The sequence below is a fragment of the Salvelinus alpinus genome, chromosome 4, assembly GCF_045679555.1.
Source record: "Salvelinus alpinus chromosome 4, SLU_Salpinus.1, whole genome shotgun sequence".
NCBI classification, from domain to species: Eukaryota; Metazoa; Chordata; class Actinopteri; order Salmoniformes; family Salmonidae; genus Salvelinus; species Salvelinus alpinus.
Genome location: NC_092089.1, coordinates 72,351,693 through 72,640,050, shown reverse-complemented (window position 1 = coordinate 72,640,050; position 288,358 = coordinate 72,351,693). Strand labels below are relative to the sequence as shown.

The window sequence follows — 288,358 nt, the reverse complement described above, 5'->3', positions numbered from 1 at the left end:
TGCAAATTGAACGTGTGGAAATACAAAATCGATTGTGCATGCTATATGGACCTTTTTAGGATATGAAAAAGGATTTTATCTAACAAAATGACACTTCATGTTATCTCTGGGACCTTTTGGATGGTAAATCAGAGCAAGATTTCAGAATGTAAGTACACATTTCACCTTCAGAGGTGAATTTATCAAACCTATCGTTTGTGAAAAAAGTGTTTTGTTGTTAGGAGCTCTCCTCAAACAATAGCATGGCATTTTTTCGAAGTAATAGCTACTGTAAATTGGACAGTGCAGATATATTAACTAGAAATTAAGCTTTCAGCTGATATAAGTGTCACGCCCTGACCATAGAGAGCTGTTTATTCTCTATGTTGGTTAGGTCGGGGTGTGATTAAGGGTGGGTTATCTAGGGGAATTATATATCTATGTTGGCCTGGTATGGTTCCCAATCAGAGGCAGCTGTTTATCGTTGTCTCTGATTGGGAATCATATTTAGGTAGCCATTTCCCCATTGTAATTTGTGGGATCTTGACTATTTTTATGTGTAGCTGCCTGTGAGCAACCCAGAACGTCACGTTTAGTTTTTTTTCTTCTGTTTTGTTTGGTGAGTTTATTCTTTATTAAACATGTGGAATTCTATGCACGCTGCGCCTTGGTCCAATCATTATAACGACCGTGACAATAAGACACAGTTGAAGTCGGAAGTTTACATACACTTAGGTTGGAGTCATTAAAAGTCGTCTTTCAACCACTCCACAAATGTCTTGTTAACAAACTATAATTTTGGAAAGTCAGTTAGGACTTTCTACTTTGTGCATTACACAAGTAATGTTTCCAACAAATGTTTACATACAGATTATTTCACTGTATCGCAATTCCAGTGGGTCAAAGATTTACATACAGTAAGTTGACTGTGCCTTTAAACAGCTTGGAAAATTCCAGAAAATTATGTAATGGCTTTAGAAGCTTCTGATAGGCTAATTGACATAATTTGAGTCAATTGGAGGTGTACCTGTGGATGTATTTCAAGGCCTACCTTCAAACTCTGTGCCTCTTTGCTTGACATCATGGGAAAATAAAAAAAATCAGAAAAGAACTGGTTCATCCTTGGGAGCAATTTCCTAATGCCTGAATGTACCACGTTCATCTGTAAAAAAAAAAAAAAAAAAAAAGAAAAGTACGCAAGTAAAAACCCCATGGGACCACGCAGCAGTCATACCGCTCAGGAAGGAGATGCGTTCTGTCTCATAGAGATGAACGTACTTTGGTGCGAAAAGTGCAAATCAAACAGCAAAGGACTTTGTGAAGATGCTGGAGGAAACGGGTACAAAATTATCTATATCCACAGTAAAACGAGTCCTATATCGACATAACCTGAAAGGCCGCTCAGCAAGGAAGAAGCCACTGCTTCAAAACTGCCATAAAAAAAAATCCAGACTACGGTTTGCAACTGCACATCGTACTTTTTGGAGAAATGTCCTCTGGTCTGATGAAACAAAAATAGAATTGTTTGGCCATAATGACCATCGTTATGTCTGGAGGAAAAAGGGGGAGGCTTGCAAGCTGAAGAACACCAACCCAAACGTGAAGCACGGGGGTGGCAGCATCATGTTGTGGGGGTGCTTCGCTGCAGGAGGGACTTGTACACTTCACAAAATAGATGACATCATGAGGTAGAAAAATCATGTGGATATATTGAAGCAACATCTCAAGACATCAGTCAGGAAGTTAAAGCTTGGTAGCAAATGGGTCTTTCAAATGGACAATGACCTCAAGCATACTTCCAAAGTTGTGGAAAATGGCTTAAGGGCAACAAAGTCAAGGTATTGGAGTGGCCATCACAAAGCTCTGACCTCAATCCTATAGAACATTTGTGGGCAGAACTGAAAAAGCATGTGCGAGCAAGGAGGCCTACAAACCTGATTCCATTACACCAGCTCTGTCAGGAGGAATGGGCCAAAATTCACCCAACTTATTGTGGGAAGCTTGTGGAAGGCTACCTGAAGCATTTGACCCAAGTTAAACAATTTAAAGGCAATGCTACCAAATACTAATTGAGTGTATGTAAACTTCTGACCCACTGGAAATGGGATGAAAGTAATAAAAGCTTAAATAAATCATTCTCTCTACTATTATTCTGAAATGTCACATTCTTAAAATAAAGTGGTGATCCTATCTGACCTAACATATGGAATTTTTATTAGGATTAAATGTCAGAAATTGTGAAAAACTGAGTTTAAATGTATTTGGCTAAGGTGTATGTAAACCTCCGACTTCAACTGTATATGTACAGACATTTATTGTTTCTCTAAAATCTGCAATCTTGACATAACGTGCTGCATGATTTACAACTGTCCCGTTGACGGAACGCCGATCTTTAAGAAGTGCATCAATGACGCTGTCCCCACAGTGATCATATGTACATATCCCAACCAGAAGCCATGGATCACAGGCAACATTCGCACTGAGCTAATGGCTAGAGCTGCCACTTTCAAGGAGTCCGGACCACCTCTGTTGAGCCATCAATTCCACTACGACCACTGCCGAGCAATCAAACAGTCAAAACATCAGTACAGAACTAAGATTGAATTCTATTATGTCAGCTCTGACAATCGTCAGATGTGGCAGGGCTTGCAAATGATTTCCGATTACAAAGAGAACCCCAGCCCCGAGCTGCCCAGTGACACGAGCCTACCAGATGAGCTAAATTCCTTCTATGCTCACTTCGAGGCAAGCAAGACTGAACCATGCATGAGAGCACCAGCTGTTCTGGATGATCGTGTGATCTCGTTCTCCATAGCCGATGTGAATAAGACCTTTGAACACATTAACATTCAAATGTTCAACCTCTCCCTGACCCAGTTTTAATACGTTTCAAGCATACCACCATAGTCCCTGTCCCCAAGAATGCCAAGGTAACATGTCTAAATAACTATTGCCCTGTAGCACTCACATCTGTAGCCATGAAATGCTGGTGATGGCTCACATCAACACCATCATCCCATACACACTGAACTCACTCCAATTCGCATAGCGCCCCAACAAATTCACAGATGACACAATCTCTATTGCACTCAACACTGCCTTCTCCCACCTGGACCAGAGGAACACCTACAGTATGTGGGAATACTGTTCATTGACTATAGCTCAGCGTTCAAAGCACATCACTTAGTTCAGGACTGAACACCTCCCTCTGCAACTGGATCCTGAACTTCCTGATGGGCTGCCCCCTGGTGGTAAGGGTAGGCAACATCACAAACGCCACACTGACCCTCAACACGGGGACCCCTCAGGGGTGCGTGCTTAGTCCCCTCCTGTACTCCCCATTCAGCCATGACTGTGTGGCCGCGCATGTCTCCAACATCATCATTATGTTTGCTGATGACACAACGCGGGTTGGCCTGATCACCGAAGATGATGAGACAGCCTATAGGGAGGTGCCAGGACAACAACTTCTCTCTCAACGTCAGCAAGACCAAGGAGCTGATCGTGGAATACAGGAATCGGAGGCTGTAGAAGACGGGGCTGTAGTGGAGCAGATCAAGAGCTTCAAGTTCCTCGGTGTCCACATCATCCACACACCAACACAGTCGTAAAGAAGGCACCACAATGCCTCTGAAAATATTCAGCATGGGCCCTCAGAGGTTTTACAGCATCTTGACTAATTACATCACCGCTTGGTAAGGCAACGGCTTGGCATCCGACAGCAAGGCGCTAAGGAGGGTATTGCATACAGCCCAGTACGTCACTGGGGCTGAGCTCCCTGCCATCCAGGACCTCTATAAAAAGCGGTGTCAGAGAAAAGCCCTAAAAATTGTCAGATTCCAGCCACCCAAGTCATAAATTGTTCTCTCTGCTACCGCACGGAAAGCGGTATCGATGCTGATGTACCAAGTCTGGAACCAATAGGACCCTGAACAGCTTCTACCCTCAAGCCATAAGACTGAGGAGCTATTTGGTTAACTATTTAACTATCTGCATTGACCCTTTTTTAACTAACTCTTTTGACTCATCACATATGTTGCTGCTAGTATTTATTATTTTTCCTGTGGCCTAGTCACTTTACCCCTACGTATATGTACATACTGTATCTACCTCAATTACCTTGTACCCCTGCACATCAACTCGATACTGGTATCCCATGTATATGGCCAAGTTATGTTTACTCACTGTGCATTTATTCCTTGTGTTATTTTTTATATTATTTCTTTTTTTTCTGTCTGCATTGCTTGCTGCTGGTGAGTCTCTGATCCACCTCTACGCAGACGACACCATTCTGTATACTTCTGGCCCTTCTTTGGACACTGTGTGAACAACCCTCTAGACGAGCTTCAATGCCATAAAACTCTCCTTCCGTGGCCTCCAACTGCTCTTAAATACAAGTAAAACTAAATGCATGCTTTTCAACCGATCGCTGCCTGCACCTGCCCGCCCGTCCAGCATCACTACTCTGGACGGTTCTGACTTAGAATATGTGGACAACTACAAATACCTAGGTGTCTGGATAGACTGTAAACTCTCCTTCCAGATTCACATCAAACTACTGTATTATTGACTGTATGTTTGTTTTACTCTATGCGTAACTCTGTGTTGTTGTATGTGTCGAACTGCTTTGCTTTATCTTGGCCAGGTCACAATTGTAAATGAGAACTTGTTCTCAACTTGCCTACCTGGTTAAATAAAGGTGAAATATATATATTTTTTTTAATTGTTAGGATGGCCCTGTAACTAAACCAGGACTATTTTGCTGTGACAATATAAGTCAAATTAAGATCCCTTGTCTGTAGCCATGCCATGTGGAGCCCCATTGCTCTTCTCAGACTTGGAGATAAAGGGAATGGATTCATTCTGGAGTTTTGTAAGAAAGCCAACAAATCTAAACCTATGGGACATTTTCAAACAGACAGATCTCCCTGGAGATGTTTTCATAATCAATTAGAAATTCTGTCTTGACTATAAATAGGGATGGAAAACATGAATAAACAGAGTAGATTATGACTCTGCGGTAACTATTGGATGCTAGACATCTAACATCATCTGAAATGCTGACAAAAGTTGGATAATCTTATTAGGTTGCTGAAATACATTTAAAAGTATGTATGTAGAGATTGATAGACAAGAAACACTAAATAAAGCCACATCACTGCTTATAAATTCATTTCATTATCAAGTCTTGCACTTCGTCAGTTTGCGGTATTATTGCTCATGGAGATCAACCTACATAGGAGCCAGCCTGAGATTTTCATAAACAGATTTCTCAGGCTAGCCCCAAGGCATATATAAAAATCCATTGAAATTATAGCTTTGGAAAGCCGACCTTTCCATTACACCCTATCCGCAGCCCATTATTCAAGGTATATGTTAACCATGTTTGAATTAAAAGAAAGCCTTGAAGTTGATACTGCGGCCCTCAACAGCTGGAAGTGTTAACTTTAGTGATGGCTGGACAGGTGTGTGGACATGAACACCCATGAAACACTGCTTTCATGTAATGTATCATTCCTGTAAGTTCTATGAAATGGGTTTTAGCAGGTGTGGTTGATGTTGAAGAGTCAGTCTGTTCAACTTGTGGTACTTAAATTATGAGAGGTGCTTAAATCATGGGTGGGCAGAGTGAAGAGTTTTTAGTGTATTTAGGTTTCAGGATACAGTACATTTATTTGCAAAAATTGACAGTTATTTTCATACAGTGAAGCCTGGTTTATTTTTTTAGTTAACTTAGCGTTCAATACATTCAAATACTGTACTACTAAATCAATCAAATGCTCAGTACATTTTGTCACATACTGTAGTCAAAATTGCACCTTCTCTGGTTCAGGCACAAGTATCCCACTGTCAAGGAGAAACATTTGTCTCACCGCTCCTCCTTACTAACTATGATTTAGTAGGCAACTGAGCTCTGTTAAGAGGCCATTTGTTATTCTGATACACAATCAAAGCAGAAGTTCTGATGGGTGGGTGTGTCGTCCAACAGCTAATCTATTGTTTTGGTCCGCATGGTGCACACTTCAAATATAAAATGTGATCGATGGGTGTTGACCTGAGAACCTGGATCAAAGGTCAACCATACCATGAAAAATAGTTGGGACCTTGTGAAAAAAACACAAACAACAAGCGGCTTCTCAGTTTATCTGTCTGACAAAACAAAGCCACTGAGGAAGAAGGGTGGGGGACGGAGGAGGGTTTTCCCAGGAGTGAGATCCATAAATTAGTGTACTTTAATATTCTTATCCCAAAAGACAGGTAAGGATTTACACTCCTCTTGAAGTGGAGACAGCAAATTCAAACAGAGTTGGATAATTTACTGTGCCTGCTATCCGTACTGAACACCAACTAACATCCAAATGCTTCAGTGAAGGGAGTCCACAGAGGAATGAATGGTTCTTGAATATCAACAATGATGTGTCTGATCTTATTTGAAATGGAAAATAAAACAGCACAGGCCTTGGCTCGGATGTTTTGATGATCAAATCTGGAGTAACAGACAAAGGAAAAGAACATCTTTTAAAGCATGTTTTATTGAAAGCTATAAAATGGTAGTCTAGATGAATTGTGCCTCTGGGGAATCAGCAGAGATATTTGTGGATATAAACCATGGACCTCCCCTTGAAGTAAACAAATAAGTGTGATTCTCCCTTTATTGGAATCAAGGCAAACTTAGAAGCAACAGAACAAAATAACTTTAGGCTTTGCTCAATGGAAATGTTTTGCTTAGTTTTGGTCCCGCGGAGAGCAAGGTTCTTTTAATTGACATACTGTGGTTTTCCTTACTGTCTACGGGCATTTGTTGGATCCTTAGATATATGCACTTCCAACTCCCCCTCTAAGTGTGTGCCGTATTTCTCGTCCATCCTTCAGGAGAGTGACCTCAAATTCCAATGGAACTGATTCAGTGGGGAGGGAGTGTGGAAGCAGCCCGAGCCGAGTGCCAGCTCCAGCCTTCACTCCACACAGCCAAGGGAATAACATACAGGAGGCTGGGGGTATGATGGAAGCCAGACGTGACGTCCCACCTTATCACTCCTGGGTGTTTCCATTCAAACATCACTCCAACATGTAAAAGATAGAAGAAAAAAATCATTTTTTTTTCTATTTCCTTCCTTTGGCTGGATTCCTATAGTTTGTCCTTTGTCCTGACGAGGAAGTTAGTCAGTTCTGCACAAGGCTGTGTTGACATGCAGAACAGCCTGCAGGTAACATAGTGAACCAGTTTGCTCACAACTAAGAAATGGCCAAACTCTATTGTACAAAAAGAGCCAGATTCCAGAGTAAGATTTTTTATGACTTGCCCACTCACTCTCTTTCTCTGCAAATCAATCTTCAGTTTTTCCAATGGTTGAATGGAATGCCTATTGATGTACACTGCTGCCATCTAGTGATGTGAAAATGCAACATTGGCAAAGTTACACGTACAGTAATGTGGTGCTGTGAAAGTATGCTGTTCTTGTGTCCTGTGAATGTATAGGGGCTTAACCATTAGGGATTGGAGTTGGAACCTCAACTTAATGACTATGTACTGTAGGCATTGTCATAACATCAGTCAGCTTGGTCAATTTGTAGGATTTGTACAGTTGACAGTCTACGTTTTGATCTATTTTCCTACAAACATTTCCTAGATGGTGGGATACCATATCAATGAAAATGATTGAGTTCGTATCCCCGCATCTGGTGTAGAAAGCTTGGTGTTTTCATGCCCTTGACCATAATGCAGTAGTATATTGTTGAGAGAATTATGTTGTTACGTTACAATTTATTTTTATTTCCAAGCCATAATGAGATCAAGGTCTGAAATGATTGGAAGCTTTCTACAGTCTGACATCATCCATGAAAATATATATTTACCATGTTAGCTTGCAGAACACAGAGTTAGAATCTGTTATTTTGTGATTCTCATAACGTGCATACTGTAATCATTTCGTCCATTTAGCTTTAATTTTTGGTCTTCTTTGAGTCTTCCCTTGAGTTGCTTTCACCATTTCTTACTGGCACATTAAGTTATCATCATCTGAAAAAGCTATAAGAGCACAAAAAGAAATGTGTGAACAAATGAGTTACAAACAGATCTTACAACCCCAAACTAAGACTGAATGTGTTTGTTTGAGTGTGTGGAAACGTGCTGGAGAGGACAGCAGTTTTCAGCAGAGGTTAGGAGTTCTTGAAAGAATGTATCAATGTCAATTCAATGGATCCAAGATTTTCCCCTTTTCGTTACGGGGCCAAGAAAATGCCTCACTCTTAGGCCTAGCTTGAAAACCCAGTGCTGTGCAATTCTCATATCTGCAATTTGTGATTTACCTTATCCTAAATCATTCAATTTGATATTACCTCACCCCCATCTACTATTCATAAATGCACACCTAAAGTACAAATAAATGATATGTATCCTGGTGTAGGAACAGGAGGGCAGTGCCATTAGACCATTCCATCTCCTCCCATCCATATATTTATACCCCATAGTATAAGCAGCCCAGTGAAATATTTTAAAGGTTTTTTAAATCACTTAAGCTGAGCATAAATCTTTACATTGCCCTCTTAGCCTGTGGCACGTTGGAAGGGATTTGGATATTGTGCGGTTCCTGAAAGAGTATTGTGCGGTTCCCTGTCTTTTTCCAAAGTTGAGCTGAACTTCTGCTGAATGTGGAAAAGAAGAACGAAAACAGCCTTGTAGCCTGCAGTAGGAAGCACTGTGGAAAGATCCGCGTTTAAGGTGAGTGGTCCACGCCTGTTTAGAAAAGGGCCACTGTTTTTATGGGGTGATATAAAGTATGGAGTTGTCTCCTTTCTGTGTTTAATTTTCTAGCTTTCTCTAACTTATTGTTCTATAGGAGTGATGGCCTTGGGTTCAGCTGCAGGCGCTTGGCGACTGCGAGGCCCTGAAGAGAGTCTCAAACGGGCCTGGCTTGTGGAGAAGGGCCCCAAATGGAGCCTGGCTCGGGCCACACTGAAGGACCCAGACCCCCAGTGAGGTCCGCCCTGACTACACACCAGGCTCCAGGACTCCCAGAATAAGAGCATGTGGTCTGGGGCTGGGGCTACCCCGTCAAGGACATGAGAGCAGAATGTTAGACAGCGTTAGGAGTTTCTGGCGGAGCAGGCCCTAACTCAACATGGATATTATTTGGGCATTGGGACTGTGGGATTGTGATACTGACGACAAGCTCTCAGAGTTATAGCTTAGCGCAGGAGAGTAAATTTAACTGAGTCAGCTCAACTTAAAACCTATTACTATGTTGTATGGGTTAGAGTGTCAGCAAAAGCTCTCTGTACTATTCTTAAAATCATACCAACTCTCATTATAAAGAACCAAGTGCATTCTATAATGCCTTCGTGAAAATATGGAGTGTAGATGAATCATCACCATAACACTTGTGTAAGAACCTGTTACATGAGCGTGGGCTCTGTCACCCATAGTACAGTGTGACATGTAGTACTGCGTGTCTTCTTCAGATTGCTACCCATGTTCCTCAGTCTGCTGTCACACAGCGGTCACAACTGGGCCTGCCCTGGTTCAGGCTCCCTGACCCACCCGTCTATGCATCCACGACCCGACTGTACGTGTTCATGTCAAAGACACAGAAGCAGGCCACAAAGCCTCTAGTATTCCATCGTTGGTATTAGACTCCTGCCAAGCTCAACCATCTATACAACACACAAACTGGAATGCCACGAGCATCTGAATGCAGACGAGGATAAGCAATTAAGGGCTTGACAGGTCCCAGTGGACCGTAAGCCCTGGGTACCTAGAGTATTGAGGGAATATCCTGCCTGGGGTCAAAGGGCAAGGTTACACGGGGGTGAAATTCTAAATCAAAGTGAGGAGCAGCAACTTGTGGAATAACAGGGTACTCTTGGGGCTATAATATCAAACAAACGATAGGATAAATAGGAGGACCATTGTCAGCATATATTATTGTTAAGCCAGGAAATTAGCTCCTTACCGGCTGGTCTAACCATGATACTTGGGCCAGAACGATCACGGCTGACAAGCTACAGCTGCCACAACTACTCCAATGTGATTGCAAATGACTGGTGGTGCTATATCCTATAGATTAGTGTGGAGGCATGCTATAGTCTATAGATTAGTGTGGAGGCCTGCTTTAGCCTATAGATTAGTGTGGAGGTCTGCTATAGCCTATGGATTAGTGTGGAGGCCTGCTATAGCCTATAGATTAGTTTGGAGGCCTGCTATAGTCTATAGATTAGTGTGGAGGCCTGCTGTAGTCTATAGATTAGTGTGGAGACCTGCTATAGTCTATAAATTAGTGTGGAGGCCTGCTGTAGCCTATAGATTAGTGTGGCGGCCTGCTATAGTCTATAGATTAGTTTGGAGGCCTGCTGTAGCCTATAGATTAGTGTGGAGGTCTGACCTGCTATAGTCTATAGATTAGTGTGGCGGCCTGCTATAGTCTATAGATTAGTGTGGAGGCCTGCTGTAGCCTATAGATTAGTGTGGAGGTCTGACCTGCTATAGTCTATAGATTAGTGTGGCGGCCTGCTATAGCCTATAGATTAGTGTGGAGGTCTGACCTGCTATAGTCTATCGATTAGTGTGGATGCCTGCTATATTCTCTAGATTAGAGTGTAGGCCTGCTATAGTCTATTGATTCGTGGGAAGGCCTGCTACAGCCTATAGATTAGTGTGGAGGCCTGCCATAGCCTATATATTAGTGTGGAGGCCTGCTATAGCCTCTAGATTAGTGTGGAGGCCTGCTATATTCTCTAGATTAGTGTGTGGGCCTGCTATATTCTCTAGATTAGTGTGTGGGCCTACTATAGCCTATAGATTAGTGTTCCTACACTATGGGCTGGCTTGTGACTTTTTTCAAATCATCGTTAGAGTCCCATCATGCAGCCTTAGAACATATTAAACATCAAAACATATAGCCCAACATTTTATCACAAATACAGTTGCATAAATAACTCAATGAAGCATATAGGAGGACCAGTTTTGTTGTTAACCGCTCAACACAGAATACCCGCATGTGCTCCCTTAGAAATCACTTTGAGAAAATGTACTAATGTAGCCCACATCCATATGGCATAGCCATATCAGGGCATAACATAAGGACAACTCAGAGCATGCTATTCTATTATTCAGAAATAGACTACATTATTCATTTCACGTTTCTTTCGACCTGTCTAAAATAAATAATGGATTTATTGTGATAGTGTAGGCTATATTAAACGGATTTATTTGACTTTTTAAAATGATGTAGATGTTCTAAAGGTCTGCATCAGTGGTTTGTAGGCTATACTTGGAAGCCAGGAGATGCTAAATGTGTTTATGCTAATTAACGGTCAATTACCGTGAGACCGGCAGTTATTTGCTTGACAATCACCGGCTGACAAAATGTCATGACCTCCACAGCAACCCACCCCTTACCAACAATTACAACTCATAATAATATCTGCCATAGCATATTTGTGATAATCAAGATGGCTGTCATTTGAAGCAATATCTTCTCCTCTCTCATGTCCATACCAACAAAAAGAGTTGGGCAGGACAATGATAATGATGCATCATGCATAACCACTTACTATTGTAGATGAATCAGTCCTACGTTCCGCACTGCTGACTGTCCAAGAATGTTCAACAACTGCGTACAAAAACATGGATCACTTTCAAAAGCAGTCAGACATACAGTAACGCACAGATGGATGTGCTTTACTGTCTCAAATTAATTTAGAACAAGTCAAACTTTTCCTTAAATCAGACGATGAAGTGTTGCAGATCCCACATATGTTTCCCAAATAACTTCACCTAGTTGCTATCACATTATATGACTATAGTACAGTTCTGTGAAGCCAAAGTAAACACGCTTTTAGTTAAATTGATTAAGAATATGCATGGAAGTAGTATATTTCTTAACCCTGCAGACCTGTGCTGTTGCTCTTACTCTCATTGGCCGTTTTGTGTATGTTCAAGATCAAATTGGAAGTGGGTCTCATATCACCTTAATTTCTGGTAAATGTATTTGGTTGGTCCTTGGTGTGATATTTCTTAAACTGAATAAACATGTTTTATCACTTAATACATGGATGGGTGGCAAAAATGTTTTCTAACCAACCATTGTACCCACTGAGACCTGGGTGGCCCGTATCAGATATACTTTCAAGTCTCACGTCCATTTTACAACCATTTAGCCTTTGCCTGTCTGCCAAGCTGTTGTTTTTAAAGGTACAACAACAACAGAAGTCAATAGCAGGAAGCAGTGGCCTGGTTGCCTGCATTGCACTTGGCAGCAAGCTAATTTTGCAACAAATCCACAGTTACCTCAGAAATGTATTTAAACCTGTCAGGTTTTCATGCCAATTCATTTCAGCAATAAAGCTGTTCATAAAATACTAACATCTCAGAATCACATGATAGATGTCACGACTTCCGCCGAAGTCGGCTCCTCTCCTTGTTCGGGCGGCGTTCGGCGTCACCGGCTTTCTAGCCATCGCCGCTCCATTTTTCATATATCCATTTGTCTTGTCTTGTTTCCATACACACCTGGTTTTCATTTCCCCAATCAATCTACTTGTATTTAACCCTCTGGTTCCCATCATGTTTTGTGTGTAATTGTTTCATGTTATGTGGTGTTAGTTTACACGCTTTACTTTTATGTTCTGTTTTTTGAGCGCGTTTGATTTATGTCGTGCTCTCGTTTTTGGAACTATAATAAAAGTGTGCCTGTTCATTATACTCTGCTCTCCTGCACCTGACTTCTCCTCCAATACACCATTGACAATAGAATGCTTCTTTTACACTGTGACTTGTGAAACAACAGTGTTAGACTAATATCTTTGGTTGCGGCTCATATTTATGGGTTAATTGGGTGAAAAGGTTTCAAATGGAATGTAGGATGTGTGGGGGAGCTGTCTTTAGAAAGACTGTTTTAGAGCAATGTGCATAAAAAGCAGAATGAACACAAAGATTACTGATTGAAACTGTCTCAAATCGGTGCAAACTATTTCAGTTGAATTCCAGCTCTTCCAGATTTCTGTTAGGTAGTTGTTCTGGCAGTGCACACTGTCTTGGCATTGTCTTTCAATTAGAATAGGGAGGAAACAGCAAATGAGAAATTGATGAGAGAGTAACATTATTTGTATTATTAGTTTAATTTTAGCCATCTCGTTAATTGACTTTTCATCGCTTCCACGGAGGAGACGATTTCCCATCATGCACTCTGGCTATCAGCACCTCTGCAGGCAGCGCTGTTCCAGGAAGAAACTCCATTTATGTTATAACTACAAAGACTGATTGAAATTGTGTGATCATTCCAATTTCACTTTGTGTATATGCTTGAGCTACTACAATGTACCCATGTTTAGCCTAAGGGAAGAGACGTCTTTATTTTTATTAGACCTAGCCACCATAGTTTTGAATATCTTCATGGCCATTTTATGCAAACGTGTGTCAAAGCTGAATGGAAGTCAGCAGGGTGCCCTGGAATGAGACATTCATTCGGCATTCTTTATTGGGGCGTTGGCATGTTGAGCGAGTTAGATATATGAGGGGAAAAGCCATCAAAACCCTGTATTTTATCACTTTTCTAATGAATTCATTGGGATATTTCCAGCTTGGCGTTCACCTCACATTTATTCTACTGTTTGACTCCTGGTTCACTGCTGTAAAATAAATGTGGAATAAGTCCCTGCTGGTGGACTTTGAAACAACCCTTCGAAGAATGTGACAGTCACAGAATGGTCTGGTCGGTTATTAAGGAAATGCATGATTTTATTCTTGGATATAATTTCAGGTCATTACAGTGCCCCAATTAAATGGTTATCTTGGTGTCTGATTTCATTTTAATTCTATCACTTCCATTTGATATAGAACATATTGCGGAGGTATTTTTCCCATTTCCACATTATGTGAAGTGAAATAGCATGACTTAGAAGTCTGTGGCTCCAAGTGTTCTTTATTCAAATTCAGGTCGACTGTTTTCTAATGAAGGAAGATTGTATTTTCCTTGGGAAGATGAATCTGGTATTTTATAGAAGTCTCCAATACTATGTAACTTCCTCTTTGGTACTCTTTCCAAGTCGATGTTAATCAAAATGAAACCCATCCCTCTCAGTCTGTCACACTTCATAAATCAGCTTTCCGCTATAGGTTTGCATATAAAATATTATCTTAAAAAGGGAATGTGTCAATTGGTGTGGTTGACTGTCACTTGAATTACCTCAAATACAGGTGAGAGGAGAAAGTCCAAGGATTCCACCTTCAACCCCATTCCATCTTCATAACCAGCAGCATACCACCCTGCATACCACTGCTGGCTTGCTTCTGAAGCTAAGCAGGGTTGGTCCTGGTCAGGCCCTGGATGGGAGACCAGATGCTGCTGGAAGTGGTGTTGGAGGGCCAGCAGGAGGCACTCTTTCCTCTGGTCTAAACAAAGATCCCAATGCCCCAGGACAGTGATTGGGGACACTGCTCTGTGTAGGGTGCTGTCTTTCGGATGGGACGTTAAACGGGTGTCCTGACTCTCTGAGGTCATTAAAGATCCCATGGCACTTATCGTAAGAGTAGGGGTGTTAACCCCGGTGTCCTGGCTAAATTCCCAATCTGGCCCTCAACCATCACGGTCACCTAATAATCCCCTGTTTACAATTGGCTCATTCATCCCCCTCCTCTCCCCTGTAACTATTCCCCAGGTCGTTGCTGCAAATGAGAATGTGTTCTCAGTCAACTTCCCTGGTAAAATAACGGATAAATATAAAATTAAAATAACATTATACTGAGGTCAGTCAAATAACATTCCCGCAATGCATGTAAAATACAGTATGCGTTACTGAAATGGCATGTTGGTGGATTTAAACAGCGGATGTAGGCGTAACGATGGTTATCTTGATGATAACAAAAATAACCACATGAATGCTTTACAGATTGAACTTGAGATGACACCAAGACTACTTCCCAGACTTTAAGTAAAATGTGATACAACTACATCTGCTTATTAAAGGAAACTGAATATCCATGACGTTCATCAATCAGACAATCAGTCAAAAACCCAGAGCAGTATATAATATTTCCAAACCATACAGCCAAGGAGTGTTCTTTACAACCAGAGACAAAGGAAAGACTGGTATCCAAGTAGAGGTTGACTTTGACTTGCAATCGGCACAGGTTTTCAATTCAACCAATAGTAATCAGTAAAGAACAATTTAGTGTAGTTTATGATTTTTAATGAAGACTTATTAAAGGCTTACAAAGTTGACATTTTGTTTACATTACCAAATATTTCGGCACAGTGGAAACATCAACCCACTGTCAACCCATTGGGCTCAGACATAGCCCAAGAAATTATAATTTAGGTTTGTTTTATATATTCTGGCTTCTAGTCACATGGCACAAGAGCCATAGAACCAGTGGGAACTCCTTGTCACACAAGTATGCCAAATGTAAGTTTGATCCATAATATGAATCACTTTTTTATAGCCACATGACCATTAGAAGTGACAATGACAGATTACTGTTAATTTGCAGCGCTGTTTTCAGAACAAAGCCTTCATTTGATAGAATGACCTGAGGTTGCCAGTTGTAAAAATCCAAAATAAGCACGATATTTATTTTCCTTGGTTTCTTGGACTGTGATTCCAGTGTTTATTTTTCTAAAACATCCACACTTGCTTACCTTCATGCATACCAAAGATGAATTATGGTTGAGTTTGGGTCTGTATTTGGTTTTAAACTGACACTGGTTTCATACTAAATGATTGTCAGTTCAACAAATGGCAGTAGACATGTCCTTAGCAGTTTATTGGTGCATACAGTATTTAGCCAAATGAGTCAAAATGTCAGCATATTAATGGGTATGATAAAAGTTTGGCTTGTATTTTCATTTCCCTTAATTTTAACTTCCAAGGGAGAGACAAGGACGGCCAATACAGCACTCTTTCCTACTGACCTATTCTAATAGGAAAACAGCATTATAAGGAAGTAAATGACACAGTTTTAACAGGACAAAGGGTATTGTGTAATATATGAGCAATAATGTTTCTAGTGATTTGACAGGGGGCAAAGCAATAGGTCATTTAAAATGTTGCTAGGCCACATTTATTCCCAACGGTTTATGGACGCCACTTGACCTTCACTTAAAAGTATTTGTGGAAAATCAGGACAACATTGTAAAACAAGAGGTTAGTTATGATCAGGAGTTTAAGACATGAATATGTCCCAAGTCTGCACATATACTGTACAAGCGTGTAAACACTTTGTTTGATCAAATCCAATGAAATGGCTTTTAGATCCGTTTCATGTTTTTGGTCCACATCATCATGTTGTTGAATCTTATTTTTCATAATCATTGTGCCAGAGGATCAGTTGGATGTTTATTTTTAACTGTGGTATCCCACACATTATGATTTTCTTCCACTCTGTAAGATTCTCATTTCCTAGCCAGAGGGGAAAAAATCTAATTAACGGGTTTAGATGTTTTAAGGGCTCTTCACTGTATCATTTTGGTACAGTGTCCTTCATAAAATATCATTCCAACCTTCAAAAATGTACTTTTGTATGGAAACATTGCAGTAATCATCCACTGGATATAAATTCAAACTCTATCCGATACCTGCTGTCATACCCTCTGTGTTATGCAGAGGCAAAATGAACATAGCTAATTATGTTAACCATTACACACCTACTTTATTCAAGCAGCTTGATGCTGGGAACTGGAAACTGATGGTGAGAGTTACATAGCAAACCCAAATGAAGAACGCCATTACAGAGTGAAGCTGTCCTCGGTTTATAAAATAGTATTTTTCTGGTTGATCCCTTATTTAATGTATAAAGACAGGCCTGAAGTAGGATAAGTGTGGTGCACACAGTGTTTATGGCTGGATTAGTATAGCATCTGACTCTCACGTTTCACAACTGCAGAGGCTAAAAGACCTGTTTAACCATTAATATTTCATCTTCCTTCAGCCTAAGGCTGTAATTCATGTGATGTGGTGAAAGTAAACTGAACCAGGACATTCCAATGCAAAATAAGGTACAATATGGTCAGTACAGAAAGCTAAACACTGTATTTACCACCACTTTTCCAGATGTGTCAACGGGAAGCATGTGGATTTAGGCCAGCCATTGGTATTTGTACTTGGCTTGGACTTAATAGTGCCCCTGTGCATCAATCAAGTAGTTCCCTTTGTTAGGTGGAGATTGTCTTAAAGCTGTCTCTCCTGGGGGAGCAGGAACTTTTCATGTCCTTGAGTTTGGCTAATGGTTTGTCTTCCACTTATAGCAACACGTTTGACTTGGGCCGTTACCTTAATTGGAGGCTCGTCTGGGATTTCTTCATCAATCTATCTTTTTATAGATGGCCTGATCTCTGATCTCTTTTAAGAATTCATCTAATCATCTACAATCTACCATAAAGATACAATTATCTTTAACTAATCTTTTTTGCACCTACAATACCACATTTCTAGAGGGCACCCACAATTCTTTGCATCACAATGATTGTCGGCAGTATTATAGTCACGCAAGTTGGTGTGACTATAGTATGCATTAGTTGAAACTCAATAAATTCGCAAATCAACAAATCAACTTCACAAATCAACTCGTCATGATCCGTCTGGCCGTTACCCAGAACCACTATACCGGATTTTTGACAGGGTTGTTATCAATGGGGTCTTCTAGATGTCGAATTAATGTGACCATTAGACTTAGATCCATTTGGACTAAACAAGGTTGTAGTTTTTCTTAAATTCACAATTTATTGCTCTCACATGCACATTTCTGCCCAATAAAAACCAACGATTTGCTACCTTTTTCTAGCATTTCTGACAACGCTAACATCTTTTCAGCCGAATCTCAGAGTTCTAAACCGGTCGAGCAACTCGTTTGCTGCGCAACAATAGCAGCTAGCTGGTAGAAGGCTAGCTAGCTAGCTAACACCATTTGGATGAGAAGCAAAAGCAAGGTAGCTAGCTAGCTATATTTTGCTATGGAAGGTTTTTCATATGGCTGAAGACAGTCATCTGTCTAAACTAGTGACCTGGACGCTTGCATGTAATCAGAGCACAAACAAATAAGCTGGTGAATGTCATTGGCTGCTATTATAGCCAGTTAGATACACCAAACTTTGGGAACTTTGTGAAAACGGCCACACTGAGTTTCCCAAAACACCACGCAGAGAGAACGTCGATACTGATAGGATCAAAAGAAAGCAAGCGCTGCTCTCAAATCAGCGTTCTCCATTCAAATCTTTCCTTATTAACATTACATTATTTCACAATACTGACGACGGATCAGCGATATTAGCACCTACAGCTGCAAATATTGTGGCGGCTTATTCTAATGCTTACACAATAACAATGCACTAAATCACCAATTTGGCACATCATTGCACGTTAGGCTACACATCATGAAATATATTGAGCCAAATTACAGATCGTAGCCTACAAGTAGCAAAATAGAACTCAATTGATTTGACATGAAATGTATTGTATTTCAATATGATTGAAATAGGCCTATAGCTCACTGTTTATATTTTAATGCATTCATCATTTTCATTTGAAGCAAATGTTTATACGTTGCTTGTTTGCATCAACTGCAAAGACATTGGCAACTTTGTATTTGTAGTCAACTTGGTTCAGAAGTTATTGTGGTTGCAGAGATATGGTTAAACCATGTGATTCTATGTTTAGAGGAGATATTCTGTGTATAAAGTTATGCGGGAGGGGAAAGAAGTATCTAACGATTTCAAGTGCAACTTTAATAACGATGGTTTTGATAAACAGCTCTGAGATTTAACAATGCTCCTACAAAAGTTGTAACGATAAACGTAGCCTTTAGATGCTCTTGGGATACTCTCAAACTCTGCTACCATCTGTATTCATATTTATACTGCCATTTATAAATGTGGGAATGAGCGTGTGCTCTTTTGCTGGAGTTGGACAGCTGTGTACAGCATTACTAAGAACATTTGTACAGTAGCTAAAGGATTTAGAGCACCTATCCAATATCCAATTTGTAAATATTGTAGCAGGCTCAAGGTTTTGGGGTTTCCACATCACCAAGTTCAATAACAAAACATGCACCAGTAGCACAACTAGAATGCAAATTGGGAGTTTTGGGGCAGGAAGTCCATATAAGGCACGGGGGTGGGGCCAGCGGGCTGCAAGATATCTCCCCTCAATAACCACTCCCCTCACCTCTCCCTGCCATCTTCCACAATATGTACTCTTAAAAGTGTTTTGTACTTGTCTAATGACTTTGTATTTTACAGATGTTTCTTAGCAGTTTCTCATTTGTCACAGTGTTTGTGTCAGGAGTTACCAAATCTGACAAGATTATGCAGACTGTGTAACTTAAAGTTGTTTGTATTTATTTTAATAGCAGGACACTGTAAAGTCCATTATCCCTCTGAAGAGTAGGAATTAGACTGATTGAGAAGGTTTGAATCCTAAGCAACCCGCCTACACATTGTTGGAAGTACAATAGACCAGCATAGCTACTGTAGAAGCTGTGTGCTGAAAAACCTTGGTAGAGCATGGGTGTAGTAGGCATTGTGGTGTTCATTTGAATTTCCTTTCTTTTTTGGCTTCAGATCAATGCCTACCTCTCACATCAAGTCCCCATCTGCATTGAGACTTCTCCACTCTTTTCCCAGGCTTGTCTGTATGAGGTAGTAACTACAGTACATGTGTGGCTTCTTTGTGTAGTGGGTAAATTAATATGGTTGTCTTAACAGGTAAAACCAACAGTCAATCAAGGATCTCTAAACTGGAGCATGTTCAATGCTACTAGTATTCATGAAACACAGTTCAAGGCTTTGGCAGAAGTCTATTATAATTCCTAATTTTCTGGAAAAATCAACGTTACCAATAGATAGGCTTCCATACAAATGACAGATTTTCCTGCGAATCTTCTAAAATCTGCATAAAAACAATATGTGCATTTTCCAACCAAAGAGGTGTTTCCATCAAATTGACTTGTTGCGGATAAGGCTGTGCGTGATGACATAGTGCACAGAAAATAACTTTAGTGGTTAAATTCCCCAGTTACCGAATAAAAAAGTTCAATGCGTTTCCATCGCATTTACTGATAGTGTTGTCACTTAATTAAATGGTACATTGCGGGTATATCCTACATGAGATTATTATGGACAAAATATATCATTTTTATTTTCCAAGCATCGATCATCAGGTCAACAGAATAAGACCCTCAGTATTTTATTAGAAATGAGCATCAAGCTCATCACTGTGCACTTTCGCCACCCTGTGAAGTTCATCATACCTTATTCAATCTGTAGCCTAATAAACTGCATGCTTTCCCGGGTTGTAGTGGGAGGACCACACAACATATCATCGCATCACTTCAAGTTTACTTCTATTTGATGGTTAGTATATACATTTTTGCGCATTAAAGCATTTTCATGGCCATTTTACCAACACAAAAATATCCTGTTGTCTTGCTTATGTAGTTTATTCCACATTTGGAAAGTTTACCGGCAAATTTGCTGATTGTATCAGGCCTGCCGATGTACTTTAGTCACATAAAAAGGTTGGATGGAAACCTGGTTTCTGTGTGATGTCACATCCTTGAAAACTAATCCCAGTAACCATATCATCCAGAAACAATTCAACTCCTGAGTCAGTCGGTAATAAAAAGTAGTGGGTAAGGTGGGATTGTCCTAATGATGTAACTGGTTTGAGAGAGAGAGAGATAAATAACGATTGATATAGGAGTATTGATGTTACTATGGTCACCTTGAATAATTCACTTCAGAGGATTTGGCATTGATACAGCTATCTTCGTAACGTTGATCTCTGCAATGTGATATCACTTCCCTGTCCAATAAAACAAAGATAGGAACCAGACAAAGTTGATGTTTCTATATCATATAAACATTGAAACATGGCTTTGTGAGGGACTTGATTTATGCTTCCATCCACAGCAACCATCTGAAAAGCAGATTTAGCGATAGACTATCTGTATGAGTACAATGTTTTCATAAACTCATTCTACAGTACCTACACATGCATGGTATTGCAATTTGGTAGTGGGGTTAGACAAATCATACGTATTTGGGGTGTTTCAAAATGTTGCCTGTTCGCTTTAACGGGACCTGATATACACTGATATACTCATTAAGAACTCCTGCTCTTTCCATAACACAGACTGTCCAGGTGAATCCCGGGGCAAACTATGATCTGTTATTGATGTCACTTGTTAAATCCACTTCAAATCAGTGTAGATGAGGAAGAGGAGACAGGTTAAAGAAGGATTTTTAAGCCTTGATACAACTGAAACATGGATTGTGTATGTGTGCCATTCAGAAGGTGAATGGGCAAGACAAAATATTTAAGTGCCTTCGAATGGGGTAAGGTAGTAGGTGCCAGGCACACCGGTTTAAGTGTGTCGAAAACTGCAACGCTGCTGGGATTTTCACACTGAACAGTTTCCCGTGTGTATCAAGAATGGTCCACCACCCAAAGGACATCCAGCTAACTTGACAACAGTGGGAAGCATTAGTAAGGAAGGTGTTCCTCAACATTAGGAAGAAAGGCATTCCTAATGGTTAGTATACTCAGTGTATATGTTGTACATGTCTATTCCAGCCAGCTGATGATAACAGAGGGAATACAGACATGAGATAACGTGTCAATTTGTAAATGCTCAGAATTCTAGAAATCAATTCATGTTCATCAACTATGGATATCTTTGATGAAAGACATGAATAACCTCACAATGAGCACTAAGACCTATTTAATTTATTTGAACAATCTCTGTTTTAACCAAAATATTTTCAAGTATACAGTACAACACTTCATTTTATGAAACAGTGTAGGCTAGTAAAATCAGTTCTTGCCAGCTGGCCTGGAGCTTTATAGCAGTGTCTCAGTGCTGCAACACTTTAAATGCTTTCTTATGGTTTTACTGCCTAGACCTAAAAAAAAATATGGTATTGACTGCACCTCTTGGGTCAAATGTATTAACACCAGGGAGCACAAACACAGGTATTTGCAAAAAAGTGTCTTAACAATTGACTAGTTTTGGTGTCCTTTATTAAATTAGCCTAATGATGTTGAATGTTAAACACATTCTAAAGATCACATAATGGACATTTTATAAAGTGCCGATAACAAGAGCTACAGCTGTTGCTTCATTCTCTTGTTAGACCCCATAATGCATTGAGGGTGATGTAAAAAAAATAATCCATTGCAGTGATCATAGGTTGCACTCCTGCATGAAGCAGTTAATTTTTGTCACAGTGATGTGGCCTCGCCTCAGGCCTAAAAATACTAATGTCTCATGAACTTACTACAATCCTTAGCCTGTTACAATGGTGCCGTGGATAGTTGCTAGACCAGACTAACTTCTACAAGACTTATGTGGTCTAGAGATAGATTTGTGCCTGTTACACACACATCTTTGGTTGTAATACTCTCGTTATAACTTGGGGTAATATAATTTGAATACATTAACAGGGGATAATACCGTTAACGTAGCTTGCTGCCAGTCAAAGTTGAGATATGAAAAATACGTTTTGCACCTCAAAGAATGTAATCCAAGTCAAACAAACATCTGCATTGAGGGGTTTCACAGCCAATAAAGGGCTCCAGGAGTGGACTAATCTTTCATCAAGAGAAATCCACATTATAGCACTTACATTGTTTTTGTAGTAATCGAGCCATACTAAATCAATGTGATTCATTCAAAATCTTATGATTTAGAGGGTGATTTTCCAGCACTCACCTAGAAACTACAGGCTAGGGCTTTCAATCATGATCCATAGAAGGTAAAAATCCCCCAAGTCTAGAAGAGAAATACATTTGTATTTGTATTATACAGTATGTCACCACCAATGGCTTTTGAAAATTATAGTCTTCCATTTGTAAAACTGCACATAACGGCTACCAAGATAACAAATAATACTGGGTGAAATCATAAATCCTAATCATGAATCAAAAAATAGGATTTCTGTGAACTTGCTTGTACATACCTAATAATCCAGAGAAATTAATGACTAGGTGAATAAGATCATTAGGAATTCCTATGTCTGGAGAAGAATACAATTACCAGGTATCCTGAGAAACGCTAGCTTCCTGAAGTAGAAAGTATTTAAACAAATGTCTTCATGACTCAAATCTGAAGTAAACAAGAGGAGTTGACAGGACTTCACAGTGCACCACGTCAACATGGAAAACACAGAGTGTTGTTTCTGTTCTGTGGAAAACACAATTAGGTATCTTCTCAGCATTTATAATTCAGTTTATTGATGAGGAGAGATTATCACACGTCTGAATAACAGGTAAACTTGTCCTTACTGCAAAGAGTAGTGAATCCAGGGAACATGCCTACTCCAACCTTCCAACAGAAAATAGGGAAAAGAAAATGGGGGGAAAATTGGGGAGAACGGGTTGGGAGAACATAACCGTAATTATTAGCATGGAATACATCTGTATTCTCTTTCATAATGGACAATAAGGGGGTTCATAATAATTGCCAAGTGCATTATTTAATGTTGCGACGGGTATGCCAACCTCAGGGTCTTTCCAACTTCTTAATAAGCCACACTTATTGTTCACAATTGATTGGAAATAACACTATTAAATGCCTTGTTCCTGCATTTAAAATGGTGTGTTGGTGGCCCCTGATTTGGAGTCTACGTTAATTGGGCTATAACTTCACTAATTGGCATGAATCTCATTGCCTAATTATTAGCCTCGATATTATTGATCAAACGTCATGGAATTGAGCGTGATATAAATCTACATCTCTCTAGGTTAGCCTAAGGTGGGCAGAAAGCTACTGAGTATGCACATTTTCTTATTTGTTTCAGATTACTGTAAGACTTGTAGCATTATCCAGATTTTCCTTAACTTTCAGAAGAGATGGCAAGCCAAAATTGTAGTTGGCAAGTTTCACCAACATGTACATAGATTGGACTAACAAGATATGTAGTGTCAAAGGTTATGAATTCATTGTTTGTCATGGTATTGGGTATGTGGACAATTGACTTCAAATCCTCAGAATCTGAATAAGCATATGATGTGATGAAAGAGTGCCACAAAATGTTCTGTGGCTCCTGCGTCTTGCCAAAAACCCTTACTAATCATAAAAAAAGTATAAAATAACTGTACTTAGTGTAAATAAAGTAAAAATCTGCTCTTAAATTGCAGTGTGTTTGTCTAACCCCCAAGTGGGCTAAATCTAGAACAGAAAACAGGAGCTAGATATGCTTTGTCCAGGTGTGTGTGTGTGTGTGAGTGGGTGTGTTATTGTAAGTGTATACCTTCCAGCGTATGCCATAGTGTTTCTATGGCTTTCATTCCCAACACCAAAAATGAACCCCAGTTAGGCCAAGTAGTGAATTAAATTACCTTAATATGGACTCATTGAGGTAGACTGAAAAACCAGAGACCATCCGGACCCTCAGGACAACTGGCTGCCTGTCTGGGTTTTACTGGTGTTCCTGTCTCCTTCACATGACCCTCTACCTGATGCAACAGAACAGACGATCAAAGGCCTGGCAAGAACAGTAATTATTTTGATAATGCTGGTGACTAAGTTTAGCGGTCTTGCATAGTGTCAATGACAGCACATGGAGAAATGACCTTGAAAGAAACCCCATTTTTACACAGCATAACATTCTCGGTAACAATGTGTTTTTTTTGTTGAGGCTAGACTTTTAAAAATGACTCAAGCTGTGTGGGTTTGCTGTTAGCTCCTGGCAAATGTAAAGACAGTGAATTTCTGATTGTAGAATCAGTAGGGGGCTGGAGAATTGTCAAAACGAGGCAAATGTTGCTCTACTCTGAAATAGACATGTAATTTTGTGTCAGCAGAGTTCCATCCAACAGTTACACATTATTTAACTCTTCATACAGGCTAGAGCAAAGGGTCACAGTATGTGCTACAACTGGTGTCAGATGTCAGATAAATGTTCACTTACTCACACGTTGAGACAGAGCACCACTGTTACCTACATATTTTTAATATAGTATTGAAACGTGGGCATGAAACACGTTTTATTAATCTGCGCTTATGTGAACCATCCATAGAATACTAAACTATGAAGAATGTTATGAACAGTGCAGGTGTGGTAAATGTCTGTCAAGCCTGCTGCCCCTCGGTAGTGAACTTGGAATCCAACCAAACATGTTAACTGCAGCCAATTTGACAGTCCTAAATTATATGCTTGCTTAGAAAAATGTTGGAAAAAAGGAGTAGAGGGGGAGATTTGCCAGGTGAATCCCCTTACAAAGTCTGGGTGGACTGTCCCCAGCTACTTGCTCAGAGATAATATTTTACAGAAGAAGAAACACAGGAAGATGGAAGTTTCTCTGTCATCCACACAAAGACAAGAGTTCCTAACTGTTACTTAAGTGGTTATAAAATTGGAGCTGACAAAAAGGTGAGAAAGACTAAGTAACATTGCATGAGTATGCGAAATCTTCACAAATCACAATACCATTTTTTATGGTTTATGTAGAGATGTAGGATCTTAATTTGAGCCAGTTTGCTACAGCAGGAAAATAATCCGGCAGCAACAGGAAATGTGAATTATTATGTGGATTATAATTAATAAAAAAAAAAAATTGTAGTGGTTGATAAATTTTTTCGTTAGGGCAAATTAAGTCGGACTTTTTAATGTGGGATTACAAACTTTAGAAGCATTTTTAAAACATAGAATTTGCATTTCCTGCTATGCCGGAAAATTCTAAACAACAAATGCATGATTCAATTAAAATCCTACATCTGTAGATTCATTTGTAAAGCGAATAATCCTCACCTATTTCATCTGTAGAATGTAGCCCTAAGGAACAATTATACAGGTCTATATTATGGCACATCATATTTGAGCCTGATTGAGAGGAAAAGGTGACAATTTCAAAGCTGAACTACAGTTGAAGACTTATTTCATAACTTGTCATATACTTGGATAACATATAGGTGGTAGCATGACATAACACCCTCACTGTAAAGTTATAAATGGCATGACAGAACCAACCAAGTCTCATGAGCTATGGTATATGTTACGTAGGACAGAACATACTAATTGACTAATGCTTAAACCGTTGTAATTACCTGAATAGGTAAAGCTGTCTCACTGCGAAGTAGAACAATATATTAATTTGTATGGTCATGTAAAAGATGTGTAGCATGTTAAACATACTGATATAGTCAAATCAAATCAAATTGTATTTGTCACATGCGCCAAATACAACAGGTGTAGTAGACCTTACAGTGAAATGCTTACTTACAAGCCCTTAACCAACAATGCAGTTTTAGGAAAAATACGTCTTTAGTAAAAAATACATAAGTAAAAAAAATAAGAAATAAAAGTAACAAATAATTAAAGATCAGCAGTAAATTAACAATAGCGAGGCTATATACAGTGGGTACCGGTACAGAGTCAATGTACGGAGGCACCGGTTAGTCGAGGTAATTGAGGTATTATGTACATGTAGGTAGAGTTAAAGTGACTATGCATAGATAATAAACAGAGAATAGCAGCAGCATAAAAGAGGGGGGGATCAATGCAAATAGTCTGGGAAGCCATTTGATTAGCTGTTCAGGAGCCTTATGGCTTGGGGTAGAAGCTGTTGAGAAGCCTTTTGGACCTAGACTTGGCGCTCCGGTACTGCTTGCCGTGCGGGAGCAGAGAGAAAAGTCTATGACTATGGTGGCTGGAGTCTTTGACAATTTTTAGGGCCTTCCTCTGACACCGACCTGGTATAGAGGCTGGAAGCTTGGCCCAGTGATGTACAGGGCCGTACGCACTATCCTCTGTAGTGCTTTGCAGTCGGAGGCCGAGCAGTTGCCATACCACGCAGTGATGCAACCAGTCAGGATGCTCTCGATGGTGCATCTGTAGAACTTTTTGAGGATCTGAGGACCGATGCCAAATCTCTGGGCCATGACCAGCCTTTCAAAGGACTTCATGGCTACAGATGTGAGTGCTACGGGTCGGTAGTCATTTAGGCAGGTTACCTTAGCTTCCTTGGGCACAGGGACTATGGTGGTATGCTTGAAACATGTTGGCATTACAGACTCAGACAGGGAGAGGTTGAAAATGTCAGTGAAGGCACTTGCCAGTTGGTCAGCGCATACTCGGAGTACACATCCTGGTAATCCGTCTGGCCCTTCAACCTTGTGAATGTTAAGGTCTTACATTGGCTACGGAGAACGTGATCACACAGTCAACCTGAACAGCTGATGCTCTTGTGCATGTTTCCGTGTTACTTGCCTCGAAGTGAGCATAGAAGTAATTTAGCTCATCTGGTAGGCTCATGTCACCTGGGCAGCTTGCGGCTGTGCTTCCCTTTGTAAGTCGGTAATAGTTTGCAAGCCCTGCCACATCCAACGAACGTCAGAGCCGATGTAGTACGATTCGATCTCAGTCCTGTATTGACGCTTTGCCTGTTTGATGATTCGTTGGAGGGCATAGCGGGATTTTATATAAGCTTCCCGGTTAGAATCCCGCTCCTTGAAAGTGGCAGCTCTACCCTTTAGCCCAGTGCGGATGTTGCCCGTAATCCATGGCTTCTGGTTGGGGTATGTACGTACAGGATTGTGGGGAAGACGTCATTGATGCACTTACTGATGAAGCCAGTGACTGATGTGATGTACTCCTCAATACCATCTGAAGAATCCCGGAACATATCCCGGTCTGTCCTAGCAAAACAGTCCAGTAGCTTAGCATCTGCTTCATCTGACCACTTTTTTATTGACCGAGTCACTGGTGCTTCTTGCTTTAGTTTTTGCTTGTAAGCAGGAATCAGGAGGATATAATTATGGTCAGATTTTCCAAATGGAGGGCGAGGGAGAGCTTTGTTTGTGTCTCTGTGGAGTAAAGGTGGTCTAGAGTTTTTTTCCCTTTGGTTGCACATTTAACATGCTGGTAGAAATGAGGTAAAAAGGATTTATGTTTCCCTGCATTAAAGTCCTTGGCCACTAGGAGCGACGCCTCTGGATGAGCGTTTTCCTGTTTGCTTATGGCCATATACAGCTATTTGAGTGTGGTCTTAGTGCCAGCATCGGTTTGTGGTTGTAAACACACAGCTACTAAGAATATAAATGAAAACTCTCTTGGTAAACTGTGTGGTCTTAAGCTTATCATGAGATACTCTACCTCAGGTGTGCAAAACCTGGAGACTTCCTTAGATATCGTGCACCAGCTGTTGATTACAAATATGTAGACCCCTTGTCTTACCAGAGGCTACTGTTCTATCCTTCCGATACAGTGTATAACCCGCCAGCTGTATGTTATTCATGTCATCGTTCAGCCACGACTCGGTGAAACATAAGATATTACAGTTTTTAATGTCCCGTTCGTAGGCTATTACGTCCTTGTAGTTCGTCTATTTTATTATCCAATGTCTGTACGTTGGCTAATAGGACCGATGGTAAAGGCAAATGTCCTTGCCAAAATAAAAAGTTGTGATCATGCGAACACATATACTGAGAACTCAAACTGAAACCAGCGCCTCCGAGCCCAGGACCATTTGGGGGAGTGTTGGGTTGCATCGTCTCTCGCAGGCCTGTGGTTAACCTCATGCGGCAGTCTGCAATGCCCCCAGGCTCTGTCCTCCATTTAACCATCAGCATGGGAGGAACGCAGCCTAGTCCTAATGTCCACTCACACAGTAAACACAGACCTCCACTGTCCCAGAGTGCACTTAGATTCCCACCACACTATCCTTGTTTTTGCCAGTCAGAGAGAGATCTTTTGACAACAAAATACACAGAGTACAACATCTTAAGACCTTCGCCACTATACTGAGAGCTTCGCCATTTCTAAAAGGACATTTTGGAGCTTTTGTTCATGTTTCTCCGGAGCCCCCATGCTGCAGAACGAGCAATGAGGAAGTCTACTGTGGGTGGTCTATGTTTATCAAAACGAAAAGGAACCGCTAATAAAGTGTTTGGACCCACCAAACAGAGATTTGTGTCAAAAATAGCAAACCTATCCTTTAAAGTAATGATGTTGTGATAACAAAACTACATGCATCAGTTTCTATTGAACTTCAAAAGCTACAGTTTTCTCACGGGGAAAAGTAATGGAAGAGAATGAATGTATAGATGTATCTGTCAATGTTCTTTACATTGACTGTCTAAATAGAGATTTATGACATGCATTTGTCATACTTACTAGAAGGAAATATGAGTGAACGCAACACCCCAATGGAGAGTGATGGAAACACAGGTAACGAGCAATAACTCATCTTACAACCAAAATAAGCCATCCGTGCAATAAATTTGTAAGGCATATTTACAGTGAATCAAAAAGTACATCCAAATGTGCTTTCAACATTTCTATCCATCAGGGAGAAGGTGAATGCAAGTTTGGGTTGTCACATTAATATCAGGATAATCTTTGACATTCAAATTGTATCTGACAGTGAACTTCCGAGGCACAGATGTGTTCGGCTTCAGCCAGAGCAGACACTCACTCCCATACCAGATAACTGATCAATCATTTGGAAACACCGGCAACTGTGAGCTTTTCATTATCAACCTAACAATTTTAACCTTTTCGTAATCTTTAATCGGCCCTGGCTTTGGTGATGAGACCAGATGACTGCACTCACACATATTGAACTTTGATATAAAGCATTAAAAAAATACAAATCCCTGTTTTTGAGCACGGTTGGGGGAGCCTGGCATGGGGCTATGCCTTGTTACTTCTGCATTGGTTTCTGGGGGCTTAGAACCCTCTGGATCTAGCTTCTGAGTCCATCTCTGGCCATAGTCTTTTTTTTTTCTCTCTCTCTCTCTCTCTGCTTCTCTCTCTCTCTCTCTCTCTCTGCTTCTCTCTCTCTCTCTCTGCTTCTCTCTCTCTCTCTCTGCTTCTCTCTGTGAGCCTTGCGCCCATGCTGCCAGGGCTGACTCTTTTGATTTGAGTGCAGTACATGTGGTTGAAATCAGAGGCCCTCCCCACTCCCAAGCCACAGGCCCCGTAATGGAGCACTGGTACAGGAGAATGAGCCATTGTTCTGGGTGCAGTTTGGAGGAGGAGCTCTCGGCAAGTCTCTAAAAAAAAGCAAGTAAACTCTTGCTGAGCAATGCTCCGGGGTCAAAGGGGAGGCTCCATAATTTCCCAGTAAATCCCGCTCCGGCTAACGGCAAAGCAAAAACCATCAGAGTCAATTTCCATGTAGGACACAGCATTTCCGGTGCTGTCTGCTGTTTACCTGCTGTCATTTTTAGAACAGGGGTCTGCCGTTCTCTCCAGGTAACATCAGTTGTTTATGCTGTATGCTTAGGGCCAGTGCCAGGTTGCATGAAATGTGTTCTTCCAGCAGTGTTGGAATGTGGGTAAAATACAACTCCAGTCATGTTGTCAACAGTACACTTTAGAATGTCACCAGGGACATTTTCCAGTGACTTAAAAATATTGTGGAAGTCTAATCCCTAAGAGATGTAACCAAAGCCAAACAAGCTCTATTGGCTGATCTGTTGTTGTCAGGTCACAGGGGGCGCTGGTAAGGTTTGGATGTTTCTCTGCCACATCCAAGTTCTTCCTCAATATTTCACTGCTTATGCTCAGCCCAAGACAAGAGTTCACAAGGCCACAGGCTCAGAGATGTACCATAAAGTACAATTCAAGGTAATGGTTGACCTTTTGCTTGGTAAACCCCCGTGTCAGTAACTCTTCATCTTTATCCAACATGCTTAGCCTACCTGCTGATCTTTTAAAGAGCTGCCTGTAGAGGAAAAAGCTCATAAACACCGCCCAGTTCAGCTACGCTGTTAGACCAACGTATAGGCTGCTCTAAAACATTTCTATTCAGAGGGAAACATCTGGAATTGATCCCCATGTTGTTCCACTGTGTGCACAAACCAGCATCAGGATGTAGCACCGTGGTCCTGACGATTTTCGACTTCATTAAAACGTTTTTATGACTGAGGGGAACGGTGACTGTGCAAATATTGAGGGGATTGCTCATACATCCATTAGCCCCAAAAGTCCCCCCAGCAGACATGTGGGTGTAATAAAATATATTTCTTGTTTTTGAAATCTAAAATGGGCTCTGAGGCTTGTTTACCTCATTGTATACTGCCAAACCATTATAAACAAATGCAATGGCGCTAGTGGCATTCTCATTAAAATTAACAGTCAAATGTATGCAAGTGGATCAGTGGAAACTCATGCACTGTCATGTTGAATTAGGACAGCTGCCAGATCCTTAAGAACTTTAGAATGCTTGGTGCCATTAGCTCCTGAGGTTCCCTTCACAGATATTCCCATGAAATCACTGCAGACCTTAGCCTGCTCATCAGAACAGCACAGAACACATCAAATTAACCACCATTTACACCCATCGCCATAAACATGAATGTATTTAGTTGAAATGTTAATAGCCGTTTTTGCTGTAAAACTCAGTCGAGGGATGCCCTTCCTATATGATTTGACTTTTATGACATTGGCATGATAATAAAACCATTTATAGCGAGCAGGATGTTGGAAGGCGTCTAATGTAGCTGAGGACAAACCACCGTGAAGTGAACATTCAGTGCTCCATCATATTGCCATCCAGTGTGTTTAATGTTCTCTCTTTGAGTGTAAATGTGCAAGAGTAGTCACCCAGTCTGACAACAGAGCCAGAAAATTGTGTTTGTTTGGCCGAATTTTCACATAGCAACTGGGGTCAAAGTGCCCTAAAGCAGCAGCTGAAGAGGAGTCTTCAACAGTATATAGATTTTTTACATTCAATATGGTGCGCAGCGTGAATATTCAAAATAAAATGTATAATTTTCTCTATGAAATTATATATTTTCACCATGATAATGTGAATAAGTAGGATGTAGGTCTCCAATTCAATCAATTACAGATAAGAACCACACAGCACGTTAGGTTTATGTTGTATTTAAGGACTGATTTTGTGTCTGTTACAATGACAATGTCAACGAGAGTAACACCTCCAATGCCACATAATACAGTATGTCAGAGGGGAGTTGACAATGGCTGTCATAACAAACACCCTGTCAGGCTAAGTTATGGTTATGACAGTTATGTGACGGTGTAGTGTCATGCTGGTTAAGTTGTGGTTATGACAGTATTGTGACAGTGTAGTGTCATGCTGGTTAAGTCGTGGTTATGACAGTGTTGTGACGGTGTAGTGTCATGCTGGTTAAGTCATGGTTATGACAGTATTGTGACGGTGTAGTGTCATGCTGGTTAAGTCATGGTTATGACAGTATTGTGACGGTGTAGTGTCATGCTGGTTAAGTTGTGGTTATGACAGTATTGTGACGGTGTAGTGTCATGCTGGTTAAGTCATGGTTATGACAGTATTGTGACGGTGTAGTGTCATGCTGGTTAAGTCGTGGTTATGACAGTAGTGTGACGGTGTAGTGTCATGCTGGTTAAGTCGTGGTTATGACAGTATTGTGACGTGTAGTGTCATGCTGGTTATGTCGTGGTTATGACAGTATTGTGACGGTGTAGTGTCATGCTGGTTAAGTCGTGGTTATGACAGTATTGTGACGGTGTAGTGTCATGCTGATTAAGTCGTGGTTATGACAGTATTGTGACGGTGTAGTGTCATACTGGTTAAGTCGTGGTTATGACAGTATTGTGACGGTGTAGTGTCATGCTGGCTAAGTCATGGTTATGACAGTATTGTGACGGTGTAGTGTCATGCTGGGGAAGTCGTGGTTGTGACAGTATTGTGATGGTGTAGTGTCATGCTGGTTAAGCCATGGTTGTGACAGTATTGTGACGGTGTAGTGTCATGCTGGTTAAGCCATGGTTGTGACAGTATTGTGACGGTGTAGTGTCATGCTGGTTAAGTCCTGGTTGTGACAGTATTGTGACGGTGTAGTGTCATGCTGGTTAAGTCGTGGTTATGACAGTATTGTGACAGTGTAGTGTCATGCTGTTTCAACTAGTGTTACCACATACTTCATCTGTGAGTGGAGCAATGATAATTACACTGATATAACTATTGATATAAACTGCACATTAACAACACTTGGGTTTTCATAAGTAAAACCTTTGTTAATGTCAGCATTAACAGTAGTGACTTTCTCCATCTCCTCTGCACTTGTTTTTTACAGTAGAGGATTAACCAGAGACTGTTTGAAAAGCCAGCTGCTTCTTACATCTTGGTATGCCTCACAAGGTGATTTATGAACTGGCCAAGAGAGGGAGGCTGAGGTGTCCTCCAAGAGTTAAGAGCATTAGGTCACAGTACCAATGTTCCTGGTGGCACAAATCATTCCCTTTATCACAGTAGTATGACACCAAGCCAACAAGTATGAAGGATTACTAAAATGGCAGATAATCAATAAAATGTACAGCAGACTTAATGTGATTTATGCGTCTATGCTTCCCCTGTTGTTAGCCCCATCATTAGTAATAAGGTTACAGGTGTTGGCTGATCCAGCTCCTTCACAGACGCAGCTGTCAGCACCGGTCATCAACATGACGAAACAGAAGTGCTACAACAGAGGAGTTTTCCCTCACACTGTTTGACCTTTGTTCTGAACCTTTGGCCATCTCTCAGAAAGGGTGTAGTATATCCAGATCACAAAAGTAGTGCACTGGGTCTACTAGTCCTGTATTAGCGGAATTATTTATTTCAGCTTTTATTTCTTTCATCCTATTCCCAGTGGGTCAGAAGTTTACATACACTCAATTAGTATTTGGTAGAATTGCCTTTAAATTGTTAACTTGAGTCAAACATTTTGGGTAGCCTTCCACAAGCTTTCCACAATAAGTTGGGTGAATTTTGGCCCATTCCTCCTGACAGAGCTGATGTAACTGAGTCAGGTTTGTAGGCCTCCTTGCTCGCACACGCTTTTTCAGTTCTGCCCACAAATTTTATATAAGATTGAGGTCAGGGCTATGTGATGGCCACTCAAATACCTTGACTTTGTTGTCCTTACGCCATTTTGCCACAACTTTGGAAGTATGCTTGGGGTCATTGTCAATTTGATAGACCCATCTGCGACCAAGATTTAACTTCCTGACTGATGTCTTGAGATGTCGTTTCAATATATCCACATACTTTTCCTGCCTCATGATGCCATCTATTTTGTGAAGTGCACCAGTCCCTCCTGCAGCGAAGCACCCCCACAACATGATGCTGCCACCCCCGTGCTTCACGGTTGGGATGGTGTTCTTCGGCTTGCAAGCCTCCCCTTTAACCTCCAAACATAACGATGTTCATTATGGCCAAACAGTTCTATTTTTGTTTCATCAGACCAGTTGACATTTCTCCAAAAAGTATGAACTTTGTCCCCATGTGCAGTTGCAAATCGTAGTATGGTTTTTTATGGCGGTTTTGGAGCAGTGGCTTCTTCCTTGCTGAGCGGCCTTTCAGGTTACGTCGATATAGGACTCGTTTTACTGTGGATATAGATACTTTTGTACCCGTTTCCTCCAGCATCATCACAAGGTCCTTTGCTGTTGTTCTGGGATTGATTTGCACTTTTCGCACCAAAGTACGTTCATCTCTAGGAGACAGAATGCGTCTCCTTCATGAGCGGTATGGCGGCTGCGTGTTCCCATGGTGTTTATACTTGCATACTATTGTTTGTACAGATGAACGTGGTACCTTCAGGCATTTGGGAATTGCTCCCAAGGATGAACCAGACTTGTGGAGGTCTGCAATGTATTTTTCTGAGGTCTTGGGTGATTTCTTTAGATTTTCCCATGATGTCAAGCAAAGAGGCACTGAGTTTGAAGGTAGGCCTTGAAATACATCCACAGGTAAACCAACGATTGACTCAAATTATGTCAAGTAGCCTATCAGAAGCTTCTAATGCCATGACATAATTTTCTGGAATTTCCCAAGCTGTTTAAAGGCACAGTCAACTTCTGACACACTGGAATTGTGATACAGTGAATTATAAGTGAAATAATCTGTCTGTAAACAATTGTTGGAATAATTACTTGTGTCATGCACAATGTAGATGTCCTAACTGACTTACCAAAATTAAAACATTTGAACAAGAATTTTGTGGAGTGGTTGAAAAATGAGTTAATGACTCCAACCTAAGTGTATGTATACGTCCGACTTCAACTGTATATCCAAGGATTACATTTCAGCAGGCATTACCCAGCATGCCCAGGGCAAGATGATGCTGATGAGGAACCTCAGAGGAACCAATGATCGTTTCCTCAGGACTCGACTCAATAATTATGTGTCAACGTCTCTGAAAACCGTGCAGGACTAACTGAAGGAGCTGTATGTCAAAGTTATATTTGGATGTGGGGCATCAAGCACTAGTCCCTACACTTCACATAAAACTGGAAGATTTGGATCAGTATTGGCAATAACTTATTTTCCCCTGGATCGTCCTCTGACAAATCACAGTTGCCGCTGCCATGTACCCAATGCTGCAGCCTAAACACAATATGTGTGGACTCTTAATTCTGAAAACAATCAATCTGATCCCCCCCATGGAGTATAATTAATAGTGGCCATCTATCCCTCCGCATGAGTCCTGAGCCCACTTGGTTTAAAGATAAATTAGTCTCGCTGATTAAGGAAGATTACAGTTTGACAAGGCCGAAATAAATCTAGACTGGGTGCTAATCTATAGCCATGCTGGGAGAAAGTGACGGAGCATGTGAGTGTGAGAAGAGTCAGAGAGCTTAGACAGAGGGGAGCAAGAACTCAACACCTAATGTATTTGGACATGTCAACAGTTAATGCCATCCAGTTAATTTGTCTCTAAACTGTATTACTCCGTCTAACAAATTCCAAAAGCCGGGATACCATATCCCTTTACACTGAATCTGGAAAGTCCTTAAATCATGTCAGAAACAGCGGTCAAAAATAAACACAATACTAACAGTAATAGCATACAATTCTGAGGGAGCTCCTTGTTCCCATGAATTTTGTTGAACAGCATATTTTTCTGGAATTCATTGGAGAGGTATGTATAAGGTGTCTGCAATTTGTAAAAGGCACCTCAAGTATTTTTTCTTTTGTTGAAATCGTGATAGAAATATTGTAGATTCGGTGGTTTTATCAGTATTATTAATGCTAGAAAATGTAGTCATATACAGTCTCATGTGAACACATAAGTGTCTCTATAAACACACAGAGCTCATATTTGGGGGCTCATCTGTTCCAGGATGTATGATAAATGTATTGTAACAGAAGTAAATGTTTGTGTCCTGTAAGTATAATTTTAAAATATTTAACTAATTTGACCATTTTCAATGTCACTTCATAAGATTAGTTCGTACATGATGACTGGCAGTTAGGTTTCCTGTACATATTAATTTAGTCTTGATAATATGGAGTATAATTGGTTAATTGGATTGATAACGTGGAGTATAATTGGTTCATTGAATTGATAACATGGAGTAGAATTGGTTAATTGGATTGATAATATAGAGTAGTATTGGTTAATTGGATTGATAATATGGAGTACTATTGGTTAATTGGATTGATAACATGGAGTAGTATTGGTTAATTGGATTTATTTCACTATACCATTATTTTAGATCTCTCAGTCCTCTGTTCTGGAAATCATTTATTAAGTCCCTTCGGAAAGTACTCAGACATCTTGACTTTGTCCACATTTTGTTTCTTTACAGCGTTATTCTCAAATGGATAAAAAAAGAACAATCTACACACAATAACCCATAATGACAAAGTGAAAACAGGTTTTTTAAATATTTGCAAATGTATAAAAATTAAAAACAGAAATACCTTTATTTAGATAAGTATTCAGATCATTTGCTATGAGACTCGAAATTGAGCTCAGGTGTATCTTGTTTCCATTGATTCTACAACTTGATTGAAGTCCACCTGTGGTAAATTCAATTGATTGGATAAGATTTGGAAAGGCACACACCTGTCTATATAAGGTCCCACAGTTGAAAGTGCATGTCAGAGCAAAAACCAAGCCATGAGGTCGAATTGTCCGTAGAGCTCAGAGGCAGGATTGTGTCGAAACACAGATCTGGGGAAGGGTCCCAAAACATTTCTGCAGCACTGAAGGTCCCCAAGAACATAGTGACTTTCATCATTCTTCAATGGAAGAAGTTTGGAACCACCAAGACTCTTACTAGAGCTCTTACACCAAGACTCTTTCAGACCAAACTGAGCAATCGGGGGAGAAGGGCCTTGGTCAGGGAGGTGACCAAGAACCCGATGGTCACTCTGACAGAGTTCTAGAGTTCCTCTGTGGAGATGGGAGAACCTTCCAGAAGGACAACCATCTCTGCAGCACAACACCAATCAGGCCTTTATTGTAGAGTGGCCAGACGGAAGCAACTCCTCAGTAAAAGGCACATGACAGCCCGCTTGGAGTTTGCCAAAAGGCACCTAAAGACTCTCAGACAATGAAAAGCAAAATTCTCTGGTCTGATGAAACCAAGATTGAACTCTTTGGCCTGAATGCCAAGCGTCACGTCTGGAGGAAACCTGGCACCATCCCTACGGTGAAGAATGGAGGTGGCAGCATCATGCTGTGGGGATGTTTTTCAGCGGCAGGGACTGGGAGACAAGTCAGGATCGAGGAAAAGATGAACGGAGAAAAGTACAGAGAGATCTTTGATGAAAACTTGCTCCAGAGCGCTCAGGATCTCAGACTGGGGTGAAGGTTCACATTCCAACAGGACAACGACCCTAAGCACACAGCCAAGACAATGCAGGAGTGACAAGTCTCTGAATGTCCTTGAGTGGCCCAGCCAGAGCACGGACTTGAACCCGATCGAACATCTCTGGAACATCCCTGAAAATAGTTGTGCAGCAATTCTCCTAATCCACCCTGACAGAGCTTGAGATGATCTGCAGAGAAAAGTGGGAGAAACTCCCCAAAAACAGGTGTGCCAAACTTGTAGCATCATAACCAAGGCTGTCATCTCTGCCAAAGGTGCTTCAACAAAGTACTGAGTACTGAGACCTCTGAATGCTCAGCTATGAAAAGCCAACTGACATTTACTCCTGAGGTACTGACCTGTTGCACCCTCTTCAACAACTGAGTATTATTTCAGAGCCTGGTTCCTCTCTAGGTTTGTTCCTACGTAAGTTCCTGCCTTTGTAGGGAGTTTTTCCTAGCCACTGTGCTTCTACATCTGCCACTGTGCTTCTACATCACCGTGCTTCTATATCTGCGTTGCTTGCTGTTTGGGGTTTTAGGCTGGGTTTCTGTATAGCATTTTGTGACATCTGCTGATGTAAAACGGGCTTCATAAATACATTTGATTGATTGATTGATTGAGTGAAAGGTCTGAATTCTTATGTTAATGTGATATTTCACTTTTCTATTTTAAATAAATTAGCAAAAAAAAATGGTGTATTCATTATGGTGTATTGTGTGTAGTTTGATGAGGGGGGGAAAACAATTTAATCCATTTTAGAATAAGGCTGTAACATAACAAAATGTGGAAAAAGTCAAGTGGTCTGAATACTTTCCGAATGCACTGCAACATCACTAACTCACTACCATTTCTTCTGATAAAATGTCAAGTTCAAATGTTGCAAACCTGAACTTCTTGTGACTCTTTTGCGGTGTCCTTGTGGCAATATATGAATACGCTTAAAAAAAAGAAAACCTGAAGTTTATATCAGTTTCCCATAATATTTCCTCCAGGGAACAGGCGTGTTTACAGCTTGGTTTAATTATTTCACTACATTTTCCGTGAGATGAAATATGTGGATCAGGGACAGCCTTTGTTTATGCTAATTAAGGAATTCTGCATTAAGTATGGTATGTTTCAGAACAACATTTTCATTGTAAATGTAATAACCCCATTATAAAGCATTACCTTTTTTGTTTTAACTGGATTCAAATGGGTATAAGGTAGCCAAAAAAATTGATTATGAGCCACTCGGATTGCATTCATTCCTCACTGCTGTAGACCTATACATTTTGTTCTTACTTGGTGTACTAGTTATTTGATAAGCACATATTACCATTCTACTGTATTGTATTACTGTATGTATGACCCAATGTCTCTTGAAAAGGATCAGAATAGATCCTACACAATAAGATGTACACACCACTACCATTTGCATTGCCCCAGAGAACCAGTGTATTCCTTACCTGCCTCTTCCTGACTGCCTGGACAGTGGTGACACGAGTATACCTAGTTGTTTTCTGGGTTTCATAGTTTAACAGACTGGCATTGTTTCATGTCAGAAGGTACATCCGTCTCCTTACAGTACTATGCATCAACAAGGCCTCAGTGTGTTGTAAAGGAACTCTTAACACTGACATGATGGTTGGTTGGTAGCAAATAGATCTAATGAAATGGACTGAGTTGATAGACAATTGATAGCCTGTCTTATTTAAGTAGATGTATGGCGAGATGACTCACATTGTACTTTTAGTAGCTTTCAGTCCAATCAAGTCTCTCCTCTTAAAGGACCACCATCATATCCACAATGATGCTTCATTCTATAAAAGAAACGTGTCATTGTCCATATATAATGCATTGTTTCATAAATCAATGCTGTCAATAATATTTTTCAGGACTGTACATTTTTCCTAATGAGTGTTTTTAGTGAAGCTCTGGCAATCTGACTGTTAGGCAAAACATAGCCAAGTAAAATCACTGTAAAAGTTCCTCCTGCTCCATCATCACATTAAAATTAAGCTCTGAATTTAGACCCATTTCAAACCTTTTATGGAAGAATAAAGTGAGCCACATTTCAATACTCCAATTGGAACAAGTGAGAAGTTGTGGTCTTTCGGTGCTGAGATTAACCATGTGTAACATACTTTCAGCTCTGTTCCTGTGCAAACCGATGTAATGCCCCCTCTATTGGCAAGTCATAAAACAATCACAAAAATAGCAAAGGTCTGGAAAGAAATCCAAATGTTTCCAGAAATGTTCTGCGCTATGTCGAACCTGTGGAATATGAACCCGCAGCTAGGCTACACCCACTGGGAGAGGAAATAGCTTTTTTTGGACTCAAAGGGTTTATGGATAGGCTAAATGGTTGATTCACTCAAAAATAATAATCATAATAATAATAAATAATGGTTGATTCCCTCTCATTGTGCCTGGCTAATCCCTGTTGCAGGTCACGCCATCCCACCTCCTCCCCTCAATCATCCTGACCATGTGACATCAGTGATCTATTGCATTAATACAGTTTTATTAATGGCCCTGCTAAGAGGGATACCGTACAGGTGAGTGTGTAAATGTTTATTTATTAGATCTGATTGGTCTAATGTCTATCTCAGAGGACTAATAATAAAATACAGCATGAATAAAAGGGCCTAATACTTGGGGGAATTTGACATTAGTTTAGGGTTACTGGCTGTAATAGCAGGTATTAGTAAAACATACAGTGAAGATTTAACATGGGAGTCAGATTTCTCTATATCATCTTTATCTTTTTCCCAACAGTGCTGTGAAAAATCAGGTGTGCTACGTTCAATGCTTTCATTTAATGTAGTCCAGCTGAATCCCTCCAACATGTAATTTTCCACTCATTGCCAATTAATAGACTTTTAACGGAGCCTGAGTTTAACTGCCAACTCAGGAATCTTGCAAAACGCCAGTCGATATTTCCTCTATAATTTTCAGTTGTAAAGTTTCAACGGTATTTAGTTAAGCTAGAATGTCTAAGATAAATATTTTCATGGAGCTAATACCAAAATACGAAATATGCATTCATTGGTGATATTTGTCATTTTCAGCAGGCAAATGCAGACGCAGTCCATTAAATTAACAGAGCCCACACTCCATGCTGCACCATTTCCCTGCCCACCGAGAGAGGGGTTCCACCTGTAAGGCAGCCTAAATTAAACTCCTACTCGTATGGTCATAAAAATCCCTACATATTTTAATGAGTACTACAAAGAGCCAGATAAATAATGGACAATGACTGGAAGACCAAGCTGAGAACTGAAAACGGCTATAGCTGAAAGAGAGGGCATATCACACTAGAAAACCTAAAATAGCTCTAGTGTTAGATATCCCCTTGTAATATATATAATTTTCTTCTTTGGATCTGGACTAACATGGTATTTCACTGAAAGCCAGTCATGTGATGCCAAGGGTCACCACCAGAGCCCCAACTGGCCAGGTGGATATTAGCCTGAGGGAACCACAAACCTTGATCCAACAATGTAAAGTAAAACTCTGACTATTCTTTCCATATGTATTCCATATTGCACCTGGATAAAGAGTAATACTATAAGGCAGACAGACTCAGAACAAGCAGAACATTCATACTGTATATACCTATTAAGGAAAACCAATACTGCCATCTAAAATTAGATTATGGTTTCTTTTTTCCTGCAGAAGTGTTTGCTGGCAATTGATTAATTGTTGTTAACGGTGCAGAACAGACAACTGGGTGATGGAAGCATTATGACAGCAAAGGGATGAAAGACTGACTTCAGCAACTTGAAAAATGGAAGTCTTTAGTTTCAGTGATAAATGGCAACATGTTTGCTATTGCCAGTCTACCCGTCATTTACAAGTAATTTGGTCTTGGAAGAATTAGGCAAAGAAATACTGCGGTGGACAGTTTCTCCCATTCTTCTCTGCAGATGCCCTCAAGCACTGTCAGGTTGGATGGGGAACATCGCTGCACAGCTATTTTCACATCTCTCCAGAAATGTTAGATCGGGTTCAAGTCTGGGCTCTGGCTGGACCACTCAAGGACATTCAGAAACTTGACCCGAAGCCACTCCTGCGTTGTCTTGGCTGCGTTCTTAGGGTCGTTGTCCTGTTGGAAGGTGAACCTTCACCTCAGTCTGAGGTCCTGAGCGCTCTGGAGCAGGTTTTCATCAAGGATCTAGTCTCCCAGTCCCTGCCGCTGATAAACATCCCCACAGTATGATGCTGCCACCACCATGCTTCACCGTAGGGATGGTGCCAGGTTTCCTCCAGATGTGACGCTTGGCATTCAGGCCAACGAGTTCAATCTTAGTTTCATCAGACCAGAGAATCTTGAGTTCTTTAGGTGCCTTTTGGCAAACTCCAAGTGGGCTGTCATGTGCTTTTTACTGAGGAGTGGCTTCTGTCTGGACACTCTACCATAAAGGCCTGATTGGTGGAGTGCTGCTGAGATGGTTGTCCTTCTGGAAGGTTCTCCCATCTCCACAGAGGAACTCTGGAGCTCTGTCAGAGTGACCATCAGGTTCTGACCAAGGCGCTTCTCTCCCGATTGCTCAGTTTGGCCAGATGGCCAGCTCTAGGAAGAGTCTTGGTGTTTCCAAACTTCTTCCATTGAAGAATGATGAAGGCTACTGTGTTATTGGGGACCTTCAATGCTGCAGATCTTTTTTGGTACACTTCCCCAGATCTGTGCCTTGACACAATCATGTCTCGGAGCTCTAATTGCAATTCCTTCGACCTCATGGCTTGGTTTTTGCTCTGACATGCACTGTCAACTGTGGGAACTTATATAGACAGGTGTGTGCCTTTCCAAATCATGTCCAATCAATTTAACTTACCACAGGTGGACTCCAATCAAGTTGTAGAAACATTAAGGATGATCAATGGAAACAGGATGCACCTGAGCTCAATTTCAAGGCTCATAGCAAAGAGTCTGAATACTTATGTAAATCATTTGTATTTAATTTTTTATAAAAGTCACACATTTCTAAAAACCTGTTTCACTTTGTCATTATGGGGTATTGTGTGTAGATTGATAAGGAAAAAATGTAATTGAATACATTTTAGAATAAAGCAGTAACGTAACAAAATGTGGGAAAAGTCAGGGGGTCTGAATACTTTCTGAATGCACTGTACTTCTAATGTTGTCTACCAAGTGCATTCATACAATTGATATTTGCCATAAGAACATTTAATGCCATCTAAATGGTAAACCCAATTCTGTACACTCCAACTTACAGGAGAGATGCAGGGGCACTATCAATGGTATGAACTCCACCCACCTGGCGCGGTGCTCAAACCAAGCATTCATTCCACCTCTCAGAGTCAGGTGCGGCAAACAACTTACTGTACACACTGACGCTAGTTGCTGGATTTGTCAGAATACTATTGGTATCAACCCTCATTGTTCAATTAGCTAACTATCCTTTCCATCTAAATCCTTGGTCTGACATAGCTACTGGAGATATTCAACAGACTTATGAACCCCTGAGAGCAAGCAGTACTCTGTCAACCCTAGATGCTAGCCAATGCAAGAGAGGATTCCATGATTCACACTTATGGCTTTGCGCCAACCCTCTCTATGACACTGCGCTCTGCAGTAGAAAAGATTCCCAATGACTGGAAGAGAGAACTGACTTTCAGCAGAATTTCCACTACCGCTCTATTTTAATAAGTACTGCATGTTCATGGTAAACACGAACAAATACCACTAATCCAAAGAAGCCAAATATGTGCAGTCTGTTTCCAACAACTGCCTGCAGAAGAATGCACTTGGGGTTGAGTCTTTTATCCGCTGTGAAAAACACACGATCATGGAGTCATCTGTGCAAACAAGCTCTTGGCTTACGGCGCAGAGGGAGAAAACAAAGAAATGGTTTCTGGAATGGAGGAATAAAATATGAAAGCCGGCAGAGATTTGGTGCAGGAGATGTGTGTTGACAGTTACGCTGTCAAGACTGATACCCGTGATTGTCACCAGATGTGTGCTCCCCTGCATCATATATTATACGACAGAGTGAGAGTATGCAGAGACTGCTTTTCGCTGTGAAACAGCCAATGGCTCGCAGTGTTAATGGCAAGTGAAATTAGTACGCTTCCTGTCTGCGTACAAGACCCAGGACAGTTTGATTTTAATGCCTTCTTTGCAAATCAACAATTGGTAAACGCATCGAGGAAGCGAATTAACTGCCGTTATTTACGAGACACGAAGTTAGGGTGGAAATCTGGCGTTTAGACGTGACATGTGATGTGAAAATGGGCCTGAGCCTCAGCAAACTCTCCCTAAAGAAAAATACATTATGTGCCATTCCATCCCCCTAATGTCTCCAGACACACCTACAGGGGCTTGCAGCTCAAGGTCTGGTTTAGTCATTCCCTAGGTCACTGACCCACAGCAAATTCAATTTATTTGTGTTTATCTAGAACGTTTTTTCTGGTATTTTTCTTACAAAAAGCCTGCTCACAGTTTTCCTAGTGCATATTGGAGGAGTGTACGCCAACAGCTGGTGGTTTTCAGTCAAGCCACTGCATGGCTGCCTGTATTTTACTATCATTTTTTTTATAACTCAATATCCTCCTCAATTTGGTTTGAGATTTGGAATATTGGCATGGATATGTTCTACATCACATATATTTCATCTTGAAAATATTGTTTCCTTTCATGCTATACATTAAACCTTGTCCTTAAACCTGCCAATTACTAAAAGAGACTTAAGGCAGAGTGAATAAATCACCATATTGTCAACAGAAATACACATGTAAAACAATTTTTAAAAATGAAACTCAGAATGTGTACAATTATCTTTCACCTCTGAATGGAAGACTGCTAATCAACTGTAAGGCTATTATCAAGTGACTGAGGCGTATTATTCCCAAAGAGCCCTAAAGAGGCAGCTGGAAGCTATTGAAAAGCTTGGGAGGTTAGGAAAAACCTACAACCACTCTGTGCACTCTATGTCTAATTGTTTTATTCTGAAACAACCTTGAAATTAGTGTGAGAACAGCCGGGAGATAGGGGGGGTGGTCATTGAAAGTAATTATTCTGGCAACACAGATGAACATTGGAAGCAGCACTTATGACTCCATTGTAATATCACCCTTGAAGAAAACCATGCACTTTATTGACATATTGGGAAAAAGGGAGTCGCCTCGGAGAATGCAGGTTTTGTCAAATAAACCAAATTTCATTTCACACTACATTAGTAATCTAATTACATGGTGAAATGTAACACAGACAGCGGTCCTCGGGTGTTGAGACAAGCCGCACCTCGCAAAGTTCAGTGGAGGCACAGCATGGCCTCTCTTCCTGCTACTGTTGGGGCTGGGACCCCACGCCCACCCTGCCAGGCTTGAAGCAGAGCAGCCTGAAACCCAAGATCTGCCGTCATAAACGTTAGCAGCTGAGCCCAAGCCATGAGCTGTCATGATCGCTCCATACCTGACACACATGCAGGTTCCTCACTTGTGGGTATGTACTGACATGTATGTGTAACTGATAGATGCAAACACACACATCACATTTTAATGTTTTTAAATGTACTGTATGGTCTGTAAAGTGTAAAGTCTTTTGTCTGGGGCCAGACTGCCAAAAGATCAGGCCCCACACATACCCCAACAACATACCTGCCATTCAGTGTGGGTTCAATTAAAACCTGATGGGAACTATGGGAACTTTGTCTGCCTCTGAAATGTATTGAATGGAATTGCAACAACATAATGGGGTCTGTGTTGAACAGAATAAGTGCAATAACAAACGTTAGGCCATTTTATCATAACAGTAAGTGATTTTGCACCACAAGGGGTTTTCACCCCAAGTTACAAGGTCACAGACTCATAATCTGAGAGCTCCACATGATATTCCTTACGGCCCTATAATAAATTGTCATTTCTTTACATACTTTCAGAAAACATTTTGTTCAGTGAATCAGATCTGTCCGCAAACCCCACACAATTTTGGAATTGCGAGAGGGACATCACCATCCAAGGCATGCAATTGGCTAAGAGAGGTTTGTGTTGGACACACGCCTCATATTTTAGATTATCAACAAGCCACCCAGAAAGCAGTATCCAAAAGGATTTTTTTTAAATAAATTTGTCAAGCATTGTGAGCCTATCTTCAACCCCCCTTAACATTCACTCTCAAAGGAGCCTAGTATCTACTGAGTAAATATGAGGTCCCTGCATGGCCTCCATGACCGCTGTTGTTTTTCTACAGTATGCAGGCGTTTTAATGAAGATCACGGAGGATTTGAGAATCATCTGAGGGTCTCCTAAAGTGTTTGTTGTCCTGCACGGTTTCACCCTCCAAATCAGGGAGTGAAATTTTATAGAAATGTAAGGATCCATAAATGTAAGGGTTTAGAAATGTAAGGGTTTAGAAATGTAAGGGTTTAGAAATGTAAGGGTCTTAAATGTAAGGGTTTAGAAATTTAAGGGTCCATAAATGTAAGGGTCTTAAATTGTAAGAGTTTTAATCAAATAAAAACTGTTGATATCGATGTCGTAAATTAGTGACATCAATTAATGAATTACCAACGCAAGATGTCATCAATGAAACAAGAATAATGCTTAATATGATTTTGTATGGGTTTTCATTTTGAACAAAACCCATTTCAAACGTCCTCATGAAAATATTTGCATAACTTGGAGTGAGAGGTGTGTCCATGCCAGTCCCATTAATTTGCAAGAAATAGTCTTGTAGGCCTTTTTTCAACATTACACAACCCTCAGAGTAATGGTTCTAAGATTTAATAAATTTCCATACAGGTCACCTAAAGGTTAGACTCTATTAACTGCTAGGTCAAGCTAAAGGGCAATCTCCTCAAAGCCTAAAACACCCTGCTATCCAAGAAACGCATCATGTACCAAGGACCTATTCTTCATTCTCTGTGTTGACTTTAAATAAGACGATACTTCTGCCCCCGGCCCAGATTTCAAGGCTCTGCAAATTGTTTGTGCATGTGCTTATCCCAGATCCAATCAAAGGGAGACTGTGAAGTCATGCGTCATAGTAATCTGCCTCAGATGAGTACTGCAATCTGTATCACCACGGGCCACGGGAATGGCACTCAATTGCTGTTCACAGCTTTATAAGTTGTGTCCCAGCGGAGGCCAACATCTTGCTCTGCTAGCATGGTCCTTGGGCAGTCCCATATCACTTGATCTCTTCTTCTCTCAGGGTGGATGAAACCAGGAGGGCGGTGTGTGAGTGTGTGGGTGGCCCCTGGGCTCATGTCCTCAGCCTTGCATACCTGACTTCAGCCTGCAACAGGTACTCCCTAAATCTGCCCTAACATTTACCCTCTGTGAAAACAAAACAGCCGGGATGCGTGCATTACACTGGCTTAGTTGGGGTGGGGGAGGGGGTGCAACGGCTACCACCATGTGGGTGGAAGAAAAACAAGTATATTTTTTAACTAGACTCTCACTCCTGACATGTTGCATTACTGTTTTCTGCGAAGCACCTCATAAAAAACAGAGTGAGTCTGAGGGTGAAAATGAACATTGTGTCCTGGCGAGAAAACACTGGAGGTATGGGCAACCTCTGGCGGGTGTCACAAACCTAGTAGCGTAACTGATGCCTGAAAGTGAAACCTACTGTAGCCACTAGCCAGTGAATCTCTTCACATATTTCTGCTCTAACTTACCCAGGGGAGGGCTTGGGAGGTAAATCAGAAAGTGCCCGTCATAAAGGGACTTCGATATTATTATTATTATTTAAAAATATATATATTTTATCATGATTTATTTTTTATTGTTACATACACCGGACAGGTGCAGTGAAATGTGTTGTTTTACAGAGTCGGTTATAGAAGTAGGGCGCTCCTACAGCAAGTATAGCAGTATATACACTGAGTGTACACAACATTAAGAACTCCTTATATTGAGTAGCACCCCTCCATTTTGCCCTTAGAACAGCCTCAATTCATCGGGGCATGGACTCTACAAGGTGTCGAAAGCGTTCCACAGGGATGCTGGCCCATGTTGATTCCAATGCTTCCGACAGTTGTGTCAAGTTGGCTGGATGTCCTTTGGGTGGTTATAAGTTATGCAAATTTGAAGGGGTGTCCACATACTTGACACACACAGGAAACTGTTGAGTGTAAAAACCCAGCAGCGTTGCAGTTCTTGACAGAATCCTGCCTGGCACTTACTACCATACCCTGTTCAAAGGCTCTTATATCTTTTGTCTTGCCCATTCACCCTCTGAATGGCACGCATACACAATCCATGTCTCAATTGTCTCAAGCCCTTCCTGTCTCCTCCCCTTCATCTACACTGATTGAAGTGGATTTAACAAGTGACATCAATTATTTTTTTATTTTATTTCACCTTTATTTAACCAGGTAGGCGAATTGAGAACACGTTCTCATTTACAATTGCGACCTGGCCAATATAAAGCAAAGCATTTCGACACATACAACAACACATAGTTACACATGGAGTAAAACAAACATACAGTCAATAATACAGTGAAAAATAAGTCTATATACAATATGAGCAAGTGAGGTGAGATAAGGGAGGTGAAGGCAAACAAAATATATATATAAATAAATAAAAATATAAAAAGGCCATGGTGGCGAAGTAAATACAATATACCCGTACCCATCTCATATGTATATATACTGTACTCTATATCATCTACTGCATCTTGCCATCTTTATGCAATACATGTACCACTAGCCACTTTAAACTATGCCACTTTATGTTTACATACCCTACAGTACTCATCTCATATGTATATACCGTACTCTATACCATCTACTGCATCTGCCATGCCGTTCTGTACCACCACTCATTCATATATCTTTATGTACATATTCTTTATCCCTTTACACTTGTGTGTGTGTGTAAGGTAGTAGTGTGGAATTGTTAGGTTAGATTACTGTTGGTTATTACTGCATTGTCGGAACTAGAAGCACAAGCATTTCGCTACACTCGCATTAACATCTGCTAACCATGTGTATGTGACTAATAAAATTTGATTTGATTTGATTTGAATATAGCAAGTAAAAAAAAAGTAGAGTAGAGATAGTAGAGATAGAAAAAGTAGAGATAGAAATAATGGGGTGCAAAGGAGCAAAATAAATAAATAAATACAGTAGGTAAAGAGGTAGTTGTTTGGGCTAAATTATAGATGGGCTATGTACAGGTGCAGTAATCTATGAGCTGGGATCAATAAGGGATCATAGCTTTCACCAGGATTCACCTGGTCAGTCTGTGTCATGAGTCTGGCTGAAATAGCCGAATCAACAAATTTGAAGGGGTGTCCACATACTTTTGTATTTATAGTGTGTGTGTGTGTGTGTGTGTGTGTGTGTGTGTGTGTGTGTGTGTGTGCTATGAACGTTCTGATTTACCTCCCATATATACAGTGCATTTTGAAACTATTCAGACCCCTTGACTTTTGACATTTTGTTACATTACAGGCTTATTCTAAAATGTATTAAATTGTTTTATTTTTCCCTCATCAATCTACACACAATACCCCATAATGTCAAAGCAATACGTTTTTTGGACATGTATTAAAAATAAACTTAAATATCATATTTACATAAGTATTCAGACCCTTTACTCAGTACTTTGTTGAAGCACCTGTTGTGGAAATTCATTTAAATTGACTTACTGAAATCAGTTGTCGTCCCTCAATTTTTTGCAGATGATGTGTCTCCTCATGGGTAGCTCACGGTAAGGGTGTGGTCTGGGCGGGTCCTTGTCCTGTTTTGGTCAGACGGGAATTTCCCTCACTGCTTCATAAAATGCACCACCGGTTTCCCTCGCAGACCCACTGGAAAGCTCCGCAGGCAGAATCTACAATCCTTTTTGTGACACCAAATTGTCAAAAGCGAGTCTTATTCAATTATTCATACCTATGTCCCAAATTTCACCACTGTCTCTCTTACCCCCACCGTGTCCCTTCCAGACAGTTTTAGTACAGTGTGTACTGGCGGCTATCTATTGTTCCACAGCAAGCTTATCTCTTAACCCAAATGATGGGAAAGGAAAGCGCAGGGATGCTTTTGGTCCTGGGCAGAACCCTAGGACAGGATGGCCCCCACGCCGACATCTGAGGCGTCAACCTCCACCACAAACTGACGGGACGGGTCCGGATGGATCAAGATGGGAGCTGTAGTGAATCGATGCTTGAGGTTTGAGAATGCCCGATCAGCTGCTGGCGAACACGTGAACGGAACCTTGAGAGAGGTGAGTGCTGAGAGGGGGGAAGCCAGGGTGCTGTAACCCCGGATGAAATGGCAGTAGAAATGAGCAAAGAAAACATTGCAGCTGCACTCTGGATGTCGATTGAGGCCAATCCACCACCACTCTCACCTTGTCAGAATCCATCTGAATATTTCCTGCAGCAATGATGTATCCTAGGAAGGAGATGGTGGAGTGATGGTACTCAAATTTCTGGATCTCCAGGAGACGCTGAAGGACCTGTCGGGCGTGGAGGATGTGCTCTTGAGCTGAATGGGAAAAAACAAGGATGTTGTTGAGGTAGACAAACACGAACCAGTTCAACATGTCACAGACCACATCGTTGACTAGGGCCTGGAACACTGCAGGAGTGTTGGTCAGTCCGAATGGTATAACAAGTTACTTGTAGTGCCCGCTAGCCCGTGTTAAAGGTCGTCTTCCTTCCCGTATCTGAACCAGATGGTAGGACTTCTGAAGGTCCAACTTAGAGAAGATCGTTACCCCCTGAAGAGGCTCGAAAGCCGAGGAGATGAGTGGTAAAGGGTAATTTTTTTAAACCGTGATGTCATTAAGGCCCCGATAGTCGATACATGGATGCAGGGTTTTGTCCTGCTTCTCCACAAAGGAGAACCCAGTGCTGGTGGGGGAGGCAGATGGGTGAATAGAATACTCCCTTCAGTAAGAGAGACCTCAATGTACCTTTCCGTAGTCTTGTTATCCGGACAGGGAATAAAGCCACCCCCGTGGCGGTGTAGTTCCTGGGAGAAGGTAGATAGCGCAATCGTAGGGTCAATGCGGAGGGAGAGATGTAATGCGGGCCTTGTTGAAAACCTCCCGGAGGTCCTGGTACTCCGTCGGAATTGTGGAGAGATCCAGGGCTTCTCCTAAGCCTACAGGAAGATGTCCTGGGGCAGGTTGCGCTGACTTCAGACAATGCATGTGGCAGATTGTGCCTCTGAAGCCATGAAAACCCCAAAACCAGGAATACATGAGGAGATTCAATGAGCAGGAACTGCATATTCACTGTGATTATCTGACACTCACAGGTTAATAGGAACCATATTGTGTGTGACTCTGCCAATGGAGCGCCCATCCAGTGCTCGTACGTCCTCGGGAATGGAGAGGAGTTGTGTGGAGATTCCCAGCCCCGACACCAGGGTAGCGTCCATAAAGCTCTCGTCGGCCGCAGAGTCAATGAGCACCCACAACAGGATGGCATGGAGAGGGGTTTGAGTAATGGAGGATTGGAAACTCCCCGTACGGCTCACCAGCGTATGTCAATCTTTCATGGCTCAAAGTAGAGGAGAGACTGACTTCATCACTACTTGTTTTTGTAAGAAGTATTGACATGCTGCATGCACCGAGGTGTCTGTTTAAACTATTAGCACACAGCTCGGACACCCATGAATACCCCACAAGACGTGCCACCAGAGGTCTCTTCATAATCCCCAAATCCAGAGCAGACTATGGGAGGCGCACAGTGCTACAGAGAGCCATAACTACATGGAACTCTATTCCATATCAGGTAACTGATGCAAACAGTTGAATCAGATTTTTTAAATGGATAAAAATACACCTTATGGATACACCTTACAGCGGGGACTGTGAAGAGACACAGGAGTGGCTTCAGGACAAGTCTCTGAATGCCCTTGAGTGGCCCAGGCAGAGCCCAGCCATACCCAAGAAGACTCGAGGCTGTAATCACTGCCAAAGGAGCTTCAATAAAGTACTGAGTAAAAGGTCTGAATACTTAGGTTAATGTGATATTTCAGTTTTCTATTTGCAATAAATTTGTTAAAATATCTAAAAACCTGTTTATGCTTTGTCATTATGAGGTTTTGTGTGTAGATTGATGAGGGGGAAAAAACAGTTGAATCAATTTTAGAATAAGGCTGTAACGTAACAAAATGTGGGAAAAGTCAAGGGGTCTGAATACTTTCCGAATGCACTGTATATAACTGCCTTAATGTTGCCGGATCCTTAATAAATACAAACACATGAGATTATAATGGACAAAATGGCAGTTGAGCATCGATCATCATGTCACCAAAATAAGACCCTCAATATATATGTAAAGGAGCATCAAACTCATCACAGTGCACTTTCACCACCCTGTGAAGTTCATCATAATGTATTTCATCTGTCGCCTAATGAACTGCATGCTTTCCCATGATGTGGTGAAATTTTTTAAATCAGACTATTTAGAGGCTACTTTACTTTTATAAAAAGGTTGGATGGAAACCTGGTTAATGTCAAGCCATTTTGAGGACGCTGGAATGATATTTTGGGTGAACGCGCGCACGCCTACAGGAGACCTTTGAAGTAGCCTAACCAGATTAAAACATTGTGACTGGTCGTGTTGACGCCACCTATAAAAGGTTTTAAAAGTCATACTGAAGCATCAGGTTGTAGATGCGCGAGGAACAGCTGCTCGGGTTGGAGAGGAGGCAGAGCAGAAGCTTTCCTGAACAACTGGGCCTGCCGGGAGCATATGGGGCCACATTATTACAGGACGACTTGGGAGAATGAGGATCTGCAACAGACAGCGCATCTCAGTATCAGAAGTAAAAAAATACAGCCAGACTGGCCTGCTCTGTGCCTTTCTAGAGCGTATAAACTGTCGAGTAGACCCACAACTGATCCAAATGGAACGAAACATTCAAATCACAGAGCTTTTGCAACATTATTCAAATGACATTTTCACATTATTTTTCTTTGCATTATGGTGTTGTAGGCTAGTTTAGTCTAGGAAGCATTGTCCCTGAACAAGATCAATATGGAAGCTTTTGAGCTGTGTGTCTCATAACTTCACTGTTCTTTCATGCACTATGATGCACCTGGAATCTCCTCTGCCTATCAGCTATTCCTATTTGTTCTTGTGGATTCATGTTGAAAATTGATGAATGCTTTTATGTGTGGTTTGATTGCTAGTTAGCCTATTGCAGATCTGGACCACTATTGTCACTATGAATGGTGGATAGAGAGCAGGATAGACAGACTGGTAGACTATATTGACCTGTGGTAAGGTTAAAGTTAGCACATGGAAAACATAGTGCATAAGGGAAGTACCAGAACACCTTGATACAGGGGAGGTGCATGCAAGCAGATGAGGAAATTCGTCCAGGATGGAATACATTATATAGTATCACCTGAAAAAGAGTGAACATAAACCAGGTAAAAACACACTACCCTCTCCTGTGCCCAATAAAAACCAAACAACCATCCCCAAAGAAAAAAAAATCAGTTTGACAACCCTACCATATTTTGGACCCCCTGACCTAGTCTCAGAGGATTTCATATTATTCTGTACATAAATCAGAGACACTCCATTTAGACACTCCATTCCATATGTTATGTTTGGTATTGTATCTATTAATTTGTGGATGTCCATCGTCCATTTAGTATATGTTACGAATTGCAATTTGTACAGTATGTGACGAATTTGCAAAACGTAGAATACGTTACAGGTTTGCAAAACGTATTAATTTTACAAATTTCTATTTGTTGTTGCTTACGTGAGCTAGGTGGCTAACACTCATGTTAGCTAGCTCTAGGAATTAGGGTTAGGGGTTAGGTTAAAGGGTTAGGGGAAGGGTTATTTAAAATGGTTAAAGTTAGGGTTAGGGTAAGGGTTAGCTAACATGCTAAGTAGTTGCAAAGTAGCTAAAAAGTGATAAGAAGCGTAAAGTTGCTAATTAGCTAAAATGCTAAAGTTGTCTTTGATGATATTCGAACACGCAACCTTTGGGTTGCTAGACATTTGCGTTAAGCCTTTTGTTTTTTCCTTAAGTAACCTTCTATCTTATGTAACCATATCAAACAAAACATATACTAATTTGGGTGTCCCGAATTTGTGTTTACTATGTTACATGCCTACATCTTTCTCTGGGGCTCCCCGAGTGCTGCAGTGATCTGAGGCACTGCACCTCAATGCTAGAGGCGTCACTACATACCCTGGTTCGATTCCAGGCTGTATCACAACGGCTGTGGTTGGGAGTCCCAAAGGGCGGAGCACAATTGGCCCAGCGTCGTCTGGGTTTGACCGTGGTAGGCCGTCATTGTAAATAAGAATTTGTTCTTAACTGACCTGCCTAGTTAAATAAATAAATAAAAATAGTCTATGAGACCAGAGACCAGTCTGCTCTACTGGTAAAATAACCAGCAGGGCAGTTCAAGAAGTGTTAAGAAAATATTTACCAAATAAGCTAAAGTAAAAAATAAAATCAATAATTATAAAATAATCTGTCCTTTATAGAGTTCAGAGAAGAACATCGAATACATAATGTGAAGTGTGATTGGATCATGGGAACACTGAACCAAGGGTTTCCCATTTGATTTGCAGTAGTCGGTCGGACAATGTGTGATTTTCTTGATATGCCAGTTACCCAGTCATTCTGAAATATCACTGTCCTCCACAATGAAATCGGGTAGGGGACTGTGGATCTGTCGCCATTCATTGTTTGAGTGTGACTAACATACGAGCAATATCTCAGACAGCATTTGCACGATTGTAACGAAACTCTATGTCTTTCCATAGAGATCCGGTATTTACAAAATTACACTGATTTGCCAGATAGTGGCACAATAACAAGATATTGAAAATGCAAACTTGAAAGGTCATGCACCTCACCCCGTTTGACCTTAAATCATGAAATGTGGTACCTACAGTGACCTCCATAATTATTCGGACAGTGAAGCATTTTTTCTTCTTTTGGCTCTATACTACAAAAGTTTAGATTTGAAGTGCAGATTGTCAGCTTTAATTTGAGGGTATTTTCATCCATATCATGTGAACCGTTTAGAAAATTACAGCACTTTTTGTAAATACTCTATTGGGACAAATTCACTTATATTTGTAATAAAATAGTAAAAAGTTATTTATAGCACGCAATGACTACATCAAGCTTGTGACTAAATATTTGTTGGATGCATTTGCTGTTTGTTTTGGTTGTGTGTCAGATAATTTTGTGCCCAATAGAAATGAATGGTAAATAATGTATTGTGTTATTTGGAGTCACTTTTTTTGTAAATAAGAATAGAATATGTTTCTAAACACTTCTACATAAATGTGGATGCTACCATGGTTACAGATAATCCTGAATGAATCGTGAATAATGATAAGTTAGAAGCACAAATATCATACCCTCAAAATTCGAACCTCCCCTGTTATTGTACTGGTGAGCGAGAGTTTAGCATGTCTTGGCGGCATGATATACAGTATGTGTGTGTAACTTTCTCACTCATTCATGGGGGACAACATGTTTACTGTTGCCTTGTTTTTAAAGTAAAACATTCATAATAACAGACTTAACTTAAAAAACTCCATGAAGTCATTTTTGGATCGGTCATTTATACATACAAACTTGATTTATAAGCATAATTTGCTGTTGATATTTTGCCCTTTCATTCTCAAGTAATAAGATGCATGCCGATACAGTGGGCAAGTCTCGCCAATACACTGGAGCCAGTCTACCTTTTTTTAGACTCTTCACTATTACAAGGCCCCTCTCTCTCCATGCACACACAGTCAAACAGTCACGCACACAGCAGTCCTGTGTTTTGCCCTGCTGTGTGTGTGTGTGTGTACGTGTGTATTTTGCCCTGCGGTGTGTGTGTGTTTGTTTGTGTTGCCTTTTTATGTACGTGTGTGTTGTCCTGTTCTGTGTGTGTGTGGACGTGTTAAACTATACTTGGAAGACCTCACAAGAATAGTAAACAAACAAACCTTTGACCAACTGGGAACATTTTGTTTGTCCCCACAAGGTCAAAGGCTATTTCTAGGGGGTTTATGGTTAAGGAAAGAATTAGTATTAGGGTTATAATTAGGTTTAGGGGTAGGAGCTAGGGTTACGGTTAGGTTTTTTGGGTTAAGGTTAGGGTAGGTAAAGTAGGATTTTGTGTGTGTGTGTGTGTGTGTGTGTTGTCCTTCCCTGTGTGTAAAATATTTGAGTGTGTCAGTATGTGTGTTTGTGTTAAAGTCCTACTCGCCTCCTTTTCACCTAATTTAACACCTGTCTTACTTAACATATCAATAGATAGTTCAGGTAAGTCGTGGGGGGGGCATTCCTCTTTTGTTCAAGCAAGGGGGAGGCTGATGACATCACAAAGTCACCATCAAACCAACTCCTTGAATGGCCTACTACATGAAGTTTGCAGTTGGGTCTAAAATAACAGAAATTTGCTCAAAACAATATTTAGTGTGTGTTCTTTGCTGTATTTATACTTGGGATATCACTTTTCAAGTGTATAAGTTTTTAAAAAATGACTGGAGGACGTCTTTAAGATTCAGTGTGCGAGCTCCCGCAAGGCCTGGACTCAGTGGGTTTGAGTTCGTGCCATCTGATGAATGTTTATGCTGAGGGTGCAGAAACGGTTTGCTGATCCATGTGTTATTGGGGCCGTGAGTGTGTGTGTGACTTCCTCATTCCCTGGTAAACCTGTTCACTTGCAGTCACGCACAGGCAGACACACAGACAGACACATCTATCCCCTTGGTCTCAGTTAGAAATTCATCTGCAGTTTTCTTTCACTCAGATTTACAGCAATCATCCCTGCTTTGTCTGGCTGAGTATTCTCCGATGGATAACATAACAATGATGTCACATACGTCATTACGTTAATCCTAAGGTTCAATTAAAGTTCGATGAGACTATGCAATGTGGCGGAAAAGTGTTTAATAAGTGTTCAATAAAGACTTTATGCACTTCATGTAGCTGAATGAAGAAGGCAGGGTATATGCCTGGGCTGAGTCCCAAATGGTACCCTATTACCTACACTACTGTTCAAAAGTTTGGGGTCACTTAGAAATGTACTTGTTTTTGAAAGAAAAGCACATTTTGTCCATTAAAATAACATCAAATTGATCAGAAATACAGTGTAGACATTGTTAATGTTGTAAATGACTATTGTAGCTGGAAACGGCAGATTTTTTATGGAATATCTACATAGGCAGAGTTGCAAAGAAAAAGCCATATCTCAGACTGGCCAATAAAAATAAAATATTAAGATGGGCAAAAGAAGACAGACACTGGACAGAGGAACTCTGCCTAGAAGGCCAGCATCCCAGAGCTGCCTCTTCACTGTTGATGTTGAGACTGGTGTTTTGCGGGTACTATTTAATGGAGCTGCCAGTTGAGGACTTGTTTCTCAAACTAGACACTCTAATTTACTTGTCCTCTTGCTCAGTTGTGCACCGCGGCTTCCCACTCCTCTTTCTATTCTGGTTAGAGACAGTTTGCGCTGTTCTGTGACGGGAGTAGTATACAGCGTTGTACGAGATCTTTAGTTTCTTGGCAATTTTTCACATGGAATAGCCTTCATTTTCCAGAACAAGAATATACTGATGAGTTTCAGAAGAAAGTTCTTTGTTTCTGGCCATTTTGAGCCTGTAATCAAACCCACAAATGCTGATGCTCCGGATACTCAACTAGTCTAAAGAAGGCCAGTTTTATTTCTTCTTTGATTAGCACAACAGATTTCAGCTGTGCTAACATAATTGCAAAAGGGTTTTCTAATGGTCAATTAACCTTTTAAAATTATAAACTTAGATTAGCTAACACAACGTGCCATTGGAACACAGGAGTGATGGTTGCTGATAATGGGCCTCTGTACGCCCATGTAGATATTCCATACAAAATCAGCCGTTTCCAGCTACAATAGTCATTTACAACATTAACAATGTCTACACTGTATTTCTGATCAATTTGATGTTATTTTAATGGACAGAAAATTTGCTTTTCTTTAAAAAAAAAGTACATTTCTAAGTGTATATAGTACACTACTTTTGACCAGAGCCCTATCGGTAGTGTACATGGGTAGTGCACTATATAGGGAATAGGGTGCCATTTGGGAAACATACCAGTAGTGTAGATGGCAGGAGTCATTCATTTGTATATAGTGTGTTTGTGTATGTGTGTGTGTGCGCGTGTGTGTATGTGCATACGTGTGTACGTGTTTCAGGTCGTCATTGTAAATAAGAATTTGTTGTTAAATGACTCACCTTGATAAATAAAGGTTAAAAAAAATACAATAACAAAGTGTGTCCTTTGGCAGGAATTGCATCCTGAACAATCATAAACTAAGGCTGGTTTTAAGTGGTGGTGGTTAGTGTCATGCTGGTTTGAGAGTTAAAACTGTCTCTTACATTAGGCTGTGTCACACACAGGCCCCAGTAGTGCAGGAAACAGACACAAAACTACAACTGAGGTAACAGCAGAACAACAGTAGAAGTTACAGGAGTAGAAGTTACAACAGTAGACGTTACAACAGTAGACGTTACAAGAGTAGTAGACGTTACAACAGTAGACGTTACAAGAGTAGTAGACGTTACAACAGTAGACGTTACAACAGTAGACGTTACAACAGTAGACGTTACAACAGTAGACGTTACAACAGTAGACGTTACAACAGTAGACGTTACAACAGTAGACGTTACAAGAGTAGAAGTTACAACAGTAGACATTACAAGAGTAGTAGACGTTACAAGAGTAGAAGTTACAAGAGTAGAAGTTACAACAGTAGACGTTACAAGAGTAGTAGACGTTACAACAGTAGACGTTACAACAGTAGACGTTACAACAGTAGACGTTACAACAGTAGACGTTACAACAGTAGACATTACAAGAGTAGTAGACGTTACAAGAGTAGAAGTTACAAGAGTAGTAGACGTTACAACAGTAGACGTTACAACAGTAGACGTTACAAGAGTAGTAGACGTTACAACAGTAGACGTTACAAGAGTAGACGTTACAACAGTAGACGTTACAACAGTAGACGTTACAACAGTAGACGTTACAACAGTAGACGTTACAACAGTAGATGTTACAACAGTAGATGTTACAGGAGCGGACGTTACAACAGTAGACGTTACAAGAGTAGTAGACGTTACAACAGTAGACGTTACAAGAGTAGTAGACGTTACAACAGTAGACGTTACAACAGTAGATGTTACAGGAGCGGACGTTACAACAGTAGACGTTACAAGAGTAGTAGACGTTACAACAGTAGACGTTACAAGAGTAGTAGACGTTACAACAGTAGACGTTACAACAGTAGACGTTACAACAGTAGACGTTACAACAGTAGACGTTACAACAGTAGACGTTACAACAGTAGACGTTACAAGAGTAGAAGTTACAACAGTAGACATTACAAGAGTAGTAGACGTTACAAGAGTAGTAGACGTTACAAGAGTAGAAGTTACAACAGTAGACGTTACAAGAGTAGTAGACGTTACAAGAGTAGTAGACGTTACAACAGTAGACGTTACAACAGTAGACGTTACAACAGTAGACGTTACAACAGTAGACATTACAAGAGTAGTAGACGTTACAAGAGTAGAAGTTACAAGAGTAGTAGACGTTACAACAGTAGACGTTACAACAGTAGACGTTACAAGAGTAGTAGACGTTACAACAGTAGACGTTACAAGAGTAGACGTTACAACAGTAGACGTTACAACAGTAGACGTTACAACAGTAGACGTTACAACAGTAGACGTTACAACAGTAGACGTTACAACAGTAGATGTTACAACAGTAGATGTTACAGGAGCGGACGTTACAACAGTAGACGTTACAAGAGTAGTAGACGTTACAACAGTAGACGTTACAAGAGTAGTAGACGTTACAACAGTAGACGTTACAACAGTAGATGTTACAGGAGCGGACGTTACAACAGTAGACGTTACAAGAGTAGTAGACGTTACAACAGTAGACGTTACAAGAGTAGTAGTCGTTACAACAGTAGACGTTACAACAGTAGACGTTACAACAGTAGACGTTACAACAGTAGACGTTACAACAGTAGACGTTACAACAGTAGACGTTACAACAGTAGACGTTACAAGAGTAGACGTTACAAGAGTAGTAGACGTTACAAGAGTAGACGTTACAACAATAAACGTTACAACAGTAGACGTTACAACAGTAGACGTTACAACAGTAGACGTTACAACAGTAGACGTTACAACAGTAGACGTTACAACATTTACATTTAAGTCATTTAGCAGACGCTCTTATCCAGAGCGACTTACAAATTGGTGCATTCACCTTATGATATCCAGTGGAACAACCACTTTACAATAGTGCATCTAACTCTTTTAAGGGGGGGGGGGGGTTAGAAGGATTACTTTATCCTATCCTAGGTATTCCTTAAAGAGGTGGGGTTTCAGGTGTCTCCGGAAGGTGGTGATTGACTCCGCTGACCTGGCGTCGTGAGGGAGTTTGTTCCACCATTGGGGTGCCAGAGCAGCGAACAGTTTTGACTGGGCTGAGCGGGAACTGTACTTCCTCAGAGGTAGGGAGGCGAGCAGGCCAGAGGTGGATGAACGCAGTGCCCTTGTTTGGGTGTAGGGCCTGATCAGAGCCTGAAGGTACGGAGGTGCCGTTCCCCTCACAGCTCCGTAGGCAAGCACCATGGTCTTGTAGCGGATGCGAGCTTCAACTGGAAGCCAGTGGAGAGAGCGGAGGAGCGGGGTGACGTGAGAGAACTTGGGAAAGTTGAACACCAGACGGGCTGCGGCGTTCTGGATGAGTTGTAGGGGTTTAATGGCACAGGCAGGGAGCCCAGCCAACAGCGAGTTGCAGTAATCCAGACGGGAGATGACAAGTGCCTGGATTAGGACCTGCGCCGCTTCCTGCGTGAGGCAGGGTCGTACTCTGCGAATGTTGTAGAGCATGAACCTACAGGAACGGGTCACCGCCTTGATGTTAGTTGAGAACGACAGGGTGTTGTCCAGGATCACGCCAAGGTTCTTAGCACTCTGGGAGGAGGACACAATGGAGTTGTCAACCGTGATGGCAAGATCATGGAACGGGCAGTCCTTCCCCGGGAGGAAGAGCAGCTCCGTCTTGCCGAGGTTCAGCTTGAGGTGGTGATCCGTCATCCACACTGATATGTCTGCCAGACATGCAGAGATGCGATTCACCACCTGGTTATCAGAGGGGGGAAAGGAGAAGATTAATTGTGTGTCGTCTGCATAGCAATGATAGGAGAGACCATGTGAGGATATGACAGAGCCAAGTGACTTGGTGTATAGCGAGAATAGGAGAGGGCCTAGAACAGAGCCCTGGGGGACACCAGTGGTGAGAGCACGTGGTGCGGAGACAGATTCTCGCCACGCCACCTGGTAGGAGCGACCTGTCAGGTAGGACGCAATCCAAGCGTGGGCCGCGCCGGAGATGCCCAGCTTGGAGAGGGTGGAGAGGAGGATCTGATGGTTCACAGTATCAAAGGCAGCCGATAGGTCTAGAAGGATGAGAGCAGAGGAGAGAGAGTTAGCTTTAGCAGTGCGGAGCGCCTCCGTGACACAGAGAAGAGCAGTCTCAGTTGAATGACTAGTCTTGAAACCTGACTGATTTGGATCAAGAAGGTCATTCTGAGAGAGATAGCAGGAGAGCTGGCCAAGGACGGCACGTTCAAGAGTTTTGGAGAGAAAAGAAAGAAGGGATACAACAGTAGATGTTACAACAGTAGATGTTACAGGAGCGGACGTTACAACAGTAGACGTTACAAGAGTAGTAGACGTTACAACAGTAGACGTTACAACAATAGACGTTACAACAGTAGACGTTACAACAGTAGACGTTACAAGAGTAGTAGACGTTACAACAGTAGACGTTACAAGAGTAGTAGACGTTACAACAATAGACGTTACAACAGTAGACGTTACAACAGTAGACGTTACAACAGTAGAAGTTACAACAGTAGACGTTACAAGAGTAGTAGACATTACAACATTAGACGTTACAGGAGTAGAAGTTACAGGAGTAGAAGTTACAACAGCAGAAGATACAACAGCAGAAGTTACAACAGCAGAAGTTACAACAGCAGAAGTTACAACAGTAGAAGTTACTGCATTTGAGCACAAGCGTTTAAAGATGTTTGAAGATGTTAGAATACATAGGCGGCACGTCCATAAGGTTAGGGAAAGTAAATTGAAAACAAATGGCTTTTCCTTTAAAGAGAAGACAATGAAAACACTCCAGTCTCTTTTAACGGTCCTGCATGGTCAATCTGTATTCTGCATTGGCGGTGCAGCATTTACCGGGAAATATGGTCTCTGCAAAAGTCAGGACATTCATATTTCTTGCGCTTCGCAGAGCAGCTCAGAGCTGTTGTGAAGGAAGTTGTCAAGGGTAGTGTAGTATCCTTAAAGGCTTCTTAGAGTTACGACTCATGAGACTTAAGTACGGTTTAGTATTTAATTGTAACTTAGAATTACATTCTCTAATGCACCTGGCTTAAACTACCTGAAGCTTTCTTAATCATAGTTATATAGGCAGACATAGGACATAGCTACGGATAGCGGGAAGCAAACCCCCGTCTTGAGTCAATACTGCCATCTATTGGTAAACATAAATATACCAGGTTACTACAGGTAGTGAGTTTGTGTTTATACAGAACCTCCCACCCTCACCTATCGTCAAGTAATCATGTAAATGCGGAGCAATACAGAGCCCTCTGTATTGTTACAAAATTTGGGAGGCGCACAGCAATGTGGTACAGAGCTCAATTTGGTCTCTGCATGCCTCCAGTGGTTCAGCAATTGCTCTCCATACGGAGTCTCCAACCACATTTTCGGATCAAGCTTAAAAATGGGCTCTTAGTTATCAAAATGCTCAACTTAATTGAGCGAACAGTAGCCTATCTTATTGGTGCATATTCACTGTCTATCATTTGGTCAATGCCACTTCCGATTGTTTTTGGACAATCATTTCCAACTCCAGGTTGCATGGACGTCCTATTGTATTTGTGCGTCCCCTTTTCGTAGGCCTAATGTATGGATCATAGTTCAGACAACGTTGTTTTTAATGATCTGTTTGTCAGTGTCAGTATAGTAGGCTACCCTGTAAGATTCTGCTAATGTCTACAGTCAGATCAAATGTAGTAGAATTGCATAAACTGTGTTAATATAAGGACAACATTTTCCTGTGCAAAGAAAGGAGAATAAATGTAGGCTATCTGATATAGTGACTGAGTTATATTTTTAGCCTAAATTATGACTATCCAAACTAATCATCATCACATTAGGAATAGTTGGCTATCTTACATAAGTCTGCAAATGCGAGGATGCATGGAATGCTTTATTATAAAGGTGTCTTTTATTGGTGAAAATTACCTTCCCCAAACTTGAAACCCACATGCCGCCTGTGTTAGAATTACAGCCCATATTTACTTTTCCTCAGCCAACAAGATGAGTAACGACCTGAAAAATCACAAGCATATGTCAATCTACTATCCCCCAGAGTAGAAAAGTTGACCTATTCTATTGGTGAGCTTGTTGAGAAGGAAATTGTCACGTTCCTGACCTGTTTTCTGTTGTTTTGTATGTGTGTGATGGTCAGGGCGTGAGTTTTGGGTGGGCAGTCTATGTTTGCTGTTTCTATGTTGGTTTTGGGTTGCCTGGTATGGCTCTTAATTAGAGGCAGGTGTTTTGCGTTTTCCTCTAATTGAGAGTCATATTAAGGTAGGTTGTTCTCACTGTTTGTTTGTGGGTGATTGTCGCTGTGTCTGTGTTTGTTGCACCACACGGTACTGTCTCGTTCATTCGGTCGTTCCTGTTCATGTGTTCTTCGTTTCATGTAAGTTCGTAGTTTAGGTCTGTCTAGTTCGTTTTGTTATTTTGTATATTTAGTCAAGTGTATTTCGTGTCTGTCTTCGTCTTACAATAAAGTCATTATGTATTCATCACCCGCTGCGCCTTGGTCTACTCACTCACCGAAAGAGAGCCGTTACAGAAATAGCCTATTCCCTAACAGACTCAGGGACAGTTGTGGGATGATATATCCCAAACTCATACAACCAGTAGGCCTCGGCTACATGAAAAAAAACGTTCAAGCAATGAGGCTGATGCAACAGATCAGAACGTTTAGCATAAAATGTTGCTAAACTATTATTTCTCCACATTATAAGCGCAGCAATGCGCACAAGGCAATAGGCCACAAACAAATGTTCATTCCATAATACAATTAACGGGAAAACACCATTGTGAGCGGTTACACGTGACAGAGGTGAAAATATCCATTCTAAATGTTGAAATAGGGGAGATCACATTTCACCCCAGCTGCAACATGGTCCAAAAGCTAGCTATTACCAGCGAACGGAAACCCTGCACTGTTGCCATGTCATTACTATTATTTTAAACAACTATAAGCACTACTGTGGTAGCCTGTATAAACTATTATATTAAGTAAACAACCCTTTATAGGGGGTTAAGAGTTACCCACATATATTTAAATAATTTATTGAAAGGATTATCTGTAAGTGATTGATTCTTAATCATTGCAGATTACGCCAAGAACATCCATCAGATAGAAAAACTGTTGTTACCGACTGTGTCCCTCCTGAAAACTAACCACACTGAAGACAGAGACAGGCTAGAGACCAGTTACAACACCCTGACTAGCGAGAGACCAGCTACAGAATAGCAACAACACCCTGCCTGCAGAGAGAGACCAACTACAGACCAGCTACAATGACCTGACCAAAGAGAGAGACCAGCTAAAACACCCTGACTGCAGAGAGATACCAGCTACAGAAATGTGTGATCAGTAAAATTGGCTAATGACTGTGCTGTTTGACAGTCACTGCATACTTAATTCAATGTGAGTGGAATTAAAGTGACTAAAGCAATACCTATCAAACTGATAGAGTGTCCGCAAGGATGGAAGAGGTGTGGTTGCAGTTGTTACTACATCTCCATTGAGAAGAATACCTGGACCACGAACAGCCAGGGCTGCTGAGAGAGAGGAGCAAACCTGGTGATTATCAACAGTCAAGAGGAACAGGTGTGTGTATGTGAGTGTGAGTGAGAGAGAGAGAGCGAGAGAAAGAGAGACAGAGGGAGAGCGACACACAGAGAGAGTGAGACACAGAGAGAGAGAGAGAGAGAGAGAGAGAGAGAGAGAGACACAGACATACAGACAGACAGACAGACAGACAGACAGACAGACAGACAGACAGACAGACAGACAGACAGAGAAACAGACAGAGAGGAGAAAAAGAAAGAGAGAGATGGAGAGAGAGAGACTGTCTGGACTGGTCTGACTGACCCTGTTACTGAGGGGATCTGGAAATGGGTGGAGGGCACACTACTGACCACAACTTCAGACATTTAATGAGTTCTGTGTCACTATGAAATAACTGAATGGAATAGTAGGCCAGTCTCATTCTATGAGTTGTTTCTTGTGTAGGTATTGGAGGAGTGGACAGCCTGACGGATGAGTGGACAGCCTGATGGAGGAGTGGACAGCCTGATGGAGGAGTGGACATCCTGATGGAGGAGTGGACAGCCTGATGGTGTCGAGGACTGTGCTTATTTCTACTCCTGATCATCAGACAGGAGAATGGTGGGACTATGACTGTTCCTATCAATACAGATGGATCTGTGAGAAATAGGATTCTCTTAGGTACACTGCACTGCTTACTATGTTTAAGACCGTAGACTAGCTGCTAGAATGGTAGTTTGAATGAGATATGGGTAAGAAAGGTACACAGTATGCACATTGTGAGTGGTTACATGTGACAGAGATGAAAATATACAGCATGCACACACACACACACAACATACACATGCATGCATTCATCTGTGTCACGCCCTGACCGTAGGGAGATTTTTATGTCTCTATTTTGGTTTGGTCAGGGTGTGATTTGGGTGGGCATTCTATGTTAATTTTCTATGTTTTTCTATTTCTTTGTTGTTTGGCCGGGTGTGGTTCTCAATCAGAGGCAGCTGTCTATCGTTGTCTCTGATTGAGAACCATACTTAGGTAGCTTTTTCCCACATGGTTTTTGTGGGTAGTTGTTTCCTGTTTTGTGTCTGCACCAGACAGAACTGTTTTCGTGTTGTTCTATTTTTGGTTATTTTGTCTCAGTGTTCAGTTTTAATAAAAAAACATGAACACTTACAACGCTGCGCTTTGGTCCACTCCCTGTTCAACAGACGATCGTGACAACACAAACACTAATGTTCTTATCCTGGTCTTTTTCACACCTCTACACTGTGTACATACAGTCCTGACACCATGCCTTTGACTTCCTCTAGGGGGGTGGGGGTGTTTGTGTGTGTGAGGGAGAGAGAGAGAAAAATTGAGAGAGAGAGGAGTGAGAGAGAAGAGCGGGAGAGGGGAGAGAGAGAGAAACAGAGGAGAGAGGGAGAGCGAGAGAAACAGACAGGGAAACAGAGAGAGAGGGGAGGAGAGAGAGAAGAGAGAGAGGAGACGAGAGGAGAGACAGAAGAGAGGAGAGAAGAGAGACAGTGGAGAGACAGAAAAGAGGAGAGGAGAAAGAGAGAAAAAGAGGAGAGAGCTAGTGAGTGGAGGATTAACACTGGCAAAGCTTTGTAAATGGATGGTCAGTAGTTCCTTGCATCTATAGCTCTGTCTACACTAAGAAAAAAGGGTTCCAAAATGATCCTTAGGCTGACACCATAGGATAACTCTTTGGCTCCCGGTATGGAACGGGTTCTACCTGGAACCCAAAGGGTTCTACCTGGATGTTGCAATATTGTATTTAGAGGTAGGTGAAGGAGTCAAGCGCAGGAGAGCAAAGATGTCTAAGTAGCGTCTTTTAATAGGCAAGTCCACAACAATAGGGTCAGGTACAATACCAAATAAACGCCCACGACAAAAGAGAACACAGTTACTCACAGAACGAGGAAAAACAACGCCCCTTAAACTTATACACAATCGGTATATACAGTGGGGAGAACAAGTATTTGATACACTGCCGATTTTGCAGGTTTTCCTACTTAGAAAGCATGTAAAGGTCTGTAATTTTTATCATAGGTACACTTCAACTGTGAGAGACGGAATCTAAAACAAAAATCCAGAAAATCACATTGTATGATTTTTAAGTAATTAATTTGCATTTTATTGCATGACATAAGTATTTGATCACCTACCAACCAGTAAGAATTCCGGCTCTCACAGACCTGTTAGTTTTTCTTTAAGAAGCCCTCCTGTTCTCCACTCATTACCTGTATTAACTGCACCTGTTTGAACTCGTTACCTGTATAAAAGACACCTGTCCACACACTCAATCAAACAGACTCCAACCTCTCCACAATGGCCAAGACCAGAGAGCTGTGTAAGGACATCAGGGATACAATTGTAGACCTGCACAAGGCTGGGATGGGCTACAGGACAATAGGCAAGCAGCTTGGTGAGAAGGCAACAACTGTTGGCGCAATTATTAGAAAATGGAAGAAGTTCAAGATGACGGTCAATCACCCTCGGTCTGGGGCTCCATGCAAGATCTCACCTTGTGGGGCATCAATGATCATGAGGAAGGTGAGGGATCAGCCCAGAACTACACGGCAGGACCTGGTCAATGACCTGAAGAGAGCTGGGACCACAGTCTCAAAGAAAACCATTAGTAACACACTACGCCGTCATGGATTAAAATCCTGCAGCGCACGCAAGGTCCCCCTGCTCAAGCCAGCGCATGTCCAGGCCGTCTGAAGTTTGCCAATGACCATCTGGATGATCCAGAGGAGGAATGGGAGAAGGTCATGTGGTCTGATGAGACGAAAATAGAGCTTTTTGGTCTAAACTCCACTCGCCGTGTTTGGAGGAAGAAGAAGGATGAGTACAACCCCAAGAACACCATCCCAACCGTGAAGCATGGAGGTGGAAACATCATTCTTTGGGGATGCTTTTCTGCAAAGGGGACAGGACGACTGCACCGTATTGAGGGGAGGATGGATGGGGCCATGTATCGCGAGATCTTGGCCAACAACCTCCTTCCCTCAGTAAGAGCATTGAAGATGGGTCGTGGCTGGGTCTTCCAGCATGACAACGACCCGAAACACACAGCCAGGGCAACTAAGGAGTGGCTCCGTAAGAAGCATCTCAAGGTCCTGGAGTGGCCTAGCAAGTCTCCAGACCTGAACCCAATAGAAAATCTTTGGAGGGAGCTGAAAGTCCGTATTGCCCAGTGACAGACCCAAAACCTGAAGGATCTGGAGAAGGTCTGTATGGAGGAGTGGGCCAAAATCCCTGCTGCAGTGTGTGCAAACCTGGTCAAGAACTACAGGAAACGTATGATCTCTGTAATTGCAAACAAAGGTTTCTGTACCAAATATTAAGTTCTGCTTTTCTGATGTATCAAATACTTATGTCATGCAATAAAATGCAAATTAATTACTTAAAAATCATACAATGTGATTTTCTGGATTTTTGTTTTAGATTCCGTCTCTCACAGTTGAAGTGTACCTATGATAAAAATTACAGACCTCTACATGCTTTGTAAGTAGGAAAAATGGCAAAATCAGCAGTGCATCAAATACTTGTTCTCCCCACTGTACGTGAAAATAACTGAGGCACAACCTCAACGAGCAACATGACACGAATAATCCCGCACAAACCTAAGCAGGCAACAGGGGTAATTATACATACAGAAATTAAAGCAAATGAAACCAGGTGTGAAAGAACCAGACAAAACAAACGGAAAAGGAAAAATGTATCGGTGATGGCTAGTAGGCTTGCGACGCCGACCACCGCCCGAACAGGGAGAGGAACCACCTTCGGTGGAAGTCATGACACTGGAACTCAAAATGGATCTCCAAAGGGTTCTCCCATTAGGTTCTAGACAGCACTTGAGAGTAGTTACATTTTCAAGCCCATGCCCTCAGCTATTTACCAAAACAAGTGATGGGGTGACCACTGTAGTTAAAAGGGCAATCTGGGATTGAAAATGTAAAACAACGCAGTACTGGAAATGAAATAAAAATGGAAAGAACCCCCTTACTCAGAGCCTCTTAAAGCTTCGCTCATGTGTTTCAGACAGGACCTTTACAATGCAGATGGAAACCACTTGCAAATTATCTCCAATGGTTTGTGACAAACTCACAACATTTTTCCATCACTATTACAAATGATGGTGAACCAATGTCCCAAGGACAATACCAACTGCCACAAATGGTAAATAAATAGCTTCATGCAAATGGTCAACATGCAAGTTACAGTAAGTCAGTTGTTTGCCTTTTTCCAAGCAAGACTCTCACTCTGAGCTGTTGCCACTCACATTCACAATGCATGGGCACACCTGCTGGTCCACATCCACCCACCCAGACAGTGAGGAAATGGATGTTAGAAGAACACCGACAGAGAAGGTGTTGCCCATTCTGACACGGCACCTCTCTTCTATAAACAACCAGCAAGACCAACACTGTTTCATCTGTCAGGTCTTCTGACCAATCAAATCATGGAGTCCTCCCTTGGCTGTTCCTGAACTCACCTCAAGGCATGTTTTATTCTACTTTATTTTGTCAAAGGCCATGTTTCATCATCATCATCACATTTTTTGGGGTGACGAATTGAGTAGTCAACGTGGAGAGGTGAGATCATCGGTGACGCAACTTGAAAAAAGGCTTTAAGGAGTGCAGTTAGTGGTGAAGTGTATCAAGGGTGCATATTTGAACGCCTCTCGTCGGAGTGCTTATGAAAGTAATTTTGGAGACCAATAGTCTTCTGGCCTGAGAAACCCTTGACAAGGTACCCTCATCATCCGTTTAAGTCAGACTAAACGATCTTGACCATGCCAAATGAAACAACACTTTCCCTCTCCTAAAAGACACACAGCAGTTAGAAAAAGTCATTCAGGATTAGGATTTCAATTTCGTCTGGGAGTAAAATGCTGAATCAAAGCTAAATGAAAGTCTCCATTGTTGCGATGGTGTAAGGGAACCGTATTTTCCAGACACTGTGGTTCTTCATGGGTCCTAAATGTCCATGTCTAATTGCTGAATACTGTATGTCTAGATTGGATTTTATTTTACCTGACAGTAGTATTTCCATAGACTGCCATACACTGTATTATTTTCTAATGCTAGTGTATATATAATCATTCACTCTGAATGAGCTATTCATGTTTATATTAAACTGTGCCATAAGACGTCAACAGACCACAAAAGCATTATTTGGACGAGCACTGATAGCACAACACAAAGCACAGTGTATGACTAGCTGGTGAGACTACACATATGGACAATTAGCCCTAGGCTACTGCTGTTCCGTTGCTGCAACAGTGTGCAATTTTGTCACTGTATCAGATATACATTCTTCTCCTTGAAAAAGCCTGGAGGTGAAGAGACTGTTTAGTGTACTCAATGTTGGCCACTAGAGGATATTTATCAACATATGAAAAGCAGATTTATACTAGCGATTATGTCAACAAAGAAGCGTATGCTATGCAGACGATGCTTGCTCTTTAAAAAAACAAAAACGTATTGAGCAGTTTGGTTAGATTTTGTTCTGCTCTATGAATACAGTGTAAAGTACTGTGTTTCTGTATGTCATTATAGATTGTGTGAAATCAAGTGTCATAAATGCAACTATCAACTGTTATGGCTATTTATGACACCTGTCATGTTATTTTATGCTAGTGTTATTTAGGCTTTATGAACCTTAAAGGTTTCGGCTAAAGTGTTATTTTATATATATAGTTTCATTTAGGGGGTCGATCAGCTTTAATATTGCATATAGATTGTGGCTTCCATCAATGTAATTGTCTTTATCTTTTCCAATCAATTTTTTATAAATATGTTATTTTAAATATATATATTTTTAAAATATATTTTCCCCTAACCCTACCACCCCACCCCTAATTGGAGTAAACTAATGGACAATAACACGTAGGCTTCTACTTCCAGTTTATATTTACTATATACATTTTATGGACACAGTACATTTTACATTAGTTATCTTTTGTTTGTTTTTAAATCTCATCCTTCAGTTACCCTCAACCCCTCCCATCTCTGAAGACCATCGAGTTTTGACTTCTATTTTCTATATATTTTTCAACTGTGTTGTGATGTTTCTAAAGTGTTACTGTCTGTTTCTCGACCAGGAAGTAATTGATCCTTATCAGCTCAACTGGCTCCTGTTCCACCTATTGTTTGTTTATTGTAACGAATCGACTCATATTACCCCTAATTAGGATTTGCCAAACCAGCAAATGTTTTAAAAGGGAGTTGAAGAGGTTTACAGTGCCATTGCCATTGTTGTTCTTGTTGGAGTGCCTTTGTTGCCCATGAGAGTAAATACTTCTCATCTACTGTTGTGTCAGAAAATGTGTACATAACCATTTGAGATGGTCTTCAAAGTAGACTAAGTACATTTAAAAAAAATACCTCTCTGTTTAGTAAATTGATCTAGCTAAGGTATCAACAGTTTGGGTCCCTTTTACCAAAAGGTGTGGGTGAGGAATTATGTGCTGTGGCGAATGCTGTGTGTTTACGTTGCTATGTTTCCCTCTCACTGCCGGTCAGCAGCCACCATGAAATTGGTTTGCTATAAATGGAAACCCGTTGAACCTCTGTTGTTCTGTGTGTCCATGGGACATTCTGTCAATGGTTTGTCCATGAGAAAAGTCCACTGTAACTGATTAAAGGGGAGGTATAGGTCTTCATCTCACTCTGTTTCATGTATCTGCATCAATCTCCTTTTTTTTTTGGTCTAGTTGCAAAAGGAGACTGCATGTTCAAAGACCTACAGACTTGTTTCTGCTTGCCATTCTTGGGTGCCTCAAGACTGTGCTTATCTGTTGTGACTGTTCACTGGCATGTGTCTGATAATGCAGTTGTCTTTTCAACGAATTGTGGGAGAGAATAGCTTCAGATTGGCCATTGGATGGTCATGCTGATACTACCGTGTAAGATAATGATAGCACTTGTACACCAAAGACTCCGATAAGTCAGTGAAAGTTCAGAGGTAACATTATTGGCAACACTTCATTTGAAACCTCACAAACCCTCCCTCACAAAACTCACATAATACTGCTGTAATACTGACACGCTATTTGAGGTTAGAGTTCTGAGAACTCATGACATGAATAAGCTAGATGGTTAGTAGTGCACCAAATCATACCCTTGGAACTTTTAGAACCCTTGTCTCAATCCCCTTTCCTTCACATCTAAGGGGACTCGTTGGACAAAGGACGTTTTTTTATAACAAATTAATAAAATCATTTTTTGACAGAAGCATCTGGGGCCATGGAAAGTTGCTGCGAGTATGTCTTTACTGCATACTGACTCTCTGAGGGCAGTTGGTGCACTGGTATCATAAACATTCTTCATTTAGCCAGGGAAGAATTAAGATCTGTATTCAATCAGATATCACTCGCCAGAGTCAACGTCAAAGTCTCTGGCTCTTTAAAGTATTCAGAGAAGTCAGGACATAAAGGCTTTTGGTGTTCTATTTGACTTTTTGCCCTGACCCTGCAGAGATGGTGTGAGCTCCTGTCTGCAGCTGTGTTCTCCTCCCTGGTTTGGCCAAAATGTCATGTAATTTAGAGCCCCCCTCACTGGTGCTTCTCAGTTTCGATTTAGACAAGAGCACAGAACTTGCAAGGCCGTGACCATCAAAATAATCCCTGTATTACTTCTAATGACCGTACGAGCTTTCTCTGGAAGAATGATTTTTCATTTAAGTCCATGAATACGATGGCAACCAGTTTGTGCTTTTATGAATCCGTGGCGCCAGTGTTTTGACATCATCAATGCCCTTCAAAACGCTAACCAAAAATGCTTTGGGAACACTATTCTCATGCAACAAAGAGCAGCGTAGCCCCGTCGAGAAATATATTATATATAATATTTTGCATGATGTTAAGACAACAGCATGTTTAAAAACTACACAGGGGACTGAAAGGGCCTCCCTCTTCAAGACACAGGGTTGTTTTCAGGCATTAGAAGGCAAATTGCCTGCTGCTTGGCACTCTTGTCAGCGATCTGGCTCTGGATCACGCGTCTGCTCTCGACTGCTCCCCTGGTTCAGTTACATCACGGCTCACACTCCAAATCAGCTCCGGAGGTTGTGGCCCCATTGGAATGCATCCACTCCCCCCCCCCCCAGCACACAGAGCCCTCTTCCCCAAAGTGAGCCCTCAGCACTCAGCCCTTAGCCTGAGACACAGAGGACTATTAAAAGTGGAGGACTGTGGCCCCCAACCACCACACACAACCCTCCAACTCTCATGACCTTTTGTCAGCCTAATTTATCTGCTGGTAAATGAGCTTCAGTGCAGGACAGATGTGGCCTGTAGATTCATGTTAATCTACAGTCTGTTACGGTGTCCAATGATATTCCTGAATAAGCTCCCAGTGATGGTCCAGGGGATGTCGACTACCAGAGGTCACCAGTAGACACATTCATTCTTACAAAAACAGCATGTCTACTAGGTTATTGGAAAACATCTGGCTGCCCTTAGCAGTGTGTTCAGTAACCTGGGGTGTTACTTCATTATTAGAGCGAGAAACACCGAGGGTGTTATCGGTCAAAGTTACACCAAGGGAATAACATTGACTGCCTTCAGCAGCAGCCAAACAAATAGTGTTTCCTATTTATAATCTGGAATGGGAAACACTGTCAAGACTTTTCTTTTTAGATGGCAATTGCACCTCAAACTGTTATCCATTCAGGGCTGAATCCTAACTCAAGATGTTTGTGAGGAACCTGAGCTTTGCATGCATTGATGCCAATGGGAAATTTGCTTTGAAAGTTAAATTAAACATGCATGTGCAGTACGTCAAGTAAGATTTCAACTTTCAATGATTACCAAATGGTGACATTTATATTTTTGTTAAGGAAGTGTAAGAGCAGACCTATGTTTACATAATTAACATATGGAATAGTGTTGGACGGAATCTATGTGCACAGGTTAGTGTCTCCACATCGCAATCCTTGAGAATCCTGTCCAAGTGCTTTGATGCGAGACTCCTGAAAAGATTACATGAATCCACCATTAGAGTGGAAGTGAGAGAATGAGTGGGCAATGTGATGAAAGCCAGAACAGAACGTAAGGCAGTTCCAAAAGGGTTTTGTGAGTTGAAACAGGCACATTGACTAAAACCTATTACGTGATTATTGTAAATAATCTGCTGCTATGATAAAGGAAAACAAAAAGGGAAGAAAGCTTGAATGTACATTTCACCAACTTTGTTAAAAGTGCAAATGCCAGTGATGCAGAACCCCCCCCCCCAAAAAAAAAAAATGAACAAAGCATAAAACTAAGACGACAGTTATCAGGAATTTAAAAAGTAGGGTGCATCCCAAATGGCACCCTTTTCCCTATATGGTACATTACTTTGACCAGAGACATATTGGTACTATGTAGGGATGTATGTATATATTTTTAAATATAATGTTCTAAGAGCCTGTGATATAGTGTTCTAAGAGCCTGTGATATAGTGTTCTAAGAGCCTGTGATAGTGTTCTAAGAGCCTGTGATATAGTGTTCTAAGAGCCTGTGATATAGTGTTCTAAGAGCCTGTGATAGTGTTCTAGGAGCCTGTGATATAGTGTTTTAAGAGCCTGTGATGCATCACAGCTAAGGGATGTAATTACAAGGTGATGGCTTGACTGTTTGCTAGCAAGCCAACTACAACTAGCAAGCTTGCTAGTAACACGAGTGTAACTTCTATTGAAACAATGAACTAACTAGCTAACTGGTGAAGTTATGGAAAGCAACATCTAGGCTATGTCAGCACTCAAATATGGCTAGGCCTATATGACTCAATGGAAAGCATTCGGTTTCACAGAGATTGGAACCAGAGAATCCTATTCCAAAAGGCACCCTTGTGTTCTAATGATGTCATTCTTCATCTATGCCAATTAGGTCCGTAGAGAGAGTGAGTGCCAGCAGGTTTCGGAAGTCCAAAGACGATATTTTGCAGTTTTGGGACATTAAGAGGTGAGTAATGTTTTCACACCTAAACACATCTCGCAGTGGATATCAAACAGTCATATTTACAATATGATTTTTTTTTATCAGCATATGTGTTGAGTTAGCTTAACTGGGCCAATTGAGGTAATTTGTCACTGCGTGACCCCTTCCAGATGGCCCTCATCCAAACAATGTCTATATCCTGAGGAGGCCAAACGATGCCGTCGCTTTTTTCCAGCACATAATCACACACTTAACTGTTTTGGCAGAAGATGTTGTTTAACTGCATTCAGCTCAAAAGGAGATTTCTGGATGCATTTTCTGGATGCATGATAATTTACGTATGGACAAATGATTATTACACTTTCTCAGTACCAAAGCAACACCTCCCATGGTTCCATAATGAAGAGTTCCAAAGCAACACCGCTAATGCTTATTAATGTTAAGTATGAGTCAATACATTTAGCAGTTAATAATGTTCATATATTGCAGCGCTGTCATGCCAACTGGAACATACAGTCTTGAGCTAGTACTGGCTGTATAAACAGGCTAAGTTTCCAGTTTGTTTGGATTTGTCAACAAATTACATCGAATGATGTATCTGTGGATGAGGAATAGCACAGACAGCAGAGGTCCATATGTACCAGCATGCATTATTGCATCAATGGCACCTTTATATTACAATCTAAAGGAAGGCACCTGGACAAGACGAGTTGCAAAAAATTGTTTCCCCATGAATTGGAACAATGTATCCAAACATTGAAGAAATCTCAAAATTCATATGTTATTGAATGTAGAACAAAACATGGAACGAAACACCTTTAAACGTACATTAATCTACAGTAAGGCCATTAAATGACAACATGTAGAAGTGTTTATGATTAAATGGATTCTACTAAGTCACATCAGTGGCGGGGGAGGACAGGTAGAAAATGGGTCTAGTTAAACAGATGTGTTCACAGTGATACAAACTAAGTGGACCCTTCGGCTCAGAGCAGAAACAGAAAAAGAGAACTCTCTGGTCAGGAGCTGGCTGAGGGCAATAAATTGAATGAAGACGGAACTAACTCAAAGGGGAAACTATTCGTCCCAGCCCTATAACTCTTCCTGCTCCTTTCCCTATTATATTTTACATTCAGCTTCGCGCTGATTGCATTAGCAGGCCCGATGCGGCCTTGAAAGAACAAAGACGTGCTGTGGAGGGGAGCAGGCAGCTCTAGGCCAAGATGCCATGGCCCCCGGTCCCCGGGATGGGAAACGGGGCTCCAAGTCCTGACACGGCACAGACATGACCGGCTTAGTTATGACGTTTTTAAAGGGAAGACGACAACCCCCGAAGCCACAGACCCGAGTTAGCATAGGGGCCCCACTTCGGGGAAGCAAAGGCAGGTTACTATGTGGTGTGGTGAGACACTAGTCCTTTACAGACAGACGCACTACCTCAGACTTATGATGGCACAGTAACCATCTTGTTATCCCAAACCGCACTCGGTCGCATCTTTGACCGAATGATACTCTTGAGATTACAAGATGAATGTGCCACAGTGATGTGATATTGAGGTCATGCCTTTGTAAGCACCACATAAGTAAGGGGGAAGTGTCCTTTCATCATTGGAAGCTTGGTTACCTCCAGCTCCCACAGCGTATACTTTGACACAGTTAGCCTTACTATAGTCTATGTGATTAATTAAAGAGGCTTAACATTCCTTCACATCAATCAGTATCATTATTTTGTTGTTGAGTTCATGAATACGATCTGCATACTTCACAATGGATGAATCATCGTAATGATTGTAATTATCTTCTAACGGGCTCCTCTTCATGTTTACAACATTTAAGTCCATGTTTTTCCCCAGCACGCTTCTCCAGAGGAAACAGGGAGGAATATCAACATGGTTTACATAAAGTCAGAGAGTAAATTATTCTTAATTACTTACAGAAAGCACATAAGCTTGGGGGTATTGAAAAAGCCAGCAGAGGTTATCAACAGATGATTAAGATTACGGTATAGCAGATGGTCATATCATATTACACACACTAAGAATTAACAGATGTGTGTCTGCAAATTAATTTGTAATTAATCATCAAATGTTTTAACAGATTTCACAAAATAAAAGGCTGCTTTCAGGCGTTTCAATGGCTACATTGGGGCTTATGCCATGGAATTATATTTTAGTGGTCAAATGTGCTGAATTTAGCATCAAAGACTAGTTAACATTACAATTCTGGCAAGCATGGGTGAGACTTCAGTCAGAGAATTAATATATTTTTCCATTTTACTCTTTGAGGCATTGTCATATTATGGTGAAGAGGAACATTCCCAAAAGCAGAAGTTTTGTCCCCGCGTTCAATTTCTGTGAAATGAGATCCTTCCAACAATAACTCCTCATCTCCTTCTTCAGCTGCTAAAATATGTATGTATTGTTTTAATGTCTATTTATAACACTCTTCCTAGAGTGTATGTGTACTGTTATACAATATGGATACAGACTGAGAAGTCAAGTGGAAGCAAAGTCGTGCCCAATCTGGTAAACCACAACAGGAAATCCAAAATGGGGCTACGTCTTGATAAGACCTGTCCAGACATTATCCTAGTGGGAGCAATTGTTTGAAACAACTTTATGGAGAGAAAAAACATTCCCTCTACAGCAAAAGTAGACTGGTTTGTTTTGCTTTGCAGGCTGTGTGATGAAGTCGAGGTGCGAGGTAGTAATTTAATTTCCATTGCCCACATGCCTTGTTACAGCAACACTTCCTTTATGGCATCAAACCTCACCAATCCTGCAAAACATGGCAGAATGAGGGTGTAGTTGCTATTGTTTCAAGTCGTATGTTTATAAAGATCAAGGCTGCTGAACAAGCAAGCTAAACTCATCCCCCTAAACTAGCCTCTCATCAACAATGTTCATCTCCAGATCTGTTTGTGGAGACAGCTTATAATGGGGTTAGAGTGAAGGGCTGCACATTCAGTGCATGCTAATTATAGTAGTAAAGTTTATCCTCAAATTGGCCGGCTAATGGTATAGATTTTAGAAGAGCCATGAAATGAATATCATATATGCCATCATCATATTTAAGACTAAACTTAAATTTGAAGGTCATTTGGGAGTTTTGGGCCTCACCATGTTTGAACATTTCTTTATTACCGAAAGTATCAGATTCACAAATTTGACTTGGGCAATAGGGGATAAAACGCTTAACTCCCCTGGTGTCAATGGTATTAGCGCCTGTATTTGGCATTCACAAGGTCATTTCATGGTGGTGGAGCTCTAAGCCAGTCAATGCAATCACCAGATACGTGACTAGATCCACAGTTGTGATGAGCTCACATGTTTAAGTTGTGTCCAAAGTAGCAGGATGATTGTAGCCATGCAATAGCATTGAGGGACAAGACCATGCTTTTTGAATTTTTGAATGAAGGATGATATGTTCTGGCTGTGGATGCAGCCATAAATAAATGCCAGATCACACCAGAGCTTTGGTTCTTTGATTAGACTTGGCAGCTGTATAAAGAACACATTGGCTCGTGCTGTGCTGAGAAGCCCTGCTCCAAGGAGACCATATCCATACGCTTTACATGTGTATCTGATGCAAAATCCTACTACTGTAATTTTACCACAAATAGCATTTTTTATTCAAAATTCCTGTTTCTGCCTTCCAAAGTGTGTGTCCCCACTGTAAACCAGTTGTAGCAGGAGCTTTGTGAGGAAAGGTACCTACCTGGTATAGAAGAAGGTTGTTTGCGTGCTATAGATCACTTATCTTGGCTTAGCCCAATATTTTAATAAAGCAGCCTAACTACTTAGTACAAGGATCGTACATGTTCTGTTTAAAGGGGGAATTGGCACTGGAAGCATAAACAGCTAAATACTCCATCTAAACACGAATTGATTCTCAATTGCGGTGCGGTTCTGGAAACATAAATCCCTAGACGTTCATATCACATCAAAATCATTTCACAAATGATAAATATACACTTACTGTACACTGTTTTAACAGGCTTTATCACAGTTGCAGCCGACAGTATTTTTCAGTGAAAACGCGTTTCGGCGTCTGTCTTCCGTTTACACACAGGTGTTTGGAGACGCAGAGAGCAAATTAGCAGAGGTATTCCACTCTGTCTTCTGTCTGTTTTCCACAAACCAGCACTGTAATATGGAAATATGGCTGTGTGGGAACACTAACCCTATAAAGGTGTGCATCAATACAACCTTTTTCTATTATTATTATTTATCGCCTATATGAAAGATGAGGTCCTGATGCTTCCAAAATCGTACCACAAGGGATGCGTGTTAATGTTCAGACTGAGCGTCGCGGCTTTTAACAAACCCCCCCCCCCTACAGAATATACCTTCGTCCATTGACTCTTATGTGTAATGCAATGGAACTGAGAGTCATGATCAAGGGCTAGTCCTGACTGGGTGTAGCTGTACTCAGGTAGACAGATAGCCATCCTCTTCAATGAGGAACCAGAATCAGGTTGAAAGTCTCCAAACATACTATGTGGTCTTCATATCCACTTATACTTCATTTGTGAAACTGAACGTTCTTGCAATACAGCTCTTTCCTGTGCAATACACTTTCTTCCAAACAGAGTTAGCTAACTTTTGAAGAATAGGCCAGCTAGCTTGTAGGCCTACAGCATATAACACTAGCCTAACATGTTCTGCATTGGGAAGCTTCTTATGCTAGCTACACAGCTGTAAAAACGTCAGTCTCAATCTAACAGTAAATATAGATCCAACCACAGTCTCAAGCATTAACATAAGAAGATTGACTTACAAACAATGCTTTCCAAGGCATAAACAGAAGTGGATGTGAACAAGAACGATTCAAAAATGGAGACAGTCACTTGTGAACTTGAGATCATGTGACTCTTTGAGCCAATATGGAAGAAACTAAATTATTGTGAAAAACGTTAATATTTAAAATTGTCCAGTAGATGGCAGCTCATCTTGAACTTCTGTGACGTAACACCTTCATTCTCTAGAGTCTAAGATTTTGATGGATTTTGATGGGGATTTTTTTTATTATATTACTTAGATTGACGCCCTGGTGTGTCAATAGCAAACGCCTTTATTTATTGAACAGTATTCCTATCTAACGTAATACTAATAAATAGGTAAAAAATAAATTCAACATAGCTGAATGTTTGCTTTGACGTTGTTGTTCTTATTCCACTCAAATTGTCATATTAATCAAATCAAATCAAACAAAAGTTTATTTGTCACGTGCGCCGAATACAACAGGTGTAGGTAGACCTTACAGTGAAATGCTTACTTACAGGCTCCAACCAATAGTGCAAAAAAAGGTATTAGGTGAACAATAGGTAAGTAAAGAAATAAAAACAACAGTAGAAAGACAGTGAAAAACAGTAGCGAGGCTATATACAGAAGCGAGGCTATAAAGGTAGGGAGGCTACATACAGACACCGGTTAGTCAGGCTGATTGGGGTAGTATGTATATGTAGATATGGTTAAAGTGACTATGCATATATGATGAACAGAGAGTAGCAGTAGCGTAAAGAGGGGTTGGCGGGTGGTGGGACACAATGCAGATAGCCCGGTTAGCCAATGTGCGGGTGCACTGGTTGGTCGGCCCAATGGAGGTAGTATGTACACATGTACATGAATGTATAGTTAAAGTGACTATGTATATATGATCAACAGAGAGTAGCAGCAGCGTAAAAGAGGGGTTGGGGGGGTTCACACAATGCAAATAGTCCGGGTAGCCATTTGATTACCTGTTCAGGAGTCTTATGGCTTGGGGGTAAAAATATGGCTTGGGGCCTTTTTGTCATAGACTTGGCGCTCCGGTACCGCTTGCCATGCGGTAGTAGAGAAAACATTCTATGACTGGGGTGGCTGGGGTCTTTGACAATTGTTAGGGCCTTCCTCTGACACCGTCTGGTGTAGAGGTCCTGGATGGCAGGCAGCTTAGCCCCAGTGATGTGCTGGGCCGTACGCACTACCCTCTGTAGTGCCTTGTGGTCGGAGGCCGAGCAATTTCTGTACCAGGCAGTGATGCAACCAGTCAGGATGATCTCGATGTTGCAGCTGTAGAACCTTTTGAGGATCTCAGGACCCATGCCAAATCTTTTTAGTTTCCTGAGGGGGAATAGGCTTTGTCGTGCCCTCTTCACGACTGTCTTGGTGTGTTTGGACCATTCTAGTTTGTTGGTGATGTGGACACAAAGGAACTTGAAGCTCTCAACCTGCTCCACTACAGCCCCATCGATGAGAATGGGGGCGTGCTCGGTCCTTCTTTTCCTGTAGTGCACAATCATCTCCTTAGTCTTGATTACGTTGAGGGATAGGTTGTTATGCTGGCACCACCCGGCCAGGTCTCTGACCTCCTCCCTATAGGCTGTCTCGTCGTTGTCGGTGATTAGGCCTACCATTGTTGTGTCATCTGCAAACTTAATGATGGTGTTGGAGTCGTGCCTGGCCATGCAGTCATGGGTGAACAGGGAGTACAGGAGGGGACTGAGCACGCACCCCTGGGGAGCTCCAGTGTTGAGGATCAGCGTGACAGATGTGTTGCTACCTACCCTCACCAGCTGGGGGCGGCCAGACAGGAAGTCCAGGATCCAGTTGCAGAGGGAGGTGTTTAGTCCCAGGATCCTTAGCTTAGTAATGCTTAATAAAACAAACAACAGTAACCATCTGATATTTGGATGAAAATGAACTATTTTCATAAAGTGAAAAAAAGTAAAGCTGTAAACATTTGCATTAAATATTTTTTTTTGTTAAAAACAAGGAATTATTTTTCCAAACTCTAACAGGTGTGTGCGTGTGCGTGTGTGTGTGTGTGTGTGCGTGTGTGTGTGTGTGTGTGTGTGTGTGTGTGTGTGTGTGTGTGTGTGTGTGTGTGTGTGTGTGTGTGTGTGTGTGTGTGTGTGTGTGTGTGTGTGTGTGTGTGTGTGCTTGTGCGTGTGCGTGTGCGTCTGCAGAATCTCAGTCGGAGTCGCGTGACACAGTTTTGACAAGCAGGTCCGGACCAAATCTGAACCAACATAGACATCTTTGTTTCACAGGTTTGGACAACACAGTCTACAGTGAAGAACAGTACAGTACAGTAAATAAAAGTGAGTGTATTCAGTACAGTACAGCACAGTAGGGTAGAGTACAGTATAATGTACTGCATTTTATCCTACTGTACTAAACTGAATTAAACTCAACTGTACTCTACTATAATAAAGAGATGCTCTGCTTTTTTGACACCACACTCCAAAAAGCAAGTTCGGCGGGCTCTAGTTTTGTCTAATCTTGATCCAGTCGTGTGGTCCAGTGCTGCAAGGAAAGACCTAGTTAAGCTGCAGCTGGCCCAGAACAGAGTGCCACGTTTTGCTCTTAATTGTAATCAGAGGGCTGATATAAATACTATGTATGCAAGTCTCTCTTGGCTAAGAGTTGAGGAGAGACTGACTGCATCAATTCTTCTTTTTATAGGAAACATTAATGTGTTGAAAATCCCAAATGGTTTGCACAGTCAACTTACACACAGCTCTGACACACACACTTATCCCACCAGACATGCCACCAGGGGTCTTTTCGCAGTCCCCAAATCCAGAACAAATTCAAGAAAGCATACAGTATTATATAGAGCCCTTATTGCATGGAACTTCCTTCCATCTCATATTGTGCAAATAAACAGCAAACCTGGTTTCAAAAAACAGATAAAGCAACACCTCGTGGCACAACGCCTCTCCACTATTTGACCTAGATAGTTTGTGTGTATGCATTGATGTAGGCTACGTGTGCCTTTATGTATGTATGTAGTTCTGTAGGTCTGTCCTTGAGCTGTTCTTGTCTATTGATGTTCTGTATTATGTCATGTTTCATGTTTTATGTGGACCCCAGGAAGAGTAGCTGCTGCTTTTGCAACGGCTAATGGGGATCCTAATAAAATAGCAATACCAAAAAATACTCTGCTGAATTAAACTCAACTCAACTGTACTCTATGGCACTGTGCTGTACTCTGCTCAATTACACTATACTGGACTGTACTGTGCTGTACTGTATTGTCCAAACTTGTGAAACATAGAAGTCTTTTCAATGTCCGGAAAATAAGTATTCAATGCGTCTTTTCAACATCATTTAGCTAACTGGGTACATGGGGATGGTTGTCAGATTGTGACAAGCAACAACAGAATTTACGTGACAACCATCCCCAATGCTAATTAAGACGCTTGTTACCACATGGCTTGATCTATGGAACTCACAGATAGGCTTGAAATGAAGCTCTCCATTTTCTTTTTGTAATACAAGTAATTGTTTATGGCTACTGCCATCATACAACTATTTATTAAAGAAATAACAAGCATATTCATATTTACTTTCACCCATGAACAATTCAAATATTCCTCTCACCTCAATGTTTTGCGATCCTGACCTGAACTGACCACATGGAGGCCCCACTCAATGTTGAGCAATAAGCAATGTGACAACCAACCCGTGAGACAACCAACCCCTATCAACATCACAAATGGCATTTAAATATCCAATATCAAAGTTCAGCTTTCTTGATTGCTTCTAATACTCATTGGTGCTCGATAGCTCTCACGTTCCCCTTTTACCACAATAGCAATGTTCGCACAATGGAAGTAATGGTGAATACTGTATCTCACAGTCCAATGTTTTCATTCAACTGGCCTTTACTATGTATAAACGCAACAATATTGTTGAATGTTATTCCCCAAAAAATTTATGAAGTTCAAATATTAAACCTTCCTTGTGAGGTTTTCATTTACCTTGTGATTTAATTGTCAAGCCTTGTCATATCCAAAACCACAAATCTAAAAAATACTCCAGTTTCGTGTTACCTTGATGCAAAGAATTCTCCCTGCTATATTTGTTAAATTTAGCACTTTCAACCACAGTCCTTCCTTCTTTCCGATAGATTTGTGGCCATAGATGAAAACGATCAAAGAGAGAGCGAAAGCTAACGTGCTAGGAGGTAGAATCTGTGTGCACAGACTTAGAGAGGCAATCCAATTCAAACAGACACCATGCCAACACTCTGGTCTCGACCTCCATCCATCATTATGCCAGGTCGTTATTATGAACATGTTCTGGACGTCTGATGATTCCAGAGAGGGCCAGAGAGGGCCAATTGCAGTCGGAGGGCCAGACCAGACAATAGGAGAGGATATTACAAGGGGGTGTCCATTAAGGGTGAAGAGCTGGTCTGGTTGGACTCGGTCCTGTTTGCAGACAAGGGATTTCACCCTCGCTCCAAGTGATCCACAGCCAGTGCTTAGGAAAGGGTTTTTCTGTCCCAACCTAGGCATTATCTGGTACGACAATAATGTGATACTGCCTTATTCGTAAACTAAGGGAAACGGGATGTTCGCACAATGGAAGTAATGGTGAATACTGTATCTCACAGTCCAATGTTTTCATTCAACTGGCCTTCACTATGTATAAACGCAACAATATTTTTGAATGTTATTCCAAAGGAGCAATATGGAGAGCAATACCTGAAGCCCTAGAGATGAACTCGGGACTTAATGGACAATCATCATATGGATACATTTTCTCTCTGTAGTCCCTGGGCTCCGTCCCACACCAACTTGAATTGTTGCGGTGCCAAAAGCCTCTCCGCTTGTGGATATCAGGCCTAGAGGCAGTCATTAACAGCTGTACACGTCACAAACTTACAGTACAGTCACTGGTCAACCTCAACAGAGCTGTGAAGGCCATGTGTGAATTAAGTAATTATGCCAATACTTGCCCTATGGCTCATTTACCTCTTCTTACAAACAATTCCCAGTCAAAATGTATAGTCCGAGAGAATCATTTTTCCCAAAGCACGAGAGACATTTGTGCTCCTCCGTGCAGTGAGAGCAAAAGCATGGGATAAGCCCAGCTGCAACGGATCAGAGTTCCCCTCCTCACTGCTATAAGCAGACCCTTATTCTTCTTGTTTTATTGCCTCAGAGGAGTTTGCTGATACGAGCACCTTGTGGGTTTTCTTGCCTGCCTCCATTCAAACAGGACATGAACCAGGGAAACAGGAAGAAGATCCCTGGCAATTTTCCCCAAGCGTGTATGCCATCACTCTCCAGAGAATAACCTCACTCTTAAGTCTTGTAGAGAAGACTAAACTGTTGTTTTAAATGCACAATACCAATTGCTCTGGCGGTCAAAAGCCCTCACAGGATGACTTGTGATAACCTTTTGGTAGCATCAGGCAAAGTCCACTACACTTCATTGTAACCAGACAGAATGGCTAGAAAGTCTTGGCCCCCAATTATTACAATCGTCCTCCAGCCCTCACGTCTTTGCCATATGGGATGGATTTTGCTGGTACCGCAGCTTCCCTCTTATCCTGAACCAGGCAGAGAGAAATCAGCCCCTTCACTGTTTCCTAGTCCACACAACAGGAGCAGAAAACAGGATCATTTTGAGGCGACTGAGGTCAGATGTAAACTTCCACCGGGGTTCAAAGGTCAAAATGTGCCTTTCATAATCATAGTGTACATCATCGTTGTAGTTATTATTATTACCGTTATTACTGTATCAATTATTTATCAATCAGTTATTATCAATCATTTATCAATCATTTATTAATCAGTTATTATTACATTTACATTTAAGTCATTTAGCAGACGCTCTTATCCAGAGCGACTTACAAATTGGTGCATTCACCTAATTTATCAATCAGTTATTATCAATCATTTATTAATCAGTTATTATCAATCATTTATCAATCATTTATCAATCATTTATTAATCAGTTATTATCAATCATTTATCAATCAGTTATTATCAATCATTTATTAATCAGTTATTATCAATCATTTATCAATCAGTTATTATCAACCATTTTCTATCTCTAGTCAGACAGGATGCACATGCACTGTAGCGAGAAAATGACCCTCTGCAGCTTCAGGTCCCTCTGGACTTCTTGAGTTGGTTTAAGTCCCTCGGATAGGTTCTTTATTGTACTGATGGAAGAGCACCTGCGTTGCATCCTCATAACAAATGATGGCAAGATTGAGTGGCCAATAACAGGCCCCACGATAATAACCCCAGCTTCCTGACCGCAGCTGTACTGGTTCACCTAAAAGCTCATGTTCAAAGTTATTGAGCTATTTGTTATACCTAAGAGCAGTTTCCCACCAAAAACTCCCCATGCTATACTATGCTATCTCGTGCTTTGAGAAAGCCAAGATGTCTCCCTAATAACTTTCCAATCCAAGAGTAGTACATCAGTGTTGATAGCAAGCAGCGGTGTAATGACTTCACCAACCACTATTAGGAAGCCTCCTCGGAGCATATATTTCCTCACGTACTCGAACACGTCGCTGTGGTTCAACTTCTCCCCTAAACATTTCACATAAATTCATGACTCACCCTTTTTCCATGGACTTCTACTGCTCTCCCATACACAACACTAGAGCCTGCAGTATTTTTACAAGTCTGTACACTATGGCATTAATGATAGTCAGAAAGCAGTCACAAAATGTTGTAAATGAGGATTGTATTTGCTGGGGTTATGACATGGAAAAGGGACACACTTTACATAATATAGGCCTTGTACCAGTGTAATAACCAGTATAATAACCAATGCAATAAACAGTGTAATTATCCTGTAACAGACCAGTAATAAGTACACATACAGTCATTCAAGCCCACCGTAATTGAGGACTTGAAATAACTTAATTGGTCTACATTTGTATTGTATTGAAGTATACTATGAAGTACCACATAGGTAGTGCTCTTGTCTCAAATAGAAGACCATCCATAATAGGCAAGAGTCCATGGATCATTACAATTTCAAATGAACACATTAGTGTGATTAGACTGTAATTAATAACAGAGTGACATGACCCCTCGTGACCTCGAGAGTAAAAGGCTGCATAAAAACGACAAATGTTAAACTATATACCAAAGTAAGAGTGGGGTTACCCTTGGAGGTCTGCTGAGCAGTCCGGTTCAAAGAACATGGTTCTTGAGTTATTTGTTTTGGAAAGCTGTGCTGAATTGGACCTACTGAAGTTCCAAAGCTATAACTCAGCCATGGCCCTTTTCCTGCCCGGGTACAAAGGTCACTGTTGCCTGTTGACATAGAGACGACACAACAATATAGTGAAAATAACTTGCTTTCAGCTAATGTGAAAATGTACACACACAACAGTTTTTTAAAAGGAGTACTTATGCTTAATAATAGGTGCCAGGGGTAATGATGGTTGTTGGTGTTCAAAACCTGTTTTGGAAACGGAACAAGACAATGTGTTTCTTATGTAACCACCAAAGCAGCTTCTAACAAGAAAACAGAGGACTTTTGCCTTTTTATTGAGCTACTGTTTATTTTATGTTAGGTGGCCTCCATCATACAGACTCCCAAACCACCCATGAAACAAATCCACATCATACTACTGTGGGAGGCATATCCGAATCGGTTTTCCAAGCCCAAATCCTCTGGCAACTTTTTGTTCTCTGAATGGCCTACCTACAAAAGTACATGTTGTATGAGAGAACGCCTATTCTTCCTTAATCTTCCAGTTCTCACATGTCATCCAAAATGAGAGGTTTTGATTGGACTTTTTTTCCTTTTTGGAAGTACTGATTAGCAGCTGATAATTGAATTTGATGAAATCTGGTAAGCCTTGAATATAGACCCCTTTGTGATAGTCCTGTTTATAAAAGATAAGCATCTGACACCTTCTCCAGGTCAACGCTATGAGGGTGTCAGTTTCAAAACAATTATTATAAACATATTGATCTGATTTTCCAAATGTGGTTTAATAATGAGAGCTTTGGAGAGACAGTTTCACCAGTTACGTTTTTTACCCATTAGGAGCTGTTTTTCTTACCCAATACATTTCCTCGCAGATTAACTAGGTCAATCCAACCCCTTATGTCAGCTGACGAGTGTCTGCCATGTGTTGCTTATTTTGTCTTCCTCCTGTGTATTTAGGTCTGTTTGTTGTTTTTAGCACTAATTCTCTATTAGAGGGTTAAACTCGTTTTGTCTTTTGTCTGGCACACCCGAAATACCGTCCAGGTGTCTCTGCAGTGGCTTAGAATACACAAACGTGTAACCGGGCAATGAGAAGGATGAGGCAACATACTAAGACCACACAATCGTTCAACCTGTCTCGGTGAAATTTGAGAAATGTCTGTGTCTGAAATCAGGTCAACGGTGAGGTGACATGGGCCCTCTCTGTTTAAGTTAGTCTCAGTCTGGTGAGGGGAAACACAGGAAGACCCTCCATGCTGTGTATTTTGGAAGGAAGCTCCCTTAGAAATGGAAAGATGACAGGACCTTGGTTTACAACCACAGGGTTCAGTCAAACTAAATAAATGTAGAAGAGCAATCCTGAAAAACATGGCTGGCAAGAAACATTGCTCAATTATGTTTTTCAATTGCTCAATTATGTTTTTTCTGGGGGTCCTCACTCCTCAAGAGAGGGTAAAAATAGTCCAGTTGGTTTTGGACAATTCAGAATAAAGGGGTCCACATAGGCTCTCATTAATAAACCTCGGAAAACCAGAATTGTACCAATTCAACTAATTGGCAGCATTACCATTTTTATGAATGATCTGCCTCATTTAGACCAAGTTCTTGGACAGTGAATTAAATGGTTTCGTAGTCCAGAGCAGGGCCACATGTATGAAACAAGAGACCATTCACTTTTTCCATCTCTTAATGTGTCCGAAGACCGTTCCTCAATGACCAAGTGTCTGAGTCTGAACTCGAAGAGACCTGATTCTAATATGCTGTACACTGTTTGACAAAGGCTTCAAGGTGTGACATCAATCTATCTTGGAGATTCTGTAGCACAGATGTGTCTAACAGAGAGACAGTTCTGATCGAACCCCTAATCTTACCTTATTAGGAGAAAAAAGGCCTTGCTTGTTTGAAGAGCACGGACTGGGCCGAGCCTACTGGCTTTGTGCATTGTGTTAAATTGGATTAGATACTTGTATTGTTCAAACTGAAAGCCCAATATGGCATCGAGAGTATAGACATACATTATATTACCAGTACGTTCCTCCTTTTTCTGCAATAACTGTTTCCATATTCTTGACACTTCTGGTTAATATTTAGCTGTTGTTTATTGCTTTAGAAGCTCGAGAAATTTATTCCTGGTAAGAAAACAGCAGCTGTTGGTCCGAATTCAGATTCCGCTGCCATAATGGTTTAGGACTATAAGGGTGAGTGCAGGTTGATGTCAGAGAAATACAGGTTGTGTGGGGAAAGTGTATGCACATTATTACGGCCATGTTGTTCTTTCCCCTTCAACCACCTTGGTTAAGCCAGCAGTAGCACAGCCAATGGTGTTTGCTCTCACATTAAGACTGCTACTCTGCTGTGGACTTCCACCATTTAGACATCTTCCCAAAGTGCCTGTGTGCCAAGAACCCTACGAAACAAACTTTGGTTTCCAGCATCAATCAGCTCCAGTGTACAAATAAAGCCATTTGCCTCCAAGGTGGTCCATGTCAAAGGTTTGTTTCTATTTTTCCTCAAACCTACTGATGGATTATTGTTTGTCTTTCTTTGTTCAGAACTTACTGCACAATATATTCGTTGGGTCGTTCCAGCTCTTCCAACTTCTATTTTATACAATACGAATATATCGTGCCATAAGTTCCGAACAAAGAAAGACAAACAATACTCCATCAGTAGGTTTGGGGAAAAATAGAAACCTTTGACATGGAACGTCACATGCATTTTCCACCCGCTAGTCAACTCAAAGCAACTTTCTAAACATGTTCTGGTTCTTGTTAGCTAACTGACGTTAAGTTAGCTGGCTAGCCAGTTCAAATAATGACCATATCATATAGCTGACAACGTCTTCACTTTACCTCATTTGTCTTCAAATTACAGGAAAATAAACTCACAACAAGATCATTATTTACAAATTACCGAAAATAGCTTACGGTTGTGAGTGTGACTGTGAGGATCGACGCTGGAGATGAGAGGCAGGTACAGGGAGTGAACATTTAATGATTCACGGACATGAAACAGAACAGGGACAGGGACGCCACCCGGCGAGCCCGACAGGCCGGCCGAGGCATGGGCGCTGTACAAGCTGGCTGAGGCGTAGAAGCCCGACGAGCCGGCAGAGGCGTGGGAGCCTGGCGATCCGGCTGAGGCGTGAAAGCCTGACGATCCCACGGAGGCATAGGAGCCTGACGACCAGGCTGAGGCGTGGGAGCCTGATGGGCCGGCTGAAGCATGACGTGGGGTGGGCGCCTGCCGAACCAACCGAGGCAAAAAGACCTCTCGAGCCAGCTAAGGCGTGGAAGCCCGACAAGCTAGCTGAGGCACCCCCGGTTCCATCGGCGATGGCACCGGACCCGACGTCACCAATCAAAACAAAAAACAAAACTCACTGATGCTTCCTTTAGTGGTGTCAGCATTCTGTGAGGATCGATGCTGGAGAAGAGAAGGAGCGCGTAATGATGGTGACAGGTGTGCGTAATAAAGGGCAGCCTGGTGCCCTCCTGCGCCAGAGAGGGAGAGTGGGACCAGGCCTAATGTTATATCATAATTTGACTTTGGTGCAGGTAATGCTCTTCATATTACCGTCTCTGGTAAACACGTACTATATCAAATAAAATCAAAGTATATTTGTCACATGCACAGGATACAGAAGGTGTAGTGAAATGGTTACTTGCATAGTGGAGTCTTTTCTTTCGACAAATAGCTAGTTGGCTAAATAATGTACCATATTCCCAACTCATCATGTTACTACCCTGCAGGAATCTTCAGGTAGCTATCCAACCAAGTTTAATGTTAGCTAGCTAGCTAACATTAGGCTATATCTAGCAATGCAAATGGCTTTGAAATACAAATAATATTACTACACAGATCACACACGTAACGTTAGCTAGCGAGCCAGCTTGAAATGAAATGTACTTTCTGACAAAATTAGAAACGTGTAATATCTAAAAATGTAGCTAGCCAGACTATCTTACCTGTATGCATGGATGGACGTTTCTCTCTCTCTGTCACGGATGCCATGGTTGCCCTTAGTTTGAAGATGTAATCTGGAGACAGGTGTTTTATACAACAGCCTTCTGTGTGTTTTCTTTTCGACTCCCTCTTCAGATTTGCAGTCGTTCTGCCCTTGAACAAGGAAGTTAACCCACTGTTCCTAGGCTGTCACTGTAAATAAAAACATTTCTTAACTGACTTGCCTAGTTAAATCAAGGTTAAATAAATAAAATGCCAGAATTTTCTCCATCTCCTTAGCTATCGTACTGTAATTCCACCGGGCATTCCACTGATTTCAAAACTCAGAAAGTGGAGAGCAACACTTTTGCATTTCTACTAATCAAATCAAATCAAATTATATTTGTCACATACACGTGATTAGCAGATGTTATTGTGGGTGTAGCGAAATGCTTGTGCTTCTAGCTCCGACGGTGCAGTAATATCTAACGAGTAATATCTAACAAATTACACAACATATACCCAATTCACACAAATCTAAGTAGGAATGAATTAAGACTCTTTCCATATGGACAAGCGATGTCAGAGCGGTACGGACTAAGATACAGTAAAACAATATAGAAAACAGTATATACTCATGAGATGAGTAATGCCAGATATGTAAACATTAAGTGACTAAGATATCGTAGAATAGTATAGAATACAGTATACTCATACGAGATGAGTAATGCCAGATATGTAAACATTATTAAAGTGACTAGTGTTCCATTATTAAAGTAGCCAGTGATTCCTAGTCTATGCCTATAGGCAGCAGCCTCTAATGTGCTAGTGATGGCTGTTTAACAGTCTGATGGCCTTGAGATCGAAGCTGTTTTTCAGTCTCTCGGTCCCAACTTTGATGCGCCTGTACTGACCTTGCCTTCTGGATGATAGCGGGGTGAACAGGCAGTGGCTCTGGTAGTTGATGTCCTTGATGATAATTTTGGCCTTCCTGTGACATTGGGTGCTGTTGGTGTCCTGGAGGGCGGGTAGTTTGCCCCCGGTGATGCGTTGGGCAGACCGCACCACCCTCTGGAGAGCCTTGCGGTTGCAGGCGGTGCAGTTGCCGTACCAGGCGGTAATACAGCCCAACAGGATGCTTTCAATTGTGCGTCTGTAAAGATTTGTGAGGGTTTTAGGTGACAAGCCAAATTTCTTTAGTCTCCTGAGTTTGACGAGGCTCTGTATGGCCTTCTTCACCACACTGTCTGTCTGGGTGGTCCATTTCAGTTTGTCAGTGATGTGTACGCCAAGGAACTTGAAGCTTTCCACCTTCTCCACTGCGGCCCCGTCGATGTAGATAAGGGGGTGCACCCTCTGCTGAAGTCCACGATCATCTCCTTTGTTTTGTTGACGTTGAGTGAGAGATTGTTTTCCAGGCAACACAGTCCCTGTAGGCTGTCTAGCCTACTACTGTTGTGTCATCTGCAAACTTGATGATTGAGTTGGAGGCATGCTTGGCCACGTAGTCATGGGTGAACAGGGAGAACAGGATATCTTTAAAAAAAACTGCGTTAGAAAGGATTACCTACACATACTGACCAGCTCATGTTATAGACAGAAGCGGGCTGCAGACCAGTCCGGACTCATCTCTCGGGATGTCAAATCAAATCAAATCAACAGTAAAATGCTTACTTACAAGCCCTTAACCAACAATGCAATTCAAGAAATAGAGTTAAGAAAATATTTACTAAATAAACTAAAGTAAAACATCTAATCAAATGTAACACAATAAAATAACAATAACGAGGCTATAGACAGGGTGTAACGGCTTTCGTTGCTGAAAGGAGAGGAGGACCAAAATGCAGCGTGGTACGTATCCATAATATCGTTTAATCGAGAATTAATACAAAATACAAAAAAAAGAACAAGAGAATAAATGAAAACCGACACAGTCTCGTATGGTGCAAACACTGAAACGGAAAATAACTACCCACAACCCATAGTGGGAAAACAGGCTACCTAAGTATGATTCTCAATCAGAGACAACGATCGACACCTGCCTCTGATTGAGAACCATACCAGGCCAAACACATAGAAATATAACGTACAGAACAAAACATAGAAAAACAACATAGAATGCCCACCCCAACTCACGCCCTGACCAAACTAAAATAAAGACATAAAAAAGGAACTATGGTCAGAACGTGACACAAGGGGTACCTGTACCGAGTCAATGTGCGGGGGTAAGGGTTAGTCGAGGTAATTTGTACATGTAGGTAGTGGTAAAGTGCCTATGCATTGATAATAAACAGTAGCAGCAGCGTAAAAACAAAGGGTGGGGGGGTTGTCAATGTAAATAGTCTGGTTGGCCATTTGATTAATTGTTCAACAGTCTTATGGCTTGGGGGTAGAAGCTGTTAAGGAGCCTTTGGACCTAGACTTGGTCCAAAGGCGGTACCGCTTGCCGTGCGGTAGCAGAGAGAACAGTCTATGACTTGGGTGACTGGAGTCTTCGACAATTTTTTGGGCTTTCCTCTGACACCACCTAGTATAGAGGTCCTGGATGGCAGGAAGCTTGCCCCAGTGATGTACTGGGCCGTACGCACTACCCTCTGTAGCGCCTTATAGTCAGATGCCAAGCTGTTGCCATACCAGGAAGTGATGCAACCGGGTCAGGATGCTCTTGATGTAGAACTTTTTGAAGATCTGGGGACCTATACCAAATCTTTTCAGTCTCCTGAGAGGGAAAAGGTGTTGTCGTGCCCTCTTAACGACAGTCTTGGTGTGTTTGTACCATGATAGTTAGTTGGTGATGTGGACACCAAGGAACTTGAAACTCTCGAACCGCTCCACTACAGCCCCGTCGATGTTAATGGGGGCCTGTTCGGCCCGCCTTTTCCTGTAGTCCACGATCAGCTCCTTTGTCTTGCTCACATTGAGGGAGAGGTTGTTGTCCTGACACCACACTGCCAGGTCTCTGACCTCCTCCCTATAGGCTGTCTTATCATTATCGGTGATCAGGCCTACCACTGTTGTATCATCAGCAAACTTAATGATGGTGTTGGAGTCGTGTTTGGCCAACGAGGTTGTGGGTGAACAGGGAGTACAGGAGGGGACTAAGTACACACCCCTGAGGGGCCCCAGTGTTGAGGATCAGCGTGGCAGACATGTTGTTGCCTACCCTTACCACCTGGCGGAGGCACGTCAGGAAGTCCAGGATACAGTTGCAGAGGGAGGTGTTTAATCCCAGGGTCCTTAGCTTAGTCATGAGCTTTGTGGGCACTATGGTGTTGAATGCTGAGCTGTAGTCAATGAACAGCATTCTCACATAGGTGTTCCTTCTGTCCAGGTGGGAAAGGGCACTGTGGAGTGCGATTGAGATTGCGTCATCTGTGGATATGTTGGGGCGGTATGCGAATTGGAGTGGGTCTAGGGTATCCGGGAGGATGCTGTTGATATGAACCATGACCAGCCTTTCAAAGGACTTCATGGCTACAGACGTGAGTGCTACGGGGCGGTAATCATTTAGGCTTCCTTGGGCACAGGGACTGTGGTGGTCTGCTTGAAACATGTAGGTTTTGCAGACTCGGGTTGGGAGAGGTTGAAAATGTCAGTGAAAACACTTTCATGCATGCTTCAGTGTTGCCTGCCTCGAAGCGAGCATAAAAGGCATTTAACCCCTCTGGTATGCTCGTGTCATTTTGCAGCTCACGGCTGGGTTTCCCTTTGTAGCCCGTAATAGTTTGCAAGCCGTGCCACATCCGACAAGCATCAGAGTCGGTGTAGTAGGATTCAATCTTAGTCCTGTATTGACGCTTTGCCAGCCCATCCATTATCTCAGCCAATTATTGCTAGAGGGAAGGTTCCTGGCTTTTGCCGTGGCTAAACCAACTAGGTTCGTAATTTAACAATTTTATTCCTATTTAAAGATGGCTTACACGTTTGTTATTAAGGCACATGAAAGTTCACATGTTCCAGAAGGCAATTCTGACAAAAAACGGCTTTTGATTTAAAAAAATGTTTACGTTCAAATGCTTCTCCTGTGAAGTAGTGAGGTGCGACATACGCCTAGTTTCCTGAAATGAGTCGCATAGAAACACTGAAATGAATCTGTACCCAAAGTGTTCCAAGTGATATAAAAATGGGAGAGTTTCCCCTTGCTTTCACATGTTGTCTCTGATGGAAAAGTTGAAGAGGTGAAAGGTCCACCCGGGGTTCGTATACACACCTCTCACCTTATCTGGTGTCCGGGTTGATGCTTCCGCCCAATATCACAGGATGCCGATTGCTCACTACAGGTTTACAGCAGAACTCAATTGGTGACGGTTTGGAAACAAAATTATTTTCCAATCATTTAATTTTGAAGTGAACCATAATTTTTTCCGCTCTGTTCCATTCCACTGTTCCGACCTGCAAAATAAAGTTCTTAACCGGTTCAAACCAAAAAAGAAATATATATATTTTCTACATTAGCTCAACATTAAATTACTTCATCAATCCGTGCTGATAGAGCAGCTTGCTATGGAGTGGGCAAGCTATAGTTGTTTTAGCCTAGGCGGCAGATAGTGTATGTGCTATAGTTGTATACATGCACAATGGACACACAAGTGTTTGCGCGAGATGCGACAAAAAATGTGGGGGTGGGGAGAGAACGAGAGAGGGTGCAGTTCGGCTTTGCTTGAAGCGCTGGGCATCTTGTTATTACATGCAATATCTGAATTAGGCCTACATATTTATACTTACGTAGGAGCGGCTTCTATGGAGGAATTTGGAACTTCTGAGAATTGTCTTACGTTGGACAAGAGCTCGCTAACTAGCTAACAAGCTTGTGTGTGCAAAGCGGCACCAGAATTAAAAACACGTCTTACCTATTTGTAGTTGAATAAATCCAATGTGAAACGTGATAACTATTGTATCCATAACTAGCATCGAAAAAGTAAATCCATTCTTCTTTAATAAAAAATCTCTCCCTAATTTCTGAATTGTAATGTCAGTAGGCTATAGTAGCCCTAGCTTCGGGGGGGGGGGGGGCAGGTTGCCTAGGCATGCACACACACAGGCAAAGATTTTCTGCTCACAGGCAGACACTGGAATAGGTTTCTGAGTGACAGACAGCTTTGCATAGACGTTTTGTTGCGTTTTTTGTGCGACTGAAAAAAATACCCGGAAAGTAAAAGAACGTTATTAACCGGTTCCCATGTTTTTATAATAACCCGGAACAGTATTGATCCCTTTATTTTCCAGTTCTGGTTCTGTTCCTCAAAAAATTCCATTATTTTCCAGTTTTCATCTCTGTTCCCTGAACCAGTTTCAACCCCTGCTTGGTGTTATTATAACTCTGTTTTTCTCATTACAGCCTTCTGTGTGATCATTTCATTGTTTCCACACTCCTTGTTCAGGGATACTTTTATTACCAGGCTTTTTGATTAGGTCACTGAAAAAGGATTTCGAAATGCACACTCCAGATTGTCCAGAGATGTTTCACCGGCCAAGTGTGTATGTAATTATGATGGAGCATTGTGAGTTGTCAGAGCGTGTGTGTGTGTGTGTGTGTGCGTGTGCGTGTGCGTGTGCGTGTGCGTGTGCGCGTGTGTGTGTGTGTGTGTGTGTGTGTGTGTGTGTGTGTGTGTGTGTGTGTGTGCGTGTGCGCGTGTATGTATTTGATAGAGAATTGAGTTTCCTGTCATGTCAAACCACATTCTCAGCAGGATACTTGACAGAGATTGGGTAAGATTGGGTTCTTGTGAGTGAGGGGTCCACTACCCCCCACATGGAAGACAGACAGACAGACAGACAGACAGACAGACAGACAGACAGACAGACAGACAGACAGACAGACAGAGAGAGACAGACAGACAGACAGACAGACAGACAGACAGACAGACAGACAGACAGACAGACAGACAGACAGACAGACAGACAGACAGACAGACAGACAGACAGACAGACAGGCGCTGGGAGGACAGACACACAGAGAGTGGAGCACTGTGAGATCTCTGGATCCGCCTGAAAAAGGGACCTTCACAGAGGTCACGGCTTACAGTGGGAACGCAGCCACCTCAGTCCATTCCAATACATGTAACTTCAAAGCATGTCCTCCATCCTTAACCAGCTCTCAATATGTTACATTCTGTCCCTCATTCAAACCATCAGTGATTGTTTCCATAGTCAAGAATTCGGTTTTTGGGAGTGTGACTGTTATTTTGGAAAACACTTGTTTCTTTGGAAACTGCAAAATACTTTTCGATATGCATCGTGGCAATAAACAATAAGGAGTTACTGTTTTCTTCAAATGGATACTGTGCTCAGATTTGGATTGGAACGGTGTGACGTCATACGATCTAACCTTTCTATGCAACCTACTGTTTTGCATCCTATTAGAAATTAATCATTTTTATCCATGTCAACCACAATGTATTTACAAAAAATTATACAATTTAGCTAACACTATACAAACGGCCATAAAGGGTTAGGTCAACAACCACAGATTGACATACAATAGCTATGCACCCTAGACATACCCTCTTGTGGTAGTTAACTTTAATCACCTTCAATTTGTTACACCAGCCCTCTTGTGGAAAGACATGGAGCGTATTGTTCTGATAGATTTGCTAGTGTTGACCCTCAACAGCAGCAAACCCAATTTCTCAGTGTGTTTAGAAGCTGAAGGTTTGAAGCCACCATGGTGGGACCTTTGCATAATATGGAGTCCAATTCCCACCACATCTCTCTGTTCAGCATCCAGTGGACTCTTCCTCTTTTACTGCCTGAAAGTCTCCTCCATGTCTGCTACTCAGGGGGTGGCTAACATCAAACGCTACCCTTGACTCCAATCCATAAAGGTTAATTGACAATAAAAATACCTGGAAAGAAACACCCTTTTATAAATCTAAATGTAAGCCTAACATGGAGAATAATTTTAAAACCATGGTATGCCACAAAGAAAATACACTGGCCTTCAGTTGAATAGATATTCTTTATGCACAGATGTATGGGAAGCTTGTGGGCTTTGCCGAGTTGGGCCTTGGCTCTGTGACAGAACCATATAGGATTTACTGTAGCAAGGGAATCCGCTTTTAGTGTCCACCCACTGTGCTAAAACTGGTTGAATCAACGTTGTTTAAATGTAATTTGTCAGCATATTGTGACACGGAATCGACGTGAAAAACACATTGGATTTTTAAAAAGTCATAAATGTAAACTGTTGTTTTGAAGGTAAAATTTCTATCACATGATTATGTCATCACGGTAACAACATTTCAACATAGACAAACCTTCTATAAAATACAAAGAATTTGTACCTTTAAAACAATGTCAGATTTTCATTGTTATAGCCACTATCAGAAAAAAACTATAGGCTAGGCAGCACCTCCTACTGGAGAGTTGATATATCTAAATAGATTCACTGTTGCTATCAAAGGATTTCCAAAGGGTAGGTTCAACAGAGAAAATTAAATGTAACCATACTTTATCACTCATATCATCAATGCTACTATTTAGGCCTATATAGAATTTAGGAAGTCATCAACAGCTACTGCTAAAATTCAACTCAGGGTTCAACTAAAAATAGACAATACATATAGGCCTAGGGTTTCAAACTCTGGTTGATTTCAAATGAAATGGTTCCAGATCTCCTCAGCGTGCCGAAAACACTCGTCCACCACAGGAGCCTCGCTCTGGCTCGGATGTCAAGGTGCCAGGGCCAGATGATACCCCAACACACACTGGAAAGGAGTGAGGTTAGTGTTGAGGTTAGTGGAGGAGTGGCGGAGGGAATTCTGCGCATACTCCGCCCAAGGTAGAAAATCTGCACCCTCCCCTGGCCGATCTTGACAGTAACACCACAGGAACCTTCCCACCTCCTGGTTGACCCTCTCCACCTGCCCATTTGCTTGAGGCTGATACCCGGAGGTGAGATGGACCATGACCTCCAGGCGTTCCATGAACGTCTTCCATACCCGTGAGGTGAACTGAGAGCCACGATCTGACACAATATCCTCCGGGATCCCGTAGTGCGGGAAGACGTGTAAAAAGAGCCTCCGCGGTTTGCCCAGGCAGAGGAAGGAGGTGACAAGCTTTGAAAAATCGGTTCACAACGACGAGAATGGTGGTGTTCCCCTGGGAGGGGGGAAGGTCAGTGACAAAGTCCATCGAGAGGTGAGACCAGGGTTGTTGTGGAACCGGCATGGGGAGGAGCTTTCCATAAGGGAGGTATCTGGGTGTCTTTGACTGAGCACAGATGGAGCAGGAAGAGACGTAAACCCGGACGTCCCTGGCCAAGGTGGGCCACCAGTACTTCTCCGTTAGGCAGGCGATGGTACGGCCTATCCCAGGATGACCCGACACAGGCGCCATGTGCGCCCAGGAAAGGAGGCGGTCCCACACACCTGTGGGCACATAGGCACGGTTCTCCGGGCACTGTGCAGGTGCGGGTTCCATATGCAGGGCCTGCCGTATGTCGGCATCCACAACCCATACCACTGGCGCGATGATGCGGAACAGAGAAATGATGGGGGTCTCCTCTCCCTGCCTCTCCTCTGCGTCATAGAGGCGAGACAGGGAGTCCGCCTTCACATTCTTTGAGCCTGGCCTATAGGAAATCGTGAATTGGAATCTTGTGATAAATAGAGCCCACCTTGCCTGTCTAGGGTTTAACCTCTTCGCTGCCCTGATGTACTCCAGGTTGCAGTGGTCCGTCCACACCAGGAAAGGGTATTTTGACCTCTCCAGCCAGTGTCTCCACGCCTTTAGAGCCTTCTTGAATGCCAAGAGTTCCCGGTCCCCTACGTCGTGGTTCCTCTGGGCGAGGCTCAGCTGCTTAGAGTAGAAAGCGCAGGGCCACAGCTTTGGAGGGGTTCCGATACGCTGGGACAGCACTGCCCTGACTCCTACTTCGTAGGCATCCACCTCGATGATGAAGGGGAATGAGGACCCGGGATGTGTCAACACGGGAGAAGTGGTGAAACGTGCCTTCAGGGTCTCAAACGCCCTCTCCGCCTCCATAGTCCAATGAAACCGCTGGGCACCTCCTCTCAGCAGGGAGGTAAGAGGCGTGACCACCGTGCTGAAGCCCCGGATGAAACTCCGGAAATAGTTGGCAAACCCCAGGAATCGTCGCACTGCTTTCACAGAGTTGGGGATGGTGAGCTGATGCGTTGCTCCTCCAGAACCAGATAGCCCAAAGAGGACACGGACCGCTGGAAAAACAAAAATGTATCCTGTTTAACATATAGATCATGCTCCAACAGTCTTCTCAGCACAGACCTGACTAACGAGACATGCTGGACGCGGTCAGCAGAATAGACCAAAATGTTGTCTATATAGACCACTATGCCCCATCCCAGCATGTCCCGAAACACTTCGTTGATGAAGGCCTGGAAAACTGAAGGAGCATTAGACAGGCCAAAGGGCATTGCGAGATACTCGTAATTTTTTTATTTTATTTTTTATTTTACCGTTATTTTACCAGGTAAGTTGACTGAGAACACGTTCTCATTTGCAGCAACGACCTGGGGAATAGTTACAGGGGAGAGGAGGGGGATGAATGAGCCAATTGTAAACTGGGGATTATTAGGTGACCGTGATGGTTGAGGGCCAGATTGGGAATTTAGCCAGGAAGGAGGGTAATGACCCGTGGTCGTGGAAAAAGCAGTCTTCCATTCATCACCTGCACGAATGTGCACCAGATTGTAGGCACTCCTCAAGTTCAGCTTCATGAAGTACTGCGCCCCATGCATTTGTTCGATGATGGTTGGGATGAGGGGTAAAGGATAGCTGAACTTGACGGTGACCTTGTTCAGTGTTCGATAATCAATGCAGGGGCGCAGTCCCCCATCTTTCTTCTTGACAAAAAAGAAGCTTGGGGAGGCTGGTGACGTAGAGGGGCGGATAAAACTCTGCTGGAGACTCTCCTGTACATAGGTCTCCATTGCCTCGGTCTCCGCATAGGAGAGGGGATAGACATGTCCTCTCTGGAGGGCTGCGTCAGATAACAGGTCAATGGCACAGTCCCAGGGGCGATGGGCCAGGTGCGTAGCCTGGGTCTTTGAGAAAACCCGGTGCAGATCCTGGTACTCCTCCGGTAAATCCACTTGAGGAGCACAGTCTGGACTTTCCACCGTAGTGGTGTTGACAGACACCGCGAGACACCTCCCCTGACACTCCTGCGACCAACCCAGCAGTCTTTTCTCAGACCAGGAAATAACCGGGTTATGCAAACTCCACCAGGGGAGACCTAAAATAATGGGGTGCGTGGGGGTGTCTATAATCAAGAAAGGGATCTGTTCTGAATGAGTGTCATGAGTCAGCAAAGAAACAGGAACAGTAATGTGATGTACGAGCCCTGTCCCTATTGGACGATTGTCCAGGACTCGAACTGGAATGGGTGACTGTAGGGAAACCAAAGGAATGCAGTGGCCAGTGCCCTATCCAAGAGATTCCCGGCAGCTCCGGAATCAATCAGAGCTAATGGGAGTGAAGGGCTAGGGTACTCAGGGAAAACGGGAAAACACACTGTTTGATTTGACAGACAAGGAGAGGAGACCTTGCCTCCTACCTGGGTTCGCGCAGGAGAATTCCCTGGCTTGTCACCTCCTCGCCTCCTAGTGGATAGAGAGCAGGCCAAGGAGAAATGACCCCTTTCTCCACAATAGAAGCAGGTGCCCAGATTCCTCCTTCTCCTATGTTCTGCCTCGGGAAAACGTGCCACGCCCACCTCCATCGGCTCTGGCCACAGAGCAGGGGTAGCCATAGGCTCCAAATTCCTCGCAGGTGTTCTTCGGGACCGCAGGAGGTTGTCCAACCGGATCGCCATGCTGATAAGCTGGTAGAATGACAGGTTGTCATCACGGCATGCAAACTCCAGCTGTACCTCCTCTCGCAGTCCGTTGCGGAAAATGGTGACCAGAGCCAACTCGTTCCATCCGGTGGATGGTGCGGAACTCCAGGGCGAACTCCAAGACGGTCCTAGATCCCTGGCGTAGTCGGAGTAGATGCTCACCCTCCTCTCGGCCCCCCACAGGATGATCAAACACCAAGCGGAAGAGGAGGGTGAAGCGCTCGTAGCACTCAACCTCGGGTCCGCCCGTCTCCCAGACCGTGGTGCCCCAGTCCAGAGCCCGTCTGGTCAATGCCGAGATAACGGTGGCAACCCTGTTTCTTCCGGAAACAGCCCCGGTGTAGCGAGCGAGGGACAAGTCGCAATGTAGAAGGAACCCCTTGCATCTTGCTGGTGTGCCGTCGAAGCGCTCCGGGAGGGACAGGAGTATTCCACGGACCGGCTCCGATGGAACGGAGGTAGGTCATGGTGTGGAAGCTGCTACCGGGATCGGTGCTGGAGACTGGAGGGACTTGACACTCACCTCCAAGCGCAGGATGGTTGCCAGCACACTGTCCATGGTGATACCGAGACTGGAGAGACAGTCCTCGTGGTGCTGTACTGTCCCTACAATGGTCGCCAGCTCGGCCTTGTCTCCATTTTGCGGGTCAATTATTCTGTCACGCTGGTATAAAGGATTTGGAGACAGGTGCAGGAATACACAATAGGGGTTTTTAATACACCCAAAACAAGAACGTATACAAAAACACTGGGCTGTACTCAAACAAAAGAGCGAGGGTAAACCTCACTAAACGACACGAGACAATACCCGTAATACACAGTATATAAAGCATGAAGAATAACAGCTGCACCAATGCATAGGTACTCACACGATCAACATATCTTCATTGTAAAAGGTTTATACACTGTTTCCCATGTTTGCTCAATGAACCATAAGCAATTAATGAACATGCACCTGTGGAACGGTCATTAAGACACTAACAGCTTACAGACGGTAAGTAATTAAGGTCACAGTTATGAAAACTTAAGACACTAAAGAGGCCTTTCTACTGACTCTGAAAAACACCAAAAGAAAGATGCCCAGGGTCCCTGCTCATCTGCATGAACGTGCCTTAGGCATGCTGAAAGGAGGCATGAGGACTGCAGATGTGGCCAGGGCAATAAATTGCAGTCAAATCAAATTGATTTATAAAGCCCTTCTTAAATCAGCTGATATCTCAAAGTGCTGTACAGAAACCAAGTCTAAAACCCCAAACAGCAAGCAATGCAGGTGTAGAAGCACGGTGGCTAGGAAAAACTCCCTAGAAAGGCCAGAACCTAGGAAGGAACCTAGAGAGGAACCAGGCTATGAGGGGTGGCCAGTCCTCTTCTGGCTGTGCCAGGTGGAGATTATAACAGAACATGGCCAAGGTGATGTCCGTACTGTGAGACGCATAAGACAGTGCTACAGGGAGACAGGACGGACAGCTGATCGTCCTCGCAGTGGCGGACCACGTGTAACAACACCTACACAGGATCGGTACATCCGAACATCACACCTCCGGGACAGGTACAGGATGGCAAGAACAACTGCCCGAGTTACACCAGGAACACACAATCCCTCCATCAGTGCTCAGACTGTCCGCAATAAGCTGAGAGAGGCTGGACCAAGGGCTTGTAGGCCTGTTGTATGGCAGGTCCTCACCAGAAAGAACCAGCAACAACGTCGCCTATGGGCACAAACCCACCATCGCTGGACCAGACAGGACTGGCAAAAAGTGCTTTTCACTGACGAGTCGCGGTTTTGTCTCACCAGGGGTGATGGTCGGATTCGCGTTTATCGTCAAAGGAATGAGCGTTACACCGAGGCCTGTACTCTGGAGCGGGATTGATTTGGAGGTGGAGGGTCCGTCATGGTCTGGGGCGGTGTGACACAGCATCATCGGACTGAGCTTGTTGTCATTGCAGGCAATCTCAGTGCTATGAGTTACAGGGAAGACATCCTCCTCCCTCATGTGGTACCCCTCCTGCAGGCTCATCCTGACATGACAGTCCAGCATGACAATGCCACCAGCCATACTGCTCGTTCTGTGCGGGATTTCCTGCAAGACAGGAATGTCAGTGTTCCGCCATGGCCAGCGAAGAGCCCGGATCTCAATCCCATTGAGCACGTCTGGGACCTGTTGGAGGGTGAGGGCTAGGGTCATTCCCCCCAGAAATGTCCGGGAACTTGCAGGTGCCTTGGTGGAAGAGTGGGGTACAGCAGGAACTGGCAAAGCTGGTGCAGTCCATGCGGAGGAGATGCACTGCAGTACTTAATGCAGCTGGTGGCCACACCAGATACTGACTGTTACTTTTGATTTTGACCCCCCCTTTGGTCAGGGACACATTATTCCATTTCTGTTAGTCACATGTCTGTGGAACTTGTTCAGTTTATGTCTCAGTTGTTGAATCTTGTTATGTTCATACAATTATTTACGCATGTTAAGTTTGCTGAAAATAAACGCAGTTGACAGTGAGAGGACTTTTCTTTTTTATAACATACTAATCAGGGGAAATGAGAAGCAGGTGTGTGTAATCAGACAAGACAGTCCGGGGTTCATGATAATGAATCCCATTCAGTTAAGCCTAGAAAGCCGGTGACGTAGTCCTCTGGAACTGGTGAACAGAATGAGCATTAGTACCGGGGGGATCCGTGACACCTCCCCCGCCCTCCTTTCGACAAATCTGACCACAACTCCATTTTGCTCCTCCCTTCCTATAGGCAGAAACTCAAACAGGAAGTACCCATGTTAAGGACTATTCAACTCTGGTCTGACCAATTGGAATCCGCGCTTCAAGATTGTTTTGATCTTGCGGACTCGGATATGTTCCTGGTAGCCTCCGATAATAACATTGACGAATACACTGATACGGTGACTGAGTTTATCAGGAAGTGTATAGGAGATGTTGTACCCACTGTAGCTATTAAACCTACCCTAACCAGAAATGATGGATAGATGGCAGCATTCACGCAAGACTGAAAGCGCGAACCAATGCATTTAACTGTGGCAAGGTGACTGGGAATACGGCAGAATAGGAACAGTGGTTATTATATCCCCCCGGTTATTCCCTCCGCAAGGAAATCAAACAGGCAAATCGTTAGTATAGAGACAAGGTGGTTGCAATTCAACGGCTCAGACACGAGGCGTGTGTGGCAGGGTCTACAGACAATCACAGACTACAAAAGGACAACCAGTCACATTGTGGACACCAACACCTTTTCTTCGCCCGCTTTGAGGATAACACAGTGCCACCGACGTGGCCCGCTACTAAGGACTGTGGGCTGTCCTTCTCCGTGGCCGATGTGAGTAAGACATTTAAGCTTGTTAACCCTCGCAAGGCTGCCGGCCCAGACAACATCCGTCAGAGCATGCGCAGACCAGCAGGCTGGTGTGTTTACAGACATATTCAATCTCTCCCTAGCCCAGTCTGCTGTCCCCACATGCTTCAAGATGGCCACCATTGTTTCTGTACCCAAGAAAGCAAAGGAAACTGAACTAAATGACTATCGCCCCGTAGCACTCACTTCTGTCATCATGAAGTGCTTTGAGAGACTAGTCAAGGATCATATCACCTCTACCTTACCTGTCACCCTAGACCCATTTCAATTTGCTTACCGCCCCAATAGATCCACAGACGATGCAATCGCCATCGCACTGCACACTGCCCTATCCCAACTGGGGTACGTGAGACGTTAGCGTCCCACCTCTTCAACAGCCAGTGAAGCTGCAGGGCCCCAAATTCAAAACAACATAAATCCCATAATTAAAATTCCTCAAACATATAGGTATTTTAAACCATTTTAAAGATAAACTGGTTGTAAATCCAGCCACGGTGTTCCGATTTCAAAAAGGCTTTACAATGAAAGCAAAGCAAACGATTATGTTAGGTGAGTGCCTATTCACAGAATAACACAGCCATTTATCCCCTACCCCAAAGAAGTTAAGGCTATCTTACAAACTAACGTAACATTCAACCTTAAAATTAGTAACACATTCAACGCCACATTTTGAGGTTACTTTTAACTTTAAATGTCTTCTTATGTAATCATATAAAGGGTGCGTGTTCAAGATACAGTAGCATGCATAGGTCATCGCAGGTCTGCGGAGATATTCACAATTGCTGCAATGATTTGCTCAGAATCTCGAATGGTATTGATCACTTGCACCATGTACTTTTAATGTAATCTCAACTGCAATCCAGGTCATGTGGTTGTGCTATTAGATGAAGCACAGTGATATCACAATCTGTTGTAATGTATAAATAAACAAAATATCTGACATTGTATTCCCATTTTGAATTTTGCTGTGGTTTTAAATGGTTGAAAGTGCAGTGATTATTTTTTTTCTCTCTGCACTGTGTGTCACGCACCGTGTGTTGACATGCAGGAAGTAAGCCGGTGCCCCAGGGTCTCAAATGCAATAGTCCGGCCCTGATAAAGACGTATTTGTTAACCAGAAGAGCAACTTGGCTGACAAACACTTTTTTCTGTCACTCGGGTCTAGACCAGACCCGTTATTCGGGTTCAGGGCTGATTATTCTCGGGTCCGGGTCTGATTGTCCTCGGGTCTGGGTCTCACTTTTTGGACCCGAGAAGACCTCTACTACTGGCTAGCCAAGTCCCTGATACAAAACACTGTTCAGAAGTAAATGGGGTGAGGGTTTTATGTTTTTTAATGTTCTCAGCTATTGATGACCTGGTTAGTGTCAACATGTCTAAGACAGAAAGGGAAAGGGGGATACCTAGTCAGTTGTACAACTGAATGCATTCAACTGAAATGTTTATTCCACATTTAATCCAACCCCACTGGGGAACAGTGGGGTTGGATTAACACTGGTGCAAACCTGGACACTCTCCTGTCTTGTCCGAGCAAGGATCAGGATTTTGACATCTGCTACAGAGGTTTGTTTGGGTCAACGCAGCGCGTACCAGACGTGAATGATGGAAGAGATCCAGCCAGAGTTAACATGGCTTAAAGAAAGTAACATCTGCATCTGCCTTGTCTCATGTTTTTTTTTCTTACTCTTTCTTTCTTCTTCTGTACCTCTCTTGCCAATCGGTTTGGAGCATCTTTTCCATTCTTGACAGCTGGGCTGAGTTACAGACTGCTTAACGACAGGCCGACAGACAGAAAGACACAGATGGTTCAATTCTCATGTCACCCGACTGCGTGGCAGAGAGGGGCAACAGGAGGAGAATTCACACCCACCGTCCCCACTTCTCCACCCCTGTAATGACATGCATATTTTCACATTGTTAACATGGTCATTGTGTCACGCACCATATTTTGTGCCACTAATTTGATTTATTTAAAACATACTTCTTGGAAACCGTGTGAAGGCATGGAAGTGAGGTTTGTTGAATCCTGTTTTCTGGAGACCAATAAAGGAAATGGGCTCCCTTGCCTTCCCTTGAATGCCTTTCGGGGAGAGGGTGGGCTGTGTCGTGCTAGTATGCAGGGACTCAGGGAGGCTCAAGTTTTCATATTGTTTAGCAAATGTTTTAAGGTTTGTTGTCATACCTCATTTTGGGGCGAAAGGGGAGGCCTCATTCTTGTGGTGGAAGATACGGTCATCAGGCCAGTCAAGGCCCCCTCTACTGCTGGGGAGTAGACTACTGTGTGTGTTGAACAAAGGAGCATAGCAGACTGAGAAGGTGTCAGTCCATAGAGAGACAGACAACCCCGCTGACAGGGGTAGACAGGTGGGAGATGTTGTAATAACATTGCAGATGGGGGTTTGAGAGGTGTGTGTGTGTGTGTGTGTGTGTGTGTGTGTGTGTGTGTGTGTGTGTGTGTGTGTGTGTGTGTGTGTGTGTGTGTGTGTGTGTGTGTGTGTGTGTGTGTGTGTGTGTGTGTGTGTGTCCTGATACCCTCCTTTCATCTGAGCACCCTGTTGCTGAAGAATCTCACTCAGAGCACAAAGTTCATTTTCTCTTCAACTTCACTAAGAGGTTATCAGGCAGCTGGTGTGCACAGGGAAAATAAGTATATTATGTTCTGTCATACTAGATTTATGTCCATAAAGGAAATAACTCCTTTGTTTTCACATACATCATCAGTAAGCTAAAGGGGAAAGTGTTTTTAATAGTGCCTTCATAAGTTTGAATATGCTTAACAAAATGTATCAAGATGTCCAAATAGAATTTGCACCTTTTGGATATTTATGAGGGAGATCAAATAAAAGCGTATCTTGGGTTATCTTGAATTCAACTGGCATTCCGATTCAGTGGATGGTGTGGAGCAGAGCTCTATAATTGAAGACACATTTGAGAGATGTCTCAACGGCTGCCAAAGAGCTCCACAGACAGCAACACTGGTGCAAGAGAGACCTCTACTGGCATGACCATTTTTGGAACAGTATTGTTGTTGTACAGATGTCTTTCCTGTTAGCCAGATGGAGTTTATGCCACATACATGCCATTCAAATGAACCCCTTTTGAGGCTTACGACCTGGCTGACCATATTCTCATTATCACAGCTATTCTCTCGGCTCTCTTCTACAAGTAGTAACACATAAATGAATGTTCATGCCCTATGGCAGACAGAGGCGTAAGTATACCAACAACGGCAGCCTTGTTTACTACTGTACACCTTATGTCAACGTTACATTTGGCGTGTGTAACAGCGCAGTGTTCAAAAAAGGTTATTCAATGCTTATGAATGTTCTGTGTCATCCCAGTGAAGCGTTGATACCCAGTATCCTCCTGCTTTCATCAATGCTCCACAGGTTGGTGGACTACCATCTTGATTTAACTGGCCCTGAGAAGAGGCCTTACTACCACCATGATAGATTTTCCTAAAGACAGGACAGGTGGTAGGAGCGGTAGCTCAACTTGTTTTAATGGACAAGTGGAGGGAGAGGGAGGAAGAAAAGGGGAAGGAGAGGAACGATAAGACAGAAACTTCAGCTTTTTTCCCAGGATACTTAGCAGCCTTTCCCTTCATTCCTCCTTTTATGGTTGAGAAAAAATCCCAGTTGGGTATCAGGAGTGGGAGGCTAGGGAAGATAAAAAGAAAAGAAACACAGCTGAGCAGAAATGATGCCTCAGAACCTGCCTGGCACTAAGGTATTTAGGCCCTGTGAGAAAATAGATTACAGATGGCTCCTAAAGTTGCAGGGGGAAATGTCTCAAGCCTGGTGCACCTTGTATCCTCTATGGGTGCCAGACAGATGGAATGATACCTTGCTGTTTTCACATTCAAATGCACATTGAAATCATAGCACATAACAGTAGTAGACATGGTTCCAAACGTGTCTCATAGGGGTATATGTTACTCAACGCCTGGAATGGAATATGGAGGGATGGGTACAACTCCATAGTGAATCCAAAATGATTATAACAAGCTAAAATTAGAGGACTAGAAATCCAGAAGTAAGGGAATGTATCATACATTCCTGAGGGTCATATACATTCCTGCTAAATTCCAGACTATGGTAACCTACTATTATACTATGGTTGTAACCTCTGAGACTTTTTGTTAGGCATCTTAAAGTTCGAAAATAACACCACATTCTCTTGTGATTTACTGACCATATGCGAGATTGGCAATTTATAACAATGAAACATGTTAGCTGTAATATCACGCACTACTTCTTGCCAGGGTAAATACCCAATTGTGCTAAAACTAGGCCTACGGTAATCTGCGTGAAACGTAGAAAGCACATCTGTCTTCCAGACACACTAGAAGAGTTGGAGGTGTGCTAACATACATCTTGTACAGCAGTAAAGGGAGACTTTCCTCCCCACCAGCTGATGGTTGTAATAACCAGCTCTGTGACTTCACCTTTGCACCCTGTAGCCTGGCTGCCTGACCCATAGCGGGCGTCTGGACCCCCTGGTCACCCCATCGGCTGTAAAATAAGCTGCTGTCGCTCGCCAACGAGGGGTCAACGGTGTGTCAACAATCCTCCATCGAGCCACGAGTCCCCCCCAACCCCAACCCATTCTCCCTTTGCACCCCGAAGCTCTGAAGGAGCCCCTGTCCTCTTCATTTGGAGAGCGCTCATTGAAGCTGGACAAAGGAAGCTGCTGAGGGGTTGTGGAGGATTACTTCTTCTAGCACACTCGACATCAACACTAGAACTATCCTCACATGACTGAGCCACACACTTGTTTTTCCAGAGAAACTGTTGTCACTTCGTGCGATGTCCCTGGGAGTTTTAGATTTAGAATAACATCTTGTTTTGGTAGTGTTGTGTCGCGGAGATGTTCCTGTTCATAGAAGTGTAGCGAGCGTGGGCGTCAGTCTGGCCTTGCAGCCCCTCTCCAAACCCTGACACCTAACCCCTTGTGTGTGTTTACTCACGTCAGCGTTAAACATTTACATATCCTTCTAAACACGGTGTCAAACAACCACATAATTCCACTCTGTTTTGCATTAACAAGCAAACGACAAGTTCCTCTTTACCTCTGAGAGCAACAGAAAATTCTCCCAAACATCCATAGTAATCAATCTGGTCTAACCAAACATGAGAACATGGATGGACTTTAAGTAAACAACCTTCACCTCGGGTAGGGTGAAACCTCATCTGTAAGATTGTGCAGAATCAAACAGGACTCAACATTTTGGCAATGTTTTCTCTTTAGTAAGCAAGAAACCTCTGTGAGAAGCCGTATGTCTGTGGCTTGTTAGACCCAGAGTTCAGGAACGAGTGTTTTCTGAGGAGGCACGTAGAGGCATTCCTTACATGGACCCTGTGTACCTATAAAGTGGCCTTTTTACAAGAACCGAACAACTCCCAGTCTCAGCCATTTCTATTTATAACCCCTAGGTGAGGACTTTATATTTAGACAAGCAGGTCAGTAGACAAACATTCATTTCACACAGAACAAAATTATCATTTTTAATGGATATATCCTGGTGTTGAATGTATATAATGTGTTTCCCTGGTTGTGACCAAGGTTAAACGTAAATATGCTATTCTGGTAATACCTGTAATGGTACCATTAATAAACCCAGGTTGGATTCTGCATGGTTGGGTTCTTAACTATTTATTATGTCCAAATTCAACTAGTTTCCAGCTGCAACACATAGTTCATCCTTGGCTACACCTTCGCCTTCCAGAACACCTTCAGGTAATCTGACTTCACACACGGCAGCCGTTGAATCCTGTTGTGGTTGATATAGAAATGAATCAGACAATGTCTTTCAACAAAAATATCTTTAGGGGGTAGATCAGCTTTAATATTGCAGATAGATTGTAGATTCCTTCAGTGTAATTGTCTGATTCATTTCCAATCCCACATATATATTTTGGGGTAAATATATAGTGTACCAGTCAAAACACACCTACACATTCAAGGGTTTTTCTTTATTTTGACAAATTTCTACATTGTAGAATAATAGTGAAGACATCACAACTATGAAATAACACATATGGAATCATGTAGTAACATGTAGCCATCCTTTGCCTTGATGACAGCTTTGCACACTCTTGGCATTCTCTCAACTAGCTTCATGTGGTAGTCACCTAGAATGCATTTAAAATGAAATGTGTGCCTTGTTTAAAGTTAATTTGTGGAATTTAATTCCTTCTTAATGCATTTAAGACAATCAGTTGTGTTGTGACAAGGTAGGGGTGGTATACAGAAGATAGCCCTGTTTGGTAAAAGACCAAGTCCATATTATGGCAAGAACAGCTCAAATAAGAAAAGAGGTCAGTCAATGCAGAAAATGTCAAGAACTTTGAACGTTTCTTCAAGTGCAGTCGCAAAAACCATCAAGCGCTATGATGAAACTGGCTCTCATGAGGACCGCCACAGGAAAGGAGTTACCTCTGCTGCAGAGGATAAGTTTATTAGAGTTACAAGCCTCAGAAATTGCAGCCCAAATAAATGCTTCACAGAGCTCAAGTAAAAGACACATCTCAACATCAACTGTTCAGAGGAGACTGTGTGAATCAAGCCTTCATAGTCAAATTGGTGCAAAGAAACTACTACTAATGGACACTAATAAAAAGATGAGACTTGCTTGGGCCAAGAAACATGAGCAATGGACATTAGACCTGTGGAAATCTGTCCTTTGGTCTGATGAGACCAAATTTGAGATTTTTGGTTTCAACCACCGTGTCTTTGTGAGACGCAGAGTAGGTTAACGGATGATCTCTGCATGTGTGGTTCCCACGTGATGCGTGGAAGAGGTGTGATGGTATGGGGGTGCTTTGCTGGTGACACTGTCAGTGATTTATTTAGAATTCAAGGCACACTTAACCAGCATGGCTACCACAGCATTCTGCAGTGATACGCCATCCCATCTGGTTTGCACTTAGTGGGACAATCTCTTGTTTTCAACAGGACAATGACCCAACACACCTCTAGGCTGTGTAAAAGCTATTTAACCAAGGAGAGTGATGGAGTGCTGCATCAGTTTACATGGCCTCCACAATCCCCCGACCTCAACCCAATTGTGACGGTTTGGGATGAGTTGGACCGCAGAGTGAAGGAAAAGCAGCCAACAAGTGCTCAGCATATGTGGGAACTCCTTCAAGACTGTTGGAAAAGCATTCCAGGTGAAGCTGGTTGAGAGAATGCCAAGAGTGTGCAAAGCTTTTATCAAGGTAAAGGGTGGCTACTTTGAAGAATCTAAAATATATTTTGATATGTTTAACACTTTTTGGTTACTACATGATTCCATATGCGGTATTTCATAGTTTGTCTTCACTATTATTCTACAATGTAGAAAATAGTAGAAAATAAAAACCCTTGAATGAGTAGGTGTCCAAACTTTTGACTGCTACTATATATATATATATATCTCTTTTAAAAATATATTTTCCTTTATCATTTTCCCCCTAAACCTAACATGCCTTCTCCTAATTGGAGTAAACTAATGGAAAACACCACTTAGGCTTCTACACACACTTTACAGACAACGTATTTTACAAGTTCCCTTTTGTTTGTTTTTAATCCCATCCTTCAACTACCATCTATCGCTAAAGTGCATCCAGTTTGAGTTCTATTTTGCCATATATTTTTAACTGTGCTGTTTCACAAAAGTTCTGAACCTATGTACATTTTACAGACACAGTATATTTTACATGAGTTGTGTTTTTAATCCCACATCTGGTTAATTGTAAATGATGGGAGTTAATGTCAGGAATGTTCACCAGGACAAAACATTAGCATGTGTTGTGGTTCTCTACTCATCAGCTAGAGTCATCATCAGGATTGGCAGAGTAACAACAAGACAGACATTCCCAGGTGTTTTTACTTGTTGATTTACTATGTTCCACCAGTGTGTCTGAAAATAGACAATGACAGGAAAGTGTGTCCAAATAAAAGAACACTAAGACTCATACCAAAATATAGACAATAGACTGTAACGAAGTTGCATATCACACTACAGTAGTCATGCAGTGGTTTCAAGACATTTAAACAATGACAACAATAGAACGGGGAGGTTGTATGGTTCTCAGAAACAGTTGAGTAGCGAGACAAACAGACAAAAGTTAGGAGTGCCTCCACTGGGTTGAAGAAAAATAGATGGATTTCATGGTCTTCTGACCTCAAGGAGGTTTTTGGTATCCGTCGACAACGTGCCCCCCCTGAGAATACAAAATAAACTATAGGTGAGTCCGGCCAAAAGGCAATGAACATAAACCACACACACAGGGCCTACACAATTTACAGTGAGAATATTCTGGAAAATTCAACATCTGCTCCCTCCCCAAACCTTCATGTAAGGAACAGTATGATATTTTTATCTCCCTCAAATGTAAGAGTCATAACATGAGTCTGTCCTCTGGTGTGTGAATCAACCATATAATTCATAAAACGGTAATGCATTTTAGCATGGTCACTTGTCTCATGTCCTATACGTCTCCTCCGGCAGTCCCTATTGCTTCGGCTAACTTCCTCTTCTCTCAGGCTCACTAGAGACTGCAGCCTGCATCATCTGCACTCAATCAGAATAATTATCTCAAAATGTGCACTCCAGAGCTAGTCAAAAGGGAACAAAGCACAGAGACCTCTGGGAAACACCTCCTCCAGTCATTAGTCATCTCATTCCCTTGGTTTGGAAGAGCACCCCGTTGCCTGGAACACAGCCATGCATAGCACAGACTGACTGAGAAAACCAGACAGAAATCCATGCCCCAAGAAATGAAGGTTCATACGATTCTCCAGATCCTAGGCAGTCATATTACTATTGTCATGTCCATTTAGACCAGTGAAGCACAACTCCCGTCTGTAGTCATTCTAAATCCAGCAGGCAAACAAACTCACTGATTGGCAACACACAGCAAGACGCAGCCCCTGAAGACTAGAGATGTGCAACTCATGGCCATTGGTTCGGTCAAAGTTAGTGTAGGCTATGCTTACTGGGTGGGGTGTGAACTGGCTGAAGAGGTCCTCATACAGCTTTCTCCATTTGTCCACCTGGGTTTGCAGGTCAGCCATCTCACCGGATTCCCAAGAGGGCATTCTGCAGAATCGGAAAGGGAAGGGAATAAGTTCTCATGGACATGTGGGATTGAGAAAAGCCTGTGTATGTAACCGTTGTTACCAATTACTTTAGCTATGTCTGAGAATTGTTATGGGGCCTGTTTTGCTGTGTCACACATAACTGACTGTTAATGGTATGACTGAGGAAGAAAAACTGATCTGAGACAAGTTGTTATAGGTAGAGGCCTCGGGTCACTGAGGACAAATTGCTGTTACCTGTCACAGTGCTGGCTGACTGTGTCCTCTAGGGGGCAGCACAGCATCTGTGTGGTGCTCTCTGAGCTCTTCCTCAGCTCTGCTACCTCCTTCTCCAACCGTTTCACCTGCTGCACCAGAGAGTCCTTCTCCTCTGACAGGCAGTCTTTGAATCTGGAGGTTTCATCCAGAGATTAAATCTGGTGTTATCCACTGTCTGTGCTAAATAACCAATGACAACAGAGTGATGGTAGATCATAGCTACCTCTTGACGCAGCATATCCAGTAGCGCTGCTGTTCACACAGCCACTCAAACTGCTCGGCCGTCTCCTGGAGCTTCTTCAGGCTGCCCTCGTTCTCCCGCTGCAGTCCCTGCACCTTCCTCTGGCAGGCGCTGCGCAGCTCCTCCAGCTCCTGGGTGCTGGCAGCGTAGCCGCACTGAAGCGCTTCCAACTCCAATACATTACTGTCGGCCAAAGACACATAAGAGACCCTGAACTTAGGTGCTTAGAAATGTTTCTAATTTGTGGTCTTAAAAAAAAATATATTATGCATCATCCCTCCTGAATGTTGCATGAACAGCCAATATATCTAACCAACACGTAACCACCTGGTCATTTCCGTGTACAATCAATCATGAAAACGTACTTCTCTATGAATCCCCAGTTTATCTTTCACAGGCAAACGATGAATTTCAGCTTGAGGGTTTGAGCTGAGCTCATGTTAAACTCCCCTTTATCATACCCCTAGTGCAATGCTACCCCTGAAATCACGATGTGATAACGTATTCTGACTGTCAGCCAATTTTCCAAACTGGGGATTCAAAGTCAGCAAGTTATAGCACAGCATGCTTAAGGGCACGTGTGTTTTTGCAGACTTAAAATCACAAATCCAAACATTTTCTATTTGACGTGTGACAACCTGACTAGTTGGAGATCTGTTCAACGTGTTTTTAAAACAGTTGGGACGGCTTCACTTGGCTCATGTTTGTAGGAGATGGTAATCAAAAGTTAGGAGTTTCATTAATTTTTATGTTTATTTGCTTAGTGCACGCCCTTCTCTGGACTGGCTTTACTTTTACAGTTTGTCCATTTGTACAGCTGGATAAACCATAGCTAAATACTGCTGCCATTTAAAAAAAGTATGTCTTGTGTTTTAAACATTAAGGGGGTCTTTGGGTACACACACAATAGTACCATTTACTTTCTCCTTCCCACAGTGCAGGACAGTAGACTTACCTGTGCAGCTGCACCTGAAGGTCCTCTGTCAATGCAGATCTCTGCAGGTCCTCAGTGTGCAGCTCTTCCACCAGGCCTTCCAGCTGCACCTCAGAACTTTGCAGGTGCAGTAGCTCCGAGTTGACCTGTTCCAGCTGTAGGCCCAGCAGTGCAGCATCTCTGGAGCTCTCCTCCACCACAAGATGCACCCGTTGCTGCAAGAACACAACCAGATCCTTGGTGAGGGCCACAGTCCACACAAACACATGGGTAAACACAAGGACACAGATGCTGTATGTATTCAGCACATGCTATTGTAAGACTTCCCTCAGAAATGGGAGGAATTTTCATGACATTCCCTCTATTATACTGTTAGTATTCATGTCATCCAGTTGACAAACTCTGGAGATTTTACAAGTGTCATTTCCAAAAACACCTACAGTGGCTTGCGAAAGTATTCACCCCCTTTGGCATTTTTCCTATTTTGTTGCCTTACAATCCCCCCCCCCCAAAAAAAAAATCTAATTTAATTCCAGATTGTATCATTTGATTTACACAACATACCTACCACTTTGAAAATGCATATTTTTTTATTTATTGTGAAACAAACAAGAAATATGACCAAAAAAACCTGAAAGCTTGAGCGTGCATAACTAGTCACCCCCCCAAAGTCAATACTTTGTAGACCCACCTTTTGCAGCAATTACAGCTGAAAGTCTCTTGGGGTATGTCTCTATAAGCTTGGCACATCTCTGGAAGACTGAAACAGGTATCCCTCGAGAATTTCCCTGTATTTAGCTCCAGCCATCATTCCTTCAATCCCGACCAGTTTCCCAGTCTCTGCCGATGAAAAACATCCCCACAGCATGATGCTGCCACCACCATGCGTCACTGTGGGGATGGTGTTCTCAGGGTTCTTCCATATGTTCTTCCGCCGGATACTTCCGGCGCCGAAAAAGAGATGGCCGCCTCGCTTCGCGTTCCTTGGAAAATATGCAGTATTTTGTTTTTTTATGTGTTATTTCTTACATCGGTACCCCAGGTAATCTTAGGTTTCATTACATACAGTCGGGAGGAACTACTGAATATACGATTAACGTCAACTCATCATCGTTCCTACCAGGAATATGACTTTCCCGAAACGGATCCAGTGTTTTGCCTTCCACCCAATACAATGGATCTGATCCCAGCCGGCGACCCTGTGCGACGCCGTAAAAGGGGCAAACGAGGCGGTCTCCTGGTCAGGCTTCGGAGACGGGCACATCGCGCTCCACTCCCTAGCATACTACTCGCCAATGTCTAGTCTCTTGACAATAAGGTTGATGAAATCCGAGCACGGGTAGCATTCCAGAGAGACATCAGGGATTGCAACGTGCTCTGCTTCACGGAAACATGGCTAACTCAAGAGACGCTAACGGAGTCGGTGCAGCCAGCTGGTTTCTTCATGCATCGCGCCGACAGAAACAAACATCTTTCTGGTAAGAAGAGGGGCGGGGGGGTATGCCTTATGATTAACGAGACGTGGTGTGATCATCATAACAACACACAGGAACTCAAGTCATTCTGTTCACCTGATCTAGAACTCCTCACAATAAAATGTCGACCGCATTATCTACCAAGGGAATTCTCTTCGATCATAATCACAGCCGTATATATTCCCCCCCAAGCAGACACATCGATGGCCCTGAACGAACTTTATCTGACTCTTTGTAAACTGGAAACCACACACCCTGAGGCTGCATTCATCGTAGCTGGGGATTTTAACAAGGCTAATCTAAAAACAAAACTCCCTAAATTCTATCAGCATATCGATTGTGCTACCAGGGCTGGAAAAACCCTAGATCATTGTTATACTAATTTCCGCGACGCATATAAGGCCCTCCCCCGCCCCCCTTTCGGAAAAGCTGACCACGACTCCATTTTGTTGATTCCAGCCTACAAACAGAAACTAAAACAACAAGCTCCCGCGCTCAGGTCTGTTCAACGCTGGTCCGACCAATCTGAATCCACGCTTCAAGACTGCTTCGATCACGCGGATTGGAATATGTTCCGCATTGCGTCCAACAACAATATTGACGAATATGCTGATTCGGTGAGCGAGTTCATTAGGAAGTGCATTGACGATGTCGTACCCACAGCAACGATTAAAACATTCCCAAACCAGAAACCGTGGATTGACGGCAGCATTCGCGTGAAACTGAAAGCGCGAACCACTGCTTTTAACCAGGGCAAGGTGACCGGAAGCATGACCGAATACAAACAGTGTAGCTATTCTCTCCGCAAGGCAATCAAACAGGCTAAGTCCCAGTACAGAGACAAAATCGAGTCGCAATTCAACAGCTCAGACACAAGAGGTATGTGGCAGGGTCTACAGTCAATCACGGATTACAAAAAGAAAACCAGCCCCGTCGCGGACCAGGATGTCTTGCTCCCAGACAGGCTAAACAACTTTTTTGCCCGCTTTGAGGACAATACAGTGCCACTGACACGGCCCCCTACCAAAACCTGCGGGCTCTCCTTCACTGCAGCCGAGGTGAGTAAAACATTTAAACGTGTTAACCCTCGCAAGGCTGCAGGCCCAGACGGCATTCCCAGCCGCGTCCTCAGAGCATGCGCAGACCAGCTGGCTGGTGTGTTTACGGACATATTCAATCAATCCTTATCCCAGTCTGCTGTTCCCACATGCTTCAAGAGGGCCACCATTGTTCCTGTTCCCAAGAAAGCTAAGGTAACTGAGCTAAACGACTACCGCCCCGTAGCACTCACTTCCGTCATCATGAAGTGCTTTGAGAGACTAGTCAAGGACCATATCACCTCCACCCTACCGGACACCCTAGACCCACTCCAATTTGCTTACCGACCCAATAGGTCCACAGACGACGCAATCGCAACCACACTGCACACTGCCCTAACCCATCTGGACAAGAGGAATACCCATGTGAGAATGCTGTTCATCGATTACAGCTCAGCATTTAACACCATAGTACCCTCCAAACTCGTCATCAAGCTCGAGACCCTGGGTCTCGACCCCGCCCTGTGCAACTGGGTCCTGGACTTCCTGACGGGCCGCCCCCAGGTGGTGAGGGTAGGTAACAACATCTCCACCCCGCTGATCCTCAACACTGGGGCCCCACAAGGGTGCGTTCTGAGCCCTCTCCTGTACTCCCTGTTCACCCACGACTGCGTGGCCATGCACGCCTCCAACTCAATCATCAAGTTTGCGGATGACACTACAGTGGTAGGCTTGATTACCAACAACGACGAGACGGCCTACAGGGAGGAGGTGAGGGCCCTCGGAGTGTGGTGTCAGGAAAATAACCTCACACTCAACGTCAACAAAACAAAGGAGATGATTGTGGACTTCAGGAAACAGCAGAGGGAGCACCCCCCTATCCACATCGACGGGTCAGTAGTGGAGAAGGTGGAAAGTTTTAAGTTCCTCGGTGTACACATCACGGACAAACTGAATTGGTCCACCCACACAGACAGCGTTGTGAAGAAGGCGCAGCAGCGCCTCTTCAACCTCAGGAGGCTGAAGAAATTCGGCTTGTCACCAAAAGCACTCACAAACTTCTACAGATGCACAATCGAGAGCATCCTGTCGGGCTGTATCACCGCCTGGTACGGCAACTGCTCCGCCCACAACCGTAAGGCTCTCCAGAGGGTAGTGAGGTCTGCAGAACGCATCACCGGGGGCAAACTACCTGCCCTCCAGGACACCTACACCACCCGATGTCACAGGAAGGCCATAAAGATCATCAAGGACAACAACCACCCAAGCCACTGCCTGTTCACCCCGCTATCATCCAGAAGGCGAGGTCAGTACAGGTGCATCAAAGCAGGGACCGAGAGACTGAAAAACAGCTTCTATCTCAAGGCCATCAGACTGTTAAACAGCCACCACTAACATTTAGCGGCCGCTGCCAACATACTGACTCAACTCCAGCCACTTTAAAAATGGGAATTGATGGAAATTATGTAAAAATGTACCACTAGCCACTTTAAACAATGCCACTTAATATAATGTTTACATACCCTACATTACCCATCTCATATGTATATACTGTACTCTATATCATCTACTGCATCTTGCCATCTTTATGTAATACATGTACCACTAGCCACTTTAAACTATGCCACTTTATGTTTACATACCCTACAGTACTCATCTCATATGTATATACCGTACTCTATACCATCTACTGCATCTTGCCTATGCCGTTCTGTACCACCACTCATTCATATATCTTTATGTACATATTCTTTATCCCTTTACACTTGTGTGTGTGTATAAGGTAGTAGTTGTGGAATTGTTAGGTTAGATTACTTGTTGGTTATTACTGCATTGTCAGAACTAGAAGCACAAGCATTTCGCTACACTCGCATTAACATCTGCTAACCATGTGTATGTGACAAATAAAATTTGATTTGATTTGATTTGATATGTTTGGCGAACACCAAACGCAATGGCTTTTTTCTGGCCACTCTTCTGTAAAGCCCAGCTCTGTGGAGTGTAGGCTTAAAGTGGTCCTTTGGACAGATACTCCCATCTCCATTGTGGAGCTTTGCAGCTCCTTCAAGGTTATCTTTTGTCTCTTTGTTGCCCCTCTGATTAATGCCCTCCTTGCCTGGTCCGTGAGTTTTGGTGGGCGGCCCTCTCTTGGCAGGTTTGTTGTGGTGCCATATTCTTTACATTTTTTAATAATGGATTTAATTGTCCTCCGTGGGATGTTCAAAGTTCCGGATATGTTTTTATAACACAACCCTGATCTTTCCTTCTCCACAACTTTGTCCCTGACCTGTTTGGAGAGATCCATGGTCTTCATGGTGCCCCTTGCTTAGTGGTGTTGCAGACTCTGGGGCCTTTCAGAACAGGTGTATATATACTGAGATCATGTGACAGATCATGTGACACTTAAATTGCACACACATGGACTTTATTTAACTAGTTATGTGACTTCTGAAGGTAATTGGTTGCACCAGATCTTATTTGGGGGCTTCATAGCAAAGGGGGTGAATACATATGTGCGCAACACTTTTCAGTTTACTGTTTTAAATACCTTTTTTAAACAAGTAATGTTTTTCATTTCACTTCACCAATTTGGACTATTTTGTGTATGTCCATTACATGAAATAAAAATACATTTAAATTACAGGTTGTAATGCAGCAAAATAGGAAAAATGCCAAGGGGGATGAATACTTTTGCAAGGCACTGTGTAGATAAATGTGGCTAGCAAGCCCACACGTGAGAGTAGTTGAACAGAATTAGGATTTGACAAGGAATGTCTCAGGGCAATTTTGCTTAGCTTCACTAGCATTGGAATGTATTGAGTTTTTTGCATTGAGATTCTACATTCTGCCAATTGAAAGTAGAACATTAGAAAGATGTAGAAAATTGCATGACTTCTAATCCATGCAATTACACAATATTACATTAGCACGTACACTGTAATTATACTGTCGGTACACAGCTTCACAGAGTGACAAGAGCCGTCTGTGGTTGACCAGTGAAAAGATGGAAACAAGACGTCAGTACCTGTTCATGATGGACCCTGCCGAGCAGTTCATCGTGTTTGTACATCAAATCTATGTTGACCTGCTCCTGTTGGCAGAGCTGTGTGGACAGAGCCTCCAGCTCATTCTGCAGGCTCCTCTCTCTCTCCCTGGCCCCCAGGCATTCCCTCTCCAGCACTGCTATACCAAAAGAAGACAACAGCCCTGTGACTGGAATGGTTATATTGTTCCCACATCAGAGGACAACTTGCCCTTACCTATTCAAATGATTCTCTGTCACTGTACAGTAGGTTTGGACTTTGAACCCTGTAAAATCCTTGGTGCCTGTTATATGGCTTAACTAGAAACAGTGAAATCATGACATCATTCACCCTGAGAATAGCTAACTGTTAGTGTATTGCTGTTTTTCTTGTAGAACTACACTTTATCTATTTTGCAATTGATTATGATGGTGACATGTGTACAGTACATTGATCAATGACAGGCAGATTCTTCTTTGAGTGAATAGCCAACAGACTTATAATCCAAAGTAGTTGGTCTATAAGTCCTCCCAGTCCCATAATGACCCAATAACTACCAATACCTACCTGTTTCATGTGTCAGGCGGTTACACTTAGCCGTCAGGTACTGGATCTGACTGTTGTCTTCATCGCTGTAGCTATGCGCTCTGAAAAATCTCCTCATTCCCGTCTCCCTCGTTCCCTTACTGTGGTTCACCTGTATCGTTCAGCTTCCATGACTGTCAGATGCACAGGGGCAAGCCACTGATTTACTAGCTTCTTCTAGTTACGTGGCGCCCTAAAGACAGAAACTCCTCCCGTTTTCATATGTCAGTGTTTGCAATAACACCGATATAGGCCTATTTCTATGTCACTTTAACATCGAGACGGAATTGGAAAAATACCAAAAATGCGTGTCGCTGGATATACTAAGGATCCAAAGTTATATGCAAATCTACCTAAATGGTGCCCCTCGGGCTGTGAATGTTATGAAATCTAACATGGCAATTGGACAAGTTGTAGCTAGCAGGCACCTTTGGATGCATATCTAAACTACACCCTGGAGCTATATACACTTACATAACTAACCTTCTGGTAAACAACCTTAAAACAGGTACCTTATTCTTTACTTGACATTTATATTTTGGATCTTATTTCAGGGGAGTAAAATCCATAAACGTTCCTAAAGAGGAAGTATTGTCTGCCTGGCAGACAATCTCCTCGGCTTTGCATTTGTACCATGACTGAAATTGCTATATAATTATCTAGTGACATGTTTTTATCCTCATCTGAATCAAGGGGGGCGGGGGGGCTGTGAGGTTTTACCCATCTGAACAACCATTGATCCATTTACAGTTCTGATGCTAATATGAGCACAACAATGGGGACATCACTGCACTGAGTCTGGGGCCTTTAATAAAGAAGTCTCCGCTTATGCATGGCCTTGTTTCACATGTCAGTTCCTTGCCAGGTGGGGGAGACAAAACACATATTCCTCCTGTTAGTGCTTGACTACCTGCTTCCAGGTGTGAAGGCTTCCAGGTGTGAACATGTCATTCTCTACCTTATACACACCGGTGCAGAATGTGCCAAAGCAACTGTATAGAATCAATGGTTTGATCCTGTTGCGAGATCTGAAGGTTTCGTAGTCAAGTTAGAGTCTCTTCAAAAGTCTCAGACCAAATGCAACTAGGAAGTGTTGATACTGTAGGAATTTTATGCATAATTCATTCAATGAGAGGATGTTCAAAAAAGGCTTTTATTTAGAAAAGAAAACCCCCATGCTGACCTCTGCCTTCGAACACAACAGTTGTAAATAGAAAGTGGCAATTGGACATCTACACAAAGCATCCTCTAATACCAATAAATAAAATATTCTTCCAGGTCTGTGAAACAACATATCTTTCACAAAAGAGATCAGTGACAAACCCATCCCATGACTAGAATGACCTGATTATGCAGTTTGTGTGTGTTCATTTGTTTGATAGAATTATATTGAAATTCTTTGTACATTTCTCAAACTTTCACTAAGCAATACTCGGTCTATAATGCTTAAATTGTGGTTCAAATGCTATGAATAGCCTACCCTGGATGTCCAAAAACTGTAGATATGCCATCAGTGCATTGCTGTAGGCACAAATGTATATTTTATCATTTGTTTTGATGTATGGAAAGTTTAAACTTTACTTACAGAAAAGGATAACAAAAACACCAAAAGCCATTTGTTGTAACATTACCTTTGATAATCAAGGTAACAATGATTATTTAAAAAGTTCAACTAAACTCAAAAAAGGTGCAAAAGGGTTTTCATTATGATCACTATCTTCATGGAGGTTGTGGTCTCTGGAAGACTGGAAATAAGAAGTTGACAAACTTACTCACAATCTGAGTGAGACAGAAAGAGATACCGGATGAATCAGTGCTTCCGAATACTTCTGGAATATTTTTAGATGGATTTCAGTCTTTTTTTGTTTGTTGCCTCTTCCAGAGACCACTTTTCACAGATAACTGCTCCATCTGCAAAATAAAAACAAAGAGATCTTAAACACGCAACCTTTCCACCCAGCTAAACAGGCCAGTGCACACGGGGTGACAGATGCTTAATACCTTGCTTAGCTACAACTAGTTCAGTTAAATGTAACAGCAAACTTCACAGCTCAGGACACAGTCCTCTGAGACCTTTAACTAATGGCAAACTACACTGAGTGAAAGTATGGTATCAGCACACCCAATGCAAGTATACAAGGACCACAATAAAAGTAGTTTAGACCTATACGGCGAATTGATTTCCTTCAGGGAGAGGACGGGAAAACATCTTAGTGCAGATGTACTAAATATAGAACAAAACATGATATGCCTTGGTAAAAACTAGGGTTCATCCACATTTATCTGTGAAATATAACTACAGTGCAGCCTTGGTTTCCAATTACTGGTATAGAAACCAATTGGTCTCTTGGATACCTGGTAAATCTAGGGCTAGCGGTATTAGTGACCCGGGTTATAAGTAGCCTAGATCTTAAGTTGGCCACATTTCACGCCGGCTAGCCTTAATCCTGGGCTGTCTGACCAAGGTTTTTGATGACTCTATTCTAAAGAGAAAAGATGACACAGGGTTACAATGACTTCTAGACTATTTTCAAAAGGGGCAGAATATGCTACGCTACGCTAAACTACCAAACACAAGAGGCCTGTATCAAATTAATGTCGGTGAATAGCCGAGTCATTAGAATTTGATCACTGCAATGGGGGACAGTGCATTGGATAATGCATTTTATCAATATATGCTGTATCTACCTTCATATTGAATGGTTTCAAGCTGAGAGAAACTCACAGGCGTTCAGCTTTCAATGTGCTCTTCAAAAACAACCTTTACTCCATGCAAAATATCCAGTGCTTCAGCTTCATGTCAGCACTTGGAAGGGGAGACTATCCCCTCGAAACTGACCAGCATGCTACTGTATACCCTCACTCCCAAAGTTACATATCTTTTATCAGTAAGATATCTTTGTCACAGGAAAAAAAGCTTCCAACCTTCAGACAATGGAAAAAAATCCCAAACCAATAGCCAAAGACCCCTTCCATAGGTCAATCTGAGTCCAGGTGGACATTTTTGCATTTGCACAGATTACATGGGCATTTATGATCTCAACAATATTTTATCGCAACTCTCAAAAAATAAGCCTGTACAGTACATGAAGGGAGAAGACTCACAAACATGGAGCCAAAAATAAAAGTCAAAATGAAAGTCAGCACATCCACCTGAAGTCAGTCTGACATTCCGCATGACAGTTAAAACAGATTATTGCACTGGTTTCGTGTGTCTATGGACGGGCAGTCATATAAATAACAACAAACAATAATTACAATCATAACAATAATAATAACAATGCTAGTAATAAACAATTCTGACTTAGCCCCACCACACCCCAATTTTACCACTGCTGCCAACTAAAGTCGTCGTTTGTGCCAAACACCAAAAAGAATCCCAGAATGGTTGCGAAGATGACTACATTGCCTGTTAACACAAGCGCACATGCTCCCCAGGCAATCTGTAAACAACAAACATAAATAATTCAGTCAACATATGTTACAAAATTCTGCATTGCATACTTTCAATCTGTTTGGATTGAGCAAATCACAGCCCTTTTCTAAGTGTTGTTTAGTAACGGATTTGAGCATTTCTTGTTATTACACAAATGGTAGCCTATAAGATGTAGCCCAACAGTCCTATAAGGAATGGTCCTTATTGCATTTGTGTAACACCAAAAATGTATGCAATTAGAAAGCAATTACTTGTAACAACAAAGCTAATGCAATGTTGTTACTGCACAGGTATGAGAGCAAAGTGTTGTCAAACACCCCTTAGCCTACACAAGTAAAATCACCAAGATGTATACTTACAACATCAGCTCTTGCGAAAATGATGGGCAGGCCGAAGGCTGAAACCACTATGCCCGTTGTGAGAAATAAAGCCAGCTCTTTGCAGGCATTGCTGGCCGAGTCTGTGTCGTCAACAATTCTCCGGGAGATGCAGTAAGGGATTGGGGCGAGGATGTAGAAGAAGAGGAGGAACAAGGGCCAGTATTTACTGTGAAGAGAGAAGTTCCCGTCAGTTCTGACTTGGAAAATACTTGATGTGGGCAGCATTATATTATAAAAGCTTGCAAGAAAGGCATTTTACAGTACTTGTGCACGTGACATTAACACATGAAACATGAATATGATGAAGATACTTACTCATACACTGGAAGAGCACATCCTAGCATCAGGAACATGAGGCCAATAGCCCCACCAAAGGACAGGCTGATCAGAGCTAGAAAGGAGAAGGAAATAAACTAAGCCACTGTGTTTGTTTGTGTTTGTGTGTGTGTGTGCAATACTAATTCCTTAGGTCATAATTGATCATCTGACCATGACCCTAATGCTGTAGCTCCAAGGAGGAAATAATCATGTGACAAATCAGATGATTTCACATTCAGGGCCTGGCTGGGATGGATTGGGTGAGGGGATGCAGAGTATTTCCAGCTATCATAGATGTTTATTAGAAAGTTGCTAGCATTAAAGTGTATTAATTTAACTAGTTACTAGTTAGAACATTGATTTGTAAACTTCTGCATGTCATGATGACTTAGATAGCTAGATGGTTAACTAGATAAAGGAGGATTGAGACAACGCACTTGTTAGCGAGGTCTAACGTTAGCTAATTTAGCTTGTCATAATTGCCTAGCCATAACAATACAACATTAGGTTTGGCAGGACAAGGCTAGTTTCTAACGTGTATTTCATCGATTCGTAATGGCATCATGAGTTAGTTAAATGGCCCATCATCAATACCATAACTAGCCAGGTGCTAATCTAGCAACCTAACGTTAACTGTAGCTAGCTAACGCGTTACTAACTAGAACACAAATAATGTTATTAGCTAGCTAGCTAGCTAGCTACAGTGCCTAGTTAACGTCCTTGCTAGTTGACGTTATATAATTAGCTAGTTATTTAGCTAACGTTACATAGCTAGCAGATAATAAGCCGACATCACATTAGTTAGCTAGCAAAGGAGGATAGTTCGCTTAACTGGCTAGCACTCAGGCAGTGGTTAGGTAGCAGCACACCATGTCAAAGCATAGCTAGTTGGCTCGCTATGTGTGATTGACTATATTTCTTGTAATCCAATTAATGTATTATTTAAAAGTAAGACAGCAACTTCCTCACCTTTAATCCCGGCCATTTCTGTAGGACATAAACTCGTCACACAGTCCACGACAACAATACACCCTTACTAGTACTGCATCAAACAGTCCGTGAATTCGATTTCACCCATAGAGCTGTGTCTGTATCTAGCAATACGCACGCGCGGAATCCCATCAATCAGAAGAACATATAAAATAGATAATCTGACTAATCAATGTGTATGCTGAAACCCACCCTGTATCTAAATACGTTTGCTAATTATGATGTTTATCTTTTTTAATGCATGCGGGTTCTTCACTCTTTTTCTTTAGCCATTTTTGTGATTCTATCAATCCGGAAGAAACATAATTGTGCTTCCGCTGGCAGTCTGCATGGAGTGAAAGATGGCGAGTGGAGGAGGCACAGTTGCTTCGCTGTGGACAGAAGTGAATCGTTGTGGACAGAATGGAGATTTTACTCGGGCCATCAAAGCTGTCAACAAAAGTATGGTTTACTCTTGTTCACATGTTTGTAGCTGTCAAATCTGAATAAATGCTCTGTGTTGTTTCAGGGCTGAATGATTACTATCCAGCTGGTTAGCTAGCGAGCTAACGTTAAGTTACAACTCTTAGTTAAAAATAAATATGCAGCTATAATCAAGCTAATCACTAGTTAGGAAGTTTTTGTTAAATTACAATTTCCCCCCAATGATCGGAACATAGTGTAGATTTTTATTGAGAACAAGTAATAGCATATTTTTACTCTAGGGATAATATTTCAAAATTGTCAGTCAGATCTGAGTTGTAAACACAGTGACGTGTCCCAATTCGCTGGCTGGCTGGCTCGCTAGCTGGCTGGCTCGCTAGCAACTACCCTGTTTGACTCTATCTATCCTGTAGCTATCAGCCTTGTATCTGCTGGGAGGTGTGATCCACAGATTTGCACTTTCATTGGAACATTATTGAGTTCTCTATTGCACACCATAATTTGAGATTTGATTAAATTATCGTTGGTGGTGACTGACCTGAAGGAAAATTATACTTTTGCATGTAACTACACTAAGGGCCAATCTGCGATTGCTACATCACTTTTATTTTTTTTATTTATATAAATACTTTTAGATTAATTATATACACTCAGTGATTCTTGACTAGAACATATAAATGCCTCATGAGCTTAGTTCATAGTTTAACTGTCATACATCATCAGAACCCACAATATAAGCTTGTTTTACTCCAATGTTTGTCAACAATGTAATTGTAAACCAACGTTGTACAGTATATAACCTCAACATGGTTGAAAGTATCATTTTTATCTCATGGATGGTGAGTCCTTGCATTTGTAGCTCTGTCTATGAATTTGACAGGTTACATTTCTCCAGCCCCATCATTAAACTCTACTAAAACAGTGGTGGGGTGTATGCTTTGTTACTGTTAGAACAGCAGTTTGCCCCTTTAATCTCAATTATTCATTTCTTCCACAGTTTTGCATGAAGTCAAGGAAGATGTGACAGCCCTTCGCTGTAAAATAGTATGCCTGCTGCAAAATGGTAGCTTCAAAGAGGCACTGAATGTCATGAACACATATTCAAAAATACTTGGCAGGTATGTTGAAAATGACTTGTGACTTTAACATAATGTTCTATAGTGATAATCTTGTAGCAATGCAAAATCTATAAATACTTGGTCTGGTTTGAGAAACTCCTGGCTGTACCCTTAGGCCAATGTTTAACACTTTCTTTGTGCTTCCTCAGTGAACTCATTTTGTTTGAAAAGGCCTACTGTGAGTACCGGTTGAACAGAGTTGAAAGTGCTCTGAAGACTATTGAAGGTGTTTCAGAACAAACAGACAAGCTCAAAGAACTCTATGGTCAAGTGGTAAGACTTTATGAAAATAAGAAATGACATTAGATGTTGTTTGCACTGCTTGCCTGTCTACCCTTCAGTGGATGGTCCTGCCAGCCACAGTAAACTGGCCCAATGTACTGATCCCTGACCTCCCCTTTGTTCTCACCATAGCTGTACCGTATGGAGCGCTATGACGAGTGCAAGGCTGTCTACACGGACCTGATCAGGAACTCCCAGGATGAATACGAAGAGGAGAGGAAGACAAACCTCTCAGCCGTGGTGGCTGCTATGAGCACATGGGAGAAAGCTTCTCCGGTGGGTCATCTGCACCCATTTAAAACAGACTTCTATTCGTACTGGTCTTCTGAGACACTTGATTATTGAAGCCTTTAGTATCCTTCATCTTCCCTGAGTCTCAATTTAACACTGAATAATACATTTAATTCCACCCTGTTTTTGCAGGATGATCTTGGCCTGTCAGAGACTACATATGAGCTGAGCTACAACGCTGCCTGTACTCTAATTGGTCAAGGCCAACTCACGGAGGCTATGAACAAACTACAGGAAGCAGAAGGTTAGGACCACAGACAAATGCAATTCTACAGACATGGCCTTAATTCGTAATGCTGTGCGGTAGGTTTTGTCCAGCCCTTTCATGATTAATGTTGACAATTTTTGTTTGCGTCATTTTTTCAGAGCTTTGTCGTGTTTCCTTGTCCGAGGATTCGGTGAGTGCTCTATGCCTGTGAAATAAATACGTTCACAATGTCATGGCTAAGTGTACAGATTTAAAAATGTATTCTTCTTTTTTTCAAATTGTGAATCGTAATATGCTTGTCTGGTTTGTGCAGGATATAACCGAGGAGGACATTGAGTCAGAGCTGGCCGTTATCCACTCCCAGATGGCCTACGTTATGCAGTTACAGGGTCGGACAGAAGTGGCGCTGCAGCTCTATAACCAAGTCATCAAGCTCAAGTGAGTGTTACTCTAAAGTGGGATCAATTGAGCCATTACATTCAATTGTAAAGTATGTGCTATTGTAGGCACAGGACGAGAGAGTAGTGGAATTCTTTTTTGTTGAATCCTAGGCCATCGGATGTGGGACTTCTAGCTGTGACTGCGAACAACATCATTACAATAAACAAGGTAGATACACGCATGAACCTTCCCTGTACTGCTAGGAACTACTAAACATTGAAACAGGCTAAGCTGTTATTGACTGTGTTCTCTTATTGTTGTAGCCATGGGGGCTGACGCTGTTGCTCATATGCTTTTTCTCCTGCAGGACCAAAACGTGTTTGACTCTAAGAAGAAGGTGAAATTGACAAATGCTGACGGTGTCGAGTACAAGCTGGCCAAGAAACAGCTGCAAGCCATCGAATTCAACAAAGCCCTGTTGGCTATGTACACTAACCAGGTATCGGATTTGAATACATTAACTCATTGTTAAAATTATCCTCCACTCTTTATTCACAGCTTTATTTTGACAATTTCACTACATACTCATGTCAAATCAAAATCAAATCAAATGTTATTTGTCACATGCGCTAAATACAACAAGTGTAGACGTTTACCATGAAATGCTTACTTACGAGCCCTTTCCCAACAATGTAGTTAAAAAGTACGAAAATTGACAAATATTTCAAAAGAAAATAGTAACTAAATAACACGGCTATATACAGGGAGTACTGAGTCAGTGTACTGGGGTGCGAGGTAGTTCCGGTGATTGAGGTAATATATGTGTGTATATATAGATTTGGTTAGGTGATTGATTGAAGTACATGTAGCTAGGGGGTGAACAGCAGAACGTCCGGGTAGCCGTTTAATGAACTGTTCAGCAGTCTTATGGCTTTGGGGTTGAAGCCGTTCAGGAGCCTTTTGGTCCCAGACCAGGGAGAATGGTGAACAGGTTAGACTGGGAATCTCAACGGTCATTGCTGATTTGTTACGTGCACCCCACAGGCGGACCAGTGCAGAAAGCTGTCGTCAGGCCTCCAGTCCCAGAACCCAGGCCACCCGCTGCCCGTTCTGATCCAGGTGGCTCAGCTGTGCAGAGAGAAGCAACACTCCAAGGCCATGGAGCTGCTTCAGGTACTCCCTGTTGACCAGATCCTAACTTGAGATACGTGTAGTTGATGTATAAATACATAAATAGCCATTGAAAGCTCTTGTATGTATAATGCTGGCTGTGTGTGTTTCTGTTGTAAAGTGTTTCGCAGACCAGCACCCAGAGAGTGCATCTGGTATCAAATTAACAATGGCACAACTCTATTTGACTCAAGGTAAGGTTGTCTTTCCATATCCCCATTTTTTAAATTATTTTTTTTGCTCTGGGTAACAAGCAGAAAATAGGCCTATTTTTTTTATTTAACCTTTCTTTAACTAGGCAAGTCAGTTAAGAACAAATTCTTATTTACAATGACGGCCAACAGGGAACAACTGCCTTGTTCATGGGGCAGATTTTTACCTTGTCAGCTCGGGGATTTGATCCAGCAACCTTTTGGTTACTGGCCCAACGCTCTAACCACTAGGCTACCTGCCGCCTATTGAAGATGATAAATTAGATTAGTGCTTAACAGTATACTTACTGATTGATACCATACCTAGTGCTGTGCTATCATGTCATTTGATGAGCAAGTGACTCCTGTTCTGTCTGAATTCAGGTGTTTGAGCACCTGACCGAGTAGAAGGTAACCTCGTAATAAATAAACCTTCATTGGTGTCTTCTCCAAAGGTCACGTTACCAAAGCATGTGACATCTTGAAGTCAATCGAAGATTTCAAGCACAAACAAGGAATGGTTAGTTGTTACACTTCTATTATTCTACATCTAATCATAGATTAAAAATGTTCTGAACGAACATTACATCATAACACTCCTGCTAACAAATTGAAATTGTTTCACAGATCTCAGCTCTGGTAACGATGTACAACCACGAAGAGGACATCGACAGCGCAATTGATGTCTTCAGCCAAGCTATTCAGCACTACCAATCTGAACAGGTATTAGTCAACAAGCACATTATAAAGAAGTCAATATAACTTTTTAAATCCTGGAGTGTGTGTGTTACTATTTGTTTCCATAGTAACACTGCATTGTCCACTATTCCACTTTGTCTTCCTCCATCCCAGCCTGGTTCCTCTATTCACCTGGCACTCGTACGAGAGGCCGCCGATTTCAAGCTGAAGTATGGACGGAAAAAGGAAGCCATCAGTGACCTGGAACAACTGTGGAAGTGAGTGATGCTCTTAACGATTGTTCTGTTTCTACTGTTGTTCTGCAGTGGTGATGCTGGTGTATGTCCTGCTTGCTCTACGTGTGGTATTCAGTGTAACAACGCATCTGTTCCCTTGCTCCACAGACAAAACACCAATGACATCCACACTTTGGCACAACTCATCTCTGCCTATTCTTTGGTCGATCAAGATAAAGCCAAGTCGTATCCTTTTTTTCGCTCTCTCTGTATTTGAAACTACACATAAATAATAACTTTATTTGGAACGAATGCTTGCAATTGATCCAGCAATCCATGCCGTTGCCACTATCATAGCACAACTGTCAGAACTGCAATGTCAAATCTTTGAGTATTTGAATGACTATCTCTGATTTGGTCCAGTTCTCATTCACAGTCAAGGTGATTTTACCAGGGATATCATAAAGTGCCTAGAACTGTTTAGTGAATGGAAAAGCATATTTTATTATGTCCTTAGTCCTTTGTCCCAGCCTCAGCAAGCACCTCCCTTCCCCTGAAAGCATGTTGTTTAACGTGGACGTAGATGAGCTGGAGAACTCTCATGGCGCCAACTACGTCAGAAAGAAGGCCGCTAAAGTACCGGGAGACAACCTACCAAAAGAACAAGGGTAAGGAGACCAAATGCTTTTAATTAAAGGCTGCGTTAATTAAGCTGTGTAATACCTGTTTTATACATAGGCTTTCACTATCAATATTATCTCTCCACAGCCAGGGGGATGTTAAAAAGAAGAGGAAGAAAAAGAAGGGTATGTCCTCATGTTGTATGTGAATATCTTATTAACCTCTATGGGATCGGTGTACCCCCTCCCCCTGAGGGTCGGTTGAGCTAATGTGATTAGCATGAGGTTGAAAGTAACAAAAAAATGTCCCAGGACATAGGCATATCTGATATGGGTACAAAGCTTAAATTCTTGTTAATTGAACTGCACTGTCCAATTTACAGTAGCTATTACAGTGAAAGAATACCATGCTATTGTTTGAGGAGAGTGCACCATTATGAACTTGAATTAATAAACCAATTCGGTACATTTGGGCAGTCTTGATAAAACATTTTGAATATATATGCAATGGCACATTGGATCAGTCTAAAACGTTGCATGTGCACTGCTGCCATCTGGTGGCCAAAATCTAAATTGTGCCTGGGCTGGAATAATACATTATGGCCTTTCTCTTGCATTTAAAAGATGGTACAACAACAACAAAAAATATGCATGTTTTTTTCTTTGCATTATCTTTTACCAGATCTAATGTGTTATTCTCCTACATTAATTTCACATTTCCACAAACTTCAAAGTGTTTCCTTTCAAATGGTATCAAGAACATGCATATCCTTGTTTCAGGTCCTGAGCTACAGGCAGTTAGATTTGGGTATGTCATTTTAGGTGGAAATTGGGGGGCAAAGGGGCGGATTCTTAAGAGGTTTATAAAGTCAACATCTCTGATTTGGATGGGGAATTGCTATTTTTCTCTCGCCTCTGTTTAGGAAAATTGCCCAAGAACTACGACCCCACGGCGAACCCTGACCAGGAGAGATGGCTGCCCATGAGAGAGCGCACCTACTACCGGGGCAGGAAGAAGGGCAAGAAGAAGGAACAAGTGGGTAAAGGCACGCAGGGGGCCACGTCAGGAGCCGCGTCCGACCTGTGAGTAACGCATCCTTGTCTCTTACCGTTTGTCACTTTCATTAGCTCTATAAAGGTATATGAATCTAATAGTTGAACATTTAATACATCTGTCTGACTCCAGATTCATTCAGTTGGCACCCTTTGTCATGTAGTGTGTTGCATTTGGTTGGTAATCACTTCATTTTGCTGTGTTTCCAGGGATGCCAGTAAGACAGCCAACAGTCCCCCCACCTCCCCCCGGCCAGGGTCAGCCCAAGCCTCTGCCTCCACCTCGGCCCCCGCTACCAGCAACGTTGTCCCTCCGCGACAGCAGAAGCCTGCCACTGCAGGGCCAGGGGCCCGCAAGAAGGCCCCTCAGAAGAAGAAAAAGGGAGGCAAGGGTGGCTGGTAGCCTGGAGAACGTTGCAGATATGGAGCAACACATTGGTGACCACCACCACATGGCCCGGAACTCACAGAATCATGAGCTTTGTCATTTTTTAAGTTGGTTATAACTTTTTTTTTACCAAACAAATAATGGTGTCCAATTTCTGGTTGTTGAATAAGTTGCAATACATTTAGTAATAGGCCCCAATGCTTTCTTCACGGTTTGGTTTTCTTTTAAGATGCAGAAACAAATGTCGGTGAACTAAGAGACCTTGTGTTGTAGGCAAGGGGGGTCTTGCTAGTTTGTAATGCATATCTTCTGTGCAGAAAAAATGTACTGTTTGTGTTTTCTCTTCTCCCTGAGCCTGAGTATTTGAACACGGTTCCTTGACCGTGAACTAATTTCCTGGACTTGCCCACTCAATTTCAATCACTTGACCTTGTTTTCAACCTAAGAGGCAAGCTGTGTATGTTAAAGTATATTTATTTTTAAATCCCTGCATCGTTTTCGGCTAATGCAAAAAGTCTGTTTTTAAACGTAGACTCAGCGATATGATGTAGATGCAGAAAGTACACAGCAAAGTGGATCAATTTCTGCAACAACTAAGAGAGTTGAAGCACGTTGCTCAACTTCTCTGCTGTTTTGGTCCCTTACCTACCACGCTGTAACAGCGTGAAGTGAACCCATGCACAGATACTGTGTGAGAGCGAAGTGTTGCATCTTGCTCATCTCTATCTGTGTTGCTGCTCGTGGCAATGTCATTTCGCTGAGTCTACCTTTTTAATTATTGGCTAGCAGTACATAATTAGGACATTGTTTTAGGAACTGTTTACAATGATGGAAGCAAACTATTTTTGCCAAAATTTGTGTCCCATTGTTGTCTTAATAAATAGGCTTCCTTAACAACTGACAAACTGATGTTCCTTTCTTGTGTTTTTTTAACTTAACACTTTCCAAAGCGAAATTTATCTGGATTTATGGTCATGGAACATCTCATCAGCATTGTATGCTGTGTGCCCTCTTTAATATCAAGCGCCGCCTGGTGGATTTACTATGGAAGTGCAAAGCAGAAAAGATCATTCAGATGCAATTCTGCATCATTGGTGTTGCACATTTTCTGTTCCATTCTGTCATTGTAGTCGTTTTTCAGTCTTACATTTGAAATTGTGACGCTACATTCCCCCACTCCCCAGCCAAGACATGTTAAATGGTTTTGACTAGATAGTATACAGTTTGTCAGAATCGACTTTTCGTAGCAGGTTAGGAGAATTAGGTTACATTTAGGAAAAGGGTTAGGGTTGGCTGAAATCCACACACAAAATCAATTTTTTAATGGCAATTTGAGATTAGCTGTATCCCATCTAGCCATGACAATTTTATACGCAAAGTAAGTGCATAGGGTGGTTTCTCTACATGTCAATCAAATTGATGAGCCGAAATGAGACGATTAATTAAACATTGACTGTATATGAAGGGATTAAATCACCGCGGACAGGATAGCAATTTAGTGTGTAATGTAGCAAAAACTGTCTAAATTGTTGAATATTAGATTTTTTTTTTTAAAGGTGTTATACTATATATATATTTCTCAATATATTCTAGATCCTGCTTTCATAATATTTTCTTGTCTGGTACTTCCTTCCTGTGTGCTCCTAAACGCCCGGATATCCCCTATCGCGTTGAGGTAGTTTGACTAATCCACTTGTTGTAACGATAACCAAAGACATTAGAACCAGGCTGTAACCGGGGATGCAAACTTCTAGATAATAACCATTATCACGATGTATAAAGACATGTGAAGCAGGTATTCAAGATTTCGCAAAATTGTTTCTAACATGCCTGGTGTCAGAGAAGCTGCGGTCGTAGGTTTTACTCTCGCAGTAACCGGAGGAGTTGGGTATGTCATCTGGACTTTTGTGTCTTCGGGGGTAAAGGCAAAGAAGGCGAAGGCAAAGCCAAAGCCAGAGCAAGAACCAGAGAAAATAGAAAAGGACACTAGAAATGAAACTGCACGAAAAGTACCAGAACGCGCAAACCAAACACCAACAGTCGTAGTAACAGAGGTAGGCTACTTTTTGTTCATCTTGTGCTTGTAAAATGTTTATTTTTGATACCTCAGGGATTATGAGGCATGCCTACTTGACGGATGTTTGTGGTTGCTAGTGGAAATAACCTCACCGCAAATTGTCTCGATTTTGGTGAAGTCTAAATGGGATTCTTGGGACGTTCCAATTCTGACGTTAGCCCATTTGAAGTTATGGTTATGGTAAGTATAGGAGTTAAGGTTCAGATGGCTTTTTACTTAGTTATAAATGAATTCTTATCACTTTACAAGATCCCTGTAACACCTAAAGATTTTGTAATTGTTTTAGATGCCATTCCCTCAGGTGTTGCTTTATTATTCAGGAACGTGTCGAGACCTGACCCTCAGAAACGACCTTCCATTAACCCTGTTGACTCATCAGTAGGAAAGATTTGTATCTCTTGTGGTCCATTCAACAACAGAGCGATACGAACCTTGTTCCAGCAGGATGTTGTATCCTATACCTTATGTTAAGCCTTATTGGAACGGTTTTATTGATAATATCTGTTGGGGGGAAAAGTTTGGATGTTGCCACACACTTACCTACTTGTTAAGGAAGTTTCCTTTAAAATTATTCATAAATATTATCCTGCCAACCACTATATGAAGAAGTTTAAGGAAAACAAACTCAGATTGCTCCTTTTGTAATGACCACCCAGAAACAGTGTTTTTTGGCATTGTATACATGTAAGAAAACTGTGGCGAGACATTAGTAGATTTATAATTGAACACATTTATGAAGATTTTACACTATTGTGGAGAGATGTACTGCTTGGATTCTTTCCCCACGATAGAAATAAGTTGAAACTATTTTATGTAATTCATTTAATTATTCTTTTGGGCAAATTTCATAATCACAAATGTAAATTCCCAAACAAAACACAACAGTTTCTTACCTTACAAAAAGAAATTGAACTATATTTTAAGACAATTACTCTACTAACAAAAAAGCTGTTATAATTCTAAGTGTATGTATGTCCCTTAAGGTCCGTGTGTAATGTGATATTGTACCCTCTAGCCCCGGCCCTAGCCCAATTGTCCTTTGTATATTATTTATATATACTTGTGTTCCCCCCATGTACTTTCTGTATTGATTTGTTGTTAATAAATAAAAAATAGGACTTAAGGTTAGAGTTTAGTGTAGCGACGTCCCAATGATCCCAAAATTGCACTAACCCTAGATTTGAAAGAACTTTACAATTTCTATTGTGAAACTAGTCATATGTCTGTCGTAATGTTTATAAATATGTAATAAGTAAGGTCCTCACTCCGATATAGCTTCTTTCCTGTGACAGATTAGTCACGAGTGGCTGAAACGACTATTGTCGCTTGGTCAGCTTGACATTATAATAATGTTGCCAGACTGTATCATCATACAGTGGTAACCTGGCCCTATAGTCTATTCTCAGGCAGTGGGTCAGCTTGTACTGACCACATGATGTGACAGTTCAGTTCAGCCCCCTTCAGTCTCATTGACTTCTGTAGGCCTATGCTATAAAAGGCTGAAGTAAAGATAAAGCAAGAAACGTGATTGTTTTAGGCCTAAATTATTCCACTATTCACAATCATATCAAATTTGATTGGTCACATGCGCCAAATACAACAGGTGTAGACTTTACAGTGAAATGCTTATTTATGACATTCCCAACAGTGCAGAGTTAAAAAGTAAGACAAATATTTGCTAAAGGAAAAAGTAACACAATATAAACAATAACGAGGCTATATATAAAGTGTACCAGTACCGAGTCAATGTGCAGGGGTACGAGGCAGTTGAGGTAATACAGTATATGGATGTAGGTAGGGGTAAAAGTGACTAGGCAATCAGGATATATAATAAACAGAGTAGCAGCTGTGTGTGTTAGAGTGTCAGTGTAGTATGTGTGAGTGTGTGGGTAGACATTTGCAAGCACCTGTTAAGATTCTAGAATGTCCCAGTATCATGGTTTTAATTAACATTAACTCATTACTCTGGATCAACACTTGCAGATAATACTTCCACATGAGTGACATTTTTGCCTTTATATACTCCATCTTTGCTTATGGGTTAGCAGCCACAGAGATGTATAGATGATTCTAGTGCCCAAAAGCCTGTTTTAGAATGGACATTGCCATTGAGGAATTTCACCATTTTGAAGTAGTCAACTTGGTGGGACTTCCAATGGCTTAAGGAAGGAATAACTCAATTATACTTGTGAGCAAACATTCCATAACTGGAGGTGGCAGTAAATCGCCAACCTTGGCTTTATACCTGTTCAAACAACACATTCCAGGTGGCAGTGTGCACCCTTTCAGTTTGTTTACCAACTTATAGAAGTAGTAGAATAAGAAGAAAATCGACTGCTTCAAAATGGAGATGGCCTCAATGGCACTTCCCGTGCTCTCACTAAAGCCATAATGGCACAGATACAACGTTGTGATCTCTATACATCTGGATGGTTGCATCTGATGTCTCTTTGTTATTATGTGTCCTTCTAGGTGAAGCCCACAGGAAAGCAAGTCCTGGTGCTCGGCCTTGAAGGGGCAGGGAAGACCAGCCTGCTGCACTGCTTTGCCACGGGGAGTCTGGAGCAGGATGTGACTCCAACACAGGGCTTTAACGCCGTGTCCATCAATAGGGAGGACCTGCAGATCGAGTTCCTAGAAAGTGAATGCAACCTGCACATAACAATTGTTTTATTTATTTCACCTTTATTTAACCAGGTAGGATAGTTGAGAACAAGTTCTCATTTGCAACTGCGACCTGGCCAAGATAAACGCATAGCAATTCGACACATACAACAACACAGAGCTACACATGGAATAAACAAAATATAGTCAATAATACAGTAGAACAAAAGAAAACAAAAAGTCTATATACAGTGAGTGCAAATGAGGTAAGATAAAGGAGTTAAGCCAATAAATAGGCCATGGTGGCGAAGTAATTACAAAATAGCAATTACACACTGGAATGGTAGATGTGCAGAAGATAAATGTGCAAGTAGAGATACTAGGGTGCAAAGGAGCAAGATAAATAAATACAGTATGGGGATGAGGTAGGTAGATAGATGGGCTGTTTACAGATGGGCTATGTACAGGTGCAGTGATCTGTGAGCTGCTCTGACAGCTGGCGCTTAAAGCTAGTGAGGGAGATATGAGTCTCCAGCTTCAGAGATTTTGGCAGTTCGTTCCAGTCATTGGCAGCAGAGAACTGGAATGAAAGACGACCAAAGGAGGAATTGGCTTTGGGGGTGACCAGTGAGATATACCTGCTGGAGCGCGTGCTACGAGTGGGTGCTGCTATGGTGACCAGTGAGCTGAGATAAGGCGGGGCTTTACCTAGCAGAGACTTGTAGATACCCTGTAGCCAGTGGGTTTGGCGACGAGTATGAAGCGAGGGCCAACCAACGAGAGCGTACAGATCGCAATGGTGGGTAGTGTATGGGGCTTTGGTGACAAAACGGATGGCACTGTGATAGACTGCATCCAGTTTGTTGAGTAGAGTGTTGGAGGCTATTTTATAGATGACATCACCGAAGTCGAGGATCGGTAGGATGGTCAGTTTTACGAGGGTATGTTTGGCAGCATGAGTGAAGGATGCTTTGTTGTGATATAGGAAGCCGATTCTAGATTTAATTTTGGATTGGAGATGCTTAATGTGAGTCTGGAAGGAGAGTTTACAGTCTAACCAGACACCTAGGTATTTGTAGTTGTCCACGTATTCTAAGTCAGAGCCGTCCAGAGTAGTGATGCTGGACAGGCGAGCAGGTGCGGGCAGTGATCGGTTGAATAGCATGCATTTAGTTTTACTTGCATTTGAGAGCAGTTAGAGGCCACGGAAGGAGAGTTGTATGGCATTGAAGCTCGTCTGGAGGTTAGTTAACACAGTGTCCAAAGAGGGGCCAGAAATATACAGAATGGTGTCGTCTGCGTAGAGGTGTATCAGAGAATCACCAGCAGCAAGAGCAACATCATTGATGTATACAGAGAAGAGAGTCGGCCCGAGGATTGAACCCTGTGGCACCCCCATAGAGACTGCCAGAGGTCTGGACAACAGGCCCTCCGATTTGACACACTGAACTCTGTCTGAGAAGTAGTTGGTAAACCAGGCGAGGCAATCATTTGAGAAACCAAGGCTGTCGAGTCTGCCAATAAGAATGTGGTGATTGACAGAGTCAAAAGCCTTGGCCAGGTCGATGAATACGGCTGCACAGTAATGTCTCTTATCGATGGCGGTTATGATGTCGTTTAGAACCTTGAGCGTGGCTGAGGTGCACCCATGACCAGCTCTGAAACCAGATTGCATAGCGGAGAAGGTACGGTGGGATTCGAAATGGTCGGTAATCTGTTTGTTAACTTGGCTTTCAAAGACCTTAGAAAGACAGGGTAGGATAGATATAGGTCTGTAGCAGTTTGGGTCTAGAGTGTCACCCCCTTTGAAGAGGGGAATGACCGCGGCAGCTTTCCAATCTTTGGGAATCTCAGATGATACGAAAGAGAGGTTGAACAGGCTAGTAATAGGGGTTGCAACAATTTCGGCAGATAATTTTAGAAAGAGAGAGTCCAGATTGTCTAGCCTGGCTAATTTGTAGGGGTCTAGATTTTGCAGCTCTTCCAGAACATCAGCTATCTGGATTTGGGTGAAGGAGAAATGGTGGGGGTTTTGGCGGATTGCTGTGGAGGGTGCCGGGCAGTTGACCGGGTAGGGGTAGCCAGGTGGAAAGCATGGCCAGCCGTAGAGAAATGCTTATTGAAATTCTCAATTATAGTGGATCAATGATCAGAGTACAGTAACTGCTAATTATCTGGATGACCATGATAAGAAGAAATGGGTCTCATTAGTGGAGACCTTAATTCAAGCTGTTAAATATGAAAAATGTCAAATGAGTTCATCACTCAATATGCATTCATAGTATTTTCTTGTGTTTCACAAATGTACAAAAATGACTTCTATGATACCTTGTGGTGATGAAATTAAATAAAAAAACATGGCATATTTTGCAGTTGGCGGCACAGAGAACCTGCAGCCCTATTGGAAGAGGTACATGTGCAAGGCTATGGTGCTGGTGTTTGTGGTGGACTCCTCAGATGCCGCCCAGTTCCCTTTGGCTAAGAAGCATCTCCACGAGCTGCTAGAAACCGACCTTTACCTTCCCTTAGTGGTACTAGCCAACAAGCAGGTGAGACTGACATAAGACTCCCATCTCAAGTGTCTTTCCTTGATTCATCACGTCCTCTCTCCTGGCCTCCTTCTCAAAACGCATTGAAAACGCAAAGGGGCGTAACCCTAGATCTTCTCCAATGCATTTTAAGAACGAGATAAGCAGAAAGGACATGAGGAATCGAGGAAAGACAATTGAGAAAGGGCAAAGGGTTGCATCGCAATAGTCTTGTGGGCGTTTCCTTTCCTCGTCGACTCTTTTTTTTTCATCCCTATGAGATACTGCACCTGCTCCAGTGTCTTACCTCGGGTTTGTTCCGGTTATTCCTCCATCTCCAGGATAATCAAGGGGCCTGCAGTATCACAACGCTCCATGAAGCCCTGTCCCTGGAGGAAGTGGGGGACCAGCGCAAGCTCTTCCTCATTGGCACCCATGTCAGGAAGTGGGACACGGAGGTGAACTCTGCTGTGCAGGACGCACGGGACCTGATCATTCAAATGGTGCAGGATGGTAGATAAACTCACCATCTAGTCATCAGATACAGATGTGGGATCTTAATTTGATCACTATTTTGTTGCTGAGAAACTTGTTGTGCATTTGCATTTTAAAAAGGCTTATAAAGTTGGTAATTTCCAATTGAAATGTTTGACTTGATTTGCCCGAATGAAAAAGATATCAACTTCTATAAAAATGTATAATTATAATCCACATAATAATTCATATTTCCTGTTGCTGCAGGATTATTTTCCTGCTGTAGCAAACTGGCTCAAATTAAGATTCTACATCTGTATGAATGACTGGCTGAGAGGGGATATCTTACTTTAATTTCACCCCTGTTCTGGCTTGCCGTCATTTGTTTGGATAGCACTAGTTACAAGCTATATTGACAGACACCATGATAGTGAAAGGCCTCATTCACATCTGTAGAATGATGATGATTCCAGAGAAGCCAAAAGCTGACAACGTGCTTATGGTCAAACTCATTCCCTGGCAATTACATTAATTCATTAATTGCATTAGAACAAATGAACAAAAGCACAGAGTTGATAGTTTACTTGTTTTTCACATTCAGACACAATATTTCAAGGATGGTCTCAACATCCTTACCTATAGGGATTTAATTGATAATGCTTTGTGGTCATCAAAGATCTTCTTAGTGCTATCTACAACTGTAGAGCACAATGTAGGTTACATGTTTAGAGTCAGTGCTGCTAGGTAGTATGTTGAAGACTCTTTCGAGGTACATAGAATTATTTTTGTTATTTTGCATAATAAAAGTTAAGTATTGACTATATCGTCTTAAAGGGGAACTTGCTACATAGTTATATTTTCATAAAACCAATTTGATTGTTGTGTAACCAAAGCAATCCATCCACATATTTATTTTGAAACATTTTAAAAATGCCAAAGTACAATTTTTCATGTGTCTAGGCATATTTATTTGGCTAACAATGTTTTACCTTGGACTTAATTGAAGCTTTTACAGGAATAACTCTACATATAAGCACAAAAAGTGCTTCTCGTTTTCATGTTTAACACTGGTAAAACTACTGGTATAATCTTGAGTAATAAGCAGGTTTGAAGTGCACTACTGAACAATTCATTTGTATGCCATGACTATAAGACCTCCAAACCATTTCTGTCATTTAAGCATAAAAAAACTATTTTTTTGCAACTATTTTTCTGTTTTGTCACACCCGGTGATGTAAATAAAAACCCTTGTTGTAAATGTCTGTGTGGCTCAAAGTTTTGTATATAGGCTTATGGTGACATAACTTATTTTTGGAGTTAAAATACAGCTAACCATGAATACTTCAGTCATTCTTTGACCTCAGATATCACTTTTAATTTGACTTCCTTTATCGGAAGTCTTGAGAAGAAGATAGACTCACTCCGGTTTCAACCCGCCACACTCAAGTACAGTTGAAGTCGGAAGTTTACATACACTTAGGTTGGGGTCATTAAAACTAGTTTTTCAACCACTCCACAAATTTCGTTTTAACAAACTATAGTTTTGGCAAGTCGGTTAGGACAACTACTTTGTGCATGACACAAGTAATTTTTCCAACATTGTTTACAGACAGATTATTTCACTTAGAATTCACTGTATCACAATTCCAGTGGGTCAGAAGTTTACATACACTAAGTTGACTGCCTTTAAAAAGCTTGGAAAATTCCAGAAAATGATGTCATGGCTTTAGAAGCTTCTGATAGGCTAATTCACATCATTTTAGTCAATTGGAGGTGTACCTGTGGATGTATTTCAAGGCCTACATTCAAACTCAGTGCCTCTTTGCTTGACATGGGAAAATCAAAAGAAATCAGCCCAAAAAAATGTAGTCCTCCACAAGTCTGGTTCATCCTTGGGAGCAATTTCCAAACGCCTGAAGATACCATGTTCATCTATACAAACAATGGTACGCAAGTATAAACACCATGGGACCATGCAGCCGTCATACCGCTCAGGATGGAGACGCGTTCTGTCTCCTAGAGATTAACGTACTTTGGTGGAAAAGTGCAAATCAATCCCAGAACAACAGCAAAGGACCTCGTGAAGACACTGGAGGAAATGGGTACAAAAGTATCTATATCCACAGTAAAACGACTCCTATATCGACATAACCTGAAAGGCCGCTCAGCAAGGAAGAAGCCACTGCCCCAAAACCGCCAGGAAAAGCCAGACTACGGTTTGCAACTGCACATGGGGACAAAGATTGTTCTTTTTGGTGAAATGTCCTCTGGTCTGATGAAACAAAAATAGAACTGTTTGGCCATAACCCCATCGTTATGTTTGGAGGAAAAAGGGGGAGGCTTGCAAGTTGAAGAACACCATCCCAACAGTGAAGCACGGGGTGGCAGCATCATGTTGTGGCGATGCTTTGCTACAGGATGGACTGGTGCACTTCACAAAATAGATGGCATCATGAGGGAGGAAGATTATGTGGATATATTGAAACAACATCTCCAGACATCAGTCAGGAAGTTAAAGCTTGGTTTCAAATGGGTCTTCCAAATTGACAGTGACCCCAAGCATACTTCCAAAGTTGTGGCAAATTGGCTTAAGGACAACAAAGTCAAGGTATTGGAGTGGCCATCACAAAGCCCTGACCTCAATCCTATAGAAACTTTGTGGGCAGAACCGAAAAAGCATGTTCGAGCAAGGAGGCCTACAAACCTGACTCAGTTACACCAGCTCTGTCAGGAGGAATAGGACCAAAATTCACCCAACTTATTGTGGGAAGCATGTGGAAGGCTACCCGAAACGTTTGACCCAAGTTAAACAATTTAAAGGCAATGCTACCAAATACTAATTGAGTGTATGTAAACTTCTCACCCACTGGGAATGTGATGAAAGAAAGAAATTCTGAAATAAATCATTCTCTACTATTATTCTGACATTTAACATTCTTAAAATAAAGTGGTGATCCTAACTGACCTACTAACACAGGGAATTTTTACTAGGATTAAATGTCAGGAATTGTGAAAAACTGAGTTTAAATGTATTTGGCTAAGGTGTGTGTAAACTTCCGACTTCAACTGTACTTCAGTCCTGCCATGTGACTCCTAATGTCATACCAACAACACAGACCATTGTGACCCAGCAGGTGAACTCAACCTGGTGCATTTATAAAGCCTTTCCACCAGGCAAACATGGTATCTGGAAAAACAGGTACGTTTGACGGGGCATGTTGTCTAAATGTGCATGCTGATCATTATGTTATCCAAAATGTTATGGAGAATTTCCCTTTCTTTTTATCATAAGGGCATAAACCCAATTGCATAGTATTCTCTGAGCAATTTTCTCTTTTGTAGGATTTGGAATACAGATCTCGTCCATCGAAGGTGCACATCTTTATGAATTCCCTGATGAAACTGAAAGCAAGGAACAATAACTACTACGTTGTTATTGATTTTCTTTGTATTGTGAGGATAAATTGGAACAGGTGATAATGAACTGAAACATTCTTGTAGGATCCTGGAACTGGCACAACATAAAGAGTCCAAAACACTGGGGGTCACAACACCCTGGTAAGTAGGCTACTTTTTGAGTATCAGTATTTGCAAATATTTTTATTCTCATGACATTAGATATAGACTTGTAAATTGTATTTTTATAAAACTATCAGTGGAAAAAAGTTCAACCAATTACTATTTTGTTACATCAACATTCATAGTGAACATGTTTGAGATATTTTCCCTATTGAATTTCACACATTGGAAGTCTATTTTCTCATTGATCTAATCCAATGCTTACCCGGGGCAACCAGGAGTCGAGCCCCTGTCTTACTCAGCGCTGGAAGTAGTTCCAACAGAAATAATCCAATACCTAGCTAAGCACAAGAGACTTCTCAGCGTGGGAGAAACACCTAAGGGAATTGTATACTAATTACACCCAGGCTGAACATTATTGATGACCCCATCAAAAGTATGAGCCAACTGTTGTAAGAAGAAAAGCATGTAGGTGCTCAATACATTACCATTTGATTGTGCAGTGTCACTACACAACTGTGAAAATGTTTGCTAAGTCTAAATATTGGTCTGTTCTAAAAGCTTGCATCAGATACAGTAGATTTGGCTCTGAGCTCCTATCAAGTGCAGGAAATACTCCTCCCAAATGAAGTGACATACACACATCCACACACACACACATTCATGCTACCACACATTACAACTGCTGTTACCAGACTCCTGTTAGGATTGCTAAATACTGCACAATTTAAACACTTGCCCCCCAATCCCCCCTTCCACAAAACAAGTGTACATTCTGGACTATAAATTGTGCTTTCCTGTATTATACTTATGCTAAAATATTTATTCTATTCTACTGAGCAATTTACTTTATATTCCTATTCTTTTCTTTGATTATTTCTTATTGTTGCTGCATTGTCCAGAAGGAACCTGCAAGTAATCATTTCGTTGGATGTTGTATACCATGTGTATCCAGTAGATTAGTAGATTACCTACTTACTTTTTTGTTTCTCAGCTGTCAAGCTAAATGTGTAAGGAACATTAGACCAATAATCCAATCAAAGTTCTTTTCAGGAAGCCCTGCCTTGTTAAATAAGCCATTCATTGAATTGAAAAGGCAACAATTGCCAGTAAGTGAGATTGAATGGCCAGTGTGGCCACAGGCAAACTGACATCATTGTTTCTGTGCTCATTGAATTCATGTTGTCACGTTCCTGACCTTATTTCCTTTGTTTTGTCTTTGTTTAGTTGGTCAGGATGTGAGCTGGGTGGGCATTCTATGTTATGTGTTTCTATGTTGGGTTCATTTTCAATTGGCCTGATATGGTTCTCAATCAGGGGCAGGTGTTTTACGTTTCCTCTGATTGAGAACCATATTAAGGTAGGCTGCTCTCACTGTTTGTTTGTGGGTGATTGTTCCTGTGTCAGTGTTTGTGCCACACGGGACTGGTTCGTTCGTTCGTTCGTTTGTTCGTGTGTGTGTGTTCTTTCCTGTTCGTGCGTTCTTGTTTTATGTTCTCAAGTACAGGTCTGTTCACGTCGTTTATTGTTTTGTAGTTTGTTTAAGAGTTTTTCCGTCTTCGTCTTTCTTAAATAAACAATTATGTATTCAACCCACGCTGCATATTGGTCCGATCCATGCTCCTCTTCAGACGAGGAGGAGGACGAGCGTTACAGAATCACCCACCAACCAAGGACCAAGCAGCGTGGTAACGGGCAGCAGCGACAGCAGCGGCAGCATACACAGGACTTCTGGACATGGGAGGAAATTCTGGACGGTAAGGGACCCTGGGCACAACCTGGAGAACATCGCCGCCCTCGTGAAGAGCTGGAGGCAGCTAAAGCCGAGAGGCGGTGGTATGAGGAGGCAGCACGGAAGCGAGGCTGGAAGCCTGTGAGTCAGCCCAAAACATTTCTTGGCGGGGGGGCTACAAGGGAGTGTGGCGAAGTCAGGTAGGAGACCTGCGCCAACTCCCCGAGCTTACCGTGGAGAGCGAAAGTACGGGCAGACACCGTGTTATGAGGTAAAGCGCACAGTGTCTCCTGTACGTGTGCTTAGCCCGGTGCGGGTTATTCCACCTCCCCGCACTGGCCGGGCTAGATTGAGCATTGAGCCAGGTGCCATGAAGCCGGTAGAGGAACCGCTAGAGCCGTCCGTCAGTCAGGAGCCGCTAGAGCTGTCCGTCAGTCAGGAGCCGCTAGAGACGTCCGTCAGTCAGGAGCAGCCAGAGCCGTCCGTCAGTCAGGAGCAGCCAGAGCCGCCCGCCAGACAGGAGCAGCCAGAGCCGCCCGCCAGACAGGAGCAGCCAGAGCCGCCCACCAGACAGGAGCAGCCAGAGCCGCCCGCCAGACATGACCTGCCAGTGCCGTCAGCCAGCCATGACCTGCCAGTGCCGTCAGCCAGCCATGACCTGCCAGTGCCGTCAGCCAGCCATGACCTGCCAGTGCCGTCAGCCAGCCATGACCTGCCAGTGCCGTCAGCCAGCCATGACCTGCCAGAGCCGTCAGCCAGCCATGACCTGCCAGAGCCGTCAGCCAGCCATGACCTGCCAGAGCCGTCAGCCAGCCATGACCTGCCAGAGCCGTCAGCCAGCCATGACCGGCCAGAGCCGTCAGCCAGCCATGACCTGCCAGAGCCGTCAGCCAGCCATGACCTGCCAGAGCCGTCAGCCAGCCATGACCTGCCAGAGCCGTCAGCCAGCCATGACCGGCCAGAGCCGTCAGCCAGCCATGACCTGCCAGAGCCGTCAGCCAGCCATGACCTGCCAGAGCCGTCAGCCAGCCATGACCTGCCAGAGCCGTCAGCCAGCCATGACCGGCCAGAGCCGTCAGCCAGCCATGACCTGCCAGAGCCGTCAGCCAGCCATGACCTGCCAGAGCCGTCAGCCAGCCATGACCTGCCAGAGCCGTCACTCAGTCCGGAGCCGTCACTCAGTCCGGAGCCGTCACTCAGTCCGGAGCCGTCACTCAGTCCGGAGCCGTCACTCAGTCCGGAGCCGCCCCTCAGTCCGGAGCCGCCCCTCAGTCCGGAGCCGCCCCTCAGTCCGGAGCCGCCCCTCAGTCCGGAGCCGCCCCTCAGTCCGGTGCCGCCCCTCAGTCCGGTGCCGCCCCTCAGTCCGGTGCTGCCCCTCAGTCCGGTGCTGCCCCTTAATCCAGTGGGGTTAATATGGTGGGTAGCCATTAGGAGGAGGCCACGGAAGCTGGGATTAACTATGGTGGGGACCACGTCCAGAGCCAGAGCCGCCACCGTGGACAGATGCCCACCCAAACCCTCCCCTATAGGTTCAGGTTTTGCGGCCGGAGTCCGCACCTTGGGGGGGGGGGGGTACTGTCACGTTCCTGACCTTATTTCCTTTGTTTTGTCTTTGTTTAGTTGGTAAGGACGTGAGCTGGGTGGGCATTCTATGTTATGTGTTTCTATGTTGGGTTCATTTTCAATTAGCCTGATATGGTTCTCAATCAGGGGCAGGTGTTTTACGTTTCCTCTGATTGAGAACCATATTAAGGTAGGCTGTTCTCACTGTTTGTTTGTGGGTGATTGTTCCTGTGTCAGAGTTTGTGCCACACGGGACTGTTTCGTTCGTTCGTTCGTGTGTTCTTTCCTGTTCGTGCGTTCTTGTTTTATATTCTCAAGTACAGGTCTGTTCACGTCGTTTATTGTTTTGTAGTTTGTTTAAGAGTTTTTCCATCTTTCTTAAATAAACAATTATGTATTCAACCCACGCTGCATATTGGTCCGATCCATGCTCCTCTTCAGACGAGGAGGAGGACGAGCGTTACACATGTCTTAATGTGCTGCAGAGAAAAACTATTCTCAAGTGTTCCAAGTGGTTGTAGTTGCACCACATTACGTATGACTAAACCAGATATGACTAAACCATTAAGTCTAAATGAGATTAGTTCCCTGGGTGCTGCCTGTAGGCAAGAGAGGTGGGCATGTCACCCTCACAATGTGTCATAATCCATATCTCGCTAAACACTGAAACTATTTATTGACATGTTGTTCAGAGTCAGATCTGTCTATTCACCCCTCTAAAACACTTGCATCATTAGTGATGCATTTAACCCTTCCATTTGTCCATTGAAAGAGGAGGTTATGTATTTTCACTCTGGCATGATGAGACATCCTTTAGCCCAAAGACATGGACAGTAAGTGCTCATATTTTCCTGCAGGAAAGTGGGGGTGATGAGCTCCTCGAAGAAGACACTACGTCCTTCCTCCAAGACCGTCCAGTATGAGCGCATTGTCCACCTGGCAACACCAAAGACCAGGTCCCGAGGCTCCCAGGAAATGGAGGAAAGTGGAAAATGTGATCAAAACATGCCCAGTCCATGTTGTTAAATACTAGAGTATACGCAAGCATGCAACTTGGCCCAGATCTAAAATTAGACTCCTTCTTGGACTAGGAAGCCAATATTTTTACGTGTTATTTCAGTAGCGAGCTGTGGCTCTGGGAGTGAGGAAACGATGGTGTGACAATAGGGGGTATTGTCCAAAGCTCAGGCCCCTGGGACATTCACAGACAGCCACATGAGTATTTTTATCATTCTTGAAGCGCAACAGCACATATTTGGGCTCAAGCCTCCTAGAAAAGATTCTCAAGCCTGCACACCAGATAAAATATGAAAAACAATATGCCTGTTTGTTTTCATAGTTCTGTGTCACACTCTCCAATGGGCATGGCCTTAAAAGTGGAGATGTTTGAGGTCAGGATGGAGGGCAATGTTGAGGTGTTTGTGTTTGTTCCTGATGCTTCATAATGTTTAACGGTGATCCTGCATGTAGAAATAGGAATATTAGAATCTCTGTGGTTCCAGAGGCCTCCTCACACTTTGTGGTATGAGTACATCTGCCCTATCTGGCACATAGACCCCAGAGTGAACACTGCTGAGACCACTCCACATCTACTACAGCTAGCTAATCCCAAAGGGAACCACCTCAACTTCAAAAGCAACAGGGAGGTACAGTAAGTGCCTAGAATAAAAGGTACACTCTTAGAAAACAAGGTGCTATCTAGAACCTAAAAGGGTTCTTAGGGTGTACCCTTTTCTTGTTGAAGAAAGTGGAGACATACTTCCTGTGCTGCCAAAACTGTCCAGACCACTCCTAGGCTGGACCAGCTCTTGCTAACCAAGTTAAAGGACAGTCAAATGTCCAGAAGACTCCATTTGGCCAGTGAGCACATCGCCTTTACTGACACCCACACAACATGCTGGGAAACAGTTCAGCTCCTAGACCTAGAACGATGCATCACACCAATGTGTAACATTGCCTCAATATTGTTGTGATGTGAGATTTATTTTCTTCTCGATCATTTGGAGAAAGATGCAACGTAAAAAAAGGGTATGCTTTCATAGAAGTTTTCTAGATCCTTGGAAAGGACTCTCTGAAACATGCGTTCTCAACAGGTGTCAAGGGGAGGCCGGCAGGCTACAGCGACCTCACGTCTTCAACCTCTATCAGCTCCAAAGGGACTTAATAAGGACTACATTCTTCTGAGAGACCTGCCATCTTTATGTGCTTGCTTCTCCGTCAAGGTCCATGTTGGTGCACAATGGACAAGGGAAAATGGCCGCTGCGAAAAGCAAAATAAATGGGTACAGACTCAAAGGGTCTCTGCTTTTTAAAATCTGTTTGGCGCCAGGGCTAAGATGGTAAAACTGGCCCCTCTTTGTCCCCCACTGGTTTTGCAATCATGTGCAATGAGACGTGTGCTTGGAGCTCTTTCGAACGAAATCGAAGCATTACATTACATTGTCTTTAGCAAACGACCAAACCAAACTGTCTTCTTTCTGTCCATTGGGGTTGTTTTCTTTACTTTACTACTTCCAAGATCCAGTAGCCCCCGTTCCAAAAGAATGTGTTATCGTCTTTTGAAAGGAGAGCAAAGGTATGATAAAAGGATCCACATGTGTTTCTACATTTCAATCATTTTGGGTTCTCTGTTTATATCATAACCACATGTTGTAAAGATTCCTCATGTGTTTTCCTTGAGAAAGTGAAATCACATACATTGATTCAAAAATAACATTCTCGCCCCAGGAGCTTCAAATTCCTTCTAAAGAGTCAGCCTCGCAGCCAACCCTCGCTATATGACCACTGTATCATTTACAAAGGGCGCCGTGAGCGCGCTTTGAAATCCACCGTAATCCTGGTTCAACTACAGGCGCATGTGAGCATTATGTAAAGGTGGACACAATGGCTTTCAAAAGGGTCATGTGGATTTAGAACGGTGCGGGAGGGTTGGTGTAGCCGCCATGGGTGTAGGGCCCCAGTGGAGAGGCGTACGGATCTCAGAGGCTAGACTTCAAAGCAGATCCAAGCGTCCAACTGGGACCTAATCTGGGATAAGCCACCAATGATCGTGACCTGGGACTGTAAGGTAAAGAGGGTTAGTGGAAGGTGGAGGAGGCAAAGGAGAAAGGAGGGGTGTGTAATCTCTCTGTCGGTGCCTCCCGCTAGTTGACTCAGTTCCTATGGTGCACCTGTTCCTAGAGAGGAGCTCCGAACTTTGCTGCTGGTTATCTGTCTGTTTGTGGCAGCTGACTCTGACACTGATAGGCTGTGAGTGGGGAGGCTGTCTCAGTCTGGATCCCGCCGGCTAGATGGGATGCTTACGCTTGCAGAGTATTAGTGCGACTGATCTGGTTTTGGCAGATAACTGCAACACTATTTTAAGCTACGCATTAGGCTACACGTTTATAAAGGGTTTATAAAGGGTGCATGGGTAGTTTATAGGGATTTCATAACTGATTTCGTAATTGGTAATGACCAGTTGTGTGTGTAAATATATCACATTATAAACACATGAATGAAGATCACTATTGAGTGAAACTAGCTACTTTAACAACTTGCCGATTAACCCTTTTGAAGTTCAGTGAAGTTCAGTCTGCACAAATCTTTTTCCTATCAACTATTCATTGCCTCAATTGCTGTTGCGTCAAAAAACAGAACACTCAAAACATGAGCACAATGGCAGCTCTTCCTTTAAAGAACTCCAGGCCTCAAGAGGGCAGATAACCCAAAAACACGGGTGGAACTAAAAGATTGAGCCAGGATTTCTGGAGGGACTACTTTTACATGCGCACCTGGCAGATAAGCATGGGTATAAAATGTTTGGGTCCTCAACATACAAACAGCTCATTGTTCAACCCTAAAGACGCAACTGGTATGTAATGTTTGGAATTATTTATTATGTTGCATCCAGTGCTTAGCACAATTTACATGTTTAACTCTGGTAGGAGTGGTGACTTCTTTTGTTGTGGATATTTTCTGACTGCAGAAGTAATTGCTTGAAGTGCTAGATTAAATTGTTTAAACGTTTACTTTATTCAAAGCCATGCTTTGTTGCTGTGTCATGCATTGTTTATTGTGTAAAATAATGCATGTTTATTCTCTGTTTAAGGTTATCAACCTATTCCCTATTCCTTATTCCTCTGTCATTCAACTACTCTATTCAACAAATCAACTGTTTCAACATATTCAACAAATGGCATCAAAACCATAATAAAACACTAAAAAGGAATTGAGTTGTCCCTTTGCATCCTTCACGTGTTGAGCAAGCCGTTTTCAAGTTTGGGCAGAGCTGAAATAATTATAACACCTTGACCATTGCTAAGTATGCAAACAAGACACAGATTGGAGCATGGAATTTATCGGCCTTGTTAGATGTCATATCATCCTTGACTATTCAAAGCTGCATGCAAAAACCCTCTGATCAAAGAAATGTAGCTAGCATATGTAGCTAGCATGCTCTCAACATAATGTCTGTGACATGGGCAGTATTCATGTTGCACTGTGAGTTAACCTTTTTTATAGTGCGTTGGCAAAATATGTGCTGCATCCTCAATGCACATTTCCTCTTAATCCAGCAATAAGAACAAACCAAGACGTCCTCAATTGCATCTTTTGTTGAATTTCAAGTCAAGTGAATATCAACAACAAAAATCCTTGTGAGAACTATCTTCGCTCATACATTGATGCACATGTGAGCCGTATTAGTCTAGCAGCTTCTCGAGTCCTGGAAAGTGCGGTTTGGACAGAGTTGCAGTTTGGAAAGTTCTGGAGTCAGTTCCTAGGACCAGTGAATCTTCCCGGCTCTGACTCTCACCAGTCCTGGGGTGACAGATTCCACACAGGCCTGCTAAGTCTCCTTAGCAACAGACAATACCAGGGCCCATTCAACTTCCATACACACCTCATGGACCTCTTATAGCATGCTAACAACCACTCCAGCAAGCCTTTCATTCCATTGAATTGTAGTTCGGAAATGACGTCAAAAGCAATATAGCATTATCTTTCTGATACCGGTACATATCAATAAAGGAGCGGTGAGGTATCATTTTTTTCAATTGTCCATTTCTTTATGGTTTTGCTAATGTTTTTTTCAGCTGCAACAAATCATGATTTAATAGTGACGTGCAAGAAGGGACAATGTATGCTTTCAGCTGGAGCTTCCTGATGGGCAGACCACAGGCTGTGAGGAATGCAACAACACCTCCTCCACACTGACTCTTAAAACAGGGGCCCCCCAGGGGTGTGTCGTCAGCCCTCTGCTGTACTCCCACAACTGTGTGGCTTTTCATGACACCAACTCCGTCATGTTTGCTGGTGTCGTCCAACAATAACGAGTCAGCCTATAGGGAGGCGGTACAGTGAACTGGCATTGTGAACCCGGGTCTCCTACGGAAGCAACCAATTTATTAGACCAAGAGGAAATTCCCTCTTGGGCCGAGGGCAGTAACAGGCGTGGCTACCTCATCACATGACTATGACCAACTTATGTTCCGATACACCAGGACATCAACCTCTCCCTTAACGTCAGCAAAACAAAGGAGTTGATTGTTGACTTCAGGAAGCAAAGGAGGGAACATGCCCCGATTCACATTAGACTGCAGTAGTGTCAGCAGTTTTAAGTTCCTTGGCAGCCACATCACGAGGACTTGACATGGACCAAAAACATCACCACTCTTGTCAAGAGGGCGCAACAGCGTCTATAAGGCGACTGAATAAATTAGGCATGCAACGCCGGGTCCTCTCCAAATACTACCACTGCACCATTGAGAGCATCCTAACCGGTTGTATCACGGCCTGGTATGGGAATTACCCCATCCACGACCCCAAGGCCCTCCAGGACATCTACTCGAAACGGTGCCTGAGGAAGGCCCCCAGCATCATCAAGGAGACCACACACCCCATCTACAAGCTGTTCACTCCCTTATCGTTGGGCAGACGGTATCGGAGCATGAGGTCTGATACCAACAGGCTCAGAAACAGTTTCTATCTACAAGCCATCAGACTGCTGAACACTTGAACTGGACTGACACCTGCTCTGATTCTCCACACCTTATCACACATGCACGCACACACCCACACCCACACATATACACTGAACAACAATATAAACGCAACAAAGTGTTGGTCCCATGTTTCATGAGCTGAAATAAAAAATCCCAGAAATGTTCTATACACATAAATAAGCTTTTTATCTTAAATGTTGTGCAGAAATGTGTTCACATCCCTGTTAGTGAGCATTTCTCCTTTGCCAAGATATGCCACACCTGTCAGGTGGATGGATTATCAAGAAACTGATTAAACAGCATGATCATTACACAGGTGGACCTTGTGCTGGGGACAGTAAATGGTCACTCTAAAATGTGCAGTTTTGTCACACAACACAATGCCACAGATGTCTCAAGTTTTGAGGGAGTGTGCAATTAGTATGCTGACTGCAGGAATGTTCACCAGAGCTGTTGCCAGAGAATGTAATGTTAATTTCTCTACCATAAGCCGCCTCCAATGTTGTTTTAGAGAATTTGGCAGTACCTCCAACCGGCCTCACAACCGCAGACCAAGTGTATGGCGTGATGTGGGCGAGCAGGTTGCTGATCTCAACGTTGTGAACAGAGTGCCCCATGGTGGGGTTATGGTATGGGCAGGCATAAGCTATTGACGAACACAATTGCATTTTATTGATGGCAATTTGAATGCACAGATATACTGTGACGAGATCCTGAGGCTCATTGTCATGCCATTCATCTGCCGCCATCACCTCATGTTTCAGCATGATAATGCACTGGCCCCATGTCGCAAGGATCTGTACACAATTCCTGGAAAATGTCCCAGTTCTTCCAGGGCCTGCATACTCACCAGAAACGTCACCCATTGAGTATGTTTGGTATGCTCTGGATCGACATGTACAACGTGTAAGCGTGTTCCAGTTCCCGCCAATATCCAGCAACTTCACACAGCCATTGAACAGGAGTGGGACAACATTTCACAGACCACAATCAACAGCCTGATCAACTCTATGCGAAGGAGATGTATAGCGCTGCATGAGGAAAGTGGTGGTAAAACCAGATACTGACACATTTTCTGATCCACGCCCCTACCTTTTTTATAAAGGTATCTGTGACCAACAGATGCATATCTGTATTACCATTCATGTGAAATCCAGAGATTAGAGTCTAATTTATTTATTTAAATTGACTGATTTCCTTATAAAGGGGGATACCTAGTCAGTTGTACAACTGAATGCATTCAACTGAAATGTGTCTTCCGCATTTAACCCAACCCCTCTGAATCAGAGAGGTGCGGGGGGCTGCCATAATCGACATCCACGTCTTATATGAACTGTAACTCAATAAAATCTTTGAAATTGTTGCATGTGTTTATATTTTTGTCCAGTATAATTCATACATTATAATTGCTGCTACCAGATTCTAATTATGATTGCTAAATACTGCACAATTTAAACAATTGCCCTCCAATCCCCCCTTCCACAAACATGTGTAAATATTTGCTTTCCTGTATTATACTTATACAGTATTATACTTACTCTACTGAGAAATTTACTTTATGTTCGTATTCTTATATTTTATGATTTCTTATTGTTGTTGCATTGTCCAGAAGGAACCTACAAGTAAACATTTAGTTGGAAGGTGTGTACCATGTGTAACCCGTACATACGAATAATAGAACTTGATGTTCTGCATTTGGTGTGTTCAACTCTAAATAAACACACTTGTTTTTCCTCTGTGGGTGGAACTCTTTTTTTCACAGTCAGCTGAACAAAAACAGTGTGTATGTGTGCAGTGTGTGCCAGCCAGGCCAAACAGCTATCTGTCACGACACACACTGTCAAACAGACAGACTGTCAGAGAGGGGGAAGTTGTATTAGGACCAGAAGTAGGTACCTGATGAGTTGGTATCAGGCCTGTTATGTAGGCAGTTCCCACGATCAGTCCATCATTACCCTGGGTTCTTTGGCAGGATATCACTCCCTTCCCACTGGGCACAGACGTCAATTCAACGTCATTTCATTGACAAGACGTTGAAACAACGTTGATTCAACCAGTGTGTGCCCAGTGGGTTCTGTCTCCCTCTCTTTCCTTTACTTGTTGTCTGACATCCTAGAAACAGGGACAACTGAACCGACAGTTAGGTGGCATCACCTGCTGGCAGTTGGTTGCTCTGATCCCAGCTTACATCTAAAGCCTTTCCCTTCAAATTAGCCATCGACCCCAAGTCCCTGTTACAGGGCCAGCTGATTCCTGTTGAATGTGTCATAACATGAGCGCTGCCTCACATGTTTTATAGTCCCATGAAAGCCCAATGTTATCCCGCTCCCTGCTGAGAGATGCACAAAACAAAGGCTTACAACAAAGTCCCCCCCTCCAAACCTTTCCGCCATTGTACCCTACAGTACTTCCTCATTAAGTTCAGAAGGCCCCTCATACTGATAACATGCAGCACGAAAGCAGTCTACATCATTTATAATATATGTTTGTTTATTTATTATTATATGTAAACATGCCAATTATATTGGCAAAAAACATTGACTCGCATTACACTTCACACATTCACTAAATGAAAATAGCTTAGATACAAAGGAGAGAGAATGATGGAAGGAAGGTATGAGTGGTTGATGTGTCCTGGGAGTTGGTCGGTAAGGGCGTGGCAGATCAGTCAGAGAAGCAACGGGGTGAGGGGGAGGTTTCCTTCACCACTCCAATTTCAGTCTTTCACTGATCCCAGTTGAGCTGGAAGGCCCTCTGCCTGTCTCCACCGTGCATTGCGTAGCCTGAACCATTTCTGGAACAAACAAAAAGAGCCCAAGACAGGTGTCAGAGACAGGTGACGTCACACCACGACATTGTTGCTATTGTTCCACCAGGTATTAGTTCCAAATAGTATTATTATTGGAGCGTTAGTCACAGAATCTGTAAACTGACCTGGGAGAGGTAATGGTAGGTTATACACTGAACAAACTCATAATTACATTAATATTCCTAAGCAATTTCCCCTTGGTGTTTTTCAGGGCAATGAGGTTGCAGGTCAATGAGGGCAATGAGGTTGCAGGTTGGCATTTATTGAGATTACTCATGTACAGGAGGCACAGCCAGAAAGTCATACAATCTGATTTTAAACCCAACCCCAACCTTAAAGGTATACTCAGCAATATGATGTAGACGCACGAAGTAAACAGCATAGTGGGTCAATTTCCACAACAACTAAGAGAGTTGAAGCGCGAAGGTACACTACTCTGCTGTTTTGGTCCCGTTGCTCCCACGTTGTAACAGCGTGAATACAATCCGTGCCATGTGTGTGAGCGTAGTCTTGCATCTCGCTCGACGCAATAGCTACAGTGCTGCTCGAGGCAACGTCATTTCTACCTTTCAGTAGACATTGAAATATTTTTTTTTCAGCTTTCAATTTTGTTCTTTTGTTTATTTTCTGAAGCATTTAATCTCTGGATTTCACTGTTTTGCCTTGTCTCACAACCATACTTTATTATGCTATGTATTACACATAGATCATTTAGAATAATTCACAAATATTTAATGCATCTGTTTAGATAAAGAGTCAAATAAATGGAAAAAATATCAATAGTTGATGTGCATAAATCATTTGTTGCTTTTTTTTTTACACAAAATAGTTGTCTCACAGTATTTGGTATTTTGTTATTTTATTAGGGTCCCTATTAGCTGTTGCAAAAGCAGCAACTACTCTTCCTGGGGTCCACACAAAACATGAAACATAATACATTGATACATATCAATGCATACACACAAACTATCTAGGTCAAATAGGGGAGAGGCACTGTGCCACGAGATGTTTCTTTATTTGTTTTTTAGAAACAAAGGTTTGCTGTTTATTTGAGCACTGCAAGATGGAAGGAAGTTCCATGCAATAAGGGCTCTATATACAGTTGAAGTCGGAAGTTTACATACACTTAGGTTGCAGTCATTAAAAAATGTTCACAAATTTCTTGTTAACAAACTATAGTTTTGGCAAGTCAGTTAGGACATCTACTTTGTGCATGACACAAGTAATTATTCCAACAATTGTTTACAGACAGAATATTTCACTTAGAATTCACATTACATACACATTATATTACACATTACATTACACATTACATACACTAAGTTGACTGTGCCTTTAAACAGCTTGGAAAATTCCAGAAAATGATGTCATGGCTTTAGAAGCTTCTGATAGGCTAATTGACATCATTTGAGTCAATTGGAGGTGTACCTGTGGATGTATTTCAAGGCCTACCTTCAAACTCAGTGCCTTTTTGCTTGACATCATGGGAATACCAAAAGAAATCAGCCAAACCCTCAGCAAAATAATTGTAGACCTCCACAAGTCTGGTTCATCCTTGGGAGCAATTTCCAAACGCCTGAAGGTACCACTTTCATCTGTACAAACAATAGTACCCAAGTATAAACACCATGGGTCCACGCAGCCGTCATACCGCTCAGGAAGGAGACACGTTCTGTCTCCTAGAGATGAACATACTTTGGTGCGAAAAGTGCAAATCAATCCCAGAACAACAGCAAAGGACCTTGTGAAGATGCTGGAGGAAACGGGTACAAAAGTATCTATATCCACAGTAAAACGAGGAAGGAAGAAGCCACTGCTCCAAAACAGCCATAAAAAATCCAGACTACGGTTTGCAACTGCACATAGGGACAAAGATCGTTCTTTTTGGAGAAATATCCTCTGGTCTGATGAAACAAAAATAGAACTGTTTGGCCATAAAGACCATCGTTATGTTTGGAGGTTAAAGGGGGAGGCTTGCAAGCCGAAGAACACCATCCCAACCGTGAAGCACGGGGGTGGCAGCATCATGTTGTGGGGGTGCTTTGCTGCAGGAGGGACTGGTGCACTTCACAAAATAGATGGCATCATGATGATGGACAATGATGTGGTTATATTGAAGCAACATTTCAAGACATCAGTCAGGAAGTTAAAGCTTGGTTTCAAATGGGTCTTCCAAATTGACAGTGACCCCAAGCATTCTTCCAAAGTTGTGGCAAAATGGCTTAAGGACAACAAAGTCAAGGTATTGGAGTGGCCATCACAAAGCCCTGACCTCAATCCTATATTTGTGGGCAGAACTGAAAATGCATGTGTTTGCAAGGAGGCCTACAAACCTGACTCAGTTACACCAGCTCTGTCAGGAGGAATAGGCCAAAATTCACCCAACTTATTGTGGGAAGCTTGTGGAAGGCTACCCGAAACGTTTGACCCAAGTTAAACAATTTAAAGGCAATGCTACCAAATACTAATTGAGTGTATGTAAACTTCTCACCCACTGGGAATGTGATGAAAAATAAAAGCTGAAATAAATCATTCTCTCTACTATTATTCTGACATTTCAAATTCTTAACATAAAATGGTGATCCTAACTGACCTAAGACAGGGAATTTTTCCTTGGATTAAATGTCAGGAATTGTGAAAAACTGAGTTTAAATGTATTTGGCTAAGGTGTATGTAAACTTCTGACTTCAACTGTAGGTCTATCATTTTAAATTGAGAATATATAGCTAGCTCATCGATATGCAAATGATGTGTGAGTTTAGCTATTCTCTGCTTCATATGTACATTGACAAGGGGCACATTAATTGCATATGCCCATTAGGCCAGTTATTCCCTCATACTGAAGGCCTATGGCTGCATTGGTGATGCATGCCACTATGATAAGATGCAAAATGGGTTCACATGGCTGATATCCTGAGACAAATTAGAGACAGATTCCTTTCACACCTTTTTATTGCAGAATTGTGATCTGTGATGAATGAACATCGACCCCAGTTCATCTAATGTTCATCTAAAATATATATATATATATATTTTCTTTTTAAAATCAATAATCTAACTTGTTTGTAAATGTTAGACATTTTAGTAAGAAGGCTATTATTACTAAAGCATCATTTCGGGTGAATAAACATACCAGAGGTGGCCAACCTTGCTCCACTTCCTACTCTACTGGATGAGCAGACTTCTATTCCAGCCCAGCAATAATACTCATTATTATCAACTTATTAGGTTTTCTAAGTTGAATCGGGTGTGTTAGTGCTGGGCTGGGACAGAAGCCTGAACACCCAGCATACCTTCAGGAGAAGGATTGGCCTGCTCCAGCTGTAATACGTTTGTAGACTACATTGAGTGTGAATGAACTGTATTGTTGGATATAACATTTGCTAACATAAGTACACATACAACCCGTGGCATACAAGGATGTGCCAGGGTCTCTTGGGACATTCACTGGGACCTCTTCATCTGCAGACAGGCTTTCGCATCATTTTATTAATTAGATAGCTATTATCTCTCGGTCTGTCTTGATAGTTTTCCTCTTTAGGGGGAAGATGTTCATAATGTCATCCGACAACCTGTCCTTTCTAACTAGTACACCTACTCCCTTTTCTGACAGCTGGAGTAGGAATCCTTTCACCCTCTTCCATTGCTGTTATCTCCATGTTTTTTGGTTGTGTTGCCCAGAACTAATGACAGGTGGAACTATGTTTCATGAATGGAAGATTTTCTAGCAAACATTTGCTCCTCACCTGATTGGTTAACGGCAGCGTGCAAGTTGCATAAAGTAGACCAGAGCTAAACTTTTTCTATCTCTCCACTAGCAGGGTTCACATCTTCCCACAATCCCCTGTGCATTGCTCCGCATGCTCCTGTTGAAAATGAATGGGGGCGAATTCGGAAGTGGTGGTAACCCCGTCAGGTGTGCCGCGAAACATTTCCTAATCTTGATAATTTTTTGGGACACTAATTTATAAACGTGACCTGTGGAGTGCACATATCATTTTGACTTGGGAGCACTTGTGCCGGTCAGATAATACATTAAATGGCACATGGTTACATCCAGGGGGCGCAACTTTGGTTTTAGCAGTAGGGGGGTCCTAATTATTATTATATATATATATATATATATATATATATATATATATATATATATTTTTTTTTTTTTATTGAGACGGATAAACACTCCAAACAGCCTACCCAACCGCTCTACATGGTCCTAAAGCACACCGTAACAGATTTTGTATCACATTCCAATGATAAAACTGCATCCATGGTTACATCTGTATCTTTGTTTGAAGTCCAGTGCACTCAGGCTGTTGATACATTTGTATCATTTGATGGGCGCGCATCATGACCAAAATCACTTGTATCATTTTATTTGGTCTGTGAAAACCATTAGCATAGGCAAGTCTGATTAGGTTTAGCCAGATACTTTTATTTATTAATATATGGTTTTGGGCTTAGCTATACCACAACCTCTGCTGAAGAAACAAACGGAGCATGGCTTTGTGTCCGTGTTTACACCTTTACAATGCAGAAAACAGCTGGACTATAGCCCAAACCGTTCAAAACGAAATACCTATTTTGGAACTACTTTCTGGCACAGATTCACAAGATGCTCCTAAAGGGGTACACACAAATTAACCATCATGTGTAAGGAAAATATTTCAAATTAAGCCTATTTAATCTATAAAAAACATTGGTTACAGAAAATAGATGATTTGCAGTATGGATCAAATGAGATAGAGATCATTATACCACTTAATAAATTAACAGGGACATTTTAGGTGTGCTGCAGAATAGTATGTCCCATCAAGGTGTGTCACGGTTCAACAAAGGTTGGGATGGGAACCACTGGTATAAAATACTTTGTAAAGAGGTAGATACATGTTGTAAATGCTCTTTATGCAGGTGAGGGAGTGGTAACAGGGTGTGCCCTTCCCTTAAGGTACTGTAATGACTATTAAACAGCCAGCGCCATGTTCCAATTCATGTTCCAACAGTAGGTGGTTAAAAACATCCGCTGTAAATGAAGTAGGAGGACCAAGTACTCACTTCACCCAGAACCACATTTGTCCAGTCAAGTTGGCTGGGCATCTCCCATCTTTGTGCACTCACAATGGAAACACGCAGTCACAACTGCAGTGGAGTGAGCATGCCAAAACGGTTTGCAGAGGAGAGAGGGAGAACCTTTTGAGAAACGTGTCATACTGGCTGCCATGATCTGTACTTGATAATCCTTCATTTGTTAATGCAAATAATGTGTGGGACAAAATCTGCTCACAGTACCTGAAACTTCCCTATAAAATGAACCCAGCTCACATGTCTTCCTCCAAAACAACACCAAAGGTGTAATTGTGAATCCTGAAACGGAACATATTGTTTCTCCATCAACTACAGTAGGCTATGTAAAAAGGACAATAAACAACACTGTGCATTACAACAAGGATATAAAACGGCTTAAATACTGAATTAGAATAACTAGCCTCTACATAAGAGGAATACTATTAGATAGAGATGTCTGTATAACTTCAAATATAGGATAGGCCCTACCATGACACTTTATATCCGTTTCTGTCATGCCAAATGATTACTCAATGGCTTGGTTATTGCATAATCAAGAGTAAAGTCAAACAACAAATATTGACTTAATACAATTTATGTTTTGACTGAATCCAAAGCTGATCCAACTGGCAACATTGTTATGTAACCCGATATTATTAGGACCACTGGTGTTCGTATTTGTTATTAGAATGTTTGGAATCTCTGTGATGATGGTAAATGCTCTATTTAAAAATGTCATCATCGTGTTATTTCGGGGACAGTGGCACTGCCATGGCATACGAGCCGAATGAGGCGCGCAAAGAGGCGTGGACGCGCGCAGAGTCAGCGCCTGTCCGTATCACGCTATTCTCTGTTTACATTGTTCCCACTAAAAAACAAAAATAAAGGCTAGATATTTCGGTAGCATAATAGAGGTCGATAATATCTCATCAAAACAACGATCATTCTGCTGACCACTCTCATCTGCGGCCCATTACGCCTATTCAGTGAAATACCAATTGTCTCTGGAAAATTGGCTTGCTACATAGTAGCCTATTTGTTCAATGGTGCGCGGAAAAAAGAAGAAAAAACTAATTGGAAAGCACACTGCAACAACATTATAGCCTATAGGTTCCCAAAAATGTGTAACTCTCTGAATTGCTTTTTCTGTTCACGATAAATAAGGTAGCCATTTGATTGTTGACATTGTTGTTCAATTTGCAATATTAACTTAATTTAGAGTATTGGCAATAGTGTGTGGTGTCAATCATTATAGGGCGCTTCCAGCCTATCCACCCTCAGCAAAGTTTCTTTCCTCGCAACATTGTATCCTTCATAGAAAAAGTAGATGTTCCTAGAGAGCGTGACCTTATCATTAGGCCTAAAACAACATCGAGAACATAATTGAACAGTGAACACTCACCGCTGTCTCTTCCTCGGTTAGTCCGCTTTCAGCTGCGATTAACATGAGTGTCGACTCATCCGGATGCTTGCTGACTCTGGTGAAATTCTCCTCCAGAATTTTGATCTGATCCTCCGCTAACTGCATACTTTCTATCCCATTTGAAGCCATGTTCCCTCCAAAAAGAGCTCTCAGCCACAGAAGTCGTTTTTGTAACGTAGCCTAGGCACTAAATTAGAACACTCCGTGTTTGAAGTTCCAATGCAAATGACGTCCGTTTGCCAGTAAACACCAGTGGAAACTAGGAAATGCTGGAGATAAGTACAAACAGAAATCGTTTAACAATTACAGCCCCGGCGAAACTAACGACCTAAAAGCATGTCACACTGACTGAGAATGTGGACCGTGTAAGCGTTACTACTGTCAACAGTGGTTATCCCAGAGCAAGTTTCACAGAACACTCCCCTTTTATGTGAAATTTAATTGAAGTTTGAATCAACAAAATATGAGCACATTTTAAAGTGACATACACATTAATATATGAATAAAGTAGGTCTACTAGAAAAGTTTAAATATTTCCATAACATACCTATAGTGCTTCAGCTTCTTCCACTCAACTGCTGACAATTCTGGTCTCTTCGCAGCATGCAACATATGCCTGGTGACGTCAGGAATGCACGAGGACAACAAAGTCCAGCTATACCTGCAACCTGCCAGATCAGGCTATTCTATTTCAAATAGTATTGTTCCATGAAATTCGCTACATGCTTTGAAATAATGTGTAAAATAATCCCACAGTTTTGGAGTTTTCCCCCTCAATTTATTTCTACAACTGTAATAAACATGTCATTACTTGACATTTACTTACTTGGAACATGTAATGGAATCTATCATTCATTGCCATTCAGGGAGGTATTAGCCTAGAGTCTGCCATAAACCAAGAGGAAATTGTAACAAACCATTAAAGGTGCATTATGCAGAAATGTCTCTGCCATTTCCTGGTTGCTAAAATTCTAATAGTTCGCCTAATTTCAGTTTATGTGACAAAACAAGCAAGTATAGTGTAGAGAACCATTGCACCATCTAAACCGCTGTAAAATATCGTCACCATAACCAAACATATTGTAACATATTGTACAAAACCAAGAGTAAAAGAGCAAAACCTAAACTTAAGAAGGGAAACATCTAGATAGTGCATATAGAACAGATATACCACTACTTAGACTTGCGTTCAATGATAATGACAAATCTATAACTCACATTTCTATGTGAATTTGGTTGGGTCACCCAAAAGGTTGACACTGGAGGATTTATTTATTTATTCTTCCCCAAGTTTCCCTTAGTAGTGGTGACTTGGCTATACTTGCTATTACAATGGAAATGACCTTATGGTGTTGATTTTCTCTGGGATAAACAGCAAATACTTGCACACAAACGTTCACCAGTTTCAACAGAAGGTTCCTTTTCATGCTATTCTTAGACTCAGATTTGGCCCACAATTATAAGTTACTCTCACTGAACAGCTGGATAAGATGGCCAAAACCCCAGCCTTGCTTCTGTTTAGGTACTAAATATATGCATTATGTTGCCGGTGTCTTTAGTGTCTGCAATACTCTGCACCTGTTAAACCTTATTCTATAGTGTAAGTAAAATGCATAAAAAAGTTATTACTGATAAACCTATGAGCAGCATTTTTGATTGGTTAACAGACATCTTTTATTACTGGGATAAATGTTATATTGACATCAACCTGTCAATTTATGATCATTATACCACAAGTAATACAAAATAGAGATGAATGTGATTTGTATTACATAAAAGCCTGTTTGACAGGTTGTACAAACCACAATCCCTGATAAGATTTGTAGTAACCTTATCGGTCAATCCAAAGTTCAGCTAATAGCAACTGATAACAGATGCATCTCTTTCCAGGTGTCTAAAACATTGTGCACTGATTATGAATAGACTTTTTGTTTATTAACAATATGAACAATTCAAATAGAAATAACCACTATGTGTTTTGAAAGGCAACCATATTAAATGCAGCATTGTTGAATTCAGGAACACCAATGTACCCAGCCGAACAAGCAGTATGTCCACTTCAGCCTTGCCTCATATAGGCGGCAGGCCTACTGTAGATATGCAAAGATGTGGAGTGCTTTTGAGTTCAAAATGAATGTGAGGCCTGCCTAAATATATCTTTGGTCAGGACCCCACCCAGCCAGTAGAATGAGTTGTGTGCATGTGACTACTCAGCATATTCTCTCCTGACCTATGGGACAATGCCCTCTGTTTTCTCAAGTCCAATTACATTCAACTATTAAATGATATTGTATCATAAAGACAATTATTCACTGAGACCAAATTCATAAAATCAAAGGAATAACTTTGTATTGATCCTCCAGTTGTGCTTAGTACACATACAGAGAGAGGTTGAGTGACTCATCATCACTCATTACCGTCTTTTACATGTGTAATTATTCGTTCGTCGGCAGAACTTACCGTATGATTTTTCCTGCAATCTAGAGCCATAATCATTATGCTTTAATTCCTTGTAAAATAAAAGATATGTCTATTTTTCTGCATATCTAAGTATACCTCTGATCTATCTATCCTCCTGACTGGTAGTTATTTTTTAAATTAAACAAATACGCATCTCTGCTAAAATCTGGGTAAAACATTTAAAGTTTTATGAGGTTGGCTTTAGCTAGCCCAGATAGGTTTAGAACCTATCTGGGCTAGCTAAATCCAACTTCATAAAATTGCTAAGTTGCTAGTAGTATTACAGAGAGAAAAAACAAAGAAACAAAAACAGATTCCCAGTACAAATCTGATGGGGCACGTGCCCCTGTGCCCCCCAATAGACATGACAGCTATAGGAATTTAGGACCTACACTGAGTGGACAAAACATTATGAACACCTGCTCTTTTCATGAGATATACTGACCAGGTGAATCCAGGTAAAAGCTATGATCCCTTATTGATGTCACCTGTTAAATCCACTTCAATAAGTTTAGATGATTGGGGAGGAGACAGGTTAAAGAAGGATTTTTAAGCCTATGGACAATTGAGACATGGATTGTGTATGTGTGCCATTCAAAGGGTGAATGGGCAAGACAAAATATTTAAGTGCCTTTGAACAGGGTATGGTAATAGCTGCCAGGCGCACCAGTTTGTGTCTAGAACTGCAATGTTGCTGGGTTTTTCACGCTCAACAGTTTCCCGTGTGTATCAAGAATGGTCCAACACCCAAAGGACATCCAGCCAACTTGATACAACTGTGGGAAGCATTGATGTCAACATGGGTCAGCATCCCTGTGGAACACTTTGGACACCTTGTAGAGTCCAAGCCCTGACGAATTGAGGATGTTCTGAGGACAAAAGGCAGAGGTAACCTCAATATTAGGAAGGTGTTCTTAATGTTTTGTACACTCACTGTATGCGGCTCTGTTCACGTCAGGGGAACTGAGCTAGGAGCGAACTTCGGTAAAACTCCACATAATTCATGAGAAATGTCTCTGTTCACATCAGGGGAACTAAGCACTGAAAGTGTATGTCATATTTTAAATGTATGTAGTTCTGTATTGTCATGTTTTGTGTCGACCCCAGGAAGATTAGTTGCTGCTTTGGCAGCAGCTAATGAAATACAAAAATAATTTTACTGGGACCAGAGTCATATATTTATGGCTCGGAGTGAGACTATTGCTACATGTAGGTCAGAAGTAAGGTGTTGTGTTGACACATCATCATTATATATTGGGTGGCAAATTCCTAAGATAATCACCCATCACTGGGACCATGGAATTATGACAGACAGGAGAACGCTTTAGTATATACACTACATGACCAAAAGAATTTGGACACTTGCTCGTCGAACATCTCATTCCAAAATCATAGGCATTAATATGGAGTTGGTCCCCCCTTCGCTGCTATAACAGCTTCCACTCTTCTGGGAAGGTTTTCCACTAGATGTTGGAACATTGCTGCAGGGACTTGCTTCCATTCAGGCACAAGAGCATTAGTGAGGTCGGGCACTGATGTTGGGCATTTAGGCCTGGCTCGCAGTCGGTGTTCCAATTCATCCCAAAGGTGTTTGATGAGGTTGAGGTCAGGGCTCTGTGCAGGCCAGTCAAGTTCTTCCACACCAATATTGACAAACCATTCCTGTGTGGACCTCGCTTTGTGCATGGGAGCATTGTCATGCTTAAACAGGAAAGGGCCTTCTCCAAACTGTTGCCACAAAGTTGGAAGCACAGAATCGTCTAGAATGTCATTATATGCTGTAGCGTTAAGATTTCCCTTCACTGGAACTAATGGACCTAGCCCAAACCATGTAAAACGACTCCAGACCATTATTCCTCCTCCACCAAACATTACGGTTGTCACTATACATTGGGGCAAGTAGTGTCCTGCTGGCACCCGCCAAACCCAGATTTGTTCGTCGGACTGCCAGATGCCAGAGAATTTCCACTGTGATCCAACTGCATTTCCACTCCTCCATAGTCCAATGGCGTTGAGCTTTACACCACTCGAGCCAACGCTTGGCATTGCCCATGGTGATCTTAGGCTTGTGTGCGGCTGCTTGGCCATGGAAACCCATGTCATGAAGCTCCCGACAAACAGTTCTTGTGCTGATGTTGCTTCCAGAGGCAATTTGGAACTCGGGTGTGAGTGTTGCAGCCGAGGAGGTTCTGTTCTGTGAGCTTGTGTGGCCTACCACTTTGCGGCTGAGACGTTGTTGCTCCTAGACGTTTCCACTTCACAATAACAGCAGTTACAGTTGACCAGGGCAGCTCTAGCAGGGCAGTAATTTTAAGAACTGACTTGTTGGAAAGGTGGCACTGAGCTCTTCAGTAAGGCCATTCTACTGCCAATGTTTGTCTACGGAGATTGTATGCCTGTGTGTTCGATTTTATACACCTGTCAGGAAAGGGTGTGGCTGAAATAGCCGAATCCACAAATTTGAAGGGGTGTCCACATACTTTGTATATATAGAGGATATGGTTATTTACTAGTGAATGAATGAGAGGGTGATGTCACAAGACACAACTAAGTCACCATGTTTGGAACACGCTACACGGTTTGACTCTGACATGATGTACGCATTATGCTGTGGTTAGAAAAGCAATGCTTGTGTCATAACATTCCATGACAATTACTACCAGCTGTAAGAGTTCCTGTTGATGAGTGCATGATTCAATGATTTATTCTCATAACAGTTTTATGACAGTTATAGTAGGCCTGTCACAAGTCACTCCAGTGATGTATTGCATTATTCTACTGTTATGATAGCCCAATGGTATTGACAGGTCTCTTGAATCACCCAAGTATCCCCCCCCCCCGTGTTTTTAATAGAATAAAATGAAACCTAAAACAAACACCCAAATCCATTTCCAGAAAAGGAAATGTGGTTGTACAGTATGCAAAATAAATCTATAGATGGACTGATATGTAGTAGGCCATACCACTACTAAATCTCTAAGGCCTCTGGGAGGTTGAAAAAACAGATTCCTGCTCGTCTCCCCTTGGCTTTAACTCCCTGATTTCCACAGGATCCAAACGTCTTGTTTCCATTAGAGAGCATCTATAACGGCCTCGGAGTTGCCGTGAAAGGAGCTCCTGCCCAAGTCAGTTATTTAAGGAGGCCGGGCCATATCACATGGGCCTTACATGACAGTCTTGTAGTCTGGTCCTCCCCTCCAACTCCCCTCCTTCCTACAGAAACATCTGGAAATTAAGAATCAAATTTGCCTGTACCTGGAGGAGGAAATGAAGCTGCTGGGTTATGGATTAGTGTTGTGTTGGGGACAGAGAGAGAAGCATCTGAGCGTGCCCGTTTGGCTGGCTCTCGGCAGTGTCACACTCAGCTCCCTCATAGAGGAAGCACTAAAGAAGGCTCTAATAAACCGGCAAGCGGGGAAGCCAAGACTTCGTGCAAATGGCAGGAAGCAACTTCCTGTGAGCTCAGTAAGCTGGCCAATGAAGAGGATGTGGAAAAGGGTAGAGTAGCTTTTTTAATATATATACAGCACGAAGGCAGGATGTCTTACGTAATTGGGCAGATTTATTCATTGTGACATCAAGCTGGGGCCACTATAGGCTACGGGAAGGGACCGAGTTGAGTCTTTTACTATTACTAACTCTGCTGGCCAAGTACAACAATAGTTACAGTCACACAGATGGAACCACTATCATTCCTTTGCTGTATTTCCAGAACAAAGAAACAATGTAGTGTTTTAGCCCAATGAAATGGCTTTGAAATTCAAATAATCTTGGTAGGCTATCTATTCCAAAAATGAAACACAATTTGATTTACCCAAGCTGCCCTTCGTGAGGGAAATATTGTATTGACTGAGTAAGCAACAGACTTCATAAACTGTGGGGCCCCATGTCTCTATGTGAGTCTCTCACAAGTCGTTCTGCATATGATTCAAGTTCATAAGTCAGGCCTGTTCAAGAAGGAATGCTCATCAAAATAAACTCGCAGCCGACTCTCTCTTTCTCTCTCTGACAGTTGGAGAGTTTGAGGGAGGGGGGGCTAGTTGTTAGCTAGTTGTTAGTTAGATCGTTTGTGTGTTCTGTCAAGCTATTGGAAAGCTGAACAAACACTGCTGTTAGTTCTGCCCATAAAACCATAGAGATGCAGCTGATATGACTTGCAAAATGTGCGTCTGATGACCTCTATAAGAGAACACCATTTCCTTTGTTCACGGTAATGCAAACATTGAGTGTTGCAAAGATACATTTCTGAATTAAAAGAGTGTTGTAAAGAAGTTTGTTTGCAGTGGTGGAAAAATAACTCAATTGCCATACTTGAGTAAAAGTAAAGATACCATCATAGAAAATGACTCAAGTAAAAGTGAAAGTCACCCAGTAAAATACTACTTGAGTAAAAGTAAAAAAGTATTTGGTTTTAAATATACTTAAGTATCACAAATAAATGGAATTTCTAAAATATACTTAAGTATCAAAAGTAAAAATCTACACTACCGTTCAAAAGTTTAGGGTCACTTAGAAATGTCCTTGTTTTTTAAAGAAAGGCACATTTTCTTCCCATTAAAATAACATCAAATTGATCAGAAATACAGTGTAGACATTGGTAATGTTGTGAATGACTATTGTAGCTGGAAGCAGCAGATTTTATATGGAATATCTACATAGGCGTACAGAGGCCCATTATCAGCAACCATCACTCCTGTGTTCCAATGGCACTTTGTGTTAGCTAATCCAAGTTTATCATTCTAAAAGGCTAATTGATCATTAGAAAACCCTTTTGCAATTATGTTAGCACAGCTGAAAACTGTTGTTCTGATTAAAGAAGAAATAAAACTGGCCTTTAGACTAGTTGAGTATCTGGAGCATCATCATTTGTGGGTTCGATTGCAGGCTCAAAAGTGCAGGCTCAAAATTGCAGGCTCAGACAAAGAACTTTCTTCTGAATCATGTCAGTCTATTCTTGTTCTGAGAAATGAAGGCTATTCCAGGCGAGAAATTGCCAAAAAACTGAAGATCTCGTACAACGCTGTGTACTATTCCCTTCACAGAACAGCACAAACTGTCTCTAACCAGAATGCTTTTCTTTCAAAAACAAGAAAATGTCTAAGTGACCCCAAACTTTTGAACAGTAGTGTAAATCATTTAAAATTCCTTAAGCAAACCAGACTGTTTGACAGATAGCCAGGGGCACACTTCAACACTCAGACATCATTTACAAACAAAGCATTTGTGTTCAGTGAATCTGCCAGATCAGAGGCAGTAGGGATGACCTCTTGTGAAGTGTGTGAATTGGACCATTTTCCTGTCAAAATGTAACAAGTACTTTTGGTGTCATGCGAAAATGTATGGAGTAAAAATTACACTATTTTCTTTAGGAATGTAGTGAAGTAAAAGTAAAAAAGTTGGCAAATATATAAATAGTAAAGTACATATACCCCCAAAAAACGACTTAACTAATACTTTAAATAACTTTTACTTAAGTACTTTACACCACTGTTTGTTTGTGTATAGCTAGCAGCAGATGTGGAAGCAGAATGTTTCCTACCATGAAACAAACTATTACTATATCGTTAAAGGTCTTTTTTTCATAATATGCTACCATGTTAAAATAAATATGGCTCGTTAGATACTTTTAGCTGCAGAAGAGGAAAGGTTTATTTTACCATAGGGATAAAAAGGAGACTTCTGGATATTGTCTACTGTTCAACCGCACTGTTTTTCACTGGATTACAAAGAAAAAAATCTTTATTTTGACTACCGCTACTATCTGCAGTATATCCTGTCAAACAAAACTCCATTGTACGCTTACAAGACAAGCACAGAAAATACCTTTTGTTGAAGCCAAGACTACACCCAAAACTACAAGCAGCATATCACTAGAAGATAGTCCTACCACATGAGACAAGAGGCCTGTGTGTGTAATAAGTTCAGTTGAAGAGTGGAGGGGAGAAAGTCTTTAAACTTCTGTCTCAAATAAGATGTACGTTTGCAGCAGTAGACACAACAGGTATAGAAAGTTATAAACCCTTCTTTTTCTGGTTTTCAAGATGGGAAAATTAAGTCATGTTGCAAGGCTGAATGGGAAACTGACATCATGCCCCATGAAGATATCACACACACACACACCGTGGTGGGGGAAAGGGGGGGGGGGGGGGGTGCTGGTAAGTGAAAGGGGGTGTTGAAGTGTGCGTGGGGACTGGCCAGTAAAATGGGTGTTTAAATATAATTTTGTTTTTTGGTGAGGGGCTCATGAGTTGTGCTGCAACACCTCACTGCGTACAGTCAGGGTAGAGTTTAAAAGTAAAGGAAATACCCTTCGACTTGAATTGCTTTTTCAAGGCCTGCATGTGTGTGTGTGTGTGTAACACTGCAGGGAAGAAACATATGTGTACTGAGTCAATGATCTAATTACGTTTGGCCATCTTTCCGTTGTGTGAAAAGTAACAAGTAGGTTCTATGTGAAATGATTTGTGGCATTGGTGGTTTGTCTCAAAAGTTAAAAGTTGAAGGAAAACATGTATATTTCCAGTTGGATGGTGATAAAGAAACAGTATACCATGCACTGTTATGGCTTGCTAGTCCAGACTGTATCTAACCCAAAAGTAGAAAGAAAGAGTAAATGAAAATCTCTGAGTAGTCTAAAACATATTCCCTACTTGACATAGTCCTTCTTGGCGGACATTAAAAGCATGATTGGATGGAATATTTGAGGTTCAAAGTAATTTCCCTTATAAATAACAAGTTCACCATGTGGGAACCACAGATGTTTGCAAATGGAGCAGGGAGTCAGGACAGTTAATTTATTATCCATATATCTACAGAGTATTTTTAAATGAGTGCATCTGAGGTATGCCCCCTTTTCAAGTTAGTCAACCTAATCTTAGAAAATGTGTTTACTAGAGGCGATATGGTGAGTAAAACGGCAGAATGTCTTCCAAAACATTGGTCTAATTTCAGAGAACAGAAAGTGATGGATGTTACAGTTTCCTTTTCAGGGATGAAGCTAAATGACTCTGAGTTTTATGCTATTGACATTGAGACATGTTAACAAGTTCCCAGCTATACTAAGTGCTTTTTTAAGTATACAATGCAGATAGATACCAATGATTATAATCATTAGCGAAGTGGTTCATTGAGTATGTAAAAGGTCTTGTATTCCTATCCTTTTCCTTTAGGAAACAGTCAATCCATTTCCTTTATAAAACATAACTTCGATATGCCTTTCAGTTCTCCGTGATAGGCATCTTAAAGAAATCAGTAGAAAACGTAGATGTGTTTAGCCAAGATGAAAAGAAATGCAAAGTTCCTGCCAATCACTTGACCATAGTCATGTCCCGTCAACCAAAGCAAAACCGTTTTGGTCACATGATACAACTATTAATATTCTCCACACACACCATGAATTAAACATATTCTAGCAGATGAACATCCTTTAGTCCAACGTTTCCCCAAACTCGGTCCCGGGGACCCCAATTGGTGCACGTTTTGGTTTTTGCCCTAAAACTACAGCGGATTCAATTGATCAAAGCTTGATGTTTAGTTGATTATTTGAATCAGCTGTGTAGTGCTAGGGGAAAAAACTAAACGTCCACCCCTTTGGGTCCCGAGGACCAAGTTTGAGAAATCCTGTTGTGCAATACCAGAACAGACATCTGCAAAATATGTAAATGGCCTACTGTTATAAGAGGGAAAAATAATCATCAAGCCAAATACTGTTTCATTTTATTTAATAAGCTCGTCATAAATTATCGCACATAAAATATTATTTTCAATAGTTACAAAGTGGACAACAACTTCTGGTAGCGGCTCGAAAAACAAGAGGGGGTAAATTTCCAGGGGTTTCAGTTTAATCTAGACAACACAGGGTTTGAACAGCAGGGGGAGGGGCCAGGGTCTTCAAACACTTGACTAGCATCCTGTTAAGCAGAGGGGAGCCAATCACCCGACTAGCAGCAGCAAACACAATGGTGAAAGATGCGGCTCCAAACCACACAGTGAAAACAAGGAGAGGGGATGCTGTACTCGTATGTCAATGTGTTTGAAAATAAGAGAAAATGGAACAAGGATGGGGAGCATGTATGATAAACTATGATACCACAACATGCGGGGGCGTGTCGGAGAAGAGTCAACTTAATCAGATGAAGTAGCAGCCTCTCCTTGCTTTCTCTTGGGGAGAGATGCTACGTGGAGCTACGAAAGTGGCTGAGAGACAATAGGGGGAAGGGTTCAAGCCATCGAGCTGGTTGAAGCAGCAGCCTGTTCAGAGCGCACAACTTGCTCCGTGAGTCCAAAACACCAATTCCTTCACTTCAACTCCGGAAGTCATCTTCACTTTGGTCCTTCCACCAGCCTCCCACAGTCATAGGCCGCGGTTGACCAGAGAGCTAGGGGTTCGGTGGGGTTGGGGTGGTAGCGTTGTCCATCGGTGGTCCTACTACCTCACTACAGTCAGTCTGAGGGAGCTTTCGGTTTGTCATGTGCCACGTTCAAGGGGCCTTCTGCTCAATGTGTTCTACTTGGACATCTGTTGCTGGATGTGGAGCAGGAACTCGTAGTAGGAGAGGGCCGACTCCGACCGGTCCTCTACCAAGTGCTGGAAAAAACTGGTCTTCGCTGTAGCATCGTCCCTATAGGGAGAAGTAATGAAATGGATCAGCATGTGAAATAGGAATGAGGGCATAGTCTGAATAAATGTACAGTCTATTGAAATTCCTAAAAGAGTCTTTGAATTTGTAAGACTTCCTTTCGGGAATAAAACAATTCTCAAAACTTTGCGTTCATAAGACTTCCTTTTGGTGTGAAGAATTGTCCTATGGTCCTTAGACATTGGTAGGAAACAGATCCCCACAGCAGCCTGTCATAGTGCAACAACGCACCGGCATGACGTTAGAATGAACTAAAACAACGCTCACTATAGGGGGCCTCCGTCCTAGCCGTCCATCAATGACCCTCGCAGTGGCTGCATGTTCACATTGAACACACAGTACCTTTTTACCACATGAAAAAACTGATGGTTTGCTACATGACATGGACCAAGGCACTTCATTTGCAACGCACACACCAATTAATCAGACCAGGGGCACTTGACTTACTTCACGACGTGAAGAGTTGAGCTGAAGGTTCTCGAGTCCTGTAGCCAGGCGAGGAGTGCACGCAGTCGTTCAGACAGAGGGGTTTCCAACTCAGGAATTTGGGTCTGGTATTCATAAAAGAGAAGCGGAGAAAAAATTGTTTTTACTACTGCTGCACCCTCAAGAAAGACTGTGTGCGTACAGACTCCAGAGACCTAGTGGTTGGTTTCAATGCCAGATCTTCACGTCTCGTGTGTGTGTGTGGGGGGTTTAGTGAAATAGGTACGTGTGGTTTGGAATGTGAAGTTCGTACGTGGTTGGTTGTTGCAACACCCCCGTTGTGTGGTATGACACATTATTTGATGTAGCCACGGCCATTCGTCAAAAAGTAGAACCAAACAAACAAATGATTGAATAGTTAATGACTCCCTAGCTGAACTAACTGAGTACAGTACTCACTCGCTGTGAAGCACCAGCTGGAGATAAAACACTGAGTTATACACAGCGGTAGATATGTCACATTGTGTCTAATGAATCTCTGTGCCTCACTAACCATGTTAGGGGGTATAGAAGCGTGGTTTGGGCATCCCAACACGTCCCGAATGAACACATCATTACAGCATTTCCCAATCCACAAGTAAAAGACCTGGAGAAGAGAACAAAGGCAGCCAATGTAGTGCACATTAAAACAGTAACAAGGATCTTTCCCCCAGTCCCTTCTCTGACGTAATCACTGATCTATACGTGATTGGATATGTGAAAGTGGAGTTACTACCAGTACTGCCTTCACCTATCCAACCTCATCAGATCTGTTATTATCATGGAAGAACGGACGGAGGAGTGCATGGCTAAAGTCTTCAAACAGAGACAGGTACGCTTTACAGGGACTTAGGTCATATGATTGAGAGCACAGCAGGACTTACGCTGCCACAGTCCATGAGGAACGCTCCTTCTCTGGTCAGCTTCTCAGCCGTGAGGTGCAGCAGATGAGGCTGGGGCACTATGCAGTCGTTCAGGTGGAGAGCCCCCTGTGGACAGAAAGGGTAATGCAGTATCAGTAATTAGTATACTCTTCACCATCCCAGGTAAACAAAACCAATGTTTCCAGCTGTGAACCAGTCTAAGGCTGCAAATACATAACAAATCAGTATCAGTCCACCATTATAGAATCACTGTATCTAGGAACTGAACCAAGAACTGTTTTCACTCATTTGCTATATGCAGGATGGGAAATGAACACCTGCCACCCGCGGGTCGATTTTGGCATTGGCAGGTAAGAATGACTATTTCACCAGCCACGTTGGCCAGAGAACATTTGAGAAAAGTCTTTTTTCAATCCAAAGCCCAAATGTAGAAGTTGGTCGAATTGACCTGAAAGGATACTGAAGTGTGACTTTATGCTTGTGCTTCTTGGCTAGTTACATAGTTTTGTTCAGATGCTAGATTGTTTTTCAATATTAGTTTGAGTTTGCTGCAACTGTCTGCTGCTAGCGGAGCAGAGATTCTCCTCTGACAGACATGGAGTGTCCCCTTACCATGTTAACGGCCCGCCCTTAGAGGTAACTGAAAAAAAGTGCATCTAATGACTCAAATATTTGCAGGTACATAGTGCTTGTTTGAGCATGAAGCTCTCACCAAAAACTTTAATTAATGAACTTAAGTGTTTTAATGATAAGAAATTACTATCAAAAAGGGGACCATCGCCCTCTCCCAGAAGTTTGGTTGCTCGTAAAAACTGTAAATTTAGATAAGCAAAAGTGTGATTGGTCCGCACCTGAAAAGATGTAAGGCTTACTTCAAATGTTTTCTTCATTATTTTCACTGCAGCAGGTATAGTGTACACAGATGTTTCGGCTTGGCAGCCTTCAGTGTGTAGGTCAACTTGTGCTCAGTGTGCTCCTAAATTTCAACTTATGTGCTCCTTGTAAAAAATGTCAGCGTAGAGGCCTATACTCGAATAATAAATTAGCCGTATCAAAGCATTTTGTGGCAGGTAGGCACTTTGTTGATTCTTGATGTTCAGTTGTAGAACTGTTCATACAATTGTATCTAAATTATTACACCACATTACAACATCCCTACCACATTACTTCTAACTAGTAATACATTTCTTGTTTTAGAAAAACATTACAAAGCATGCACATCCATTATTTGTGATTTTTGGTGTAATAATGGCGAAAAATACACTTCCGGTCAAAAGTTTTAGAACACCTACTCATTCAAGGGTTTTTCTTTAGTTTTACTATATTGTAGAATTATAGTGAAGACATCAAAACTATGACATAACACATATGGAATCATGTAGTAACCAAAAGAGTGTTTAACAAATCTGTTAAACAAAACAGATTCAAATAGCAACCCTTTGCCTTGACAGCTTTGCACCCTCTTGGCATTCTCTCAACCAGCTTCACCTGGAAGGCTTTTCCAACAGTCTTGAAGGAGTTCCTACATATGCTGAGCACTTGTTGGCGGCTTTTCCTTCACTCTGCGGTCCGACTCATCCCAAACCATCTCAATTTGGTTGAGGTCGGAGGATTGTGGAGGCCAGGTCATCTGATGCAGCACTCCATCACTCTCCTTCTTGGTAAAATAGCCCTTACACAGCCTGGAGGTGTGTTAGGTCATTGTCCTGTTGAAAAACAAATGATAGTCCCACTAAGCCAAAATCAGATGGGATGGAGTCTCGCTGCAGAATGCTGTGGTAGCCATGCTGGTTAAGTGTGCCTTGAATTCTAAATAAATCACAGACAGTGTCACCAGCAAAGCACCCCCACACCATCACACCACCTCCTCCATGCTTTACGGTGGGAACCACACATGCGGAGATCATCCGTTCACCCACACCGCGTCTCACAAAGACACAGCGGTTGGGATACATTTCCACAGGTCTAATGTCCATTGCTTGTGATTCTTGGCCCAAGCAAGTCTCTTCTTCTTATTGGTGTCCTTTAGTAGTGGTTTCGTTGCAGCAATTCGACCATGAAGGCCTGATTCATGCAGTCTTGAGATGTGTCTGTTACTTCAACTCTGAAGCATTTATTTGGGCTGCAATTTCTGAGGCTGGTAGCTAATGATCTTATCCTCTGCAGCAGAGGTAACTCTGGGTTTTCCTTTCCTGTGGCGGTCCTCATGACAGCCAGTTGCATCATAGCACTTGATGGTTTTTGCGACTGCACATGAAGAAACTTTCAAAGTTCTTGAAATGTTCCGTAATTGATAGACCTTCATGTCTTAAAGTAATGATGGACTGTTGTTTCTTTTTGCTTATTTGAGCTGTTCTTGCTATAATATGGACTTGGTATTTTACCAAATAGGGCTATCTTCTGTATACCCCCCTACCTTGTCACAACACAACTGATTGGCTGAAACGCATTAGGAAGTTAAGAAGTTAAATTCCACAAATGAACTTTTAACAAGGCACACCTGTTAATTTAAATGCATTCCAGGTGACTACCTCATGAAGCTGGTTGAGAGAATGCCAAGAGTGTGCAGCTGTCATCAAGGCAAAGGGTGGCTACTTTGAAGAATCTCAAACATAAAATATATTTTCATTTGTTTAACACTTTTTTGGTTACTACATGATTCCATGTGTTATTTCATGGTTTTGATGTCTTCACTATTATTCTACAATGTAGAAAATAGTAAAAACAAAGAAAAACCCTTGAATGAGTAAGTGTTCTAAAACTTTTAACCGGTAGTGTATTTTAGCAGGTAAAAAGGTTTTACCCCATCTACCTGCCAAAGTTGCTGGTGGACCAAAAAGTTATTTCCCACCTGTGTAGATCATAACACTAGAGGTCAGTGGAGAGCTGATTTTGGATCAGTTGTTAAAAGCAGAGTGTAGGTGTGATCTCTCACCTGGTCTGACATGGTGTCCAGGCGGTAGAGGTCGGGGTGGACCGCGCGCATGATCTGCTGCAGCGGCTGGCTCTTGAACTCACACATGGCGAAGACACGCTCGTCTAGCTTGGTGCTGGTCCCCAAGCGCAGTGCTTTCTGTTCGGTGGAGAGGAAGAGGAAATAGGAGAAGAGGGAACACAGACTCATGAGAAGGGGTGGCATTGACAGCTTGAACAGCTTCCTTCTAACTTAACTAGTGACTGAGATAAACAGTACATACAAAAGTTCCTCTGGCCAAAAGGGCTAGGTATGTGTAAAGGCCGGCTCAACCCAGAATCGTCCCAAAGCACAATTTCAACTGTCCAAAACTGAAGCATCCCAAACGAAAATAGGCCCACTTGTAAAAAATAAATAAAAAATGTATACAAAATAAAGTAATATTCCAACATGGCTCTACTCTAGGACCTAGGTCATTCACAGTGATTTGAAAGGCTAACATGTGGACTACTGAAATAGATACTCAGCCACAAATTCGCATTCAAATATTTGCCTCTAAAAAAAGCAAACATTTGAATAATAATAATAATAATAATAAATAATAATAAAGTCAACTGGACTTTTTTCCCAGAAGAAATGTGACAGCCTAAAATTGATTAAATAGCCCCCCCCCTCATCAATTTAAACACAATAATGAGAAAGCAAAAAACAGGTTTAGAATTTTTTGCAAATGTATTACAAATAAAAAAACGAAAATATTACATCATAATAAGTATTCAGACCCTTTACTCAATACTTTGTTGAAGCCCCTTTGGCAGCGATTACAGCCTCAAATCTTCTTGGGTGTGATGCAACAAGCTTGGCACACCTGTATTTGGGGCGTTTTACCTATTCTTCTCTGCAGATCCTCTCAAGCTGTCAGGTTGGATGGGGAGCGTCGCTGCACAGCTATTTTCATGTCTCTCCAGAGGATGTTCGATCGGGTTCAAGTCCGGGCTCTGGACGGGCCACTCAAGGACATTCAGAGACTTGTCCCGAAGCCACTCCTGCGTTGTCTTGGCTGTGTGCTTAGGATCATTGTCCTGTTGGAAGGTGAACCTTCGCCCCAGTGAGGTCCTGAACGCTCTGGAGCAGGTATTCATCAAAGATCTCTGTACTCTGCTCCGTTCATCTTTCCCTCGATCCTGACTATTCCTCCAGTCCCTGCCGTTGAAAAACATCCCCACAGCATGATGCTGCCACCACCATGCTTCACCGTAGGGATGGTGCCAGGTTTCCTCCAGAAGTGATGCTTGGCATTCAGGCCTAAGAGTTCAATCCTGGTTTCATCAGACCAGAGAATCTTGTTTCTCATGATCTGAGAGTCTTTAGGTGCCTTTTGGCAAACTCCAAGAGGGCTGTCATGTGCCTTCTACTGAGGAGTGGCTTCAGTCTGCCCACTCTACCATAAAGGCCAGATTGGGGGAGTGCAGCAAAGATGGTTGTCTTTTTGGAAGGTTTTCCCATCTCCAGAGGAATCGGATTGTTGGTCACCTCCCTGACTAAGACCCTTCTCCCCCGATCGCTCAGTTTGGCCAGCTCTAGGATAAGTCTTGGTTGTTCCAAACTTCTTTCATTTAAGAATGATGGAGGCCTCTGTGTTCTTGGGGACCTTCAATGCCGCAGAAATGTTTTGGTACCCTTCCCCAGATCTGTGCCTCGACACCATTCTGTCTCGGAGCTCTACGGACAATTCCTTCGACCTCATGACTTAGTTTTTGCTCTGACATGCACTGTCAACTGTGGGACCTTATATAGACAGGTGTGTGCCTTTCCAAATCATGTCCAATCAATTGAATTTAGCACAGCCTGACTCTAATCAAGTTGTAGAAACATCAAGGATAATCAAAGGAAACAGGATGCATCTGAGCTCAATTTTGAGTCTCATAGCAAAGGGTCTGAATACTTATGTACATAAGGTATCTGTTTTAAATGTTTAATAAATTTGCCAAAATTTCTCCAAACCTGTTTTTTGCTTTGTCAATATGGGATATTGTGTGTAGTCTGATAAGGGGATAAAAAATAAATAATCCATTTTAGAATAAGTCTGACGTAACACAATGTGGAAAAAGGGAAGGGGTCTGAATACTTTCCGAATGCACTGTAAATATAGGCTAAAACGCCGGTCATGTTTGACAAATACAATGTAGGATAATTAACATTAATGGCTCAAGGCTTAACTGTCGACACGGTTCGTTCAGATCAAATGGTCAAAAGAGAAAGGCCAGTGCCTGATGCACACTGCACATCACCCACCTTCCAATCTGAGCAGAGGCAGTCTGCAATTAAAAAAAAAAATTTAACCATAAACTTAATTGTTTAAAATGTAATAACTTTTTTTTTTCTTCCCTAACTTATTTATTGAATAAATTATTTTAGGGTGTGACCAAATAATGGTCACACCCTAAATAACTGTCAGTTGGTGGCACCAAAGTCAGTGGCACCAGGGGAGCCCTGTTATGTGAAGAAACAAGTTTACCAACATGTTAAGCTAAACGTTCAGATCTGTTGCATCAGCCTCATTGGCTAAATATTTTTGGGGGGTTTGTATGAATTTTGGCTCTATCGTCCAGACAATTTTTTATCGTCCCCGGGATGACCTTAGATGTATGTGTGTGTGTGTGTGTGTGTGTGTGAGTGTGTGTTGGGCCATATGTACACAAACCCGAGATGTGTTTATGTGTACAGTCCTGTCTGCAGACTGTGTTTGTGTGTGTAGTGCACAGACTGACCTGTTTGAGTAGTGCCAGCACGTAGAGGGGGAAGAGACACAGGGCTGCAGGGGCGATGAGACCAGACTGCTGGATATTAGATACTGTGTTCTTGTATGCACTCAGAGAGTCCACCACTGCATTCACCAGGGCATCCCTGGCATCCGACAGGCTTGACGATATCGATCGGTCAATGGCTGTTCATAGAATATGAAAAATCAGGTCCCATGAACAAATACAGCGTGTGTGTGTGTGAGAGATATACACACACTCACCCATGTTGGCTAGGAGGCAGGTGATGGCCTGAACGTCAGCCCCGGCATATACATCACTAAGCTGGCTCACCACTGGCAGACACAGAGTATGGACCCTGATGCGCCTCTTCCCTAAGAGTACGTAGAGAGGGTCACAGAAAGAATTAGAGAAGGGCGTAGACTCATTAGTCTTTGTTAGATGATACTAAAATAACGGTCTAGAAACAAATAATTAATTTGGGTAAAAGTAAAAAAAAAGTGGAATGACTTCTCTACGAGCATTTAAAATATTTGACAAAAATTATTTCCACAATGAATTAAAATGTGAGAAGGTTGAAGAGATTAAACTGTGTGTGCGCGAATGTGTGTACCTTTGCTGGAGGTGTACAGCAGCGCAGACTGGAAGCAGGCCAGTGCGGTGTCGGCCAGGCTCTCCTCTATAGACATCTGCACGGCGAAGCCCGAGTCTGGGTTGATGTTGGCCAGGGACAGCAGGTCCGTCGAGCGCACAAAGAAGTTCCCGTGGAACGTGTGGATGGACAAGCCTGTCAACCAAGGAGAGCGACATACTTAGTAATGATAACCACTAAATAGATATGGAAATGGTCAATACATGTATACTGTTCATTTTGGCGAGTGACAACAGTAACTTTCAGAAAGAAAATAAAACCGCTAAAAGACAATACACACAAAAAATTATAATCTAGAAGTAGTTTACTGTTGCAAAATCGTAACAACTACATACTTGTCTACATCTTTGAGACCTACCTTTGGTGCAGCGTATCCTCATAACCGCCTCGAAGCCGATCTTCCTGGTGAGGTAGCGCTCCAGATCCTTCTGGAACTTGTCCAGCTGGGCCGGGTTGTGAACGTGGTGCAACGAGGGGTAGTAGAAGATACTGCCCGCTGAGAACTTAGACATACAGGCTGGACCGAGGAGAGGGACAGAGGATTCTGTGGTCAGCCTGATGTTTAATGTTTACCCTAAGGACGGCTATATTCTATTTTATCATGAGATTTTGTCTGGGTTTTTTCAGCTAAAGAATGGGCGGTCATGTCTTACCTAGTGAGGCCAGGTCAGAGTACTGGGAGCTGAGGAGGAACAGGTCCACTCCTATCTGTTGGCCAGAACAGTCCAGGGCCAGCTTCTTGTAGAAGTCTGTGGCTGGGCCCAGGTGTTGGACCCCCTGTCACAACATAACATGCACAATAGACTTCTTAGAGAACTGGAACCTTACATCACAGAACCATACTCAGGCATTTGGCTGTAACAGCAGAAGGCGCACCCCCCTATCCACATCGACGGGACAGCAGTGGAAAAGGTAGAAAGCTTTAAGTTCCTCAGCATACACATCACGGACAAACTGAAATGGTCCACCCACACAGACAGCGTGGTGAACAAGGCGCAACAGCGCCTCAACCTCAGGAGGCTGAAGAAATTTGGCTTGTCACCTAAAACCCTCAATTTTACAGATGCACAATTGAGAGCATCCTGTCGGGCTGTATCACCGCCTGGTACGGCAACTGCACCTCCCTCAACCGCAAGTCTCTCGAGAGGCATCACCGCGGGAAACCTACCTGCCCTCCAGAGCCCAAGCAAGTCTCTTCCTCTTATTGGTGTCCTTTAGTAGTGGCTTCATTGCAGCATTTCGACCATGAAGGCCTGATTGACGCAGTCTCCTCTGAAGAGTTGATGTTGAGATGTGTCTTGAACTCAGTGAAGCATTTATTTGGGCTGCAATCTGAGGCTGGTAACTCTAATGATCTTATCCTCTACAGGAGAGGTAACTCTGGGTCTTCCTTTCCTGTGGCGATCCTCATGACAGCCAGTTTCTTTATAGCGCAAGATTTTCGGGATTGACTGACCTTCATGTCTTAAAGTAATGATGGACTGTTGTTTCTCTTTGCTTATTTGAGCGTCCTTGACATAATTTGGACCTGGTCTTTTACCAAATAGGGCTAAGAGAAACGACAGTCCATCATTACTTTAAGACATGAAGGTCAGTCAATCCGGAAAGTGTCAAAAAAGTTTTCAAGTGCATTCGCAAAAACCATCAAGCGCTATGAGGAAACTGGCTCACATGAGGACCACCACAGGAAAGAAAAACCCACCGCCAGTCATTTGTTTAGAATTCAAGGCACACTTAACTAGCATGGCTATCACAGCATTCTGCAGCGATACACCATCCAATCTGGTTTGCGCTTAGTGGAACTGTAATTTGTTTTCAACAGGACAATGACCCAACACACCTACAGGCTGTGTAAGGGATATTTGACCAAGAAGGAGAGTGATGGAGTGCTGCATCAGATGACCCGGCCTCCACAATCACCCGACCTCAACCCAATTGAGATGGTTTGGGATGAGTTGGACCGCAGAGTGATGGAAAAGCAGCAAACAAGTGCTCAGCATATGTGGGAACTCCTTCAAGGCTGTTGGAAAAGCCTTCCAGGTGAAGCTGGTTGAGAGAATGCCAAGCGTGAGCAAACCTGTCATCAAGGCAAAGGGTGGCTACTTTGAAGAATCTCAAATATATTTTGATTTGTTGAACACTTTTTTGGTTACTACATGATTCCATATGTGTTATTTCATAGTTGATGTCTTCACTATTATTCGACAAATGTAGAAAATAGTAAAAATAAAGAAAAACCCTTGCATGAGTAGGTGTCCAAACTTTTGACTGGTACTGTGTTTGTGTGTGTCATGCCTGTGTGTGTGTGTGAGACTCAGCACTCATACCTTGGTGCTGGACCTCTGGTTGGGGTCCTCCCGGGACTGCAACAGGCCGGCGCCCAGTGTGGGTAGCTGGGTCTGGAACACGGAGACGCGCCCCCCCGTGGGGGACATGAGTTTGTAGGCAGCCTGCAGCGCCGGGCCCAGGGCACTGTGGGTCTCCCTGGTCTGGCTAAACATGCTGTGTAGGGAGGTCAACAGTACCCTCACCAGCTGGGAGAGGGGGGGAGAGAAAGAAGAGAGGGAGAGAAAGAGAGCAGTCAAAATCAAGCAACCATACATGGTCAAAAACACACCAAGATTCTGACCCTCACACGCCAGTCAAGAAAACCAGCCTGTGATGACACTGGTAAACACAAATAGTTGCACACATTCTCAGTCAAATAAAAACCTTTACCGCTCTGCTTTCCTTCAGGTTCACCAGGAGACTGTCGTGGGTTGGAATGAAGAGATCTACAAAAACAGAACCAAGACGGAATCATTTAATGTATCACAGCTCCAATTCAATTTCCTTAGATATTTAACTTGGAGAACACCAAAAAAATGGTTTTATTTCAACCATCAGTAAATAAGTGACAGGTAAGTTTGAGGGAGTGGGGATGCAGTCAGTCTGCAGTCGTCAACACTACACTGTTGCCTTGCCAAGAGTTGTTTAGCAAGATAACAACATGTTAGCTAGAGCACAAACCGACTGACATTTCTAGGGAGTGGACCTGAAGATGGATGAGGGAAGCTGAATTGAAGAACACACACCGTCGATGTCGGAGACCACCAACATCTGGGGCTGTGAGAGGCTCTCTTGGAGGTTGTAGAAGTGGATGGTGCTGTTGAAGGTGATGAAGCCAACTCGGGTGCGTGTGTCCCCGGGCATCCTGAAACACAGACAGAACCCCCAGAGAGTCACCCTAGCCTCCAGCGTATAACAGTACTGGACAATGGAAATGGCAGGGAAATGGCAGAATCTCTCTCGGCTTTGACAATGTCAGTGTGTGTATGTGTACTGGAATTCTGGTGAACTCATTTCCACGTCAAAAAGTGGGATTGTGGATTTGGCATTATGGAGTTGACGTGACAGATCTTCCAGACATCGAAACCAGCAGGGAACAATTGTCAGAGCTAGTTTTGTTAGGTTACGACAAAGACCAATTGAATTTCCTGGGAAAAACTGGAATGACAGTCCAGCTCAAGTATTCCATGTCTCTTTTCCTGGCGAGAAAAACTAGATATACAGTTGAAGTTGGAAGATTACATTCACCTTTGCCAAATACATTTAAACTCAGTTTTTCACAATTCCTGACATATAATCCTAGTAAAAATGTCCGTCTTAGGTCAGTTAGGATCGACACTTTATTTTAAGAATGTGAAACGTCAGAATAATTTATTTCAGCTTTTATTTCTTTCATTACATTCCCAGTGGGTCAGAAGTTTAGATACATTCAATTAGTATTTGGTAGCATTGCCTTGGGTCAAACGTTTCGGGTAGCCTTCCACAAGCTTTCCACAATAAATTGGGTGAATTTTGGCCCATTCCTCCTGACAGAGCTTGTGTAACTGTGTCAGGTTTGTAGGCCTCCTTGCTCACACACACTTTTTCAGTTCTGCCCACAAATTTTCTATAGAATTGAGGTCAGGGCTTTGTGATGGCCACTCCAATACTTTGACAAGTTGCCACAACTTTGGAAGTATGCTTGGGGTCATTGTCCATTTGGAAGACCCATTTGCGACCAAACTTCCTGACTGATGTCTTGAGATGTTGCTTCAATATATCCACATAATTTTCCTACCTCATGAGGCCATCTATTTTGATGAAGTGCACCAGTCTGTCCTGCAGCAAAGCACCCCCACAACATGATGCTGTCACCCCCGTGCTTCATGGTTGGGATGGTGTTCTTCGGCTTGGAAGCCTCCCCCTTTTTCCTCCAAACATAACGATGGTCATTATGGCCAAACAGTTCTATTTTTGTTTCATCAGACTAGAGGACATTTCTCCAAAAGTACAATCTTTGTCCCCATGTGCAGTTGCAAACCATAGTCTGACTTTTTTATTGCGGTTTTGGAGCAGTGGCTTCTGCCTTGCTGAGCTGCCTTTCAGGTTATGTTGATATAGGACTCGTTTTACTGTGGATATAGATACTTTTGTACCCGTTCCCTCCAGCATCTTCACAAGGTCCTTTGCTGTTGATCTGGGATTGATTTGCACTTTTCGCACCAAAGTACGTTCATCTCCAGGAGACAGAACGCGTCGCCTTCCTGAGCGGTATGACGGCTTCGTGGTCCCATACTGTTTATACTTGCACACTATTGTTTGTACAGATGAACGTGGTACCTTCAGGCGTTTGAAAATTGCTCCCAAAGATGAAAAGTGTGCCCAAAGTAAACTGCCTGCTACTCAGGCCCAGAAGCTAGGATATGCATATAATTCGATTTGGATAGAAAAAACTCTAAAGTTTCTAAAAAACTGTTAAAATTATGTCTGTGAGTATAACAGAACTTATTTGGCAGGTGAAACCCCGAGGACAAACCATACAGGAAAAATATTTTTGAGGTCACTCTCTTTTCAATGGGTTTTCTATGTGGATCTAGATTTCTAAGGCACTTGTTTGCAGTTCCTATCGCTTCCACTAGATGTCAACAGTCTTTAGAAATTGGTTGATGTTTTTCCTTTGAGAAATGAAGAAGTAGCCATTTCCTATCTGGGTGGATAGCCAAGTGTACTGTTGTGGTTGGGGCGCGACCTGAATGCTCGCTCCACTTTGTTTTCGTCCGGTATTGAACACAGTTTATTCCGTCTTAAATTTGATCGATTATTTACGTTTAAAAATACCTAAAGTTGGATTAGGAAAGTTGTTTGAAATGTTAGGATCAAGTTTACAGGTAACTTATTAGATACTTGTAGTCATGTTGCGCGAGTTGGAACCGGTGTATTTTCTGAATCAAACCGCGCCAAATAAATTGACATTATGGGGATATAACGACAGAATATATCGAACAAAAGGACTATTTGTGATGTTTAATGGACATATTGGAGTGCCAACAGAAGAAGATCTTCAAAGGTAAGGCATGAATTATATGTTATTTCTGACTTTTGTGTCGCACTTGGCGGGTTGAATTATGATTTTCATGTGTATGTTTGATGGGGCGCTGTCCTCAGATAATAGCATGGTTTGCTTTCCCCGTAAAGCCCTTTTGAAATCTGACACTGTGGCTGGATTAACAAGAAGTTCATCTTTAAACCGATGTATAACACTTGTAGGATTTATGAATTATTATTCATTGTTGAATTATTATTTCTGTTTTTGAATTTGGCGCGCTGCTATTTCACTGGGTGTTGTCAAATCAATCCCGGCGTGCAAAGGGATCACTAAGAAGTTAACTTGGCTTTCGCAGATTTTTAGAAAAGGCAGGGCAGGATGGATATAGGTCTATAACAGTTTGGGTCTAGAGTGTCTCCCCCTTTGAAGAGGGGGATGACCGCGGCAGCTTTCCAATCTTTGGGGATCTCAGACGATACGAAAGAGGTTGAACAGGCTAGTAACAGGAGTTGCAACAATTTTGGCGGATAATTTTAGAAAGAGAGGTTCTAGATCGTCTAGCCCAGCTGATTTGTAGGGATCCAGATTTTGCAGCTCTTTCAGAACATCAGCTGTCTGGATTTGGATGAAGGAGAAGCAGGGGGGGGGGCTAGGGCAAGTTGCTGAAGGGGGTGCTGAGATGTTGGCCGGGGTAGGGGTAGCCAGGTGGAAAGCATGGCCAGCCATAGAAAAATGCTTATTGAAATTATCGTAGATTATTGGTGGTGACAGTGTTTCCTATCCTCAGTGCAGTGGGCAGCTGGGAGGTGGTGCTCTTATTCGCCATGGACTTTACAGTGTCCCAAAACTTTTTGGAATTAGTGCTACAGGAAGCAAATTCCTGCTTGAAAAAGCTAGCCTTAGCTTTCCTGACTGACTGTGTACATTTTTTGAATGGGGCACGCTTGTTTAAGATGGTGAGGAAAACACTTTTGAAGAGCAACCAGGCATCCTCTACTGACGGGATGAGGTCAATATCCTTCCAGGATACCCAGGCCAGGTTGAATAGAAAGGCCTGCTCCCTGAGGTGTTTAAGGGAGCATTTGACAGTGATGAGGGGTGGTCGTTTCACTGTGGCCCCATTACGCACGCAGGCAATGATCTCTGAGATCCTGGTTGAAGACAGCAGAGGTGTATTTAGATGGCAAATTGGTCAGGATGATATCTAAGAGCATGCCCATGGTTACAGATTTAGGGTTGTATCTGGTAGGTTCCTTGATAATTTGTGTGAAATTGAGGGCATCTAGCTTAGATTGTAGGACGGCCGGGGAGTTAAGCATGTCCCAGTTTAGGTCACCTAACAGTACGAACTCTGAAGATAGATGGGGGGCGATCAATTCACATTTGGTGTCCAGGGCACAGCTGGGGACTGAAGGGGTCTTTTATATGTATGCATGCTGATGGACTTAACTGCTAAAACAGAATGCACCAGAGAGATTCATTTCAATATTCCTCCAGTTCTTACGCACTTGCAAGCAGGCCAATGCAAGCGGCCATGTTTTACATTTCTCATTTTATTTCCCCCCCCCCTCTTTGAAATGGAGCCTAAACTACAAAAAGAGAGTCTTATTTTGAGAACTAAAAGGTTGCCAAATACTATGTATGGACTCTATGGCAAAGCGACTCACTTGTCCAGGTTTTCCAGTAGGGTGTGACAGAAGACGTTCAGGTAGCCTCCCTCCACCGCGTTGTGAGACACATCCAGCACAAACAGGTACACTGCAGGCTGAGGGGGACGCAGCTGGGGAGAACACATGCTTTACTCAAAACATTCAACCAGTTCACATCTGCAGTCTGACGTGTGTCTGATGGAGACCTGAGGGCAAACTGCTTCTGGATGGATGAATACTCACCATGTAATCTGAAGAGGCTATGAACTCCACAGTTGAGTTCTGTACCTCTGGCCTCTTGTGGGGCTCTCCATATGAGCGGGTCACTGGGTTATACATGAACTCATCAGGAACTGAGGAGAATATTGACATTCAGGTGATTTAGCAGATGTTATTGAACATCAGCATTTGGACAGTGCTGCCCTTGTACACATATTGAATAGAGGGATCCGTACCATCGTTGACCCTGTAACAGAGATTGCATTTCCATCTCCTCTGGTCCAGGAAGGAGACGAAGGGGTTAATGTAGGTACGACAGGAGCGACATCTCACTATGGTGTTGGACGTGATCACTGGGAGTTGCTATGGATAGAGAGAGATTCTGTGATGAAGATTACTTTTTGTTCATCTGTGGTTAGTTACAAAGTTATTTCTGAAAATTTGGTCTAAACTCTATATTTGACCTAACCTGCATCTGCAATATGCATCTGTAAGAGTGGAATCCTTTCTGTAAACTCCTTATATCAACACCGACTGGCTTTTTGTACTTTTACCACTTTGCACTTCGACTGAACCTAAAACAATGTATTTTTGCACCTCCTCATCCTCCATCTCAACCTGCATTGCCTCCTGCTGTTCTGTTTCTGTACTCAGTTTAACTTCCTATGACAGAATGACAGGGTTTTATTTAGGGGGCATAGTATAGATTAACACTGAACACCAGTCAATATAAATAGCCAATAGTTTTATTCTAAGATATTCAGTCAATTCCACAACATTTGTTCTGTGTTATGTTCCAATGTAGCAAATTGCCTTTCCAAGTTCATAGCTCCCTGAAATGTCAGTTCCTTACACCTATCCAATCAGATCTACACCAGGAGTTAGGAGCCAGGGGATGTTTGTGGGCAGGGCCCTGGTTGTGTTTGGGTTGGATGTCTTACTGCCAGGTCTCTGAAGGGGTGCAGGAGCAGGCCTAGGGGAAGCCGGGCTTTATTCAGCAGGGCCTGGGTCTGGGGGATGTTGGTCAGGGTACACCTGAACGTGCTGTGGAGGCCAGAGAGAAGAGCGTTTAGCACTGCCTTGCCAGGCACGAGCTGATATGTTTCATTGAGTTAGCGGAGACTATGGAGAAACAATGCAGTGTGGAGATAGAGAAGTACGTTTGAAATCAACAATGTTTTCAATATGTGTTTTGCTTGATCCTATCAATAGGCTTGGGAGACCTGTCATTTAAAGTGTTTCAGTTTATGCTGCATATTGTCAGTGAGTTTTGTGCTCAGATACCAGCATATTCTCAAACCCACAAACTCTCCCTCCCGCTTACTCCGGACTGCAGTTGGCCTTCTTTAGGTCAGCGCTGAGGTTGGGTTCGGGGGCGTCCAGGGGCCGGTGGGGCAGCAGGTTCCTCTCCTGCAGCAGGTTGACTGGCCGCAGTGCCTCCACCTCCAGCTCTGGTACACCGCTCAGTCCCCCAAGGGCCGCAGACAGTTGGGACATGTTAGGGAAGGGCTGCACGGACAAATGGGAGGCAGTTAGTCACACAGTAAAATGAGATAGGTAGATCATTACCACAAGGGTCAGGTGTGGAACAGAGATGAACATGATAGAAAGGAACGGATGAGAACTGTATTGACCAGTGGTGTAAAAAGTACTCAATTGTCATACTTAAAGAAAAGTAAAAGACACCTGACTAGAAAATTACTCTAGTATAAGTGACCCAGTAAAATACTACTTGAGTAAAAGTCTAAAAATATTTGGTTTTAAATATAAACCAGACGGTACAAATTTCTTAAGATTTTTTATTTTGGAATGTAGTGAAGTAAAATAAAAATTTGGCAAAAATATAAATAGTAAAGTACAGATACCCCAAAACACTACTTAAGTAGTACTTTAAAGCATTTTTACTTAAGTAATTTACACCACTGGTATTGACTTAGTAGGCTAACTCCTTTTCATGTATTTCATGAGGGACCATATTAGAATGAGGAATATATCGTATTTTTATGATTTCAGTCATACACAACCAGGTAGGTTGCACCAGAACATCTTACCTGTGGCAAATGCTGATAGCCAGTTTGGTTGTACCCGCCGTGTGAGGGGGAGGAGTCTGCCCTGGAGGCCGGCCTCTGCTGATAGACTGGCTGTTTGGGCATGTCGGCAGACGGAGGATTGGAGAACTCTGGAAATAAAGAGAGAAACATTAAAGTTGCATGTACCAATGGATAGCTGCCCGCTGAGTACATTTGGGACTGTGGTTGAGCGGAACTATGTGTCAGAAGAAATGTTCAATTGGATGACGGATCTGCCGTCAAGATGGGTTGGGTCAAATTTTTCAAATGCCTCCGCAATGCAGAGTACATGTATCGTTGGATGTTAAGAGCTGAGTAAAGTGTGTACCTGGGTAGCTGCCGCCTTCCAGGGAGTCGTAGCTGTTGGGCACCGGGGACGCACTGCCGGTGGTGGTTGAGGAACTATCCCCGCCTGAGAAAGGAGGGAGGTGAAGAACGAAACAGAGTTGTGAGGAGCTGTTGTCTTTCAACGGTTTAGTACAACTCTGCAGGGCCTTGGACATGCTGACGGGAGAAAAATAACACATGAAAGCTGCCGAAATGGGAAAATAGGTGAAGCCACAGACATATAACCCAACTCAGTGGCCTTGTGGGTAGAGTGTCCACTCTGAGATTGGGAGTTGGATCCCCGGCCTAGTCATACCAAAAACAGTAAAAATGGGACTCAATGAGCCTTTGCATGGCACTAGATAGATTGTCGGTAAGGTCCTGCGATAGACTAGCATCCTGTCAGGGGGTGTACTTGTACATCAAGTTTACTTACGCTACAGAAACAGGAGATAGGCTCCTGCTCCTATGAGCCATTCCGGCTCGCATAAGCCAAGGCTACTTACTTATAGAGAAACAGACAGCTGTTATCATCATCATCATCAACTCCCTAGGCCATGAACACAGAGCCTTTCCTTCCATCTCTTGAGTAATTGGGTAGAGAGGCTATGGGGCACTATGAGAGAGTGCTTTTAAGTCTCAGTCACATGCACATCGGAGTTGATTAATCAAATTGGGCCAAATGGAGGGCTGTGACAGTGAACCAAGATAGCACTGCCTGCGCAGGCCAAGAGCTCATTGGATGAGCTCCAATTATCCCAGGCAGCTAAATCTGACTGCCACCCCACTGGATTAAGTGATCTGGATATTAGTGAAACTGGCAGGCTGGGGACACAAGGATGATATGACTGACATGCCCTTGTTCTCATATGAATTCATGTCATGTGAGATGTCAACACAAAACCAGAAAAAAGGTAGGCATAAACAAAAAATGTTGGCCAAGCAACAGAGAGAGACAGAATGATAAGTGACTTGATCAAACGGGACAAACATCTGCGACTTGAAAATGACAATGGAAATGATGGGATGAGAGAGAGCGTTTGGAGTGTGAGATGGGGAGGAGGAGCACACCTTTAGCAGGAGGTGCTAGCGAGAGCTAGTGCTGACATGCCTAGGCCTCTACGCTTCTCCCGGCGGAGACCAGTGCCTGCTGGCCCGCAGCAACAAGGGACCTGCTATATTTAAAAAGCTGTTAACCTCTAGCCAATTACACAAAACCCAAGGGTGGGACCCACCAGCACCCCTAGGACACTCAACAGCTTCTCGTTGAAACACAGCATGTACAGTGCATGCTGATAACCAAAATGGGAAATGTAGTATAATAACATCGTTATCAGCATAGCATAACTATGTTAGGTGCTAAGATTAGAGGTTCCAAACAAAGTGTAGGCTAGTGACTGGTCCAGATAGGGAGCTACAGAAAAGTATGTGTGCTCTATACATGTGTTTTCCCTTATTTAAATGCAAAACCAATCATGCAAACTCAATTGTTTTTCAGGAGGATGCAATTCTGAAATTGCAACGGGAAGAAAAATGCGCTTCTTAATTCAGAAACCAGTTGGATCAGTGCCTGTAATTGAAATGCAATCGTTCCTAAATGGTTAGTGGGCGAGAGCTGAGAGGACATGATTGGACAGCACCAGAACGAGTGCGTAGCCTGCATGTCAAGAAGACAAAACGGATCCTAAAACAACTAATTTGCTCTCAAACACTACACCCTACTCACATGATTCAACTGATGAATCGAATTAAGCTTAATCAAGGCTTATCCTAACTTGATCAAGAAGAGGTTAACTGATCAGATTCACCTTTCTGACTGACATGCTTCACTGTGGTTTCAGTTACAATGAGCTCTCATCACTAACATCCAATATCTATTGGGAACAGGGAGAAGACGTGGCATAGCTGTTGAATGCGTGGAGGCCGTCAGGTGGGCAGTAGAGGGGGGCAGAGAAGCTGCTAGAGATGGGCGGAGGTGGCTTTGAGACATGAGTATGAATGCAAAGTGCCTGGGATTGAAAGAAAAGTAAGTGCTGCATGGGTTGATGTGAGGGTCAGGTTAGTTGATGGTTATTGGAGTTGGGTTGGGAATAAAAGCTATAAGCAGACCTGCTTCCTCATCCTCCTCCTCCTCATCATCATCCTCATCGGAGCTGGATGACGAGGGGGCAACGTTGGCGGCGGCGTTGGCAGAGCTAGCGCCACTATTGGCTAAATATCCGTAGTGCATGCCTGTGGGGGGGTGGGAGAGGGTACAAAACAGAACAACCATCAACTATGTGGAGGGGAGGAGGGGGCGAGGACAGAGCCAAAGGACTGAGTCCAGGAAATCTGTGTCTGTGAGGTGGGCACGTTGTTGAGGATGGTTGCGATTCTCCTGCAAAAACATCCCTACTCACTAGCTTCTACCACACAAACCAGGTTTTCATACAAGCTTTTTATGCGAGTAAAGTACAAGTTAAAAAAAGTGTCACAACAGGCCTTATGGAAACAGCATATTTGGCAGTAAACTTGCCAAACGTCGACAAAACACAAGACAAGGTGGGATCTTTTTGTGTCAGTAAAATTAATAATGCGAGAAATGGTGATGAAACGCTTATGAACAAATATTGATACAACCATCATATCAGATTTAAACTTGGAGTCACGCGATGACATGTGGTAGTGGGAGGACAACAACTCTGGAAAACATGCAGTTTAATAGGCTACAGATTATAAAAAATATGAACTTCACAGGGTGGTGAAAGTGCACCGTGACAGGCTTGATGTTCCTTTCCAATAAATATCGAGGGTCTTATTTCTGGTGCCATAATGATCGATGCTTGGCTGCCGTTTGACAAATGGCTCTTTTGTCCAGAATAATCTCATCATGTAGGCTATACCAACACTATCTGCCAGCTGTTGGCTTGAGCACACAATACCAGAGTAGGCACGCTCACTAAAGAATTTAAAAAAAACATCGATTTCAAAGTTGAACAAACTATACACAAAGACAATTTTTAACAATGTCCACTGAACATTTTACCAAAACTAATTTAGTGGATGAACTGCGCAGAATTACTGTAAAATCTCCCTCATGTTTTAATGCGACCATGTTTTCTAAAAACTCTGATATATATCTGCTCCGAATTAAGATTCACTCATCTGCAGTAAGAATGGGGTGGTATTAAACTACAGTAACTGAAGATTTACGCCCGGGAACGGATTTACGGTAACAAAATTCCATCATGGGTACCTTATCTGTACTATACAAAAATATATAATTATGGATATGAATGTCTTTCTCCTCAAGTTTCAGCACTGCGCAGCACAGTAGAGCACAGCAGAGTACAGTGTAGTACAATACAGCAAAGCAGAATACAGTACGATATACTGTACTATCCAAACTTGTGAAACAGAGTACCAGTCAAAAGTCTGGACACACCTACTGATTCAAGGCTTTCCTTTTTTTCTTCTTTTTTTTGATGATAGCCCTATTTGGTAAAAGACAAAGTCCCTATTATGGCAAGAACAGCTCAAATATGCAAAGAGAAACGACAGTCCATCATTAATTTAAGACATGAAGGTCCGTCAATAATGCTTCTTCAAGTGCAGTTGCAAAAACCATCAAGCGCTATGATGAAACTAGCTCTCATGAGGACCACCACAGGAAAGGAAGTCCCAGAGTTACCTCTGCTGTAGAGGATAAGTTAATTACTAGTTACCAGCCTCAGAAATTGCAGAACAGATAAATGCTTCACAGAGTTCAAGTAACAGACACATCTCAACATCAACTGTTCAGTGGAGACTGTGTGAATCAGGCCTTCATGGTCGAATTGCTGTAAAGAAACCACTACTAAAGGACACCGATAAGAAGAGACTTGCTTGGGCCAAGAAACACGAGCAATGGACATTAGACCGGTGGAAATCTGTCCTTTGGTCTGATGAGTCCAAATTTGAGATTTTTGGTTCCAACCGCTGTGTCTTTGTGAGACGCAGAGTTGGTGAACGGATGATCTCCGCATGTGCGGTTCCCACCGTGAAGCATGGAGGAGGTGCGATGGTGCTTTGCTGGTGACACTGTGATTTATTTAGAATTCAAGGCACACTTAACCAGCATGGCTACCACAGCATTCTGCAGCAATACACCATCCAATCTGGTTTGCAATTATCATTTGTTTTTCAAAAGGACAATGACCCAAAACAACTCCAGGCTGTGTAAGGGCTGAAGTAGAGTGATGGTACTGCATCAGATGACCTGGCCTCCACAGTCACCCGACCTCAACTCGCTTTGAGGACAATACAGTGCCACTGACACGGCCCGCTATCAAAACCTGCGGGCTCTCCTTCACCGCAGCCAACGTGAGTAAAACATTTAAACATGTTAACCCTCGCAAGACTGCCGGCCCAGACAGCATCTCTTGCCGCGTCCTCAGAGCATGTGCAGACCAGATGGCTGGTGTGTTTACGGACATATTCAATCAATCCCTTTCCCAGTCTGCTGTTCCCACATGCCTCAAGAGGGCCACCATTGTTCCTGTTCCTAAGAAAGCTAAGGTAACTGAGCTAAACGACTATCGCCCCGTAGCACTCACTTCCGTCATCACGAAGTGCTTTGAGAGACTAGTCAAGGACCATATCACCTCCACCCTACCTGACACCCTAGACCCACTCCAATTTGCTTACCGCCCCAATAGGTCCACAGACGACGCAAACGCAATCACACTGCCCTAACCCATCTGGACAAGAGGAATACCTATGTAAGAATGCTGTTCATCGATTACAGCTCAGAATTTAACACCACAGTACCCTCCAAACTTGTCATCAAGCTCGAGACCCTGGGTCTCAACCCCGCCCTGTGCAACTGGGTCCTGGACTTTGACGGGCCGCCCCCCAGGTGGTGAGGGTAGGAAACAACATCTCCACCCCGCTGATCCTCAACATTGGGGCCCCACAAGGGTGCGTTCTCAGCCCTCTCCTGTACTCCCTGTTCACCCATGACTGCGTGGCCATGCACGCCTCCAACTCAATCATCAAGTTTGCAGACGACACTACAGTGGTAGGCTTGATTACCAACAACGATGAGACGGCCTACAGGGAGGAGGGGAGGGCCCTCGGAGTGTGGTGTCAGGAAAATAACCTCACACTCAACGTCAACAAAACAAAGGAGATGATCGTGGACTTCAGGAAACAGCAGAGGGAGCACCCCCCTATCCACATCGACGGAACAGTAGTGGAGAAGGTGGAGAGTTTTAAGTTCCTCGGCGTACATATCACGGACAAACTGAAATGGTCCACCCACACAGAGTGGTGAAGAAGGCGCAACAGCACCTCTTCAACCTCAGGAGGCTGAAGAAATTTGGCTTGTCATCAAAAACACTAAAACTTATACAGATGCACAATCGAGAGCTGTATCACCGCCTGGTACGGCAACTTCTCCGCCCACAACCGTAAGGCTCTCCAGAAGGTAGTGAGGTCTGCACAACGCATCACCGGGGGCAAATTACCTGCCCTCCAGGACACCTACACCACCCGATGTCACAGGAAGGCCAAAAATATCATCAGGGACAACAACCACCCGAGCCACTGCCTGTTCACCCCGCTATCATCCGGAAGGCGAGGTCAGTACAGGTGCATCAAAGCTGGGACCGAGAGACTGAAAAACAGCTTCTATCTCAAGGCCATCAGACTGTTAAACAGCCATCACTAACATTGAGTGGCTGCTGCCAACATACTGACTCAAATCTCTAGCCACTTTAATAATTACAATTTGGATGTAATAAATACATCAATAGTCACTTTAAACAATGCCACTTTATTTAATGTTTACATACCCTACATTACTCATCTCATATGTATATACTGTACTCTATACCATCTACTGCATCTTGCCTATGCCGTTCGGCCATCGCTCATCCATATATTGATATGTACATATTCTTATTCATTCCTTTACACTTGTGTGTATTAGGTAGTTGTTGTGGAATTGTTAGATTACTCGTTAGATATTGCTGCACGGTCGGAACTAGAAGCACAAGCACTTCGCTACACTTGCATTAACATCTGCTAACCATGTGTATGTGACCAATAAAATTGTATTTGATTTGACCCAACTGAGACGGTTTGGGATGAGTTGGACCTAGGACTGTTGCGGTCACTATATTACCACCACACCAGCGGTCACGAGTCATGAAGCAGTCAAATTCCACATAACTGTTTAGTCACTAATTAGGCTTTTCCAAGCTCTGATGCTGCTGCTGGTCATTAGTAGCCTACCAAACGTGCTAACTGCCTGGTACTCAGCACTCTATTGTCACTCTGACGTCAATGCAAATATATTCTAAAATCTAATCAAACACTTCACGAGAGCCCATGAGCTCATGTTGCGCAACATTTATATAGGCTATGCAATTGCGGGAGAAAACAGAGTGATAGCCGCTAATAAAAATAGGAGGATCCCATCAGCTTTCTATAGACTAGACCTACTATATTAAATTCTCAACTTTCCTAATATTAAGCACATTGCTTATATTTACAACAGCAGTATAGCCAACCCGGTTGGCATGAAAATAAACCACGGGGAAAAGCGTCTTCCATTCGCTATTTAAGTGCATAAATTAAATGTATTTTTCCCGCTGCCCAGGTGCATGATAATGGTCCAATCTAAATCAAAACAAATTTCACACATTATTTAGTATATGTAAAGACAAGATTAAAATCAAGAATAGTCTGATGGGTGACAATAATAGCCTATCACTTATCAGTTGTGAATGATGCCCGTCATAAGAAAAAACACATTTGGATCACAACTAAAGTGGCCAAATATCTTCTTCAAGTTAAACACATTAATCCGCTTTACAAGGGATGTAGAGCCTAACTGGCATATATAATCAGCGCGTTGACTTTCAAGTTTGGGGAAGATCATTTCCCCCATAAAAATGCACCTTTATAATAAATTGCATTTGCGGTCACTTTTGATAATGGTGTTTTCCACTATTGGAACATTTGCATTTATAGCCTACTACTATGTGCACATTGCTGCGCTTATAATGTGGAGAAATAGCCAAATAGTTTATAAACATTTTAAGCTAAACATTCTGATCTGTTGCGTCAGCCACAATGCATAAAAAAAGTTTGGGGATGCTAGTGGATGTATTAGTTTGGGATCTATCGCATCCCACAACTGTCCCAGACTATGGTTGGAATATTTATCTCGCACAGAATAGGTCGACTTTGTACTATGGGGGATAGTAGATTGACAAAGGCTAGTGCGTTTGCTGTTCGTTAGGCCTACTCATCTTGTTGGCTGACGAAAAGTAAATGTGGACAGTTCTTTCAATATCTTCAATATGCACCTCGGAATTGGATAAGGACGTGCGATGTGTCTGTCTTCACTTGTAGCCTGTGAGAAAAACCTGATCAAGTGACGGAGAGCCATGTGAGTGAGAGGCGCTTCGGATTGCGCAGCACACTCAGGGAGAAGGGCACAACGCAGCACTCTGGCCTGCAAAAGGCATGGATTGTTTTAGGGTGCATCACGGACACAAAGGGGATGCCGCCGTGAAATTCGAGGCATTATCAAGTGATTGTCAAATTGTGAATGAGAGACTATTGGAGTGTGTACAGCCTGTGCAAAACAACAACAAATTGGAGCTCATGTCTTTCAAGCAACTTTTTTCACCATACAGCCTTACAATGTATTAAAAATCAAAAACATACAGCCCAACGTTTGTAGAACAACTAAAGTTAATAACTCAAATTAAACATATAGGAATAACTATTTCTTTGTTAACCTCAACACAGAATAGCCGCATGTGCACACTCCCTCAAATCGTTTGGAGAATATATTTATATTTTATTCAGCTTTGTTCAAATTTATTCTGCTATAAAATAATGTCACGGAATTATAAGCAAATCTTGTCTGCTAAATGAACTAGTGTAGCACACAGCCATTTAGCATATCCACATACGGACAACTGATGGTATGCTATTATGTTCTTCTGAAATAGACTATATTTTCTTCATATCATGCTTCTTTAGACCGTTCTAAAATAAATCATGAATTTATTGTGAAGGTGTAGGCTATATTACATGGATTTATTAGACTTTTTAAAATGGCTTGTAGGCTATGCGTGGAAGCCAGGAAATGCTAAATGTGTTTATGTTAATTAACGGTCTACTACCATGAGACCGACAGTTATTTGCTTAACAATCACCGGCTGACGAAATTTCGTGACCACCACAGCTCAAGTTGGACCGCAAAGTGAAGGAAAAGCAGCCAACGAGTGCTCAGCATTTGGGAACTCCTTCAAAAAGCATTCATCATGAAGCTGGTTGAGAGAATGCCAAGCGTGTGCACAGCTGTCATCAAGGCAAAGGGTGGCTACTTTGAAGAATCTCAAATATATTTTGATTTGTTTAACACTTTTTTTTTTTTTTTTTACTACATGATTCATAGTTTGTCTTCACTACTATTCTACAATTTAGAAAATAGTAAAAATAAAAACTCTTGAATGACTATGTGTGTCCAAACTTTTGACTGATACTGTACGTCTATGATAGGTTCAGATTTGGTCCAGTATGGTCCGTCTGTGGACGTTAACATCAAAGCAAGGGTGGACTGACCAAATTTCAACTACTTTTCATAGTCCATGGACGTCCAGTGTCGGTCGGTCGATGCTCAGTGGGTGAGGATGCTGGTTAAAGTAAATGGAAAAAGAGTGTTCTCATGGCTAGGTGTCAGTAAGAGCTGAGAGAGGTGACATTAACTGGAGAGCAAGAGATAGAGGGAGGGGTTGTCCAGACTCAGACTATTTTAACACTCTTGCTTTGACTACCAGACAACAAAAAGACAAAGAAAACAGTTATGAGCTGAACATAACAGTATGGCAGTGGAAGGGAGGCCAGTAGCAGGTGACCCAACTGTGGTTTGTGACTATTATGATTTCCCATTGTAGCCAATTCAATTGCAGTAATTCCGTTACTGATTTCTATGGTATCATCGTTACCAATTTCGTAACAGAACTACGAGTTTTATTCACTTAATAATGCATAAACAATGGCTAAAATCACTATAACTAATTGGTAGGTCTATCATTACTTGTTACTTCTGTGAACTTTTATTATCCTCCCTCCTCATGGGGGACAAAATTGAAAATATCTTAACATTTGTGGATTTTTGGTAATGGAATTACATGGCACAAGGTAATATTTCTTAAACTTACAGATGGTAAACAATTTCTCCAAACGAAATATAATTGCTGATATTAGTTAGCAGGGGTGTTTACATCAACATGTGTTTTGATGCATTTCTGATACCCTTTACATATTTTTATCCAGAAATCAAAGCCTTTGCTTATGCCCAATTAAGATTGAAAATGGTTGAAAAATGAATCTATGCCTTCACTTCTGCAAAACATACTCTTAACTTTCACTTGACACCCAATTTGTTATGCACCTATTAACTTAACATGTTGGTGCTCATCGGTTATTTTCGATGGAAATGCACCTCTTTAGACTAGGCCTAGAAAAAGAGTATGAAGATGAAAAACAGATCCCTTCATCAATCATTTAAAGCAAGGTGAGGATGGAGAACCACACAAATGTAACGATGCAGGATTCTATAAAACTTGCATTAAAATGGCCGACATGGGCCTGCCATTGATGACGTCAATGCTGATGACCTATACAGATACTATAGAGATCCAGGCTAATTCAAAAGGTTAAAAGCCTCTCTTCTCTCTCCATTTACCTTGCTGATGCCCTGGGGAGGAATGAACTGAAGTGGAGGGGATTCCTAAAGGTGGTATGTCCCTGTCAGCACCCCCAGTGTTGTGTGTGACTCCTCCTCCGTAGTGGTCATGTGTCATGGGTGCCTGGTGACTTTGGTCATAGTGCTGGAGGACTGGGGCTTGGACTGGGGAGAAGAAACCAATTAAGGCAGAGACAAATATATCAAATACACAAATTTACAAGAAAAGTGTATTGACAAGTGTCTCAAAACGTATTCTGTACGGACATTCTCAACAGTGCCGAGAAGTTGACTGTACCTGCATTACCCTGGCCGTTGACTGTGGCTGGTTGGCCGAGTGGAGCCATGCTATACCCAGGGGGAACCGCTGCAGTAGATGCTGGGTGACTGGTGTCATTTCCTGGGGCATACTGGTGGAGGGGAGCGCCCATCAGATTGGGAACAGCTGCTGGGCCGGTGGGAACCTGGGAGGAACGCAATGTACCGTACTGGCTGCTTCCCGGAACAGAGGGGTACGAGACAATGGGATACAGGGGAGCACCTGGGCTCTTGGGGGGTGCCAAAACCAAGTTTGGCTGCTGGGGGTGGTGTTGCGTTTGGGAGGTAGGGTACTGCTGCTGTCCATAGTAGGCCCCAGGCTGTGCGTAGGGGGCTGGTTGTTGGAATGAAGGTGCATGTTGTGTGTTTGGAGGGGCAGCGGAGGTGGGAAGAGTGGTGGGGGTGCCATAGGGCAGAGAGGGAGGGTGGGAGCCTTGGGTTGCTCCATATGCAGAGGGGGCTACAGTAGGTGCAGCATTGGGCTGCTGGTGGCAGTAAGCACTGTGATCATTGTTCGTGATGGGAGCTTTTTGGGGGGCAGGGGCACAGTGTCCTGGAATGGTTGGGTAGCCCTGCTGTTGAGGCCCGGCTCCATAGTACCCAGTCAAAGGATATGTGGATGGGTAAGTCTGCCCTCCTGGACCTGAAGAGAATAAGAGTTGATGTTAGAACAAAAGGGTTTGGGGTAAATTAAATATTGATGCAGATTATTGACAAGGAGGATAGATGATTATCATAAATAGTGTGATCAACTATTATCAAAAGTATTACCTACATATATATTACTAGCTAACGTTACATAATAAATATTCTATAGAAATGATCAAACCTGTCAAAGTCATCTAAACAGCAACCCAAGAGTAAAATACTTTAGATCTGACTGGCCAGCTGCCGGTGTAATGATGAAGCCCTAACGTTACTAGCTAGTGACAGATATAAAATGCCCAAGTAAGCTATCTAGCTACAGTAGCTAACTAGCCAAAGATTCCTCCCACCATCGACCCCGTGATGGATCCTGGCTGCATTAGTGAAATAAACAAAGAATACTAAATCAATTTGTGAACATAACAAATATTACAACATAAACTTGGTTGTTTAAGATAGCTGGCTAGTGTGGCAAACTTGAATGGATACTAGCTAACGTTAGCTAGGTAGAAATTCTCGATTTCTCGTTTAAAAACTGAATTGTCGGTTTTAGTAATAATGTCATAATTTACGCAACTAACGTTAGCTAGCTAAGCTAATTACCAAACGCAACAAATATCCAATCAACAGCCTTTCACACAACCACATTAGTTAGCTAGTTATTTCAACCACTGGCTAGTTTAACTAGCGGCCGTAATCTCCACGGCCTGTTTTACCATTCTGATAGGGGGGTGCTGCTCCACCATTCGGCGTTGAATTCAAGCTGTGATCGAGAGAGGTTTTCAGGCTCGTAAAACCCGGCGCAGACATCTCTTGGTCCCACTGTCCTTTATCAACAGAAAGGCACAGCGTGACAAAGACACATGAAAGGCTGTCACCAAGGGCAGTACTATTCCCATTAGCTAGGTGTTCGTCTGGTGTTTTTTGTGAACCCCCTGCCGTAGCTATCTCCTACTCGGCTTGCTGTCTAGCTATGATGAGGTTCATCCCAATTGAGGCGATTTGAGGGCGTTCGTAAATTGTCTCCAGTGTGTTAGAGTGCGTAAATTCAGTGCGCTGTTAAAATGTCTGTTCGTATTTTCAGAGCGCACACTGGACGCTCTGCGGAGAATTAGGATTGCTCTGAGAGTTCTGACCTCACAACCGCAATCAAGCATCCACGCTAACTGGCTAAAGTTGTCTAGCTTGCTAGCTACTTACAGACACAAATGAGAGAACACCTCACTGACCATTTTAATCGCCCAAGCAGAGTTGGTTAAACTGTTTTCAAATCAAAGTTTTATTTGTCACATACACGTGTTTAGATGGTGTTATTGCGGGTGTAGCGAAATGCTTGTTTTTATAGCTCTAACCGTGCAGTAATATCTAACACGTATTATCTAACAATTTCACATCAATACACACAAATATAAAGTAATGGAATTAAGAACATATAAATATTTAGATGGGCAATGTCAGAGCGGCATAGACTAAGATACAGTAGAATAGGATAGAATACAGTATATACATATGAGATAAGTAATGCAAAATATGTAAACATTATTAAAGTGACTAGTGTTCCATTATTAAAGTGGCCAGTGATTTCCATTCTATGTATATAGGACAGCAGCCTCTAATGTGCTAGTGATGGCTATTTAAAAGTCAGATGGTCTTGAGATAGATTTTTTTCAGTGTCTCTGTCCCAGCTTTGCTGCTGACCTCACCTTCTAGATGATAGCGGGGTGAACAGGCAGTGGCTCGGGTGGTTGTTGTCCTTGATTATATTTTTTGGCCTTCCTGTGACATCGAGTGCTGTAGGTGTCCTGGAGGACAGGTAGTTTGCCCCCGGTGATCCGTTGGGAAGACCGCACCACCCTCTGGAGAGCCCTGCGATTGTGGGCGGTGCAGTTGCCGTACCGTGATACAGCCTGACAGGATGCTCTCATTTGTGCATCTGTAAAAGTTTGTGAGGGTTTTAGGTGCCAAGCCACATTTCTTCAGCCTCCCGGGGTTGAAGAGGCGGTGTTGCGCCTTCTTCACCACACGATCTTTGTGGGTGGACCATTTGAGCTTGTCAGTGATGTGTATGCAGAGGAACTTGAAGCTTTCTACCTTCTCCACTGCGGTCCTGTCGATGTGGATAGGGGGGTGTTCCCTCTGCTGTTTCCTGAAGTCCACGATCATCTCCTTTGTTTTGTTGACATTGAGTGAGAGGTTATTTTCCTGGCACCACACTCCCAGGTTATATAGAGCGTTAGTGACTAACTGTGCTGCTGGCAACAATTTTTTGCCAACATTTACTGACACCGGTCATATTCAACAGGTGTTGCACGTTCATAAATTAATCAGTTATTCTGTGCTCTTGAATACTGAAATCAGAGTAGATAGCCAGAGGGAATTTACAAACGCACCCTGTGTGAAGCTGCTGTTTCTATGTGACTAGCTACAGCTGGCATAACGGCGCCCCCTTGTTAGTAGGCAGATGTGCAAGAGATATAGGGTGCTTTCGTAAATTCACTCTGGCTATCTACTCCTATTTCAGAGCGCTCTCGTCTGAATGTACCAGAGCACAGAATAACATTAATGTACGAACGCGCAACACCCGTTGAATATGACGTGTGTCAATAAATGTTGGGAATTTTTTATTTATTAAATTGTTGCCAGCAGCACAGTTAGTCACCAACACTCTAGATAACATGAAAACAGTCTAACCAGCTCTGCTAGTGCGAGTGAAATGGTCAGAGTGAGGTGTTCTCTCATTTGTCTGGAAGTAGCTAGCAAGCTAGCCAACATTGGCCTGTTAGCTTGGGTGCTTGACTATCGGATTAACCCTACGCCCTGGCCTGAGCATCCAGTGTACACTCAGAGAGCGAAACGCTCTGAATTTACAAACACCCAGAGCACACTCTGGCACTCCAGGTTGAATTTACGAACACACCCATAGATGAGATGGATCAGTGTTGAATAATCAGAGTATACTTCTAGATAAATCAGCACCTATTTTTTATGTTCTAAATATTGAATATGTAATCTCTAAATATAGGTTTTTATTTAACAATATACAAGGTCATGATATCGGGGACATACATGACGCCTCTGATCATGTCACATGTAATATATAGTGTCTAATGTTAGTGCATTTTTTACTTCAGCCATTCAAGACCCATTCAAGACAAGCTCATAAAATAACTGCAATGTTGATGATTCCTTTAATTAAAATAGACACTAGCTGTTTGTCACCACAACCACATTTGGGTCTGTTGAACCAGGATTGTCAAAACCATGAGGGTAAAGTTCCAGGTAAGGTCTCCGCTTAGCGCTGTTGAACGTTTTAAAACATCACAATGCATCCTGGGGGATCCTGGGCCGCCCATCTGTGCACTCGCACTCCTCTCTCTGTGTAGGTGTGGCAGAGGGCTCTTCTCCCTGGCCCTTGGTCTGGCAGGTGGGGCAGCAGGCAGTGTGGCCCCCCTGTCTGCAGGCAGAGCAGGAAAGGACCAGCTGGCAGCAGAAGTGGGTGGAGCACAGCTGGTACTGGTCCCACGGAGAGCCACAGTATCTGCACTCTGCAGACAAAGAGGAGGAAGGGGAGAGGACTATGGATGAATAGGTCTCTCGTTCTAACAGGAAGGAACTTTTTCTTTGGGTTGGCACATAAGCTCATAAACTAGACTACTTCTTACATAAAAAAGCACTGTGATAATCGGAAAGTCCTAAGGGAAATTCACAGTTTATACAGACCAGAGATGATGTCACTGTTGGAGGAGATGGCATAGCGCTCGTCAAACACAAACAGTTTGCCACGATAGAAGCCCTCAGGGAATTGTTCCATGTACTTATGAACGCCACCTTTCAGCTGATAAACATCCTTACACACATCCTGGAAGTAGGAGAGAAACATACTTTTAAACATTTGTTTAGGTTGAGCTTTTGGGTTGGATGAAGCATGTTTGTCATGTTTCAATGAGACACTGTCACTGAAAGGTAAGCTTACTTTTGAGCGGAGATAGGCTGAGCCGCGTTCACAGCGAATGCCGCCGGTACAGTACATCAGGACCTTCTTGTCTCGAAAGAGGTCAAGGTTCTGGTCAACGTAATCGGGGAAGTAACTGAATTTTCGGATGTTGGGGGCCAAACATTGGCTGAACTGCCCCTGAAAGCAAAAAAATATTTGGTACATTAAACTACCATTATTATTACTCTATATGATAAATACAAATGTACCTACAGAGCACAGTGGACATATGCAGTCAAATCCAATACTTACAATTTTACTCTCATAGAAGTTCCGGCAGTCCAGCAGTATTGTATCATTGCAAGAGTCACCTTTAGACAAAAGAGCCTCCACTTCTTTGTGGAATTCTTCAGGTTCCAGGTGAGCACCTAAGTGGGAAAAACAGAGGCTTAACTCAGGGCCATATTCAACCCTTACCAGTTACTGGTTCCATTAGGTCAAATAACATATCCAACGCAGACATACGCGAGACACATGTTATAGGCCTACCTGCTAGTCTGTAGGAGAGGGCATCTGGGTCCACTCCCATTGGCACTATTTCCTTGTAGACACCAACTCGAAGGTTAGAGAAACACTCTGCACCCCCATCACTGGTCTAAGGAGACATTGAAAACAATAGTGAATGGATCACAGAGAAACATTTGTAAACCTTAGCCCAAGCCTTTTTCTGTTGTCAATGACTCCAGCCAAGTCATAGACTGTTCTCTCTGCTACCGCACGGCAAGCAGTACCGGAGCGCCAAGTCCGGGACCAAAAGGCTATTGAACAGCTTCTACCCCCAAGGCATAAGACTGCGAAACAGTTAATCAAATGGCTACCCGGACTATTAGCATTGACCCCCTTATTTATTTTGTTGCACTGGCTCTATGCACACTCACTGGACTCTTCCCACACTGACACTCCAACACACACACACACACACACACACACACACACACACACACACACACACACACACACACACACACACACACACACACACACACACACACACACACACACACACACACACACACACACACTACCCTGTTTATTATCCATCCTGATTGCATAGTCACTTTTACCCCTACCTACTTATTACCTTGTACCGCTGCACATTAACTTGGCACCGGTACTCCTTCTATATAGCCTCGTTATTGTTATTGTATTACTATTTCCTTTTTTGTAAAATGTTCTTACTTTTGGGAAAGGGCTCGCAAGTAAGCATTGCATGGTAAGGTCTACACATGTTTTATTCAGCGCATGTGACAAATAATTTGATTTGATGTTGTTTTTACCTTAAAGTCTTCTTTTTCCATTATCTTGAAGATGGGATGGGAGCACATTGCCTTGATGTACAAGTCCGTCGCCACTTTTGTGCCTCCAACTGTTCCATTTATCCCCTCTGTTGCCACCCTCACCTACAGAAATGGTATGATTAATGAATGGTGTACTGAATTATAAAAAGGAAAATCATCATATTTTTATATGCCAGGATTTTGTCATACTGTTACCTTGCCAGTTAACTGGAGTTTTTCACAAAGGGCCTTCTGCCAAGCACAGATGAGCGGTGGATCTGCCAGCGGACAGTAGCAGTAGAGCAGAAGAACCTCACCTGGGCCACTTTACAGGTTACAAGAAACAGAGCATGAAAATGTATTAATTTCAGAGCACTATAAGATCCACTGTAATGATTCAACACTGAAAGAGCCCACGAGGAAGCCCTACTTGTGTAGTTGGTCACCGGTGATGTGACTGGTGTCAGGTATCCAGGAGAAGATGTCAACTGGCTCTTTCTCTGTTGATTGTTGTTGTGAAGCGGCTTCTTTCTCATCCTGGCTCAGTAAAATCTCAAATGTGGACTTGGTAAGCTTTTGAATGTCAGTGTCATGAGTCCTTGCCACATGTTTGTGGATAGAAGGAGGTTCCTTAAAGGTCTGGCCACAGCAATTCCAAACTGTTGTTGGAGACTCTGCCTCATGACACGAAGCTATTTTGGATGCCACGAATGTACCAAATGTCTGCAAGATAAGATATGTTTTCATTATGGCATACTAAGAAAATAAACGGAGTGGATATAGCTAGCTAATAAGATAGCTAACGTTACGTTTGTTACACTCACCCTCCTCTTACAGAATGAGTAGTACCTTCGTAAAGTTGCAGAAAGTTGGGGTTTCTCTTGTTTAAAACCATGGGATGCAATGGTGTCAACATCTATGTTAATTAACTCATCGCAAGCCATAACATCATCGGTTGTCATGTCAATGGTTTGCTAAAACAAGAAACTAACCAGCTAGACTTTTTCTAGACTCAAGTCAAGACTGCATTTTTTCCCGGTTTGCTAGGAAACGTTAGCCAGCCTACTTAGCTACACCAGTGGATAGCTAGCTACCCCATTATACTTTAACTATGTCAGTAATTAAATCATTTAACGAACCAAAACAAATTGCCATAGAAACCCAGTTTACCAACAAAAATGTAGCTGAAAAGTAACAGTTGCTAGCTAGGCCACACCGGTGATGAGATACAAGGAACAAAACACAAGAATGTCGGAAGACAAATGAAGTACACAACCAAGTACGTCCGGTCAACCTCCGCTCCGGATGTGCTTCACTTGAATCTGACCACTATTGAAAAGCTCAAAGCTTGATAACTAATCTCATTATCTCGAAAGATACTGTTACCATAATCAATAAGAAGCAGCATACAGTTACTAATCCAACGGTGTCAATAATAAAATGTCTAGAAGACGGCACAGTGACGGGGATGATGGTAAGTGGTCGTTAGCTAGCTAATTCGAGGCCAAAGTACGTTAGTTAGCTTAACGGTCGCTGAAGCCAGCGTGAGTTGATGCTGCTCACTCTGTAGTCAATGTGCAGCATGCTAAATTAGCTAGCTACCTTGCGTACTAGTTAAATCACCATAGTGATTAACTAACGTGATAAGTTATTTGACTATCGGTTCATACATCAATGTGAAACACCAAACCAAGTATTTTGCAAGTCACATTGGCCGTTTTCCAACACCCCATGATTGGCTAGCCTGATGGGTTAACATAGCCCTTGCTTTTAGCCGGTTAGCTAGAAATTGTCTAGCTAGTTAGCTACCTAACTACCCGTCGTCCACCATCGTATGTAGCCCTATCCTACCAGCGGCAAGTAGTAGTCTAGCGGTTAAGCCAATAACCTAAAGGTCTCTGGTTCGAATCCCCGTGCTGATTAGGTGAAACATGTGTCCTTGAGCAACACACTTAAACCTAATTGTTTCAGGGTCGCGGTCAATAATTGTTGATCCCTGGCCGAGGCTGTCTCAGGGAGAGTGGAATATGCTAAAATTACATTTTCAATTTGAAATGGGACAAATGTAAGCACCCACCTAATTATTATATATTTGTCCTACAAATCATTTATATATTGTCTTGTTAACCACTGTGATAAAGTGATAATCAGCAGTTGAAACAATAAGAGGTTACCCAGCCCCTGTTTCGATACAAAGCTGAGGGATGGGGCTGTTGAAATGTAACCACTCTCAAATTCATAGACATAGCTATGGATGCAAGGACCATCCATGATATCAGCATTTATTTGTTTTTCATCTAGTTTGTTTACAAACATTGGAGTTAAACAAGCTTGTATTTTGGGTTTTGATGGGGTATGCAGTTGAATTAAGCTCATGAGGTGTTTATAAGTTATATTAGTCAAGAATCAATGGGTACATATCATTCATTTATAAGTCCAAAAATGGATGTAGCAACTGCAGATGGCCCCTTTTTAACTAAATGTTGTTTTTGGGGCACATTTCAGACCTTGGGGGTGCTTGCAACTAGTGATGTCAAAAAGTTGTCTCGCTAGCAGGCTTGTAGCCTCTGCCATTTACACCACAATGGATCTGCAAAATAATGATTTGTGAAATTAACTAGTAGCCAGCTACACTACTGTAAGATAATGTTTTTAAAGAGAGAAGAATTTCACATGTCAGTGAGTTAGCACAAAAGGTTCAATTGAAGGAAGGGTCCATCTCAGACTATCTGTTCCATCTCACCGTCATCCATCATGTATATGTCCATCTCATTCTAGGTGGCCAGTCTCACAAAAGAAGGAGAACGTCTGAGCCCGTTGAGATTGAGGATCGCCTGGAATCACTGATATGTCGAGTGGGAGAAAAGGTAATAGGGCTTTTCAGTAGGTGTGGGTATGTTTTCTGGATGATGTGTGCATTTTGTCACTCGCTATACTGTTGTCTGATTTGACCCCTGAAATCACCAGATATGCTGTTTTCCAACTTCTTCATTCATTTGCAGAGTACCTCTTCCCTGGAAAGCAACTTGGAAGGTCTCGCAGGTGTATTGGAAGCGGACCTCCCCAATTACAAAAACAAAATCCTGCGCATCTTGTGTGCTGTGTAAGCTATTCCAAGTTATTCTAATACATTTTAAATACTTTTAGTGCAGTCATAGGTACAGTACAGAAAGGTTCCACATTCTAATTGTGTGTCTTGTTTTGACAGGGCTCGACTTCTACCCGAGAAGCTGACCGTGTACACAACACTAGTGGGCCTTCTCAATGCCAGGAACTACAACTTTGGCGGGGAGTTTGTGGAGGCCATGATCAGACAACTTAAAGAGACCTTGAAGGCCAACCTGTACACCGAAGCTCTTTACCTAGTAAGTGTTTGGTGCCATAAAATAATTGGTCCACAGATTCACCAGGCAAATTTAGCAAGGGTCTCTCAAAAACAATTACAGGTGCATTTCAATAATGTTTGACACACTCTTTTCTCCAGGTGCGCTTCCTCTGTGACCTGGTGAACTGCCACGTGATCGCTGCCCCCTCCATGGTGGCCATGTTTGAGAACTTTGTTAGCGTCACTCAGGAGGAGGATGTTCCGCAGGTAACATGTTATTGATACATTTTAAAGCCATGAATTGTATGCAAGTTCACTCAATGGCCAGTTTATTTGGTACGGTCATCTACTACTGGGTCGTACCCCCTTTTGCCTCTACAACAGCCGGGGCATGTAAACGTTGCTCAGTTGGTATCAAGGGACCTAACGTGTGCCAGGAAAACATTCCCCACACCATTACACCACCAGCCTGTACCATTGACACCAGGCAGGATGGGGCCATGAACTCCTGCTGTTCACGCCAAATCCTGACTCTGCCATCAGCATGACGCAACAGGAACCAGGATTCGTCGCACCAGGCAATGTCTTTCCACTCCTCAATTGTCCAGTGTTGGTGATTGTGTGCCCACAAGTTGTGCGTTCCGAGATGCCTTTCTGAGCACCACAGTTTTACTGCACCTGTTAGCTTGCACGATACTTGCCATTCTTCTTTGACCTCATCAACAAGATTTTTTCGCCCACAGGACTGCCGCTGACTGGATATTTTTTGTTTGTCGCACCATTGGAGATACTGGAACCAGTGCACCTGGTACCGACGATTATACCACGCTCAAAGTCACTTACAATGCCTTTGGAAAGTATTCAGACCCCTTGACTTTTTTCACATTTTGTTACGTTACAACTTTATTCTAAAATTGATTAAATAGTTTTTTCCCCCTCAATCGACACACAATACCCCATAATGACAAAGCAAAAACAGGTTTGTAGAAATTCTTGCTACTTAAGTAAATGTGATATTCTTTTTTTTTTTTTTAAGTATTCAGACCCTTTACTCAGTACTTTGTTGAAGCACCTTTGGCAGCGATTACAGCATCGAGTCTTCTTGTGTACAACGCTACAAGCTTGGCACACCTGTATTTCTGAAGATCCTCTCAAGCTCTGTCAGGTTGGACGGGGAGTATTGCTGCACAGCTATTTTCAGGTCTCTCCAGAGATATTAGATCGAGTTCAAGTCCGGGATCTGCCTGGGCCCTTTAAGGACTTTCAGAGACTTGTTGCGAAGCCACTCCTGCATTGTGTGCTTAGGGATGTTGTCCTGTTGGAAGGTGAACCTTCGCCCCAGTCTGAGGTCCTGAGTGTTCTGGAGCAGGTTTTCATCAAGGATCTCTCTATACCTTGCTCCGTTCATCTTTCCCTCAATCCTGACTAGTCTCCCAGTCCCTGCCGCTGAAAAACATCCCCACTGCATGATGCTGCCACTACCATGCTTCACCGTAGGGATGGTGCCAGGTTTCCTTCAGACGTGACGCTTGGCATTCAGGCTAAAGAGTTCAATCTTTTATTTAACTAGGCAAGTCAGTTAAGAACACATTCTTATTTACAATGACGGCCTACCAAATGGCAAAAGGCCTCCTGCGGAGACGTGAGTTGGGATTAAAAATAATAAAAAACACATCACGACAAGAGACAACACAATGCTACATAAAGAGAGACCTAAGGCAGCAACACAGCATAGTAGCAACACAACATGGCAGCAGCAGGCACAGAAAACAGCACAAAGGGCAAGAAGGTAGAGACAATAATACATCACGCAAAGCAGCCACAACTGTCAGTAAGAGTGTCCATGATTGAGTCTTTGAAGAGTGAGATAAAACTGAGATGTGTGTAACTTTTTATTTAACTAGGCAATTCAGTTAAGAAATTATTATTTACAATGATGGCCTACCTAACAGTGGGTTAACTGCCTTGTTCAGAACAACAGATTTTTACCTTGTCAGCTAGGGGATTCGATCCAGCAACCTTTCGGTTACTGGCCCAACGCTCTAACCACTAGGCTACCTGCCGTCCCACTAGGCTACCTGCCGCCCCAATAAAACTTATTGGTTACATCAGACCAGAGAATCTGGTTTCTCATGGTCTGAGCGTCTTTAGGTGCCTTTTGGCAAACTTCAAGCGGGCTGTCGTGCCTTTTTACTGAGGAGTCGCTTCTGTCTGCCAAACTGTACCATAAAGACCTGATTGGTGGAGTGCTGCAGAGATGGTTGTCTTTCTGGAAGGTTCTCCCATCTCCACAGAGGAACTCTAGAGCTCTGTCAGAGTGACCATTGGGTTCTTAGTCACCACCCTGACCAAGGCCCTTCTCCCCAGATTGCTCAGTTTGGCTAGGCCACCAGCTCTAGGAAGAGTCTTGGTTATGCCAAACTTATTCCATTTTACGAATGATGGGAGGCCACTGTGTTCTTGGGGACCTTCAATGCTGCAAAAATGTTTTGATACCCTTCCCCAGATCTGTGCCTCGACACAATCCTGTCTCAGAGCTCTACGAACAATTCCTTCGACCTCATGGCTTGGTCTTTGCTTTGACATGCACTGTCAGATGTGGTACCTTTATATTGACAGGTGTGTGTCTTTCCAAATCATGCCCTATCAATTGAATTTACCACAGGTGGACTCCAATCAAGTTGTAGAAACATCTCAAGGATGATCAATGGAAACAGGATGCACCTGAGGTCAATTTCGAGTCTCATTGCAAAGGGTCTGAATACTTTTGTAAATAAGCTTTTTCAGTTTTTTATTTTTAATAAATTAGCAAAAAATAAAAAATGAACCTGTTTTCCCTTTGTCATTATAGGGTGTTGTGTGCAGATTGATGAGGAAAACATGAATTTAATTCATTTTAGAATAAGGCTGTAACATAACAAAATGTGGAAAAAGTCAAGGGGTCTGTAGGACACTCGTTATGCCCATTCTAACGTTCAATCGAACAGTAACTGGATGCCTGTCTGTCTGCTTTATACAGCAAGCCACGGCCACATGACTCACTGTCTGTAGGAGCAAACCATTTCATGAACGTGGTGGTGTACCTAATAAACTGGCCACTGAGTGTGTATATACTGTTTAGTGTGACTATTGGTGCATTTTGACTGTTTTATCTCTTCCCAGGTGCGTTCTGACTGGTTTGTCTATGCTGTACTCTCCAGTCTCCCCTGGGTTGGGAAGGAGCTTGATGAGAAGAAGGACGTAGAGATGGACCGGCTCCTCAACCAGATTGACGGTTATCTCAAGTACTCTTTCTTTCTGTCTTCCACTATAGTTTGGTATTTACATGTCTTTACATTTGAGTCATTTAGCAGATACTCTTATCCAGAGAGACTTACAGTAGTGTCTTTCTGGCTTTTTTGTTGAGGAACTGTTTAATGACGTAATGCAATTTAAATTCATGAGTATTTTGATGGAGACGCCTTTGTCAACTGCACTAAATATTGGTGAGACGATCGCGGTGACACCGATCTACTGTTTTTCAGGAGGCGACTGAAGACTCATGTCCCCATGCTTCAGGTTTGGACGGCAGAGAAGCCACACCCACAAGAAGAGGTAAGTTGTTTTTATTTATTGTGTTTTTATTTGTCTGGCCAAGTATTGATTCAGTGTTTTTTTTAAGACCCTATTCTGGATTTTCTATTTCTTACCTTTGAACACTACATTGTTGAGGAAGAGCTTGTAAGTAAGCATTTTGCTGTACTGTTTACATCTGTTCTATCCTGTGCAAGCAGACAAATACACTTTGATTTGAAGTAGGAGATACCAGTGTTGATAAGTATTATATTCCATCACCACCACCTCTCTCTCCCTCAGTACCTGGACTGCCTGTACGCTCAGATCCAAAAGCTAAAGAAGGACCGCTGGCAGGAGCGCCACATCTTGCGGCCGTACATTGCCTTTGACAGCGTGCTGTGTGAGGCCCTGCAGCACAACCTGCCACCTTTCACCCCACCAGCCAACATGCCCGACTGCCAGTACCCCGTGCCCCGCGTTATCTTTCGCATGTTCGACTACACCGATGCCCCCGAGGTACCGTGTACCATTCCCTCTCACAGACCAGTCAAGAGTACAGAGAAAGAGAAACGTTTGGGAATGGGGTTGCCTTTTGGAATGCTCTGAACTAGCCTTTCTTCCTCTCCCTGACCACAGGGCCCTGTCATGCCAGGCAGCCACTCTGTGGAGAGGTTTGTTATTGAGGATAACCTTCACAACATCATCAAGTCCCACTGGAAAGAGAGGAAGACCTGGTGAGCTGTTGTACATTCTAATGGACTTCTTAATGTGTCCTCTTGTTGTTCGAGTTAGTCATTTGTGATTGAGCAAATGTGAGAGGACATTTATTTAAATATATATATTCTTTTTTATATCAGTGCTGCGCAGTTGCTGAGCTATCCAGGGAAAAACAAGATCCCACTCAACTATCACATTGTGGAGGTAAGTGCATTACTGCTTCATACCCAGGAGTTTTATCAATTGGAGAACAGGAACTTAGTTCACTTCCATTCCTCTGTCTTCTGCCAGGTGATCTTTGGAGAGCTCTTCCAGCTGCCCTGTCCCCCCCACATCGATGTTATGTACACCACGCTGCTCATTGAGCTCTGCAAGCTGCAGCCAGGCTCCCTGCCCCAAGTTGTATCCTTCACCCCGCTACTGGGACACAATATTTGACTACTTCAGGAATGCATTTTTCTTCTCTGCCCAAAAATTGAATACGGGGAAACTAGGGTACACAAAATACCACGGGGAAAATTCAGAAATACGGTTTTCAGAGATCCTACTTTTTTAAACCAGTAATTCAACCATAATTGTTTTTTGTCAGGCTTGGATACTTGTTTTACATCACATAAATAGTGATAGTTAACCCCTTAACAGCCTCCTCCCAGTTGGCCCAAGCCACAGAGATGATGTACGTGAGGTTGGACAGCATGAACACTATTTGCATAGACCGACTACTCAACTGGTTCTCCCACCATTTGAGCAACTTTCAGTTCCGATGGAGCTGGGACGACTGGTAAGATCAGCTGTCTTCATCAACTGAATTATTTGATGTAGTTGGAATCACTCCTTATTATGGTTACGGCAATGCTCATCTGTTCACGTTCATCTCCAAAGGGTGGACTGTTTGGCCCTGGATGCAGACAAACCCAAGCCCAAGTTTGTCAAGGAGGTTCTGGAGAAATGCATGAGGTATTTCCATTCAGATCCACTACTGCTGTGTTGCACCCAGCTTGTTTTAGATCATACATAGGGATGGATATGTATAGAGATGGCTCTCCTTAGTCTGTCTCTAGAAAGTGACCAATGAGCTGCTCTTCACCTCCAGGCTCTCCTATCATCAGCGGATAGTGGACATCGTCCCTCCCACTTTCTCAGGACTCATCCCAGCCGACCCCATCTTCTTTTACAAATACCAAGATGAGGCCAACAGTAAGTACACCGCCTCTCCAAAGGTTTAATTTCTGTAAGATGCTGTCTGTTGGTTCAGCATAGCCTGGGGACTAAGATGACTCTAATGTGCTTGTCTTTGTGAGCATGGTTTATTGAAAAGTTTTGGTCTGCCATTTGGTTTTCTGTTGTATTGTAGATGTGTTGCCTTTTGAGTGTCAACCTCAAAGAAGCCCCAGGGGTACCGCTGCACATTCGTGTTGTTATCCCAGTGAACTAAATACAGTGTGCACCGTCTTCCTTTTCTGTTGAACTCTTTGATGTAAGCACCATCAGAAATACAACATGACTACACCTCTGCCTTTGTCCAGGTGCGCTGCCAGGCTATGCGGTGGCGATAGCGGTGGGCAACGCCATCAAGAACCGGGCCTCCAACGAGGAGATCCTCACCGTGCTCAAAGACGTGCCGAACCCCAACCAGGAAGATGACGACGGTCAGTTAGCCCCCGAACACACTCATCTTCCGTGTTCCTATTGGGATATGTTCTACTCATTCTCACTCACTCCTCCTTTGTCTGTTTCCAGATGAGGGCGAGGGCTTCAACCCCCTGAAGATAGAGGTGTTCCTGCAGACCCTCCTCCATCTGGCTGCCAAGTCCTTCAGCCACTCCTTCAGTGCCCTGGCCAAGTGAGTGTGCCTGTTCTTCCAACCCACACCTTCCATTCCTGTGCCCTGCTCTGCTGTGTGCCACAGAAAAGGGTGGCATTGTTCAGTCTTGAGGCTTAGTGTAGCATTGCTATGCTACTAGGCAGTTGAATGAACACACATGCTTTGTCTGTGTGTACAACACCTAAAGTGTCCTGTTTCTGTCTCCCAGGTTCCATGAGATCCTGAAGGCCCTGACAGACTGTGACGAGGGCAAGCTGCATATCCTCCGGGTGGTCTACGAGGTCTGGAAGAACCACCCACAGGTTAGAACCGGCCCATTCACCTACACTAGAACACTCATTTCCCCAGAGTTAGAAGAAATGTGTTTATTTTTTACAACCAAATCTCTTTTCCTTTTTTTAAATGGCATGTCATTGAAGAGTCCAGACACCTTATTTGTAATTTCACATTTTAGAGAAACTTACCCCAAACAGCAAATCGCTTCCTCATCCTCGTTGTGTGGTATGTGGGCCATGAAAAAACCTGAACAAAGGCTCCAAAAACACCTAAAATACATCATTTTAGAAACTGTAAAGCTCTCAGTATAGTGATGCGGGTCTTTAGATGTTGTACACATGAAATTATGTCCGAACTTTATCCGCAACGCTATATTCCATTTTGTTGCGGCTCGAGTAACACCTCTCCGTCCATTTGACAGGTAACTGCCAAAATAAAGGAAACACTTGAGTAAATGAGGGATACAAAGCATATTGAAAGCATGGGGTGCTTCCACACAGGAAGTTCCAAACACTTGTAGAAGGAGCATTGAAGCTGTTCTGGCCGCTCGTGGTGGCCCAACACCCAATTTTTTTATTTCACCTTTATTTAACCAGGTAGGCCAGTTGAGAACAAGTTCTCATTTACAACTGCGACCTGACCAAGATTAAGCAAAGCAGTGCGACAAAAACAACACAGAGTTACACATGGGATAAACAAACGTACAGTCAATAACACAATAGAAAATTCTGTATACAGTTTGTGCAAATGAAGTAAGGAGGTAAGGCAATAAATAGGCCAATAGTGGCGAAGTAATTACAATTTAGCAATTTACAGTGGTGTGATATGTGCAGATGAGGATGTGCAAGTAGAAATATAGGTGTGCAAAAGAGCAGAAAAACAAATATGGGGATGAGGTAGGTAGTATGATGGGCTATTTACAGATGGGTTGTGTACAGCTGCAGCGATCGGTAAGCTGCTCTGACAGCTGGTGCTTAAAGTTAGTGAGGGAAATATAAGTCTCCAACTTCAGTGATTTTTGCAATTGGTTCCAGTCATAGGCAGCAGAGAACTGGAAGGAAAGGCGGCCAAAGTAGGTGTTGGCTTTGGGGGTGACCAGTGAAATATACCTGCTGGAGCGCGTGCTACGGGTGGGTGTTGCTATGGTGACCAGTGAGCTGAGATAAGGCGGAGCTTTACCTAGCAAAGACTTATAGATGACCTGGAGGCAGTGGGTTTGGCAACGAATATGTAGCGAGGGCCAGCCAACGAGAGCATACAGGTCGCAGTGGCGGGTAGTATATGGGGCTTTGGTGACAAAGCGGATGAAACTGTGATAGACTGCATCCAATTTGCTGAATAGAGTGTTGGAGGCTATTTTGTAAATGACATCGCCGAAGTCAAGGATCGGTAGGATAGTCAGTTTTACGAGGGTATGTTTGGCAACATGAGTGAAAGAGGCTTTGTTTTGAAATAGGAAGCGATTCTAGATTTAACTTTGGATTGGAGATGCTTAATGTGAGTCTGGAAGGAGAGTTTACAGTCTAACCAGACACCTAGGTATTTATAGTTGTCCACATATTCTAAGTCAGAACCGTCCAGAGTAGTGATGCTAGTCGTGCGGGCGGGTGCGGGCAGTGATCGGTTGAAAAGCATGCATTTAGTTTTACTAGCATTTTAAGAGCAGTTGGGAGGCCAAGGAAGGAGTGTATGGCATTGAAGCTCGTTTGGAGATTTGTTAACACAGTGTCCAAAGAAGGGCCAGATGTATACAGAATGGTGTCGTCTGCGTAGAGGTGGATCAAAGAATCACCCTCAGCAAGAGCGACATCATTGATATATACAGAGAAAGGAGTCGGCCCGGAAATTGAACCCTGTGGCACCCCCATTAGAGACTGGCAGAGGTCCGGACAACAGGCCCTCCGATTAAGACAACATGTTGGTGTTTCCTTTATTTTGGCAGTTACCTGTTGCAGCAGGCTCCACGGAAAATGGAACCGCTCAAGGCGGCTCGAGGAGCGCAAAAGGGAATATAACATTTAGGATTTATTTCGGAATGACACAATTTCATGTGTACAACATCTAAAGACCTGCATCACTATACTGAGAGCTTTGCCGTTTCTAAAATAATGTTTTTGTTGCGGTTTAAGTGTTTTCAGGGCCCCATACTAAACAACAAGGACGAGGAAGTGATTTGCTGTTTGGGGCAGTGGTGTAAATTACTTAATTAAAAATACTTTCAAGTACTACTTAAGTAGTGTTTTTGTGTATCTGTACTTTACTATTTATATTTGGCAACTTTTACTTCACTACATTCCTAAAGAAAATGATCTACTTTTTACTCCATACATTTTCCCTGACACCCAAAAGTACTCGCTACATTTTGAATGCTTAGCAGGACAGAAAATGGTCCAATTCACACACTTATCAAGAGAACATCCATGGTCATTACTACTACCTCTGATCTGGCGGACTCACTAAACACAAATGCTTTGTTTTTAAATGATGTTGACGTGTTGGAGTGTGACCCTGGCTATCCGTAAATAAATTTAAAAAACAAGAAAATTGTGCCGTCTAGTTTGCTTAAAAACCTCTTAAGGATTGGACCCTTTTTTTCAATTTTGGCCTAAAATGACATACCCAAATCTAACTACCTGTAAAGGATATGCATGTTCTTGATACCATTTGAAAGGAAACACTTTGAAGTTTGTGGAAATGTGAAATTAATGTAGGAGAATAACACATTAGATCTGGTAAAAGATAATGCAAAGAAAAAAACATGCATTTTTTGTTAGTTTTTTTGTACCATCTTTGAAGTTTATAATTGGCTCATTCATCCCCCTCCTCTCCCCTGTAACTATTCCCCAGGTCGTTGCTGCAAATGAGAACGTGTTCTCAGTCAACTTACCTGGTAAAATAACGGTAAAATAAAATAAAATAAAAAAAAAAATGCAAGAGAAATGCCATATATTATTCTAGCCCAGGCACAATTTAGATTTTGGCCACTAGATGGCAGCAGTGTATGTGCAAAGTTTTAGACTGATCCAATTAACCAGTGTATCTCTGTTCAAAATGTTGTATCAAGACTGCCCAAATGTGCCTAATTGGTTTATTATTAATAATAATTGTGCACTCTCCTCAAACAATAGCATGGTATTCTTTTACTGTAATAGCTACTGTAAATTGGACAGTGCAGTTAGATTAACAAGAATTTAAGCTTTCTACCCATATCGGATGTGTTTATGTCCTGGGATTTTTTGTTTGTTACTTACAACCTCATGCTAATCACATTAGCCTACGTTAGCTCAACCGTCCCACGGGGGAGGGGGGGAGGGGGACACCGATCCCATAGAGGTTTTAATATAAGGAATTTTAAATGATTTGTTTTGATAATTAAGTATATTTTAGCAACTACATTTACTTTTGATACTTGGGTAAAAGTATTTGGTTTTAAATATACTTAAGTAGTATTTTACTGGGTGACTTTTACTTGAGTCATTTTCTATTCAGATATCTTAACTTCTTCTATCACTGGTTTGGGGTAAGTTTCTCAAACGTTAACGTCACAAAACATGCCATTTACATCACAAATAGAGATTTGGTTGTAAAAAAACAAGTTCTCTTAATATAATGTTGTGAATTGTGCCGTGACCATAGATTGTATGGAGAAAGGTGAGTCTTTGGTGTAACTCAGTGTGGTTGACCTGTCTGTTTGTGCAGATGGTCTCTGTGCTGGTGGACAAGTTGATCCGTACACAGATTGTGGATTGTGCAGCCGTAGCCAACTGGCTCTTCTCCCCTAGCATGGCTCATGAGTTTACCAGGTGGGCCTTAAACCCTCTGCGTGTGCACACGCACACGTTTGCTGTGTCTTCCCTTGCTGTAATTTAAATAATGTGAATATCGATCAAGTAGTTTTCTCAGTTATCCTAATACAGTATAACTGTTTTGAAATGAAATAACTCATGGATAATCCATGCGTGGCCTTGTGGCGGGCAGGTTTTACGTGTGGGAGATTCTGCACTCCACTATCCGTAAGATGAACAAACACGTCCAGAAGATTCAGAAAGAGCTGGAAGAGGCCAAGGATAAGCTGGAGAGGCAACAGCATAAGAAGGTAGGCAGCAGGAGGGTGTCCTAGCAACCACTGCTGTAAGCAGAGCCTCTTCTAGACTTTTTAAAGCCAAGAATTAACCAACAATATTGCTCTGAATATTGTACTGATTGTGCCAGTAGTTTTTTTCCCCCCAAGGTTTGCACAAAGCAGAATGTTCCCTTCTTGATTATGTAGTGACCTTTTTAATGGTGCCCTAGTTTTGCTGTCTAAACCTGCGTCACACGTGATCTTATCAAACCAACTAATTTAATTTGGCCTTGAATGGACACACTGTCCCTTTCAAACATTTTTGTCAGTTTAGTCTGTTTCCTGATAAGTCATCAGTACATGTCAGCATTATTACCATATTAAAGGAACTAGAAGAGCCTAACATACAAGCAAATAGGACTCTCTCGTGTCTCTCTCTCCCTCCATCTCTCAGCAGAAGGACAGTGGAGACGAGGAAGACATGGAGAAGAACAGTGAGGATGAGGACGGTCAGCTGGAGGAGCAGATCGAGCGTCTGCAGGAAAAGGTGGAGTCGGCCCAGAGTGAGCAGAAGAACCTTTTCCTGGTCATCTTCCAGGTACTGGTCTGGATGGACAATAAAGCTTTGTGAATTTGAATAGACTGTCAGCAACATGGTTGCCTGTATTGTTTTCACTGTTCAGCCCTTTCAGTGATGACATTCTGTATGATTATGATTTTCAACCTTAAGTTCTACCATTATTTTTTCTCTCGCTTCTATTTCCTCTCTTCTGTCCCTGTAGCGCTTCATCATGATGCTGACGGAGCACCTGGTGCGCTGCGAGACAGGCAGTGTGGACTTCAGCACGCCCTGGTACAAGAATTGCATCGAGAGGCTGCAGCAAATCTTCCTCATGGTAGCTACTACTCCTTCTTCAGTCAATTATTTTCCATGTAATTCAGGTTCAATTGATGTTCATTTAGTTCTTTGTTTTCCCCTTCTGCAGCACCATGTGACAATCCAGCAGTATATGGGGACACTGGAGAACCTGCTGTTCACTGCCGAGCTCGACCACCACATCCTAGCTGTGTACCAGCAGTTCTGTGCCCTGCAGCTCTGAGCCCGTACACACCAAACGCCATACTACACACATAGCCAGCTCTTGCATCAAGATTTCCTCGTTAGACCTTTTTTGTTATTTCGACTTTGTGTGGTGAGTGCCGTTCAAGGTATTAACTGTAAAATTACCATATTTTTTAAAGTTCTTTCTTTCGGGTCCTTCTTTCGTTTTCTTTTCTTTTTCCCCCCTCCATTTTGTTGTTCATTTTTTACCACATATTACTCATAGTCCTATAGAGTACCACAGTATGACCCATAAAACCTGTCTACTTTGATGCTAGTTAGCATTTTCAATCTGTAAATAGAGCCATATCTATTGACAAGTCTCCTTGTCCGAGAGATGTACATGGTTATCAAAACGTCACACCAGGGTCAGCCTACACGAAACAGCCTTTATTTTAAGTGTCTCTAAAATTCCCTATGGGAAAAATGAATGGTGGATAAACGTTTGGAACCATTTCCCTGTTTGACCGCTAGGTTTTATGGGTATTATGACACCTCCACTGTGGGGCTCTATTAAAGTGGATCTTTTAAAAACCTGAGGTTGCAAATGGGCAAAAAGCAGCAGGCGAGCCTGAATCCAGAGTGCTCTTTTTTATGTATTTTATGTGAATGGAAATTGGGAAACAGTTAAAACTGTAGTCTTCTGTTGGCCATTGTGTAACGTTTACATTTCCTGCCCTTATTCCTTTCCTCTTAGCCACCTCTTCAAGGAAAGAAAACAATGACTGACATGGAATTCAATAAAGTGGTTAATTTAATAACTTATTTTTTTGTATATTTACGAGTAGTTTAAAACGTCACTTAAACACAATGTATAAAAGTGGAACAGACATGTGGCAATTTATGTATCTGGATTTTTTTTATGAACTAGTCTACCTTTTTGTATGCTTTTGGGGTGTAAACATGTCCACCAACAAAAGTTTAATTCCATTGAAATTCTAGTCAATTCAGGTTTTGGATTTCTTTTGCATGTGAAATATGTCCACTTTTACAGAGCAGAAATGACTTCTGCTCTGCTTCAGGACAAAGGTGCTATTCGGTGCATACCTGTATTAAAAAGGAAAGCCCAGTTTACCACCACCATAAAATCTAATCATTCACTTCAGATGATTACTGTTACATTCTAAATGCCTTCCTTACCATTGCCTTACAATAGTAATCAGACATTTATGGGGTATTTCTACTAGTCTCGGAAACCCAGACCTAGGAGCAATTTGTCCTCTGTCCCAGCTGACGCATTGATACATTGTGAGAGGCAACCCGCCTGTCTAGATACTATATATATACTATAAAGGAATGTATTGGTAAGTCAATACATTTGGCCTCTTGTGAGAGTTGGCGTGCTTCCGAAATGATGCCAGTGAGGTGGTCATCTCAACAGCAGTTCAGTTAACCACTGGCCTGTTCCTCCTTTTGGTCAGAGTCTTGTGTGTTGTTAGTTTGGCTTGTTGTTGGAGTCTGGCGGGTCGTCAGAGTTTGTCTTGTTGGAGTCTGGCGGGTCGTCAGAGTTTGTCTTGTTGTTGGAGTCTGGCGGGTCGTCAGAGTTTGTTTTGTTGTTGGAGTCTGGCGGGTCGTCAGAGTTTGTCTTGTTACGGTTTGGCATGCTGTCACAGGTTGTCAGAGTTGTCTTTTTCCCACTAGCCTGTGCCTCAGCGTCCAGTCTCCTGTACTCCGTGTGGAAGAAGATAACAAAGCAGCAGGTAAAGGCACTGCACAGACCTGCCATCACCAGCATGGGCACTGTGGAGAGAAACACACAAAGAGTCAATGACGCGCTAAGCCCATTGCCAACAGCAACTAATCACAGTGTGTGTGTTCTAGAGAGAATCACACTGCTAGAGCCACAGGAAAGCCCCATATCAATGAGGATTTCATTATGCATTAAATAGAATTGAGAGCAGCAACATAACATCCATCGTCACTGTGTTTTGGCCTTAATGTCTAAAAAGTGGATCTGCTTCCTTTACCAGAGGCATCATGCACGTCATTTCTTTTTGGGAGGGGGAAGTAATAGCAAAATTCTATGTCACAAACTAGCTTGTGGGGGCACCTGTCCCCTCAATTTCAATGGGCATGATGCATCTGCTACTAATATTTTTAGCTGTGGCAAAGCATGTGTGGTTTAGAACACAGTTTCAATTTCAGCCACAATTTTGGTCCACCATGTGTGTTATTTGCATACAAATGCAAAGTCTAAACTGCTAACAAAACAACTAATAGCTGTAATTGCCTGTGAATTTGAACGGTGGGCAACCAATTGTGCCTCAATTAGCATACAATTAATTTATCCTGCTGATACACATGGCAGTTCTTAACTTACCCCTCCAACTCAAGGCTGCATCTCCTCCTGCAGAACAGGTAGAGAAGGGCGAGTCGGCCATTGGTTTGGTCAACCCCTGAAGAAGCAGTATATAGATAACTGACTGGATCTGTCTGGGGAAAAAACAAGCACATGCTTATTAACATAAGCCTGTATTTACAGTCTTGATCTTCAGTGTGTGTTGTCCTTGTATGAACCAGTATCAGACAGTACCCTGATATGAAGATGAGGCCAGCTGAGGTGGCCTCTCCAACCGGGTAGGAGCACTCCACAGACAACTCCATGGCAACCGGGTAAATGGAGAAGCCGAAAAAGCCAAAGAGCGAACAAACAACGACCAAGGCTATTCTCTGATTCCGCATCTGAGATACCTGGTAGGGGGAAACGCACAGGGATGAGGTGTTGTCTACACCACGCATACACACAACTGCAAATATATCCTATTTTCTTCCAACTTTGAAGAAAAGTGTTTCATCATCACAGTGCTTCATGAAGTACAAGACTGATAACCCTGACCTTTGACCTGTACTCACCACTGAAAAGGCAATGCAGGCCAGCGCTGAAAGGCTCATGTTAACCTTGGTGGCCTCTATAAACTTCTTGGTTTTGTCGACGTACAGTCCCAGGAAACCAGCCCCGACAATACCGAACACAATGAAGAGACCCCCGCACAGTCCTGCAAAGTCCTAACACAACACATTGTTTCATTCATTATTTTGGTGATGGTGAAAATATTGTTCAGAAAACAGAATCATGGACCATAATCTTTCATTCATTCTTTTGCAATGAAAAAACAAATCTTGTTGTTACTTTGGGATCATAAGTGGGTGCTTACATTAGGGTACCCTCGGACACACATGATCTGCTCCAGCAGTGTAGAGAAGCAGGTGAATACGGCGATCCCTGAGCCGAAGCACAGCAGGAGAATCATGTAAGCCTTGTTCCTCAGCAACTACAAAGGAACAGGAGGCAAACGGGGGGTTTCAGATGCTCCTTTCATACGATTGCAGTCATGGATCATTCAATGCAAGATATAGGCCACTACCTCTCTTAGATGAAGTATGATTAAAACTGAATCTATGTACAGTCGTGGCCAAAAGTTTTGAGAATGACACATATTAATTTTCACAAAGTTTGCTGCTTCAGTGTCTAGATATTTTTGTCAGATGTTACTATGGAATACTGAAGTATAATTACAAGCATTTCATAAGTGTCAAAGGCTTTTATTGACAATTACATGATGCATAGAGTCAATATTTTCAGTGTTGACCCTTCTTTTTCAATACCTCTGCAATCTGCCCTGGCATGCTGTTAATTAACTTCTGGGCCACATCCTGACTGATGGCAGGCCATTCTTGCATAATCAATGCCTGGAGTTTGTCAGAATTTGTGGGTTTTTGTTTGTCCACCCGCCTCTTGAGGATTGACCACAAGTTCTCAATGGAATTAAGGTCTGGGGAGTTTCCTGGCCATGGACCCAAAATATCAATGTTTTGTTCCCCGAGCCACTTAGTTATCACTTTTGCCTTATGGCAAGGTGATCCATCATGCTGGAAAAGGCATTGTTCATCACCAAACTGGTCCTGGATGGTTGGGAGAAGTTGCTCTCGGAGGATGTGTTGGTACCATTCTTTATTCATGGCTGTGTTCTTATGCAAAATTGTGAGTGAGCCCACTCACTTGGCTGAGAAGCAACCCCACACATGAATGGAGGATGCTTTACTGTTGGCATGACACAGGACTGATGGTAGCGCTCAACTTGTCTTCTCCGGACAAGCTTTTTTCCGGATGCCCCAAACAATCAGAAATGGGATTCATCAGAGAAAATGACTTTACCCCAGTCCTCAGCAGTTCAATCCCTGTACCTTTTGCAGAATATCAGTATGTCCCTGATGTTTTTCCTGGAGAGAAGTGGCTTCTTTGCTGCCCTTCTTGACACCAGGCCATCCTCCAAAAGTCTTCGCCTCACTGTGCGTGCAGATGCACTCACACCTGCCTACTGCCATTGCTGAGCAAGCTCTGTACTGGTGGTGCCCCGATCACGCAGCTGAATCAACTTTAGGAGACGGTCCTGGCGCTTGCTGGACTTTCTTGGACGCCCTGAAGCCTTCTTCACAACAATTGAACCGCTCTCCTTGAAGTTCTTGATGATCCGATAAATGGTTGATTTAGGTGCAATCTTACTGGCAGCAATATCCTTGCCTGTGAAGCCCTTTTTGTGCAAAGCAATGATGACGGCACGTGTTTCCTTGCAGGTAACCATGGCAGACAGAGGAAGAACAATGATCCCAAGCACCACCCTCCTTTTTGAAGCTTCCAGTCTGTTATTCGAACTCAATCAGCATGACAGAGTGATCTCCAGCCTTGTCCTCGTCAACACTCACAACTGTGTTAACAAGAGAATCACTGACATGATGTCAGCTGGTCCTTTTGTGGCAGGGCTGAAATGCATTGGAAATGTTTTTGGGGGATTCAGTTCATTTGCATGGCAAAGAGGGACTTTGCAATTAATTGCAATTCATCTGATCACTCTTCATAACATTCTGGAGTATATTCAAATTGCCATCATACAAACTGAGGCAGCAGACTTTGAAAATTTATATTTGTGTCATTCTCAAAACTTTTGGCCACGACTGTATAATGAGAAGTGAATGTTGAAATTTTGAGGGGTAACCAAAGATATTATCAAGTAGTACAGTATTGTCATTTTGTGTGTGTATGATTACTACTCACCTGCATGATTCCCTCCAGGAAGGGCTCCGAGTTGGAGCTTTCTGCACTGGCTGAGGGGGGCGTTGGGGGGGAACTATCACGGATCCCAACTGTTGCTAGGAAACAGATGATGACTGCTGGTACAGCATATATGAACAGCTGGGAAGATCAATGGATGAGGAAAAGGTTTGTAATAGATTAATAAATGTATAGGCAATTTAAAGTCAAAGACAATTTATCTTCATAAGGTGCTAGCTAAACTTTGTCCTTTTTCTTAACTCACCAATGAAGAGATGTTGTTGGTGGTCCCCACAATCATAGGGGAAAAGATGCTAGCAACAAGAATCCCAAGGGGATTTGCTGAAAGGAGAAAATGAAAAAAAGCCACTGAGGAATATAATGTATTAAAATAGGCTGGCATGGTATTGTCCTGTATTTGAAGCCAACACTACCAGACATCTGATATTCTCTTCCTACTTTCAGGAATATTGGTTCCTGTAACTGGAAAATCAAAAAACTCAAGAGGAGCAACTGACAATACTAAACCAGTGGAGGCTGGTGGGATAAGCTATAGGAGGACCGGCTCATTGGAATGGCTGGAATGGAATTGAAGGTACAGAGTCATACATGTGGTTTCCATGTCTGATGTGTTTGATACCATTCCATTTCAGTCTTTACACTGAGCCCGTCCTCCTATAGCTCCTCCCACCAGCCTCCACTGTACTAAACATACATGGAAAGTGGTAACTCAACCAATAATGTTGACTTGACATAGGTGGTTTTAACAGAGTAACTTGTACAGGACAGCAACCATAGCTCACTCACACATGGAGGCTATCATATTGGCAGTGGCCCGCTGGTGCTCTGGGAACCAGAGCGCTGCCAGCTTGGTGGGGGTGAAAATGACCAGGGGCTGAGCCAGGGCACACAGGGTCTGGCCCCCCATCACCACAGGGAATTTGGCCGCACTGACATGGCTCCCCAGGACGCTCACGAAACGCAGCACAGCTCCCAACATGTTGAGCCACGAACCCAGCACCAACTACAGGGGAAACAGGCATGGGAGGGAACAGAATGAATGATTTAAGTTCACGTTGACTTTGTATGTTTTTCCTCAATTGGAAGAAAGGACAAAACACAAATAAACTATACACTTGTGGGGATGTTCGTTTAAGTTATCTTATGATACATTTCTCTTAACATTTATTTTACTGTTTGTTCTCCTATCATGTTTTATCTCTTCTGTGCAGGTGCAAACTTGTACAACCGCTTAAAATCTAAGTGCCATCTGCACATTGGCGGCTTCCTCGATCACTGACAGCACACACGCTTACTTTCTTACTATCTGAGATTTTTCAGACTCAAACATTCACACTTCACTGAATTTCCCACGTACACCTTTTTTCATGGAGATCTTGAATGCAATGTTCTTTCATTTCAAGTACTGGATATAGACTTCTCACAGTAGACAGATTATGTTTTCAGAAACAGACACGTGTGTGCACAGGCTTGTAAACAAAGACAAAGGCAGGTTATCCACAAAGTCCCATTGAGGTCAGGAGACCTCTTTTACAAGGGAGACTTGTATGGGGTCTACCTTGACCGATCTGTACATACTGTGATTCGGAGCCCTAAGGTGTCCAGCATCCATGTGGTCCCAAAGCTGAGAGGTATGGCCACCACCATATAGATGATGGACAGCCAGTTGATCTGGTCCAGGGTGACACCCATGAACTGGGCTGACTGGTCTGCCACTGGAGCAAAGGTCAGCCATAACTGAGGATACAAGCACAGGCACAAACACATTTGATTATATACAATAAATGGGGTATTACATTATCTAATCTACATCTTTATTTAGTGCTACTTGTACACACATATCTGTTCTTCATTTCCTCAAATGTACTATCTGCCCAAAGTTACAAGCAGAGAGCATGCTGTCGTGCTGCATCACAGCCTGGTACAGCAATCCACCGCCGCTGACCGCAAGGCTCTACAGAGGGTGGTACTGTCATGACTGTCCTGTGAGGATCCAAAAAGGTCTTTTGTAAAAAGCTGCCATATTGTGTCAGTCCGCTATGGACCTTTTCTATTGTATTAAGTGTGTATGTTTATCCTGTGTTATCATTTAGTTAGCTAGTAAATACATAATTAAATCAATTTGTGTAGTACTGAATCATAAGACTTTTTTTTTTGCAGATGCATGAGGTTACAACTGTTCAGAATGATGATATGGTACGAGGTTAGGATGAATACATTGACTGTTTTATGGATGTGATAGGTAAAGACCTTAAGAGTTTAATTTGGGAGATGGTAACTCTTTAAACATGATTAGTTTAAAATCGGGTAACAATTAAACATAGTTAGTTGATTAGATAAATAAGTCGTCAGATAAATTAAAGTAAAGCCACGACAGTACGCTCAATCGAACGCACCATTGGGTGCACACTGGTGCGTTCGGCTGAGCCTACCACCCTCTGTACAGCCTTGCGGTCAGCGGCGGTGGAGTTGTGGTGCAGCCTGACAGTATGCTCTCCGCATTGTAACTTTGGGCAGATAGTACATCACTGGGGCCAAGCTACCTGCCATCCAGGACCTATATAACTAGGCGGTGTCAGAGGAAGGCCCAAACAATTGTCAGCACCAAGTCTAGGTGCAAAAGGCTCCTTTTACCCCCAAGCCATAAGACTGCTGAACAATTAATCAAATGGCCACCCAGCCTATTTACATTGACACCCCCCCCTTCATTGACATACCTCAAGGTGAGGTATTGAAAGGAATGTAAATAATTTTGACCCCTACCTTTTGGAGAGAAAAAGTATTACTTGTTTAACAAAATCTCTTTCTCTGAGCAATACTATTAGTATAAAATAATATAATTTCCCCATTTTTGGAGCATACAATATAGCGCAGTATATTTAATTATTTATACAGTCATCTTTATCAAGGGTGTCAATGATTTCGGACCCCACTGTATGTGATCATGTGATTAAAAGATACATCACTGAGCAGGAAGTAAATCACAACCTTGCCCTGTGGAACGCCAAGTCACGTGAAAACAGAAGTTATGACTCACAAGACATTAGCACATGACCCAGCTTTATGCTGATCTAATCAAATCAGAGGCTACTATGAAGCGTTTACATAGGCCTATTTATATTGGCATTCACTGGTCAAATGAACATAGAGAATTCCTATACTGAGAAGTGAGACCAACCATCCCAGCCAAATGAACAGTGATAGGCCTATACAACCACAGCAGGTTAACCATACAGTTTCCCTCAAAGATTACATTTTTTTTACTTTAAAGAGGACCAAATAAAACTCTCCTGAATTTCAACTTGAATAACTGAGATTTTCTGGGGCAAGCCAAAGCATCCCATTGTGTGATTGTGTGACAGTACACAATACACAGTGTCTTGACAAGAGGCATAACCAATTGGATGGAAGTGAGTTGTTCGCAGACACTGCAACAACAAAGGGATTCCGTACAATTCTATCTTTTATTGACATTCAAGAAAATCTCATTTATGCAGCCGAGATGAAGGAGTAGGTCAGCTGGCATGGGCACACAATGCCACCACTGTCTGCTGCATATGTGAGCACAGCCTTCCACTGTAGGTTTCCACCTTAGTTGTTAAATATAACCTCTTTGAATGGATGTAGAATTCGAAGTGTCCTCAATGCAAATACTGTATATAGATGGTAGTACATACATGTATCGTGTAATTACAGTGTGGGTATTACTTACAACTGTTAAAGGATTATTTTAGATTTCTGTAATGATGTGTGGAAACAACTATGTTGACATGACAGATAATAAGATGGAATGTTGATTTGGGGGTGTATGGTGTGTATGGTTTTGGGGGGTATTTGCCCTAAGGCACACTTGCCCTAAGGCACACATCCCCTATTAAATCAATAGCCCCAGGGCTAAATCAATAGCCCCATTAGCTACATTCTCTGACATATTAGGGTGCACCATACAGTATGTCAGATAGCTGTAGAAGTCTGAACCAAATGCATTTTGACTCAATGAGTGATATGCTGAAGGAGTTCTCATGTTGCATGATGACTCCTGAAATTCCAGTGTAGGCTACTGTATTTCATTGTGGCTATTATATTTCATAGTGAAGGCGAACACACATTTTGGATGTGTGTGTCTGCAGCAGTATGTTTGGCACAAAAATGTGGCTACTCTTTCAGGGATAACTAGGCATCACATAATATACCATATTATATCAGGATCACAAACGATAGAAAGTAACCTGTAGGTTACAATACAGGTCACTAGCCAAGTTTCTCAGGACATGTTAGCTGTCAACAGTTGAGAAACCCAACATGTCAGGTGCTTTTCTAGGTGCTATAGAGATTGTTACATTGTTGGAACATTGTAGCAATCAGCGGCACAAACCTTGTTTCCATCCAACCTTTTTATGCAAGTGAAGTACATGTCCGATAAAAAATAATGTCCCGACAGGCCTGATGGAAACAGCAAATTTGTGAGTAAACTTTCAAATGTCGACAAAACAAAATACCCTAGACAAAATGGGATCTTTTCGTGTCAGTAAAATTAATTATGCAACAAATGGCGGTGGAAACGCATGTATGCACAAATATTGATATAATAACCATCATATTAAAGTAAAATTGGAGTCACGCGATGTAATGTGTGGTCCTCCCACTACGACTTTGGAAAGCATGCAGTCTTATTAGGCTAAAGGTAAAACAAGTTACGATGAACTTCACAGGGTGGTGGTGAAAGTGCACAATGATGAGTTTGATGTTCCTTGTCATAGCAACGTTGGCCAGCAAAGCTAATGCGTAGAAACACATCATTGGGTCTAATGCCTCAATCACAGCGACAGTGCCATTGCATTTCGGGACACCAGACGTACATTCATTTGCCTTGCAGTTATTGGGCAAAATGTTATGCAGCATCATCTGGATATGTTTGCAACAAAAGTTCAACATTTACCTTCTGCTACCATTTCTCTCAAGCCGTCTACACATAGTTTGACGCAGTTTGATAAATCCAACGTATGCACCACACAGAACGCACTGCATTTGTAAATTAATGTTATTCTGGTGTACCAAAATGCAATGACACTGTCGCTGTGATCGAGGCGTAACGGTTGTCTCGCTCCAGCTGTTGACATTGACTCTGAACCGGTACCACATGTATATAGCCCCGCTATTATTATTTACTGCTGCTCCTTAAGCATTTGTTTTTCTTATCTCTTACTTTTTTGTAGGTATCTTCTTAAAACTGCATTGTTGGTTAAGGGCTTGTAAGTAAGCATTTCACTGTAAGGTATTCGAATACCTGTGTATTCGCCGCATGTGACAAATACAATTAGATTTGATGTGCAGGCCGTCAAATCAAAGGCACTCCTTCGATATAAAGTTGTTTTTCACAAAAATGTAAATGTGTCAGTATGTCACTTTCACGAGGTTGGAGTAATAACATGTTCAGCTACACAATACATTGTCTAGAACCTACGTTGTACCTTTAGATTTCGAGAAAATTAACAACTAAGGAAGAATTGTTGACTTCTTTGATTAACTTTCCAAACCCCAATCGAAAGCGTTCCCGGAAGTCTCTCGATGTTGCGCCTCTCGGTTTAGAAACTCTGTGGAGCAAAGTATTCCAATCAAACGTATTTCAATTGAAAGTTTTAATGCCAAAATAATATGTATTTAAGTAATTTCTTTAAAATTGGGGAAAGTAACAAAGGTAGTTTCTAAAATAAATACGGAAGATGTTTTAACATATTTTATTTTTATGTATAATAATATAATTTAAAAGTTTGTATTAATGTGTCTCTAATAGAATAAACGTGGCAAAATAAATGTAGACATTATTAAATGCATTTCTATAGCTTCCAAAATATGTTTAACGATTGGGAGGGAGTGCCAAGCTGGATGCCCGGTGGCTTCAAAACAGCGCTCCCTGACAGTCAACTAGTGTATATATAATGCATTGGTCTCACGGACTGATTTTTATCAGCAACAAGTCAGTTTGGTGGCAACAACAATGGTGGGGAAATTTGCATATATTCTTTATGCGGATTTGGGGAAATTTGCATATTTTCTTTATGCGGATTTGAGAATATTCGCATGAAAACCTGTTGCCAATTGGATGGAAACCTAGCTACAGAGATGTTACATTGCTACAAAAAGTTTTTTTAAAGATCACATAATTCATTACTTGACAGATAACAGCCAACGTCATATGGGAGACAGCAAATGACAAGTAGACTACTTACCATAGAGTTCGAGCAATTTAGCAAGCACAGCACGAACAAAATTAACCATCTCCTCTTGTATACTTTGAATACAATACGTTTTTCGAGTATTGGATTGGGTTTACTCGGAACGACAACATGCACCCGAAATTCATCCGAGAGATTATCTTCATTTTCCATGAGTAGTATCCAGCCAGGTGCAATAGACTTTAAAACTTTTTTTATGAATCTCAAACGATCATATTGTTAAAGGGTCATGTGGTTTTAAAACGCTTATGATAAACATACATTGTCTTGTCCTTCCCGAGAAAGAAACCCAACCAGCCGGTCTGAGACAGTCAACAAATCCGCCCCATATTTCGGTGAGGACAATAAGGAGACTGTAGTCAGTCAGAATCCGCTCCCTTTTTCTCGCTCCACATATTGAGTCCTAGTGCAAGACGAGTTCAATGCTCATTCGGTTTAGGAGCGCTACAGGGATGTGCAAGTTTTTGTTCTAGCCCAGCACTCACACATCACATTTTATTATTCAAGTGTTCAATTATTATAAACTACACAATTCATGTTCATGCTGAATTTGAGGAGTTACCATCAGATAAAGGATATGAGATCACATATGGATTATTTATGTCAATGTCAGTGGAGGCTGCTGAGGGGAGGACGGTTCATTATAATGTCTGTAACGGAGCAAATGCAATGGCATCAAACACATAGAAACCATGTGTTTGATACCATTCCCCTCCAGCCATTACCACAAGCACGTCCTCCCCAATTAAGGTGCCACCAACCTCCTGTGGTCAATGTGTAGGGCAGGCCACTCGAAGTGGCTTGTCAGGGTTACGCAATTGATTACTTGAGACTTTTCATGTTGGTGCTCGCTCACTCATGTGAAGGATGTGTGGAGGTCTACCTGTGAACTGTGCACCCAAAATTCAGTGATGCAACATGTTTCTCCAGTCAAAGATAATGAAAAAGCAAATCTTGTGCCATTGATTAGGTTTGACCTGGAGTTTGACCTACAGGTGTAGGATCTTAATTCAACCAGTATTTTCTGCAGCGACATGATTTGAACGTTTAGTCCATAATGTTGCTTGATCTGTGGTTAGGCTATTTACTGGACAAAATTAGGCTACCTGAAAAGTGAAATTATTTTATTATAAGAGTGTGTTACTACGTCTTATTGAATGAATTTATGTGCTCTATATATACAAAAGCATGTGGATACCCTTTCAAATGAGTGGATTCGGATATTTCAGCCACACCTGTTGCTGACAGGTGTGTCAAATCGAGCACACCGTCATGCAATCTCCATAGACAAACATTGGCAGTAGAATGGCCTTACTATAAAGAGCTTAGTGACTTTCAACGTGGCACCGTCATAGAATGCCACCTTTCCAACAAGTCAGTCAGTTCCTCAAATTTCTGCCTTGCTAGCGCTTCCCCGGTCAATTTTAAGTGCTGTTATTGTGAAGTGGAAACATCTAGGAGCAACAACGGCTCAGCCACAAAGTGGTAGTCCACACAAGCTCACGGAACGGGACCGCAGAGTGTTGAAGTGTGTAGCATCTAAAAATTGTCCTCGGATGCAATACTCACACTCACTAGCACTCATTCACGAGTTCCAAATTGCCTCTGGAAGCAACATCAGCACAATAACTGTTTGTTGGGAGCTTCATGAAAGGGGTCGCTATGGTTGAGCATGCTCAAAGCCAATCGTCGGTTGGAGTGGTTTAAAGCTCGCCGCAATTGGACTCTGGAGCAGTGGAAACGCGTTCTCTGAGGTGATGAATCTCGCTTCATAATCTGGCAGTACGACAGGCGTATCTGGGTTTGGCGGTTGCCAGGAAAATGCTACCTCCCCTATGCATAGTGCCAACTGTAATGTTTGGTGGAGACGGAACAATGGTCTGGGGCTGTTTTTCATGGTTTGGGCTAGGCCCCTTAGTTCCAGTGAAGGGAAATCTTAACGCTGCAGCATACAATTACATTCTAGACGATTCTGTGCTTCCAACTTTGTGGCAAAAGTTTGGGGAAGTTGATTTCCTGTTTCAGCATGACAATGCCCCCATGCACAAAGCGAGGTCCATACAGAAATGGTTTGTTGAGATCGGTGTGGAAGAACTTGACTGGCCTGCACAGAGCCCTGACCTTAACTCCATCGAACACATTTGGGATGAATTGGAACACCGACTGTGAGTCAGGCCTAATTGCCCAACATCAGTGCCCGACCTCACTAATGCTCTTGTGGCTGAATGGAAGCAAGTCCCCGCAGCAATGTTCCAACATCCAGTGGAAAGCATTCCCAGAAGATTGGAGGCTGTTATAGCAGCAAAGGGGGAACCAATTCCTCAAATGTTTTGTGAAATTCAATCAAATCAAAATCAAATCAAATCAAATGTATTTATATAGCCCTTCTTAGATCAGCTGATATCTCAAAGTGCTGTACAGAAACCCAGCCTAAAACCCCAAACAGCAAGCAATGCAGGTGTAGAAGCACGGTGCTAGGAAAAACTCCCTAGAAAGGCCAAAACCTAGGAAGAAACCTAGGGAGGAAGCAGGCTATGAGGGGTGGCCAGTGCTCTTCTGGCTGTGCCGGGTGGAGATTATAACAGAACATGGGCAAGATGTTCAAATGTTCATAAATGACCAGCAAGGTCAAATAATAATAATCACAGTAGTTCTCGAGGGTGCAACAGGTCAGCACCTCAGGAGTAAATGTCAGTTGGCTTTTCATAGCTGATCATTGAGAGTATCTCTACCGCTCCTGCTGTCTCTAGAGAGTTGAAAACAGCAGGTCTGGGACAGGTAGCACGTCCGGTGAACAGGTCAGGGTTCGATAGCCGCATGCAGAACAGTTGAAACTGGAGCAGCAGCACGGCCAGGTGGACTGGGGACAGCAAGGAGTCATCATGCCAGGTAGTCCTGAGGCATGGTCCTAGGGCTCAGGTACTCCGAGAGAGAGAAAGAAAGAGAGAAAGAGAGAATTAGAGAGAGCATACTTAAATTCACACAGGACACTGGATAAGACAGGATAAATACTCCAGATATAACAGACTGACCCTAGCCCCACGACACATAAACTCCTGCAGTATAAATACTGGAGGCTTAGACAGGAGGGGTCAGGAGACACTGTGGCCCCATCCGATGATACCCCAGGACAGGGCCAAACAGGCAGGATATAACCCCACCCACTTTGCCAAATCACAGCCCCCACACCACTACAGGGATATCTTCAACCACCAACTTACCATCCTGAGACAAGGCCGAGTATAGCCCACAAAGATCTCCGCCATGGCACAACCCAAGGGGGGGCACCAACCCAATCCACTGAACACATCTCAAACATATTGAAAGTGTGATCTTGTAAGAAAGACCTCAGGGCCATTTATAAGCACCCTATTTCACAGTAATAATAAAAAATCCCAGCGTCAAAAATATTGCTCTATTTGTCAGTATCATTCTACGTTACTGTACATTTTTAGCACATAAGCACTTTGACTTTTGAGATCCTACTGTAGCCTATAAGCAATGTGCTACATCTCAGGCTTCAAATGTAGGTTGACTGTAATGGCATTACAGAAATCTAACATTAGGCCTACAGCAAAGAAACTTATTCGGACAAGATTCTCCTCATGTCTTACCCAAAAACCAACATTTATTTCATTGTGATTTTCATTGTGATTCCCCAATTTTCTAAACCCTTATATCTGAGTATTTTTTTCTTCTTAGAGTTTCCCTCAGATTTTAGCGGAATTTTAAAATATATCAAAAATGTATAACAATAATTGTTTCTTCGAAATTAATTGTGAGCTCGATACAATGTTGTCTATTCGTCTACTCTCATTCAACCCTCGACTAACCCTCCTCCCCCTCGACTAATCAGCGCATGCTCAGCAAAGCTCCAAGAGGTGTTTCGGCCTGTTTCGGGATTGGCCGGACATTTTCGCCTCTTTGTTTTACTGATAGTGGATTTAAATCGGATTCAACCCAATGTCCAGCGGACTGTACTGTTCCTAAACAGGTTAGTTCTTTTGACATGAAGGATTTAAGCGTATTAATGCATTAATGCGTCTATTGGTGATTTATGGCTGCGATTTGTATTGTTCTTATTCATTTTTGTCTGTGTCTTTTCCGCTTGGTGGTATGGGCATGCTATACGTGTTGTTTTATGTGCCTATGTGGTAGTGTATGGCGGCGCCGGGCCCTGCAGTTAGACACCGGGATCCTTTTCAAGGAAAAGTGCATTAGAAGGGAGGGTGTGGATAGCAGTGAAGCACTCTTTTTGTTCTATACGACGGGAGCTCTCGTAGACGCTCACATGTCTCCCATAATATTTGTGTTGTTTGGAGCGACAAACCAATCTTTCCCATTGCCTGGAATGTTCTTGAAAAACCATGGTCCACCATTAACCCTTTCGGGCTTCGAAAGTTCGGTGTTAATGCACGAGGGTGTAGTTGTAGCCACCTGATTAAATCTAGACAAAAGAGAGTTCATGATTTTTAGGGGCTATTTCGCCCGCATCTAACTGTATGGAACAGTGACATTGTGGGATTTTGTTGAAGGGTCGAGCCAACAAGTCTCTCTCTTTTGGTAGCTAGATTGATGTCTTGTAATAAGGGACAGCAATATGTCAATTGCTCTGAGGGACAAGCCACAATAGCCAAGTGGCTATAACAAGCTAAACTTAGGTGGGTTTTCCTGGCTTCAGCCTATATAGGGATTCAATGGTTTTTTACTGTTGCATAATAACAAAAGGTAGATCACAGAGGCAGGCAGGCACAAACATCCTCAACTTTCATTGTATAATTAACTACTTAGCATATTACTAGCCAATATTCTCTATGTTACTTAACCTGTAAATCATAAATCTATCTCAACATGAACAGCTTCTTCATTCCTGGTTGACATAGGTTATGCAAATGTGGTAATCAGGGAAGAATTGCAGAGAGCCATTCATTGGCTATGTTGAGTGTTGTTGATCAGGATCTCTAGTCCACTCAATCAATGAGACAGTATCATTAGAGCAATAAAGAAAGCTGTATTTCTCTTCATAACAGCCTTTGTTATGAACAGGCTTTTCTAACAAATCCACTCACATTTTACAAAGGAACACAGTAGCCTTACAAAAATTCCACATGAAGGTGTTGATTGCCCCTCGACGGTGGTGTAAATACTGGCCATTAGGCTACAGCTTTGTGTTGTTTTCTCTGTCCATGATGCTATGGCTAGTATGACCAGCAGTGTATAGAATAGTACATGTGTAAAGTTGCTCTTATACCCGTGGTAACGCTGTAATTAGCCCACTATGACATCAACCTCGTTGTTACATTGTAGTTATTACATTGTAATGAGGTTGAGGGGTTTTGGTCAGTATACAAGGGCCTACCACCTAAATACATTTGACGGAAATGCCAAATTCCAAATCATTTGGGGAATCCACCAACATTTTGGGATTAGGGTCCGTTCAATAAAGTTCTATTCCATACCACATTCTTTGTCAAGGTGTGTTGACTGTTGTTAATAATGAGAATCCACAATCAGTGACCAGCAGAGCAAAACATCACCCCCTTGAACCATATCTCACTACACCCCTTCTTGAAATTATGTCAGCATATACAGACACAAGAAAATGGTAACACATAATGTTGTTATAGACCTGGTGAATGACAAGGCCTATTCATTTTGTGAATAAAACCAGACCTGTGTTGGCCTGTCACTTTTTCTATACTCGTGAGGGGATTAGGATTACACCCGTAGAGGGGATTAGGATTACACCCGTAGAGGGAAGTAGGTCCTAACTGTAACAGTTTACTTCCCTGACTGTTGCTGTTGTATGTCAACATTAGTGCCGGGACGATACCAGTATCGCGATACTTGTTAGTATCGTAGCAAGGAAACAAAACACAAAGCAGGTTTGGGTTTAACTTCTTTATGAAAACTGCCCTAATTTTGGAAACAAACATCATTATGTTGTCATCCAGAGTCACATGTATTTATTTTCCAAGTTAAAGCACACAATATTTTACATCCAGCAGGTTTTTAAAGGAACAAAGAGTTTGGTCTGCTTTGTGTTTTAATTTTTGCAATGGAAAAAATATTGCAATACTGGTATTGTCACAGCCTTAGAAACATATCGAAAACTGGTTCACACAACAGGTTATGTAAGTAAATTCAGTGGTTTGACACACACACGTGGTTTCACATACAATGCCTTTGGAAAGTATTCAGACGCCTTGACTTTTTCCACATTTTGTTCAATTACAGCCTTATTCTAAAACTGGTTGAATTGTTTTTTTGTTCATCAATCTACACACAATACCCCATAATGACAAAGCAAAAACAGTTCAAATATTGCTAATTTATTGGGGGGGGGGGGGTTTAAATATCAGCATTCAGACCCTTTACTCAGTACTTTGTTGAAGCACCTTTGACAGCGATTACAGCCTTGAGTCTTCTTGGATATGACGCTACAAGCTTGGCACACCTGTATTTGTGGAGTTTCTCCCATTCTTCTCTGCAGATCCTCTCAAGCTCTGTCAAGTTGGATGGGGAGCGTTGCTGCACAGCTATTTTCAGGTCTCTCCAGAGATGTTAGATCGGGTTCAAGTCTGTGCTCTGGCTGGGCCACTCAAGGACATTCAGAGACTTGTCACGAAGCCACTCCTACGTTGTCTTGGCTGTGTGCTTAGGCTCGTTGTCCTGTTGGAAGGTGAACCTTCTCCCCAGTCTGAAGTCCTGAGCGCTCTGGAGCAGGTTTTCATCAATGATTTCTCAGTACTTTGCTTCGTTCATCTTTGCCTCAATCCTGACTAGTTTCCCAGTCCCTGCTGCTGAAAAACATCCCCACTGCATGATGCTGCCACCAACATGCTTCACCGTAGGGATGGTGCCAGGTTTCCTCCAGAAGTGACGCTTGGCATTCAGGCCAAAGAGTTCAATCTTGGTTTCATCAGACCAGGGAATCTTGTTTCTCATGGTCTGAGAGTCTTTAGGTGCCTTTCGGAAAACTCCAAGAGGGCTGTCATGTGCCTTTTACTGAGGAGTGGCTTACGTCTGGCCACTCTACGAAACAGGCCTGATTGGTGGAGTGGTGTGGAGATGGTTGTCCTTCTGGAAGGTTCTCCCATCTCCACAGAGAAACTCTGGAGCTCTGTCAGAGTGACCATTGGGTTCTTGGTCACCTCCCTGACCAAGGCCCTTCTCCCCGACTTCTCAGTTTGGCCTGGCGGCCAGCTCTAGGAAGAGTCTTGGTGGTTCCAATCTTCTTCCATTTAAGAATGATGGCCACTGTGTTTTTGGAGACCTTCAATGCTGCAGAAATGTTTTGGTACCCTTCCCCAGATCTGTGCCTCGACACAATCCTGTCTTGGAGCTCTACGGACAATTCCTTCAACCTCATGGCTTGATCAAAGGAACAACTACTGATTTTAGATCCACTGGCTGTTACTTACTAAGTTTGGCAGATGGGCCTATAGCCTGTTAGTGTTTCCCCAAGCCGTGGAATATGGCCTATCATTCATGCATTTAGCCACATCTCTGAATTCTAGCTTACTGATGGGCACTGGACTGAATCCAGATACACTTGTCAATTCAGACAATTTGAGATTGGTAATGTGAAGGCTGTGTGAAGCAATTCAAGTTACCCAATCCCAAATCACACACTAGACTCTACGTCCTATGGTCTTCTGGACGTCTGAGAGGAATACATGTTCAGTGTGTCACTTTAACTTGTTACCACACTATTGCCATGTTATTCCCACTTTAGTCTGTGTTGCAATGTAAAGTTCTCCCTTAATTTCAGTCAAAGTAACAGACAAATACGATTTATTTGAGAAACATCTGTGACAATTGTGTGGGGCAACGGCTAGTCTACCAAATACAGACTCAATGACGATTCAACTGTGTGTTAGCTTTCAGACGGGCTAAAATGTTCAAATTGGATGTTTCGTCTGTGTTCATGAACCGAATAGGTTGTGACTTGCTTATATAGTGCCGGTTCCAATTTCTAATGGTGTAATGTCTGTATTGAAGGTTCCGTTTTAAGATGTGTTAGTTTACAACAGCCTTTTTGTGGAGGTGTTGAAGTCTAACGTTTAACATAGCTCTGTTTTTTTTAACAATGGCAAGAGGACTGCACAAAATCATTACAGTGTTTACATACAACACATTTCTTTGTTTCCTGCTCTCGAGAAGGATATATAGAACCTTCAGATGGCTGCTTTCTACTCTCTCTCTCATTGTTCTCATTGCTTCAAACTCTTTATCCACAGTCAAGCACCCTGTGTCATCACACTAGTCCTTGCACTGCTGCACCCATTTAGGGTGGAGTGAGCTAAAGGGAACTCTCAGGTGCCAGACTCTATAGCAAGTTATTACTTTACTCGTGGGTCAGTGGTGTCATTCCCCTATGGGTCAGTAGAGAGGCCACTTGGACCTAAGGAGGCTGACTGACACTGACAGGTTGAATTCAGCGGGATCATGCCTGGCATGTACTTTGCTAATTAAAACGAAAGGCCATGGCAGCCCGAAACACAACTGTTTTATACTAGAAGTCACAAAAATGACCTTTTTTTTTTTAAAGCGAGTGAAAGTTGTCTTGATCAAATAATCTTTGACTGCATGTCCAAATGTGAGATTGTTGATGCACTGTCCACCTACAACCAAGCCTATACCAGTTCAAAAGACATAACAAACACACCTTGAAATTAACTGATGAACAATCATTCATCCTGTTTTTGTCATGTGTTTCAAGAAAATTATTTATTAAGGCTACATTAATGCTGAAAGGCCATAGCCTTCCATTAGCTTAAATAACACCAACTGGCCTCGTCAAGTGTATCTGAACATAGAGCCTTAACTGGAACACTAGCCATGGTTTAGTTTGTGTCATGCCAGACAATCTTTGAAGTAACAATTGGTTTAGGATAGACTTCATAAGTGGAAATATAAGCTCCCCCAGCCAAACCCTCTCCTAACCCGGACGATGCTGGGCCAATTGTGCGCCACCCTATAGGACTCCCAATCACGGCCGGTTGTGATACAGCCTGGGATCTAACCCAGGTCTGTAGTGATGCCTCTAGCACTGCGATGCAATGCCTTAGACCTCTGCGCCACTCGGGAGGCCCCCAAAGTTCTCTTAAACAAAGTTTTTAGCTGATGGTCTGTGCTACTGAGTTAATGAAAGAAAACAACATGGCTTGTTTGTTCCTTACCCCCTCCCCCTGTCTCACTCCTGTTGCAGTAGTCTGATCAAATCAAATCAAATTTTATTGGTCACATACACATGGTTAGCAGATGTTAATGCGAGAGTAGTGAAATGCTTGTGCTTCTAGTTCTGACCGTGCAGTAATATCTAACAAGTAATCTAACAATTTCACAACAACTACCTTATACACACACGTGTAAAGGAATGAATAAGAATATGTACATATAAATATATGGATAAGCTATGGCCGAACATCATAGGCAAGATGCAGTAGATGGTATAGAGTACAGTATATACATATGAGATGAGTAATGTAGGGTATGTAAACATTATATAAAGTGGCATTGTTTAAAGTGACTAGTGATACATTTATTACATCCAATTTTGAATTATTAAAGTGGCTAGAGATTTGAGGCAGTATGTTGGCAGCAGCCACTCAATGTTAGTGATGGCTGTGCTTTGATGCACCTGTACTGACCTCGCCTTCTGGATGATAGCGGGGTGAACAGGCAGTGGCTCGGGTGGTTGTTGTCCTTGATGATCTTTTTGCCCTTCCTGTGACATCGAGTGGTGTAGGTGTCCTGGAGGACAGGTAGTTTGCCCCCGGTGATGCATTGTGCAGACCTCACTACCTTCTGGAGAGCCTTACGGTTGTGGGCGGTGCAGTTGCCTTACCAGGCGGTGATACAGCCCGACAGAATGCTCTCGATTGTGCATCTGTAAAAGTTTGTGAGTGTTTTTGGTGACAAGCCAAATTTCTTCAGCCTCCTGAGGTTGAAGAGGCGCTGTTGCAGAGGCGCTCTTCACCACACTGTCTGTGTGGGTGGACCATTTCAGTTTTCCGTGATGTGTACGCCGAGGAACTTAAAACTTTACACCTTCTCCACTACTGTCCCGTTGATGTGGATAGGGGGGTGCTCCCTCTGCTGTTTCCTGAAGTCCACGATCATCTCCTTTGCTTTGTTGATGTTGAGTGTGAGGTGATTTTCCTGACACCACACTCCGAGGGCCCTCAGCTCCTCCCTTGTAGGCCATCTCGCCATTGTTGGTAATCAAGCCTACCACTGTAGTGTCGTCTGCAAACTTGATGATTGAGTTGGAGGCGTGCATGGCCACGCAGTCATGGGTGAACAGGGAGTACAGGAGAGGGCTGAGAACGCACCCTTGTGGGGCCCCAGTGTTGAGGATCAGCGGGGTGGAGATGTTGTTTCCTACCCTCATCACCTGGGGGGCGGCACGTCAGAAAGTCCAGGACCCAGTTGCACAGGGCAGGGTCGAGACCCAGGGTCTCGAGCTTAATGACGAGTTTGAAGGGTACTATGGTGTTAAATTCTGAGCTGTAATCGATGAACAGCATTCTTACATAGGTATTTCTCTTGTCCAGATGGGTTAGGGCAGTGTGCAGTGTGATTGCGATTGCGTCGTCTGTGTACCTATTGGGGCAGTAAGCAAATTGGAGTGGGTCTAGGCCTAGGGTGTCAGGTAGATATGATCCTTGACTAGTCTCTCAAAGCACTTCGTGATGACGGAAGTGAGTGCTACGGGGCGATAGTAGTTTAGCTCAGTTACCTTAGCTTTCTTGGGAACAGGAACAATGGTGTCCCTCTTGAAGCATGTGGGAACAGCAGACTGGGATAGGGATTGATTGAATATGTCCGTAAACACACCAGCCAGCTGGTCTGCGCATGCGGCTAGGGGTGCCATCTGGGCATGCAGCCATGCGAGGGTTAACACGTTGGCTGCGGTGAAGGAGAGCATGCAGGTTTTGGTAGCGGGCCGCATCAATGGCATTGTATTGTCCTCAACGTGAGCTATGAAGTTGTTTAGTTAGTCTGGGAGCAAGACATCGGTGTCTGCGACGGGGCTGGTTATCTTTTTGTAATCCGTGATTGACTGTAGACCCTGCCACATACGTCTCGTGTCTCGAGTTGTTGAATTGTGACTGTACTTTGTCTCCGTACTGATGCTTAGCTTGTTTGATTGCCTTGCGAGGGAGGGCTTTGTATGCGTCGCGGAAGTTAGAATAGCAATGATCCAGAATTTTTGCCAGCCCGGGTCGAGCATTCGATATGCTGATAAAATTTAGGGAGCCTTGTTTTCAGATTAGCGAGTATGTGGTTTCCAGTTTGCATAGAGTCCAATGAAGTTCTTTCAGGGCCGTCGAGGTGTCTGCTTGGGGGGGATATACACGGCTGTGATTATAATCAAAGAGAATTCTCTTGGTAGATAATGCGGTCAGCGTTTGATTGTAAGGAATTCTAGGTCAGGTGAACAAAATGACTTGAGTTCCTGTATGTTGTTATGATCACACCACGACTCGTTAATCATAAGGCATACACCCACGCCCTTCTTCTTACCAGAGAGATGTTTGTTTCTGTTGGCGCGATGCGTGAAGAAACCGGGTGGTTGTACCGACTCTGATAACGTATCCCGAGTGAGCCATGTTTCCATGAAACAGAGAATATTACAATCTCTGATGTCTCTCTGGAAGGCAACCCTTGCTCGAATTTCATCTACCTTGTTGTCAAGAGACTGGACATTGGCGAGTAGTATACTCGGGAGCGGTGGGCGGTGTGCCCGTCTACAGAGCCTGACCAGAAGACCGCTCCTTCTGCCCCTTCTGCAGCTCCGTTGTTTTGGGTCGCCTACTGGGATCCGATCCATTGTCCTAGGTTGTGGTCCAAACAGAGGACCCGCTTCGGGAAAGTTGTATTCCAGGTCGTAATGTTGGTAAGTTGACGTTGCTCTTATATCCAATAGTTCCTCCCGGCTGTTTGTAATAAGACTTAAGATTTCCTGGTGTAACAGTGTAAGAAATAATACATAAAAAAACGAAATACTGCATAGTTTCCTAAGAACGCGAAGTGAGGCGACCATCTCTGTCGGCGCCATCATCATGATGATGATGTAAGGGTTTCTTCTCCTTGATAATGTCTGTGTGTCTCCTTGATTATGTCTGTGTTCTATGCGCTACCCGAAATGGGTTCCATTTTTTCAAACTACAGCAACCACTGTCCAATGCCTTACTCCGTACATAAACTGACCAGGGAATCAGCTCGGGCCTAAATGCACTACATAAAAGAAGGCCTTCTGGCATCCCATCACGTTAGTGCAGCTTGCTTCACTTTTGATCACTTGTATTGTCTGTCTGTCCCTACTGGCACCAACTCTCATTCACGAGTCAGTCAGGACCTTCAGAGTATTTAGAAGGGTAGAATAAACAGTGTGTGTGTGTGTGTGTGTGCGCACGCGCGAATGCACGTGTGTGTGGTGTGTGTGTTTTTGAAGTGAATCCAATGCATCCTGGCTCTCTCTGTTGAAGCAGGCCTCAGTGTCCGACTCTCAGGCTGGCACTCGGTCTACACTGGACCCAAACACTCCACTGCCCACAGGCTGCCAACAGGGGCTCATTGTGATGCCAATGTGTGTGTGTGTGTCTGTTTCTGTGTGTATGCCATCATCAGCATTGACACACAACCCATCAATGACTGGATGTGTGTGCGCGTGTGTTTGTGTAGACCTACAGGCTTAGCCTTTATTTATTTCTGAGAAATACATCTCTAGTATTGTGTGTGTGTGTGTGTGTGTGTGTGTGTGTGTGTGTGTGTGTGTGTGTGTGTGTGTGTGTGTGTGTGTGTGTGTGTGTGTGTGTGTGTGTGTGTCATTCTGCATGAGCATGGTCTGCACCAGGCAAGGCTTTATGAGGTTCCTATTAACTTAGATATGACACATGATCCACCCTGTCGGCTCACCTCAGGGTCAAGTCAGGGCACTTTGATTGAACACTTCAAGCTGTTGTACCCTGAAATGAACTCTCTCTAGGGTAAATCCATTAGAATTCAATAAATTTTTGACTGCACCCCTTTTGATTTTAAATGAAACCTTCCATACATATTTGCCCTTTGTAGAAGTGGTCAGAAAGTTACTTTTTGGACCCGAAATAATAAAACATTCATGAGATAGAGGTGCTCAAAGTTGACCCGTTTTGCAAACCCCACCCTACCATGAGACATCCATGTCTTCATCACTGGAGGAGATTGAGATTGAGACGGTTGAGATTGGTATCATTTGAAAGGTGACAAACAGCGTTGTCAAACTATTGTATCATTTCTAGGATTTAAAATAAAAAACAATCCATACTTTTTTAACCTTTTAACATCAATTATCTAAAAACGGTAGGGATGACCAGGGATGTTCTTTTGATACGTGTGTGAATTAGATCATTTTATTGTCCTGCTAAGCATTCAAAATATAATGAGTACTTTTTGGTGTCAGGGAAAATGTATGGAGTAAAAAGTACATCATTTTCTTTAAGAATGTAGTGATGTGTCAGGGAAAATGTATGGAGTAAAAAGTACATCATTTTCTTTAAGAATGTAGTGATGTGTCAGGGAAAATGTATGGAGTAAAAAGTACACTGCTCAACAACAAAAAAAGGGAACACTTAAACAACACAATGTCAATCACAAGTCAATCACACTTCTGTGAAATCAAACTGTCCACTTAGGAAGCAACACTGATTGACAATAAATTTCACATGCTGTTGTACAAATGGAATAGACAACAGGTGGAAATTATAGGCAATTAGCAAGACACCCCCAATAAAGGAGTGGTTCTGCAGGTGGTGACCACAGACCACTTCTCAGTTCCTATGCTTCCTGGCTGATGTTTTGGTCACTTTTGAATGCTGGCGGTGCTTTCACTCTAGTGGTAGCATGAGACGGAGTCTGCAACCCACACAAGTGGCTCAGGTAGTGCAGCTCATCCAGGATGGCACATCAATGCGAGCTGTGGCAAGAAGGTTTGCTGTGTCTGTCAGCGTAGTGTCCAGAGCATGGAGGCGCTACCAGGAGACAGGCCAGTACATCAGGAGACGTGGAGGAGGCCGTAGGAGGGCAACAACCCAGCAGCAGGACCGCTACCTCCGCCTTTGTGCAAGGAGGAGCACTGCCAGAGCCCTGCAAAATGACCTCCAGCAGGCCACAAATGTGCATGTGTCTGCTCAAAAGGTCAGAAACAGACTCCATGAGGGTGGTATGAGGGCCCGACGTCCACAGGTGGGGGTTGTGCTTACAGCCCAACACCGTGCAGGACGTTTGGCATTTGCCAGAGAACACCAAGATTGGCAGATTCGCCACTGGCGCCCTGTGCTCTTCACAGATGAAAACAGGTTCACGCTGAGCACATGTGACAGACGTGACAGAGTCTGGAGACGCCGTGGAGAACGTTCTGCTGCCTGCAACATCCTCCAGCATGACCGGTTTGGCGGTGGGTCAGTCATGGTGTGGGGTGGCATCTCCATGTGCTCGCCAGAGGTAGCCTGACTGCCATTAGGTACCGAGATGAGATCCTCAGACCCCTTGTGAGACCATATGCTGGTGCGGTTGGCCCTGGGTTCCTCCTAATGCAAGACAATGCTAGACCTCATGTGGCTGGAGTGTGTCAGCAGTTCCTGCAAGAGGAAGGCATTGATGCTATGGACTGGCCCGCCCGTTCCCCAGACCTGAATCCAATTGAGCACATCTGGGACATCATGTCTCGCTCCATCCACCAACGCCACGTTGCACCACAGACTGTTCAGGAGTTGGCGGATGCTTTAGTCCAGGTCTGGGAGGAGATCCCTCAGGAGACCATCCGCCACCTCATCAGGAGCATGCCCAGGCGTTGTAGGGAGGTCATACAGGCACGTGGAGGCCACACACTACTGAGCCTCATTTTGACTTGTTTTAAGGACATTACATCAAAGTTGGATCAGCCTGTAGTGTGGTTTTCCACTTTAATTTTGAGTGTGACTCCAAATCCAGACCTCCATGGGTTGATAAATTTGATTTCCATTGATAATTTTTTGTGTGATTTTGTTGTCAGCACATTCAACTATGTAAAGAAAAAAGTATTTAATAAGAATATTTCATTCATTCAGATCTAGGATGTGTTATTTTAGTGTTCCCTTTATTTTTTTGAGCAGTGTACTTAATTCTCTTTAGGAATGTAGTTAAGTAAAGTAAAAGTTGTCAAAAATATAAATAGTAAAGTACAGATACCCCCAAAAACTACTTAAGTAGTACTTTCAAGTATTTTTACTTCAGTACTTTACATCACTGCAGACATTACCATTTATGTTGACATTCGATGGTGGGTGGACCGGCGTTCATCTTTGTGGTAGTAATTAGAAGGTAAAATTTCTATTAAATGTACATTTCAATGGTGTACCAGTCAAATTGCAGTGGTCTGAAGGGAAAGGTCCATTCTATTCATTATATTTCTATGATTGAAATGACACCCAGCTGTATTCAAGAACATGTTGTCTCTTAACTGATGGTTGGCACAACACAAAAACCACAAATGATGTGAAATAGGGTCTAAGCTACAACAGAGTTGACGTGTTTTTAGATAATTGTCGTTAAAGATGTAAAACTGTCAATTGTTATAAAAAAATTATAAAATGTTCAAGAAATAATACAATTGTTTGACCACACACTAAATTATATCAAACTCAACCGTTTATCTTTTCCAATGATGAAGACATGGATGTCTCATTGTAGCGTGGGGTATGCAAAATGGGTCAACTTGAGCACCTCTATCTCGTGAATGTTTTGCCATTCAGGTCCAAAAAGTCACTTTCTGACCACTTCTTCCATGGGCAAACATATATGAAAAGTTTTGTTTAAATCAAAAGTGATGCCGTCAAAAAGTTATTGATTTCCAATGGATTCACTTTCCATCCACCACTGCTAGCCTATTTCTGTTAGCAGGCAGTGTGGTCTAGTCCTCACTAGGCTAACTCTATGTAAAACCTCTCACCCAGATTCAAATGAGTTTTCTATTTGATTTATTTATTCTATCATTGTATCATATAGGCTATTCTATGAGACAACATTTGACTTTAGCAACTCACTTTCATTGAATTTTCAGATGATACAAAATTGAGATTGAAAATTCTATCGTAAATCGAAGCCTGATACGAGCTACAAGTTGCCGTGCACTGTGCAGTTATGGTTTTACTCAATACTGCAATATGTGGATGTTCTCATCTTATAGATCAGGAACATTTATGTGACATTTATAATGTCTATAATGTAGTAGGCCTATAATGTGTGCATTCTAAATGTCCAACAATTCTATACCTTTCCCTCACTAACAGATCTGACATGTTGTAACTCAACTGATCCTAGTATTCCTATAAGTCAGACATCTTTCATGCTGCGGAACCTTTGAGGCTCTTTGACCCCAGACACAGATCTACAAAAACAAAGATCCTCATGTTGTAGCCAAGCAAAACAAGATATAAATGCTCCTTTACACTCCTGTCTCAGAATAAAGTAGACTGCTGTGACTTTTATCACAGTCTGTGTAAAGTACAGTGATGTTTTGTCATAAAATATCAATGTTCTCAGATTCATGATCTGGAGAAAAAACTAAAAGAATCCATTATCTTACCTTGACTATCTTGACGTTTTACTGTTATCCAACCAGAGATGGTTGGTCCTGCGTGGCTCAGTCATTAGAGCTCTTGCAACACCAAGAGTCATGGTTTCAATTCCCACTGCGGGCACCCATATGGGAAATGTATGCACACATGACAGTTGCTTTGGATAAAAGCGTCTGCTAAATGGCTATTAATATATGGTATATAGTGTTGTAACAGACGTTGATGCAACCAGGAAATGCTAAAATTCAATCCATTACAGATAAAGGACAAAAACACAAAGGAATCACTCAGGACGTTCACGCTGTGATTTAAGGACATGTGTGGTTTTGCCTCAAGATCCAATGACGTGACTTCCTGAGAGGAACCGCTTACAGAGTTTGTTTGTTTTATGCATTAGCACCTTAGATACAGCGTAAACATTCTGAATCAACCTGCAGTGTTTTCTTCTGAATCGGCAATTGAAAAGCTGTGGCGTGCTTGAAACACCATAGCACATCCGTCATGAGTCACCTCTACCACGCTCATTTCTGGATAAGGGATAAAGAGGGCCTATTTCAGCATCAGTCACGTTGCCTGTGTATTGAGGACGACATTAGTTATAGGCCCAGTTCACTCAGAGCAGTTTGGACAAGCATTCACTCTAGATTGGCTAGATCGACTTGTCAATGGTGGGTCAATGTGATGTTCTCTGACATCCAGTGTCGTGTTGAATGACTGTGCCTCCGTCAGGAACCTGCAGGTGTTGCGGTTCAACCGAACATTCAGCACCTTCATTTATACATGGGAAGTTCATAGGATCATGTCAATTTGGGTGTCAAATAAAAGCTAAGAGTCTATATTTTTGAGAAATTAAGGCATATATAAATTTTTCAGCCATTTCCCACCCATTGGGAAAAAGCAAAGGCTTTGATTTCTGGTCAAACAGATGGAAAAGGACTCTTAGAAAACGTCGACCAGAAAAAGTCGTAAAACGTATCAGAAATACATCAAAAGACAATAACGACCCCTGTCAAATAATATCAACAAGAAAGAGAAATTGTTTACCTTCTGTAAGTTCAAGAATCATTGCCTTGTAATTCTGTTACAAGTAAAGGTAGACCTACCAATTAGTTTGTGTTTTTAAAGATATCAAGTTTGTTTATGAATTATTAAGTGAATTATAGAAAAATCTGGAATCAAATTACTGCAAAGAAATTGGCTCCAATCATAGTAGTCACAAACCACTGTTGGGTCACCTGCTACTGTCCTCCCTTCCACTGGCATACTGTTATGTTCAGCTCATAACTATTTTCTTTGTATTTCTGTTATCTGGTGGTCAGAGCAAGGCTGTGAAAACAGTCTGGACAACTCCTCCCCCTCCCTCTCACTCTCCAACTCGCTCTTCTCTCTCTCTCTCCAGTTAATGCCACTTCTCCCAGCTCTTACTGACACCTACCACCTACCCTCTTTCCATTTACTGTAACCAGCAGCCTTACCTACTGAGCACCGACTGACACTGGACATCCGTGGATGTTGGTTGGAAAGTGGTTGAAATTTGGTCAGTCCGCCCAGGCCGGACCAAATCCGAACCAATCATAGACGTCGATGTTTCACAAGTTTGGAGAGCACAGGACAGTACACTTACAGTAGATCACAATAGAGAACAGTACAGTAAAGGAAAGTAGAGTACATTATAGTACTGTACAGTATAGTTCAGTACACTAGAGCACACTAGAGAAGAGTAAAGTACAATGTACTGAACTCTACTGTGCTGTGTTGTTCAGTGCTGGGCCGTACTGTGCTCTACTGTGCTGTGTTGTTCAGTGCTGGGCCGTACTGTGCTCTACTGTGCTGTGTTGTTCAGTGCTGGGCCGTACTGTGCTGTGTTGTTCAGTGCTGGGCTGTACTGTGCTCTACTGTGCTGTGTTGTTCAGTGCTGGGCCGTACTGTGCTCTACTGTGCTGTGTTGTTCAGTGCTGGGCTGTACTGTGCTCTACTGTGCTGTGTTGTTCAGTGCTGGGCTCTACTGTGCTGTGTTGTTCAGTGCTGGGCTGTACTGTGCTCTACTGTGCTGTGTTGTTCAGTGCTGGGCCGTACTGTGCTGTGTTGTTCAGTGCTGGGCTGTACTGTGCTCTACTGTGCTGTGTTGTTCAGTGCTGGGCTGTACTGTGCTCTACTGTGCTGTGTTGTTCAGTGCTGGGCCGTACTGTGCTCTACTGTGCTGTGTTGTTCAGTGCTGGGCCGTACTGTGCTCTACTGTGCTGTGTTGTTCAGTGCTGGGCTGTACTGTGCTCTACTGTGCTGTGTTGTTCAGTGCTGGGCTGTACTGTGCTCTACTGTGCTGTGTTGTTCAGTGCTGGGCTGTACTGTGCTCTACTGTGCTGTGTTGTTCAGTGCTGGGCTGTACTGTGCTCTACTGTGCTGTGTTGTTCAGTGCTGGGCTGTACTGTGCTCTACTGTGCTGTGTTGTTCAGTGCTGGGCTGTACTGTGCTCTACTGTGCTGTGTTGTTCAGTGCTGGGCTGTACTGTGCTCTACTGTGATGTCCAAACTTGTGAAACGTAGACGTCTATGATTGGTTCAGATTGTTTCAAATGTGGTCTTTTTTGGGGGGCGGAGGCCATTACAATAAATGCCAGTGTTTAGAATAATACCCAAATATGCAAAATAAGGATATTCCATATTACTACGTTTGTGTACCTATTTCAGGATACATCACCATGAAGAGAATGACATTCATATCCAGAATTATGCATTTCTGTATAGTACAGATCAGGGACCCATGATGTAATACTGTTACTATAATTCCGTTACCGGGTGTAAATCCACTTCACCTACTGTAGATCAATAACCAAAATATTTTTTGCAAACTCAAGGTGTCATTCTTTCAGCAGATGTTTTTGAATCTTAATTGGGAGCAGATATTTAACGGAGTTTCTGGAAAACATGGTCACATAAAATATTGAGGTAGATTTTACAGTAATTCTGTTACCGAACTTTGCATTTGCACAGTTCTTCCAGTAAATGTGTTTTTGTGAAAGTCCTTGTGCATAGAGTTGTATGGTTTGTTAAACTTTGAAGTCAATGTTTTTTGTTTGGCATACATTTTAAAGTGAAAAATCTGAGTCAAAGCGTAATTCCGGTACCGTGGAATTGCCCTTATCGTCTTATCAACTTTGAATTGTCGTACATTCATTGATGAAGCACTCTCGTCCAGTTGTCTCTGTAAGAGGCTTGGTCCGGAGTCGAACAGGTCTTGAGAAAAATGTAATTGAAAGCAAGTAGTAAATACAACCCAGTAGTGAACAAAACACAGGATGTAAAAACTGGGTCATTTTGATACGGCAGGATATAAACACCGGGTCATTTTGATACGGCAGGATGTAAACACTGGGTCATTTTGATACAGCAGGATATAAACACCGGGTCATTTTGATACGGCAGGATGTAAACACCGGGTCATTTTGATACGGCAGGATGTAAACACCGGGTCATTTTGATACGGCAGGATGTAAACACCGGGTCATTTTGATACGGCAGGATGTAAACACCGGGTCATTTTGATACGGCAGGATGTAAACACCGGGTCATTTTGATACGGCAGGATGTGAACACAGGGTTATTTTGATATGGCAGGATGTAAACACTGGGTCATTTTGATATGGCAGGATGTAAACACTGGGTCATTTTGATACGGCAGGATGTAAACACTGGGTCATTTTGATACGGCAAGATGTAAACACTATGTCATTTTGATACGGCAGGATGTAAACACTATGTCATTTTGATACGGCAGGATGTAAACACTGGGTCATTTTGATACTGCAGGATGTAAACACTATGTCATTTTGATACGGCAGGATGTAAACACTGGGTCATTTTGATACGGCAGGATGTAAACACGTCCTGGGTCATTTCGATACGGCAGGATGTAAACATGTCCTGGGTCATTTTGATACTGCAGGATGTAAACACGTCCCGGGTCATTTTCATACGGCAGGATGTAAACACGTCCCGGGTCATTTTGATACGGCAGGATGTAAACACTGGGTCATTTTGATACTGCAGGATGTAAACACGTCCCGGGTCATTTTGATACGGCAGGATGTAAACATGTCCTGGGTCATTTTGATACAGCAGGATGTAAACACTGGGTCATTTTGATACGGCAGGATGTAAACACGTCCTGGGTCATTTTGATACGGCAGGATGTAAACACGTCCTGGGTCATTTTGATACTGCAGGATGTAAACACGTCCCAGGTCATTTTTATACGGCAGGATGTAAACACGTCCCGGGTCATTTTGATACGGCAGGATGTAAACACGTCCTGGGTCATTTTGATACGGCAGGATGTTAACACTGGGTCATTTTGATACGGCAGGATGTAAACACTGGGTCATTTTGATACGGCAGGATGTAAACACTGGGTCATTTTGATACGGCAGGATGTAAACACATCCTGGGTCATTTTGATACGGCAGGATGTAAACACGTCCTGGGTCATTTTGATACGGCAGGATGTAAAAACGTCCCGGGTCATTTTGATACGGCAGGATGTAAACACGTCCCGGGTCATTTTGATACGGCAGGATGTAAACACGTCCCGGGTCATTTTGATACGGCGGGATGTAAACATGTCCTGGGTCATTTTGATACGGCAGGATGTAAACACGTCCCGGGTCATTTTGATACGGCAGGATGTAAACACGTCCCGGGTCATTTTGATACGGCGGGATGTAAACACGTCCCGGGTCATTTTGATACGGCGGGATGTAAACACGTCCCGGGTCATTTTGATACGGCGGGATGTAAACACGTCCCGGGTCATTTTGATACGGCAGGATGTAAACACGTCCCGGGTCATTTTGATACGGCAGGATGTAAACACGTCCCGGGTCATTTTTGATACGGCAGGATGTAAACACGTCCTGTCAACCCACTTGCAAGTGCTCTGCAACTGAATGCACTTGTTCAACCCTGACAGTCTGGCAACTGTTACAGCAACTGTGTTACATGGTTTGGTACGCAGCCCAGGTGATAGAGAACCCCTAATAGATGCTCAGCAGCCTTCCTTCACTCACCTCAATGGAGTAAGTGGACTAATGTCATGGTCTGGTGAGCAGACAAAAGCACACAGGCAGACTTGTATTGTCCCAGACAGAGTAAAAGAGAATTCACATTTAAGATCAATAGGCTAGAAGAAGCGGTGGGAGTCCGTTTCATGCCAAGTCAAAGAGGTTTTTGGAGCTCACAACTCAAAGCGTTCTGGCTCAGAATGGGTAGTGAATCTCTAGGCCTATTTCTAATAGAGTGGCGTTCTGGCTCAGAATGGGTAGTAAATCTCAAGGCCTCTGTCTAATAGAGTGACTAAGTACTGCAATACGTCAGTCCTCGTGTCATGTGGGGACACCACTTTTTCTCCTGGAAATGTTAGGTCCGATGTTTATTTTTAGGCTTTACTGGATCTGAAGTTACTTTAAATATGGTTCTTATTTTGTTACATGAATTCAGGGACGTCTCCACTCCATACAACGGTCTCATTGTATAAATGTTGTTTCAATAGTCTGAGCACTTTCCCAGGTTCATTTCAGGTCTGTAGAGCAGTGTCCCAAAAAATGGTGGGTCACAGCCAACTCTTAAGCGGTTGCAGTTCAAGATAAGCCTGATATCAGGCAGATAAATTCTGTGCTCCAATATTTGTCTGGTCTCAGTTTAGTTCATGATTGGGATAAGGCTAGAATGAGCCTCTTTAACTCCTGTCCTGGATAGCTGCTGGGTGACTACAGGCTTTTGTTCCAGTCCAATGGTAATACGTCGGTATTCCAACACTGCTCTCCAGGATAGGAGTTGAAGGACCCTGGGCTAGAAACACTGTTTTATCCCATGGTACAAGGGACTTTGGGGGAACCACCACTGCTGTAGAACACAAAGAATTCTAATCGTGTTGTTGTCTTTCTGTCTTCTCTCCTAGCCACATGAAAGGGCATCCATGATGCGGAGCTAACACCACCTCGTGCCTGCAGGAAGAGACGTGGCTGCCAAATCATCCCCAGTCAACACATGGCGGCATTAGGGGTAAGCCAAGACAATCACCCACCATGAATGGAGTTTCATGTCTCTGCCTCACTCTGCCTCTGTCTGTCTGACTGACTGCTTGTTTGCCTGCCTGCCTGCCTGACTGCTTGTTTGCCTGCCTGCCTGCCTGCCTGCCTGTCTGTCTGTCTGTCTGTCTGTCTGTCTGTCTGTCTGTTTCTCTATAGTGCCTTCATTAAGTGTTCACACCCCTTGAACTTTTCCACATTTTGTTGTTACAGCCTGAATTTAAAATGGATTGAGATTTTGTGTCGCTGGCCTACAAACAATAGCCCATAATATCAAAGTGGAATTATGTTTTTAGACATTTTTACAAAAAATAAATAAATGAAAAGCTGAAATGTCTTGAGTCAATAAGTATTCAACTCCTTTGTTATGGCAAGTCTAAATAAGTTCAGGAGTAAAAATGTGCTTAACAAGTCACATAATAAGTTACATGGACTCTGTGTGCAATAATAGTGTTTAACATGTTTTTTGAATGACTACCTCATCTCTGTACATACATACAATTGTCTGTAAGGTCCCTCAGTCGAGCACTGAATTTCAAACCCACATTCAACCACAAAGGACAGGGAGGATTTCCAATGCCTCGCAAAGAAGGGCCCCTATTGGCAGATGGGTAAAAAAATTAAAAAGCAGATATTGAATATCCCTTTGAGCATTAATTACACTTTGGATGGTGTATCAATACACCCAGTTACAACAAAGATACAGCCGTACTTTCAAACTCAGTTGCCGGAGAGGAAGGAAACCGCTCAGGGATTTCACCATGAGTCCAATGTTGACCTTAACACAGTTACAGAGTTTAATGACTGATAGGAGAAAACTGAGGTTGAATCAACAACATTGTAGTTACTCCACAATGCTAAGCTAAATGACAGAGTGAAAAGTTGGAAGCCTGTATAGAATTGAAATATTCCAAAACATGCATCCTGTTTGCAATAAGACAGATGTGCAAACGCATGGTGGTGGATGCATCATGTTATGGGTTTGCTTATCATCGGCAAGGACTAGGGAGTTTTTGGGGGGATTAAATGAAAACTGAATAGAGCTAAGCACAGGCAAAATCCTAGAGGAAAACCTGGTTCAGTCTGCTTTCCGACAGACACTGGGACACAAATTCACCTTTCAGCAGGACAATAACCTAAAACACAAGGCCAAATATACACTGGACTTGCTTACCAAGACTACATTGATGTTCCTTAGTGGCCTAGTTCCAGTTTTGACTTAAATCGGCATTAAAGTCTATGGCAAGTCTTGAAAATGGCTGTCTGGCAATGATCAACAACCAATCTGACAGAGCTTGAAGAATTGGAAAAAGAATAATGTGCAAATGTTGCACAATCCTGGTGTGGAAAGCTCTTAAGAGACTTACCCAGAAAGACTCAGCTGTAATCGTTGTCAAAGGGGATGTTATTGACTCGGGTGTGAATACTTATGTAAATGAGATATTTCTGTATTTAGTTTTCAAAACATTTGCAAAGCTTTCTAAAAACATGTTTTCACTTCGTCATTATGGGGTATTGTGTGTAGATGGGTGTGAACACACAATTCAGTCTGTAACACCACAAAATGGGGATTAAGTCAAGGGGTATGAATACTTTCTGAAGGCACTGTGTACAAAGCAGTACTCTGCATGACCTTGAAACAAATGAGTTGGACAGTTGACAGGTCTTTATCTTTTAGTCTTTTGTCAAAACTGAATTGGGAGGTTACCCTTAGAATGTAGAAAAATAAACAAAACGGAACAACTTGAGTTTGGACTCAGCATGTTTTTTTGTCTTTCTTCTCCCCAGAACCCTGAGACACTAACCAGGAAGATCAAGTTGTGGGACATCAACGCCCACATCACTTGTCGCCTGTGTGAGGGGTACCTGATAGATGCCACTACTGTCACGGAGTGCTTACACACCTGTGAGTACCTGCCGATGGCGCTCATACACAGTCTTCAGATAGTAACGCTGCTCTTGTATCTTTATGAGGGCTTCATGCATAAGGTTTCATACAAGAATATACATTTTCGTTGTCGCAATAAAGTGTAATTGTCACAACAATCAAGCAAACCTCCCCCACAAAGTAGTTGTAGTAATGATAGAGATGTATTTGCGTGAATGTCAGTGGCAATGCAAGTAATGTAGTAGGTCAGTCATGCCCTAGAGGGAGCCATTGTACCACACGTGGAAAGTCTTCATTTACCAAATGTCAATGTAGAGTGTACAATGGACAGCTTTGTACACTCAATTTCTCTCCCCCCCCCCCCCCCCTTAGACATGAAGCAACGAGACTCACATTGTCCGAAAAGCTCTCTCTCCAAAAAGCTTCACTTTTTTAGAACGTAAAAAGATAGGAGAACAAGACACCCATAATGCTGATCATGGAAGGGGCGTGTCTCTCTGCGTGTCTTCCAGTCTGCAGAAGCTGTCTAGTGAAGTACCTTGAGGAGAACAACACCTGTCCCACGTGCAGGATTGTCATTCACCAAAGCCATCCACTGCAGTACATCGGGTGAGTGAGCAGCCTGGACATCAAACCACCTTCCCCTTACCCGCTCAGTGTTGGATTTCATCAGTGTGCGGCACAGAGACCCACCACTAGGGGGCAGCAGCACTGTCCAATAAACAATATAGTGTCAAAGGAGAGGGGGGTGGAGGAGGAACACACAACAACAGAATACATGCATATTTACACACACACACACACACACACACACAAACACACACACACACACACACATACATACACATACACACACTAAAGGGACTGTTGTCCAGTGTTGGGGCAGTAGGTTCTGATTAGTATTGTGGCCACTGAGATGTTCGCCAGCTTAAATGTCTACCTGCTATTTAGTCATTAGGCATATGCCCCTATTTTAATGGAAAGGCCCATCTCGGAGTAGTTGTTTGTTTAAAATAAAAAGCTCATGAATGCCAAACATTTAAACAGGTGAAAGATACATCAGTGCATTATTTTTTTTAAACACAAATCATGGAACAGGTTCAAACTAGGTGTGAGAGGCAGAGATCAAAACAACTGCTACTACTACTGGTGCTGAGAGGATGAAAACACAAGCAATCTAACCATATTTCATGCAAATACTTTTGGGCTTATGATGAACTGATACAGTTGTACTACGCTAATATATATGTGTGTGTGTGTGTGTATATATATATATATTTATATACACAGCACCAGTCAAAAGTTTGGACACACCTTGTAGAATAATAGCGAAGACATCAAAACTATGAAATAACACATATGGAATCATGTAGTAACCAAAAAAGTGTTAAACAAATCCAAAGAAATATTATATTTGAGATTCTTCAAAGTAGCCACCCTTTGCCTTGATGACAGCTTTGCACACTCTTGGCATGCTCTTAACCAGCTTCATGAGGAATGCTTTACCAACAGTCTTGAAGGAGTTCCCACATATGCTGAGCACTTGTTGGCTGCTTTTCCTTCACTCTGCGGTCCAACTCATCCCAAACCATCTCAATTGGGTTGAGGTTGGGTGATTGTGGAGGCCAGGTCATCTGATGCAGCACTCCATCACTCTCCTGGGTCAAATAGCCCTTACACAGCCTGGAGGTGTATTTTGGGTTATTGTCCTTTTGAAAAACAAATGATAAGTGCAAACCAGATTGGATGGTGTATCGCTGCAGAATGCTGTGGTAGCCATGCTGGTTAAGTGTGCCTTGGGAACCACACATGCGGAGATCATTCGTTCAGCTACTCTGCGTCTTACAAAGACATAGCGATTGGAACCAAAAATCTCAAATTTGGGCTCATCAGACCAAACGACAGATTTCCACCAGTCTAATGTCCATTGCTCGTGTTTCTTGGCCCTAGCAAGTCTCTTCTTATTGGTGTCCTTTAGTAGTGGTTTCTTTGCAGCAATTCGACCATGAAGGCCTGATTCACGCAGTCTCCTCTGAACAGTTGAGATGTGTCTGTTACTTGAACTCTGTGAAGCATTTATTTGGGCTGCAATCTGAGGTGCAGTTAACTCTAATGAACGTATCTTCTGCAGCAGAGGTAACTCTGGGTCTTCCTTTCCTGTGGCGGTCCTCATGAGAGGCAGTTTCATCATAGCGCCTGATGGGTTTTGCGACTGCACTTGAAGAAACTTTCAAAGTTCTTGAAATTTTCCACATTCACTGACCTTCATGTTTCTCTTTGCATATTTGAGCTGTTCTTGTCCTAATATGGACTTGGTCTTTTACCAAATAGGGCTATCTTCTGTATATTCCCCCTACCTTGTCACAACACAACTGAATGGCTCAAACGCATTAAGAAGGAAAGAAATTCCACAAATTAACTTTTAACAAGGCACACCTGTTAACACCTGTTAATTGACATGCATTCCAGGTGACTACCTCATGAAGCTGGTTGAGAGAATGCCAGTGTGAAAAGCTGTCATCAAGGCAAAGGGTGGCTACTTTGAGGAATCTCAAATATAAAATATATTTTGATTTGTTTTGGTTACTACATGATTCCATATGTGTTATTTCATAGTTTTGATGTCTTCACTATTATTCTACAATGTAGAAAATAGTAAAAATAAGGAAAAACCCTTGAATGAGTAGGTGTGTCCAAACTTTTGACTGGTACTGTGTATATATATATATAAAACGTTCCTGATAAGTCATATTCTCCCAAAAATGAGGGGTATGTGTCATCATCGAGCTTTCGGAAATCTTGCACATTGCATATTTAAGCGAAAGCTAATTGAGGCTCCATCCACCCCCACACCCCTGTGCATCAAGGACTCTGTCAAAAAGTTGTCACACTTTGCTGTGTTTGGGCGAGGCAAAGTTTGGCTACCGCGGTGGTAAGCGGTCGGCTCTCGCCGGCCTCGGGGAGAGAATCAGCTAATTGTGGTCCTGAGCAGCAAATAGATGGAATGACCTTCACTCCAGACAGCAGGAACACCACATATATTTCCAGGGTCCTCGTGACATCACAACACACCCCACTGGGTCCTGCTAGTCACAATGCTTTTCAGCTGTTGAAATAGAGTATGGTCACTGCTGTGCTGGGCAGTGGTTGAGATGCTGTGTTTTGCCGTCACTCTTGCTGTTTAATGGTAAAGGGTGTTCACACATCAAGCATGTGCTGCTGACATTTAGGAGGTGTGTGTGATCAGCATTTATGTATATCATCTTTTTACAAATCGAATGATCTTTTCTGTCTCGTCAACGTCCGTTACAGTAAAGTAAAAGCTTCCGAACAAGACAGAGTAAGCAGGGTATAACATATCTTAAACTGTCAGTATAAATTGTTAGATTTTCTAATTTCTAGATTTCATATCTCTTTTCCTGTAGCCATGACCGAACAATGCAAGACATTGTCTACAAGTTGGTGCCGGGGTTACAAGAGGGTAATTATCTCATATTGGTTTATCTTCTTCCTTGTCCCTTCACCAATAACATTTAACTGTCACTATTATTCTCTGCCCATACACATCTCTCAACCCTGTTTCCTTACAATCTGTTTGTACCGTGAGATTGAGGCAGAGTTACTGAACAACTAACATCCCAAAGCACATAGCCCTGGAATATCTATCAAGGATTTGACATGTGCATTCATTGATGTAATGAGAAAAATACTGCTCCATATCAGACTTAAAGAATCCCTAGTGACAGGCACCTTCAGCCAAAGCAAGGCCTTAATCCTCCCTTGTGTCTCTCTCTCTCTAATTCCCTCCTCCCCCCTCCTGCAGCGGAGATAAAAAAACAAAGAGACTTCTATCAGAAGCTGGGAATGGAAGTGCCCGGGGACATCAAAGGAGAGCTGTGCAGCATGAAACATCTAGATCCTCAACGCAATGGTACGGCCCAGCTCGCCTTGCCGGAACCCAGGCACACACATCTCAACATATCCGCCCTCTATTTTCCTCCACTTAGTATCACCTTGTTCCTTGATTCAGCCCAACCCAATCAGTGTGAGAAAGTGGCGGTGGCTGTAATGCACGGCCGCATTCCATCCCAGCCCGACACTGAGGGTTTTTGTAAACTCGTGCCCAGAGGGTCGTCACAGAGCAGACCTAATCGCTTGCTTAATAACCTTTCTGATTTCTTGTAATTAACTCTCAAATGGAAGTGGAACTGCTCTCGTGCTACCCCCGCTGTTGCTGTAGGTTGGGCTGAGCCATGGCTAACACACTTACATTGACAGAATCCTGGCAGAAATGAAACCCTTGTCTGCACTCACTGCCCAGCAAAACAGAGATAGTGCGGAGCTTGTGGGCTAATGACAGGCGGCAGCTCCTGCTCCCAGATTTCCTGAGAGCCAAACCCCGAAGCGGGGAATGACATGCGCGTGCTAATGGATGCATCTATAATGGCACCTTCACTTCAAGGGCTCAAAAAGGCTTTCACTGTCATATTTTTGTTCTGTCTATTTCTCTCGCTGTTGTGTTCTCTTTCTCTTGCTTGTTATCTCTCGTTTCGTCTTTCTTTCTTTCTCTCTCGCTCTCTCGCTTTCTCTCTCTTTTACATGCCGACTTTACGACAATATCCTCCGTGAAGACAAATGTGTTTTTTCGACGTCAACAAGTTATGTAAAAGCTAATTCACTGAGAAATATAAATTCTCTGTGACATGTCGTACTCAGATTAGCCCACCAGTTTCTCTGTGACATGTAGTAGTCAGATTAGCCCACCAGTTTCTCTGTGACATGTAGTAGTCAGATTAGCCCACCAGTTTCTCTGTGACATGTAGTACTCAGATTAGCCCACCGGTTTCTCTGTGACATGTAATACTCAGATTAGCCCACCAGTTTCTCTGTGACATGTAGTACTCAGATTAGCCCACTAGTTTCTCTGTGACATGTAGTACTCAGATTAGCCCACCAGTTTCTCTGTGACATGTAGTACTCAGATTAGCCCACCAGTTTCTCTGTGACATGTAGTACTCAGATTAGCCCACCGGTTTCTCTGTGACATGTAGTACTCAGATTAGCCCACCAGTTTCTCTGTGACATGTAGTACTCATATTAGCCCACTAGTTTCTCTGTGACATGTAGTACTCAGATTAGCCCACCAGTTTCTCTGTGACATGTAGTACTCAGATTAGCCCACCAGTTTCTCTGTGACATGTAGTACTCAGATTAGCCCACCGGTTTCTCTGTGACATGTAGTACTCAGATTAGCCCACCAGTTTCTCTGTGACATGTAGTACTCATATTAGCCCACTAGTTTCTCTGTGACATGTAGTACTCAGATTAGCCCACCAGTTTCTCTGTGACATGTAATACTCATATTAGCCCACCAGTTTCTCTGTGACATGTAGTACTCAGATTAGCCCACCAGTTTCTCTGTGACATGTAGTACTCATATTAGCCCACTAGTTTCTCTGTGACATGTAGTACTCAGATTAGCCCACCAGTTTCTCTGTGACATGTAGTACTCATATTAGCCCACTAGTTTCTTGTCTTTAAGACTCGATAATATCAGTGTTTACAATCATAGCACTGTTCAATCGCCTTATTCCTAGAATTATTCCCAAAATGGAAACAATGTCCACCTTATACTTAGTGTCATTGAGTTATTTTCAGATTGGCTGAAGGTGAATCGTATCCAATTTTCCCTCACTTGAGCGGCAATCACTCTGTTTACACTTGAGATTATCTCAAGCCTTACCGCCAATCCCCTTTGGGATGGGCTGTGAAGAGCAAAGGGAGAACAATAGAAGATGGGCCCCAGTCCCATCGCCAATCAGAGAGAGGGAGAAAATGGCTGTCCACAAACAAGGGGCTACCTAATCAACTGAGCTCAGATAACGTCCCTCGTTTTGCCGTCACGGAACTGACTCAATTGACCCCGATTGGGAGATTGTCATGGCCCTTTCTACCAAGGTGTTTTCCATCACAGTGACCCAAATCGCTGGAGCCAACAATAGTATGGTTTATTGAACAAGAGCTGGCCTCAAAGCTCTAAGACTATGTTCCCCAGTTTAGCTACCCCGGTGTGTGGAGAAGACTCTTTTCTCTCCTCCTCTTGCCAGTGACCATCAGCCCTTACTCTCTAATAACCTTTCTCCAGCTCCAACTCTCCATCTCCTTCCATATTTTTGAGGAGAGGGTCAAATGGTTCCCTGAGGCCGATTTAAACCAAAGAAAGGTCTGATGTTAGCCCCCCTCCCCTGGCACAATGGCAAATGAGTGAATGAATGAATCGGTTTGCCTTGATTAATAGGTGTCCTGTAATGGAGGGATATGCTTCGACGGGGGACAAGTCAAGTAAACTGCTTGACACTTTGGGCCACGTAATTGCCTAATAAATGTGCCTCTGCATGAACGGAGACTACAGTTGAATACAGGCCATTTAGTTAATTAGAAAGAAGCATGCCCTGTTTCCTGGCATCAAATGAGCATTGCTTGTGTTTAGCCAACAAAGAGAGCAGGCATGAAAGTCAATTATGTCCTGTCCACTAGATTAAAGGTAACACAGATTCTGAGTGTCGGTCACTCGTAATTGTCTGTGGTAATTTTGTAGAAAGCAATGGCTTGATGAAGTTACATTTGTTAATTTGTTGAAACATCCTATTATGAATTTAATAGAAACCAAAGAACTTTGGCTTAATAGTCTCTATTACCACTAACTGTTACTTCCCTCATTGGTTGACAACAGGCGAGGTGAAAACAGAGGACACAGACAAAAAGGAAACGGCGGAGGAGAAACCGGAGGAGGATAACGATTATCACCGCAGCGACGAGCAGGTAGGTGCCCTTCCACCACACGCCCCCTTCATTTCCTGCAGGACAGGAAGGAGTCATCTCCAAGCTCATCTTTCATTTCCTATGTCTGGGTGGCATGAAATTACGAGCCTCGTAATGTATAGTGTAATCTAATCAATATTTCCCTGGGTAATAGGTTACCTCTTTTGTAATTATCAGTTCACAACATGCTAGGCCTAAAATCTACAAGTAGACAACCCAGCATGACACACATACAGCTAACCCATTCAAAATGGGGGACGGTTTTACATGAATTCCATCTTGATGTCATTTGTATTCAGGTAACTTCTCAGCCCTGTGGATGATATCAATAATGCAGAGAGAGCTTTTATTGTCGCTGCATGTCGCCGTCGTATCCACAAACAGTCATTTCAATAAAGGAGTCGCCGCACACTCGTCACGACTGTATAGCTTTAGGAGATTGGCTGTTTACCATTTAGCCATTGTCCCTACAGAGAAAGGAGCCACATGTCAGTTTTTGAAAATATGCCCGTCCACACCCAGCCAAGCGGCACGTCATCTACGCTTGGCTGGGAGATTGCACCAGGGGTCCAAGGTCCCGCTCTTTTGGTATTCAGCAGAGGAATGGAGCGTGGAAAGAATAGCTAATAGGGCAGCTGTAGCTAGGCTCTGTGGATAGAATACAGGGAGGGGTGAACTGCTGTCAAGTGTCAGGTGAGACACAGGAGAGATGGAGAGGGTGAAATGGAGACAGTTGAGGGGAGGATGTGAAAAAGAGATAAAAGAAAACAAATATTTGGAGGATAGATAGAAGGTCTATAAGTCACCGTGGATGGGAGAGTCTGCTATGAAATTGTGGAGGAGAGGAAAAAGACGGCGTGAGTGAAAAAGAGCGGATGGAAGGAAGGAGGTGAAGAGAGGAATGAGAGACAGGATATTAGGTTAATGGAGAGTGAAAGAGAGGACAGAGAGGAGGGAGGTCATACAGAAAGGGTTGATAACAGAAAAAAGAACAGAAGGAAAGAGGACGGAGAGGACGATAACTACATTTTCTTTTAAGTGAGGTTTTACAACAGCAACTCAACCCTAGTTGGTAGTAGTAATAACAGCAGGAGAGGGCCATGCATGGCTGGATTTTGGACTTCTCCCACCATGTCTGCTGGCTGACCTTCTAAAGGTTGACCTTGGGGTGCGAAGGGAAGCCAAGGCAGGCTAATGAGAGCAGCACAATACTGAAACTGAAAGGAAGAAGAACCACAAAAGAAAAATGAATCGGAGCAATGTCTGCTCACGTCGGCCGAGGCACAAACGATTGAATTTGCACATCCAGGATTTCCAGACAATGGAGAGAGTGTATTAGGTGTCGGTTCTTTTCTAGTGAAATGAGCTCCCGATAAAAAAAGATACAAGGACTCTGATCGGTTATGTGATCAAAAAATCATTTTTAGAAAAACCATAATGACTGACACCATGCTATCTAACTCCAAGGATGGTGATTTTGGGATGCTGAATATGGACATAACTATTGACTGAAATGTAAAATATTGAACAATCTCTAGTCATTGAATCTATCAAGTCATTTCACGTTTTCTCCTTCAACATTTGATGTCTGCTGTTCAGTACACAAATCAAAAGAAGAGAGAAAAGGTGTGCTCTGCTGCTCCAAAGACCTTCCTTTACTCAATACGCTGGGCTATTGCATCAGTCATATCTGTGAATTTGCTGCGAGTCATACCAGCTTGGCAGTTCCCTAATGATTCCACTAATGTAATGGCCCAGAAGACTGCTGCTGAACTACCATTAACTCTGTCTCTCACTCTCTCACTGCGAAGCCTTTATTTGCATCATAACGTTTCCTTCATTGCTTGTTCCATTGAAAACCAGCCATTTACACTTTACAGCGATCTTTACACTTTACAGCAGCCTTTGCTTTCGATACGTTACATGGCTGCTGAGTATTTATTTACAAGTTGAGATGATTTTCATGTTAAAGCATAACTCTGGAGAGCCTTGTTTTTTTCTGGATCTCTTGATGTTTAAGGAGGGAGAAAGATGGGAGAAAGATGAGAAAGATGGAATACCCTGTTTCTATTACTCCCTCCCTGGGTCCCAAGAAATCACCTGAAAATGGCATGAGAAAGCCACTTTACCAGGGAACTTTGTCTGTGCCTGTGTGGCAATCTGAGGATGAGGCCTGTTGCTGGTAATGCAACATGACTCTTTCAGGCACAGCCTTGCCAAGCCACCTGTGGCTCCATCTTCGTTTTGCCATGCTCCAAAAGTGTGCCACTCTCCATCTCCTGCCGTACTGAGACAATGACATGGCACAGAGTCACCATGAACGATACCTATTCCATTTGGATGGCAAGTCTCATGTGGAATGGTATTTTAAACGTAGGATGGAAAGTGGTTGATGCACTGTATTTTCAGCACAGGATAATTAAGATAAGTCATCTGGTCTGCCTTCATGACTGTACTGAGAAGCCTGAAAGGAAAATTCAAGTTCCACCTCAGTCATTTTGTAGTTTGTCTTCCCTCCTGCAGGTCAGCATCTGTTTGGAGTGCAACAGCAGCAAGCTCCGCGACCTGAAGCGCAAGTGGATCCGCTGCTCGGCGCAAGCCACAGTCCTTCACCTCAAGAAATTCATCGCCAAAAAGCTTAACCTGACATCGTTTAATGAGGTACGTCTAACACACTTTACGGCAAGGGGGGGAGGGGATTTTTCCTGGTTTACCTGCTGATACTGACTTGGACTCTGTAACACTTGTTCAGTGATAAAGGACCTATTTTTAAGGAGGCCCCAAGATGTAGTTTTGACTAGCTATCTCTTTAAGCCCTTCCCATGCACTTCAAACTGAAAGGTGATCACTTTTAACAAGGCATTCTTGGTCTTCTGAAGGCAGTGAATCTGAATGCACCATCACATACACTATCAAAGCCTCTCTGCTGTCATTATTTTTCACAAAGCGTTTACCATCCACCATATGTTCTGGGGAAAATAAGCTCTTGTAATATAATTTGCTTTCTGTCATGTCGTTGTGAGTTGCCTGTCATAACTGTATGTGGGAGATCCTGGGTGGTCAATTAGCCTTTTCTCTCTGGTATCTGTCTGTCATGAAGATGTGTGTGAGTGTGTGTGGGTGGTCTTCACCGCATACGCTTCCATCACCAACGTCCGTAGCGCAATACAGCTGTCAGCTGCTCTATTGTTGTCTATTGAATATTAAGAGTCATTGTTCATACAAAATCTATTTTCAACGGCAAACACACAGCGGAAGTGTGCGTCAACAGCCCCCGCTGTGTCAAAGCACAGTGCATCACTTTCCCATGGGTTATATTGGTATAGCTGTAAGATAATTGTGGCATCCATCTTGATATTTCAGCAGCCCACATGAGCTGAATGCGTTGCGTCATTCACACCATGTGTCTTATCATTTTTTATGAGTTTTCGAACTTGTTGCCATGTCTCCCAGCCCCCAAACACATCTTTGGATATTGTGTCCATTCTTTCATATTATGATAATATCAATAATTGAATCACTACTCGAATACATGCTGTCTATTATTTCTGTATGTCTTGATGTGGCAAGACGGTTTTAAACTGGCACCAAGGCAAAAACAGCAAGGAAAAAACATTGTTTCTCTGTTAGAAGGAACATCCAGCTGCCCAGGCTCTGTCGCAGCCGGCCGCGACCGGGAGACCCACGAGGCGGTGCACAATTGGCCCAGCGTCAACCGGGTTAGGGAGGGTTTGGCCGGCAGGGATGTCCTTGTCCCATTGCGCACCAGCGACTCCTGTGGCGGGCCAGGCGCAGTTCACGCTGACATGGTTGCCAGGTGTATGGTGTTTCCTCCGACACATTGGTGTGGCTGGCTTCCAGGTTAAATGGGCATTGTGTCAAGAAGCAGTGCGGCTTGGTTGGGTTGTATTTCGGAGGACGCACGGCTCTCGACCTTTGCCTCTCCCGAGTCCGTACGGGAGTTGCAGCGATGAGACAAGACTGTAACTACCAATTGGATACCTTGAAATTGGGGACAAAAAGGGGGAAAAACTAAAAACAAAAACAAGAAGGAACAGCCAGCTACCAGTAGGTGCTGCTATGGCAGTGCTGCTTCACACTGGCTTCCTCTCCTCTCTCCCTTTACCCTTAGTCCCTCAGCCTCTGTGTTAGGGAGAGTATTGATTGGCCGAATGCAGATGCGGCCAGCCGCCTCACAGAATATCAAACTTTAATCCAAGGAGGAGGAGTGGATTGGCGAGGCGTCATTTGATTCGTGTTGTCTACAAATACGCTTTTTGTGCTTTTCCAAAAGCCCTCCATGCGCAAGGTGCCAAGGGCCCACCGTCAAATATACGGTGCCATCTTTCTTTCCTCTCCAAGAAACGGAGATGGTTTGACACTGAGTGAAAGTGAGAGGAAAAGAATAGCTGTGGTGTTTGGAGGGTTCATTTTAGAATTCCACGGCAATGGGAGACACAAGCCTGATTCAGAAGGACAGCATATGAAATGTTATCAAAGCAGAGCATGTTTCTGGTCATGCGGTTGTTGTCACAGCATTAAACACCCCTAGCTTAAGAGGTATTTATGCCCTGCAGGGGATTTTCCTTCCAGTAAAATGGTAATAAATGTGGCGTTCTTATATCTCCCATTCACAGCTGGACATTTTATGCAATGAGGAAATCTTGGGGAAGGACCACACTTTGAAATTTGTTGTCGTGACGAGATGGAGATTTAAGGTAATACTTTCATATATAAGAGAATGGGGTAATATAAGTCTCCTGACGTTTTAATATTGCTTTTCAGGTTCTGTTGAATGTATGTACTCTGCATAGATCATCCACAGATATGCATGCTGAAAAGCTGTGCAGACAGGTAGTGATGGGACATTTGATGCTTGAGCACCGGTGCTCCGATTCCGTTTTCAAAGCACTACTGATCCGACACAATGTACCGATGCCGGTTTCAAAGCACTACTGATCCGACACAATGTACCGATGCCCATTTCAAAGCACTACTGATCCGACACAATGTACCGATGCCCGTTTCAAAGTAACATTATCACATGATCAATGGCATCCGAAGCTTCGTTTGATCACGCGGTTTTTGAAACCGTGTGTTGCAAAATGCCACAGATTTAGCTGTGGTTCCAGTGCTATCGTCGATTCCAAGTTGCTTTAAAACACCGACCTCTACTGGACACCGTACTTAGGCCTACAATGTAGTTAGATTTTCTTCTTGTCGCGTCACCTGAACAGCTCAGCATGTAGAGTCATGGTCTCGGGGAACAGAACACTCACTGATGACAGGGAATGGGGTCGAACCCCAGCGAAGACATATTATTTACACCTTTTTTTATGTGACCCCACGCTTTTTGCACATTGTTGTTCAAACAATTTGTTTTATTTAGTGTAGAATAAGCTTCTGTCTATAGCATCCGAAATAATGACATATATTCACAATTTTTGACAGCATAAAAAGGGATTCACAGCAAAAAAGGGACGTATGATGGAAGGTGCGAACTTGTAATGGTAGCTGATTGTACACTCTTAGGAAAAAATGGTTGCGAAATGGTTCTTCGGCTGTCCCCATAGGATAACCCTTCTTGGTTTCCAGTAGAACCCCAAAAGGGATCTCCTATGGGGACAGCAGAAGATCCTTTTTAGTTTTTTTCTAAAAGTGTAGGTTATTAACACCCACAACTAACCGCTGCGCCACGGAGATTTGATTGATATTCTGGAAAAGACTTCCATATGAACGTCACATGCTGCTTTTTATTGCTGACCAGGTGATGTCACTAATGTGCATCGTGTTAATAGCTCCGAGTCATTAACCGTTTTCCGGCACAATTTGGTGAAAGCCCCAAAGACAGAGAAAGCCTCGCAAAGACCGAGAAAGCCTCGCTTTTCCCATCACTACACACAGGGGTCTCAGTTAAGAAAACAGCTTGTTCTCCGGAAACTATTTTGAGACCCTTTCTCTCATGATTTGCTATGATGACATAAAACCCCAAGATAAAGTGAAGTGTATGTTACGATCCAAGCTGGTCATTTTAAATCCAGATGACGTATACTAGAGGCTAAGAAAGGATAGAAACAAAGATTTTATTTTTTTAGAAGTACATTTTGCCAGCTGCATGGTTTTCAGTCAGTCTTTATCTGTCATTTGTTTTGTTTGTGTTCCAGAAATCCCCCCTCCTGCTGCATTACAGGCCCAAAATGGATTTGCTGTAGTCGGACAGAACGGTTGTTTTGGCCCAGTGGCCCAGGACTGTGCAACGTACTATTTATGCAGAGACGATCAACCCCAACCCCAACACCAACACACCAGAGCAAAAGTACACACAAGCCAGCAAACAAAGAACCCCAGCACAGATACTGCACCACTGGCGGGTTTGGATCAAAAACAACCTTTTTTTTGTCCACTATACGTCCTAGATATGTGAAAAATTAGAGAGAAAAAGCATATATTTATACTTTTGTACAGGTGAGAGACATGGAACCAAGACACTACTGGTGCTCTGTTTACACATGAACAAGATGTCGGGTGATCGTTCTACCGTCTTTTTTGTTTTCTACAGACTTCACTCCTCGGACCCTCATTAACTGATAAAAAGGGGAGGACGAGGATTTTTAACCATTCGTTTTCTTTTTCAGGTTAAAGTCAGATGAGTCTTGGGAGCACAGAAAGTATATAAAGTTACACGATAAGACTGTTTCTAAGCTGTTTATCGAGTTGTTGAATTGTCCTCTGATTTTTCTATTTGATTTTTTATTTGCTTCGGGGTTTGCTGAACGTTGATTGTGAATAGGCAAAAACAAGTGTGTAGTAATTTATGTTCTATATAACAATATTGTACATAAAATGTTATTATGAGAGAGATTGAAAGGAGTAGGAGAGAGACTTTAGACTGTTAGGAATAGTTCCAGAAGTGCTATATTGTTGGGCTACTCAAATGTAGCATTGGAGGATACGTTAGAGTTTTAATGCAGAGAAGACTTCTTGTCAGTATATAGAAAGGCATCTGATAGTTGTCTGAGAGAGAAACAAAAGAAATATATCAAATCTTCTGCCGTGTAAAACAAGGAAAGGGTCTGAAATGACGTTGCATTGCCGTATGAGCAATATATGAATTTGAGACCGTCTACAAAAGCAGGCAGCTTCTGATAGCGTTAGCGTCCTACTCCTTAGTAGAATGTATTCCACTGGGTGATCTTTATGTACAGTGCAGCAGGGCATCACTTCTTCTGTCCCTATCTCATCGCTACCTTTAGTGCCAAAGGCTTGAAAAAAAACCTTGACTTCCCCTTGTATTTCCACGTGGTGAGCTATATGAAAGTCGCTGAGATATCATCTATTTCACAGCAGTATGTGACCTGAGCTAGAGAGCTGTTTGGAACAGATAGTCAAATATGAAATTGAGATGTTATTAATATCACAAGAGCTTTGAGTTTCTTCATTATGTTAAAGAAGCACACTCAGATATTGAAGAGTAATACTCTTTTGAGCATATGAAATAAATTCGTTTTTTTGAAATGATATTATCAAAATCTACTTTTTGACCTTTGGGAGGTGGCTCTAATTTTAGTGCTTATTTGAGTGTATCTAATGAGAGTTGGGGGAAAAAGTACTTCAGAGCTTAATGGCTTAACTGTAGGTATTACGGGAACCAAGGCACGGAGGGACCGGAACAGTGTTAATTCATAGTCATGGCCACCTTTTCGTCGGTGCAACTGAAATATCCTTTCCTTGAACTGGACCCTAAAGTAACATTTCAGACCTCACATAGCATTACCTCACTGCACTGTCAATATTTCTGTCAATAAGGGTTCGTTCCCCTCCTTGTATTTATGCAAGGAAAGCTGTCGGTCTTGTACACAGTCCAAATAAGTTTCTACAGGTGCATACTATATAAAAAATACTTTCATACAGGTCTCTACAAAAACCAGCTTAACCAAAATGTATTTGTATTTGGTTAACAGTCCCCCCATCAGTAAATGCATAAATATATTGATATAAGTCTGTTTTTTAAATAATTTCCATACTTTGACTATACACAGGTCACCTTGGTATTTGTTATGATGTCTTATAGTGTGAAATATTTTAGGTATGCATATGGCAACACAATATGCATAAGTTCTGTCTGACTCATTTCTTGTTGTTTTTATCACTACCTTCTGCCTTTGACCTTAGCTTACCCCATCCAAGAGCCGAATCATGTATTAATCATGTATTATTTGTCATTATTGACCCCTTGTCTCTAGTGTGAATGACATATGAATTTTGTGTTACAGGCCCCATACATGTACATTAGCTTTGTTTGAACAGCATATTAGCCAGTACGCCCTCAAAATAGCCATGGAATCATTACGTATTGCAAAAAAGCTATCAGAGAAAAACGATGTAGTAACTATTTCGCAGCTGTATCTATGGGTTCTTAAAGGAAAATTCCACCCCAATATTGTCGTGTGGTATTTGTTTCATTAGTCCATTGTTGATATAGTCCCAAAAATGCTTTGCTTGTCGGCACTCAAGTTTTCAAGATATGTAACTTAAAAATTACATAAATCATCCCCGTGTGATGCATTTTGCATAGTTTTTGGGTTGAGTTTTCTTTTAAGAACTGGTATAATTGGAACAAAGGCATTTTACATGGTGTTGTTATGAGACTCAGATCTTCTTTTCTCAACTTGTTTTGTATGCATGTGAGTACTGTTCAGGAACCCTGTGATGTGATCTCTGGGACAGAATGGGGGCGGCGAGGGGGTCTTGTTTTGGGGGCTTTGCCACCGTGAAGGCTGGTGCTTGCGTTTCTTTACTCTCTTCTTGGAGCTGAGTATGGTGCTAACGTCTTTTCTCTAACTCAATCTTGTGCAGATCAGCTTCAGAGGGTTAAAATGAGTGCTGTGGATTCCCGAGTGCTGATAGTAGTTCAGTCACTCACTAGTCGGGCTTCGTGACGACCTGCCTAGTGCCTACGTGCCGGAGCCCCGTCTTTTCTTGTCACAACTGTCTCTCTCGCTCTCTCTGTGCAGAGGAAAAAGGTGCTGGCTTTTTCTTGTTGATTTGTTTGTTTGCTTTTCCCCGCGGTCCAGGCTTGCTCTGGAAACGGAACAGAAAGAATGGTCAATAAAGTTGTGGACCGTGAAGGAGTGTTATTGAAAATACAGAAAAGCTGGGGTAGCTATAAACCCAAATGATTCAGCTTCAGAGAGAGAGAGAGTGTATTTATTTTGGGGTATTTTCATGCGAGCCACAGTAACCTCAGTTAAAAGCATGGGGATCCCAGTCCTAGCTGTAGTCCTTCATTCTGCTCTATGTAATTGGTACAGAAAGCACATTCCACAGTTGTTTTTCTTTATCACTCACTACACTTTTATGACTTCTAGCAGTTTTTAGGCATCGGATGCAGTCAGTGCCAGGAAAGTCGGCAGAGGTATTGTTGTTTGAATGTTTCCAAAGTTAACTCATACCCAGGAGACCTTAATTGTATGCCTGAGAGGTGTGTGGAGTAACGTGGGGGCAGGTTCCACCACCGAAGCAGTGGATTGGATCGATCTTCACGCTTTTATCAGCCCAACATTGAGACATCAGTGCTGCTTCACTTGACAGCCAGGCTAAGAGGCTTACAGGCTTCCCCACAGTGTTCACTGCAGACCGGGGTTTGCATCCAGACTGAACCAGTGTGGAAACCAGTGTGGAAACCAAGGCCTCAACTCATAAACTCCTGTTTTCTAATTTGACTTCTTGTTATCTCCGAATTATCCACACTGCGGTTGGGGCGAGCTATAAGCAACTGATAAATAGTCTAATTGCCTTAACTTAACTACCAGCGAATTGAGTTGTCATAATGCCACTTATGAAGACCAGAACTAGACATGCTACTTGAGGAGGCTTTTAACCCAGTTTTTTTTAAAGAGCAATTAAGTCTGAACAGTGGCAGTCATTTTAGACCGGATACCCTGGATAGACATCAAAGTATTCCAGGTGGTCTCAAAATGGCCGTGTTTGTTCCTGTAATAACAGTCTTCACTCTGAGTGTGATGGCTCTTTTTTACTCTGGCTCCCTGAGCTCTCCTGTAAAGCTCTGTAATCACCCAGGCGACCCGTACGTGTGACCGGGGTCACTCAGACGGCTAGTCTGGATGAAACACTCAAAAAATACAGATTGTCTTGCCAGGGTGGCACCGCACCACTGCACTAACTCAGAAAGGCAGCTTGGCTCTTGACGGTGCTATGCCTAAGTGGAGTGAATCACAGTCTCACAGGTGGTGCCAATTGAGGGGCAACTGTCTGGAATTGGCTTTCACTTCAACATGAGATTTCCATTTCAATTGTCCATTTCGAAGGTGTCAAATGATCACCTGCAACTAGGACCCTAGACTGAGAAAGAGGAACGGGATGTGGTCTGGATGTCAAAGTGAGTTAATTAGCCAGATAAATGTTGGTTCGATATAGACTAACTAGTCACAGTCATATTTTCCCTCAACGTGTAGGGAAGTAAGCCCACAGTTACCAACCTTCACAGTGGCAGGCCCTCATGAGCCATAAATGTGGTCGTCATCGATATAAATCTGTCCGAATTTTGTATTATTATTTATTTGTACTGTAACGTTATGACTCTTACAGTAGCTTATTTGTTTTTGAAAAATGTCAAGAGATTTGATATCCTTCCCCATGTTCATGATTTACCTTTTTGTTTGTTTAAAACATACAAGACTCATGCATAGTATTGTACGGCTTAAATTATGAATTTGTAACTGTCCTCCCTCTTTTGTATTATTCTAAGTGATCACCTCTGCGCAATGCTCTCTGTAAACGACCAACACAAGCTGTGTTCCTTTTGGGTCAAGGTCTGGTAAAAGAAAAACAAATGTAAATCTGGCAATGTGGTTATATACGCAATATACGTTTCTCAGATGGTTCCAGGCTTCAGCGTAAAAACTCAATTTAAATTTGTTTTGTTTTGCTTTCCAGTCAATTCCTCAGGTCACAAAAATGCCTTCCTGGTCTTGGGGGTGACCAGGAATCTCAGACTACACTAATGCACCCGGATATGAAATGGCTGGATTTAGTTTTGGTTTTGTTTCTCTTGTTTTGCCGTTGTCTCTGTGACAGAAATTTCGACAGTTGTGTTTCTGGGTTAAACACAGGCACTTATTCAGGTGTCTTTTTCGCTTGTCCTCTTTTTTGAATTATGATTCTTTACTGCACATGTAATAAACTGGTTTCCATTGCTACATTAAAGGAGTTTTGGGTAGAGAACTGGGCTGGAATTTCTTACACACAATATTAAGGATGCTTTTTTGTTGAAAACTAGTGTGTATTTCATCAATAAATGCCTTTAAAAGTGTCTGTAACGCCGTGGTGTCTTTGCTCTGTCTGATCTCTAAGAGATTGCTCACAGGGATGTCCATCCATCCAAATACCAATACTACGGTTTTAGAGATCTGTACTAAATGCTGACACCAATATCACTCACACCCAAGACTTGGAAATCCTAAAGTCTGCAGACATGTCTTTCCAGTGTGGACTTGGTTAATGATCCAATAACATTGTTATGCCCCGTCTCATTTCACATCTGCCCATTTTATCTAGACATACTGTAACCGCTGAGATCTAATGAACCGTTGAAGAAAAACAAAGCACTTCATTGCAAATGAAAGTGTTTGTATTCTAAGGATGGGCATGTGGCTTATGTGTTTCCCCATTGGTAAGGGATGCTTTGGGGAGTTTTTCCTTACTTGACTGCTAGTGTCTACTTTAAAATATTTAAACGGAACAGAACAAATGTGTACGAATATCTTACACAATATCCATTTCACCGTTATTATGTGAAGGAGATGCTGTCTTGCCTCATGCGCAATCATGTTAGAATGCTAACGTAAATACAGTATCTGTGTGCAGTTAGTATTCTCACATCTCTGTTGGCCCTGTCATATGGTCATGCAATTGTTCACCACCAACAGTAACTGGTTGCCATAAGCAACTTCCTCAATCAGCCATTGAGTATATATTATGTAATATGTCCAAACCCAATATAAAAAATAGCACATCGGTAAAGGAAGCTTTCAGTTCTATATGGTGGTGACAGAAGAGATGTGGAAAACGATGTGCTGGATGTAAATCTGTGTTCAGTGTCAGTCCTGGTGAACTCTGGGTAAAAACACCAAGGGGAGTTGTGGATCATCTTCAGTGCCCCGGGCGTACGTCTCCCTGCGGGAATGGCTGTCATCACTCACACCAACCGGCAGCAACACTTCATACACCTCTGGACTGGCGGGAAGAAACACAGTTTATCAGAGTCTCATACACCTCTCATAAATCTCCGTAAGCATATCTACTATTCCCTCCGAGACCATCCCGTGCTGCAGGTTATCACTGTATTCCTGTGTTTCTTACCTGAGGCTACGGTGATGGGTGCTGGTCTCCACTCTCACAGATTTCCGATACAATCGAATTCCACGCTGTCAGTAGGTGTTTCTTTTGACATACAGAGGGTAACTTGGGTTACATGTTTAACGTGCTGTTCTCTGCAATTACTGTATCAAAATCAAATGTTATTTGTCACATGCGCTGAATACAACGACGGGTGTAGACCTTACCGTGAAATGCTTACTTATAAGCCCTTAACCAACAATGACGTTTTAAGAAAATAGAGTTAAGAAAATATTCACAAAATAAACTAAACTTAAACATTTTTTTTTTAAATAACAATAATGAGGCTATTTACAGAGGGTACCGGTACCGACTCAATGTGCGGGGGTACAGGTTAGTCGAGGTAATTTGTATATGTAGGTAGGGGTGAAGTGACTATGCATAGATAATAATAAACAGCGAGTAGCAGCAGTGGAAGAACAAAGCGGGGGGGGGTGTCAATGCAAATAGTTAGGGTGGTCATTTGATTAATTTTTTCAGCAGACTTATTGCTTGGGGGTAGAAGCTGTTAAGGAGCCTTTTGGACCTAGACTTGGTGCTCCGGTACCAACATGCGGTAGCAGAGAGAACAGTCTATGACTTGGGTAACTGAAGTCTTTGACAATTTTTTGGGCCTTCCTCTGTCACCGCCTAGTACATAGATCCCTCTTAGGCCTCACTCCCCCCTATCTGAGATATCTACTGCAGCCCTCATCCTCCACATACAACATCATTTCTGCCAGTCACATTCTGTTAAAGGTCCCCAAAGCACACACATCCCTGGGTCGCTCCTCTTTTCAGTTCGCTGCAGCTAGCGATTGGAACGAGCTGCAACAAACACTCAAACTGGACAGTTTTATCTCAATCTTTTCATTCAAAGACTCAATCATGGACACTCTTACTGACAGTTGTGGCTGCTTTGTGTGATGTATTGTTGTCTCTACCTTCTTACCCTTTGTGCTGTTGTCTGTGCCCAATAATGTTTGTACCATGTTTTGTGCTGCTACCATGTTGTGTTGCTACCATGTTGTGTCATGTGTTGCTGCCTTAATATGTTGTTGTCTTCGGTCTCTCTTTATGTAGATTTGTGTTGTCTCTCTTGTTGTGATGTGTATTTTGTCCTATATTTATATTGTATTCATTTTGTAATTTTAATCTCAGGCCCCCTTCCCCGCAGGAGGCCTTTTGCCTTTTGGTAGGCCATCATTGTATATAACAATTTGTTCTTAACTGACTTGCCTAGTTAAATAAAGGTTAAATAAAATAAAAATATAAAAGCTTGGCCACAGTAATGTACTCCGCGGTAATGTACTGGGCCGTACGCACTACCCTATGTAGTTCCTTACAGTCGGATGCTGAGCAGCTGGCATACCAGGCGCTGATGCAACCGGTCAGGATGCTCTCGATGGTGCAGCTCTAGAACTTTTTGAGGATCTGGGGACCCATGCCAAAAGTTTTCCGTCTCCTGAGGGGGAAAAGGCATTGCCGTGCCCTCTTCACAACTTTCTTGGTGTGTTTGGATGATGATAGTTTGTTGGTGATATGAACACCAAGGAACTTGAAACTCTCAATCCTCTCCACTACAGCCCCGTCGTTGTGAATGGGGGTGTTCGGCCCTCCTTTTCCTGTAGTCCACGATCACCTTCTTTGCACCACACTGCCAGGTCTCTGACCTCCTCCCTATATGCTGTCTCATCATTGTCAGTGATCAGATCTACCACCGTTGTGTTGTCAGCTAACTTAATGATGGTGTTGGAGTTGAGCTTGGCCACGCAGTCGTGGGTGAACAGGGAGTGCAGGAGGGGACTAAGCACGCACCCCTGAGGGGCCCCAGTGTTGAGGATCAGAGTGGCAGAAGTGTTGTTGCCTACCCTTACCACCTGGGGGCGGCCCGTCAGGAAGTATAGGATCCAGTTGCAGAGGGAGCTGTTTAGTCCCAGGCTCCTTAGCTTAGTGATGAGCTTTGTGGGCACTATGGTGTTGAACGCTGAGCTGTAGTCAATGAACAGCATTCTCACATAGGTGTTCCTTTTGTCCAGGTGGGAAAGGGCAGTTTGGAGTGCGATTGAGCTTCCGTCATCTGTGGATCTGCTGGGGCGGTATGCGAATTGGAGTGGGTTTAGGGTTTCCGGGATGATGGTGTTGATGTGAGCCATGACCAGCCTTTCAAAGTACTTCATGGTTACCGACGTGAGTGCTACAGGACGGTAGTCATTTAGGCAGGTTACCTTCGCACTCTTGGGGACAGGGACTATGGTGGTCTGATTGAAACATGTAGGTATTACAGACTCGGTCAGGGAGAGGTTGAAAATGTCCATGCATGCTCTGAGTACACATCCTGGTAATCCATCTGGCCCTGCAACTTTGTGAATGTTGACCTGTTTAAAGGCCAATAGAACGGATGGTAGAAGTGTGTTACCCACTCACCGACTAATTCTCACAAGGCACCCTCATCTGCGCCCCCTGTATTTCCTTCTTTTCTTCATGCGAATGACGGGATTTGGGCCTTGTCCGGGAGCAAACTTATATCCTTCACGTCAGACACATTAAAGACAAAATCTTTGTCCAGTTCGAGGTGAGTAATCGCTGTTCGTTCATAAGAGACGGTAGCATCAACGTTATGTACAAAATAAGTTACAAACAATGTGAAAAAACACACAAAATAGCACAATTGGTTAGGAGCCCGTAAAATGTCAGCGATCCCCTCCTGCACAATTCTCTACTGTTATTACTGTTCAAAGCACATACAGTGCATTTGGAAAGTATTCAGACGCCTTGAATTTCTCCGCATTGTTACATTACAGCCTTATTATATTTTTCCTCATCAATCTAAACCCAATACCCATAATGACAAAGTGAAAACAGGTTTTTAGAAATTTGTGCAAATTTATATAAAAATTTATAAAAATACGTATTTACATAAGTATTTAGACCCTTTGCTATGAGACTCGAAATAGAGCTCGGGTGCATCCTGTTTCCATTGATCATCCTTGAGATGTTTCTACAACTTGGATTGGAGTCCACCTGTGGTAAATTCAATTGATGATTGGACATGATTTGGCAAGGCACACACCTGTCTATATAAGGTCCCAAAGCTGACACTTGCATGTCAGAGAAAAAACCAAGCCACGAGGTCGAAGGAATTGTCTGTAGAGCTCCGAGACAGGGTTGTGTTGAGGCACAGATTTGGAGAAGGTTCCCAAAACATTTCTGCAGCATTGAAGGTCCCCAAGAACACAGTGGCCTCCATCATTCTTAAATGGAATACATTTGGAACCACCAAGACTCTTCCTAGAGCTGGCCTCCCGGCCAAACTAAGCAATAGGGGGAGAAGGGCCTTGGTCAGGGAGGTGACCAAGAACCCGATGGTCACTCTGACAGAGCTCCAGAGTTCCTCTGTGGAGATGGGAGAAACTTCCAGAAGAACAACCATCTCTGCAGCACTCCACCAATCAGGCCTTTATGGTAGAGTGGCCAGGCGGAAGCCACTCCTCAGCAAAAGGCACATGACATCCCGCTTGGAGTTTTCCAAAAGGCACCTATAGACTCTCAGACCATAAGAAACAAGATTCTCTGGTCTGATGAATCCAAGATTGAACTCTTTTGCCTGAATGCCTAGCCTCACGTCTCGAGGAAACCTGGCACCATCCCTACGGTGAAGCATGGTGGTGGCAGCATAATTGTTTAGAGGCAGGAACTGGGAAACTAGTCAGGGTCGAGGGAAATTTGAACGGAGCAAAGTACAGCGAGATCCTTGATGAAAACCTGCTCCAGAGCGCTCAGGACCTCAGACTGGGGCAAAGGTTCATCTTCCAATAGGACAACAACCCTAAGCACACAGCCAAGACAACACAGGAGTGGCTTCGTGACAAGTCTCTGAATGCCTTTGAGTGGCCCAGCCAGAGCCTGGACTTGAACCCGATCGAACATCTCTGGAGAGACCTGAAAATAGCTGTGCAGCAATGCTCCCCATCCAACTTGACAGCTTCAGAAGATCTGCAGAGAAGAATGCGAAAAACTCCCCAAATACAGGTGTGCCAAGCTTGTAGCGTCATACCCAAGAGGACTCGTGACTGTGATCTCTGCCAAAGGTGCTTCAACAAAGTACTGAGTAAAGGGTCTGAATACTTATGTAAATGTGCTATTTCAGTTATTTTTACTTTATAAATGTCCTAACATTTCCAAAAAACTTGTCTATATGGGGTATTGTGTGTAGATTGATGAGGATTTTTTTTTTATAATAACAAAATGTGGAAAAAGTCTAGAGGTCTGAATAATTTCCGAATGTACTGTAACTATATTTTATATACTGAACAAAAATATGTGGACACCAACTTGTCGATCATCTCATTCAAAAAACATGAGCAGTAATATGGAGTTGATCCCCACTTTGCTGCTATAACAGCCTCCACTCTTCTAGGAAGGCTTTCCACTAGATGTTGGAATATTGCTGCGGGGACTTGCTTCCATTCAGCCACAAGAGCATTAGTGAGGTCAGGCAATGATGTTGGGCAATTAGGCCTGGCTCGCATCAGCATTCTAATTCATCCCAAAGGTTTTCGATGGAGTCAGGGCTCTGTGCAGGCCAGTCAAGTTCTTCCGCACCGATCTTAAAAAAACATTTATGTATGGACCTCGCTTTGTGCAAGGGGCATTGTCATGCTGAAACAGGAAAGGTCCTTCCCCAAACTGTTGCCACAAAGTTGGAAACACAAAATTGTCTAGAATATTATTGTATGCTGTAGCGTTAAGATTTCCATTCACTAGAACTAAGGGGCCTAGCCCGAACCAGATTTGTCCGTCGGATTGCCAGATGGTGAAGTGTGATTCATCACTCCAGAGAATGCGTTTCCACTGCTGCAGAGTCCAATGGCGGCGAGCTTTACACCACTCCAGCCGATGCTGGTCATTGCGCATGGTGATCTTAGGTTCGTGTGTGGCTACTAAGCCGTGGAAACCCATTTCATGATGCTCCCGACGAATAGTTATTGTGCTGACGTTGCTTCCAGAGGCAGTTTGGAACTTTGTAGTGTGTTGCAACCGAGGACACACAATTTTTACACTCTTCAGCACTCATCGGTCACTTTCTGTGAGATTGTGTGGCCTACCACTTCGAAGCTGAGCCGTTGTGGCTCCTAGACGTTTCCACTTCACAATAACAGCACTTACAGTTGACCGGAGCAGCTCTAACAGATGAGTATAGGATGCATGTTTTTATGCCATTATAGATAGTCACATAACTATTCAGATAACTTCCACACAGGCACTAAATAGCATCATACTATAATGTGGATGAACATCTGCATTAAAATGATTTAGTTCTAGTGTTTTGAAGTTACGATGGGCTGTATATGATAAATGAGCAACCACTAGGCATGCCTGAATCCATGAGCTTCATTTCCCCAAGGGAAGAGAACCATTCTCAAACCAACAACGTCGGCCATTTCCTTTGAACTCCATAATTTCCTCAGAGCTAGCTCTTTTTGGGTGTCAAGACATCAATGCAATGAATCAGCTTTTTGTTTCTTCTATTGATTCTGTGACCTTAACAACTCTTTATCGATCCACCTGTCAGTGACCCTATCTTCTGACCTGTACTTCCACACTTCGGTTTTAAAGCAATTTAACACTGTTGCACCATTCTATAAGACTGTGGCTACTTCTGCTGCCTGCAACAGTAGAGACGATGGCTCCAAAGCAATTTATTTGACAGACCAGGACCGAATTGCACGAGAAGCCAAAGCTGCCAACCCAGACAATAAAATGCTCAATTTTGTCTACTGCGATAAGGATTTAGTGTACTTTATATAGTGATGTCAAAGAGCATCAACCATGATGGAGGCTATTTATATGACATCAGACAACATCAAATCCTCCGACTGTAGAGTTTTGATCAGAGAGTTGCCAACATCTCTTTGTATCTAAAGAATGGAATAGAATAGAAATAGGAGTGTAAATGTTGCAGAACTATGTATTTGGATCTATGTATTTTGGTGTTGATGATGATGTAATGTTTGATGTAATGTTGATGATCTGCCAGAGGTGCCTCCCGGTATGGAGATAGATTAGATGGCAATGTTGACAGATATCACAGATGACAGTCATTCTTCTGCATCTCTAATCACATCCGTCAATGTAAATTCGATCCAAGCTGACATGTGTCTGATTGTCCCTGTGACTGAATATCAAACCCTACCATAATTTAAGGCTCTAGCCAGTTTTATTGTTAGACTACATATCTATTTAAGATGGAGGTGATCTCTATGATCCAGAACTGCAACACCATCTGTATTTATCTTCAATGTGCTATATGTCCCCCTTATATCTTCAGCCATCACTTCATTTCATTTCCAACTTTTTGGCTGCACTCCAATGAGACTTTGGTACTCGCCGATCTCTAATGCAGACAGAGCAAAAAGGGCGGACATAGTCCTTAAATTGTTGATCTGTTTTTGATAGAGAAAATGATCATGCGGAAAAGATCCTTGAGAATTATCTCAGGTGGTACTTTCAGCTGCCCCATTTCTCTTTTCTGTTTAGAGCTTTGTGGCTGGTGGCATATCGATTTAAGATTTTGATCAAAAGGTTTTCTTGGAAAGCAATCAAGGCTATTTTCTCCTCCGTTGTATGGGGGCAAGCAGTAGTAACAACCCAAGATGGAGTTGTGTGGAAAACCGAAAAATATGTACCTTCCTCTATGGGGGTTATCTTTGTCTTGCTGTGATCTCATACTGAATGCCTTGCTTTCTTAGATAAACAAGAGACTATAACGAGAGGCATTTATTTGCTTTCAAAAAAGTCTGCAACAACACCACATTAAAATCACCAAAGGCTCGATTGTAATAGAATTTATCCAACCAGGTGCGCAACAATGAGGCAGCCATCCATGGGAATTCCCAAAAGGATGAGGCTCAATGCCTCAGATTACTCCATGTACGTGCTGTGTCAATGGAGACGTGTCTAGAATACCTTTCACTGGAAATGGACCAGTAATGGTATCACTAATCAACATGGCTAATGTTCCTCTAATGACACAAAGATTGCCTTGCTATCTTTGTATCGTCAGAGGAACAAGCTCACCGTTTAATATCTCTATTAGAAAATACTTCTGCAGGTTAAAACACAGTCGAGCAAGGTGACTGGCATTTTTCAGTTTGGCTGAAATGTGAGACCTAATTGTGGAAGCCCTCTGCATGCTTTAGCCCAATAAAGGACATACGCTCATAAACCACTGTTGGAAAAAGTCACAAGCTAAAGGAATTTTCAAAAGCAATGATTACCCCCGAGCACTCAGGTACTTTTCCACAGCGAGACCCATCTTTGCCTCGTTGTGCTAGGGCTCCTGGGGATTTATTATTTTGAAGCTATGCAGCTGCTCTTTCATAAGAAGTCTCTAGATAAACTCAGCAAAGGGGAAAAGGGCAGCATTCACACACTAGAGAAATGGTAATTAGCAGACGTTTCATACAGCAGCCATGGCAGATGCAACTGGCTGCCATTCAGTGTTTATTTTGATGGTTGATATCTCACAGATAGCTATGGGAACCGATACCTTCTGATTTGGGTGTTTAGCGGGGCCGTAGGCAGGCCCTGCAAATGCTATTTGGAGAACAGCAAACACAAGCAAAAATGACCCCAGCCATTATAACCTTTCCTGCTGTAGGTTCATTCACCTCAGTCCGTTTAGTTCCTTCTCCCAGTGATCCAGAGTCTGGCCCTATTGGAGTGCCCATTGCTGTTCCATGTTGCTGAGGTGGAGAGTTTAAACGGAATCAATAAACCCATCAACTTTGTGATGCACTTGCATACCATACCCTAAATACTCTGTTTGGATTTTTCTAATCTATGTGTGTTTTCATTCACATGCTTTCGGAGCATAGGCATATGACAAATGAACTGTAAGATCTGTTTGAATAGAGTACTTTTAGCTTGCCAGTGTAGTTGCATAGCAACCATGGGAAATGTGTTGACCTGTTTACCCTCTTGGTATCACAAGGCTAACACTAACTAATACCAACTCTCCCAATTCCGTGGCTAAGTATAGCAAAACTGCTCTGTGTGCCATGCAATGTACAGAAATGTAGCAGGTTGTGCCTAGTTTGGACATATTCTAACCCAAGCATGCAGATTCTGTAGATTCTAATCACCAGTTGCATTGTGTGTGGGAGGAATCGTAATTTAGACCATTTCCAACATGCCAATGAAGACAAGTCGACATGAAACTATTGAGTTTACCGTCTCAGAAAAAGAGTGGAGCAACCTGACAAGCATTAGGCTACGTGTGATCCACACACCTTTGGAAGTGCTGCTTGTCTGGTGTGCAAATCCAGCTCAGCTCACATGCACAGCTCACAGGGTCTCCAGAACAACATCAAAGTTTCAGCGTTCTTCAACATCAAAAATAATGTTGATGCCTGTGTTTGTATGCCATGTGTACGATGGCAGCCAGACAGGCTCCCCAGGTTTCAAAGTTGACAGAATAGACAGAAAGGAACATGTTCCACCTTGCCATCCGCTTTACTGACTAGGTGTAACTGTAACATATTACTGTAATTATGTTATCTTCTCATCTGGGAACACATCACTGCTCTTTATCCTTGCCCTGTATTCAAGGGATGCATCACACGGTATTATACAAACATAGTCATACAATGAAAATATTAAACAGTGAGGAAGGGAGTTTATGCTTTTAATGTATTTTCGAGAAATTGTATGAATTAACAGTCCAATTAAATATTGACTGGATTTCTTTGAATGAAAGTGTTTATTTAAATATAAATTAAATTATGCATAATTTATTTCTTAATATGTTTGATAAACAGCCAGTAAACTGGCCCCAGTAAATCCGTTGACAATCAGTGCTCCAATAACTGAGATTAAGAGGAAGAAGCACCCATAAAATGTGCATTTATCAGTACGTTTATAAGGCAGACTTGAGGGGTGAGCATGTTACCACTGTCACTTCATCTTTTTACCCACCGGTTAATTTAAATGAAGAATTCAATAATAATAATCATTAAAATATGCACTTAGCCTTTCTTCAAAGAAGGAAAATGAAAGTCTTTGATTTCTCAACAGCCTAAAGAAAGGGGAGTGCTCGCAAACCTCATAAGTATTTCAATATGTAGCTCATTCCCATTTAAATAAATCAACCAGCGACACTCTTTGAAAATGACGTATGTTTGTTTATAGAATGCATTTCGGCTAAATTGGTAAAAGGACATTTATTGACCTCTGACTTGTACATGGACAGCGTGTAGTAACTCCTCTAAGGCAACAAGTGTTACCCGGAGGTAACGGTCATGCTCGTTCAATTTCAGTCATGGGGAGGGTTTAGTATTTTTTTATTTGGTCCAGGGGAGGGTCATGTAATTTGTAATTGATTAAATGTTTTTGAATTAGTTGCTTATTATAGTATCTCGATGTGTGCCCAAGGCTGCCTTTATTCCCCGATTCTCTGCTGGGCGCACAATATCAAGTGCGCCTAGTGTAGTCCCAATCAAATGATCCTTAGCCTATACTATAGGCCTAGGCTATACAAAGCGCATGCTTGGAGAAGCACAGGGCAAAGTTATATTTCTAAGAAAATGTACTTCCTTCCCGTGTTGCTCCCTAACCAATGGTTGTGTGCTGTGTACAGTGGCACTTCAGGAGGCGAGTCAAAGGCTTCTAACAAAAATGTATTTTATTGGTTAAAAAAAATTCAATATCTGTGCGCGTGGACTAGGCCTGCGTATGTACTGTTCCGTTTGAGAGGGAGAGCGCGAAGATGAGAAGGAGGACCGGAGGTAAGCTTGCTACTGCTATAATTGATTTACATAAAAACAATATGTTTCGTTGCCCATAATGGAGCTAGTGTTAGTGACCTCACAATAAGCCATATTGGAGTAATTTACATAACTTACATTACTATGAAGCGGCAGCCAAACAAGATGGACAGCGCATGGGTGCTGAAAGTAGACTAATTCGAGAAGGCCTGATTCATTTGAACAGTCTTCATTCCCATGCCCTAATCACAGTCAAATAGAAAAAATGAGAAAATCATAGTTTCCCAGATGAAAAAAAGTTAGAAGTGCATGTAGGCCTACCTGATGATACGCTACAGGCTGGTACTCAGCATTTCAACAACACATCAACAACACCACTTCAACAACATGCCTATACATTTCGTATTTAGGCTGTATAGAATTTTTATAAAAAATACAAAAATTGAATCAAATATGTCTCATTAGGCTGGACAGTGCCTTTGAATTCACTTTTAGAAACATGAGTTTGGCCAGTCTATGGTTTGAGGATCATGAGGTGAGCTATGCCTCGTTTGAAAATTTGGCCAAGCAGATGCTCTTATATTCCCATGCCCTAATCACAGTAAAATAGAAAAAATGAGAAAATCATAGTTTCCCAGATGAAAAAAAGTTAGAAGTGCATGTAGGCCTACCTGATATGCAACCGCTGTGTTAAAACAAATGTATTTTTCTCTAAATCATTGATGATCAGATACTTCAGTTGTAACTGGTTCTGTTGCGCAATTTTTGTTGTTGCAGTTGATAGATAACTTTAGCACTGTTCCAAACATACAATCCAATTTTTTTATCGTAGTCTGTATAGAAACCGAAACACCTCCGATGCTACAGCAAGTGCTCATTCGTTGTCATGCTCTGTTGTGGTATTAAAAAATATTCTGCCAAAAAATATGCGTTTATAAAAGGCTTTTTTTTTCTCAGACTGCAAATAAGATGATAGATTCATGCAGTGATTTTATATAATGGAGATATTTTCTCCCGTACCCTTGTCCATGGTTATCTGCGAATCCACAACCTTCTGGATACTTTGGCATGTAATGCTTACAAAATGAAGAACAGTTTCTAAAATGGCATATCTAAGGCTGTGTGTGGTCAGTCCTAAGAGTGAGTAAACGGTAAGGATGTGTATTATATTATTTTGGGTATAGGGGAGGGTCACCATTTTTTTTTCAAGCGTTCAGGGAGGGTCTGGTAAAAATATATTTTCCTGAAGG

General features: G+C 42.5%; 9 protein-coding genes and 3 long non-coding RNA genes across 19 annotated transcripts; 5 read left to right on the top strand and 7 right to left on the bottom strand.

Moving 5' to 3' along the window:
- Positions 1 to 112,309: 112,309 nt before the first annotated feature.
- LOC139574397 (hyaluronan-mediated motility receptor-like) lies at positions 112,310 to 121,287 on the bottom strand. 2 transcript variants are annotated; one of them, XM_071398925.1, is made up of 7 exons: positions 121,065 to 121,287; positions 120,500 to 120,657; positions 114,984 to 115,177; positions 114,011 to 114,211; positions 113,767 to 113,919; positions 113,428 to 113,530; positions 112,310 to 112,652 (listed from the first exon to the last, which is right to left on the bottom strand). In XM_071398925.1, the coding sequence occupies exons 1-7, from the start codon at positions 121,159 to 121,161 to the stop codon at positions 112,614 to 112,616; spliced, it is 945 nt and encodes a 314-aa protein (XP_071255026.1). In that variant the 5' UTR covers positions 121,162 to 121,287; the 3' UTR covers positions 112,310 to 112,613. The 2 variants fall into 2 exon arrangements, with proteins under 2 accessions (XP_071255026.1, XP_071255027.1); XM_071398926.1 differs by having other exon boundaries at positions 120,500 to 120,654.
- A 934-nt stretch (positions 121,288 to 122,221) lies between these two features.
- On the bottom strand, positions 122,222 to 126,515 carry LOC139574398 (leptin receptor overlapping transcript-like 1). 3 transcript variants are annotated; one of them, XM_071398929.1, is made up of 5 exons: positions 126,186 to 126,515; positions 125,214 to 125,289; positions 124,878 to 125,064; positions 124,413 to 124,525; positions 122,222 to 122,993 (listed from the first exon to the last, which is right to left on the bottom strand). In XM_071398929.1, coding segments are annotated over exons 1-5 (393 nt in total). In that variant the 5' UTR covers positions 126,202 to 126,515; the 3' UTR covers positions 122,222 to 122,992. The 3 variants fall into 3 exon arrangements, with proteins under 3 accessions (XP_071255030.1, XP_071255031.1, XP_071255028.1); XM_071398930.1 differs by lacking the exon at positions 124,413 to 124,525 and having other exon boundaries at positions 126,186 to 126,346; XM_071398927.1 differs by lacking the exon at positions 122,222 to 122,993 and having other exon boundaries at positions 124,113 to 124,525; positions 126,186 to 126,504.
- Positions 126,466 to 134,150, top strand: LOC139574396 (signal recognition particle subunit SRP72-like). The gene is made up of 19 exons (XM_071398924.1): positions 126,466 to 126,647; positions 127,627 to 127,747; positions 127,897 to 128,020; positions 128,162 to 128,305; positions 128,453 to 128,564; positions 128,687 to 128,718; positions 128,842 to 128,966; positions 129,080 to 129,137; positions 129,277 to 129,408; positions 129,954 to 130,082; positions 130,201 to 130,273; positions 130,726 to 130,790; positions 130,898 to 130,993; positions 131,123 to 131,226; positions 131,353 to 131,430; positions 131,715 to 131,852; positions 131,953 to 131,990; positions 132,728 to 132,887; positions 133,068 to 134,150. Exons 1-19 carry the CDS (start codon positions 126,548 to 126,550, stop codon positions 133,258 to 133,260), a joined length of 2,022 nt encoding a protein of 673 aa, XP_071255025.1. The 5' UTR covers positions 126,466 to 126,547; the 3' UTR covers positions 133,261 to 134,150.
- A 748-nt stretch (positions 134,151 to 134,898) lies between these two features.
- On the top strand, positions 134,899 to 142,186 carry LOC139574395 (ADP-ribosylation factor-like protein 9). The gene is made up of 4 exons (XM_071398923.1): positions 134,899 to 135,299; positions 137,795 to 137,963; positions 140,300 to 140,475; positions 140,796 to 142,186. Exons 1-4 carry the CDS (start codon positions 135,072 to 135,074, stop codon positions 140,973 to 140,975), a joined length of 753 nt encoding a protein of 250 aa, XP_071255024.1. The 5' UTR covers positions 134,899 to 135,071; the 3' UTR covers positions 140,976 to 142,186.
- Positions 142,187 to 151,515: 9,329 nt separating this feature from the next.
- Positions 151,516 to 151,952, top strand: LOC139574394 (uncharacterized). Its single transcript, XR_011674762.1, has 2 exons — positions 151,516 to 151,595; positions 151,833 to 151,952. It is a non-coding gene; the product is annotated as an uncharacterized lncRNA (long non-coding RNA).
- A 4,429-nt stretch (positions 151,953 to 156,381) lies between these two features.
- LOC139574393 (uncharacterized) lies at positions 156,382 to 161,907 on the bottom strand. The gene is made up of 3 exons (XR_011674761.1): positions 161,822 to 161,907; positions 161,588 to 161,671; positions 156,382 to 156,520 (listed from the first exon to the last, which is right to left on the bottom strand). It is a non-coding gene; the product is annotated as an uncharacterized lncRNA (long non-coding RNA).
- A 1,214-nt stretch (positions 161,908 to 163,121) lies between these two features.
- LOC139574392 (uncharacterized) lies at positions 163,122 to 163,701 on the bottom strand. Its single transcript, XR_011674760.1, has 2 exons — positions 163,567 to 163,701; positions 163,122 to 163,288 (listed from the first exon to the last, which is right to left on the bottom strand). It is a non-coding gene; the product is annotated as an uncharacterized lncRNA (long non-coding RNA).
- A 9,482-nt stretch (positions 163,702 to 173,183) lies between these two features.
- Positions 173,184 to 203,278, bottom strand: LOC139574391 (protein transport protein Sec24B-like). Of its 2 annotated transcripts, XM_071398920.1 has the most exons (24): positions 202,822 to 203,278; positions 201,441 to 202,103; positions 201,143 to 201,307; positions 193,522 to 193,644; positions 191,414 to 191,497; positions 191,068 to 191,195; positions 190,341 to 190,525; positions 189,958 to 190,060; positions 189,253 to 189,379; positions 189,041 to 189,150; positions 188,816 to 188,928; positions 184,870 to 184,988; positions 184,514 to 184,569; positions 184,123 to 184,329; positions 182,449 to 182,572; positions 182,154 to 182,312; positions 181,757 to 181,930; positions 181,407 to 181,517; positions 181,153 to 181,328; positions 178,403 to 178,540; positions 175,468 to 175,572; positions 175,098 to 175,190; positions 174,566 to 174,669; positions 173,184 to 174,100 (listed from the first exon to the last, which is right to left on the bottom strand). In XM_071398920.1, exons 1-24 carry the CDS (start codon positions 202,913 to 202,915, stop codon positions 173,986 to 173,988), a joined length of 3,576 nt encoding a protein of 1,191 aa, XP_071255021.1. In that variant the 5' UTR covers positions 202,916 to 203,278; the 3' UTR covers positions 173,184 to 173,985. The 2 variants fall into 2 exon arrangements, with proteins under 2 accessions (XP_071255021.1, XP_071255022.1); XM_071398921.1 differs by lacking the exon at positions 193,522 to 193,644.
- A 1,996-nt stretch (positions 203,279 to 205,274) lies between these two features.
- Positions 205,275 to 208,563, bottom strand: LOC139574390 (thiosulfate sulfurtransferase/rhodanese-like domain-containing protein 2). The gene is made up of 9 exons (XM_071398919.1): positions 208,201 to 208,563; positions 207,807 to 208,099; positions 207,593 to 207,701; positions 207,377 to 207,499; positions 206,589 to 206,694; positions 206,352 to 206,467; positions 206,079 to 206,237; positions 205,826 to 205,964; positions 205,275 to 205,650 (listed from the first exon to the last, which is right to left on the bottom strand). Exons 1-9 carry the CDS (start codon positions 208,336 to 208,338, stop codon positions 205,424 to 205,426), a joined length of 1,410 nt encoding a protein of 469 aa, XP_071255020.1. The 5' UTR covers positions 208,339 to 208,563; the 3' UTR covers positions 205,275 to 205,423.
- Positions 208,564 to 208,712: 149 nt separating this feature from the next.
- Positions 208,713 to 223,004, top strand: LOC139574388 (nuclear cap-binding protein subunit 1). Of its 3 annotated transcripts, XR_011674759.1 has the most exons (23): positions 208,713 to 208,850; positions 210,155 to 210,243; positions 210,379 to 210,479; positions 210,585 to 210,741; positions 210,861 to 210,968; positions 213,864 to 213,985; positions 214,226 to 214,295; positions 214,557 to 214,772; positions 214,893 to 214,990; positions 215,114 to 215,177; positions 215,265 to 215,375; positions 215,627 to 215,754; positions 215,856 to 215,930; positions 216,067 to 216,170; positions 216,500 to 216,622; positions 216,714 to 216,816; positions 217,007 to 217,100; positions 220,774 to 220,877; positions 221,053 to 221,170; positions 221,592 to 221,735; positions 221,920 to 222,033; positions 222,124 to 222,330; positions 222,937 to 223,004. XR_011674759.1 is itself a non-coding variant. In XM_071398917.1 (22 exons), exons 1-22 carry the CDS (start codon positions 208,817 to 208,819, stop codon positions 222,235 to 222,237), a joined length of 2,388 nt encoding a protein of 795 aa, XP_071255018.1. In that variant the 5' UTR covers positions 208,713 to 208,816; the 3' UTR covers positions 222,238 to 223,004. The 3 variants fall into 3 exon arrangements, 2 of the variants coding, with proteins under 2 accessions (XP_071255018.1, XP_071255017.1); XM_071398917.1 differs by having other exon boundaries at positions 221,595 to 221,735; positions 222,124 to 223,004; XM_071398916.1 differs by having other exon boundaries at positions 222,124 to 223,004.
- Positions 222,976 to 233,898, bottom strand: LOC139574389 (solute carrier family 49 member A3-like). Its single transcript, XM_071398918.1, has 10 exons — positions 233,541 to 233,898; positions 228,889 to 229,047; positions 228,097 to 228,313; positions 227,555 to 227,631; positions 227,293 to 227,430; positions 225,395 to 225,511; positions 225,093 to 225,245; positions 224,773 to 224,930; positions 224,560 to 224,672; positions 222,976 to 223,979 (listed from the first exon to the last, which is right to left on the bottom strand). The coding sequence occupies exons 1-10, from the start codon at positions 233,697 to 233,699 to the stop codon at positions 223,675 to 223,677; spliced, it is 1,596 nt and encodes a 531-aa protein (XP_071255019.1). The 5' UTR covers positions 233,700 to 233,898; the 3' UTR covers positions 222,976 to 223,674.
- Positions 233,899 to 237,412: 3,514 nt separating this feature from the next.
- Positions 237,413 to 276,277, top strand: LOC139574387 (polycomb group RING finger protein 3-like). 2 transcript variants are annotated; one of them, XM_071398912.1, is made up of 10 exons: positions 237,413 to 237,540; positions 256,106 to 256,209; positions 258,024 to 258,141; positions 258,636 to 258,732; positions 261,549 to 261,604; positions 261,947 to 262,054; positions 264,857 to 264,945; positions 267,469 to 267,606; positions 269,583 to 269,663; positions 271,110 to 276,277. In XM_071398912.1, exons 2-10 carry the CDS (start codon positions 256,195 to 256,197, stop codon positions 271,155 to 271,157), a joined length of 750 nt encoding a protein of 249 aa, XP_071255013.1. In that variant the 5' UTR covers positions 237,413 to 237,540; positions 256,106 to 256,194; the 3' UTR covers positions 271,158 to 276,277. The 2 variants fall into 2 exon arrangements, with proteins under 2 accessions (XP_071255013.1, XP_071255016.1); XM_071398915.1 differs by lacking the exon at positions 237,413 to 237,540 and adding an exon at positions 255,888 to 255,940.
- The last annotated feature ends 12,081 nt before the right edge of the window (positions 276,278 to 288,358 follow it).

Bases quoted from the DNA above. Each gene is read 5' to 3' on its own strand.
- LOC139574395 (XM_071398923.1), top strand. From the start codon at position 135,072: ATGCCTGGTGTCAGAGAAGCTGCGGTCGTAGGTTTTACTCTCGCAGTA. The intron at 137,964-140,299 runs GTGAATGCAACC...CATATTTTGCAG, and splicing joins GCAGATCGAGTTCCTAGAAA to TTGGCGGCACAGAGAACCTG. The intron at 140,476-140,795 runs GTGAGACTGACA...CTCCATCTCCAG, and splicing joins TGGTACTAGCCAACAAGCAG to GATAATCAAGGGGCCTGCAG.
- LOC139574396 (XM_071398924.1), top strand. From the start codon at position 126,548: ATGGCGAGTGGAGGAGGCACAGTTGCTTCGCTGTGGACAGAAGTGAAT. The intron at 126,648-127,626 runs GTATGGTTTACT...TTTCTTCCACAG, and splicing joins CATCAAAGCTGTCAACAAAA to TTTTGCATGAAGTCAAGGAA. The intron at 130,083-130,200 runs GTACTCCCTGTT...TCTGTTGTAAAG, and splicing joins AGGCCATGGAGCTGCTTCAG to TGTTTCGCAGACCAGCACCC.
- LOC139574388 (XM_071398916.1), top strand. From the start codon at position 208,817: ATGTCTAGAAGACGGCACAGTGACGGGGATGATG. The intron at 208,851-210,154 runs GTAAGTGGTCGT...ATCTCATTCTAG, and splicing joins GCACAGTGACGGGGATGATG to GTGGCCAGTCTCACAAAAGA. The intron at 214,296-214,556 runs GTAAGTTGTTTT...TCTCTCCCTCAG, and splicing joins AGCCACACCCACAAGAAGAG to TACCTGGACTGCCTGTACGC.
- LOC139574398 (XM_071398927.1), bottom strand. The intron at 125,065-125,213 runs GTAAGTATCTTC...CTCTCTTCACAG, and splicing joins TGTGCTCTTCCAGTGTATGA to TAAATACTGGCCCTTGTTCC. The intron at 124,526-124,877 runs GTAAGTATACAT...TGTTGTTTACAG, and splicing joins TTTTCGCAAGAGCTGATGTT to ATTGCCTGGGGAGCATGTGC.
- LOC139574391 (XM_071398920.1), bottom strand. From the start codon at position 202,915: ATGTCTGCGCCGGGTTTTACGAGCCTGAAAACCTCTCTCGATCACAGC. The intron at 193,645-201,142 runs GTAAATGGAGAG...ACCCCCCCACAG, and splicing joins CTCCCCAGGGCATCAGCAAG to GCATGCACTACGGATATTTA. The intron at 175,191-175,467 runs GTAAGTCCTGCT...TCTCTTCTCCAG, and splicing joins TCCTCATGGACTGTGGCAGC to GTCTTTTACTTGTGGATTGG.
- LOC139574390 (XM_071398919.1), bottom strand. From the start codon at position 208,338: ATGACAACCGATGATGTTATGGCTTGCGATGAGTTAATTAACATAGAT. The intron at 206,695-207,376 runs GTAAAAACAACA...ATGTCTCCTTAG, and splicing joins TGGAAAAAGAAGACTTTAAG to ACCAGTGATGGGGGTGCAGA. The intron at 205,651-205,825 runs GTCTGTATAAAC...CTTTGTCTGCAG, and splicing joins CAACAGTGACATCATCTCTG to AGTGCAGATACTGTGGCTCT.
- LOC139574397 (XM_071398925.1), bottom strand. From the start codon at position 121,161: ATGAGGAGATTTTTCAGAGCGCATAGCTACAGCGATGAAGACAACAGT. The intron at 120,658-121,064 runs GTAGGTATTGGT...CTTTTGGTATAG, and splicing joins CCGCCTGACACATGAAACAG to CAGTGCTGGAGAGGGAATGC. The intron at 113,531-113,766 runs GTAACAGCAATT...CCGATTCTGCAG, and splicing joins GTCAGCCAGCACTGTGACAG to AATGCCCTCTTGGGAATCCG.
- LOC139574389 (XM_071398918.1), bottom strand. From the start codon at position 233,699: ATGGAAAATGAAGATAATCTCTCGGATGAATTTCGGGTGCATGTTGTC. The intron at 228,314-228,888 runs GTATGTACAGAT...TTTCCCCTGTAG, and splicing joins CCTTAGGGCTCCGAATCACA to TTGGTGCTGGGTTCGTGGCT. The intron at 225,246-225,394 runs GTAAGCACCCAC...GTGTTGTGTTAG, and splicing joins GTGTCCGAGGGTACCCTAAT to GACTTTGCAGGACTGTGCGG.
- LOC139574387 (XM_071398912.1), top strand. The intron at 258,733-261,548 runs GTGAGTGAGCAG...CTTTTCCTGTAG, and splicing joins CATCCACTGCAGTACATCGG to CCATGACCGAACAATGCAAG. The intron at 261,605-261,946 runs GTAATTATCTCA...CCCCTCCTGCAG, and splicing joins GGTGCCGGGGTTACAAGAGG to CGGAGATAAAAAAACAAAGA.